We start from the raw sequence: 202,652 nt of genomic DNA, 5'->3' as shown, positions 1-202,652 counted from the left end.
CTGTTCACTATTTTTTATTACAGATTATATCAGTAAGGAAGCTGACTAAATATTAACTGATAACTTATGGCAAAGGGGTGGGATTAAATAAGTGTGTATTTCTCCCCACTCCCTTTCAACATGTAAATGAATCAGAACGGTAGCAATACTGAAATGTATTGACTTTTGTATAGTATTTTTTCTCTCTTATTTTCTTTACTAAATGTACCTGTATATTGTTTACATGTTGAAATAAATTAACAATGAATGAATGAACCCTGCAAATGGTATTCCCCCCCCCCAAATTGATCATTGTGAAGTTTTTCAAAATTTGAAGAGCGTGTTGTTCACATATATGTACCGACATGATCCAAGGTCCATTTCTGACAGTTTGACTGCCTCCAGTGATGCTTATCCTCAGATGTAGAGTGACAGTGTATGAGAAGGAGGGCTGTCTGCCAAGGACATTGTCAAAGAAGCTCATTGTGATCACTTGATCAAATGTGGCCCATGGCCAGATGTGAAACAGAGAATTACATTATTCAGTGTGGTGTTGTAAATAAATGGATTCGATCAGTGATGAAAGCATAAAGAGAAAAGAACAGACACTTTCACTACAGTATGTTTAAATATATAGTGAATATAGTATAGGATACTAGAATAGTTTATTCTAGTATGGGGGGGGGGGCAGCATGGTGGTTAGCATTGATGCCTCGGAGAAGTAGAGAGAGCAGGTCCTTAGTTTGAATCCATCTGGCTGTGAGTTGCATGCTCCCCCCTGTGTCTGCGTGGGTTTTCTCTGGCTATTCAGCAGACCTTTATTCAACAGACTCGTGACCCTGCTTTCATTTATAGGCTCATAATACATATGTTTATATACTTCAAACACAAGTCTTTTGGGGGAAAGGAAGGCCAAGCCACATGTAAATGAAGTATTAAAGTAAAATGTTCCGATTAACACAGCATAAAATAGCCTCCAGTCAATTTATACAAAACAAAACCTGCATGCTTCACTAGAAACAGCTGTTTCAAGTGACTTCCTGATAAATGCACATCTTCTACAGGGTTCAGAAAAAGGTCCCTAAATCTTTTTAAACAACCCTTGTTTGTCTTTCAGTGTATATCTTATTCTTCCTCGTGGAAGGCCTGGGATCATTTGTCTAATGTACAACATTTGGTTCATGAGCTTTGTTTTCCCCTCATTCTTTTTCATTTTTTCACTTTCTTAATTTTTATTTTTGTTTTTATAACTGTGTTCCTCTGAATACAAACCAAGCTGAAATAGTTTGGTTTAGTGGATCCACTTTTGAAATACTCTTCTAAAATGTCGCTCTGACCTCGTCCCAAAATGTTTATTGCACGTGTATTTTACCCAGACCTTGTATATGCACTCTGTGGTCTGTGTTATTACTGACGTTCTCTCGTATATCTTGTGTTTGCATGTTTGCCTTCTCACTCCTTTCCCATCTTTGTCATCAGCTCCTCCACTTTTACTGTACCCCCCCCACCACCACCACCACAAAAAAACAAAAAAAAACAAAGAATAATGCAAACACAGGAAATGTGAGCAAAGGTGGATTTCACTCCCACCAGGTCTTTGTGTGGAAGAACAGCCAGTACAGTGGTGGTACTTTGTCATAATAATATCCGGGCCTTGTCACAGAGGAATCTCCAAACCTATGTGAGCCGTATTTGTCTGACCCTCAGAGCCATCCTGTTTATACAGCCCCAAGAGTATCATAAATAAGCCTATGTATGATGTGATGATATATACAGTGGCATGTCTCTTTATTTAATTTCTTTCTTGAATAGTTTGAATAATGATTCATACATTAAACACAGCAAGTACAGCACAGCTAATCACAGACAATATACAGATTAGAAGCAGTGTAAAGAGTTGTTAAATAGGACCCCCGTGACTTATCAACCTCACACCTTTTCAGCTTGTCTGGACTTGTAATCAGGGAAAAATAAAAGCCCAGGATACGAGTTTGAAAAACCTTGAGTGTTGAAAAGCAGTGATAGAAAAGATAATACGAGGTGAACCGCTGCGGCGTCTTGCATAAAATTCAGGCTATGTATTTGCACACCTGCCCTCAGTGTCCCTGGCAAACACTGCATACATTTCTGCTGTTACCAGTGCACCAATGCTAGTTTTTATAGCGTTGCTGGGATTAAAATGAACTGTTTTACCGCTGGGCAGGCTTAACTCTGATCTATCAAATTTGTGGTCTCAGTCATGCTTGCAAGGGCAAGTCCCTTAATGTGCAAATATTAATTTTTTGCAACTGCATTCATATTCCACACAGAGTGCTTTTACACAGGAGTTCAAAAATCTTCAATTGCCTGTGTCTCCACAGAAGTGCTGTAAGGAAAGGAGTATTTTCAAATCCCTGCGTTATGCGTTATATATGTTTATTTCACATATCAACTTTTCTTTTAAGTTATTTAGATTCTTAGAAACCACATAGTCTTACCTGTGGTATTGTGTGTTAGGCTGCTAACATTTGCAAATGTGTGGTAAGCAACAAAAGTGTGCCTGGGGCTAATGGGGGTTTGTCTTTCAGGTAATTCATCACAGACTGTTGTGGAAAATATATTATTTTGACCTTACTTAGAAACTCAAGGTTGCCACCATTCAATCTCCCCATGAAATTTATACCAATGCTAGTATTTTTACTCAAAAGCAACAATCATCAGTTAGCAGTAAATGCAAGAAACATTAGGGGATCACAGAGGAATCATCTTCTGGGTACAGTGAATATTTAATGCCAGTCCATCCTGTAGCTGTTGATGTATTGTGGTCTGGACTTAAGAGAGGACCAGTCAAAACACTTGTCTGTCAGTTTTAATGTTTACATTATGGTCTAGCAGCCAATATTGACACTTTTTTTCCAACCTCAGAACTTTAGGTATTTTTTGCACACGAAGAAGACAAAGTCTTTGACCCAGCCTTCATATCTCGCCAATCGATCACACCTGAACTAAAACCCCTCTTCCGTCTTGTACTAGAGCTGTGCGTGTACATATGTGTGTTCAGTCTTACAATGGATTACTCATTGGAAAACACACAGGCAGACAGGCAAAACTCAAGCCAGACAAGTTCAAACAAAACACCCCTCCTGTCTCCCCCCTTCGCAGCGTTTTCGCTAACAGACAGTGTCAGGCTTCTTCTTTCTGTCACCTCAACGCTCCACGCGAGGGGAGTTGAATGAACCCAAGACGGAGTGGAGTTTATGACCTGTGGGGCATTTTGTTGGGTGTGTATGTACTTTGAGAAGAAAGAGCAGGAAGTAAGAGTTTGATAACAGAGAGAGAAATAAACTGAGCATGTGTTGTATGTGCCAAGTAGTGAAAGGCTCAAGCTTAATATAGGAGGCAGCGGATGTGGATGACAGGTGATTGCAGGGACAGGCGGGATGGGCTGGATGGCACTGTTGTCCTGTTTCTGTCATTAAAGGGCTGCAGATTGTTTGTCCGACCTGGTGAGGCGTTTGCACTTCAAAATGTCAACCTCGCAGTCGCTCTTGATTTAAAGCGCCTGCAGCACAAAATGTCCTCCAGAACATTACATAAACCTTTGTGTGCATCATCTTTTCATGTGAGCACTCCTTTAGAGAACAGAGATGTAAGGGAGGGGGTTGGTTTGCCTCACTGCTACCTTTGATAGGTTGCCAGGTCCTCCCCCAACTCAACCTGCCCTAACAGATTCCGCTCTGGACGCACTTGTAATTACAACACATCCCTTCTTTTTTTAAACCTTCAGACATACCACAAAAGTGACTTCAGCCACATCTTGTGCGTGTACGTGCATATGTGTACATCTCTGTCAGTGTACTTGTGCGTTTGTATAGTATACAAAAGTGTTACTAATGGTAGAAGGCATGCGAGTCTGTTGAGGAGAAAGTGCGCGGGATGAGGAGCAATAAAAGGGTGAGGAACTGAAAAGGGAGGAGAGAATGGAGAATCCAGCTGCTGTCTGCCGTGGCCAAAAGAGCAAACTGAAAGAAGGATTGTGAAAAAGAGAAAGGACAATGATAGGCATGCAATATTAAAAGCAGTTGGGGAGAGGCATATTCTGAGGAAGAATGAAAAAGAAAGAATGGAAGAAAGATACGAGAAGACGAGGCAGGAAAGAAACCACAGGATTTACTTATTCCGTGAATACAGGCGCAAACACACAGTTCAGCACAGTACTGGGCTGTGTTTGCCTGTGAATGTGAGAAAATGCTGTTACATTCAGCCAACTGTAGCCTACCATCCTCCTTCCCACAGGCCACACGAGTGCAGCCAGCGCTCGGAGAACTCTGACATCGATGAGTCACCGCCAATGACCTTTCTCATGTGGTTTCTGAATAAGTGGGACTTTAGTGTTTCTCGGCTTTTGGTGAGCATTAAAGGTTCTTTGAGCACTCTGTTCTGTTGGATGAAGACCTTTATTTTATGCAGAATGAGAGAGCTGTGAATGGAATGCCTTTTTTTTAAATTTGGCTGAACTATAACAACAAAGCAGAACTCTTGTGGTCTCGGTTCCTCTATTGAGGATTTCTTGGACGCTATCACGTAGACCCCTTCCAAAGGACCTCAGGCTCATTAAGAGCTTCTTACATGCTGCTGTGCTGTTAAATTTACCCTTTAAATGTTCTTTCAGTCAACTTCTTCATAAATAATAGGTTTTTTTGTTTTTTTGTTTTTTACCTCAGCCGGTAGATGCAATTGAAAATTTGACTCTATACTGTCAGCCAGCTCTCTTAACAGAGTTTAACCAACTTGCTGTGATGACTTTGTATTAACACTGGGCCAAAACGATGAGTGGATTTATCTTCCATCTGTAAATAAACTCCGTCTGGCAATCCTCAGCACAGTAAGACCATTGTCTGAGCCGACCTCTAAAGGAGCTGAGGCAGCTATAAGGGCAAAACTCCAGTGACCCAACTTGGCACAACCGAAGGCCGTATGTGACATTTTAGTGTGGAAACATGCAGTGGGAGTTGGCCTCACTAGCGTGGAGACTCGCTGGCTGTTGATTACTGCAAAACAGATGTTCTAACTAGTGAGATGGCTCTGGCTGCATCCAGTTTTGCTCAAAGATAGTAAGCAGGCACGGGTGCTTCTGTCCAAACTTAAATACACAGTCTGATTTATTCTGCTGAAATCACGCCCAGAATTGGACAGTCGCTTGTGTTTAATGTAACTTGTCGTATTTGTTTGGGGAAAAGAGATGATTGAGCATTTCCCTGGATACAGTTAAATCTTAGCTTCTTGAAACACTTTGCAAAGAGCAAAGGTTTTCTAGAAGAGGGATCCTATAAAACCAGTATTGGCTCACTTTTACACTGACTCGCACTGTTTTGGGGGAAAAAAATGATGTAAAAGTTGAGACTTTAGGATAGGCCTTTGCTTAGCTAAAAATACAAGCCACTATGGACATATACAGGATAATGGTTGGTGGGGGCAGGAAAGAAGTTCTGACGCAGAACGGGATGGGGTTGTGTTGCTCAGGAAGGCAGTGGGTACTCATCTCCACATCCCACTGATGGGAAATCCCTTAGACTTTCCTGTCTATATTTTTAGTTTAATGGCTTTATTATTTATTTATCTTCTCAAAATCCACTGCGCCTGAGGCAAAGAGGCTTCTGGGCTGTATGGAACAAAGTCAGTTTCCATTTGCCTGAAAAGTCCCAAGATGGCGAGATTTTTCTGCTTTTGGAATCTGTTTTTTTTGTCCCTCTTATCCATCACTGTACCTACAGCACACATATTCCTCTCCAAAATCAGTGTTTCACGGGGGCTTTTCTTGCAGTCTTTTTTTCACTGAGAAGAGGGGAACATTCCTGCTCGTCTTCCAGTAATCTGCACGAGAGCCATAGTTTGCTGCGAACCAAACCTTAAATGCCATAGACTGACAAGAAGGCAGAGAAAAACACTGGCAAATATAGCTCTGTGGAATTCTACTTAACCATCAAAAAGTGGCATTCCTATAAGCAGCCAAATCCTCTGCTGACAAACTTTTAAGGGGTAGCCACAACCATTGTAGGCCAAATTTACAAGAGACTATGAAAGGAGCAGTAGCTGGAGCTGCTTAAAAGTTGTTTTCAGGCTTCCTGTTATCCCACTCTGAGTGTTGTGATGAACAAAATGTTGTAAACTCTTCCATTGCCTTGATGACATCTTACTGTATTCGCCTCTCCTCCCGTCCCACCCATTCCCTCTGCAGCTATTTTTCCTCAGCTAAAAGTTCAAGTTTATTCCGCTGTTGTTGTCCCTCTTAAAAGATTTGTAGTCGTTACCCCTGCAAGAATATGAAGGTACGCACAAATGAGCATAAACAAATCTGTGTCAAGGTTGCATAAACTGACAAAGTAATCAAGCCAGGGGGGAAAGTGTGTTGACATGAGGCTGTGCTGGGTGGAAACAGCTGGCCATTTCTGTGGATTTCAGTGCAATATCAAACACTAACACAGTTCGTGTCCTCGGCACAAGTTGGTCACGCACTGCACAACTGATGCAATGTTTGACAGTGTGAAATATGGAGAAAAATGTGTGGCTGTGTGTGTGTGTGCACATGCATATTAGGCTATTTACTTCTGGCATGCACATACACACACCAGCGTCACTGTGAGTGGGGGTATACTGCATGAATGTAAGTGATTTACAGCTCACTGACGAGACTGTAAAAATCATGCAGCACAGTGTCAATGACCATGGGGACCGCAACTGTGCTTGTGAGAACTTGTTCAGCCCTGGAGGGGGAGGTCCACAAAAAAACCACAGAGAAATTAATGTTGCATGTCTGTTGAGCAGAAGCAGCAGAGTGTAAATGGATCGTGATGTGACAGGGAGCTTTGGGCCCGGTTTTAGCAAGGCTGCATTAAAATAAATAAATAAATATGTCCAACTGGTCACAAACATAATTTGTCAGGGATGTCCGACTCTTTCTTAAAATCATGACACAATACAAGCATGATTCAATGTTTGCACTTGTCTTTTATCGCCAGTTACAATTACACAATGTTTCCAGTACAGATGATTATAAAGAAATGTAGTTAATTTCACCTCTTATAATGCTTCTGAATCACTGACTGCACTGTACTGGGGTTGCTTAGTTTCTAGGTGTGTGTATTGGGATGGGCGTGCCTACTGTCAGTGTCTTACTGGAAGAATACAAGTATTTGAACACGATGCGTCACAGAAGAATTCAGAGCTTTGTTTGGTCCCACTTGAATTCTAACATCCTCTTCCATCCATTTATTCCCTCCTACAGTTGGGTTTCCTCTTTGTTTGTGTCTCTCACACACACATACAATATTAATAGTTTCCATGTTGAATCATCCAGTAGGTGACTTCATGCATGCCCGTGCTTAATCGTCCACTTTATTTGCTTTCTACATGTAAATCTTACTTTATTTTTTAAAAAGGCACAGTGGTTGAACACAGAGAATAGTCTGCATGAAGAGCTGTTTATCTTTTTCCACTCTCAAGACTGTGTGCTGTGTAATTTCACAGATTCACTCCCAGTGGTTTGAATGCTGAAAGTATTTGTGGTCACTCTTGGTAAACCAGAGGTTTCCTTAATCTTTCGGATAGCTGGAATACTTGGTAGTCTTGCCGTTATAGTAAATAAGATGGATGCAAAAGTCTAAATATTGCTCTTTGAAGACAAAATGTACAAGTATGTCACAAGGGAATATATAATCCAAAAAAAAGTTATGTTTGAACAACTTCCTTTGTTTCTACTCGTATTTCTGAATTTTTCAATTGTTACAAACCCCGTATTAGACAGTTCTTCCCTTTGGCGAGTCCTTTTAATGACTTGTGAGCAAAAAACTATTAAGTGACTTTTTTGGTGGGTTCTCTATTTCCAGCTCTGTTAATGGGGTAATTTGAAGACTTAACTCTTATCCTGGATCAGATTCAAGATGTTGACGCCTGGATAGTGGAGCCTATTTACTATTCTGAGTTACAGGAGAGACAGGAGAGAGAGGAGGAGTGAAAAGCTAAAGAGCGAGCTGTGTCAAGTAACAGTAACCACGAGGAAGTTCAAGGAGTCCTACCTTCAAAATAAACGGATCAGTTGCTCACGTGCTTCAGCAGTGTTGGCTGATTTGATTGCTTTTCCACGCTGTATGGAAACAAGTTTATAGGCAGCTTAAATGTTCTGGGAAATACTGGGAATCATGCAACCACACCACGCATGCAAACTTTGTTTTCCAGTTTCCAGAAAAAAGTTCATAAATGACTTTTCTAGCAAAGCATCAGAATCATGAAAGTGGCTGGCTACACATCTAAACAAACTTACTAATGTTTTCATGACTGGATTCAAGCATTGATACATATGCTTGAATCCAAGTTGATATGATCTTTTTCTCCCACATGAACCCTGCTCTTGTTTGTGAAGTATGTGAAACCTTAGTGCTGCTTCACTTAGAACCCCATTGCCCCATATAACATGATACTAAGTGAGAAAATTGGGTTTTTGAAGCCTTAAAAGACTAGATTTTAAAATTATTTTCTGGAGAGTTCCAATTACTCCGCAACGGAGTGATTTTAATTTTTTGGTTAAAGTTTTGCCACTCCATACTGAGGCGGTCAGGAGGAATCTGGAGCCATCTGTAAAACTCGGTGGAGGCTCAGTCATGGTTTGGAGCTACATTTCAGTCACTGGTGTTGGAGATCTTGTCAAAACTGATGCAATTATGAATGTAGAAAGGTACCATCAGATTTGGATCCACTATGCAATACAATGCAGAAAGAATCTGATTTGCAGCAGCTTTATGCAGCATGACAACGATAGAAAACACTCTGCCAAAGCAGTAAAGGCATACCTGGATAGAAACACACAGTGGACTGGTCTCCACAGAGCCTGGAGCTCAACATTATTGAAGCAGTGTGGGATCACCTCGACAGAGAACAGAACAAAAGACAGCCAACATTCAAAGAAGAGCTTTGAATGTCCCTCAAGACGCCTGGAGAAGTATTCCTGAAGACTACTTAAAGAAATTACAAGGTTGCCTAAGAGAGTTCAGACTGTTGAGGAATAGTCATAGTCTGAAATGAAGCTTTCTGAATGAACTGTCTTTAGGTTTTGTTTAATGTCTGTTTAAATAAAAAATGAAGTGCTGAACATGATTTATTTTTACATTGTTACAGCTGTTGACAGTTATAAAAATAAAATTAGGTAATTAGGCTGCTTAACATCAAAATATCATAATCATTAAATACCCCCCTCTTTACAAAAAAAAAGAAAAAAAAAGAAAAGAAAAAAAGATTTGGTTCCTCTCGGGTAAAAATCCTGCTCCATTCCGCTTTGCTTTGCAGTAAGACATCTTATTTTGAAAGTGTTCCCGGAATTTTTGGTTTCGCTTCGTGTCCCGAGCGCGGGCGAAGCGCGTTTGGGTTAATCAGGAGCGTCCAAATCTTACGCACGCAGTCTGGAAGTTTTCGCTCCAGTTTAAGTTTAACTCCCAGTGACTCCGGTTACAGACAGCATGATCATGGTCAGAGAAGAAGAAAGATAAGAAGCTAAATAAAAAAGCCGGGCTGAATGTGACTCATGCAGGCTGAATTATGCCTCTGCCTGTGATTTACTGACCGGGAGTGCGCTCCTCAGGCTGGATGTATGGTTGACTGAAGAAGTCGTAACATTTGTCCCACATATATATTTGCTTCCGTGGAGCTAACTCGTGAGAGTTGTGATGGAGGGCCACATGTTGTTTGCGTGGATGCTGATGTGTTTGCTCCTGCAGCCCTCAACCGCACAGAACAGCCCACCTGAAGGAGGTAAGCGCCGCTGATTCAGTGGAAACCAGTCTAATTATAATTATTTGCATTGCATAACAGGGGGGAGATAGCGACTAGCAGAATAACATTTATTTTTTAAAAAAAGAGAAGAAGATTACAAATTAAACAACGTGAGCCACAATGATCTGTAATTTTTGTAAATGAAGTGACTTAAAGCGTTGGTGCCACATAATAAAAGGAATACAGTTGGGCTCGGGGCGGATTAGGGTGGGGTTGACATTACACCAGTGTTCTCAGTAAAGTGGCATGACTCCAGGTATTGAATTGTCTGTTGATGAAATCTTACAGCCAGGAGCAGCGGCTTCATACAGTAGGGCTAGGGGCATGGGTGGTGGCACTCTGAGCGACCACCCAGGCATGCTGAGGATGGCTTCAGGTGCTCCCAGGAATTCTCAGGTTATTGTCAGTTGATGACATCTCAGGGCTTTACAACAGACTTCTAATAAGGGGAAGACCAAATAGCCTCCAGGTCTGCTGGAAAAGGTTTCCTGTTTTTAAATGATAAATTGGTTGATTTTAGTAGAACACAAGAGTGCAAAGAATGACAGATTTGATGCATCTTATGCTTTGTTTTTTCTAACATGCTCCTCCTTATAGGCTGTTTTTGATTCTGATCAGTAACTGCTGATTTGCAGACTCCAAATCTAAACAAATCCTTCAGCTCTTATCATAGCAGTGCCTTTGTGCCATTCTGGCAAAGCTCATGACCGCAAAGTGACAGAGATTTCACTCGGTGGTGATGGCACTGGCAGGTTTCTTAGTGAGAGTGGATATTTATGAGTGCCTATAGTTAGGGATATGCTGAAGGTTTGCTGTTCCATTTATAGGGATACGATGAGACAACTTGGTCTACGGTAATTGGGCTTTATATAAATGTACTTGCTGTTTTTACTCTCTAGTTAAATAAAGGTCTTCTGTCTGTAACCTTTAACACCAGTTATAAATCACTAATAATTAACCATATGTCTAATAAAGGCTCAAAAAGTAAAGTTATACTATGCTCTAAACCCGGGATGTCAAACTTATTTTATGTTTACTTTGATCTGAGTGGGCCAGACCCGTGTAAAGACATTTAACTCTGCGTTTCAGCCCCACCCCATGTCTTAATAGAAAACAAAGTCCAGTTTCAACAGTAAGTCTTTCTAGATGATAGAGAAATGTTGCTGTAGTGCAGCACATTAGGTAAATCTGCCAGCACTAATAAATAAATGTGTAACAAAGTTCTGGTAGTTCATTGTCCAGACTGTCCTGTAATTACAAAACTGAAAGTTTTGACTGCGTGCTGATAGTAAAAAACAAAACAAAAAAAACAGAAACTTATGTAGTAGGTAGATTACTTTAGTGTGGTAGAGATCTTTATCGGAAGGAAAAAGCTGTAAAACTTACATTTTAACAAATCCTGAATTAACGCTCTCCTTCACATTTTCCAAAGCTGCCCGATTCGGGCCCCCTGGGCTCTATGTTTGGCACCCCTGCTTTAGACCTTTGACTGTCTGAAAATGAAGTAGCTTATTGTATTGTATTATACTGAGGCAGTGCCTTGTACCTTCCAGAGACCAGTCATCAACCACTGGTAACAATTTTGTGCCTTATATTTTTTGGCTACTTCTGGTTGTTCCCATGTTACAAGGCCTCACCAGTGTGGGTAGGTCTGGATGTTTTTATTTGGCAGAGTTTTATGCTTCTCATGACAAAACTCCAAGGGGGGATTTTTGCATTACGAGCTGCAGTCAAACCAGCGACACCACAAGGTCCTTTAAAGACAATGTGCAAAATTAGACAGGAATACCACTCAATTTTATTCATTTAAACTTATATAGTGCTTTTCTACTCTTGCTGACCACTTAAAGCTTTATCTTTTTCATATCGTTCTCATCCCAACATACAACCTATTGTAAATCTTCACTGTGTTTTTAGCCAAAAAAAACCCCTTATAACATACCCATATGTTTTTGTAAGGTGCTCAGCCTGATCTGCTTGCTGTTTTAGTCACGCTTCATTTTTCTCCATCACATCATTAGCTAAGATCTGTAGTGCATGCGATAACCCAAGACAGCATTCAACCACGGCAATAAACAACGATCAAATGGTTCTGTCCAGCAGTAGGTCTGAAGATAAAGGCGTACCTGCACAAACGCAGAGGTAAGGAGCTCCTATAAGCAACAGCACTCTTGCTCCAAACAAGAGTAATGTAAGGAATTCTTTAGGTTGATAGGGGGGAAAAAAGGCAGCAAGCATGCAGGCTGGCATGTGTGCACACACGCTTGATTTGTGTGTATACATGCTTCGCTGCTCAGCTTTCGACACTTGAAGCCTAGTCAACACCTCATGTCATGCGTTGGACCTTGACATATTTAAAAATGAGACACTGAATTACACGCCTATATAACTGTGTTTTCTGCAGAATCATCTATGTGTAGTCCAAAGTCTTCAATTTAAAAGTTTCTGATTTGTCGAGTGGCGATTTTAACAGTGGGCAGGATTTCTTTTGGATCCGTGCACAATCTGTAGATCTGAAGCTAAGTTCTGCTTGTTGTGCTGCTGTTTCCTACTCTGTATATGGTCATCCAGCATTCCTCTTCATCTCTCACATGAAACTGGCAGTACCCCCCAGCTTCATTCCTCTCCTTTTAACGCCTTTTATTTCCCTCGTCCCGCCTCCTTTCTCCACTCTCTCCCTCTCTCCCACCAGTACCCAGCACAGCTACTTTTTTGCCGTCCTGCCTGTTCCTCTACTTTGGGCATTGTTCCTTCTGTTAAAAGATATGCAAAATTAGGGAGTGGAAAAAAAAATAATCCACCCGTAGCTTTGTGCTTGGATGCCTTTAATCCGTCATCCAACTTTTGAAGTTACAGTATCATGATGCCCGCATCAGTTTTGCACTTCCTCTGTTTGTTTTACAGTCTTCTTATCTCCAAAACCACAGCCTATTTTGGGGCTTTTTGCTTTAACTTTCTTCTGCTTTCATGTAAAACAAACGATTTTCTCCATAAGATTTGTTCACTGTGACACTGTTTTTTTCTCTCATAAAAACAGGATGGAAATGTGTGTAGGGGGAAGCAGGAAAAAAGACCTGTGGAAAAACAGAATCATAGAGAGAGTTGTTGACGCAAGTCAGCAACTGATTCTGCCCGCCTGATATGCATATTAATGACTGTATTGATGTTTGTTGCTACTCCACAGTGCTGAACTGCTGTGAGGGGGACGTCCTCTTCTTGGTGGATTCCTCGGGGAGCGTGTCATCCTACGAGCACTCCCGAATGCTAGCCTTCCTGTCCGAGCTCATCTCCCCCTTTTCGCTAGGAGAGGACCAGGTAAGGGTAGGACTTCTGCAGGTGGGCACCAAACCACGTCTCGAGTTTGGCTTTGATAAATACAGCACCCAAAGCGGCCTTCAGGCAGCTTTGAAAACCATCAAGCCTCTCAGGGGGGACACCAACACAGTTGAGGCGCTGAAAATGGTGAAGGAGTGGGTCCTGCGACCTGGAAAGGCTGGCGGCGCCCGGGAAAGGCTCCCGAGAGTGCTAGTGTGGCTGACTGATGGGGTAAAACCAGGGGATGTGACTGGACCGATGGCTCAGCTACGGGACGATGGTGTGGCCGTGCTGGTCGTGTCCACTGGCCATGGCAACTACCAGGTGTTGAGGCAGGTGGTGAGCCCACCTGTGGAGGACCACCTGCACTTTGTGGACATTGACGATATGAGCATCATCACAAAGGAATTCCGGGATGCCATTATTGGTGAGTACGGCATGGGTAGTGTCTTTATGTGTTGCAAATAAAAGATTTAAAGAATTAACATGACAATGGCAGATAATTAGAATTTGTTGTCGGATTGAACACAACACACATTCTGCTCAGTAAAAAATGTGTATCTGCAGATGCCTGTACTACAAACAAAGGATAATATATTATTTATGATTGATCCTGACCAATTAAAGCTGGATTGCTCATACGCTTCAGTAGCTTTGAGAAACCCCCCTTCCATCAAACAGCTACAATAACACTTATATCCTGCCTCAGTGATGTATTACATGTCTCTCTGTGCTTCTCCCCAATTCCACACATGCTCCTGAAGACAAGGAGACCAACTAGCCGGGACACTCTGTGTGCATGTGTATGAGTCCCTGTAATGAGATAGGCCAATCTATTAATGGATTAATGATTCACCATCTCTTTCTGCTCCATCCAACACTATGCCCAACATGACACACACACATATATGTTTATATATAGAGACCTGGAAGATGAGCCATTTCTCTGGATGGATTAGGTAACTGCCATAACACTCACAAGGGACACTACAGCATTTATACAGCAGCTGTAAGACATGATGCGTAATAGAAAATAGGGCTTGTGTAGAACAAGGTGGAATGCATCAGTCCTTGCTGGGTGCATAAGGATCTAATCACAGGTATCAGTGCATCTGCGGAATTTGTTATTTCGTTGCAGGGCCTCACTGGGTTGGCTATTTCGGGTTGTCTCAGTGCTGTCGCTGTGAATGCATTTAGATATCAAAGTCTGGGAGTCTATGTGGGTAGCTGACTGAAGCCAAGGCACTTTTAGTGCTCCTTCTGTCCTCTTTGAAAATTAAAATGATAACTGAACCCCAACAACACGCTAACACGAGGTCCTTCCGTCTCCAACAGAGATCATCCGAGCTGAACGAATTCACGTTCGAGACGTCTCCACCAGCTCCGCCACGCTGCAGTGGCGACCCGTTCTGTCCGGGTTGACGGGCCACTATGAGATCCGCTTCACTGAACTTCGGAAAGGAGTCGGTGGGGTTGAGACCAGTAGGCCTGATACCAGTGGAGCCACTGAAGGAAGTCTCTTCCAGAGACTTACGCAGACTGCGGACTCCAGCACTGCCAGATTAACTGGCCTGAAGCCTGACACCAACTATATCGCCATACTGAGACCACAGTCCAACGAACAAGCCTTTAACGAGCTCAATGTCACCTTCAGAACTAAACCAGGTTGAGTTCTCTCTCTATATACGCTTGCTTTGCAACTTGCACAAAACCTTTTCAGTGGTTTGCTATAAATATAAAAAGTCAAAGTTCTAATTTGCTTTTGCAGTCTCTAAAATTTAGAAATTTGCTCTTTTTATCTGTTCTACATGCATCACTGTCAATTTTGTTGCCATTCTGAATGAAATGTCTTTGTTATAGGCCCACGATAAGAAAATAAAAGCTAAATCCACTACAATTAAAAAGCTTGTGTAAAAGATTTTATTTTGTGGTTCGGTGAAGAAGAAAAAATTCAAAGTGAAAATCGTCATATTCTCTTCATATTTTTTCTACTGCCTCAGCAATTGTTCTCGTCTCTCTTACACACCAGAGGTGCTGAGCCCAGCTGTGGTAACAGTTTCCGAGCCTGGACAAACCAGTGTTCGGGTCAGCTGGGGTCCTCTCCAGCCAGGGATGGTTGAGGGTTACTCTGTTGAGTATTCTGCCCTGCCCACGGGTAAAGTGCACTATGTCCAACTGAGTCGAAGTCAGAACTCTACTCTGCTCAGAAACCTCCAACCAGATACCACTTACTTGGTCACTGTTACCGCCAGGCACGCCTCAGGAAAGGAGAAAGCCATGTCTGTCAAAGTGTGCACTCAAGAAGGTGAGGTCAAGTTAGGTCATAATCCCACTCCTTCACTGTCTTATGCATTCTGCATCCTAAATTCCGGATAATTGCAGTTCTGTTCAGTTCTGGAATGGTCTGAGCTTTTTAGTTGAACTGGATCCAATAAATTACAGTACAGTCTTTCTGAGTTTCAACAGCTCCTGCTGTTTTGTTTTTTTGTTCCACTGCTTTATAGTTCTCTTTCCTTTTGAAATATAACCTAACTTTTGAATGGTCTCTGTCTCCAGCGACTCCAGCGCTGGCAGACCTCCAGTTGACTACAGTGGGCAGTGACTCAGTAGAGGTTGAATGGAACGGTGGCACATCTGGCTTGAGGGGCTACTGGCTCACTTGGGAGGGACAGCAAAGCTCTGCCCCTGGTCAGCGCTCCTCCCTCTACTTGCCACCCGACTCCCTCTCGACACGGCTCACGCACCTGCCCCCTTCGGCTAGAGTGTGCGTGTCACCCATTTACCGGACGGCACGGGGAGAGGGACTGTGTTGCACGGCACAGTTTCACTCAGGTGAGTGCGGGCCGGATAGATTAAAAAACCACCAAGGAATTGAATTTTTTCTAAGTTAGTTGGTTAATATATTATGGATTAGTTTGAAGTTTTTCTACAAAACACTGAGGTCACATAAGTCTTGTTTATTGAGATCAAACCATTGAAATGCAACACCTTTCTCTTGGATCCTTTTCCTGGTTTAGGTGTGTAACCCACAGGCCTCACCAGCAACAGCCACTAAATATTAATAGTCTTTAAAATCACTTATTTAAATGTAATTTTGCACTGCAGCAAGCTCTGCAAATGAAAGTTGCTCTGTATTGGGAGTGGAAGCAGAAATCACAGTGATTGTTTTCTCATAACATTTTTGTTCAAGTTATTTTAATTCCTTAATAAATGCCCCATGTGTGCACTTTGTATGTAAGTTTCAGAGCTTAAAATGTATAAATACTAATATCTCAGCTGCTTCTTTCCTTCTTTTCCTTTAGATGCATTAGTGTATGGCTTCCAGTCATAGCACCCTGGGACTGCAACTGTACCTTACCAAACATGGAGGGACGAAGGCGAGAAGAATGCTGACTTTCATCCATAATTCTTTTCCGTGCCTTTCCCCTCTGTGGAAATCCTCCAGGAGTGACGTGTGGGTTGGCTTACCGAACACTCATGTGGAAGCCATGGACACTTAAGAGTAGTCGGGGGGGGGAAACAGCCACATGCTGACTGCTGCAATCTGCGACACAAAGGAATAACCGCTTTCCTGTTTTTATCTTCTCATCTGGTTTGCACCTGTACTAAATGATGCTTCACAATAAGGACGCGCATTAAAGAAACATAATTTGTAGGCCTGTTTCACAGCTACAGAGAAGGGTGTGATGGGAATGTTGAGTTTTATGTGGCTTGTTTTGAAAAATGGGTTTCCACCATATGCGGGCCATTTGTTCAAATCTGCTCCCTCCCTCAAATCCACGTAACGCACAGAAAACATCTGATTTACATTTTTGATGAATACAGTGAATTCTGCTTCAGTTGACAGTATTCAAAAGATTAAAGCTTTGGGCAGATTCAGTTACGATTGCTTTGACCTTTCAAGATATTATAAAAACACCAACCACATGCACTGAAAGTAGAGGGATGCTGTATATGATGTGCAGATCGGTGTAACTGAGAGTAGCCTTCTACCGATGTCTTGTACATCTAGTAATATTTATTAATCTGAAAATCATGCAAATATAAGAATCTATAACTTGTTCACAGACATGCTCTTTACATTTTAAGACCTTCTTTTACAGCTGGTCTCTGCTGCCCCCTACTGAAAGGACTACGAGCTTCTCTTTTACTGTATCCTGAAAACATGTATTTTATGCTGACTGCCTTTGGAAATTAATACCAGCTTTCAATAAAGTCATTTTGTAATTTTGTTTACATATTTGGTTGCTTATTTTAAATTTTAGCATATAACAATACTGACTGGAAAAACAGCCAAGTCTGATGGGTATCGCATTAAATTTATTTTAACAGCGATAAAAAAGTACAAACATTAAAAATGTTAAATTAAAAATAAAACTGCAGCTGGTCTGCTGGTGGTCTCCTCTAGTGGCTTTAGTCTGTGAGGTGGACCTCAGGAAAAAACTACTGCTGATGCTTTTTGAGCTGGAGGTGTTAACAGTCCAGGTGACTGATTTTGGACACCCAGACTCCGCCTGCTCTCGAAGCCACTCTAATCTGCAGCGTCTTCTACAAACAACAAAGCTCTAGAATTGATCTTTTGAAATACATTTAGACAACTTGATCCATTTTTTTTTTTATTTTGGTTTATTATTTTATTACTGTTATTTTTTTTATCGAGGCAGCTGATTTAGTCTATCACAACACTGAGGAAAATGGAGAATACCTCTGTTGAGGCTCATTTAAATTTTAGATGAAAAACTGGTGTGTGTGACAGATTTGCTTTCACGCTTTGGGACACGTTTGAGTTTCTATAGGTACATGGCATCATAAAGAACTGGTTGAGTGTCATGGGGAAGGACACTTCAGTAACATTAGCAGCCTTCAAGCTTTTGTTTTGAATTACTTATGTTTTCATCACATCATTGGAGATTCTAAAACTAAAAAACTGATAAACTATGTAATATTTGTACGTGGACAGGTAAATAGAATGGCACATGAATGTGATGGAGGCAAATGTTAAAAGCCTCCATCACAGTCATTAACTTGCATGAATGCCATGTCAACAATGACTTAGAAAGAAAATACATCCAACAGTTTTGGTTGATTTCTGTTTATTTTATGTTGTTGGCTGTGCAAATTAAGACTTTAATCACATTTACTCAGGGCTTTCTTGATTTGATGTTCTTCTGTTTCCCTGGCTGCTCTGTCTGTGGGGATGGTGTTCGCTCTGTGTTGTAGCGTCCTGATGACACCCAGTTTGTGCTCCAGTGGATGATGAGAGTCAAAACATAAATACTGATCCTATGCGTGGGTTAACAGTACAGCTGTAAGCTGTTTTATTACTGATAAAAGCTGTAGCTTTTAAATATCTTAATGTGTTGGTCCGCCAAGTTAATATGATCCTTGAATTTTGGTACGTCCTGAGATTTGATTTTCACCCAGGTGTCATCCACATACCTGAACCAATGACTTGGTGGTGTTCCAGGGTAGGATAACAGAGCCCTCTTTCCCACTTCTTCCATGTACAAGTTAGCCAATATATATTTATATATGTTTATATATCTTCGGTGAACCATACTTGGTGTAGCTTCCCCTGGGTATAGCCTGTGTTATGAGGGCTGGTCAATAACGTTGTCTTGTTCTAACTGCTACAGACAATCTATCACCCTCTTCCTGTAACCACTTCCTGGATCTCTTTTTAGGGCTTCATAAGTATTTTTGTCACTGAACCGGCAACCTTCTGATTACAAGGCGAACTGCCAACTCTTGAGCCACGATCGCCCTAAATAGCAATAATAATAATAATAATTTGATGTAAAAAAGTTTATGAGAATCATTTTATATATTTTTCCATAGCATTACATTTGAATTTAACAGTTCAATCTTTCAAATAACGGACACATATTTGTGAAATCATGATACATTTGTGAATGTATGTTAACAATCTAAATATGCATATGTACAGACAAATGCATTTAAAAAACAAGGAAATTATGTTTTATTACATTACAGTGATTTTACGTTAATTTACATTTGAAATGTGAAATCACAGTCTATTTATGTAAATTTAATGATATTCTAGAAGAACAGAACAAAACTGTAAAATACTTTTATATTAGGATTTTTTTTACAGTGTACAGAACAAGCAAAGAATAATAGTACAGTTAACATAAGAATTATATTAAACAACATAGTCCCCAAATTAAACAAATATAGATTTTAAAAAAATAATAAACAAACAAACAAAAAAACTCAGCACCAAGTATCATTTTCTAAATTAATTCAACTCATAATGTCTCAGAAACTAAAGGTAACCATATTTCTTCAAAATCTACTCCCTTTCCACCAACAATATAAGTAAGTCATTCCAATACAATGATGCCATCTCCTTTACCCACATATGACTTGAGGGTACATTCATTTTCTTCCAATACAAAGATATTAACTGCCTGGCTTGCAGGAGTCCAGAGTCAATTAATTTTAGCTGTCTGGAGCTAAAATCACAGTTCTTTGGCTATATATACCCAACACACACATTTATGCTTCAACAGGTATATTTACTCCAACAATCTTAGATAGAGTTTGCGTGATTGATTTCCAGTACTGCTGTAATTTAGGACAGCTCCATACACAGTGAAGCAGAGTGCCCTTCTTGTCTAAACATTTACTGCAGCTATCTGGGATGACAGGCGACCAGCGATTCAGTTTGACTGGGGTTATGTAAGTTCTCATCAACCACTTATATTGTAGGAGTTTCATCCTTGTATTAATTGATTGTCTTTGGGCTTTTAAACATGCAGTGTCTCAGTCCGCCTCCTGTATCTCCTCTTGGATGTCAGCCCATGTGTCCAACTTGTCAGTGGCGTATTCCTTATCATGTCTTAATAGAGCTGTATAGTATTTTAGTTGCTCGGAGGCTCTTAACTCATTTGCAGACTTTTAGGAGTAACCTCTTTTGTCTCTATCTGGTACTCATGACCTTTGACCAATGGTCATGACAATTTGCATATTAATGATGAAGAAACTGACCTCACAGCTAATTGTTAGCCAGTGGTGTAGTTTCAGTCATTCTAGAAATGCACCCTTTCTAAGGTCGGGGAAACCTGCAGTCAGCTGAGACTGAAGAGGTCTCTTGGATGAATGACGAAACATTTCTTGCACTGAAAGCGCTACATCCAGATGAACAGAATCTACTTTTGGGGCTTTCCTTACCTGGATGATTATTTTGTCTTGATGCATGCTCAAAGGGAAAAGCATTAGAGGGAGGGAGGAACAAAGGAGAGTAAAGAAAACAGAGCAGGAGGGAGGAAAATGGAGAGAAAGAAGGGAAAAGAAGACACTGAGAAAAGGAGGACAACAAGAATACAAGGAGGGAGTAACACAGAAAGACAGGGCAGGTAAAGACGAAGGACAACAAGGAAAGAAGGCAGAGAGGAAAACTGAGATGATGGGAAGACAGGAAAAGAGCGAGGGAAGGAGGAATATAAGTAGAGAGGGAGGAAGACAGGAATAAAAGGGGTGAGGGAAGATAGGAATAGAGTGAGGGAAGAAAACAGAAACAAAAATAGAGGAAAAACAGATGAAAACTGAGAAGACTACAAGAAGAGCGAAGGAGGAAGAGAGAAAGACTGAAAAGAAGATAACAGGAAGAAAACAGGGAAAACAATGTTAAGAGTGACAGGTGACAGGAGTACAGGGAAGGAGGAAGACAAAGACTGGACAGGTAAAGGACAGCAAGGAAGGAAGGGAGTGAGGTAAACAGAGGAAAACTGGAAAACTGAGCAGACAGGAATAAAGGGAGAAAATAGAGAGGAAGACATATAAAGAGGGAGGAAACCGAGAGAAATACAAGGAGAAAACCAGGAAAGAAGGCATTGAGAAAGGGAGGACGACAGGAATACAATGACAGAGGAACACAGAAAGATGGGACAGCTAAAGGAGGAGGAAAACAAGGAAGGAAGGGAGAGAGGATAGACAGAAAAAACACAGAAGACAGGGCAAGGCAAGAAAATGAGGAATTTCCTCTTTTTATTTCTCATTAACAGACACTCACTTATCCTGCAGCAGAAATTTAACTACCAACCACTTGCTTGGCTTAAAAATCAAAGTCTAGGCACTCAAGGCAGGTTTTGAAAAAGTAATAAAAGACATTTATTTTAGTGGCTAAAACCATTTATAAAAAAAAAAAATACACAAACCCATATCAGCGTGTGCCTTCTTCAGGGTGTAGATACACAAAGCTAGTACAAACAAAACAGGTGTGCTAACACTTATTACATGCATCATTTTCATCAGTCTCTGGGGGCAGTAGTTTACGCCATTATACACTCCCATGTCATTTTTAGCCCTATGGAAATGCCAGTATGAATGGTATTTTCAGTTTCGGTATTTGGAAAAAGGTTTTTGCTTTAAATGCAGTGTTAACTTATTTTAGAACTAAAAATAAAAGTTTAGCTCACAGGGGAAGCAGATGACCATATGCTGCAAAGCTGAATACACTGGCTCAGGTTTAACTCTGATCCAAAGTTTTTTGTGGTGAATATTTTCTTGGTACACTTCCTGCCTTTTAGTATTATCAGTCATGGACCAGCGTCCCCAGACCCTGGATCTCAAATTTATTTAAGTTGTGTGGGATCATCTGGATAGACAAGGGAACAAGTAGCAGCCAGCATCTAAAGAGAAGCTTTATATCTCCTTTAACAAACCCGGAGTGCTACTTAAAAAATGACAAGAAAGCTGGCATAGGAGAGTTCAGACTGAAGTGAAGAATAAAGATGCTCATACCAAGCGAATTGGGATTGTACAAACTATACTTTTGCTATCAACGCTGTATTTCCATTGATGTTTGCATTGTGTTTGTGTCAATAAACTGCTGCACCTATTTCACATTTTACTAGCAAAACCAAAGCATGCCTCGCCTACTTCCATACATTTACTTCCTTAAAAAATACTAATGCATCACGCAGAGGTTTTAGTTATAGTTAATCGGAGCATAGTGAAACAAAAGAAGTACTATCACAAAAAGTATCTGCCCTCCCTCCCCTCCGCTCAAAAAACAACAACAACAACAAACAAACAAAAACATTGTGTTATTCACTGAATGAACTGAGGGCTGCATCAGGTCCAATAGACTGTACCAAACAGTAGAGGGCGTCAACCTACGGATCTTTCTTCCCGTTAGCCCGTAAAGCTGCAATAACCAAGCCTTGACATTGCAAAGATGGAGGCTGTTATAGTTTAGACCAGGATATACAGAAAGCACAAACTGCGAGTTTCAGAGCTCTGTTATGACAACATTTCCAGCTGGTCAAGGTAAATGGAAAAAAGTAGCTGAGCTACCCGCTCAGTAAACATTAGCGTCCTTGCAAAGTTGGATAGTTAGCTAGCACAAATGACAGCCAGCTCATCTAGCTAATGTCAACGAATAGGCTAGCGTAGTGAGCATTAGCTGAGCTAGCTAGCAACATCGGATCTACTGCAGTGTAGTTTGGGATAATCAATAAGTTATCGCAAGCGGTTTTTATTACCGTTAGTTTCTTGACTTGTTCATAGAAACAACCCAGTCGTTAATTTCAGATAATGTCATCTACAATATGAGGAAGATGTTTTGGTGTCAATGCTAGCCATCGTTAGCAATCTGCTCGTTTTCAGAACCGTTTCCTGGTTATTCCTCGGCTTGTTATTACCGAGCCGAAGTGTAGGGCACAAATGTTTCGTTCCTGGTGTTAGTTTAAGGTTTCAGTGCAAAACAAAACCCGCATTCAACCTTTGCAATGCTGGCCGTAATACTTTTTGTTTTCTCTTAACGGAGAGAACGTAACATTAGCCAAAACATGACATATCTAGGCTGTTTGGATCATTTTTCCTGTCACGGCACATATCAAGAAGTACGACAACAGACTCCTTATAAGGTTTTGCTGCACTCTTCTTTTTTTTTTTTTTAATGAACTAACCCGCAGTTAATCCACACTCATTTTACTTTCGCTAATACGTGTTTTGTTGTAGCTAACAAAACATTTAATTACAAATTCCAAAATGTGTGAACTACGCATTTTCATTGGTTGGTCAACTTGTTTGACAAACCAGTCAAACAAGTTAAAGCTGAAAAACTGCTGTGGTGGTCAAGACCTAAACATCACTGAAAGAGGTGTGACCATTTGGCTGTTTGGAGTGTAACAGCAGTTCACAAGTAGCACGACTGTATCCACGGTGGTATTATAGTTTGGACAAGTAGCCGATTGGTAGTGTGCCCAACTTTCCGTATTAAGCTGCCCTCTGGATTTGTGTGTCTGCAGGTGGAGGCAGGAGGTGTGAGTAGAGTGCAGTAGACATCAGCAGCATGTACTCCGAGTGGCGCTCGTTGCAGTTGGTGGTGCAGAGTGACCAGGGCCACCTCAGTGTTTTGCACACCTATCCCCCAAGTGTGGGCACAGAGGTGGCAAATGCTGTGGTCAAACCTCTGGGCACAGCTGTAAGCCCAGTTGCCACAGAGAACATCCTCAAAACAGACAAAGAGGTAAGAACAAGGTCCACCACGAGCATGTCATTTTAATGCTTTGGCAGTGTGCCGGCCTACATCATTATCACTGTGACATTTTAACTCCAGTTACCAGAGCTAAGTAAACACATGAGTACTTTTGGTGGTATCAGTGTGCTGTTTTTTTTTGCTGATGATTATTTACGTAGAAAAATAGAAATTAGAACGTACTGTGGTCCATATATTTTTGTATGTGTGGCTCTTTAGGAGAGTGTAGGAAAAACTGGTCTAAGATTATCCATGAAAAGTGAAAAGTGTAGTACATAATAATAAAATAATTATGGGGTTTGGGTCACCATATTTAAAATAAAGGTTCTAAATACATTTTTATATCATTTTCAGAATCTGGACTCCCTCTTTTTGTTTTCTTCATCTTCCACTATCATTCTGTTGCTGATGTTGCTGCACAGTGCTCAGTTAGGGTGTCACATGTTGTTGAGTCAGGACTATCTGTTCTTTAGCTACTCTTGCATATGCAGGCCTGACTGATAGAGTGCTGCTTAGATGGTTTCTTCTATCTGTTGCTTCTATCAAATGGTTGATGTTTTTGAACACATTAAGTGCTCATTATGCAAGAAATGAGAAGAAAATACTCTGCAAATAATAGTTTTTATGTTACAAACCACCAAAACACACACAATTAATCCTGTAATGTACAGTATTAGTGACACCTTAAGCTTTTGTGTAGGCTCTAGACACAACTTGACACAGGCCAATTTAAACAGTTAGCTATAAATGTAAACCAGATACAGCTCTGATCTCTTTCTTTGCACTTGCTCACCACTGTGAGCAAGTTAATGGCAGAGCTCACAGTAAAGCAGCTGCTTCAATTAATGATGTGACAGCGTGTGTCAGGAAGTGATGCGAGTGGAGCTGCGTTGGGTTAAAAATACATCAGCATTACTCAGGTGCACCATGCATGTGAAGTGCTGCTGTTGCTTTGAATGCCGCTTCTTGCTGAGGATAGAGCATGGATAGGAATACTTAGCCATACTGACCTCTGCAGGATTCTTACACAAAACCATTGTGGGAAATTATGCAAAATATCACTGGAAATTGAGAGCACCTAAACTGTCTTGTAATCTAGGCTCTTTTTAGTTGCTAAGTATGAAGGTTTATGTTGGGTGGGAGCGGGGGCATATATTGATTGTATTTGTAGGATACAAGGAGCTTTTCTAAACTTCTTTTTGTTACTCAATTGATATGGTGCACATTAAAAGGTGCATTACTATTTTAAAAACTGTTGCCATGCTTCCTCTTTCATTAGGATTGAGTGATGTAGCTTCTCTGCAAATATAAGATAATTACTTATAATAAAATATCTAACAATGGTTTGGTTCCCAGGTGAAATGGACTATGGAGGTCCTCTGTTATGGCCTGACCCTCCCCTTAGAGGGGGACACTGTCAAGCTGTGTGTGGACGTGTACACAGACTGGATGATGGCCCTGGTGTCGCCTAGGGACTCGATGCCTCAGCCTGTGGTGAAGGAGCCCAACATGTATGTCCAGACTATTCTAAAGCATCTTTACAACGTCTTTGTACCAAGGTATGTCTAAAAACTTTATTTCCCATTAGCTTGAATTTAAAGATGAATGCCTTTTCACTGAAATCTTTGACTGCTTATATTGCTTTCATGTTCCCTCATTTCAAACAAGCTGTTTCTCCCTCCAGGCCTGAGCAGCATAGTCTGAACCACATCAGGCTTTGCCAGCAGGTTCTGACTGCAGTCCAGAAGCTGGCACGAGAGTCCGTTTCCATGGTGAGAGAAACCTGGGAGGTGCTGCTGCTCTTCCTTCTTCGCATCAATGACACCTTGCTCGCACCGCCCACAGTTGGAGGTAAACACCCCCTTGCTTTCCTAAAATCTAACTTCGTTATCTACTAGGTTATTATTTGTGATGATTAGTTATAATAACCCTCTGTTTTTCCCTTCTTTTAGTGGGGGTAGCCGAGAAACTGGCAGAGAAACTGATGGCAGTGTTGTTTGAGGTATGGCTGCTGGCGTGTGCCCGCTGCTTTCCCACGCCGCCATATTGGAAGACAGCAAGGGAGATGCTGGCCAATTGGAGACATCATCCTCCTGTTGTAGAGCAGTGGAGCAGAGTAGCCTGTGCTTTGACCTCCAGGTTAGATTGGATTCAGTTCAACTTTTTGTGTTTTCAGTGCTACAAGATTTTCTTAGAATTTTGATGTATGTGAAGTTTTAGAATGTTACTTCTGCATGCAGACTGGGGAAGAAAGCCACATATTTGTAGTTAGGTCCACAGGTTGCTGGACAGTGACAGTTTTTGTAATTTCCCTTCCCACCACTACAGTGGATTTTAAATCAAATAATCAAAATGAGATTGTTTGCAGACTTTCAGCGGTTATTCAGGGAGTTTGACAAAACTATTGCATTAACTTTTTAGGATTTACAGCCATTTTTAGACATGCCTCTCATTTTCAGAGGCTCAAAAGTAATCGGACTATTGACAAGTAGTTTCATAGCCTGGTGATTCCCTGTGACTCTGCTCAGATTCTACTAAATGCTGCAAAACAGATGAGACAGCGTTTCACAGTGCAGTTGGATAAAGACTCAAAGGAAACTGAAAAAGCAACTGAAGAAATTTGCAAGGCAAAGAAATGAGATATTCTTCAATGGAGAAGGCAGTCTCTCCATCTCAGACCAATAGAGCATGCTTTGCAGTTACTGAAGGCAAAGAAATTCACAAACAAGCAGCAACTGAAAGTGGCTGCATTAAAAGCCCAGTAGAACATCTCAAGGGATGAAATGTGGTTTGGTTTTTCGAGGTCTCTGTTAATGCAGTCTGTGTATTCCTGTCTCATTTCTTGGTTTCAGACTTCTGCGGTTTACTCATGGACCATCCTTCCCACCTTTTAAAGTTCCTGATGAGGATGCCAATTTGATTCCTTTAGAGATGGACAATGATTGCGTGGCCCAGACGTGGTACCGCTTTCTACACATGCTCAGGTGCATATTGCCTCAACTGCCTTTGCTTGAAAAAGAGATGTTCTTTCCTCTTCCTAACCGACATACATGGCCTTTTTTTGTTTGTTTTATTTAAGGGGAAGTTGAAGGTGCCTATCTGCTCCAGTTCAAGTCTATTTAACTACATCCAGACTTTCATGTCTGGCTCTTTTTAATGTTATTTCATTTGTTGTTCCCTCCTTTATTTCCTTTTACTTCCTTCTTCTAACCAACCTTATGTCACATTTATTCAAGAAAGATTTAGCAACACTTTTTAACACTTGGCTTAATCCATTATTATGTTTGCTTTCCTGTTTGTTTCCAGCAACCCAGTGGATCTGAGCAACCCCGCAGTAGTAAGCACCACTCCAAAGTTTCAGGAACAGTTTCTCAACTCGAGCGGCATACCCCATGAAGTGGTGCTGCATCCATGTTTAAAACAACTACCCCAGATCTTCTTCAGGGCCATGAGGGGTGTCAGCTGCTTAGTGGATGCCTTCTTGGGTAAGAGGAATCCTGAGTTAAGATGAAAAGCTCAGTTGAGTGATATTTAAGACGTTCAAAATGAAGCAGAAGATATAATTAAAGGATGAATGATAAACCAACTTTAGCTTGGAGACCATTTTTGCAATCAGTGATTTAATGGCTTATGTTTAAGAAATATGTTGTTCCTGCTTTTGTGGCAGCTACCTGCTTTAGGAATTTATCCCCACATATTATTGTTGCCAGAAATGATTTGAGGAACTGCTGCAAAGAAGTGTTACTCTGACAGAAATGTAAGCAGCTGGTTTTTATTGTGATCTATCAGCCAGGTCGCTCTTAATTCAATTTCATCCTGTAATCGTAATCTGTAGAATCTTGTCTTTAACAAACAGTAAAGCCAAACACTTCTGATGGGTTTTGTAGCATAGATGAAAATTTGTGTTATTTGTAATTTATAGAAAAGAAAAAGGTTTAAATATATTTTTTTTGCCAGTGTTGTTCTCTTACTACCTCTGAGTAATCTCAAGATGGAGGATGTCAGTCAGTAATACCTGTTTAAAGATTTCAATAGAAACATACCCGTGTGTATTTTTCTCTTTACACTGTAGGTGTCTCTGTTGAAAAGAAAGCTGTACGGGAGAGGGTGTTCACTTTTTGTCCAGTGCCGCTCTCTCATGGTATAGACATCAGCTGATACATGATATAATGTTTTGCTCTGGGCATGTTAGTGGATTGGTCCATTCACTGTTGGTGATGATACTCAGACTCACAAGTGATATATGTCAGATATTCAGACTAAACTACAAGATCATCAGGGGGACTCCTGCAGGCATGAAAATGGAAAATCAAAATGGAAATCAGTGATTGGTGATTTGTATCTAACCATTGTCTTGCATGTCTGTGAATCAATGCTGTCTATGATCAACTCACATACTGTCTTAAATAATACTGTAAATGGAAAACTGCTTCAAAATGATTATATTTACCCAAAACATGTTCTGTTCCCTGGGGGGAAAACAATGGTTGCTGATTTATTTATTTATTTTTCGCTGCCAGGCTAATCAGATGACACCCCGACCACCCCCAGATATCTGAGGAAAATCGGACTATTATACCCCGACTCATTTTACTTTTCTGTCACCAGGCATATCACGTCCCAGGGCTGACAGTGCCCCGCCCACTCCAGTCAACAGAATTAGCATGTCGCCGCCGCCCTCAATCACCAACACCACGCCTCCTCATAGCCGCAAGCAGCGCCACGCGGTGGTCACCAAAACTACAAGCAAGAGTTCAGCTGTAAGTTCTGTAACTGCTACACAGATGGAGAACAATAAGTGTAACTGTTAGATGTTTAGATCTTAGTCTTCTGTTGGTCTGCAGACAGAAAAGAGTTAATACTTGAATTTGACACATTATTCTTTCCATGCTGAAGCTGCACTATCTAGAATTTGTAGGCAGTATTTCAGTACACTTGTCCAAATCTTGTGATCTTTTAGTTGAACTAGTCAAGCTGTTTTCAGCCTATTGAGATATCTTCTTCTATTCCCACCGCACCCTGTAGGGCAGTGGTGGTCAGCCAAACAAAGCATCACAGCAGCAACAGCAGCAGCAGCAGCAGCAGCAGCAGACTTCGTCCTCCCCGACCCTTCTTTCCAGCCCCAACCAGAGCAGTTGGGAGTCTCGGCCCCTGCCAGCCCCAGCACGACCAAAGGTCAACAGCATCCTCAACCTGTTTGGCCAGTGGCTTTTCGACGCTGCTCTCGTCCACTGTAAGCTCCACAGCGGCCTCAGCCGAGACCCCAGCATGACGGGTAAGAAGCGAATCGACGTCTCACACTGCTTAAAATTATGCATGGGCAAGTCGGTGTTCATAAGTATGTGTTCATATGGAGTTATGTGTTTTTTGGTCTTTATTTAATTTTTTTTTATTTAATTTTTTGAAAAATTTGTACTCTGTGTTGTTGGGATATCCTTTTTGTTTTTTCACCATTTTCTCTGAAACTCTGTTGGGCCTTTCTGTGTGTGGAGGGCTTGGTTAGAAGTGGCCTCGTATGAGATTTCCATCTGACTCTAATCCATTTGCATCTACCAACAATTTAGACCTGGCTCAAACTACATATAGGCTTTAACCCTATCCTAAGGAATTCATACAGTCATTTAATTGGTAAAATCCTCACTGGCAGCGGAGCTAAGAGTTAATGACAGCACACACACTTTTTAGCGTTTGCAATTGGCCCTCTTTGGCTCTTCTCACATTTCTCTTTTTGGTGTAGTGTCCTGCACGTGTCTATCATGTCTGATGTAAGAAATCTGTAATGGTCAGAAGTCATGAACAAAAAAGAAAAACCACGCAATTCATGCCTGATATGAATTGATCCCAAAATATTGGATCTGCTTTGATTTTTTTTCTCTCTCCACTATTTCTGTTATCTTGCAGCCTCTTTTATCCAAATTCTCCTTTCTTATAAATCTTGTAAGTAGGAATGGCAGCTTTTTTTTTCCCTCACTTGATTTGCGTTTCTTGACAAAATCTTCCTGCTTTTGAGTTGAGTTCCTCATGGTCATCGTCATCATCACCATCGTTTTCTGTTCCAACTCCTCGCCATATATAAAAGTTCACCAGCGTTCTTTCAGCGTTTCTTCAGAGGTTGATGGAATGGGTTTCACCAAACTGACCACTTGTCTCGACATTAACGTTGCCAGTTTGTGACAGTACCACCCCATTTAAGTTGCCATTTTCTTTTTCCTTTGAGTCACGCTAATCCTTACTATTGTGTTTCAGACTCCCCTCGAGTTTAGCATTGTTTCTTGTATTTTCTTTTTGATGTTGTCAGTTCACTTCAGTTTTGAATTATGTTTTTTTTTTTTTTTATTGGTTTAGTGCCTCAATGCATGAAGTGAATGTGACAGTCATATGATTGCAGCATTGAGGGATGCTGACACAGGGATTTTGCTTTATGTTCCTGCAGTGAACGCCTGACACTTTTTTAGTGCGAGCACACTACAACTTATTCATGCTTTGTGCTGGTGATAGGCGGAACTTCTATGGCAAACTCTTTGTGTCAGAGTTCCCTTTATTGAATGCTTTTATTAAAGGATGTGAGTGTGTGTTTGCAGTTAATAAAGCCCTTCCTTTCTCTTGTTGTGATAGTGAGTAAATATCTGCTTTTTGTTGCTTTTATGTTTTTGAATTTTTACTGTTAACTTTTCGTTCTAGTGTGCATATAGTATATTTTTGTCTGCGTTTGCCTGTTTTTTCATACATGCATGAAAACTGAGGACTGCAATGCAATTCAGGGTCCTTTCATTCTTTTTTTTTTTTTCTTCACACTTTGTACAGCGATAGCCACTCAAGTGTCCTTGGAGCTGAGGAGGAAGGGTTCCCAAATGTCCACTGACTCCATGGTGAACAACCCAATGTTTGATGCCAATGAGTTCCCAGAGAGCTATGAAGCAGGACGGGCTGAGGCCTGTGGGACTCTGTGTCGCATCTTTTGTAGCAAAAAAACTGGAGAGGAGATTCTACCAGTTTACCTGTCGAGGTATATACTTTTTTTGGGCCAAATTAAACAGGTTTTATTGCCATCTTCTTAAAAGTAGGAAAGAAAATGATATGCTTTTCTTATTTCCTTTTCTGCAGGTTCTATATGGTCCTGATTCAGGGTCTGCAGATTTCTGATTTCATCTGTAGACCAGTTTTGGCTTCTATCATTCTCAACTCTTCCTCTCTCTTCTGTACTGACCTAAAGGGCATCAATGTGGTGGTGCCCTACTTCATAGCTGCGCTGGAGACCATTGTGCCAGACAGGTTAGACTGGTAGTTTACTTTCATTTGAGACCAGTTGCTAACGGATTTGCATATAATTTGTTTTTACTCGGTCATGTAAATGTTAGAAATCAATTATATTACTTAAAGTTTGTCTCTATTGTTTTTGTTAGGGAACTGTCAAAATTTAAGATGTATGTAAATCCTACTGATCTGAGGAGAGCCTCCATCAACATCCTGCTTGCTATGCTCCCACTGCCACATCACTTTGGCAACATCAAATCAGAGGTAATGACTTTGGCGATGTTTATCTTTAAGCTGATAGTAACAGTCTTGCTAACTGCTGCGATGCCATGGATTTCCTGTGTATTATACACACATTGGTGGCTCTTTCTTCAAATATTGAACTCTTTAAAACCTGTTGATGATTACATAACCATAAAACAAGCCCTGAAACCTTTTCTTGTTGCAGAGTTTTCAGATAACCCAGGTTGCTAACCACACTGACTCTGTGTTCTTTAGGTTCTGTTGGAGGGCAAATTCAACGAGGAAGATGGCTGGCCTCATGACCAGCCTGTGTCTTTCCTTTCACTGAGGCTGCGTCTTGTCAATGTCCTCATAGGAGCTCTGCAGACAGAGACTGACCCCACCAACACACAGCTCATACTGGGTATTTGCTGATAGCTTCATATATTTGCAGTTATTTTAACTCTGTATATTGTTTGTACTTTATGATTGTGTAAAATTGTTTTTTTTTGTTTAATTATTATTTTTATCCCTTTTTTCAGGTGCAATGCTAAATATTGTTCAAGACTCAGCTTTACTCGAGTCCATAGGCGCCCAGACTGAAACAGTAAGCTTGTTTTCTGCTAATTAGTTAATGTTTACGGTGCTACAAGCTGGACTGGGCATTAAGATTTCTGTGTTCTTCGGTGGCAGGGGAGCATAGATGGCAGCCACTCAACCCTGAGGAGTCAGAGTCACAGCCGTACGAACAGTGGCATCAGCTTCAACAGTGGAGGCAGCACGGAGGCCACCAGCCCAGACTCTGAACGCCCTGCACAGGCGCTGCTCCGTGACTATGGTAGGACATGCCGCTCCTGAACATACACTAATATTTTTGTGCTTAATGAATTAACACAATAATACTTTATTTGGTCAGATAGCAGGTTTGCTGAAGGATTATTTTTAATGATCCCTCGCTGATTTCTCATTAGATCATAAACACCTATCGACTCGTTTGTTTGTTTTTTATAGCTAACGTGGTTAAAGTGGTATGCAGAGTTAAGAAGCGTTGGGTAAAATATCTTTGTAGGTGATATAAAGTGTTTGCTGTGATGTTGTTTAAGAAGAGTTTGGCACTGGGGTGGGTGGAGTTACTGCTTTGATTTGCATTTTTTTTTCCCTAAATGATTGATTGCGACAATGTTGTCTAATCAAATGGAATTCAAATTTAGCATTTACTGTGCAGGGCTGAGTGATGTTTTGTTTTCATTTGATTGTTTTCTTTTTTGCACAAATTTATGTCTGTTTTCAGTGAACAGGAAGTTGTTTTCCAGCAGGAAACTGGGGGAAGGGATTGCAGGGTTCCTGTGAGACACAACTGTAGGACTATAACATTGTGTTGTGAGGCTTAGTACAGGAAAAGCAATACTTTAGAGTAGCTCATCTATTGTTATAAATGCTGCAGCCATTTCAGTGTTATTTGGGTTTTCTAGTCAGTTTCTGTTCTGGTCCGTTCATTTCATTTCTTAACATTATCTCTTAAAAAAACACTTGACAGTGCAGAGTTCTTTGTAACAGAGGTCGTAGTAAAAAACAGAAATAAAGAAGATTGTTTTTGTGTCACAAACCTCACACAAGGTTGTGTTGCTTCCACTTGTAAAAATTCTTTTCTGGGACAAAGGTGTCCAGATAGGTGGACTTTGCATTGTTGTGCAAACTCTGAGTCTTAGGATTCGCTGTTTTCAAAGTTTTTAGACCCTGTAAATAGTAGCTCAAACTAGGAAAGTCTTTTGTCAGATGAACTGGAATTTTCCTTCCACATACATATATTTAATGTAATTGGGTGATAAATGTTAAGTAATTCTTAAAACTTTCAGTGTTCCTCTGTTTTTAAAAAAAATCTCCTAATTATTTGTTAAAATAAAATTTGAAAATGCTATTTTGATGTGAAAATGCTAACATCACTCAGTTCTGTTCCTCAGCAGCTTATTTACTGCTGTCTCTTCTTTACTCTGCCTGTATTTTGCTCAGGATTGTGTGCTTTGCTGAATTCATTCACCTCTAATGCATGTTGTATGTTAATATGAAGCAATATCTGCTAACACCTGAGCATCCAGAAATGTCTTTCTGTGTGACTTTCTAGCTTTGGTGCCTTAATCCTGCATTGCTCTATTCTTTGCAGTGTTTGGTATTTTGGGGTGTTATATGATCTAGCTCTTCCAGATACTGCGGCAGGCCTGCTGGTGCGCAGCATCCACCTGGTCACTCAGAGGCTCAACTCCCAGTGGAGGCAAGACATGAGCATTTCACTCGCTGCCCTGGAACTGCTGGCTGGGCTGGCCAAGGTAACTTGAACACCATAGAAGCTCAGTGTAAGAATGTGCAGTCATTACTAGCTGGACTAGCTAAGATAAAACTGTCGTCTTCCAGTACACCAATGTTACTCAGGCCTCAACAGCTTTAGTTACTGTGTTCTTTAAAAAAAAGAATACTTAAAAAAAAATCACTTTTAAAAAAAAAGAAGTGTTTGAAAGAGCTGTGTTCCAGGAACACGCTTAATAAAATGTCTGGGCCTATTGTGGGGGCAAGCGAAACCAGCTGGGTGTAGGGCGTTACTGGAATTGGTCAGCATTGGCCTACTACAGATAAAATACCGATAGTTATTACACCCCATTCCCAAATGACACAGTGCAGTTTCACAGAGGACTTGTGATACATTTGGGTGTTTTTTGCCACCTTCAGTCAGTTAATTTCCTAGCTCAGACTAAGGGAGTTGCCCTCACATTGTACCACAGATTACTGTAAACAGAGTTTCTCTAACTTGTAATGACTGCGGACTCTGTTTACAATCACACTGCCACAATGCATGAGCAATTAATATGTCAATATTCTACTTGATACACAATTCTGAGTTTACAAAAGACAATATTCTTGTCTTTTTGCACCACCCACTTTCATTGTTGCACTTTTCTATTGCACTGTTGTGTCTCCACTGTCTTGTGCTTGTATCGTATCGTTCTGTTCTATCTGGTGTTGCACTGTTTTTGCTTTGTTTTGTCTTTTTTTTGTCTTTTTTTTTTGCGATTTTGCAATTTTTTCGCACACTTGCACTTTATGTAGTCATGTGTACTGCTTCACTGTGTACTGTACCACTGCACATGGTTTAAACAACAGTAAAGCCACTTGACTTGACTACTAATCAAATGTTGTCATTTTGAAGAAAAAATAGGCAACATTTTTAAACATAATTTTTTCACAGTTGCATCAAACAAACCACTTTTAAAATGTATCTAATATAGAAGATTTTTTTTCTGTGTTTTTGTGTGTCTTAATCAGGTGAAGGTGGGGGTCGACTCTGCAGACCGTAAACGCGCTGTCAGCTCGATATGTGGTTACATTGTGTTCCAGTGTAGCCGTCCAGCTCCTCTTCAATCCAGAGACCTCCACTCCATGATTGTAGCTGCCTTCCAGTTTCTGTGTGTGTGGCTCACAGAACACCCTGACATGTTAGATGAGAAAGTAAGTCTGAAGACTTTTTTTCCCCTCTCGCTTTCATGTATGTCGGTAGGTAAGAGAAAATCAATAAATTGTTTTGTATTTTCTTTTGCTCCAGGACTGTTTGGTTGAGGTTTTGGAAATTGTGGAGTTGGGAATCTCAGGCAGTAAGTCCCGTCAGGAGCAAGAGGTTCGACATAAAGGGGAGAAGGAGCACAACCCGGCTTCCATGAGAGTGAAGGATGCTGCTGAGGCAACTTTGTCCTGGTGAGACTAAAGCCCCTTTTTTCATTAGTACCTACTCCGATCAGCTCGCCACGCTTTTCAGGGTTTTCCATTTGGTCATAGTACCTGGTGCCAGGTACTTTATTTAGCACCTACTCCGCCGGGCTTCCAAGCGATCGTATCCAAAAATGTGACATCAACAGACTGCATGCCACCAGTCAGTAGCATCTCTCGATGAGTCACGAGAGAGTCTCATTCAGGAAAATCCAAACCAGGCAACGAGGGGAACCGCTACAAAAACACAACGCTGTGGTCCCCAAATCTGACAAAAAAGCCACAGACCGAGCACCGGGTATATCGTTGCCTCGATGCCCAGCTTTGCTGTAGCATTCATGTTGCATACTAATTACGCCACGGGATGCTCGGCTGCGTTGCTATAACCAGGACCAGGCACATTAGGTGGTATTGGATTGTAATGGAAAGGGAGTCCGGTCAAGCCAATCGGACTAGGTACTAATGGAAAAAAGGCTTAAGCTCCATTGGCTGTTCAAACACTTTGCATTGTAAAATGGTTACGTTATCATTTCATCACCTGTATAAGTCTTGTGATGTGACCAGCAGTCTGCAGCAAGCACTAGATTTCCTGCTGTGGGGTCTCCTTATCTTTAAACTTAAACACTTGTATTGCACCTTGGATTTTTGATAAGCTAGTAAAAGTATGTCTACTGTAAATTGTCCTTTGTTTGCTAGATAGGCTAGACGGATTGATATCACCTCCAGTGGCAGTCAATCACACAATAAAGCTACATATCACTTAAATTTAGCTACCTGTGAAAAAGCACAGCCACAAAGTCAGCCACAGCCACAGACCGAGAATCTCAGCTGCACACAAAAACAGCTGCGCAATGACTAAACTCTTCCTGTTTATAAATGTCTATCAGAACTGGGTCCAAAAATGGAGTTTACTGAACAGTTTATAGCAAAGTGTAAATAAAATCGCACTATTTTGCCCCAGATACTCATCCAGCAAACCTCTCAGCTGTGAGGGGAAACTCCCCACTCAGCATAGCCGTGGGTTGCAACTTGGCCAGTCAGCCAGCGAAATTCACCCCCATAGTGATGCTGATGACTTTTCCGTCATTAGTCTTGGTGATAACACTGAAATGGATTGTGACTGATTCTTATAAACCAAGTAGGGTTTTTCTTCAAAACCTTTTATGACTGTGCTGAAGTGTTGTTGCTTCTGTTGTTTATTTTTCTGCTTCCTCAGTATCGTAGCTGTCCCACTTTTTCTGCTGAACCTTCATACACATGACTCTTGGATAGTGAAATATGTTGCATTCGTTGACCCAGTTTGCTTGTATTTATGTTCTTTCTTATATTTGTGTTTCCCTGGTGCTCCCCAGTATCATGCAGGTGTTGGGGGCCTTCCCATCTCCCAGCGGGCCTGCGTCTACTTGCAGCCTGCTGAATGAAGATACTCTGATTCGCTATGCCAGACTCAGTGCCACAGGAGCCAGTAACTTCCGTTACTTTGTCCTCGACAACTCTGTCATCCTTGCAATGCTGGAGCAACCTCTTGGCAATGAGCAAAGTCAGTAGCTTATTGTCTCGCTTTTGATGTTTTTAGTTAATAAGTTTGAATGCTGGGAGAAAACAAAGTGTCTGGTATGCTTTTAATATTGGGCCGTCTTTGTCCTCACAGACCCCAGTCCTTCTGTGACAGTTTTGATTCGGGGAACGGCTGGTCGACATGCCTGGACCATGCAGCTCTTCCATCAACCGAGAGGGGCCAGGGCTAATCAGAGGGTGAGGTCGCACCCTAGATTAATACTAATTAAATTAACTAACTAATTAATTAAACACATTTTAAGATAACTTAGCTAAAACATATTTTAAAGTTGCACCATTTTGTCAAACTTGTAGCGCCACATCTGATAACACATCTCTGTTATATATCTGTTTTCTTCTCCCCTCCCGCAGCAGGTGTTTGTTCCTGAAGGCCGCCCAACACCCAACAATGACGTGGGGATTAAGTACAATGTGAAACAGAGGCCCTTCCCTGAGGAGGTGGATAAGATCCCTCTTGTCAAAGCTGATGTCAGTATCCCTGACCTGGATGACATTGTCAGTAAGGAGGTGAGAGATCAGCTTCCCGTCGAACCGTATAATTAAGCTTTTATCCACATTATGTCTGATAACACAAAAATTAAGTTATTCTCTTACAGGTATCGGGTAAACCATGATTTGTTATATCTTAAAGAATATTGTTTGTTATTGCACAAACTCAGGTGTCTTGTATGGGCTGGGAGGAAGATTCGAGAGCTTCAGATTCACTGAACAGAATTTGCCCTCGTGTGAGTTGTTGAAAACAGGAGGGCTCATTGGGTGTTGTGTTAAATAGGTCAAATCATCTGGTTTAGTGGTGATCATTTTGTGTGGTTTCTCAATCCTTTGCAGTTTCTGTGTGAAGTTACTGGTGCCTCTCTAACACTGTCTCAACAAACTTTTATAGGGGAATGTAATCCAGTACAACAGCCCTTTAATAAACTAAAGGGCTGTTGTACTGGATTGCATTTGATGGTATGGGTGATCCATGATTAAATGTTTCCCATGGTTATAAAGTACAGATGACACTGTCATAACGTTTTCTCTCACCTTTGGGGGTCAGTATCTGTTTGGACTGTGAGGGTTCTGCTTCAATTCCTGTTGAGCTCATGCAGTCGACGACTGTTCACGAGGCCCACCCTACCCTGTTTTAAAGATGTCCCGTCCCCGTCTTTTCAGCTGGAAGTTCAGCACGACAAGCTTCGTAATCTGATGACCAAGCAGATAGAGTATGAGAACGCCTTGGAGCGACACAGTGAGGAAATCTGGAAGTCCACTCCTTTTCCTGACCCACAGACCGACTGCAAACCCCCTCCACCCTCACAGGAGTTCCAGACAGCACGTCTCTTCCTCTCCCACTTTGGCTTCTTGTCTCTGGAGGCACTTAAGGTCAGTTACTTTTTAATGTCAGATTACAAACTCTTTGATTGATCGGTATTAAATATACATGCTAATTGGTAGGTAGGTTTCCATTGTCTTTCTATTTAAAGCCTTTTTCAGATAAACGATGGGTTGGTTCTTTTTGTTCTTTCTACTGTTCCGTAAAAGTGGGGATCTTAATATTTCTCATCTTGTAACATTTATGCATCACTTTAAATACGGCACAAGTTTAAGTGTATGTTATCACATTAATAGATGGTATAGATCTTGAGTTACTGAGCTAACATGAAGACATGTTTGCAAGAATGTGCTAAACTGCTGTACATGAAAGAAAGATGAAGTCTAAAAGCTCTTTAATTTGAAAAAAGGTCATATTAAAAATGTTGCCTATCTGATCCTGAAAAAATACTTAAATCTGTGAAATAAAATGTATTTGTTAGAATAATGTTTACATAACCATTCATAGGAACCCAACAACAGTCGTCTACCTCCTCACCTGATTGCTCTGGAGTCAACCTTGCCAGGATTTTTTGATGACATCAGCTACCTGGACCTGCTTCCCTGCCGACCTTTTGACACGGTCTTTATTTTCTATGTGAAACCTGGACAGAAAAGCAGTCATGAAGTAAGGGAATACAGATTGAATGATTATTGTTTACCTTTACAATGTACTGATGTTAACTTAGTTACTTCTTCCAGTTACTTATTTATTTACACACATAAAAAGGAACAGGAAGAAGAAACTCTTTCATTAACTTGTTCTTGTTGTTGGTGATCAGATCCTAAGGAATGTAGAGTCTTCGGCCAGCGTCCAGCCCCACTTCTTGGAGTTCCTGTTATCTTTGGGCTGGCCTGTGGACGTGGGACGCCACCCAGGCTGGACAGGACACTTGGACACCAGCTGGTCTGTGAATTACTGCTCTGATAGCAATGATGTACAAGCAGGTAAGACACTAAGATGGTCATCGCATTTGTTATTTATCTGTTTACATGTTATTCGTGGGAACTCAATGAGTCTTTGTTTGTTTTTCCAGAGGAAGCGGGTACACCGGAGGACACTGGTGGTTCGGTGTTCAACGGAGAGAAGAAAGTTTTGTACTATGCTGATGCTCTGACAGAAATCGCCTTTGTGGTTCCTTCTCTAACAGAAAACTCAGGTCAGTATTCACGATCTTCAATATGAATTCAAAGATACTGAAAGCCCCTGTGCTGGATTGGAGTTGCAATTTGCTCTCATTTGGCAGAGGAGTCTTCAGTGCACAGTGACTCCACGGTGGAGGCAGACACCAACTCAGAACTCATGCCCGGTATGCTCAAACAACCCAATCTCACACTGGAACTGTTCCCCAACCATTCTGAAAGCATGGAGTCCGCTAAAAAGGTAAAGTTTGGCTTCTGTGAGTATATGTGGTCTCTAATGTTTGATGTAATGCTTGATCAAACTGAATTATACCTGTTTTATCCAGCTGAGTCCTTTAGTGAAGGCAAAGAGGTCATCGACTGGAAAATCCTTCCCCCAACTGGGGCCTGAAACAAAGGCGTTTGTGGTCTGGGTGGAGCGCTTTGATGATATTGGTAGGTATAAAGTCTTTATTCGGCCCACCACCCCTCCTCTCATACTGTCATTTAAGACTAGCCCCTTCATAGATTATAGTCAGCCAGCAGGTTTATCCTCACAAAATATTTCAGTATAAAATACTTTATCTCTGTACTGTTAGATGTTGTCTGTAAGAAGGTGTTTGCCAAATTATCAATGTGCATGGAAGTCTTCATTTCTCTGTTTGTTTGTTTTTTTAGAGAACTTCCCTTTGACCGACCTTTTAGCGGAAACCAGCACGGGCTTGGAAGCTAGCATGAGCAACAGCACTTCCTGCAGGTATTCACAAGTTTATGCTCAATGCACTTGCCTGCCAGTATAAAAAAAAAAACATGTGGTTTCTGAATTGGTTTTGGTCAGGTGCAAAAAGGAAGAACAAAAAAAAAAAAAAACAATGCTGCAAACCCAATGTGCAAAACAGGAAGTGCTGTGCAGTGGGCAGAAAAGAGGAACTGTGGCAGAGCAGTGACAGCAGTTGTCAAGTGCCTTGAAAGAAAAATGAATTAAAAGCCTTTTTGTAAACATTGCTCCTTTGTTCACCATCAGCAGAATTACACAGTTATTTAAATAGACAGAGTACTTGTATTTGAAATGTAGCTATCTTCTTATCCTATCTTTGCCTCCCTTTTCACTTTATTCGTAATGTTGCAGGTCGGGGTTACTAGAAAAAGACGTTCCTTTGATCTTCATCCACCCTCTGAAGACGGGACTCTTCAGGATCCGCTTGCATGGTGCTGTGGGTAAATTTGGCATGGTGATTCCTCTGGTGGATGGCATGGTGGTCAGCCGCAGAGCTCTTGGTAATTGCTCATTTATCTTCCACTTACTTGTTCATCCTTACCTTACCACACTTTAACTTTTCATGCATCACAAGGAATCATTTTCTCACTATTAATGCGCACGCATGAATATTGCACAATGGATGTTTTTACTTGGAAATGCACAGGAAATAAACTCCCATTTACAAAGTGTGTGCTGTTTCCCTCAGAAGTTCTGGTTTCTAATGTAAAAGTATTGCTCATCTGTGTCATCAAGTTGCATCATCAGGCTTTGAAAGAAACCATTTAAGGCATTTATTTATCTTTCCTGTGTTGATGAATAAGTTTAACTTTGGGGGAAAATAAAAAAAAAGTCTTACTCTGTTGAATGCGCTGGAACTCTTGGCCAGCAGATGGCACAGTTACGTGTTTGGGTTTTATCTGTGGCTCTACACTTTCACGCATAATAATCTAAATCCACGTAACTCACATTGGCTGTGGTGCGTGTGAATACTGATGAGCTTCTGTTTGTGTGTCTGCCTCTCAGGGTTTCTCGTGCGCCAAACGGTCATCAACGTATGCCGACGGAAGCGCCTGGAGAGCGACTTGTACAACCCTCCTCACGTGAGGCGGAAGCAGAAAATAACCGAAATTGTGCAGCGTTACCGCAACAAACAACTGGAGCCCGAGTTTTACACCTCGCTCTTCCATGAGGTGGGGGAGGGAAAGCCTCACCTCTAACCCTCCCCCCTCTCCCCCGTGTCCTGTCCTAACACTGGCACACAAGCGCACACAACAATACACACACACGCACACACCCTCTCTATTCTGTACTCATAAACCACCTACAACTGTGCTTGCACACACACACATGCACACACAGAATCTTTATATTTATACTGTATAATTTTGTTATTTATATGAATACATATATCAACACTGTTTGCCTTTGACTCTTAGATCAAAGTGTCAAAAACCATGCCAAGGTGGGAAAAAACAAACTACATTTCTGTGTTGCGGCTACTCACTGAAGATCTGAACGGCTGAAGTTCAACAGTGAACGTTGCTCCTCGTTTTTAGGTTCACGCTTTGTGGCAAAACAATTTCTGCTTGTCTTTAACCGCAATACAGTAGTTGCACTGTTGGCCTTTCTGAACTTGTAAAAAGTTTGTCTGTCGAACCTTGTAATATGAATGAACTTCAAGAGGTTTGGTAATACAGAGTTGTGTCCAAAATCCAGATCTGCTCATCTGTTTTTGTTTCTAACAGATTTATGGTTGGATTATTATTATTATCAATTTTTTTTGCCAAGGAGATAAACATCTTGTATCCACCTTAAAATGTTGTAAACACATATATATGTATATATAGCTTCAATGCAGGTAACTTAAAAGTTGACCCGTCATTGGATCTGACAACAGACTTCATCGACATTCACACACACACGCAGACACACAGCCTGCTTTAGTCTTCCTAGTGTGAACGCACACTTGGCCACCGCAGCAGCTGACTGAGCACATGAGACGTTTATAGTTTTGTATCGTTTTCTTTGGGCTTTTACTGTATGTAGATGTCATTTTTGACACTTGTGCTCTGTGCCAGGCCATCCCATTGCGCAACTGCCACTACATTTTGTGTGTGCGCGTGTGAGTGAGAGAGTGTGTGTGTACACAGCCACGTTTGCTTGTTCAGCCAGTCACTTGACACTACAAGGAGTCAGAGACCCCTAAAAGCCCAACACATTGCATTTAAGGTTGAATCCTGTCACTTTAAGATAATACAGTTTTGAAAATGCCACGATATATGTCGATCGCAACAATAGATTTAGTTTAGCCTTAATGCTTGGAAACACAATTTACTGATAGTGAGAGCCGCTACAGCGCTCCTGGAGTTTGCGCTTGTTGTTTTCAGGCCTAATTTGAAATCACCATATTTTTAAGGTTGCAAGTATCTCATTACGAAGCAGAACCAGAGCACAGTTTTTAAGTGTCTCGCTCCTCCAAACAAAATCTATGTGATAGATTCAGAGGCCAAAATACTTGATGTAGCTAACAGGATTATGTGACTTTATTTTGGCTGATCAAAGCTGTATTTTCTTTCTTTTTCTCCTTTTCTTTTCTTTGGAAATGTAAACCCAGGAAGAGATAATATTTAACATGTCAGTTATCTTCAGTTTGGATTGCAGAAATGTGCACTTTTGCCTTCACAAATGTTATGATAATTTAAAAAAACAAAAACAATTTCACTATTATTTTTCTCACTGTACTTTTGGTTTTAATTCAAGCCCTCTCACTGTCTGCCTGTAACAATGTGAATTTATTTATCACAGAGATGGAGCAGGGCAAACACCTCTAGTTTCTTTTGTTATATTGGAAAGTCTTAATGCACTGAGCACATTTTTATGTTCATTTTATGTTTATTTTCTATTCTCTTTGGTTACCTTACATGTCCTCTTTTGTACTTTTGTGCATTTTTGGAAGAAAAACCCTGCTGAAGGAAGAGTTTTATCTTGTGAAATATGAATGAAGAGGACGCGTTGTGGAGTTTTTAAACCTGTCGTGTCTAATTGTGACTCACTTTTTATGACAGTGCTGTATGCACATGCCTTTTTCGGAAGGAAAGTACATTAAATACGCTTCAAAGAAACTACATACAATGAGTCACACGTTGTATCCTGTTAGTCCTCTGAGGTTTGATCATATTTAAGGATTTGCCATGTACAGAAGCAGAGGATAATATGTAAATATGTGATAGATCAAGGCATTTACAAGTTGTCTGTTGCATTCCTCATCTGAGATGGCAGAAAAAAGATATGTATGTATGCATTTTTTTGTGTGTGGGAGGAACGCAATGGGTATTGAATGTAACATGCATCAATTAAAACTATTATTGACATTTTAATTTCCTTCCATTCATAATGTTTGACTTTTTCTTCACAGGTCTATTTCCTCTTAATGATTTTTACATCTATTCAGTGAGTTTCTTTCTAAAAGCAGATGTGTTTAGAACCTGTCAGATTAATTAGAATATTAACTGTGAATATTTGCACCGCCTGCAGAGTGAACCTGCCCTCTGGCGTGGACTGGGTCAGTCTGACTGCAAAGATACTTGAGGGATATTATTTGTAACCCAAGGCTGAGATAGTGACAGCCAATAAGCCGGTATGCCCTCAAGCTATATTAAAATATTTATGTTCTACAACTGAAAACAACAAAAAAAGGATTTGGTTAACAATATTGATAAATCCAGATTATAAAAAATAGTCTAGGGCTCTGGGCACAGGTTTGAACCTTTAATTCTCAGCAAGGTAAATGGAGGATTACCATTTGAATTTGTATTGCATCAAAATACACACCTTTCGTGACCACGTGTTAAAAAAAAATAAAAAGGCAAACGTTAGGATTTGCTGGGGAAATCAATCATGATATTAAGAAGTAAACTTTTCTTGTATCAGAGCTTGTAGACTCTTCCTGAAGTCCCCTTGCCCATCCCGGACTTGATAGTTGTACTTTTGCCTGCAACCACTTGAGGGCGCGTTTCTCTTATTAACGCTCACTGAGACCCCGCGTGGGGTGACAGGCAGGGGGCCTAAATGAGCATTGTTATGGTAAATATTTGACATCAATGAAAGTCAAGACCTTTAATTAAGGTTTTAGGATTACTGTCATATTTCGAATGGTTTTGTCTTTCTCACAAGTTGTATGTGTTTAGCTCACTAGTATCGTATTTGACTAAGAAGGAGAAACGCCAGCAAAATTAAGAATACCTGTATGACTTGTACCTGTTAACCGTCTGTTTTTCTATAAAGGCAGATTAAAGTTCAGAACACGGCGGCTGACTTGAGTTGGACTACATTTAAGCGCTTTCTTTGCTTCTTTCTTACATCTTTTTTAATGGATGTAACTAAAATCACCACTTCGCTGTCAATATCACGTTCGTGGGGGAGTATTTTGTGTTTTAGGCGGGCTGCGTTTGGGTTATTTATAGTTTGTTGCCTTTGGGACCCCTTTAGTACCATGGGAAATGGGATACTCGGGGAGTTTACTTAATAATATCAGACTGTGGCTTGTACGCATTTAAAGCTACTGTGGTCGGTAGTTCTCGGTGTCCAGAGCAGTAGTGAGCTCTCTCTATGTGTCTGGCAGGCAGCGGGTCCCTCCCCCTCCTCCTCCTCCTCCTCCCCTCTCTCCGCTTTGCTGCCTCGCTCGCTCTCAGCTGCTGCTGTTGCTGCTGTGACTGCGCTCACTGCGCCGGGCTCTCTGCTTGTTGTTTGGTACTTTTGGTGAACTTTTCTTCCAGTGTTTCACAACAGTGCTCTGCGAGGTTTTCGGGAAAAACTTCCTAATGCAAAAATGGACTGAAGCAACGACCCGACAACGTGCGGATACTTAGGGGGAGAAAAAAAGGAGAGTATTTCTGTAGAGAGCGACCTTTCTGAGGGTTGAGTTACCGTCATGGAAGAGGACGACGGGCATCAGGAGAACTGTATCCCCGCAGCCAAGGACTCGGACCGACAGCAGCGGCTGAGGCTGTGTGTTTTAAGTGAAATACTGAACACCGAGAGGGATTATGTTCGGACGTTGCTTTTCCTCCAGTCGGTAAGTTTGACATCCTCTCGCAAGTCTGTCTCCCGTACACTGGCAGAACATGATGCCAAACTCCAGTTACAAATCTGTATATTAGCGGATGTTTTTTATTTATTTCCGGATGCACGCTCATCTCGTGTGTTGTTCTAGAGGTTTTTCCAATCCCCAGGCTACTCTTTTTAAATCAGCATACACAGAGAAGATCAAGAAGCAGCCTTTGCAAGGCAAAAACAAAAGCAAAAAAGCAACCCACCCCAAAGATGATCTAATCTGTCAGATTAAACCACAATAAATTTGCATTCAGTTTTGCGTGATTCTGTGTCCATGCGGGCTGCTTGAACTTTTACTTCAGCCCTGTCTGTGAACGCTTCTTCTGTAGGAACGGGCTTGGGACGCGCAGTTGCCGTTTGCTGCTGTTTGCGTGGCTTTTAACTGCGACGCAGACTGCCGCTGACAGCTTGGTGAAAGACCTGCGTGCATCTGAGGCTACTGTTATCAATGAAAACTTTTGAGATGTTAAACCGTGTGTCTTAGGACGTCTGCAGGGACTCATACATATTTAGTGTTTTGAGAGGAGGGTGGTGGTGTTATTCTCACCTTTCCATTGTGTGTTAAAGCTCAGGCTTGAAACAAACAAAGGAAAGGAGAGCCCAGTTCGCACATACATTTTTTTAAATACAAATAAATAGGTATTCATGAACATCACACCCTGCCACACCTCCTTTTTTCAGACAGCGATAAGAAACCGTTTGCTTATTCGCTCTTTGTACTTCAGCTACCTCATGAATGAACGTCCTGGTAATTTTGCATGCTCCATTCAGCCGCCGAGCACAGCGCGAGTATAGATGGCACCCACCTGCAGGGGGACTATTCAATTTGTCACTTCCCCTTGTCATTTTCCGTTGGCCTTTCCTCCCCTCATCCCCGCCTTGTCATCTCTGGTAATTGTACAGTGCAGGTGGCTCCTGCCTCCAGCTGAGACTCAAAACCACAGCGTGGTTAACTCCACCTCGCCGCATTTAATGTGATGACTATATTGTGACCTTACTTATTTTTCTTTTATATACAATGGCTTATTTGTCTGCTTCAGGGAAATTCCCTCTGTCGATGCCCCTTCCACATAAAGGTCAGGGCAACTACAGAATATCGTCTATCTTTCTTTTGCACCTTGCCGACTCGATGGCAGACTTTGATTCTCATCATTTTCACTTTGCCTTTTTTTGCCTCACTTTTTTTTTTTTAACATTTCAACATATGACACATTTTTGCTAAGTATGTCACGGTTCCCTCTTTCCTCTCTGCTGTCACGTGTTGAACTTCCTCAAAGTTCTTGAGGTGACCGGTGCAGAAGGCTCACCGCACCGCCGTGTCATGCCATTCGTGGTGCATGGCATTTTCAGAGTTATACCTACGTAATATAACTTCACTGTTCTGTATCCAGCACAACAGTGGACTCAATTGAGGCTTATCTTCTGTTGCAAGGAGGTCAAAGGAACATGCTTTGACCTCCCTCCACTCTCACCAAACTCATATCCACGCACAATGGTAATGATGAAGTCTCAATGGTTTATCAGGGAAGTCTGAACATCTGAAAGCTGTCAGTGCCTTGTGCCCTTCACCATGCCCCGGCCTATCATCACGTGAGCTGGGAGTCTTTTGATTTAAGCCACACGGTGTTTAGCCTGAGGCCAGTAATATGGTCTGGCTTGTGCGATGTAATGTTATCTCCAGGGTCTTTGCATAGAATGCTCTCTATGCCCATTTCATGAGCCAATGAGATTTTGTTTTAAAAGTAAATACTACCATTTGGCAACTACTCAATACAATCCAGCATCTTTGAAAAAACATTTTTTTTATGCCAATCATATCCGGCGATGTTCTGTGCTGCAGAAACTGACAGGTTGGTTATTTGTATCATCTTGTTAACAAGTGTTTCTTTGGATTGGAATGCATGTCTGCGAATGCCTTCGTTAACAGTCATCTTCACGTGTAGGTACACGGCACTAAAGAGGCCTGATGGCAAAACACACTGCTCCCCATTAACCTGCATGTGACACTGTCCACTGAATTTTCACCTGGGGGGGTGGGCGGGTGATGAGGTGCTTACACTGCTAAAGGCAAACATGAGGATCCAGAGCAAAACGAGAAAAGAAGCCCCGCTCTCCACCACCTCCTCCATGGCCAATCTTTTGCGAATCCCCTCCCCCCACCACCCAGTGTTTTCTGTCCAGGGTCCAGCTCGGCAGAAAACCCTCAGTGAGAACCCTTGCTGGGAGCCAAGGCTGTGTCACCATGCAGCTCACTGTGATGTTGATAAGGAAAAGTCTGGCTGTGGGAGCTCAGAACATATGTTCCCAGTAAAGATACAGATAGGTTCAGTAAGGGTGTGGGCAGATAGTTTGGGGATGTGTAAGCCCCACAGTGTAAAAAGGCTGAGATGGGCAGCCTATTTAAATAAAATGGTAATAAGTAAGATTTTTGTTCAGCTCCTCAGCTTTTTCTCACCCTTCCTCATTGCTTAGATAACTCCCACATTTCCCAGAATTCAGTTCATTCACAGTGCATTGAATACCAATGCATTTTGCTGTGTAATGAAAAGTGAATTTTGCCTGTGACTAGAACACAGCACAGTTTACGCTTGAACAGCTTTCAAGTCCACGCATGCTATTGTCACACCACGTGTATTGAATGTAATTGCCACTTTATTTAGTTTTGATTTTGTGAAATTCACACTGAGATGCGAATAATCTTAACCCTGTGAAGTCTATCTACCCCCCACCCCTTAACCTTATTCCCCTAGAAATAGATTAGTTCCCATCTGAACGTAGCGTTGGGATTACTTCTCATCATCAGTGATGACTTACTTAATTTTTCAGTGTATTGATTCTTTTTATGCATGTCAGCTTCTCTCTTATCTGTAACCGCTCGCACTATGATTTTGTTTTCTGGTCTTGTTGAGGGTTTTTTTTTTTATCAGCTGATAGTACAGTAGCTGTTGGCCATCTTCATCATCTCCATTGCCTTATCATTGATTTATTTTCCACCTCCCTTTATGCACTTTAAAAACCCAGTGGAAAAAAAGCCCTTAGCAGAGCAGCTTCTCAATTGCAATGATTGCAATGACACACACACACACAAAAAGAGATGGTTATCCGGCTTTGGCACCTCAGCCATTCTGCATGTCACTCATCCCTTGGCAATTACCAGCGCCAACAAGCTCATCCAATGTGCTGTAGGGAAGCGTGTGGGGATAGTGGTGAGGACAAGAGGTGAGAAGGGGGTTGGGGGGGTGTGAAAAGAGGGATTAGAGGATTCATTTTTTCTCCCCCTCACTGTTATCGCAGCAAATCTCTAAATCTATTAACTCTTTGAGTAGATCGGAAGCTGTCACATTTAACAAGCTGCTTCCTTTTTATGAAGATGGCTGTGCTCTTCAAGCTTTTGTCGCCACGCATTCCCTTGTTTGTTTGTGTGAAATAATCACTTCCTAGCTCGATAGATTTATGGGAATTTTCTTCAGGGTATGGTTTAATCTGCGCAGCTGGATTTTCCCAGCCATGATGCACCAAAATACTAGGCTATCTGTGATAGGAATGTGGTCGGTGGCGTCATACCTGCTAGATGTGAGGGATTTTCCTTGAATGCCATGAATATGGTTGGTTGTCATTTGGGATTGTTTTTCTTTTTTGACCACGCTGACCCATGTCTCGGTGAATCCTGGAAATGAGTGGCTGATAGTTTTTTTTCTTGGCTTATGACCTTCCTTCTTAATTCTGAAAAGTGAGTGATGGAAAAGTGACCGCAGAGGTCCTGTCAGTGCTGCAGGATAATAGGAAACATCTGGAAGGACTGTGACCTTTACTTTGGGCCACACACAAGTGAGAGTACTCATCCGATGCTAACCTGCGCTGCCATGAAGAAGTGAAATTGTGTTTTGATGCTAGACTTTTTTTTTTTTTTTTAACACCTCTTTGGCTGTAGCTGAGCAAACAGGATGACACGCGTACACACATCCTATATGTAGTGCTTACAAAGGTAAACATGCCGACAGACAGCTCCGAGCTTCCCCCCTTCTACTTTTTTCCTATTTTCCTATTTGATGTCCATTCCTATTCCTATTCCCCCCCCCCTTTTTTTTTGTCTGGCCCATCTTTCTCCCTCTCGTTCGGTGTCCCTCCTTAGTTGTAAAGACCAGCATCGGATTTCTCTGGGCTTGGGCGTATAAATAGCTTAAGATTCTAGCTCTCGTCGTAGCCACAACGCTGGTGGTTTCAGTTCACTGCAGCCTTTAGCTGAAGTAAAACCCACTCCACATATATGAGTGAGGGCATTGGGGGGGCACCCTGTGGAGACTGAACAGCAGGTAGAACAGTTACTGTGGCAGACTGCTGGGGCTTTTTGAGGGTTTGTAACTTGTAACTTGTAACATGTAACTTGTAGGTTAATCAAACCTGTAAATAGTCAGTGCCTCTCAATGCAGTGAATAATATTACATGCTTTGCCTTTTGTGTTAACTGTACTTCAGTTCATTGCATAAGCTGCAAATTTTCATATAAATAAAGTTTCAAGCTGCTGCTGCTGTGCACCCATCCATCACAGTCTGGACAATTGGTACCTTGCAGCGCGGGTACAGTGCCAGACGAACTTATTGCAATGTCGGGGTGGTAAATGTCAGTTTCCAACTTAATCTCTGTGCTTTTTTTAGTCATGTGTTTTGATAAGCTATTTCTTTGAAGCATAAGACTGTAGCAGGAATTTAAAGTATTCAAGTTAACAAGTCTAAACCACTGTAACACCCAGAGGCATGATGCAAAAGCAAAGAAAAGCTTCCTTCTCTTTGTGAGAGATGCTTGGAGATTATCAGACGAAATCTCTTTTTACTGTGTCCAAGAATTTTCTTAGTGATTTCTCTCTTAGAAGTAGCATTTTAAGAAGTGGACCTATTCAGGAGTGTGTCCTTTCAAATCTGTGATCTACAGAGGTCAGTAGCATTTCATCAGTTTGCATATCAACGTGTCAGATATCAGATCATGTAATGTCTGGCGAGAACTTGGACATTCACTGTTTTGTACTGGCTGGAAATGGTAAAACCGCGTATGTGAGGCACTGTGCTTTTTAACAGGCTGATATAAGTGACAGCAGATGATATGGGCTGAATAGTAAAAGCAAGGCAACGTGAGACCTCCAGTGTTCTTCGAGATCACATCGTAATCTGGACGAAGTTGGCGCATGTACTTTCTTAGGGAAGACACCGGGTGCAGCGACTGTGCAGTGTGGTGAAAAGGTAGCAGGATGGACGGATGTCTGCAGAATGACTTGACACAAGCTGTCCCTTGAGGGTTTGGTTTACAGACTGAGGCAGCAGGATTACAATGTTTGTTTGCTTTTTTAAATACTACCAGATGTGGGTCTTCTTTCAGGAGGGGGTTAAAGGTCATTTGCCTGATAGAAAAATGCTGGACTAGTACATCTTCACACAAAACTTTACTGACTGTGGCAAAGATAATGGGTAAAGCCTGGTTAAGCTTACCAAGCCAGTTAGTTTTAATTAACAAACTGGCAGTTTGCCTCACAGGGCTTTAGAGTCACAGTAACAAAGCTCTGCCTTTTTCATTTTTTATTACTTTCTGATCAACTAGAAATGATGTGATCTGGCAAACTGAATATTGCTCTTTCCATCTGGTGAATCCCCATCTAAGGGTTATTCCTGTTTTACTTTGAATTTTTATAACTCTCCATCAACAACAAGGTTCTTTTTGATTGGCCAAGTAGAGTTTACACAGTTACTTCAACCTTACGCCATTTCACCTACCGGGGGAAAGTTTCCATAAGCTACTACTGAAAACAAGAGCATTATCTTCTTGGTTGTGCAGTCACTACTTAATTTTAAGTCTGTTTCATACTTGTCAGAGACAGATATGCATCATAAAAGAGAGGCTTATAGACAGGATTTATTTCATAATGATCATTTTAAACCAGAAGCTTAGACACTCTGCACTCCTGCTCTGTGATGGCCTGAGTGGTGGAGTGAACACCCAGAACATCGCAGGATTTTCTTTTCCAGCTAAATGCCACAGCTACAAACAAAGAACATTTTCACTGTTATCCTGAAATTGTTTTTGACATGATTCACTTAATTAATGAGCTTTGAGATAAACAATTTACCAACCAGCCAACTGGTAAGGCTCTTTTTTAACCCCCCCCCCGCTAGTCAAGGAAGCTCCGACAATGTTGTGGTAACTGTTCATGACAGCTGCTGACAAAATCTTGGGCATGGTAGCTGAAGGGCTTTTATTTTGGCATTTGCTAGCTGTGGTGACATTTTTGCCAACTCACGTGGCTTTATAAAAGGCTTGAGTCATACATGCGGGTACCGTAAAGTTTTTGTTCTCATGTGCTGACAGGAAACCTTTTAAGAAAAATGTTTTGATATGGCACGTTAACATGTTCAGTTTTCAATTTTCTATCCATCCTGCAGAGACTCTTCAGCTTGCAAGAGCCTTTGCAGGACAGATAGTGGTTTTTATGTATTTTCTTCTTTCTTTTTTTTAAATTCACCAGACCTATTGTCTCTTTATCACAGAATTAAATGTGGCTCACTATTTAACTTGCTCTGCGGCTGAATATGGTGAATCAAAATCGACCTGCAAATATCACTTCTAGAAGTGGAAACTTACCTCAGCGTTTGCTGCATTTGTGGCTGCCAAAACGAGAAGTGAGATAGGATGTAGGTTTGTGCTTTCAGAGACTGAGAAGTACTTTTTTTTCAGACAGGCAGGGCTTTGACTAGCTGCTGTCTGCCCGTTTAATGGCATTCTCTATCAGGCTGGTAAATGTTGTTTAAGTCAGAACCAGCGAACAGTCTCTGTGATCTTCCCCCTTGCTTTGCCAAAGAGCCATTATGGTGTAATGTAAGCCACTAATTTGTGTCTTTGCCACCATTCAATTTCCTCCCTCTCTGTCCCTGTAACCTTGTTTATGTCTGCTCAGCTGCTTGTTAGGTGTGGCATTCGTACTTTGGTTTTGCTTGGATGTGTACATGAAGGCAAACTACAATGTTCTCTTGGATACATGCGTATGAATATCATGGAGTTTAGCTTGAGTAACCACCTGTGCTACATCAACTGGTTAGCCGGCAGCGTCACAGGTCACTGATGGCTCACTCAGCTTCATACTTGCCACACTCTGGTCCAGTCTGTGATACCCATGTCTGTCAGCACCAACCCCCCCCCCCCCCCCCCAAAAAAAAACCCAACCAAGTGTACAAATGTCCAGATGGCCTCTCCAATCTGGTCCATGATGTTATCTACTGATCAACACATGTCACCCCTCGACAGGAAAGCAACTTAGGAAAAAAATGTCGTGGATGTTCCTTTTAAAGACAAAATGTAATTTGAGCCATGTGGGCTACAGGTAGAGACATTTGTAATAGGTTTTGAGATGGCTGTAACATTCACTGAAACAAATACACAGATGTTTCCATTTCCAGCGTGTTGTCCAAGTATATAAGAATAAGTGTTCTGTGCTTCTCTGTCTTTTGTTCCTGTTCATTTGTAGTGAGAGTGGTAGAATTGATATTAAGCCTGAAACATGTGTCCGGTGCTGCCTAAAGCATGAAAAACTGGACACATTGCAGTGTTTTTTTAAGTCCACATTGCAGCAGATGCATAAAACGAATACAAAAGGAATCAAAATCCAGTATAGCCACCTGGTGACTAAAGCTAAACTAGAACTATGTGGAAAAATAATGACAAAAAATAAAATGGATAGTTTTAATAGATTAAAACTTTCTCATTCTTCTTTGTGTAAAATGAAAAATACATTCTTCCTGTACTTCTGACACATCCACTGTCAAGAAAATATAATGTTGTGCCTCAGTGGAGACTTCTACCCGGGAGAAGAATACTACCCAGGGTGGAAAATTATATCTGTGGATTTGCTGGTGTCATTTATGAATGATTATTAGGACCACATGTCTCCTCCTGGAAGTTTTCTCTTTTGTAGTTGGGAGCAGCTTGTACAACAAAATGTGCAAAGCAACTTTGTGCAATACTGGACAGAAATGTCAGCAAGCTCAGAAATTTAAATTGTAAAATTCTAGCAACTGTGGAACCTTTTGAAAGTACAGTTTTGAAAGCCTAACATGCTTACTGAGACAATCTCAACAATTTGTCATCTGAGGTGTCCAAAATATGTAGTCCGCATATTCATCGTGTGTCATCCATTCATTTGTACAGCAGGGTTGTGATGAGTACCCAGTCTTAAACAGGAAGTATTCGGTCCAGCGCTTTCTGCCTGTCCTCTGTCGCAAAGGCACTGTGTCATCCCCCTGTCGTGTTTAGTTTCCGCCCATGTGAACAGCTCAAAGAGCCCTGAAGTTTAAAGTCCTTCAAAGCGGAAGTGAGCGAGATGGGGAGGGGAAAAAAAAAACTGGACGAGGCTCAAAGAAGACTTTGTGTTTTGGTGATTGGCGCTGCCAAAAAGGCTTTCTCTTGGAAGACAGCAAGGGACTGGTTGGTGGGTGAAGGGGAGCTGAGGGAGTTTTTGGAGGGTTGGGGAAAGATGTGAATTACGGCCTGAGAGAAAAAGAATTCTGCTAAGGTTTGCTGGGGTCCCTCATTATGGCAACGCCACGGGCCATTCTCTGGCTCTGCTGCACCCAGGCCACAAAGAGGGGATTTCTTCATTTATTTATTCAATTTCATGCCATGTCGACCCCTAAATGGCCCCATTCCCTATCCAAAATGCCCCGTCTCCCTTTGTGACTAGCCACCCCAATCCTCTTTCCAAAAAAGAGAGATCCTTAATGGGTGCATTGTTTTAAGCTTGTTGTTGTTTTCTCCTGGATGAGAAAGGGTAGAGAGCTTGAGGCTGGTGACCTGAGAACTCGCTTAGAAAACGCCTGAATCTGTGGATCTGTGGTTCTGTTTGAGGTTTGCTTCAGTAGGTGTGGGAACCACAGCGAATTGAAAAGGGGCTCTGAGGGCCTGCTAGAAAAACCTTGACAAGTGTTCGAGCTTGTTCTTGATATACGGGGTCTCTTGTGAGATATCTGAATTGAGTGAGATGGCCCAGCATTGTTGCTGAATGCTGATGTAGCCGTGGGTAGGCAGAAAAAATGCCCCAGTTCTGTTCCCATTAACACCATTGGCCCTCTCATTATGGAGAGAAATAAGGAAAAAAATGTTGCTCTCAAAGAAGATAATCGAGTTTGATATTTACAGTAAAGCAACAATGTGCTTAGGACAGCACAGTCTGATTGGACACACTCCAAACTCTGCTTGTTGAAAGGATTTAATCCAGACAAATAGCTAAGGAAACATTTGACATGTACATTATGTAACCATTATACCACGTTGTTATTGATTTCCTATACATTACATTCATATTTGCACTTGCTATTATGAGAAATGGGATGCATACATGGTGATGGCAGCAAAACAAATGCTAATATCCCTCGTCACTTGTCACACATATTACTGTTTATTATGAAACCTGTTAAAGCATTAACGTCATTGTCCAACAGGTCCAAGCTAAGCATGTGTGTTCACTGGGTTTAGTTTAACTATAGAAAACGACCTAAATTATTTATCCAGCCTTGACGAGAATTCATTTGACTTATAGGGCTTTACTTTTCTTTTCTTTTCTGTATACACTTTCACCTCAGCTTCTAATATGGTAGCTGAGATCTACGCGCACAAGTTTGCCATTCTATGGTCCTTGGTTATTACAGATAGCACTGGCCGATGTGTGTCAAGCTTAAAAACAACCTCAGCCGCACACTGCGAGTGACCCTTCACATCCTGTGCTCGTGGCTGCTCCGCTAACTTCGACTCTGTATGCGTGGTCGCCTCCTGTGTTGCAACATGACCTAGTTTGACACTTGTTACATTACTTTTCTTGATTGTTGTGTTGAAATGTGAAAGGGTAGATAAAATATTTCAGCTTTTTTTTTCATCAGTGGCTTGTTTTAGTAGTTTTTTTAATATGTAGGATTCTTTGCCAACAAGAAGGCTTTCACCTAAAAACAGATAAATAGGAGATGAGTCATGTTTCATAGTTTGCTTTAGCAGCAGGTAGAAAGCTGCGTTCAGAAGCAGACAAAGCAGACGTGAAGGCAGCAGGCATCTTACTGACTGTCCACTGGAGCGAAAACATAGCCTTCACCAACATATGGTCAATCTGCATCTTCACACCTTACTGTCTGGCCCTTCTTCGCTCTGATAAACCTCAGCATCTAGCAACACCCACTGCCCAATCAAACCCATAATGACACTTTGGCTGTTATTCATGATAAATGCTGCCCTATGCCTTGCATGACAAGAGACATAAGCATTTGGTATGATTGCACTATTTTGGGTTTAAGGCGATGACAAGCTGTAAACCTGAAGCTTCTGCAGGGGCTGTCAGTTAAAAATGGAAAATAACCTAAAGCTTTTCCATTTCAGTCCATTCATTTTTATCCACACCAATAAATAACATTAACTTCCATTCATCTTTGCAGCATAGCTTAAAAAAAAAAAAAAAAAAAAAAAAATCCACAATTCCTTAGTCTTGAGAGCACGGTGTGATTTATTTGTTTGTTACAGCTTGGTTGCACGCTAGCACAAAGCCGTCAGACTTTACTTAGAACACAGCTGAGTTAGTGGCCCTTAAACATGTCGTATACTTCCTTTTTGCAAAAGCCACACTTCCTGTCCAGAAATGACATCTGCTGCTTTTGTGTCGAGAGGAGCTGCTTCATTCTGCCGACTTGTTTGTTTTCCTTTCTCGCCTGACTTGAGCCGCCTATGTTCTCGAGAAGAAAACTAAAGTCTTGTCGTCGAATTTGAGCGTCAAAAAAAGACAAAGAAAAGCACTGGCCTTTGTTCTGTGCCATTGCTCCGTTTTCACTTCCTGTTTGCATGTCACACAGTCGCGCAGAGGCATGCGTGTGCACTTCTTCTGTTGCAGTTTGGGATTTTTTGACTTGTCTTCAGTTTTTCTTGCACACACTTTTTTTCCAATAAACACAAAAACAGAAAATAAAACCAAGTGACTCAGTCTGGTGGGATCCTCCAAACTTACTTCAACCTGCTCACATGCTGCTTGAACAAGTGGCACATTTGACAGCATTCATGCAATTTGTGGGAGAAAGTGATGCATGTATATCCATGAACTGTACATGAACTGTCTGGCACCATCATATTTTTTTTGAGTGATATTGGAGTGATATAGACAGTCACTATGAAGTTGCACTTTCCACTGCCATCACTGCCATCACTGCCAATAAAGTACCCACTACTGCTGTGTCTAGTAGTGTTTTTAAATTTGCAGTAACTTGCACACAAATTTTCATATTTTCAGTAGACATAAGGGCAATTTTCTGAGTAACAAGAGGCTTCACGGACAGCATTTTACTGAAAATCTTGTAAATAGTCATGTACGCCAGATAAGTTATAAGTGAATTCAGAGGTGTGAGTGTGGGGTTGGGAAAATGCTAGCAAAAAGCTGGCAGACACATTTCTAGGGGAAAAAAGACTCTTGTCATTGCTATATTTAAAGCTTGCTTTTAAGGTCTTTTTTTCTACATGTGAAAAATAAAGTTTTAACATGCAGTCCTTTAAAAAACTAAATGTAACCCATGATTCGATAGCTTGTAGATGTGCCTTTAGCAGCAATAATTTGCAATAACAAGCAATCTGCCCTACTTTTCTGTACAAGATTGCTTCACTTAATTGAGGTTTGAGGGCATTAATTTATACACAGCTCTCATAGGGTCCTGCCACACAATTTCAGTCAGGTGACTTCTTAAGGCTTTGACTTTTATATAGTCAACTGCAATGTCCTTATGTCCCGTGGCTGCAAAATCCTCACCCCTCCACCACCGTGCTCGATGGTTGATATGCTTTGTTTGGATTTCATGGCTGTGCATTATGTCTTAACATCTCCACTTTGCTCTCATTTGTCCAAAAGACATTGTTCCAGATGTTTTGTGGTTTGTTTGTTTATTTGTATACCTGTTCTTTTTAGAGAGAAGAGACTTTCTCCAAGCATGTCATACTTGTTTAGCTGTTTTCTAATTGTGTTGTCATTAACTTTCACATTTAATGTCCTAACTGAGGCCTTTAGAGTCTCTTGTTTTGTTTAGTTTTTTTCCAGTTTCTCTGAGCAGTGCACAGTCTGACCTTGAGGTGAATTTGTTGGGATGTTCATTCCTACCACATTGTGGCATTGTGTTAACACGTATCTGAAAGAAGTGTGTTTGTTTAGCAGCACCTGGCAGCTACATACCCTCTTACTTCCTCTGAAAGCAGTAAGGATGTACTTGGGTTTTTCACAAAGTTGCGAAGGGCGATGTGAAAACTTCATCACACGACTGTTTCTCTCATTGTACAGCTAATTAAAGTAGCTTTAGTTTGACTCTCACTATTTAAATTCCAAAGCAATAAACATAACTGTCATGCTTGAACTACAGCGGCTCTTTTAGATCCCTGTAAAGAGTCACAGCTAAGACATTTTAATAATAGCTGACATTTTCCTGTGTATTGCTCTCATCATTGTGAGTTTCAACCCCAGTGAGTTTCTCTAAGTACTTTCAGAAGCGTTGTGGGCTTTTGAGGGCCAATAGGGAGAAAAAAAAACCAAAAAGAGTTTTTAATAATGATTGAGCAATAGAAAAGAAAACTTGAGCAAAATAACAAGAGACGCTGCAAAGTTTGCATAACTGCAGTGTGGATTTAAATGTCTAACTGTCAAGAATTTCATATATATGTAAAAAAACAAAAAAACAAAGATGTGTTCACAGTATGATGATACACTTTGAGTATGACTTTGAACTACTTCCTGTATGGAGGATGTTGGAGTTTCCAGTATATATCATAATGAAATGTCAGTGGGTACAATGCTGCATCAGTGTGCTTGGCAGCTACTTTGTGGTTTGCCAAGGAGCTTCTGGTTGTGTTACTTGTCTCCTGTAGGATTGCATCACGAGCAGCTTTCTCTTACTGCCATTCACCCCTGTGGCATCATGTGCAATATCCTCGCTGTGCTCTGTGCTGCAGCTGAGCCCTCCTCCGAGCCAGTCTGACTCATTGTTATGAGTCCAGAAGTATCACAAAACTGAGTCTGTGTCCCATATGACCAACTATTATTAACACACTGATTGATATCGTTGCTATTTTTAGGTATTGAGGCGTAACAAGGTGCGCCATCTAATGCGATCTACACAGGAAAACCAGTGCGGGAAAGGCTACACTGCACTGCCTCTTTTCATCCCCCTACTGTTTTTGATTTGTCGGTGAGCTTTTGAAACACCGTCATGCCCTTTTCCATCTCCATCAAATTCATAGTGAACTGACTCAGATTTCAGACATCGAAACACAGACTTGTCAGCCCGAGCCAGTGCAGGCAGGGTTGTTGTTGTTGTTCATCAGTCAAGCAAATATTATTCATCAATGTCTGATCCTCCACTAAACATGATTACACAGACACACACATGCCTCGCCTTGCTGATGATGACGTGCTGATGTCAGAGAAGAGACAGATAAGGTCACCTGAGATGGAGATGGCGATATGAAAGTAAACAAGGACCATCAGACGCATCTTGCAGTCTCCGAGTGTGGTAATTAAGCAGTAATGAGCACAACAACTGCACGCAGTGGTGTAGAGTAGAATTACAGTGTTCGTAAACAACTGGCTTAACTGCGTGCTGTGGAAAGAGTGGGTCTCGTCAATATCCCTATCATATTTCCAGTTTGTGTGCATGTGCGTAATGCTCTGAGATATTGTCCTCTCTATGCAAATCGTGCATGATTTGTAATATGCTGAGGGTCTTCTTAAAGTGCAGTCACGTCTGCTTTTTTTACGGGAGCACAATAGAAGGAGAAATATTGGATCTTTCACAGTGACAAAGCCAATAACATTCATAACTTGTCATATATCAAGTTATTTCGATTGCAGAGGAAGTTGAAAGAAATGATGTCAGAGTATCTCTAACTTCTGCCTGAGTGACTGGCAGGAAGTTACAGTCTCTGGTGGTCATTAGTGGAAAGGCCCAATAAATAGCCAAATATGAAAATAAGCCCAGACTGCGGTTTGTCCAATTATGATACTTGGCTGTTTGTGCACAATGAACTGCTGTCCATCAGATGTCAACACATTTCCAATTACACCCATAATACCTTCCTCTGGTGCAATTTCCTGTTTCTGATTTCAGTCACACTCTCAAAAATATTACTGTACAAACTGCGTAAAAGTCTCAGTTTGAGTAAACTTGGACATGCTTGGGGTGCATGCTCAGTTTATGCTCTGCACTGTCCTGTATTCTGGCTTCCCTGTAGCCTGTCTTAGTCATGATGGTGGACAGAGAGAGCCAATTTTCTCTCCAAATAAACCTGTCTTCTTTTGTGATGGAACAATGAAGACAGCCAATACAACTCTGGGGGGAGACTGTCCTTGTTGGGGTTAGACTTTGACTGAAAGGAATTCTTTGTTCCTTCTTCCTACCATCCTCCCTGCTGATTCCCGTCTCACCACATCTGTGTGGCACATTTTGTTAAAGGAGTGATTCCTGCCTGGATGGTAGCTGTCACAGAGGAATACATGAATAAAAGATACTTTACACCTCACCGTCTCCTCCACCATTGTCCCCTTGCTCGTTGTTGTTTGTTCTGTTTTCACCCTTTGCCTCCTTGGCTCTTTTCTTCACCCGCCACACCCTCACTCAGCGCTAACCCTGTCTGAAAGCAACTGAGGAAAAGCTCTGTTTCCTGCCTGTCTCGTATCCTCTGCTGGGGAGCAATCTCTCACTTGAGTGACTCCTACAGTGTGGACACGGTACAAGCTGCCATATGGGAGATTTAATTAGTGTATGCCTCAAGCACAATCAGCTCCCTCCCAAAAAAAACCAAAACAAAAAAACAGTCAAGAACATGACAACTACCGCTTCCCTTTAATACTGGTCTTAATTAGCGAGGTCACAGCTCACTGCTGAGGAGCCGTGCTTTCTATTTTTGGTACGACTTGCGCAAAAGCTAGTAAAGAGAGGCAGAAACAGAAAAAAAAGGCAGAGGAAATTATAAAATTGCTGCCTGACTGCTTGGTTGGCTGGGTTCTGTCTTTAGAGCGAACGTCTGATTAGAAGTGTCAGTCTTTAATTACGGGAAGTGACTTTCTGTAACTGGTGCTATGTGGGACTGCAGGGAGCGTGAAAGGGTTTTCGATAAATGACGCACTTCACCCAAATTACAAAAACTGATCCTGTTACTTAACATATGTAGTTATTAAGGCAGTTTGTGTTACAAAAGTGTCATTAGGTTTCATAGGGACTATTTTCTTTAGTGGAGCATGTTCGACCTGACAACTCTAGCGTCGGATTGCACCTAATGCTGAATGTTTAATGCATTTTGAGTACTGAGCATCAAAAGCAGCCCATATTCAGTGCTGATGGTCAGATTATTAGATTTTATAGGGGAAATTTTTGTGTCTTTAGTCGATATTTTGCTGTAGCTACAATCTTTTTTTCCCTTGATTATGCATTTAGATCGTAGACATATTTTGCTAAGGGGGTGATATTAAAGCCAAGTGTTATACAATTCTATACCAGATAAGCTAAAATGCATTTAGCAACCAAGCCTCAGTTTAATCCCTGCAAAATCCAGAGATGCTGTTTTCCTCCTCTCTATCTGTGCTTGCTGTCTATCTTTAACCATAACTTTGGATGGAAGTATTGCTTTGCAACCTGCAATGAAACTTTTATTGCACCGGCATTTGGCACCGTTAGTGATAATGTCCTATAACCTTTTTTACTAGAATCATGCATTATTTATTGATCCATTGTGCTCGTGTTGGGGTTGACACAGGATCTCAAAACTTGAAACATAAAGCAAACACTTAGAAGCGGCACCTTTTAACGTGACATTGTTGGCATGCGTAAGGATCTTGGTGTCATTTGTCATGATTGTACCAAAAGTATCGGGCGAAGGCTTCTTGTTTAGAGCAGTAGTCTCACTTAACCCAGGACTTCTTTGTAACGCCTTTGATTCACATGGAAAGCTATCAATTTCTAAATCTGAGGCACTGAAATGCAGGCAGACACAACAGCAGGAGCCAGGTTGATGAAGGAGGCTTCGGGGTAGAGTTTTATTCGTCGGTTCGGGGATGCATATCTCCTTTCTGATATCCCTTTCTTTTCAGCACAGTATTGGCGTCTGAAGGGCAGTCAGACTGAGGCAGGTTAAGCCTGTCAGACACAGGGTGATAGACAGAGAAATGGGGAAGAGAGAATAAAAGAAACTGTTTGCAGATTCACTTCCCTTCTATTCACAGTTTTTTTCTTTTTTCCCCCCAAGTCAGGATCTGATTGGCAGGCACTAACACACACAAAAACCGAGCTGCACACGCAAGCAAAGCTCAACTTGACACGAGCCTTATTATGAGCCATGTTGGTGAAGTGCTGTGTGTAGACACTGCAACAGTGAAGCAGTTCATTTTGGAGGATGTCTTACAGTTGAATGCTCAGGCGCTTTAGGATCCATACAGTGAGGCTTTAAGTGTAAAAGGAAAACACGTCTTGCCTTATTAGACCCCAGGGACAATGAAACAGCCCCAAAATGTCTGTTTGATACCTGAAAAGACATTTTCATGAAGCATGTAAGAGTAAATGTGGTTTTCTGTTCAAAGGCTCGTGTGGTTATGTTAATGCAATGAATCTGTCTGTACTGTATCTGTTTCCTCAAAGCCAAGATCACCTATATCCTAAATTTAAAACATTCACAAGAGGGAAGCTGGACTTCCACTTCCAGACCACTTTTTGCATGCACAAGTGATGGTGCATGATAACCAAAACCTAAAGAGACTAACGATTTCCAGATATTCTCTTCCATTTTTCTATATATTCATAGATGTACTTTCGGGGTATCAAACATAAGGCCAGGGGGCCAGAATCTGTCTGACAAAGACCGTAAGCTGTTGAAGTGGACAGCTTTGGAAAATGTAAAGGAGTGTTTTAACTGTTTAAGTTAGGTTTTGCAACTTTTCCTGTTGATAAAGACCTTTTCTTAGTTTTTCCTAGTAAAGAACATTTTTTAATAGTTAGCCTGTCTGACCCACTTAAGATCAATGATGTAAAATGATTTTGACATGTCTGATGAACATGCTTTAGCTGTCAGCCTTATTGAGAGTAAAGTGTGGCGCATTGTTTTTAAACCCGTTTTGTGTTTGTTTCCTTTTCAGGCATTTCTGCACAGAATCAGACAAACACCGGACGACCAACAGTGTCTCTCACCTGAACATGTCAAGGTATGGCCAGCTTTTTATTGCAAATATCAAAATGTCAGAAATCTTCCATGTGAACATGCTAATTGGTCACTAATGTCTTTACTTTTCCCTCATCTCTGTGCTCCCCTCCCTTTACATCATCCTCTCATTTTATAGATTCTGTTTTCAAATATCGAGGACATCCTTAAGCTGCACCAGGGGGTGTTGTCTGCAGTGGAATACAGCCTGTCGCCTGAACCTCAGCCTCACCATGCACTTGGACATGTGTTCCTCCAGTTTGTAAGTGCAGGACACACAAAAAGATTCTCGTAAAACTGCACACTGTTACAGGCACAAGCTCGTAGGCATGCATGTAGGAGAAGCTGGATGCCTGAATGCCTCTTCCATGCAGATACACACACATAAGCTCTTTTCATGGACTGCCCGTAACCACAGATGCAGGGAAAGCGTGCAAAGCCTTGTGTGGAAATACCCTTTAATGCTCTCTTTCTCACATGAAACACCCCTCCCATCTCCTGGACTCCCTATTCACCAATACACATTCTCTACCCCCACCCACCCCCTTGCGTTTTCCGCCTTCACGGAACTGACCTGCATCCTGTCAGGCAAAAACACTCTGTCTTCCTTCAGTTTCTCTACATCAGTCTTTGCTAACATCTCCTACTTTTTACGAATCCATCCCTCCATATTCCTCTCAACTCTGCAACCCCAGTACACAATCCTGCACCCCACCCGCCCCGCTCCACTCAGTTTGAACTCGTTTGGCCTGAGGAAACAAACAAAGAAGGGTCTGTGTCCGGGGAGGAAGAGATGGTGTGTCACTCAGAGAGGGGACAATGCTTCTGCTGGTAGCACTCAATCTCAGGCTTCTGCTTTGGGTCTCTGTTTGTGTCTCTCTGATAAACTATCTTGACTTTACTTTCACTGAGGCACTAAATAGATCACCTAGGTATTCTGTCAGGGCTCTGCTCCACCAACCTACAGGACAGTATCACCAGAAGCAGAGTGACATTTTCCATCCAGCTGCAAAAATCCAGCTGCAGCCAGTATTTGGTGACTTTCCAAAGGGTAAACCCAACAATTAATAAATCCTGCCTTCGCAGCAGATTTTGTGGCTGATAACTGTATGTAGACTCCAATCACTGTCCACACAACACACACACGAAACACACTAACTGTTTTTGGTGAAATCATCTCACAATCAGTTCAGTTCATAGTTCAACGCAAAGTGCCCTTTTGGGGTGATTGGGGTACTCTGAGGTCTTTGAGATCTGATTATTTAATATTCTATAAGAGGGAGGAGAATGATTTTAAATATGATTCTGGATTTAAAAGGGAGCCAATATGGGAGAAATATGCTCTCTGTCAGCACTCTCACTCCAGCATTTTGGATCAACTGAAGGCTTTTCACTGAGTTTAACCACAACCTGATAATAATGAATTATAATCAGTTGCAATTGATCTGCCACCTGCCTGTAGTGTGGATGACATTTAATAACTTCTGCAGGAAGCTGCTGAAGTGGCTTATCAGAATGTGTTCTCACACATGTGCGAGCTGTGACAGTCATTTGGTTTGTCAGACGGAGCGTGAATGTGGGAAATTGATTAAAGGAGCTTAACATGTTCTTTTTTCAGTTCTCCATGGTCAGACTGATGTATATGCAGAGACTTTTTTTGAGCCCCCTCGGACTTAAGGATAGGAAAGGACTACTTTGCCGAGACATCGTGATGTTTTGCGGTAACACTTTTCTGGACATTTTCAACACAGGGAGGACTGTAACCATATTTCATATTTGATAGCAAAGGGAATTTTTGCCCATCTGGAAATTGTGCTAATTGTCTGTAAAGATTTGGACAGATGGGAGCTGCAGCTATACTAGTTGGTGGAGGCGAGTGGATAATTCGTGTTCAATGGAGAGATTAGACAGATAATCTATAAATACTGGGGGGGAAACTCACATTTTGAAACGGCTACCTGTCCTGCTCATTTAAAGTGTAAGATTATAACATTATAAATTATACAAATACAATGAAAGAGGTATGAATAGCTAGAAAATGCACTTGAAAACCAGAGAGTGTTCGCTTCAAAGACGTATAGCTCCGTGCATTTTCTCGATTGCTAACGAAATCCACAAAGACTAAAGCCAAAACAATACTTGATTTAAAGGGAAAAACAAAGATTTGCCCCAAAGCAAAATATGTTTTGCGCATTACTAAGGTATTAGCAAGGTATTAGCAAGCATTTATCATCATCATCATCATCATTACTCCTCCTAAGTATGCCCCTTATTAATACAGATGTTATTATGATTATTACTGTCAGTGAACTAGTAGCTGTACATAGTTACACCATATATAGCAGTACATGGATGATATCAGATAGATATGTGGATTTATAAATGACATACTGAGTGGGAAACGTTTCTCCCACTGAAAACGTTGCGTCCAGATGAACAGAATCAACTTTTGGGGACATACTGAGGCGTACTGAATTACTAATGCCTTACTAATGCTTTGCGTTTTCTTGCTGTTGTTCCCGTTCGTCTTTATTTGATCTCTCTGCATGTATTTGAGCGTGATAATATTTGCCACTCTCTTTGTGTGTGTGTTTCTCTTGAAGCATTGAGCCACCCACACTCCACCTTTTCCTGCTGCATATCCATTACACCTCCCTCACCAAGCCACGACCTTTGTCTCCTTCAGCACTCACACCTCTCAGCCAATCGGCTGGCCCCGTCTGGCACCCTCCAGCCGTGGCCCTTGACCTCGATCAGAGGTCAACACCATGACTGGGATTTTATTAACCCCCCCACATTGTTCCACAAGGAGGTCTGCCACTCACAGCTAGGGATGAAAAACGGGAAGATTCATTGCTTTTCAAAAAGTCAGATGTTGCCAAGATGGTTTGGAAGGCTTTAAAAGAAAGAAAAAGAATACTCTTTGGTGTCGAATTAAATGAAAAAGAAATCTCTTTAACCGAAACACTGATGTCATAAAATTGTGAATGAAATAAAACATTGTGCAGTTCTGACCAACTATTATTTATCTTACGAACTAGAGGCTAACATGAATGAGTCTCTTTTCTCTTTTGACCAGACACACACACACACACACACACACACACACACACACACACACACACACACACACACACACACACACACACACACACAGTCGTTAATCCCTTGTTTAAAGATCACGGTATTCTGAGAATTATTTAAGCTATGCAGAGGTGAAAAAGTGACTCATGTCAGAGGAGAAATCAGAGACGTCAATATTTGCTCTATTTCAGGGAATGTATATGCGAGCGCTGTGCAAGAAGCAACAGTCATGTCATTATGCATGCTCTGACCTCGCTGAACTACACCCATTCTGCTTTGACTCAATGTGATTCCTCAGTGTGTGTGTGATGCTACTCTCTCATTTAGTCTCCGGAATAACATTCCAGGGATGAAGGATTCAAATAAAGACTTATGTTTATCAAAGGAACACCCAAAATCTTTGAGTTATTCTGGGCACAAGTGATGTTTTTCAGTCTTTTGGAGTAGAAATTAAAGCGTCACATTTTGGCGCCGGTTTAGGCTTATAAGCTACTTTACAGGTACCTGAATTGACTATGTTGTTGTCATCTGAGGAAAGGAAATACCTGAGAGTTTGCCTCAGTTAGAAACATAGTTGGAGTTGCACAGAGGCATGCAGAAGGGTTTCATTGTACTTAGCAATGAGAGCTAAAATAGTTACATATTGCAAACTGGTATACAGTGGTTTCCTTAACACCACCTTCAGATTGCTAATTATTCTGTTCTATATTCTTTAGCTGGCAGCAGACCAGCAGAATTCATATTCTGATCATGTTACAGGTATATTGAAGGGAAGCCTTTGGATGTTTTAAGTTGGTGGTTAGGGTCATGCTGCTACTTTTCCTCTGTTTAAACTCTTCAAATTTTATGCTGTTCACGTTTCAATCGACCGATTTATGAAGCATAACACGAAGTAAGTATATTTTTGGAGAACAAAACATGGTTGAACATTTTTAACAATGCTGAGTTGGTTTATAGGGTGTACTCACACTGCATGTTTAATCCCTCAAATCCAGTTTGTTTGACTGTTTTGGGCTGTTTGAAAAAGCGAGCTAAGGAACAGTTCAGTTGATCTTGTTGGACTTAATGCCCAAGCACAGAACATGAAAGGCCGCTTCAGCACAGCCCGACTGAAAATCAGTGTATCAGATAACTGATAAATCTACAAGGCAAGCGAGATTTGCCAAATAGTAAGCCGCAAAGCAAACAGAATCACGAACTTCCATTGTGCTGCGCAAGCCGATTCGATTTTGATTCAACAAAAACCATCACATTGTGAAGAAATTCATGTGAGAGTGAGGACGGGAGGGACGATGCTCATATGCTCAGATATGACAGAGTGTAGTAGTTGTGGGGGGCAGGCTCTGCACGCAAATGGGCATAGTACAGTCTTATAGTCTTATTATGATGTGAGTTCGGACTTTGATACTGTTTTAATGCCACAGCTGCTTCCTGTTTAAAACGCAGGGGGTTGTCTGATTGGGGTTTTCTCTCTATTATTGATTATTTCTCTGTATTAAAGCACCTTGAGGTGACTTTTACAATGATCTGGCTCTATATAAATAACATTGAATTGAAATGAATTTGCATAGAGGTTGGAGTTAGGGTGGACATCCCAGAGCAGCTCAGAAGCTATAACCGTATGTTATCCACAAGATGCAGTGACTCTATGATACACTGATCACTGCTTTACAGCAATCTAGAACACATCAAGTTATCTGAGTAACTAAAGAAAACAAACATCGAGAAGGCCAAAAGCAGAAGGAGTATATTCAGTCACTGCTCTGTGGTGTGTGATTGTTTATCATTACTGTTGTGCTGTTTCAGTAATGTGTAAATTCAGTTAATTAACTCTAGGCATTGCTTTCCCCGTGGGCTTTTTGTACAACCCAGTTGATTTTAATTCTATCCTGTCATGATTAGAACTCTTGGCATGTGTAGCAGAGTTAGTAGCAATAGTAATAGCCCTTGTTACTGTGCCACTGTTGAATACGCTATGTGTGAACAAGCACACCAAAAGGATTTCTTGAGCTGCGTGCTGTATTAAGTCAGTTTGACAGAATCTGGGGTTTCACACCATATGCCAACCCAGCTGCTGCTCCCAGTAGTTCAGTGCTCCCATGCCAAAAGTGGCTTTGGGTGTGTTTGTGGTCCTCCCTGTGTGGTTAAAAGATCCCCACCGTTTACACTGTGCAGCCTACTTGTGGTAAACATCTACAAAAGAGTTTCAGCTCTCCCTGGTCAAAGGAAATAAGATGGAGTAGAGAGGGGTTCTATAAAAAGAGCTGTTAGCTTTGTTTGGCTGATGCTGTCACCGCCAGTGGGTTGGGTTTTTTTTTTGTGGGGGGGGGGTGTAAAAACAGGCACATGCAAACTGAGTGGCGAGCTGTGTATGTGTGCGTGCGCAAAACCACGTGCATGGTTGTTTTGCACATCCGCATCTACAGGAAGTTGGTTTGGCAGGCCTTTGTTATCTGAAAGGTGCCATCAGTGACTGAGTATTGTTTATTCTTTTGCAGCATTGTAGCCTGGCCAGATGTGAATGCGAACACCTTCAGGCAATTGCACGTTAAGGCTGAAAGTGGCGTCCACGCACCTGCAGTTTTGGATTTCACTTACAAAGCTGTTTCAAGTGACGGTTTCACTTACTAGACCTCAACATCAGGCCCCACCATGCACAAAGTTTCACATCCCAATTACTACAACACTCCCAAGAATACATGAGGTGTTTATAAGCTACAGGGTGTAAGTTTAACTTCAGCTGTGATGAGGCGTGTATGCTGCTGTATACAGTGTGTTGCATAAATAATGCAGTTCACGGGACACTGTGTATCCACCGGCTCAAGTGTTGAATTACGTATTGTAAAGAAAAGAACATGGCAACCCGACAGAAGCTTCTGCATTAGGGTGTCTGTTTGCGTTGTTGCACAGTGTGACACTATAATCTTAAAAAAAAAGAAAAGAGGAACTGTTATATCTTGTATGTAGTTTATATATTAATTTCCCCTATGACGCATGCTACTTTTGAAAAGAGAAGTGTGACAAAGGATGTCGATGAATGCTTTTGCCTCACAATTGAAATAGTTATGAAAGTATTTCTGCTGTAGTCTTTTGTCTATTTGCAATCCATGTCATCTTCACTTAATTACAAACCACCTACGTTTAATTTAAGTCAGCTCAGAAGACAGTTTTTCCGGTTTGCGTTTGTTGATGTGTCTCTGTTTACCAGTCTGTCTATTCTCAAATCATATGTGTGTAATTCATGATAAGAGATTTTTTTACTTGTTTAAGTACAGGACACTATGGCCCATGAAGAGAATTTTATTTACATTTTTCCCTTGTTGTTTACTACGTTACATTATGTCATAGTGATTTACAAAATCTGTTGAATCGGCCGTGCTTGTATCGTGTATGATGCACCAAACTGGAAAGACTTATTCCACTCAGTTTTAAACTTGAAATCTAATATATTTGTAAATAAAATTAGGTCCATTTTTAAATGCAGAGTCATTCTCCTGGTAATAATAATAATAATTAAACATTTTTCATATGCATTGTTTACTCTTCCTTTTTTATCAGTGTAACGACATAAAGCATAACGAATAGAATAATGACGGCTCTTATAGCTGCAGAGACACACGCCATTAGCTCCAATATTTACATTACAACAGAAGAAAGTGGTTCTAAAGCGTGTTGTTCTCCGTGTGTGTGCACGCGCTATTAAACTAATTGGTGTTATCACAACAAAACCTCATGCTGCTTTCTGAGAGTTCTCAGCATGACTCGATGATGTACTGACCTGAGAGCAGCTGAGCTGCGCGCCCTCGGCGGTGTGGTCTGCTTAAATACTAGCCCTGTTTGAAAGCCTGGAGAAAAGAGCAGTGAGGGGTAAATGCGCTGCTAAATTTCCTTGTTGTGTAGCTTCAATCACTGATGTGATATAAACAGTGTGTTGACATATTACTACTACAGCATCATCTGAAGGCTCCTCCCCAGTTTCTGCTCTCAATTGTCAAATGTCCTTGTCTTGGTAGATTGATCATGTGTACACTAGTTAGTCAGATTGGCTACAAAGTCCCTGGCATACAACCCTGAACCTGTTTTTTTAAATTATTTTTTTGCAGAGGGACAGTTTCTCAGTATACGGCGAGTACTGCAGTAACCATGAAAAGGCTTTGAGGCTTCTCATGGAGCTGAACAAGATCCCTGACATAAGGACCTTCCTACTGGTAAGACACCAGCGCTCCTCTCCTCTGACTTGTCCTGTCCTTGCACGCTCCTCGAGTCATCAAATCTGCCTTGCTTCTAAAATTTAATTGCCTTCCTTCCCTTTCTCGTTATGACTCTAACTTCTCTCCTCATAATTATTAATAATAAAAAAATAAAATCTTCCAAAAAAAGTTTCCATTATTGTATGCTTCATGAGTTTCATGCATCCTTTTTTGGTCCCATAATACATCCTATTTTCTTGCTGGTATATTTCCCTGCCTTCTTCCGTTGCCCTACATTTCTTTCCTCCCGAGAGCCTCATCTTGCTTATTTCTTCATCATCCGCCTCATTTTTTTCTCCTTCATTCATATCACCTCCACTTCCATGTTAACACTTGAATAAAGGGCAGAAACCGAAATGAGGTCAAATGTTTCTTCCTGCGCGGACAGGATGCGACCAGCATCAAGGTCACTTTAATGCATTGTTGCTCTCGTAGTGTTTCCACTGCCAGCTGTTTCCGTGTTTTGACACTCAAACCTTTGGGCCCTGGACAATCAACTTTAGAATGGGGAAAAGGGGGGGAGGCCTTTGAGCTGGGGTCCAGCCACTGAAATCATGTGCAGATCCTGGGCCAGCCAGCTGTGGAGAGTTGGCAGCCTTTCTGGGATTGGCCAAGAGATCTGAAGCCCCACGTTTGTCACTGCCTGATGGTTTGCTTCCATGGTTTTATTCTGACCCACAGGAGTGGGGAAAAGTAGGATCACTGTTGCTGTGCTGCGCTGCACCCCCCACCCCCACGTCACTGCCCCCACGTCCTCCTCCTGGCCGTGTCATGCTGCAATTGATTGGTTGGGTCTAGCGCCACAATAACGAATCCAAAATAAAATCACTGCACAACATCTGCTTTTGTATTAAAGTGGTTGTCAGACCTGCTTTGTAATCTCAAATTGTCAGATGATCTCACATGTTTGGTGTAGCAACAACCAGCAAAACAGAAACGACACGGAGTCACTGAGATTTACAAGAACGTGTGTGCACAGAAAATATGGGAAGCTTCTAAAATTATATTTAGAAGAGATTCAAGTTTTGCATCTACATTTGTCAGTTTGTTAGTTTGTTAACTGCTACAAATCATTTTCATGGTAATTTAAAGGCAGTATAATATGTATTGCCATTAGCTTTTTCCCCCCAGCTATGTTTAATCCCACTGGATTTTTTTTTCTGGATTACAGTCTCCATCCAAATTTAATCACACAACTGAGGGAGCTTCTGAAATTGTACCCAGAAACTGCAAGTGCTAATTGCATTGGAAGACTACGGAGAAAAGCGAAGTGAAAGCAAAAAGGAGGTCAGAATGAAGAGCAGAGGGAATTCTGGTTTTTAAGCGGGCAGATTACAAATAAGCAAAAGATAAGAGGGAATGAAAGCATGAGAAAGTCTGTATAGGAGCGGCGGTGTGGGTGAGAAGTGGCGAGAGGCAAGTGTTTAACACATTAGGAATTTGTGGAATTCCAAAGTTGCACATTTTCCCATCAAAAATGCTACTGGAAAAAGCCTAACCCCCTGCACCGACTTCTCCTGCTAGAAGGGTATTACGAGGAGATTATTTAGCTCTAAACTGATCTCTTACATTTCTACCCACTGATAAACACTAGTGGTTTATCGACATGGCTGCTTTTGATCTCTCTTCCCATCCTGCGAGCTCACAGTATACTGACAGGATGCACTCTAGCAAAAAATATCAAGCATAGAGAAACCATGACTGTAACTGTAACCGCTTTTTTTTCCTTTTTACTCTAAAAAAGACACCCATACTCAGCTGCTTAGGGGGTCTTTTTTTCAAAGCCCAAATATTCTGTGGGATGAGGTGACGTTATGGAGGTTTCAAAGTGATCCTTGTTGAAAAGAGTGGATGTTTTTGAGGGCGTTTCCACTAGTGAGGCAGAAGAAATGTAGCAACATTTCAACCTTGCTTTCCTCTGAGTGAAGCAAAATAAGAGGGATGTTCAACTCTGCACGAAACCACGCCCCAAAAAAACAAAACATACGTTTAAAATAGAAAAAATAAAGAGAAGCATGTTTTGTTTTTGCTTTACACACAAGATTTTTAAACTTGATGTTTAGACACATAATCATTTCTACAACAATGTGCATTAACATGTATTTTTTTTGGTGGGGGAGGTTATTAATAATCTTTATTTCCCTTTCTTCTTAAGCACTGTATGTTGCTCGGAGGGAAGAAAAGCACAGATATTCCCCTGGAGGGCTACCTCCTCACTCCCATTCAGAGGATTTGCAAGTACCCCCTGCTGCTGAAGGTACTGTGCACCTGCTACAATAAAATAATGACCCTGGCATCAAATAATAATAATAAACAGAAACAGCTCTTATTTTCAAAACCTCCATCTTCCTCTTCCTTAGGAGCTGCTAAAGAGGACTCCCAAGAAGCATGCAGATTATCCGGCGGTGGAGGAGGCTCTGCAGGCCATGAAGGCCGTCTGCTCCAACATCAATGAGACTAAAAGGCAGATGGAGAAACTAGAGGCCCTGGAACAGCTGCAGTCCCACATCGAAGGCTGGGAGGTAAGGAGAGGAGTGAACAACAGTGAGAAGAGGTTTGGTGCCGTGACATTTTAGAGAGTAGAAATTGTAGGAGAGAGAGTAAGTCTTGATGAGTGCATCCCAAAGTGCAATGCAGACATGATTTTTCTCACAGATTCAGCAATCGAGGGGGGAAAAGTGTCGTGTGACATAATAACCGCAACAAAAACAGCTCGACTTGTTTGAGAAAGACCTCAACCTCTGCTGTCCTCATCTATCTTAACAGTTAAACTCCGCTGCAGCCAAATCACTGCTTTAAGCACAGGGGCCACAGACAGGGCTTGAGAGCCGTGTGAAGGGTCCAGTGAATTTTGCACGCCTCCCTCACCCACCACAACAGAGGCCTTGTCTTAGCGGGCACCACTGGGACAATCCACCCACACAGGGTGCTGAGGGGGATCCCAAAGGGCTTGCTGCCCAATCAGAAGAGACCTAAGCAGCAGGGCTTCAGTCTCACATGTACTGGGATGGTGATGTGGTAGGACCTTTTGGAGGAGAGAAAAGACAAAACTGAGGGATGGAACCAGAGAAGGGGCCCCACTGGGACATCCCACTATCTGCTTGCCAAAACATTTCCCTGTCTTTACTGCCTTTCCCTCTGAAAGAGGTTGCAGTTTGACTCTGATAGCTGTCCCTCTGGAAAAATAGAAATAAAAACAGCAAATGGGTTTTCAGCTTATCAGTTATGTTTTTCAGTGCTACTTGGTTTAAGCTTTAACCACTCTAATGTCCCATGTCCTTTATAGACCACAGGAAGTGGTGCTGATGTAGTTAGCCAATCAGGATGGCAGAATATGCTGAGAAATTATTCAGTGAGTTTCGTGAACTCTCAAATGTACAGAAGTAGTTTGCATTAAGGTTTAAAATATTTTAAATGATACAACTTTCAGTTTTGTGCCGTCGGTTAAATGAGTCAGTCTGCTCTTGAAACATGCAAAAAAAAAACACAAGAAGGAGTCATGGAAAGGCACTTTACTCTGACCGTGCCCCCTGTAGAGCCTTCAACCTAACAGCATTAGTCTCGCTCTTCTTTCCTCTCTCCAGCCACTCTCAAAGGCTAATCACCTCCAGCCCTAATGGTGGAGGCGGCTGGTTGTAGCAACGCATTACTGCTTGGATTCACTATGCACGTGCACGCATGTGTACCCTTTGCATACTTAGTCATGCATCATGTGGCGGTAAACTCAGACATGTTTGTTGCAGGTCCAACCTTTCTCTGCACCTATTCCCAGCAAACCCCAGCCTGGTGCAGTTTAACGTGAGCGTGAAACATGAGCTCCTCCCCAAGCCCAGTCATTTTGCACCATAAGAAAAGCTCAAAGAATCATTTTTCTCTCTATGAACTTTGGAGATATCACATCTATCACAGATGTGTAATCATGAAAATCAATTATGAATGCTTAAGAGTGGGTGTGGCTCACTGTGGGGGTTTCCACAAGTCTCTGGTGGACTGGAGTCAGAAACTTCAAAGATGACACTAAAGCCCAGATCGGATCTGTTGGCTGACGTGACAGAGGGTGATGGGTATCCTGCAGGCTAAAGGGAGTAAGGTGTCCGAAGTCCACACATGGGTGTGTTTAGTTCCAGATGATTTGGAGTGGAGGGATCTGTTGAACAATGAGTAATGAGTTGTCTTTTAGAGTTATTATTATATTACTTGGTAGCCTTGTTTTGACAGCTTTAGCGAGCTGTGTGTGACCTCAGGCCTTCTCTATAGAACGTTATCCAGGCTAAGTTCAATCATTTAATGTTTGACATTTGGTCATTCGTGTCTTGTGCAGGAACATGCGAGTGCATGGTTTCTCGTGCACGTATAGATTCTGTTCCTTAGCTGAAAATATGAAAAGAAGGAAAATGATTTTCTAAAAATAAACAGGCCGAGACAATATTAGCAACTGGCCCTCAAGTTCAGCCAATCTGTCAAAATGTTAATTAGACACCATGCTGCGGTCAGTCACAAAGCATTTTTTCCAGCACATCCAGATTAATGTCAACAGCCTTGTAAACGGTTTCTTAGATCGCTTGCTCTTATACGTTTAGAGGGAAGGAACATCTTGATTTTAACAATCTGTGTTATTTATCAACACACACACATATGTGTAATCTAAAATTTTGTGTTTAACACAAAGATTGTCCGTTCAGTGCATAACGTTTGTGTCACTGTTTCAAGAGAAACAGCTGTTTCAGTCTTAATGCGTTGTGGTCCATTTGATAGCTGACGAGAAACGGCTTTTTCTGTAAGAGCTGATCACGCCCTGTGAAAGTGGTTGGCGGCAGAGTAACACATCTTATTGTTTGAGTGCATTGTGATGGGTGGGGCTTTTTAAAATGGTTTTTAAACCTCGCTCAGCATGATTGCCATTCACAGATTTGTACCTGATTCCCTGCAGAATAAGGCTGTGGCACTTGCACCTACAGTCCGCACTCATGACTCGTGTCATGACTCAGCTTCTATCCATATATTATTTACCTGTATCTATATAGGTGTGTTTTTATATGTAGGGATATATTTTTAGCTCTTTGTGTGCATACATTTACATCCTGAGAGGAGAATAAATGATTAAAATGTGTTTTGTGTTTTTGTTTCCCCCCCATCACAAGTTCAGTGACTAAGCAGCGCGAGGCTAATTGTCCCAGCTTGGAGCAGCACACAGTTCATATTTTTATATTTTTGAACTCCAGAAATGTAAAAATGAAGATGAGCGGAGGGGGGTGGGGCAGCTGTGTTCAGTCTTTCCTATCATTGAGGATGGAATGAAAACAAACTGGTCAGAGTGTCAAAGTTGAATTTCATATTGTTTCACTGAGGTTGTGAACTCTTTAAGTTTTGATGCAGGCAGCGGTGTTTTCTTTGCTGTCAGCTGTCAGTTTTGCTGTACTGGGAGTACTAACAGTTTCCATGCTCTCCTCTAATAAAATAAACAGCCACTGAAGCACATGACCAGTCTTCCCTTTTGATCTTGTGTTTCTTCTTCTTCTTCTTCTTCTCCTTCTTCTTCTTCTTCTTCTTCTTCTTCTTCTGCTTCTGCTTCTTCTTCTTCTCCTCCAGGGAACCAACTTGACAGATATCTGCACAGAGCTGCTGCTTCATGGAAATCTTCTGAAAATTTCAGCAGGCAACATCCAGGAACGTGTCTTCTTCCTGTTTGATAACCTTTTGGTTTACTGCAAAAGGAAGTCCAGGTAAGGGAGGCCTTCAAAACAGTGTGCCAAGAGGAGTGAGAACAAGAAAGCATTCAGGCCTTTTTTATTTTTATTAGCAGACCAGCAGCGTAAGGAAGCCAGACGTGGAAAATTAGAGCAAATGCCCACATTCTTGCTAATGTAGACGCATCTGTAGCATGCAAGCAAAACAAAAACACCTACGTGTCTGCTGGATCCAATACCTGCAACTTTATGAATGTGAATGTCCTCCAGACACATGGCACTGGCATCAGCGGATGTTTTCCCTGCTGACTGTAACCGCTGTGTTTGTCCTTTTTCCAGGGTTTCTGGAAAGAAGTCCACCAAGAGGACCAAGTCTATCAACGGGCCTCTCTATGTGTTCAGGGGCCGAATCAACACAGAGGTGATGGAGGTGGAAAATGTGGAGGATGGAACAGGTTTGTGTTTGCCCAGCAGCGTCACCTTGCAAGACCTTCTATATGCTGTCAATCATTCAAGTCTTCCAGAGTATATATTGGACCATTTCTCACGAGGTTCTTGTTATTTATGAGGCAACTCAGTCTCTTTATCTGTTCCCTTTTTCTTCTCTTTTGTTGTAAATAATCAAGCCAGTGTAGAAAATTTCATTGTGCAACAACGGTAGAGGTGCTATTTGCATACACTGATCGCTTTTGATTTCAGGTCTTTGTTCATAAAACCGTGCCTTTTAAAAACTGTCAATTGGAAATGAATCAGGTACTTTGTTGACAGTTAGGGTGGAGTATCATATGTGTGCGCCTGGTTTCAAACAGGATGTAGCTCACAAACTCATATACCACCTTTTTGATGTCAACAACGCAGGAATAGGTTTAGGTGTTGATAAAAATCTCAAGTGCAAAAACGCAATCCTGAGCTAGGTGATAAAATTATTGTACTCTCATTCAGGGTGAGATATCATACCAGAGACGCGCGACTCATCTGCAGCCTTGGAGTGATACGGTCACCCCTGTGCCTGCTTTGCTCTTGTGGTTTAGTTGCGAGGCACCATGCTGGGTTGGTACTCGCTGTCCCCTGATGAAGAAACGCTCGGTCCTTCCGCTCACATGTTTCCTCTTTTTTTTTCTGTCTCTCTCTTCTATGCTGGCAATTTATTTTGCAAGCTCACATGACCTTTTTCTGCATGTTAGCTGTCACATTTAGGTTGCTGAGAGGGAAACCACAAAGAAAAACAGGCCTTATTCGCAGAACTTAGGGCTACCTCATTGGAAATGCATACATGTGTGAACTCTCAGAACACAGATTATCTGATTATCTAATGCTGACAACTTTGATGAAGTGGAAATAAACTGTATCAAGTGACCTGAAACCTTTAGTCACACAGTTATATTAAGGTGACTTAAGTTTTGATTCATTTAGGTAATTTGTTGTAAAATTAGGGCAAATGTCTTCACATTTGCAAAAATTAAGAGATACAAGAAACGCTTCATTTGCAAACTGTAGCTGTCCCATGAGGTCTGCTGCATATACTGCATACCCCTCTTTTCCGTCTGAGTGGCTGAAAAGGGTCTTGGCACAGTATGGGAGTGTTTTCAACACACCTCCACCCGAACTCCCATGGAACAGCAGGCTCTGCTCCCTGTGATCTGTAGTATCTGATCTATTTTTATGACCTTTGAGCGTGAAGCTAATGCACTCCATTACCAGCGGCCATTCATTATTCAGTAGCTGTTCACCTGCAGCTAAATGGATGATAAAATTAGAAAGGGGTACAAGGAGCGATTTTTGTCGAGTCGGTGAAAAAACGGTCCCTTCACTACTCTTAGTGTGCATCTGTGTCATCTTAATTGGCTTGTAAATCATTCCATGAGGTTGTAAATCCTCTCTAAAGATAGCTTTAATGCTAATTTTACACGTGACTTGATTGCAATAACTATTTTCTTTACTTACTTTTGAGGTTCCTGTTACAGTTAAACATTTTAATTGTTTTTGAGCCTTAAAAAACTGCAAGGTCACCTTAGCCTAACAGTGTCTTTGAGTCTTTTGTTTTTCTTTCTTTTTTTCTAAGTCTTTCATCTTTTTGCTTCCCAGCGGACTATCACAGCAACAACTACACAGTGACCAATGGGTGGAAGATCCACAACACAGCAAAAAACAAGTGGTTTGTCTGCATGGCCAAAAACGCCGAGGACAAGCAGAAGTGGCTGGATGCCATCTTGAGGGAACGGGAGCAAAGAGAGAGTAAGTGGCATTTTTCTAAAAGGCCATTTCTACTGTTTAGTTTGTGGGGCAGATGGCAACAAACCAGAATCCTTTTATTTTGTAATCGTGCTTTTGCAAGAAAGTCTGCGTATGAGAGCGACTCTGTTTTCCCTTTGTTGGCTTGTTTCACTGTGTTTGTATGTATTGCCTGCTGCTCTCAGTCACACGCTGAAAGTCTTGCTTTTCTTGATCTGCAAGATTCCGTTTTTCTTTTAATCGTTATCTTTCATGCCGCATTCTTTACTTTCTTTCCAAGAATAGATGTGAATCGGGAATACACAGGTGGAGTTAATGTTACTTAATACATTCCGGTATGCGGGATCAAAGATTCAGCATGTCCAGTACCATGACTGTTTTTAGTGGAATGCAGTTATCACTTTTGTTAGACACGTACTTTTCCTGCCTTTTTTCTGAATGTTCTAGGAATCGTTTGTCAGTTCAATAGCATGCCCGATACTTTGAAGTCTCTGTGTGGGAGCTTGTTTTGGCTTTTGCTTTTCCTGATTTTTAGCTGTAACCATCCTGTTTGGCAGCTTCTGCTGCTGCCTGGTAAGCTGCCCTACATGTCGGCGTCACTCTATATACCCAAACTATCAAAGCACCTCAGCTGGCACCCACTAATGACTGTGGATATGCTTCTGACCTGGATACGATGTTCACATCCCGCAGCCATGTCCCACCTTGAATGAGCTGCCTGCCTTTGTTTGTAAAACAGACGCTTAGGTGACATGACATTTGGGAGGTTACCTGGTTGACCCTTGTGGTAGAGGCTACTAGAGAAAGAAAGAGAAATCAGTGACAGTGACACATTTGGCAAATCAGAGCATTTACTATCAACACAAACATCTTCATTGACAAAGAAAAGAGGATAAAAAAGGCATCCTGGTCAAATGCTTAAAATAGAAAAGCTTTCACTTTTCAAAGAAAGTGAAACAGTTCTGTGAAACAAGTGTGCTTTAATGAATCTGCATCTATTTTTACTGTAGTAAAACGTTTGTGTCTGCATTTTTGGCACCCCTTGAAGTGTCATGAGGAAGTGATCGTGGAACATATTTGCATTAATATGCAGAGAGTCAAATGCACTTCGTGTTCATTCATTAATAGAAAATAAAAACCCCAGCACCACTTCCACTCATTTTGTAATTAGCAATGAAAAGCGATCTTCTTGTTTCCTTTCAACTTCTGACTTTGCTCTTTTGCCTCCAAATGTGTCCCCACCTGTTCAGCACCAGCCATCTGTCTTTGTTATGTTCGCCGAATTAGACGGTGTAAAAGGCTTTGACTGGTTTTGCTGGGGCACAAAACGGGCCACTTGATAACATTGATGGCTAAAAATCAAAAGCAGTCGGAACATGATTTGGCTGAATCCAAATGAATGAAGATTCAGCTGTGTCTGCTGTTTAACGGAGGACAATTAGTCTATATAAACCTTAGTCGTTTTTTTTTTCAATTACATCTGCAATTTCGGACCCCATTGAAGGATTTGGAGCCGGGTTTGACGTTATTGGCGTCGGATTCTGTGATGAAAGGGTTTCAGAAAAGGAACGAGTATGAAGGAGTGTGCTGCAGCCTGTGGTGTTGAGTTTCAACCCGGCGGAAATCGACCTGAGGCTAACAGATGCCAGATCAGTCACAGTTCCCAATTTTCCCTACTCTCTCCCCTTCTGTTACCCTCACTGCCGTACACTCTGCTTTCACTGTGCTTACCTTTCTTCCAAGCTCTTTACCCGTCTAGACAGCAGCATGTTTTACTGTAATAAATCCTGGCAACGATCCTTTTCACATCTCTCCCTGCATGCATTATTACTTTTCTTGACATGGCTTACTTGTTGTAGCTTTTTTTTTCTCCTTTTTGCTCCAGTCCTTTACTGTGTTAGACATGTGTCTCCCTTTAAAACCCCCAACCCCCCAAAAAAGGACTTTCATTGTTCAAGAACTGCCAGCTGAAAGAGGTGTTGTCGTATCAGTGTTTTTGTGGTAGTTTAAGAGAAAACGGACGTCGGATACCGTGATAGGGTTTTATCTCATGCCAGTGAGCATGGGAAGATGAGGAGTAGTACAAGACAAACTCTGACAGCTGGAGCAGAATCGGGCGGGGGGGGGGGTCTCCGCTGGACAGGTCCCGTCTGTTGTTCAATGCCACTCATTGTTTAAGTCTACTCCAGCTGCTGCCAAATGTAATATAACCCCACCTCCATCACAGCCAGTGGAAATCTCCGAAGAATCAAAGGAGAAAATTGGATTCTAGAATAAGCCGTGCAACTTTTCGCATTGTTCACCCCACTTCCCCTCTTCTCAGTGGGTCACAATCCTACACCATCACTCAAGTTCCTGCCTTTTTAAATGGTTTGACTTGAATACTGCATTTTAAAGGGTATAAGTTTTCAGCATCGTTGCATAGTTTATCCCGAACACCACTGAAATCTATAAAGTATTAATAATGCTGAAAATATGGGAGTATACTTGGACACAAGGCACAAAAATAAAAGAAAAAAGAAAAGTGAGGTCAGAGGTCGAATGTGACACAATATTTAGAATCCCCACGTACCAGTATCATTCTTAAATGTTGCCAATATAAACAAAGTTAGTGATATTTTAAGCACAGCTTTAAAGAAAGGACATTTTATGAAAGTTTGACCTCATTTGACCTTGAAAACAGGATGTGAAAAGTAATACGACATTTAGAATCCCCATATATATGTTGTCAATGCAAACAATTGCAGTAAGAAATTGCATAGTTTGAAATCTATATAGCACTATTAGCACCTTAGCAGATCAAACTATTGACCTTGAAGAAGAGGTCAGGTCTCAAATGTGACACATATTTTAAACATCTATATGGTACTTTCTATATGCTGATAATACACATGACACATGTGAGAATCATAGCTTTTAAGTTATAAGACCTTTTATACGTTATAAGGCAACTTTTGACCAATAAATCATTAAGTTGACCTTGAAGACCTTGATGGATGTAAGCCAAATTTAAACAGATTGTAAAATAACCGTGCTCTACACCCTTACAAAGTTTGATCTGAATTCATTTTGATGAATGACACACAACGCAAACATAACTCTCTTGCTCGAGGTAATAAAATGATTTATTTAAGAGAATTAGGAGAAAAAGTTAATTGCTAATATACTTGGTAATATTTCAGTAAAAAAGCTGCTGTAAAACATTATAAAACAGCAAAAGATATAGTAAAAAGGTGAAATGTTGATCAATGCATTTTACCCAGTGAACTGTAGTGGTGCTCCATGTGTGTCGCTTTTGAAATATAGCACTTTGCCGTTGAGTTTGGCAGCCTGATGCACCTCTCAGTAGAGTTCAGCAGATTAGGGAGTCACAGTTGTAGAAGAGTCAAGTTGCTTGAGTCCAAAAGTCTCACTTTGCAGTCCAGAAGTTCATCAAAGCCCTCGACGACTTTAAGCAGCACAAACGGTATATTCACTGAAGACTGGAGCGGCAGGCCTAACAATGCGGTCTAACATGTTTCCGCTTTACAATAGAGGAATAATGTTTAACAAACGGACACAGGAACGAGATCAAGATCACGCTGACCTCTTGAACTTGACTTACTCTAAAACAGCTTGTCTAGGGGAGATTAACATCTGGGTTTGTTCCAGAAGGTTGTGGCAGACCCAAGCCGCCATGGCTTCATTCCATCTGTACAACAACAGACTGCAAACACGCACTCCAGGCTAGCAGCACCGTGACGTGTTTTTGCCTCTTTGCTTTTATGTAGATAGCCGTGCAGTGCAAGTCTGTCCTGTAGTGGTTCTGCTATATTTTTCTTGGCTGAAATCTTGTTTGTTCCCTTCCCACATTTTTTCAGAGTCTTACTCTGTCGAAGGTCCCTGTATTAGATGCAGTGAATCCTCGCAGCTCTAACTTGCTTTATGTTTGTTTTTTGTTCTTTTTAGGTCTCAAACTGGGAATGGAGCGGGATGCCTATGTGATGATTGCTGAAAAGGGCGAGAAACTCTACCACATGATGATGACCAAGAGTCGGCACCTCATAAAGGACAGGAGAAGGAAGCTCAGCATTGTGCCCAAGTGCTTCATGGGAAAGTGAGTTTCTTGGCTTCCTGAGTACAGGGTCTCTGTAGGTTTCAAGAATGTGACTGCAGTGCCACGCTGTTCACATGAGGATCTTTACAAATTGTTCTTACGTAAGATCAGCAGGCTTTCAAAGGCGCTGGTATCCAGTCTCCCCAAGTCCTGGCAAAATGCCTAAACTGCTTTATCCCTGCATCCCCTTGACTGTAATGAGCCCCCCTCACAGTCTGCTCTCATGGGTTATAGAAAGGGCCACGTTGCTGCCTACACCCACCCACCCCATATCATTGAGAACACACCGACACAGAGACTTTCATTAGCAGAGGGCCTTTAGCTGCTTCAACAGGCCATTCCACTTTATGTCCCCTTGATGTCTCCGTGCAGTGAGAAGAAAATGAGAGACTTGCTTCTACTTCCCTCGTTTCCTCTGCATGCACATCAGTTTTTGTGAGATCCTGAGCAGCAATTAAAATTCTTTCTGGCACCATCTCGGGGAAACAAAACATAAAAACTAGGCAACGCTTACGATGGAGACTGATGGCCGCTCTTGTAAAGAGAAATCAGGGAGCAAGCATTAACGTCTGCAACTCTGCCAAAGCGGCCTCTCCGTATATCAGAGATTATTAAATGCGTACCTCACGCAAAAGTGTTTTTAAAAATTTATTTTTTTTGCTTGAGTAAATGTAGTGGACGATAGCAGAGGAATCACACCAGCGATGGTGCCCAGAAGTGAATTCATAAGACTTTAAAAAAATGCAGTGGTGTTTATTAGAGTCAAGTTACCTCTTTCAGTTTGCCATACTATTTGCCCGTATCTGTACGTGTGTGTGTGTGTGTGTGTGTGTGTGTGTGTGTGTGTGTGTAAGCTTTCATAGTCAGAGCATATTCCCTTTTTATCATCTTCTCTGGAAGGCTATGATTCATCACCAAATACTTTCAGTTCAGGTCACTATCAGAACAGTAGCTTTCGATCGTTTTCCAATTTGAGTGTTTCTGCTTTCGCCCGCCCCCCTAAAATACATTTTTTAATTTCTTACTCTCTCATCTCTTTACACTCACTCTGTTATATCATTCTACCATCTCCCCCTTTCCTCACTTTATCACTCGTTCATTTCCTGCCAGTAAGTGCAACCTGCATTAGCTCTGCATTTGTTTTTCTGATGAAATTAGCAACGGGCATAGATTTAGTGCTTATTGCATTAAACGGAGATGCTGACTACCGGTTTGATAGGACTCTGTTGTGTCGATAGCCTAATTCCATCAAGTCACTGTTGTGGAAAATTGCCGGTGTTAACACAGTTTTTTTTCCTTACTAGCTTAATTTTGGTTGTGCCCATCTTTCCATTATGAGACCTCTGGCTAGGAAGAGCACCTCAAGTGTTCAGCTCCATTCCAATCTGCTTCTGCTCCACTAGTTAAAGGGGGGTTGGGATGACACCACTGGCTAAATGTAAAGTTTTGGCCATTGTGCTGTTTTGAAACCAGCAAAACAATTTACTAAATTAAGCGGAAAACATGTCTTATATACTGCCTTATTGACTCTGATGAAACCGTAATTTTCAGTCATAATGTGCGACACATGGACACATTTGCTCACAGCAAGAAGCTCCTGGGTTTGAATCCACCATCTGGCTAGAGCCTTTCTGTGTGGTTTGCATGCCCTCCCCGTGTTTATATGGGTTCTGTGGATTCTTCTGAACTGTCTGCTTCTCCCCCTATCGTAGCTGGTATAGGCCCCTGCTCCTCTGTGACTCTGAAAATGATAAGTGGAAGGTAATGAATGGATGGGCATTGTAATAATAATCAGATCTGAAATTAGCAGTTGAGATCATATACTTATTAGGAAACTATTTACTGAGTTCATAGATTAAGTAAACAAGAGGGTTCCTTTTCCATAGACTTCTTTTCACATGTTTGGAAGTTGTAGGCACTCAAATCAGACCGCGCTCAGATTCAGTGAGCTTTTTAGAACGACTCTTTTTAAAAAATAAATGTTGGTAAAGACAGACCGCATCAGTAGGTGCTTGATTAAACACATCTGTGGATGAAACTGAAAACACCCAAATTTAAGTTTAAAAAGATTGCGGCCAAACGGGATTAACAAGGTTGTCCAATGTATTGTTGTAATCATAACTATATGATTTTGAAACAATATTTATTGAAAGAAGTTGTGCTAATTGTAGCTCCATAACAATACATTTTTAAGATTTAAAGCACTACATCTGTAATGGACATTTATTTGGTACAATATATTTTCAGGCTCTGGTGCAGTATACTTTTTATTATACACTCTGTACTACTGCAATGCACAAAAACACTGAAAATCCAGCTGTCTTTTTATGTCTTTCTATTTATGTCTCGTAGAATTTACAGGCTTTTATGATTCTTTGCCTCTGCTTCTGTTGGGTGTAAAACTAACCTGCGTGTCATTTTCACAATGCATGTTAACTCTAGGCAGGATTTAATTAAGCATGTGGTGTCATAAAAGCCACAAAATTTTAAACTCAAGTAAAACTCAAAAGTTCTGACCCACAGTGTCATGCAAATGGAAAAAAGTCACAAACAAAACAAAACACAAAAGTTTGGAAAATTACATTTTTTAAAAATCTTTGAGGTTTTGTTAGTGTGCATTTAGAAGTAAAATCTGTTGGTTTCTTTACTGTATTACTCTGTATATCTTTATAGTATAAAGTACATATTCTCTACATGGAGTTGGGGTGCAGAGAGTTTCTAAAGGGGCTCACTTTTTATCTTTTGCTAACTAATAACACAGATAAATGGTTTCTGCTCAACAAATCATCTGTTGATATTCCCACAACTCCATTACTGTCTTCCATCTACCCCAATGAGGCTCTCTCTTTTGCATTTCTGCTCATTGTGTTCATTCCCATAACAGCTCTGTGTCCCAAAATTAACCTGACTCTTGCATAACACCCACATAAGCATACCTAGTGTCCCATTCACTTGAGTCCCCTGTTATTGTCACTTAACAGCCAAAGAACATAAATGGAGACAATGAACACACACTCACAAATATTACAATCATGAAATCACGTTTTATTCTCAGTTTGAGGGAGAAAAGGAAAATTGGGATTTGCAAATGCACATATACAGCTCTACATGTTAGAGCACTCACTTGGCATGCTAAAAAGAAGACTGCTTTTCTCTTTAAAGATGTCTGCATTTCTATATAATCAAGCATACAATGCGAGCATATGGTTATGTGTTGACTTCATACATACACATGCACACATTATGCGCTTGACATTTACACATTCTTCTCATACACTAGGCTAATAAATCTATTGCATGACTGCCTGGAAGCAAATCCACACATAAGGACAGATTTCTCACATACAGCTTTCAGATTTATTCCCATGCTGGCGTGCTCAATCCCAGAATTAATGAACATGCACGCACACAAACATGCACCAGCTTTCTCCAGTTCACGGTTCGTCATTATCTGGGCAAGCGATTTCACTCAGCAGCATGAAAGGCGAAGAAGGGGAGAATGTAATTTTCTACTTCAAACATTTGTTCTGCGCACACTGGGTGTGAAGACAAGTGAGCAGAGCTTAGAAGTGCTTACATTTGAATGGTTAATGCTTGTATTCAAGCAGATGTGAGGGATATCTGGAGGAAAGAATAAACTATTCATTTTTGTGGAATTTGTGCCATTTATAACTTTGCTGTAGTTTAAAGACACCCCCCCCCCCCCCCCCCAAACAAAACCAAAAACAAATAAAAAGAAAAACTGCAATACATTTTATCCTTAAAAATCCTTACCATAGTATAAACATACTAGATTGCATAAGAGTGCCATAAGACAGTGAAGCTGTTCTGTAGCTAGGATATATTTCGCTAGCTGTTTGGTGTGAGCATACTAGAAAAAAAGATGGCTCTGGTATAAGACACATGGCCTAACAACAATACTTATATCAGTGGAATAGAGTGCAGACAAACAAACATTATAAACTCCTTTTCTTGCAGTTAAATAGGGTTTAAAATATTATATAAAGGTAGCATGCTGTATTAGCTCTGCTAACTAGCGATGATTAACATGTACTTTAGCCACATTTAGCAGTCAGAGCCACAATCTGCAATATAAGACAGTGCTTGCTTACATACAGACACAATATTAGTTTAAAAAATCACTTCCTCAGACACGACCTGCCCTCTTTGTGGGATTTGACATGACTAATGATGTCAGTAACTGAACTTCAGGTTGTTGCATTAACTCAGTATTGATCTGTGTAGCTGTGTAGCGCTCCGTACATTTACATTCGAAAGAAATTTTATCGAAGCCAAAATGCCACTTTTAAGTTAAATATATAAAAGTTTTGGCACCATTATGAACAAGCCAGCCAATGCTTTTCGGGGTTTCTTAACTGACATGGTTGTTTAAGTACTTTAGCTATGAAGAGCAGTCATAGATGAGCCATAAAAATGGCTACTTTAGAGAAATGCCTATATCTCTCCATTTTTGTCTTGTGTCCTCAGTGAATTCGTGTCATGGCTCATAGAGAGCGGAGAGATCAGTAAACCTGAAGAAGGAGTCAACCTGGGACAAGCCTTACTTGAAAATGGCATCATCCATCATGGTGAGACAAATTAATGTAGTTATTTCTCCAACTCCCCACTCTTTACTCCTCTGTCATCTTCTAATCCTCTATAACGTTTGCATTTTAGAGCTCTGTAGCTCTCCTCGTCATTTTTTCCCCTGTTTGGTCCTTCTCTGTCTTCAGGCCTGTTTCTAATGGCTCCTTTTCTGTGATTCTCATTCTCCTTCTGTAATTGGTTGACTCATTCATATAACTCACAAATCCTCTGTGTTTTATGGTTGTCCCACAAGGATCTGAAATTATTGTCTGGTATTGTCTCTTACCCGAGGGACACTCATAGGTTTACTTACATGAATAATACATTTAGAAATGAAACAAAATACTCACACTCACTTGGACAGACACTATTATAGAGAGTGTGTATGAACACAACTGCTGTTGTTGCTGACGGGGCTCTTGTACGTAAGTGCAGGCCACTGTCAGTATTTCTACGTGCCACACTCTCAGGAGAAATCTGCTGAGACCTAGTGTTCATATTCTTTAATACCTGTGGAAAATCCTAAGAAATCCTCCCTCACATTTACCATACAACCATACAGAGGCACAATGATGACATGCTGGGCTCTGTGGAACAGCTGTGAGGCTTTGTGGGTAAATTGAAGAGGTTTGAGCCCTGCAGGCAAAATGTAGGTGTCACAGTTATCCAGTGAAAAGAAATCAGAGAGAGAGGTAATGTGACAGATTGGGAGACCCACAGGAGTAAAAGTAAATCCATGTATTTTATAGTTCTTATCCAATTAGATGTACATGTTTGGTTTGAGCCACTTCCATCCTCCAGTTTACACCTGAATTTGAGCAATTTTGACATCTTCTTTTTCCCTCCACAATAATTCAGCCATCATTTTATGTACTTTGAATCCCACTTTACAATGACTGATTTGGTGGTGCATTCCTTTGGTTTTATGAGGGTATTTTAAGTCTAGACTGAGAAAACCAGCAGCTTGTTTGATTCAATGCCAGCTTGTTGTGGTGGAACCAAACTGCCTTTCTTTGGCAGATTTCACGGTTAGCTTTGTGACTATCGTCTGTTTGTGTGTGTATCAGTCATTTTTCCATTTTCCGTATTGGATTAATTCTAAATAAGTCATTCTGGAACTTTTTTTATTAGTGCAAGCTGGGACGTTTTGTGGGATTGGTATTTGTCTGCTGTTAACGTCACTTATATCACTCCACCCAACGCCCCCAGGAAATACGGTTCTTGCGTCATACCTTTTTTCTGTAATTATAGCAATACTATCAAAGTGGCACCATCAACATTAAAATCCTAAAGCTCTATATTCCAATGTCAAACAGCAGTGTTGCAGTAAATTTGTTGCTGCAGTGCATCACTGGCTCATCATCACTGGCTCATCATAACTGGCTCATCATAACTGGCAAAATTAACCTCTTCAGCCTATTATGTGTGAATACAGCAATACTAAGCACTGGCATATGTCATCCAGTTACAGTTGACAATCAGTAGTATATATGTCCATAATGTTAAGTACATTTTTGAAGAGTAGATATTCGCAAAGGGAATATGTAAAACAGAGTTTTCTTTGGCTTTGATGTTCCACATTCCACAAAAGACACTATGTTACAAACTCTAAATCATCTGATATTCAGCCTGGAGCAGAGCTGAGGTGACGGTTCCTTCTTTTGCTCTTATTTCAGTGTCAGACAAACACCAGTTCAAGAATGAGCAGGTGATGTACCGTTTTCGTTATGACGACGGAACCTACAAGGCCCGCAGCGAGATGGAGGACATCATGTCGAAGGTAAGGAGAGTTCAGCTTCTGGATCTTTTCATTGGTGCGACAGAACAAAGAGCAACAGGATAACAACAGTCGTAACGAATGAGCTGTAAATGTTTGGCTTTATATTAACTTTGAGGTAAAATAAGAATTCATTGGCTTGTTTAAAAGGGTCTGCCTCTGCAGATTTCTTCACTTTAATACCAACAGCACAGCAAAAGTCAGCTAACATTTCTTTCCTCGCATGCTTTTGCATGTTTTCATGGGTTCTCCTTCTCTATTTCAGCTTCCTCCCACAGTCCAAAAAGGGTTAGGTTAATGGGTTGTCCTGAATTGGCAGTAGGTCTGAATGTGAGCAAGAATGGTTGCATGTCTCTGTCAGCCCTGTGAAAGACAGGCAATCTGTTCAGGGTGTTCCTTGCTTCTTGTGACCCTGAACTGGATAAGCAAAAGAAGACGGATGGACGGATTGATAAAAACTCTAAATGGTTCTTGCACTGTCATGCTAAAGCTTAAAAAATACAATTCAGACCCAATATCTTCTTCCAGAAAATGTGACTTTAAAAAAAAAATCAGCTTTTATTTTCTTTCTGCCGCTTTCATCTACTATCGTCATGTGTGGATGGCTCTCTTCTTCTGCCGTATGATGCAGTTGGCTGTAGTCAGGGTTTGATTTAAAGAAAAACATTTTTTGTCCTTAATTCATAGCCTCGGGATAGCTCTTTTCAGTTGTTCTGAAGCCATGTTCATACCTGTTTACCCAAGGTGTGTATGATCTATGACTCAGCAGCTCCATTTTTCTATCGTTACAGGGCGTCAGGCTTTACTGCCGGCTTCACAGCCTCCACACGCCTATCATCAAGTAAGTACCTGCCCTTCTCCCTCTTTTCTTTCTCCTTCTTCATTCTTTATTCTCCGGTCTTAACATCCCTGCTCTCCAGGTGCAAACATGCATATTCATGAAGAGTTCACATTCGCCCCGAGTCACCCTTTCTGTGATGACTGAACAAATGGTATCCATGCCAGGAATGACAACCCTCAAACCCTTTTCCCTTCCAAACTGGAGTCCGAGCCAGCCGTGAGCTGCTGTAGGTTTATGCTTTCAGGATTCAGTTTTTCATGGCTGGAGGCTTATATAAGCATGCTCTTAGAGGATTAAGGAGAGCCACTTACTGTGAGCATTTGTCTCTTTATCTTTACAATATTGAGCGTTACCTGGATATATATTAGTGAATAATTAGACTTATGTATTCAAATGATGGTGAACTCTCTATTTCATACACAAATGCTCACATAGTCACTTTACTGCTGAGTACACCTACTTAGAAAACTAATTACTACAGTGTGTAGTATATACATACACATAAATACACACTTTGTTAGCCTCACTATATGCTAGTGTACATATGTAGCTAAACCGGGGTTGTTTAAATTATGGTTTACCTACTGATTACATACTAATCCTAAAATAATCCCATAAGGTGGCATAGAATTATCTCACTTTACAAAAATCTAAATTTAAACAGAAACAGGAACTATGGGAAACTCACAATGTTCCTGTGTGATAAGCCCTCAAGAACACACACTGTACACACATTCTCTCTCTGCTCCTGTCCCTCCTTTCATACTGTTCCCTGCTCATCTCTCTATCTTTCCCTCCATCACTCACCCGCTGATTGAAGTGCCCGGGGTTGCCACTGGTGCAAACAAAGAGCTTTTGGTCTGGGGACAAATCCTATTAACATACAAAGGCAATCCTTCTGCCTGCCAGGCACTTATTATGTAAGACGGCCTTGCTTTTTATTTATTTATTTATTTATTTGTTTTTAATTGTAAGCAGACACCATTAATTAAAATGTTTGAGTGATGGATGTGTTGCATTTATGAATAATAAATAATCATAAAACCGTGCCACTGTTTTATTAAACTTTGTCTGGTGACAGAGCCTCCAATGATTTCCTAATGATAGAATGCCTTGGAAAAAATAACTACACGATAAAATGCATATAAAACTAATAAAATTAACATCGATGATGTCATGGGTATATTATGTTGTTGACACAGAAAGTCGCTGATCATAAAACGATACTGGGAAGTTATCCACTTTCATGGTTGTTTCACTGCGTTGTCAGCAGTGTCATTTGTGCCCACATCATCATTTAATACATACGGTGCTTGTTTTTTCTGAATATAGTGTATTGATTATGGCTGTTAGGGACATATGTATCACAGTCTATTTCTGTGATACAACTCACACAACTAAGAAATTGCACGTCGAAAAACACATCCTCTGTGGCATTTCCTGTTTTACATTTTACTTGTCGAGCAGGCTGGTGCGCTGTGGCTGAGCGAGCTGTGGTTGTTCACAAATTGTAAGCTTACAGAGTGAGAAGTTAAAGGGACAGCAAGTGCACGGTGCTTAACTCGCGGTCTGTGCTGTGAAACCAGGGACTGATCAGCTTGTCGTCAAAAAAAGGAAGGACAAAAGATGAATTCCCAAGTTAAGGACAGGATCTCATGCTGATGACGTCAGCATAACTGACCACTAGCTGAGTTCAGCATAAGCTAAGCGATGCATCTGAATAGTAACACCAAACATCAGTGAGATAGCATGCACAGCTAGGTGTTAAAGCAGCTAACCACAAAGAGGTTTTGCTACACTTGTAACTCTGTGTTTCTCTTTGTTTTTTATTGAAGTTTGCACAGAACATTAAAGCTGATCTAATTCAATCTTTTTTGCTCCTTATAGGGACAGAGACCACCATCTGAAAACCTTTAAATCAGTAGTGCCCGCTAGCAAACTGGTGGACTGGCTACTCTCACAGGTAAAATAAGAAAATATTACACCGATGCACGCCCACACGAATCCACAGAAGCCACCAAGGGTGCATTCAGTAATGATGTCTCTTATTACTGTAAATGAATGAACTGCTGCAGTGCATTGTGGTTGTTGGGTAAAACAACCACAATGCATTGAAATTGAACAATGAAATGAAACTAGCGGCTCAAAAATGTATTAATTTTAGGGTTGCATTTGGGTAAAATGTGGATTTTCACTTTTTAGACTTTTGTGACTGTCACCTAAACGTGTACTGTCAATGCTACCGTCCTGAGTTTCCTCCAAAATGTAAATGTGCACCCTCGTCTCAGTTTCCAGACCTTCAGGATGATGTAGCACGTGTTTTCTAGCTAAAAGCACTTTTTAATGGAACATTACAATTCAGAAATTTAAAGTTATCGTTATAATTTTGAAAAAGTTGCCTTTTATTATAGGTACGGTTTGAATGCAGTCTTAAACATTTTCTACTGTCTTTACTGAAACTGAGGTAAAAGTAACCCAGTAGTGTCCTAATCTCTCCCTCTCACTTCCTCTCAGACACATAGATATTAACTCGTGCTGATTAAATTGCACAGTTTTTAATGTCACAAGGTGCAGCAGCGTGCTGCATATGAGCAGGTGTAAACAGGCATTGTGAATGACCCTGTGTGCGTCATTGACTTGGTTTCCCAGGGAGACTGCTCGACCCGAGAGGATGCCGTGACGCTGGGTGTGGGGCTCTGTAACAGCGGCTTCATGCACCACGGTCAGTTAAACTCACTCTCAAGCACTTTTGACAGATTCTAATCATTCATATTGTTTTGATTCACCACAGCTTTGGCTTAAATTTCAATAGTGTTGTGTTTGTGGCACTTTCTCTTCAGTTCTTATTCTCTCCCCGGTCTTTCTGTGCTTTTCGATTACATCATCTTTCCCCTTCTGTCAACCCCACAAAAATGTTGTATTGGCCGCTCTCTCTTGCATGCCATCATAGGCTTAAAAAAGGGGGCATCCTAAACTTGTATACCCAGTCTAAATTTTTAAAACCTCACTCACCACATTGTAGTTGGAGCTGCTTTGGTCCCAGCCCAGCATGTTGAACGTAAACAGTTTTAGCAGTGTAGCCTAACCAGAGTTGTTTGGCTTTGCTACATGGCTGTCTGGGTCACTCCACTGAACCGTGAACACTGTTTAATGCATAAAATTGAATCTGTCTTCAGCGGACACATGTATTTTGGGTAAAGTGGGAAGCACTTAAAAGAAGTAGTGTGGAAAGGCCGAAGAAGTGACAAGTTAACAGCACTTCCTGGTTTCCTGAAGCATATAGAAAAGTATGCAAGAAGGCCTTATACTGTAATACTTGGACGCACTCTAATTGGGGAGACCTGCAGATTAATTTAAAAGTTAAAGTTTTGAATCCTTATCAAAGGCTCTTGAAGACAGTTTAACAACATCTCTGGAGTCTCATGTGCAGTATATGTACATTATAATGTGCATAAATATATACAGGATTACTTTTTTCAGTCCTGCATCTACTATCTGTAAAAAGTGACTATAGAGTGACTTTTTTTTTTTTGCTTGCTTACCTTGCACCAGCTTTCACTACCATCTGTTTGAAGTTGTCACCTGTTCTCCTTTTACTCTGCCCTTCTTCGGGGTGAGGAACTCTCTCTTCTCAGCCTGTCTGCCCACCGCGCTTCACAAGTCACTCTCTTTACTTCTTAGTCAGCACATCTGCTGCTCTTGACTCCGGTTCCTTTTGAACTCTTCTTTTTGTCTCTCTCCTTTTTTTTTAAACTGTCCTCACCTTCTTTATTCGTGTCTCTGTTTGACTTACCGTCTGCTTTTGTTATGAGGTTATAAAACACTTCATCCGTGGGATGATAATGGGTAGCAAAGTTAATATAATTTTTATTTGTCTTTAAGCTCACCGTCATGGACACCTGCAAGTATTGTAACTTACAAAGGCCGATAATAATTTACATGACCACACGTTTCCCTCCCACCACAACTCAATCTGCAGCAAGTACAGATCCATAAATCAATACTGAAGCCATGAAAATTATTGTTTTATCATTTATCTTCATCACCTCTAGAGCAAATTCTGTCTTGTGGGAATCCATTTTGGCACTTTGCACTTTATATCAACACTTTGCATTTTAAGGTGCGGCTGTACCCAGATAAAGCAAAAGTATACTGCGCTGACATGACATGTTTTCCCAAATTCCTGCATCAGTGCATTGTAGATTCACAAAAAACATTTTTTAAAAATCTTTTTAACACTCGTTAGCATTCCTGTAAACTCTGTTCCAAAGATCCTTAAAAAATTGATGTTGATTGTTAGATAATGTTGGCAGTTCAGGGTGTTTAAATGATGATTTAGCAGTGTGTGAGTAACTGTGCATGCATTATGTGTGTGACAGTTTCCGTAGCGGCACTCCCCCACCAGCTGAATAGGAGTAAAAGTCTTATATGGCCTATGTGAGTCAGAGGAAATAACTCACATTTGTGCTTCGTTTTAGTTGGTGCAAGGCCAGTGTGAGTAGGTGTGACCTCTGCGTGTGTGTGTGTGTGTGTGTGTGTGTGTGTAATGAGTTTGTGAACACTTTTGTTGCTCATCAAATCTCTGAGCAGCTGGGTACCTTTGGCCCTCGGTGTTGCCCGTACAAGCCTCATTTTACAGTGGCCTCAGAGAGTCATGCATCTGCACAGACACGGCAGATTAGGTAACATCCTCGGATGCATTTTTTGTGTCAGGGAAATGTTTGTGCCTCATGTCACAAATTCCAAATCCTCCTAAGACGCAAACCAGATGGACTTTTTTTCTTTTTGTCTGTTTCTCTGGAAAATAACATCTCGCATCATGACTTTTTAGAGCAAACTTCAAAAAGCTGCGGCAAGGCAATGCCGTTAAAAGACATACTGTACGGTACAATAGTGTGCGCCCTGTAATTGTAGCCGTGCTTACTGATGTGCACTTGGGCTTCAGCTTAATGACTTAACTGCCGTTAGTACTGCATAATTATTGAGACAGAATAAGTTAGCCTCTCCCTTTAATTCTGTTGCCTGAGGCCTGTAACAAAATAAAAAATACAGGGAGATGTTTCAAAACATTAAAAAAGAAAAGTGTTGGGTCTTTTCTTCACAATTACTGTGATTGGACAAAGCGACCATAATATGGTTCTCACCTGTTTGCAGTGCCCCATGTGTGGAAGTGAATCTCAGTACAACAGTGGGATTTACACACACACACACACACACACACACACACACACACTTTCTTGTGTCCTCCTGAGAGTCTTCCCAACCCTAGCTTGTGTTGGCTGCAGCCCAGATGTGGTCTTGCTCCAGATGCTCTCACTAACATCATCGGCTAATGAGCTAATTAACTGTTAGCTTGTTTGTGTGAAGATTCCCAAAGATTAAAGCTTCTATAAACACATGTATCTTTCTAGATTTTTTTTTTTGGAAGTTGGGTCAAAGCTTTATTTAAAAAAGCCTTTTACTCTTTCACTTATCTTGCAAGACTGATACTGTGACGTTCTGCTATTTCTCTTTGTTATCTCCCGTGGCTGTGTTCTGCACTCATTTACCACATTTTTGTGTTTTTTAAAAATTTGCTTCAGTTTTGGAGAAGAGCGAGTTTAAAGACGAGTCCCAGTTCTTCCGTTTCTACGCGGACGAGGAAACCGAGGGGACCGGCACCAAGAGCAAGCAGCTCCAGCGAAGTGACTTCAAACTCATTGAAAACATCTTAGTCAAATCCCTTGTGGTGAGCAAAAACACTCATATACACACTTCCACATGCTCCCACATCTATACATGGATACGCAGATATTGCCAGAATCTGGAAAAACAAAACACACTTCTAGCATCATCATTTTCCCACGAGAAAAACGTGCTAATAATTAAAAGGTTTGCGAACATCTTTCCGATGCTCTAAACATGGCACAGAGATGTTTTGATTACCTTGCACAGCATTAACCACCCCAAAGACAAAACAAAAGCATGATGGGAAACAATGAGCCACTGTACAAAAATAACAAAAACAAGGTTTTTTAAGTTATCTTGTTACGCTGCCGGGCATAAACATGCATTTTGACTGTAGAGCCCTGCATACATATATACCTGTGTGCCTTCTTCTGATCTCCACATCTAAATGTTATTAACACCACTATACACAGATCCCCCCCCCACTGGAGCACGAGTAGCTTTGATGACAACAAGCACATTTGAAATCGCTCTGATCACTATGCATCTGAGTGTTTTGCTCTGAATATAATTGTAATGTAATCAGCTGTATTGGCCGGGATGAATCTCTGTTGCGCTGCTGCTGATACAAGAGATAACTGTGAGAGATGACCGAAACGAACGGCAGCTGATGAATATTCTTGAAATACATGTGAAAATGTGAGCTGATGATTGATGACTGTAGTGCAGTTACAAGCAGGACAAGACCTTTTCCTTCTTTAGTGCTCGATCTGCTTTAAAGACCTTTAAAATGCGTTGTCAGTAAGCGTTGTGTGGCCATTTCTTTTTTTAGCAGCAGAAAAAGATAAGATTCAAATAAACAGCATCTTAGTTTTAACTCTTATAAGGTGTAATTTGCAGCAAACATGTCCATATTCACTCCAGAACTGAGCGTCCGGTTTGACACTATAAAATATTCTTTGTAGAAAGAGGAGGCGCTGCTTAGGAGAATATGGTATGTGCACTAACTGCCGAGATATCAGGTCACCTAGCTTTTCAGTTTAATTCCAATCACATCTGTGGCGTGACTCCTGTTAATATCATTATCCTACAATAAAAGCATATAATAATTTTATACACATACAGTAAGGTCAGTCTGCACAACACTGGGTGAAGTGTTCGGGGGTTTCCACAAACTCACACAGAAAGTCTACTGTTTATTTGAGTCCATTATCTTCAGGGAAACCTAGAAGCATCATCAGCATCCCTTTTCATATCATAGTGAGAAGTAGGCACGCCATCTGGCTTTCCACAAGAAGTGGAAAAGGCCCTTTTCCTTGATTAGCGGAACTAATCCCCCCCAATGCCTATTATTGAAGTGAAGTGCAGGAACTCTTTATTTACCACGGTCATCTCCTCTGATATAACAGCAGAGATCCCCATCTTATCAGGACTGTGCAGCAGGAAGATGGCCCCAGCAGCTTAACTAATGGAAGCCACTAATGTGTTTGGCGACGACAGCGTTTAACTTTAAGCCTCAACCCCAAATGGGAATACAATATGGAGAGCAGAGAGCAACATCAGGCAAAGGCACCTGAGACGGAATGAAAGTCACAAATGGCTAATGAAACTGTGATTATGTGTGAATAGTTTGCATGTGAGACCACCCAGAAAAGGTGGCGTAAATCACCTTTTTTTTTTTTCTTTAAAGCTTCAGTGATTTCTCAGACAAACCAGGTCACTGCCATGAAGACAAGTTGCCGTTTTATAGCCAGAGCCTACAGTTGCTTTCTGACTAACAGCACAGAATTACAGCAGCAGAACCCAGGGAGACAGAAAGATGATGAATATGTGTGCATCTAAAATTATTTTCCTGTTTGCTTACTTGTGATACTAAATCAGTGCAAGACATTTTAAGCCTGACAGTCAGCGGTGAAAATGTGGAAGTAATTAGTCGATTTTCTCTGTGCTAGATTCACCCCGAGGAGGAAGGCTACGGCTTTGAGATTGAGGAGAAGAACAAGGCCATCGTTGTGAAATCTGTCACCAGGGGCTCACACGCTGAGGTAAACACACACACACATACACTTCTTCCAGCCTCAGGGTGTCAGTTCCACTAGGTAATGGCTGTCTACTATCCGGACGGCTGCTGTCACTCTGTCTCGCTCCCTTTTTCGAGAACTCTGCTCTGATTGGCTGCAGAGCCATTTGCAGTTATATTTTTACGTTTAGGAGGGGGAAGCTTCCATATTGGTATTTGTCCCGTCCGTGCCATTGTGTCAGCCTTCACTGATGATGGGGAGGGGAATAACAGTGACAGCTAATACAAGATGGACGAGCCAATGTTTTCCTGTCTTATTGATCATTCATCCTCTTTTTATGTCCTCTTACTCGGCTTAGACAGGTGACATACTTTACTTCTGGCCTGTCCGTCTCGCAGCCCAGCCTGTATACTGTTAATCGTTGCAACGTTGTCATGAACACACATGATGGTGTCCTGGTTGTTTTTCCTCCACAGCCTGACTTTAACGCTCATGCTCCCCACTATTTCCTCATTTGTATCCTCATTTCTCTCGTGTCCCTGTGCTGCTCTGCAGCTCTCTGCTGTTGGATAATCTTCATTTCTATGCACTGCCCAACTACCACACTAAACCTTTGCTCCTCTGTTCCTTATTACTCCTTTTTCCCTTAATTTCTACCCCCCTCTCACTCTATTATTCATTCCCCCGTGTCCTCCACTCCCCACAGTGGGAGGACTGCTAGTTGTGACACAGCCCGTGTGCCAGCGCAGTGAATGAAGCTCAGCTGATTCCCATGGGGCTCTGAAAAGGGCTGAGAGGCACACACTCACACACTGAGCTCTTTCACTATATGATACTATTATAGAAAGTCACGTGCAGACTGGCACCCATGCTGTGTAATCACACACACATATACATGCACCCCTCTGCATTCAAATAGCTCTGGCTCCTCCCAGTCGTTCCTACATCCACGCTGGGCCTTCATCCAGAGTCGAGGCCTGGCTTAACCAAGGCCATCCCACCGGATCTTTGCCCAGGACACTGGACTCACACAGTGAGTGCACAGAGGCTGTATTCTTCTCACAACGTGACTGAAGATGACTGCATTTAATTGCATGCAGCAGGCTGAGTTGCTGTGTGTCTGTCATTTGTAAAGAGATTTCAGAAGCTGAAATCCGACTGTGAAAAGCTTGAAGATGTTTGTTTCTTTGGGAGCAGGTATACTGGTTTGTGCGACTGCAATGCGCTGTGACTGAAGAGATTGTATATTAGCTAAAGGAATCTGGCAAGATCCGACAAAGCATCAGAGGTCGCAGGCAGAGCAACTGGCAACATTAGGGAAAAAAATTATAAAGTGACGCCCTTCAGTCTGGAAGTTCGTGCAAATCTAACACAAAGCAGGCATGACACTCAGGTCTAGCAATCATGCATTTTTATCATATCCAGTGGCCAATCTTTATACGCACTCACTCCATACAATTTCAGTCAAATGCTGGAAAATACACGACAAGACAGAACAGGCTGTGGGAATTTGGAGCAGCGAACGATGCTTTTCGTCTTATCGCTTGTTTGTTTGTTTTTTTCTTTGCTCCTTGGAGGCACATTATCATATACCGGCACTTGATTGTGAGTAATTCACATTAGACAGGGGAATCGTACTTCATTTGAACTGAATGCAGTGCACAGTCTTGGTCTCGCTGTGGTACTTGCTCGTAATTTTAAATTGAATTGCAGTCCCCCGACCTGAAACTCTGACTGTGCGGATGTTGCCTTTGGGAGGGGGTTCAGGCTGAAGCAAGCTGCCACCTATAAATAACCACATTCTGTCTCCTGTCTGTCCGTCTGTCCGTGCAGATGGCTGGCCTGCAGGTGGGCAGGAAGATCTACACCATCAACGAGGACCTGCTTTTCCTCAGGCCTTTCTCAGAGGTTGAAACCATGATTAGCCAGTCCTTCTGCATACGACGCTCCCTGCGGCTGCTGGTTGGCACCAAGGCCAAGGAGTGAGTGATCATGCATATATACTGAAATACACAGTGTCCACTCATATAGACCGCACTGGTCTGACTGGTATTTTCTTTTTTTTTCCAGGATCGTAAAAATCCCCGACAACCCAGACAGTCTCTCCTTCAGACTGAGTGGCTCTGTTCCTCCTCATGTCCACGCTGTGAGGAAAGGTAACTGACTTCTGTAGCCACAACAATGAGCAAAAATATGCATTTTTTTCAGAGGTAGCAGAAGAATTTCATTATTACTTCTTCTGTCATGAACACTCAGAGAATAACAAGTAGGACCAAAGCACGGTACCAGAGTTTAATAAGTAGGCTACAGTTTTTTTTTATTACCCCAGATCGAAAATGTAATTTATAACAGCATGCTGTATCTTTAATATCTGGTTTCTGTCACATGGCGAAATGGCAGAAATAGTGTGCAGTTTTGTATTTAAAGGTAAAATAAGACCATCGCTTTGTACAGGTAATGGAAAACTAATCAGTTGAGCACTTGAGCGCTTTACAGCTCCCGGGGAGGTGTAGTTAAATTATTATTTCTTGAATGTAGTTACAAGTGACCCATATTTTGCTTATGAGCCAACAGTGGAGATCCGTGAACAGATTTGTAAGATGTTGACCTTGTTATTTCTGCACCAGTGCCAGTAAATGCATTAAAAGTGTTTACGGTGTCAGAAAGACAAATAATTCCGAGGGAATTCAAAGGAAAGATGAGGTAACTCTAGCCTCTAACCACCTGTTACGTTCTGCTCTTACTGAGCCTCTATTAGGTTTTTATGGCCACCTGTCAGCCAGACAGCCCACGGTCAGGGTTCAAACCCTTAATAGAGCAAACTACTTTTCAAACACACACAATGTTCTGTGATCAGAGCTAAAACTGTAATGGGTAACTGAAAAGACAGCTACTCCTGTTTTCCCTTTTTGTTTCTCCTACTTTTCTTCAAGGCCTCCTTACCATGCAGCCTGTTTGTAGGTCTCTAAATAGAAAAATCAGCAGTGTGTTTAGAAGTTAAATGAGGGATGAATCCCAATTTGTAACCTAGCAGGAGTAAGGCGAGGATACACACATGCACCCTAATAAAAAAAGACCGGTACAGCCAAGAAATGTGGTCCCTTGGTTTTATTGTCTTTCTTCCACTTTCTCTCCCTCTTAAAGCCACCTCCTTCTTCCCTACATGGTCCTTTTCTCACTTTCCTGACGTCCTCAATTACTTAGGACTCAGTATGACGTATGTTTCATTTGAATTCAGTGGCTAGTATTTTTTACCCCATTGTTTTTAAATGACTTTCTCTGGGAGATTTTCATTCATGGGTCAAGTAGTCTCCTTAATGTGGTTATTGCTGGCACCCTGGGTGGAAGTGATGCCATTGCTGGTATTTTTAGATTGGGCAGGAAGGTTAATCGAGGTGTTGATTGGACTTCCAGGCTGTAAAGCCATTAGTAGCTTGAGACAGCATGTTATAGCACTCCACAGAGTGATTTCCCATTTTCCTGTAGAAACAATAGGGAAAATGTTTTGTTAAGAACTATGGGAATTGAATCCAAAAGTTTATTTTTTTTAATGAGTTCACTATGTTATACTTAATTCAGTCATCCTGAAGAAGATGTTTCCCAGTGTATGTGTAGTGTTGTAAATGGTTTTTGCCTTTGTGCGAACTCATGATCCTGTGTGGAAATGTTACAGGCTGGGAGGCAGCAGCGTCTGGTCTTCAGCCGGGCCAGGTCGTCCTGAAAGTCAATGGCAACAGTGTCAATCACAGCGACTACCAAGAGGTCCTGGAGCATTTCACAGCCCAGCACACTCACCAGGAACCTCTCCAAGCGGTGAGCTAACACAGGCCAACAAAAAACAAACTATTCTGTAACATTAGAGCAGGTTTTCTAGAGTCTAGAGTCTAAAGTCTCTTTCATTTAGCCCATATTATAATTGAAAGTTAAATCCCAACAAACCACATCATCCTGCTCAGTACGGTGCATGGTGTTCTGTGAGGTTTTACAGTCTTGGTGTGTTGTTATGGCTCTAACTGTACCAGGGAAATCCCTGAGCGCTTTATTTAGCAGACAGTAAACCAAGTAAAGCCACAAGACAGCATGAATAGTGTCAGTGGTAGTTTTGGAAGTTAATATGTCAGATCATTTACTAATGGGGGAAAGCTCAACAAAAACCACATTTGACAAGCTAACAGCCCAAAGAATAGCGGTCAGCCAGACATTCCTGGGATGGTTCAGAAAACCAGCATTTGCATTAGTTGGCTGTTTGCTCATTTCATCTGCATTTTTGGCTGGAATGGTAGGTTTCTTAGTGAGATCCAAAGTGAATTACAAGCTGTCACTATGTCGCTACAGGTTATTTAACTCAAAATACAGTCCTGCCTGGAGTGAAACAGTATCCACAGTGTTCATTCAGCCCCACTGCCAAAACTGCATTAGTTAAATCCTTTATTAAAGTAACATTAGTGAATTGTTTTTGGGTTGTTGTTTTTTTTCAGACTGAGCCATGAGTAGATAACAAGTGTTTATACTGAATACTACGTGGCCAATGTCAAAACTACAAACTCCTCTTTGGTTGTTTTGACATTCCTGCAGAAGCAATTCATGTCTCCAGGCAGTATTTCACAAGGCTGCAGACAGAGCAGAGCGGGGTGTCCTCCGTACCATGTTTTGTTTTGTCTTATTTTATTTAGCTGATCATTTAACCAGTTTGTTGTCAGTGGTTAAGTGCATTGCATTCTTCATTTAGGTGGAATCGGTCTTTATTGCATTTTCAGGGTAAAAAGTTCTCTGTCCATACTTTAGCTTCTTCCCTCTAAAATACGTGTATAAAGTGCTCTCATATTTACACAGCTTGATGTTGATGTTTCTGTATTTCATCATGTTCTCATCTACATTAAAATTCCAATAAATAGTCTACCAAACACTGCAGCCATGCTGACGGCTGGCAAAACTAATATCGGATGGGTCTGTCTAGATGAACTGGTGAGAGAGAGGGCCCAGACAGCAGGCGCCCCGGCGACTGATTTTTTGAGCTTTAATCTTCTTCCCACAGTGTCACTGGGTGTATCGAGCATTCGAGGATGTGGAAGAGCTACAAAGAGAGAGGGGTGCAGATGAGAAGGAGGACAGCCTTTTCAAGCCTTACCCAGTGGAGAATGGCTCTGACCACGAAGAGGACAAAGGCACCAATGGAACAGGTGAAACGTGGTGCTGTGAAGTGGTTTGCAACAGTCTTTTGTTTTGCTGGGATTTAAAGTTTTATCAGTGTCGCAGTGTGTCTTTAATTTCTGTAAGAAACTTTCAATCCCCAATTCCTTTGTGGTTTTTCCGCTCATGTCAGCTAGTTTCATTTCAGTCAGCAAAATGTATCTGAGCGAGATTAGTGCTGCTTGGCAGCTTTTTGCCTCGTGTGTGAATCCAGATTGATTGCAGGCTTCATGTTAAAAACATGTGACCCTGCCAAAAACATTACATCAAAACATTATGTTCCTTCTACAATGCTCTTTTGTTTTTTTCATTTGGCTTCTGACTTGGGTCATATTCACCGTGCCAGTTAAAGTGGCTTCAGCAGTAGGTAATTTGCTCTGGATATAGAAAATTCGCAGTTTGAAAATTACACTTCCGCACGCTACAGTCATAGGACGCCATTAAGTAATATTCAGTGTACACTTAGTGGCCAATTTTCCCACAGTGCTGGCAGGGTAAGCACACTTGACAGATGTGCAGCACACTGTGTACCTTTACATGTGTCATTACTAAAATGACTTAAAATGATATTGTATTTTTCCCTCAGAGGTTTTTATACGGACTACATAGTTGTTTTTTTTAAACATCCACATATCATTTGATTTTTTGGGTTATTGTATTTTAGTTGGTTATTTACTTTTGAATGTATGTCAAGTATTTAATTGAAATCTGTAATCCACAGACTGCAAGCTGGGCAGACTCTCCCTGTGTGACCTGCCTCTGGTCAGTCTGACAGTTGATAACGTCCACTTGGAGCATGGTGTGGTATATGAATATGTGAGCACTGCTGGCATCAAGAGCCACGTCCTGGAGAAGACAGTGGAACCCAAAGGCTGCTTCAGCCTCACTGCTAAAGTGAGTTTTGTCAAGATGAGGAGAAGTTTGTTCACCTAAAGCCTACATATGCATTTATCGTAACACTGGTGGATGGTCATGCTAAATATTGCTAAAGTTTCAAACAGTAAAGTCAGCTTAATTTTTGTTTTTGCTTCTGGTTTCACTTACTGGAACTGGAAAGCAGAAAGTTTAGCTGGGGGGGAAAATTCAGCCGCCTTATTTCGCTGCTGCAGCTAGAAATGCTAATTTGCCAGTGATTGAAATCGACTAAATCAGGTTCCTAAACTGTTATTGTCAAGGTGATCCATCCTCAGCAATTGTTCTTGTCTCTACAGATCCTGGAGGCGTTTTCTGGCGATGACAACCGCTTCGTTCATAACTGCAGCCAGCTCATCTCCCAGAACGACCGAGTCGTTACCATGCCTCAGTACGAGTTCAGACAAATCTGCGACACCAAGCTGGAGAGTATCAGGAGGCGTATCAGCAGCTATCAGCAGGTATTGAGACATACTTGTGTTTTCTCTTGAGCATAGATGTGAACACAGGAATGTTCCGGTATTCAGTCATATTAGTTTACTAAACACAGTTTATTTTGTGACATGTGACTAAACGGTTCAGTGGAACATCGTTTTCTATAGCAATAAATTCACATTTTTGCTCCCCCCAAAAAAGACATGGCAAACTTTCTTTTTTTTACACTACTCCTATTGCATTTAATGCTTTTTCAGCAGCTTGGTGAAAGTGTGTTAGAGTCTGACAAAATGTTTTTTCAAGACCGTTGTGTTTGTCGTGTAGACCACATGCCACTACCTGGTAAACTTTTGATATTTGTCTTATTTTTTCCTCACATATTACACAGACTGTAAAAGAAATCATATAAAATCCAAACCCACTGAATTATTCAAAATAGCATCGCATCTAAGAAACATCCAGGAGCTTCATTCTGATAAGAAAGCTAATATCTACAATTATTAAATGCAAACTTTAATTAACTCAGTCGCTAAACATACCAGAACCCTGATCAGAAGCTTTACGATATCATGAAGATGCAACAGTTGTAGTCATATCGTTTTTTAATTCGCTAAACTCATTACCTTCTTCTTCATGGCTTCTCCCGTTTTGTTTCTCTTTTTCACACAGTTTGCTCTGGAACTGAGGAACAAGGTGTGGCCCTCTGTCAGGCAGGCTGGGGTTCGCCCTCACCCACTGGGCTGCATGGACTTTGTTCCCACCAACTGCCACATCAACTTGATGCAGGTCTCCTACCCCAAAAGCACTACCTCTGCTGGCAGGACTTTCAGCATCCGTTTTGGTCGTAAAAACTCCATCTTTGGGCTGGACCCCGACCAAGGTAGGAGCTGCGCACAGTCCTCTAACCAAGAAGATTAGAACAATCTCAACAGTGTCACATTTTCACTGCGTAAAGTAAGCGTTGCTGGGATTTATCCCTCTCATGGTAATATAGCTTACCACTAGCTCAGTGGTCATTTTGATGCTGTGACTGGACCAACCCCAGGCTCCCAGTGTAACCAAAAAGGCTCAACAAGGATTCTCATGGTAAAATTAGATGAGTGGGTTGCTATTAAGACTCCATTAGCCCTCGGCCATTATATTCAAGTTATTGACATGAGAAGTGAGTGAATGATGTAAGCAAAGACCTGCAGAGCAGGAATGTGTTCACTCGGTGGTGCTTTAGAGGTCACAGAGAAGAGGAAAAAAGTGAGAGATTTAGTTGAAATGGAAAGTAGAAGATGTTCAAGGAGAGAATAAAGTTTGGAAATACTTTTAAAATTTGGTTTTCAATAGGAATTTTAGAGGTTAACATGTGAACTTCTACTCTCAGCAAAGATGAAAACGCAGTACAGCTGTCTAGACAGCAGACAGTCAGCATTGTTCCAAGATGCCTCGGCCCCATCTTTCCTCTGAACACCAGCTGCCGGTCAGACATCTGCCAAGCACTTGTACTGATGAGATGTTGCTGTGGCTCTTTTTTTGAAAGCTGTCGTTAGAGTTTGAACTATCTTAGATCACCACGAGTATTAAATCTGTTTTCAGTTTTTGGATATGTCAGGTTATTGCAGCTTAGCTTGGCATTCGACCCAGATAAACAGGTTTGCTTTTACTGTGTATATTAGCTGAACGATGGTCTTTTTAAGACTTTGTTTTTCGTCAACACCAAATTAAGAACAGATAAGAGTATTACTTCATAGGTTTTGAACATCTGGCATAGATGTAATTGTCAGAGCGTGAAGTCTTTTTCATTCAATCACCCGTAACATCTCGCCTCTCCTCTCCTTTAGCACAACTGAACCCCATGTCCCACACTCAACACTGCATGACCAGCATGGGAGCTCCGTCCTGGAGCTGCTCTGGTTTAGACGGGGATGAAGCGGATGGCAGCGGGGAAGTGAATGTCGATGGAGGGGAGGGCTTGAATGATAGTCGCCACGGAGAAGGCGGTTTGAGCTTCCTGCTCAAACAGGAAGACACCGACACACAGGACGCCTACATTTACTTGTACAGTCGTTTGGACGTTGCTGTGAGGGAAATGAAGCAGTATGTTGCTCAAATAGATGTGTAAGTATTACAGCTCGTATTGATCACGTTTAATTTAACCGCACCGAACCTTATGTTATGTTATGGTTATGCGTTTTCTGCAGATGTTTTCCTCAATCACGTGTGCCACATATTAGAAAAAAGAAAACTTTTACTCACATCCATTCACAAAATAGTCTCAGCACTACCGACCTTCTGCTGTTATCAGATATTTCCATTCCACTACTGTTTTTGAGTAGGCTATTTTCGTAACCTTCACGCTGGCATTCAGAGATCTCTGCGTGAAAAGCTGTTATCCCCACAGCAGCCTGTCTTTGTCTGTCCTCCCTCTGCCTTGTATAAAGCTGAGGATTTACAAAAGGAACATTCTTCAGGCCCAAAATATTTATGGGCCAGGCCCAGTACAGGAACAGGGAGTGAGGCCAGGATAACATCAAGAGAAAGAGACACATATTGTGTGTCTGTGCTGAGGAAGGGGTGTGACAATTTGAATGAATACATGTGTATGTTTTAGTTATGGGGGAGCCCATGCATTGTGTATTGTATTAGAAATGTAAGCATAACAGTGTCTTGACATGAAGACTTTAATTTGAATATAAATGACAATGCATCAAGTTGTATTAAAGCTCTGACTATGATAAAAACATAGCACAAATGTATAGCATATATAAATTATGATATATGCTATATGCTTAAGATATGTAGAGAATGTCTCTGAGGTAAAGAGCAATATCTATATTTTGTTGTTTTCAGATATATTTGTTTATATTTTTTTCTCTAGACTGTTGTCATCCATCACCGAGCCTACACAGCTCCAAGGAGAGGGCGGAGAGCCTCCAATCGACGAGGAAAATCAGCCGCCCTCCCTGGTCCCCTGTGAGGATGGATGTGACCAGGACAAAGTGGAGCAGGGCGGCACTAAACGAGTCTGCTTTAAAGTGAACGAGGAGGACCAGGAGGACTCCGGCCATGACACAATGAGCTACAGGGACTCCTACAGGTGACTGCTTACTGAATATGCAGCTAATGAATCAAAGAGAACAGGTTTATGTTACAATGTAACCTGGCATGGAAGCCTTAAACACACATTATTCAAAAAGCACCTGAAAAGGTAATGATAAGGCGCTGATAAGACACATTAGATAAAGCTCCAGCTACACAGGCTTAGGTTGAAGACCCCAAATGAGTTTCATTGGCCTGGAGTTGGTAACTAGGGGCAGTTCAGCAAAATCGTCTTAAATTGACAGAAATTCCCAATGTTCAGGACAATGCTCAAGATGATGGTGATGAAGAAGAAGGCCCTGCTGGCTTATTAGTCTATGGAAACAGAATATGCTGGATATGCTTAGGGAGCAAACTGCACTGTCTATCAAAGATGCTGGGAAAAATGGGATTTACTTTCACATTAGAAAACACAACTGGACTAAATCCTAAAAACTTTTTATCTTGCTCTTGATTTCAAACTGGCGTATTAGAGTATACCTTCACTTTTTCTGTATATTTCTCTTGCAAGTCAGCATGATATGATTTAAAGTGGTATTTACCTCGAGAGACCCTGCTACAATTTGAGACCTGAGTAGCTTATATATAACTCAAATATATAACTTGAAACACTTTGACCTTAATTATTTAAAGTAATATTTTCATTTAATTCGTCCTTTATTCATTCATCTGTTATAGCAGCATCACAGGTTAAAAACAACTCTTAAAAAACAAAAACAGCACTCTCAGACTCCCACTTTACTCCACAAACCTATAATGCTTCTCATTTCCCCCCTTTGGAGGCTATAATTCATTCCAGATGTTGCCATTTTAACTGAGATGCAGGGCTAAAAATGGCTTCAAAATGCTCTGGTTGAATCTGGTTATGTCATTTGCTTGTTGCAAGTTCATTCAGATGATTTTTTTTTGAGAAGGAGTGTGTGTGTGTGTGTTCACTGAACAGAGAGCCACTGAGCCCCACCCTCCACCACCCACTAAGATATAGTTATTGGTTGTCAGTGCGGTGGGCTGGTGTATAATAAAGCGAAATGTTTGGGGCGCGGCCTCCTCACCCGCTCTGTCATTAAAGCCTGGCCACGTCATGTGAAATGCAGCTACCTCATCGTAATAAAATGTATAGGAAAATGTCGGCTCTTCTGTGTGTGGTATAAACACACGCTCATGCACTCACACTTGCACACAGAGCTGTTTACTCAGGGTTTTTTGAGGCCAAGTAGGAAAAAAGTACTCTGGTCAAGGTAGCTGTACAAAGCTGCTTAGTGAATGTGGATGAATCATCCCACTTGTAAAATTTTGCATGTGATGAAAAGTGCTTATGTGTTTCACATGTGGGTGGTGCTTTTTTTTTTTTTTTTTAAAGTTTTTGTCCAGCTGAGAGAATCAGGCAGTAAAGCCTGAGGTGGTGACAGACCACAGTAGAACTCAACAGCTGGAGGTCAATGGCCAAGCGCAGCCTGTGACAGACGCAATGTTAGAGGAAGGACAGGGGAGAGTGACTTTTACGCACGCACACACACACACACACACACACACACACACACACACACACAGGGTCAACACCAAAAAAATGCAAAGAGGACTGGGGTGAAAAAAAACACGAAGAAACTAGTGTTTGTTCCAAACTCTGATATATTGTGTCTCCCATAAATCGCTGCTTCTCTAGTGTGTGTGTGTGGTCGTGTTCAGACCTTTCTTCGTAGTAAGGTGCTGCTACATATTGCTTACACGTGATGATGGTGGTGGAGAGAGCTGTAGGTGAGCATTTAGACTGAGATGTGGTAATCCACAGTGAGCGCTGTGTGGATGAGAGCATCATCCATCAGAAGTGGATGTTTGATTGCAGGATAAAGTGTACTGATCTGCACTAGAACTCCTCTTTAATGGGGAGAAGTGAACCCAGACACATACTAGCAAAATACTCATCTTAGCCACTGAATCCCTTCCCTGTCTGAGTCCAGATTTTATTTTTTCTATCTAAAATTTCTCCAATCTACTTTTTCAGGTAGCTCAGAGGTAGATAAGCCTGAACATCACCTATAATATGTATCTTTTCTAGGAAAAGTGATAAAAATATATTCAGCGTCTATTGGATTATGGAACAATATAATCATTCAAGCTGTTTTAGTGGATATGCTGACATTATTAGCATATTTTAAGCCTTTAAAAAAATTGTATTGAATAGCACATAAACAGCGTATAACAAATGGCTACAGTTTAAGTAGGAATGTCAGAAGAAGTTGCTAATGAGTTGTTCACTATCACCCAACCTGTATTAACAGCTGAGAAGATATCATCTTGTATATAATTTAATGTAAGTGAGACTATGAGAGCTGTGTGCAGAGGTGCGTTTGCTTTTAAGGGAAGGCCAGACCCATTACTGCGGACAGGTTAATTATCACAGTGGTACTCACACTGTTGGCAGGAGATGTGTGAAGCTAAATTGGATGTCACCTTTTCTATCCATGTGTGTGTTTGTGTGTGTGAGACAAAGGCAGAAGCCAAGTTTGTGTGCATGCCTCTGAATTCAGTGAGGAAATGCAGCTCCCTATAACGAATAGAAAAGGGGAATAATACAGTATAAAGAGAGGAACATATATCATTTTACTGTAAGTATGTGATATTGTTTTTGCACAAATTTATGAGAAGCCAGCGGAGAATTCAAGCCAAGTTATCATTGTAGCACCTCTACGGTAGCCACCCCCACCATCCCAACAGCACAAATTTACATACATTGGACACCACAGAATAACCCAGCAGGTGATATCCAGGCTCCACTCCCCCCACTTTGTCACCCTGCCAGCCCAGATAATAGTAAACCAACACAAAGCCAGTGATGGTGTTTTGTAGGTCGTAGTCGCTCGTAGGCCATTTGTCATGGTAATTCAGCTTGTGAATCATTCTGAACTTCTCTGAGGGGGACTGCAAGCGTGCTCACTTAAAGCCATGTATAATTTGAGCCACATAAATCTTCCACTTGCTCCCGGTAATCATGGTGAATCACATCGATGTATGACTATAAATACCAGTCAAGTCATTTTGCAGAACTGCCCCGCTAAGGCTGAAATTGTCTCCGCACACCAGCAAATGAAGAAAGGCATACAGTCCCAACTAAGCGTGAAAACTAGGAAAAGAAGTTGTTCATAAAAGTGTCTCTGTAAAGTGGAGAGCTCCATTTTATGCACACGCGAATTATATCCGATTTATTTGGGAATCTGATATAGCTACAGTTTTACTGAATGCAGCTCTGTGTAAGGCAGCAGCAGTTGTTGTTGTTGTGAGAAGTGTTTAATTACCTTTGGTTTCATATACTGTAAATCAGAAAAGGCATTTACAATCACAAGGATTATTTGGCAGCATAATTACTAGATGCAGCTTTCCAAATCCTCTCTGTGGTTTAAGAACGGAATGAGCCCTTTTTTTCACTAATGCTTTTTAACTGGGTGCTACTTGTGTGTGTGTGTGTGTGTGTGTGCTCATTGTTACAGTGAATGCAACAGCAACAGAGACTCCGTCCTGTCCTACACCAGTGTGCGAAGTAACAGCTCTTACCTGGGGAGTGATGAGATGGGATCAGGTAATACACGGCTTTTAGCTGATCTGTGCATGTGTAAATAAACAAGTTGTATTTAATGTTTTGGCTCTCCTCCACATTGAATTTTACACGACACACTGATCAGATCAGATCCGATGTTGGAATGAAAAGACAGCTCAAAGGAAAAAAGAAGCATCTCTGTTCCAAAGTTAATTGGATGTAAATAATATAAACTAGGCTTATGCAAACACACACTTCTGGATGCTTAAAAACAAGAAATAAAGGATATTTCCGTAAGAATAAATCTGTGGCAGCCGTCTCGTGATTTACTCTGTGCTACCTCATGTTTTCCCAAGTCACAGAAATCCTCTAGATATAACTTGGAGGTGACTGTGGCTGGATATTATAGAAGCAGCATTTCATTTAAAGCCACAATAATGTGCAGCGAGCCAAGTATGTGTCCACTGCTATTTATTGCTTTGTTTTTTATCAGCGTTAAGTCATGAACAGCTCCCGCTGAGATGTTGCGTTGTAATAATTTATTAGCCTTCGTTCGGTCTAATATGATGCTCAGGTCAGATTTTGCAGTGACAGATGGAGAGAAGTGTGTTTTAATAAGCCCAGATGGTCAAATAAAAATTAATACTTGTTGTAGAAAGTGTGATCATTGCCTCTCATCAGCTATTTGTTTTTTCTGTCAACTAGGGGACGAGCTGCCGTGCGACATGAGGATTCCCTCTGACAAACAGGACAAGCTGCACGGCTGCCTCGAGCACCTTTTCAACCAGGTTAGTTCGACTGTTGAGTTTGGAATAGGTAATTCCTGATTAACTTGGAATTTTTTGCCTAAGCCCTGGCCTAACCCTAGTTTTTAAACAGACTTTAAACTCAGCCACTAGATGTAGAAGTTAAAGATGAAGAAACAGGGAACACACATGTCAGCATTAACCATTTGGAACAGATCACTGTGATAGTAATCAGTCGGCATCTGGGCTGAGTTACCTCATGCGGCTTGCTGTCCTCTGTTCGGGATTCTGGCTTTCTCTCTCATCTCATGACTTCCTTTCTTTCTCTGTTCTCCACTCTGTCTCCTTGAACACGCACAAGCTTTTACTGATACATGAACTAAGTTGAAGACATACGTCCGTCGTTTCATCTCTTCTCGATGTCCTTTGATTCCCTGCTCGCATAGTTGGGGGGTGATAGGGGCACAGCTACTTTGGCTGCAGTAGTTCTTTGCACATGTAAACAGCAGCTCAGGGGGCCTGCTAACACAAGCCTTGTTGTTGTTAATTCTGGAAAACCTTTGCCAGAAGTTACTGCAAAGTTCTGTGTGTGAGCTTGTGTGTTTGCGCTTGAGCGATGCAGAAATAAAAGCGGTAGTTACAAAAGAATGAAAGGTGTGTGGAGTCTGAGGCAGTGAACTAGAAGGAAAACTGGCTTCATTAACTGAGTGTGTGCATGCTTTTATTCCTGCACGCAGGTTGAGTCAATCAACAGTCTGCTCAAAGGACCCATCATGACCAAGGCCTGCGAGGAGACCAAGCACTTTTATTCTGACCACAGCCAGCCAGGTACAGATTTGTTTGTGTGTGTAAGCACAGTCGAGAGGTGTCACTACGGTTCTGTCAGAGAGCTGGCGCACAGGCTTACAAATTCTCTGGTTTAACATGAACAGAGTTTCGCCAAACCGAAGACTGGACTGTTCGCTGTCGTTACGTTATCCATAAGAACATCCAGGAAGACCCTTGGAACCTGCCCACCTCTATCAAAACCCTGGTGGAGAGCCTACAGAGATTTGTGGATGGTTAGTAGAAAACACATGCGTGCACGCATACATGCCACGTGTTCATATACAGTTACAATCTCTCACTCCATCTTGTTTTTTCTTCTTCCTTTATAGATGGAAAGAACCAGATCCTCCTGGCTCTGCTCAAGTGCACAGGTAGAGCAGCATGTCACCGGTAGAAGAGAAAATCAGTTTATATTCAGTTCAGCTCAGCAGCAGATAATCAGACTAGGTTGAACCCAGTTCTAATTTTCCATGAAGTTAACAGAAGAGGTGGACTGTGCAGTCGCCCAGCAGAACTCAGGTCTTAAGCAGCCAGAAAGGTCTCAAAACAGGAGCATTTGAAATTATTCTAACAGCTCTTTGCATATGAGATCATCCATCATATGAACTTAAAGCCAGATTCACATCAGGAATTCTGCAAATCTTTAAAACCTCATTTTAAGGATCCCATACATACACATGTATATTTATGTAGGTTTATTTAGAAAGTAATTTCCAGTGCAATCAAATCATACAAATCATTAAATCAGTTTTACATCATTTTTGTCAAAAAGATCATATTCAGATGTGCTGGAATGAAGACTGGTGTCAGAGCACAACATACTCTAGTCTGAACTTTCTCCAGTGACATATGGCATTAGTTAATAGCAGATATCCTCTCATGGTATTCAAGCCAATAGAATCAACTGTAAGCATTAGAGCAAGTTCAGGATATGTAATAAGAGAGGTTACAGTAAGACTGGGATACCTTACCCTCTCCGTTACAGTGATCTTCCTTTTTCTGCAACAGATGTTGTTTTATGTTGTCTTCTTTGTTGTCACTGCTTTTTTTCACCCACTTCAACTCCTCATAAGTCCTTCGTCGCGTGCCCCCTGAACTCTCTGTGTCACTGACATTCCTTTCTTTCTCCCCTACCAATACCAGACACATCTCTGCAGCTGCGAAGGGACGTGATCTTCTGCCAGGCGGCGACGGCCGCTCTGTGCACGCTAGCCGAACAGGTGCTGACTGCACTGCGTTCTCGCTTCAACAATGCCGGCGAGTACCAAGAAGACGGCAAGGAAACCAGCCGCAAGTGGCTAGAGCAAATATCCGCCATTGGTATTTTGCTGCACTTCCAGTCCACACTGGCTCCACACTTGGTGAGGACAAGTTTTGTATTTTTGCTTGGTTCTTAGAAAGTTGGCTACATAGCGTTGTGGTTTGCACATTTGCCTACTAAACCTTAAGATGCTCAATTCGAGCCTGGGAGGAGGCCCTCACTGAGGCAATCCTCAGTGAGGGCCTCTAATGTAAAAATCTGCCAAATCAAATATGCGACGCTTCCTGCTGTGGTGAATGAGGAAGCAGCCGAAAGTAGCTTATTTACCTGTTAGGGGAAAAAAACAACAGGGTTCATAGTTTGGTGTAAATTTTAAATAATAACTTTCCTGTTGCAGTTATAAACGGACACCAAAATCTTTTGCTTTTGCTCCTGTTTATTGTTTTTTTGGTTTTTTTTAGTCTTTCTGAATCAAATACTCTGAAGTCTGTATGACTTTGTAGCCGCACAGCTGTCTCCGCAACTACCCAAACTCTTACTCTGGTGCGACTTCTGAGCTTTCTTTCTCTCCTCGGGCAGAAAGAGGAGCGGACCATGCTGGAGGACACCAAGGCGGCCCTGTCGGATTTGGACAAAGTCACTGTGTTCTTCAGGCAACTGGAGGATGAGTGTCTAGTAGCAAGTAAGAGACTCCCATCAACAAAGACTGACTTGCCTCATTCAAAGCACACTGGCGTTAATGAGCAGCTGTATGGTTTCACCAATTCTGAATGAACTTCTATTGTGTGGATGCGTGGTTGCTGCTGAGGGTAAAATTGCCATTATGCCACTGCAGATTTCATTTTCTTTTCCATGAAGAGCCGCTGAAAAGGAAGTCAGACAGATCTGTGGTGACTCCATAAATCACCTTAAACAAGGGCAGAGCATTTCAGATATCAAGGTCGCCTCTTTTAATCTTTAATGCTGCTGAGAGACACATGACATATGTCACATAAGCACCCCTATAATATAAAAACAATTACAAACACAAATTGCAGTATGCGATATATTGGAGTAATATTGCTTTGAAGCATGACAATAGTAAGCTTTCTCCTGCCAGTTCACCAAAGGGTCCAAGCATTTATTACAGTGTAGTGCTGTAGTTTCAGCTGAGGATGCAACCAGGTTGTTCAGAGTGGGCTTTGTGAACATCTTTACATAACTGGGTGCATTTGTGGCTTTAATAAGCTTGGTATCTGCATTCACTGAAGGTGCTCCGGGTTACCGGAAACCCTTAAAGTCAAAGATACAAAGGATGACTGCATCGTGAATTGCTCCTCTTTTCAACAGCCTCAATGTGGCCAGCAGAGATTGCTGCTCAAAGGAAAAGCGCAACGTGCACTTCCCATTTTAAAAGGAAAATCTGTGGATGAAGCAGGAATTTGCTATTCAGTGTTCATGCTTGGCTGGAGAAAATATTTTGTGCACACTTGCATATATTTTACACAAAAACATCACTCAGTGCATGCACTAATGTATTGCTATCGGTCATTAGTATTGTATTCCTTATGTATGGCAGGTATGTGGGGATAGATATACTTTACAGGCCAGTCTGGTACAGTTTGCTATTAAAAATGTTAATCTTAACCAAGCTTCTTTGCTGACATCAGCTCAGACTGCTGCAGTGCAGGTAGATGGTTTTTGGCGTCAGAGTCCATTGGACACTATTGATTTGCTAACAGCATTTTCAGAGGGATGAGAGGTATATGTAAGGTACAGACGTTTAAGCACCACAGAGTCTGAAGGACCTTGAAAGGATCACAGCCAATTCCACAAGGTTATTGCTTGGTAGGTTCTCTAGAAAAAAGGACTGACCCCAGAGGTCACGCAGCAAAGGTCATTTTTTTCTATTTTCTGACAAGTGCTCATGTATCACTTCTAAAAAAGGTTAAGATAAGATAAGATAAGATGGCCTTTATTAGTCCCACAGGTGGGAAATTTGTTTTGTTACAGCAAAAGTGCAAAGTTATGTAGCAGAAATTAGAAAACACTGGAATGCAATAAAATACAATAAAATAAAATAAAATAAAATACTATATACAATAGAATAAAATAGAATAGAATAATATATACAATAGAATAAAATAGAAATACAAATACTATATACAACTGAGTAGGAAAATACAAAAACACAACTTCGTCAGAAGAAGAATTGCACGTATAGCAGTCTTATTGCAGTCTTATTAGAATTGAGCACAAGTCAGCTTCAGATTTATAAATGATTACTTGTCTTATATTTTTTTATAGATTCATCACAATTTCTTTCAAAGTACAATTTTTAAAAATGTGCCAGATATTGATGCAATTTAAAGGGTAAATAGAGAAATCAGGTACCTCTGTTTATTTGTCCTGCACATGGATCTGGCAGTCTGTCTGTGTTTATAAATTAGAATGCAGTTATTTGCAAACCTCCACTCATCTGTGTGAAAGTGACTGCAGCCAGTGTGAGTCAGACTGCAACTGGTTGGAGACCAGTTGCCTCCCACCTCCCTGTGCAACTGCCTTGTGATCAAAAGTGGTCGCCCAGAGGTTGACAGTGTTAGCAGCTAGCTGCCATGAGAACTTGGAATCAGTCACCAAATGAAAACCCCCCGAAAATAAATCAAATAATTCAATAAATTCAATCTTCAGTGAGGTTACTGTCCTTTTTTGACTCTAGTGTAACTGAGCCACTTCTAAGTTTTTCTTTTAGCTTTTGATTTAACACCCAGCTATTAATGAATTCTGAATATGTGTTTCCTAGACATATGCAGCATTACATTTTAGTACACAATATCTAAATGTATTAAAATGTAATGCAACACACTTTGCACGTTTTCATTTTGAAGAAGGGCACGCCTACGCCTTTTTTGTTTTTGTTTTTTTAACTTCTCCCTCATCTCTGTATGCTTGTTGCAGACACACCAGTGTGTTACCAGGTGGAGGGCACCAGGCATGCCCTGAGGGTCACCCTTTACCTGGACAGCTGTCACTTCAATGAGCTCCCCAGTCGGCTGCAGAATGGAGGCAGCCTCAAACTCCACACTGTCCTGTTCACCAGAGGTAAGAAAGGCAAAGAACATAATTCCAGGGTGTAGTTCAGCTAGTAAAACATGACGTAACGCTGGCAAGTAGAGCCACGTGGTCCGAGTATCTACTCAAAACCTTTTACTGTGGAACAAGCAACAAATCATACAATGCATCAGGCACAAATTCACTTATATACATTATACATATAGCCTTGGATCATTAAAAACACTCAATGCACCATGCAGCCTTTCAGCCTCTTACACATGTGCGTTTCCTTAGAACTTTATTTGATTTTATTAAGTTAGACTGAAGCCTTGTATTGACCATTTAAAACACTCACTTTAGCGCTCCTTGAGTCTTAGTCAGCCTAGTATGAAAGTAAAGCATTATACCAGTCTGCCAGTTAGCTGCTAATTTTCCATGCACAAGTCCTCATCGGATCATTAATCTCATGAGAGACCCCATATTGTTTACCGTGTATTTCCGAATACAACAGTGCTCCAAAACATTTAGTATTGCAGATTTGCAGATGAACATCGCCACCTACTGGAAAAGAGTCTTGACTGCAGCCTATGGGGAAGCACAGTGATATATATATATATATATATATATATATATATGTAGGTAGGTAGGTAGGTAGGTAGATAGATAGATAGATAGTGAGGATATATTTTTGTCACATATATGCACACTCACACACAAACGTTACATAAAGTTAAAGTCAAAGGGTTATTAAATGTCAAAGTCAGTCAGAGGCGGTCAGGTTTAGTAAATGGTGGGTTTACGTCTATGTTTAGGGTAATTGATCAGTTTTGAAGCAGTGAGGGTTTTCGATTGAGGATAGGAAGTTCAGATAAATGTGATTCAGTGTGTTAAACTACAGTCAGGGTTTTAGATCAATGACATGAGACGAACAAAAATATCTGAATTTATGCATAATTCTCTATTTCCTATATGAAAGTAACTGGACAGTTGGCTGGCTTAGCTTTTTTCCATGTGTGACCTGCTCTGTTGTTAGTCCATATTAAGTAAATACCAAATCGTCAGGGTTGGACAAACGAACAGTCTGGTACATTTAGAAAAATAATGTATGCTCTGACACCAAAAATAAAAAATAAAAACCATTTATCCAGTTATTAAATACAGTCCTTATCTTTAAAATTGTTTGTTAACTTAATTGCTTTTGAGCCTGAAAATGAGAGACTGTATAAAAGGGCTGCAATTCCTAAACCGAATCCCTTGAATTATAGTTGGAAGTCTGCACTTGAGTCATATGTGGACTGTTTGGTTTGAGTTCTACTGTGGTGGTGCACAGAGGCAGTGTTATAAAACGTGTGTCATTCTCTAAATATTCATAGATCTAACTATGTGGCTTCTATTTTTCCAGCTTTGGAGCGTCCAGAGGGAGCGTCCCAGCAGGACTGCGTTGCCATGGAGGAGTTCCAGCAGCGCACTAATGCTGTTTCACTGGAGAAAGTCAAGGCCTACTACCGCAGACTCAGGTACCTGTTTTACTCTTCACTACTGCTCTTCACTGGCTTTCCTATCACTGAAGATGTGTATCACCTCAACGGGAGAGTTCACCCTTCGGTGTTGCATAACAAGCAGAAACTGCACTTTGTATATTACATATGTGAAAGTAAAGCTTTCAAGGTCAGAACTTAATCATGTATCCAGAGGAGTCCTTGAACAGTTCCCACATGAACGAACAGGATTTTGCTGCATATACAGCAAAATGACTGTGGTACTGTTCTCAAGTAGTAACATGTGTAGCACAATAAAAATATTAACTCTTGAAGGTTAATGGTTTATGATTGAAGATGTGCTATATCTATGATATACCAGTGTTTTTACATCGTGTGTGGTCGCTGATATGTGCACACTAATTCCCAGAAAGTGATTCAACAATGCGGCATTAATAAATGATGAAATACTTAGTTTAGTAGTTGCAAAATCTGTAGATGCTAGATGAGTCAGCTCTCCAACAAAAGTGAGTCACAGGATGCAAATCGGTAATTTTTCCAACCCGTTTAAAAAACTGAGAACGTAATCCTTCTCTCCTCACAGAGCTTTCTATTTGGAGAAGTCAAATCTCCCTACAGACTCCAACACCACAGCAATGAAGATAGACCAGGTAAATATATACTTATCCTAACATGTATTTCCAATTGCTGTTTTTAAAGGTTTTTTAAACTCTTTTCATATGTAGCATCTGTCTTGTTATTGTAACATAAGTCAATTTTTTTATATATATATATATTGTTGTGACTGAATATAAATGCAAGCACAGATACTGGGCCTTGAAGTTAGAGACCTTCAACCAAGCATTTCCAAAGTAAGATGAACTGGTGTGTCATTCCCTCCACCGGAAACTCCTCCATAGCTTGTCAAGACCCTCCCCGTTAACTCCAACTAACCCCAGCAATTATAGATGGTGTCCATTTGAACTTCTAGTGCCCCACACTGACTGTAGTTGAAATAGATTGCAGTAATTAAAACTGAATAGATCATAGTTTTAATATAGAAAGTTTTGTCGTCAGGTTTTCGCTGTCTTTCAAGAGAAAGACTGCAGATTTAGACGTTCTTGTGTTGTATTTGATGGTTGTTTTCTCCCCATTTCTGTTCTCCATCTTACAAGTCAGTTACTCTACTAGTCCCATGTTTTAAAATATTTCACATGAATATAATTATATTATTTTGGAGTGTTCTGTTCACTTCAATACATTTTTTTGTCTTGGTAAGAGACTTTTTAATTCGCTTGGTTTGAAAGCGTTTTAAAAAGTCAACAGTCGTCTAAGCGGCTTGTTAAGGTGATGTCTTTTGTGATGTGTTATTGAATCATCTTGTTAGCAGTGCATTTAACGGCTAACCTTCCCTGATCTTTACTTCCTCCCGCTTCCCCGTAGCTGCTGAGACCCCTCAACACGCTGGACGACCTTTGTCGGCTAATGCAGTCGTACATCAACATGCGCCCGAATGCCCAAGGCCACCAGTCAGGTGTCAGCGTGCTGTGTGTGTCCTCTGAGCTGTGTAACCGCCTGGGAGCCTGCCACATCACCATGTGTGGCACAGGGATGCAGAGGTCAGTGTGGCACCACACCACAGAATTATTATGCTGCTTTTGTTGTCTCACTGGACTGTCAGACTGCATAAAAATAACACAGTGCAGAGTCAATGACATGCCCCATTGGAACCTCACAAACTCATCCTAACCTCGCCATTCAAATTCATTTTACTTCATTTTTGGGTTTATTGCAGAGGAACACACACTGTTAATCACTGGCCTTCATGTTCTTTGCAGATGTACTCTGACTGTGACACTGGAGCAGGCAATGATCCTAGCCAGGAACCATGGCCTCATGCCACGCTGCATCATGCAGACCATGGACATAATGCGTAAACAGGTAAACCTTTAAGAAGATCTCAGTCCTATTAAAATCAAGACTATAAAATATGGGTCAACTATTTTATTATATAAAACAAGAAAAACTTGGAGAGCACAATCCTTCGACAAGGCAGCTCACTCTCTGGGCACTATTTACTTTTAAGGAAACAGTGTTGCATTTTTTTGTATCTTGTTTTCATTGTTCTTTTTATACTTTAAGAAGTTTGTTGGACAGTAGTGTGACAGGTGTTTGTTTGGATTACAAAAGCACAATGTAGCAGTACGTAAGGCATAATAGGTACTGATTTGTAAATATCTGGACATGAATAACCTGAGCTCCTTAGATAATATTTTACTACAGTATATTTTTAACCAACTAGGCAGCTCATTTTTTCTCTTGACAACACTTTCTCTAAAGATATAACATATTTTGGGGCCGACCTGAAAGAAAGGCAGATTAGTGAAATGTAAAAGTGAGCTCAGAGGTCAAATGTGGCATGATATTTGAATGTCATACTTACAATGTGATACTGAGAATCAATGTTTGACCTTGTTTGAGCTTGAGGAAGAGGTCAGAGGTCCAAAGTAACGTGATATTTAGAATCCCCATATACACTATATTGCCCAAAGTATTAACTCACCCATCCAAATTATTGAATTTGGGTGTTCCAATCACTTCCATGGCCACAGGTGTGTAAAATCATGCCGGTAGACATGCAGACTACTTCTACAAAAGTGTGTGAAAGAATGGCTTGCTCTCAGGAGCTCAGTGAATTCCAGTGTGGTACCGTGATGGGATGGCACCAGTGCAACAAGTCCAGTCGTGAAATGTCCTTGCTAATATTTCACAGACAGCCGTTATTATTAAAGAGTATTATAACAAAGCAGAAGTCATTCAAAATGACTGCAAGTCAGCTATGAAGTTGTAGTCCTTGTAACATCACAGGTCAGCGGATGCTGAGGGAAATATTGTGAACACGTCACCAACTTTCTGCAAATTTTCTACAGACCTCCAAACTTCATGTGGCCTTAAGATTAGCACAAGAATAGTGCATAGAGAGCTTCATGTAATGGGTTTCCATGGCTAAGCAGTTGCTTCCAAGCCTTACATCACATAGCCTAATGCAAAGCATCAGATCCAGTCAGATCCATGTAAAGTACGCTGCCACTGGAATGTGGTGTGTGATGAATCACGCTTCTTCATCTGGCGATCTGATGGACGAGCCTAAGTTTGGCGGTTGACAGGAGGATGGTACTTGACTGCATTGTGCCAAGTGTAGAGTTTGGTGGAGGGGGGATAATGTTGTGGGGTTGTTTTTCAGGAGTTGGGCTTGGCCCCAGTTCCAGTTAGTTAGTTTAAGGTGAAAAAAGTTCTGACATGGCAACAAAAGACTGGCAAAGACATTTATTGCTAAAAAGCACAACTACAACAGCCCAGTAACATAAACGAGTACAAGTGAGTATCTCAGAAAAGCAGTGGTTGAGAATTAACGATAGGGAGAGGTTCTTTGCATCAATTGCGCTAAAGAGCACAGGGACCACTCAGCAGTGTTAGTGCACAAAAGCGAAAGCCTGCAGCCATGATGATAAGTGGACGTGTCATGTGTAAAGGCGCTATTAAAGCTGAAACAAACATGCAGGTCATAGAAAAAACTCTGCTGACATTCAGGCAAGGTCTTATATTGAGCAACATTCTGCACACATTGCAGCTGCATGGCACCGCATTAATTGCATTTACTGGCATTTAAAAATTGTTGTTTTCAATATTGTTCCAGTGAAAGGAACTCTTAATGGTCGTCACTCTACACCCCTACAAAGTTTTATCAGAATTCATTCATAACTTTTTGAGCTATTGTGTTTATAGACAGAATTACGCACAAGTATGCAAACGCTACCAAAAACCTTGGTGGAGGTAATTATAAAAACAACCAAACGAGAAATATTTATAGATTATTTTGTTAGTTTGAAATACCATCTTTTAGGACTTATGTAAATGGGCAACAAAGCTCAAGTGAATTGAGTTGATGCGTGAACACCCTGGATCAGAAATCCTATGTAGCTCCCTTTGCTGGACATTTAAGAGCATGCTGTAGTATATTATAGAACAGTAATGAGCAGTTCTAAACCCAACTTTACATTATTTGTTAGCAATTAGCACTTCTGTTTTTCATATTTTACTGTTATTAATTTTTCATATTGCATTTCGTTTGTTTGTTGCTTTCTGTGTTTAATCTGTTAATGGTAGTCAAGCAGTCTGTTATGTTGAGCTTTTAGCTTATATATTTTCTCTCTTACCAGGGGGCAAGAGTTGAGCTGTCTGCTAAAAATCTCAAGGTAATGGACCAGATGCCTCCATCAGCTCCAAGGTACTGAATGAAACCATCTCTAGGCACCTCAAGCCATGCCTTTCAGATAATTGCACTGTTTATATGTAATCTGGGTGGATTCCCCTCATTTGAAGTTTTGCTTCTTCTTTTTTTTTTAAACAGGCTCTTCAAGCTATGTTTGCCACCCTCAGATGGAGACCTCTAAGGATACTGTCACTTCAGCAAAGTCATCACAGAGAGGGTGATTAAGGAACTGATGATGACAGGAGCATAGAGACACTGGCAGTAGAAAACCTTTGCCTCTCCCCATTGCCCCGCTTACACAGGGATCATTCCGGCGTGGATACCACTAGAGTCTTCAGAGCACCTACAGTGAGACTGATGCAATCTGAGTCTCAGGACTAGTTATGTATTATTTTACTGGAGCTAACCATATAGAAGCATTATTCTGTTGGCTCGCTTTCCAAACCATGTCGACTTAACAACCGGTTCAAAATATTCACAACAATACGAAAAATGAGGAGGCCCCATAAAGACAATGTCCACAGTGGTTATTCTCACAGTTGAGCTTGTATTATTAACTGGATTAACCAAACTACCTGTAGCTGACTGTCATCCTAAATGCAGACATTTCATTTTGCCTTGGACTGCAAAATCCAGAGAGTTGCTTGTTTCTCTGTTCAGGCTGGCGTTCCCCAGGGCTCAATGTGTGGACCCCGAGTGAAGTAGAATACTTGAATGCCCTGTAATTCATATAAGATGCAGAAAGTTAAAGATTAGACAGAGAAATGAAAGTAGGGATTGAGGGGCAGATGAAGATGGCATGGGGGTGGGGTGGGATTGCTGCATGTGGTTACTGTGCAATTACTGTAGGTTTAGTGTGAGTACTGTATTACTGCACTATATGAAGGATAGTTATTTATTGTGTCCAAGAAGGAGCGTTTTATCGCCTACTTATACTATATCGGGTATTAAAAGAATCTAAAAGCATTCCAGCCTACGTATTGAACAGTATTTAAAGGACCAATGGCATGCCGTCTTTTGGATGTAACTGCTCTGGTGTATTTCATTTTTATTTATGTGTTACATTAATCTTCAGGGAGTGCAAGGGATGGATGTACTGAAGCTAGCTAATCAGAATCAGGACAAAGGAAGAAACTATACAAGGCTGTTTCTCAATAAGCAGCCAAGTTATCAGGATACTGTTAAATTATTAATATATTAATTCAAGTCTTCTAGTTGAAGGATTACCTTCACTTAACTAAGACACCTTTTGTTTTTTGTTTTTTTAAATTGGCTTTTATGTTGTCTTGAAACGATTGTGTTAACTGTAGGTATTAAAAGAAGCACAAAAATTGGTCCATTCAGTGTTAGAAAAAAAGTACTGTATGCAGTTTGCTGGTGATGTGAACAAAGGGACTGTTTGATGACTGAAAAAACCCAGTAACATTAGTTTACTGACCATTTTATTATTATTATTTTGTACATACAAGCTGTAGCAGTGTCAGAGGGAGGGAGAGTGAGGTCGTGTAGAGAATTAAAGCAGAGAGTTGCTATAAATTAAACTGGATTATTTTTTATGGAAATAATATAGTATATAAAACCTTTTTGTATGTTTAACTGTGCATTTAAAGGGAACCTGATTCTCTTTTTTAACTGTAACCTCACTGACAATTTGTTTCTGACTGTTAAAAAAGGTTTGACATGGATTTCAAGGACCTCATTACAGCAGGTCATGTGATCTTTTTATTTTTTTTATTTGGTTCATGTTGGAATAGTCCCTACACATCCCTTGGCAGTAGCATTACCAACAGAAATTGACATCCATCAGTTGGCATATAAAACCCATGGCTATTTGCATTGTTTTAGTTTTCTTTATCAAACGTTGCTCTTAACTCGAGCACTGTAAATATGATAAAACTCCCAGTGCAGCGTTAGTTATCATAACCTGGTCTTAACTGTGCTACCGGTTCAAATTAGCTAATGATTGCAGCATGTTGGTGTAGCAGGACATACATGTCACTGATTACACATGTATTTACATTATTCTAATGTTTCATTATTGTATATACTTTACCTGCAATTTGTTGTTGCTTGCAAATAACTGTAAAAAGGATTTTTGTTGTTGTTGTTGAAACTTTCTAAAAATTATCATTGTAAATGGAATCTTAACAAGCTAGTGAATAAAATGTTCTCAGTACGACAAACCTTTCAGCGCAGCAGTACTGTTGGCTGATCCAGTGGCGGCTGGGATGTCCTTCGGGATATTTTATTTTCATTTTGATGTTTGTTTGTTTCTTTAACCCTTTCTTCTTTACAGTGACCTTATGTATGCTCATGTATGTGCTCCGTGTAAGTTTGCATGAGTCAAAAAGATGATTACATCTTTATGCTTTCACACCATGGCAGCAGGCTGTGACTAAGTAATACTGGGAGTGACCATTGTGATGGTTTCTTTTTTCATCTTACTCATTCTCATATTTGTGCTTGATGTCATAGTGCATATGATCTGGTGTCATTTAAATTAAAACAAAAGATCCAGTAATCTGCAAATCATTTAACTCTTATAGTTAACTGAAAACAACAGCGACAAAATAAGAAATGCTTGAGGTGAAAAAAGTTCTGACATGGTAACAAAAGACTGGCAAGGCCGTTTAATGCTAAAAAGCACAACTACAACAGCCCAGTAACATAAACGAGTACAAGTGAGTATCTCAGAAAAGCAGTGGTTGAGAATTAACGATAGGGAGAGGTTCTTTGCATCAATTGCGTTAAAGAGCACAGGGACCACTCAGCGATGTTAGTGCACAAAAGCGAAAGCCTGCAGCCATGATGATAAGTGGACGTGTCATGTGTAAAGGCGCTATTAAAGCTGAAACAAACATGCAGGTCATGGAAAAGACTCTGCTGACATTCAGGGAAGGTCTTATATTGAGCAACATTCTGCACACATTGCAGCCGCATGGCACCGCATTAATTGCATTTACTGGCATTTAAAAATTGTTGTTTTCAATATTGTGCACTATTTTAAATTGAATATAGGCTTTGCATTATTTTGAAACTGTTTCCGTTCTACTACTGTCATCACTGTGAGCGCGTCATTCACTTTCAGGTGGATGCAAACTGGTCTACATTGTTTCACGCTGGAGTGTGCGCAAAGCAGGCTGGGGTGCTCCATTTCTTTGTCTTCTGTCTTGGCTGTTGTTGATACCTTCTCAGGCTGCATGTGTATTCCTGTCGAGGGAACACAAACCTCGAGGCATAGCCTGACATAGTTTGCGGTGTCCATTACCCCGAGTGAAGAAGCTTCACGCATGAATATTACATGAGAGTGCGTAATCCATTTAAACCCTTTCCTGCAGTTCCTCCCGTGTTGGAGTTAAGTGGTGAAGATGGCAGGTTATCTTACGCCGGATTCTTAAAACTAACACGATTCTTTCGGACATATCATAGTAATGGACTTCCCCACCCTCCCAAGTTAGTTGAAACCCAAGGATTGTTTAAAGAGAGCACTGGAAGAAAGCTGACGCTTGAACTTGGCCTTAATTCATTAATGTAATTCGATTAAGAGCATTTCTGGCAATAAGATGATTGAAGAACGCTTTTAAATCGCTGGTCACCAACTAAATGAAATCCATGTGCATTTCCCTCCCTGCTGTGTGTCAGATGGCCGGAAGGGGCTAAGGTAAAAGCATACACGGTGCAGTCTCGCATGCTTATTGCAATTGGTTTTTCTAGAGGGACCGACATCGACTGCATTCACCACCAGCACACACCCCTCAGCAGCGGTGATGCATCCCCGCGGCAAGGGCACGGACAACTCCTCCTCAGAGTCGTCTCGACTTTAGAATGGTGCAGAAATCTCTCAACGGCGGGGTTTACCCAACTCAAGCCGGAGAGAAGAAGCACAAAGTCGGGTTTGTGGGTTTGGACCCGGGAGCTCCGGAATCCAGCAGGGATGGGGCACTGCTCATTGCGGGCTCGGAAAGCACCAAGCGGAGCAGCATCCTCTGCAGACCGAGGTCCAGCATCTCCGCAGGAAGACCGAGACCGTCGAAGAAAAATGCCAGCTATCGGAAACTACAGAATTTTCTCTACAATGCGCTGGAAAGACCGCGGGGATGGGCGTTCATCTACCACGCTTATGTGTAAGTGCAGTTTTGGGCTTCTGCCACAGTTGCCGTGCCTTGGATTAGGAAAGATGCTGTGGAGTTTTGCAGATCGGGTGTCTCGTTCTGCATTACTGATAATGATCGTGCGACGCAATAAAGGGTTAAATGCGGTCCTGCTGCCGAACTGCTAGAGCCTTATCACACGAGAGGAGTCACTTCACCTCCATAACTCCTGCTCCAACTCTTTATTGTTGGCTTTTGCAACTCATGCTTACGTCAGAGTGTCATTTTGAAAGACTTTAACATGTCCACGATGCTTGCAGTTAGTGTTTAACATGTGCCCACGTTCACATACGGTTGGTCTTCATTGACTGGAGTTACCATACGTTGCGGCAGTTTTCAGCACTGTGCTCCGTGGACAGCTCCTAGTAGACGCTGCAGTCTGACTCCGCACAGTGATGTGGACTCTGCTAACATGCATGTGTGTGCGAGCGTTTAGGGAGAGCTCAGACAGTCTCTTGAGTTCTTGCAGCTGGAACATGGTGCTTTGCTGTTGTTTTCCTTGTCTGTTAGGTTAAGTGAGGTTTGGGTAGAACATAAAGAGTTAATGTCAGACCCCCAGAGATGCCATGATCGATATGAGGCCTCACGATCTGTAATCTCTAGTGAGCATGAAATCACAAAGGATAACAGTGTTTTAGGGTACGATCACATGATGCTTTCATACTGAAGTGGTGCTGCAGCAGTTTCTGTCTGCCAACCTGGAAGATGAAAGATTGAAAAAAAAAAAAAAAAAAATGGTCAGAATCTATTCAGTAGACTCCCAGGATACTCTCTGATCTTACATTTCTCATAACGCAACCGAAATAATTTATTCATCGCCTCCCTGCCTCATAATCGCATGAAGTCCATGTCGTGATGCAGACTTCCTGTTTAATACAGCAGACATTAGTCAAATGCTTTTCTGCGTGGACCCACTCCAGTGTGTTATGTATAACATACTGATGAGATGAAATGATTACAGTATGTTCCCTTCACAAACACATTCTTCAAATGAAAAGGTGTGTCACCTGTGTTTTGAAGACCCCTCTTCCAGCTGTGTCTGACTCCTTCCAGTTCAGTGATGCTGCATGCTTAGTAGTGAGGAGATGAAGTAGCCACAGCATTGAGGAATTCACTGGGCACAGCATATCGAATCCCCAGACACAGCTGGATGCCCAGAAGTAAGCCTGTGCTCTAATGTGAAACCACACGCACTCACACAGAGCCCTCTGGGTACTTCTGAAATATTAACCGAATACTACAGCAGCCGAGTCTCCATTTGTTATGCCTTTTTTTTAGATGCTCTTCATTGCTGCTCTTAGGAAGCAGTGCGAGCTCTGTGGCTGAATCTAGTGCACGCAGACATGATGTGTTTTAGTAGCCAAGCTACGCCAGACAGCCTAGTTAGAAAAGGGTCAGTAAACATGTGTGTTGTCTAAAATCAGAATCCTCCAGAAAGTTGTAGAGTCCTGAGGAACCCGGCTGTAATGGAGCGAAATCCAGGTGGAATGAGGTGCTAGGACACGTGACCGTGATCAACAGACACAAATACGCACCAGCCAAAAAAGCCACACAGAGTCACCACATGTCTGCCCTTTATTCCATTTGTCTGTTCTATGCATTATTCATAGTCATCACACTTCATTTAATCTCCCAGCTCTTGCCTTTCCACCTTGCTGATTTATAAAACAATCATGTGATGACAGTCAGCTCTTTCCACGCCCGGTTCGGTCTGTTCCTTATCCCTTCTCCAGTGGAAAATGCATTTGGCATGAAGTAACAGTTGCCTTGAATGAAGCAGTACTACAAGGTATGCTAGCAGCTTTCTTTTTTTTTTTGATGGGGTTTCTCTGGAAATGTTAGTCAGGTGTTGTGTTCAGTGGCCTCAGTTGTAATGTGCGTGAATAATCAATATGTGGAACATGAGTACTGTATAGCCAGAATACTCTTGGGCTTGCTGCTTTGGGTCCTCTCTCTCTCTTTCTCCCTTTATGTTTCTGGCTGTCTGAGACCAAGGCCAGCCTTTCTCCATCACTTTTGGTCCAACATTAGATAAGGGAAAGAGACACAGTGATCTACAGTCATGGATCCCTGTGGGATTAAATCTTTGCTGTTGTACAAAATTCATCTTGTCTCAGTTCTTTCTTGGCACAAATTCTGCTACAAAAGGTGTTTTCAATAGGCTTAATGCTATTGAGACAGTAACGTAAAGCCAGTTCTCTGCAGCCTGTAACAATTTCCACAAAGCCAAGGCGTATTCCCGATCAGATGCAGTGCTGAGCTTTCTGTTATCTTCAGCCATTTGGCTTCTGCAGGAGCCTGATTATAGTGTGTCCTCTTGCAGAAAGAACCAGCTGTGTGAGATACTTGAACACCCTCTGCAGCTATAAGATGACTAAATGTCTCAGTTGTTCACCAGAGTAGAATATTACCAAAAAAAAAAAAAAAGACTGCGAAAACAGTGGACTGACTAAAAGGCAACAAAATGACTAAAAGGCAATAAGTACAAAAATAATTATTTTTTGGTTATTGTGAGAGACAACCTAAGGACACGACGTGGTATTCCATTATTATGCTGATCTGGTAATAATGCAAGGAAAGCAGCAGACAGATGCTGGCTGCCAGCATCTGTCTGCTGAGATGTGATTGTGTGGTCTCTTAAAAGATGAGGGGTCTGTGATAAAGTAGAAGCCCAAGTCCTAGTTGGGTTGAGTGTGTCCTATATACTATTCTAAACAACACTTAAAATGCAGGCTTACTCAATTAAACACATTTAGAAGATTTTTCAGTGCAGCCTCACTTGATCATGACCGCTTTGCAAGGGTGCAGGTTTTTTATTGGAAAGTGATGGCAAAGATTGTTGGTATTATCCACACATGCAGGCTAAACATTTATAATGGGAAGAAGGAAAACATGTAAACAAGATCCAGAAATGCCTTCTCTGAAATGAGGCAACACGCAAAACTGTTCTATATTCTTTAAAAAACGTTACTTTTGGAAATCATGGAGAGTGTGTCCTCCAGTTTAAAAAGGAGGCGGAACATCCTGTTTGTTATCAGCATGCAAAAGCTGTCATCTGTGTTGAACAGAGCTGTAGACTTGCACTGATGGCCCTGTTTGGATAGCAGCATTTAGGCAAGAATTTCCGTTTTCCATCAAATCTGTTGCTTATTTAAGCAAGACAATGATAACCTATATTCTTTGCCCATTATCACTGGAGGCAGCCTTTCTTCCCCAACCAGGGGAGAGCATTCCACCATTTTCTCACAGAGAACCACATCGTCAGACTTCCTCAGCCCGGCCCATTCACAAAAGGTTTACAGGTTGTTGCAAAAAGAGCTCATGCAAAACAGCAGTATGTATGCCCCGGCCCTATCAGTTTTATATCTGTTGTTGGCACTATTATTAAAAACATAGTCCAGTTAAATATCGCAAAGCAGGCTGAGATGTTCCATTTCTTTGTCCGATTTCTTGCTGAATTACCAGATAACATATGGTTTCTAACACTGAGAGAATTCAGATAAATACTCCTCCGACACTGAGCGTAGTTTTGAGTCAGCATGTGAGCTGCTCTCTCTTTACGTTTCAGCATATGTCATCATTCTGCTGGTGTCGCCTTTGGCCACGGTGGCTGCCATTCAACAAAAACTACAAGAACTTAATCTGTTACGATGACAGCTATGACACATTACACCATAAAGCAACTTTTCTTGAAAGACACGTCAACTGAGTATTGTAGCAAAGTGTTTTTCTATAAACTATTTCCTGTTAAGTGCCTATAGCTAATATCTCTGTATTATAATGGATGACAATGGTACTTATATATGAAAAGAGTTACTTATAGTGAAGAACTGAGATGGAACTCCTGAACTTCATTCAGCTCAGTTCAGTTTCCCTCCTTCATCTCATCTTGGTTATATTATCAGGCTTTGGAAAATCTAACACATGAGTGAACAGATCAGATGAGAAGCTTAAATCAGAAAAATGTTTTCTATATATAGTCTGTATAAGAAGGGGTATGCACTGGTGTGATGTGCTAAGCAGAGGGTTTTGTGTTTGATGAGGTGGGTTCAGACCCGCCATGAAGGGAAAACTCAGCACTGAGCTATTTCAAGCAGGTAGAGGCCCATGTTTGCCTCTTGAGAGAACAGGAGGGGAGAACTGAAGGAGTCTTTACTTTAAAAAAAAATTCTGCTGTCCTCTGTCCCCGTCTTTTTTCTTTTAGGTTTTGCCTACTGCAACTTTAACATGAATGCCCTAGAAATATTGCACAATTTGATCGACTTGAAAAATTCAAGTTGCTTAGATCTTTGTTATGTAATTATCTTTAACTTGCTAGTTACATTACATATCGATCAATCAATCGATCAGCTGATATAGTTGACAAGCCACTTTAAAGCTATTTGGAAACATTAGAATGGAGGCTTGGCATTCTGATTATTTGTCAAAATACTTTTTGCACATAAAATAGATTTCTCTCTTTTTTTTTCTCCAAATTTTCAACGGGTTATGGATACTGCGAATGCTAAATGCACAGAAAGGCTACCTCTGCGGCTCATAATTAAGACAATGACAGCAGACAGCTACACTTGCAGGGTCACTTGTGTGTTTGGTTTTGCACGTTGAGTGCCCCAGAAAGCCATCGTCACCCTCAAACATCCCCTTACGGTGTTCACAGAGCGCTCACTGCAGTGCTGGCACTTGTTCTTCAGACGCACTACTTGCTTAGTGAAAAATCCTTACCTCCTTATTTGCTTGCCACGAGTTCGGCGCAGTCTAAATTTAGCGTGATGAGTATGTCTGGGTAGGCAATGTTGTGCTGAGCGGGACAAATCAATGTTTCTTTATCTGCAGCTCAGGAGGAAATGCAGGCTTCTCTGCTTCCAACAGCAGCCCCCTCAACTCGATTGATCAACAGTCACGTTCCCACTGATGTCGTCTGGACCTCGCTGGCAACAAGTGGATGTGTGTGTTTTGTGGCTTGTGGCTGTTTGTCAACTGCAAGAGGGAATGTGATTTTCACTGTTTGTGGCTTTTTAGTGGAGGCTGAGGTGCCAGAGATGAAATGATGTTAAAAGAGCACTGCATGTCTATGAGCTGTGATGCATTCAGTATCAGAGAGTCATCTGTAGTTGAAACATTGACCTTTGTTTATGGCGTAAACTATATATCAGCTATATCTACTGGCAGTTTTTATTAAATATAAATTTAGTAAGTTTAATTATAAATCCATAAATGTTTAGCTATGGTAAAATAGGCACCATGTCTCTGGTTCTTCGTGTCTTTACGTGAATTTTAAACTTGGGAGTTCTAAGGCAGTATTGCAGCAAAGGACATTCAGAATTACGACTTCAGAGAGTATAAACTGTAAAGACTTACAACAGAAAACAGTAAAAAATGATCATTGATGAACTCATAATGAATATAGCAGTGTTTATGTGCCATAGTTACCTAATTTGCATTACCAAATAGTGCCTTAAATTTATTTCCACTGAGGATCTGATGGGACATTCATTTAAAGTATATCAAGACACATAAATAAACAACAAAAACTCAGAAGTGTTGCTCAGGATGTCATAAACAAAAGTGGTTTGAAAAGGTGTGGGGTTGTTTTTCAGGATTTGAGCTTGGCCACTTAATTCCAGTGAAAGGAACTTTTAATGTTTCAGCATACCTACATATTTTGGAAAATGTGATACTCCCAAGTTTGTGGGAGCAGTTTGGAACAGAAGAATCTTACTGGCCTGCACAGAGTCCTGAGCTTACCCTGACAGAAAACCGTTGGGATGAATTAGAGCAGAGACTTTGATTTAGGCCTTCTCATCCAGCTTCAGTGTCTGACCTCACAAATGTGCTTCTGGAAGAATGTTCCAGAACATTTGAAGCTGTTATAGCTGCAAAGGGTGGGCTGACATCATATTTACACCCTATAGATTAGGAATGGGATGCCACTTAAGTTCATATGTGTGTAAAGGCAGACGAGCAAATACTTTTGGCAATATAGTGTTTGTGCTTTCTTACAGAGAGTTGGCAAGCTAAGACTTTGCATAGTATAGCTTAGCATAGCATAAAGACTGTCTTGATGCTACGCTAAGTCATAAAAACCTTTTATATGGTCATTGGTAAAGACAAGAAAACAGCTAATCCAGTCTTGGCTCGACGAACTCGACGAAGCATGTTTAGATAACAAATCTCAGTTTGTTAACCCTTCCAGAGGGAAACTTTGGGTTTTCTGTTCCAGAGTTAACTTCGACTCTGAGTCACTTACTAGGGTAACAGACTCTGATGAGCTGACTGACAGTCTGATTCATTTCCTCATTCACAAAGTTGCTGTCCGTAGGGGAGCAAATTAATTTGCAGATGTTTTTACAAGCACTGTGAGACCACCAAGCACTGTGAGATGTTTGCTATCTGCTGCAATTATATCCCAGATTTATAATCAGTGCAGAATAAAATCTATATAGTCTATTTCTAACTCTGTGGACAGTCATACAGCTGTCAGACTGTTGTTTTCTTTGCACTGCAAACATTTACTGCAAATTAGTAAGCAAGCAATTTATTTATACAGCACTTTCAGAACAACTCCCAGCTGAACACAAAGTGCTGTACACTTGACATGCCAGAAATGGCATGTGACACAATTATTATAAGAATCACTGTTTAAATAAAAATTTTCTGTATAGTATTATACAGTCATATTTGAATTCTCCTCACAAGACCTTACTTAGTCTGTATATCTGAATTTGCCTCCCATTTGGACCATGATCTGTGTGTATGTCCCATATAATGAAGAGATGGAAATGACTGACTAGAAGCTGTGCTTATGGTAAAATGATAGATAATCGAGTATCTGTAGGGACTAATTGTTTGATTGCTTTAGGAGGCAAGTCCTGTTACCTTCTTTTATCAGCAAGAGTTCTCATCAGAAAGTACTAATGAGCTGGGCAAGGTCAAGTCAGCAAATCTGCATAACCTGATCCCCAATTATAAATGCAGCTAGCTATCTATGTAGCCTTTTCCTCCGTAACATTTAGTTTCAGTGACTATACTTTAGAGGAACTAATGTGATCCGAATGTAAACTGTAAGTTTTGACCAGCATATCAATCATTGTTAAAACATGGAGCTCGTGAATGTGTTATTTCTTACTGCTGTCATAAGTGTAATATCATAGCTTTTTGTTGTAAGCTTGCAAGCTGGCTTTGGTAATAACATTTTTAAAGGAATAATTCATTATCATGGCTAGGTTAGTTTATATAAAGACAAGAATCAGACTGAAAAAAATGCATAATAAATAATGTTCCATCTAAAATGCAGTTTAACTGGACTCAGTGTGCTGAAATCATTTCTTGGCAGTATGCTGATGTTCTGCTTGGCAATATCATAGATGTAAGTACATAAGACTCCAGGAAGAGTTAATTTATGGGATCAAGTGGATTAATGAGTTTTGAATAATGAGTAAGTGTTGTCTTTGTGTGCTATAATCCATAAGTAGTGTTGGTGTTCACCTGGTGAAATTATAAATCAAAATGACAAGTTATGGAAATACCATCACCTCCCCAGTGATCATCGGGGCATCACAAATGAAGGATGCAGTTATTCTTTTCTGCGTTTCTCACACATGTAGATGTCACATAACACGCAATAGTACAACAACACTCTTTTTTTGAGAAAGACTTATAAAAAGGTGTTTTGTTAGCCCTGGGTGTTTTTTTTTAATAACTCTGAAGCTTTTTTTAAAGGGCAGGCATATTCAAAAAGTAGTCACCAGGTGATCAGGAGAGGCATCTCTTACTACTGTCACATCTGAAACACTGCCGACTTATAGACACTATAAAAGACAGATTTAGCCTCTGTGCAGTCAGCTATTGGTTGATCCAGTCGACGCTTCAGTTCACTACGAGGTTTACATACAGGTTTCACTTGGCATTTGGAACCATAAGAAAACTGGTTTAAACTCAATCTCACACTTTCTAGAATCTGACACAGACGTGCTCGACTCATCTCGTGTAAATTTGTACAGCATTTTATGTAGAAGAAAAATCTCTATCAACAGCTGCTGAGTGCTGCTAGAATGTGCTCTTCGGTGAATTCGCTGCTCTGACAACATCTAAATATGATGTGATGTCTTTGTCATATCATGGAGTGTGATTTCCAGCTCTGCTGTAAAATAATCCAGAATCGCATTTTTAACATGCATCTGGTTACTCCTAAACAACACTGAGACAAAGACATGGATAATATTGCAAAACACCTTTCAATGTTTTCTTTGCAGAACTCAAATATGTTCACTACGTTCAAGTTCACCTTGGTCACTTTCATCAGTGTATAAATAACATTGGAAATGTGTGAGATTCACATTGAAGTACAATGACCTTGTCCTGTACTATCATCGTCTACGCGATGTATCCAAAACACTGACAATATTACAAGAGATGATGAATTATTCATAGTAATATTAAATGGCAACCTTCCTCTCACAGTCACATCTTCTGTCAGACACAAGCAGGGTACTAACATCTACACCTACACAATGACCATCTGTCTCAGTGTGCATAAGTGAAGATAGGTAACAGTTTGATTAGCAGTGCAAACTTACAAAAATATGGGGAAAAACTGCAGTTATACCTGATTCCAAAAATACCTACTAACCGTAGGTGACCCCACTGAACTACTTTCAAATTTGAGTTGAGTAAACAGTGCATGGATGACTTCATCACTACCACAGATGAGATTGTTTTTATTACATAATGTCTCATTTGAATAATACATAAATATTTTCACTTTTATGCCAGCCTCCTTCTCCAGCCAGCACTTTTCCAGTGTCTGCTGTGCACCGCTTCAAAAATGAGTTAAATACAAATGCAATCTTGCATCGTGATTTTTATTAGCTGATGTTCAGTAAAATGTATATAATCATGCATTCACGCCAAATAATTATAGAAAAAAACCACACGAGTTGAATTTTTCATTGGGCCACTGAACTGAGCAGCAATTTATTTATCTTTGTGTTAACCAAAGCACAAAAATCTTAAAGCGCTGCATTCAATAACATAATAAGAACCACACAGCCCTTCAAAGCACTCCCTAGCTCAGTAACACTTGCCTTGTACTTCTTGTGCCCAAGCAAGTAATCAGAAGCCAGGCATGTGTGCTCTGCCCCCAAATAGGCCTCCTTTGCTTTGAGATTTGCTTTATCTTTCTTGTATAATAAAAAGTTATTCTTTCAGTGGACTAATGACAACTCATTCTTGCCTGGAAGCTGCAGGTAATCAGTGTACAGTACATTTAGTATATTTAGGAGCACTGTACAGTTTTTCAGTGATGTAGTCCTTGTGGATGGAGTTCTCAAAGTTCTCTCAAAGAGAGAAAGAGAGAAAAAACTGAATATAGTCATGATCAGCAAGATACAAATTCAATACTCACCACCTAATTATGTAATAGTGTCTTTTAAATACCCAGGGGCATATAAGGCAATAGTTTGGATCAGTGCTCATAAAGGAAAATGTGAAGGATTCTCCGCAATATCACGAGACCAACCTGGTGGATTTTACTTAATGCTGAAATCCAAGCAAGGGTAGACATTGTGGGAATTTGAGGGAACAGCTGCTACACTGGACTGAACTTTGGATCCGTCTCTTCAGTGACTCCAAGCTCACAGGGGGGAAAAAGCCAGTTGCTGCTAAGAGATGCTTCTTTGTATTCAAGCAGAATAAATGAACCTTAATGATCTAATGAGCTGTACTTGATCTTTACTTTACAGGTCTTCTTGAAGAGGCCAACTTTACATGATCACAGAGACAGAATCAAAGAGAATCAATTAGGCTGGAAAAGACCTTGAATCTAACAATGGTCACAAAAGTGTGCTGATCTTGAAAGACCTTATCGCTCTCTCTTTCTCTACACACACACACATATATATATATGTTACTGATTTAGTGTTTATGAATTGCAAAGTCAATCTTAGGGACACGTGTCTATTCACTAGTGATATTTTAGAAGAAACCGATACATTTTTGTAAGATATGTATATTTTTTTGTATTAGCGCTGTGACAGGCTGGCGACCTATCAAGACTCCATCTTTCACACCACCCTGAATTTGATAAGTGGGAGAAAATGGATGGATGGATGGTAATCTGTGTATTCCACATATGCCATAAAGAAGATGATATTTAGATTGAAATATCCTGTTGGCCTGTAGCTGAAGTCCAATAGTCAGGTTTGATGACTATTTATTTCTTATGACAATAATACATTAATAATTTTCTTTTCTGAAATCTGATACTGGTTGTTGTGTTCAAATGATTAATCGAACCATTGTATAAAGTAATTTGATAAATTGTGTGTTAAATATCTAATCATCACATCAGATTTAGATATTTGGTCGTCAATGCTGATACAAATTTTCAGCCAAGTGCCGAGCAAGAACAGGAGATTAAGAGTGCAGCAGACTGATGAGCAGTTAGGTACAGAGGGTTCACACAATCATCAGGGACAACACAACAAACAGCAAAGGCAGACTGACAATATATACCCTCACAGGATAACAAGGGAAGATATAACAGGAGGGATGCACAACTGGAACTGGAATACTGAGACAGGGGGAACTGAATCAACAGAAGAATATCTGTTACTAAAATAAAACAGGAAACACAACTGAATGATGAAACAAGGACTAACACAGGGGAACACAGGAAAACTGCAACCAGGTAATATGATAAATAAGAAAGAAGTAGACAAACCATTTATCACAGAAATAAGGAACAAAACTTAAACATAAATCATTCCCAAAAACCAAAGGGAAAAATGAACTAACACAAACATATTCAAACTGATATATTATTAGTTCTCAGAACATTTGATATTAATTCTACTGTGAAACAGCTTTAAAAAGGTGCAATTATCACGAGAAAAATCCAACAATTTCTAGGCTTGTTTTCAGATACTAGCAACACCCCTGCTTAAAACACAAGAAAACTAATGTGAGTAATGTGATCTAACAGGATGAACTTTACTGGCAGACTACAGATATAATGTAGTGTGTAGCAAAAGCTTTCACAGCCCGTTCACTTTTACTAAGACTTGACTGCTGAAGTCATCCATGATATATGATATGATAACAATGACCTCAGTCTGACTTACCAAAGTAAAAATGTACAGAATTGTGGGTTTAGAGGTGAAAGTGCTTGTTGTTAAATATTTTAGGCCTTTGAGGAAGAGTAATAAAGATATCATAAAGAACGAATCAGAAAAAAGCTTATTTATGGGCTTCACTGTAGCCACACGATTGATCTTTGCTGCTTCATTCTGATTGGCTGATGGCCAAATATCACTGCCAGGAATCTGATGGACGTGAACTGCAGCAGGAAATTCAGATAAATTGCATTTAGGAAAAAAATCAAGGGTGAGCCTTGATGAGGACTGGTGAGAACTGAATGAAGCACAGAAGGAAAGACTTTATGCTCACACTTGATAGAAAATACAGTAGATCTGATAGCACTGATGTACTTGATTTTTTAGGGAGTGGCAAACTCTGTCCGAGAGAGACAGACAGACGGATTCAACATGTTTTACTGGTGATGTCAGCGTTAAGCTTGTTTGCTTCTGAATGGAGGACGATATCCACCTTACCTGCATTGTTACTCACGCTGACCTATTTTAAATTTTAGAATTATTTGAGAACATTTTGACGGATATGTGCAAACCTCAGTTTATTTATGTGGATACAAGCGTACCAAATTGATTCCGGGCCTTGTTAGTGTTAAGTGCTACGCAGAGATACACACAGTCCGTTCTGTTTCTGAGCTGGACTTTTGCCCTTCTTCATTTTCAAAGCTGCACAAACACATTTGCTTGTTTTAATAATGGATGAAGTGACAGGACGAAGTGTGTAACGGAAAGGTGACACTTGCAGAGATAAACCTGACAAGAATTGTCACTTTACAGTTCAAATCCACTCTATTCCACTTTTGGCCTTTTAGAGCATGCTCTTCCTGTGGTCTTCTTTTCCAGCTGTGGGGGGCAGTTGAATGATTTCTGACCAATACCCAACAGCACACGGAGTAAGAAACTAGAAGCAGCTGGTGAATGCAGTGGAGCTTTTAGCAGAGAGTAAGACCACTGAAGTAAATAGATTAGAAACACATTATCCAGCAGCCACCCTCTGATGTCTTTACTTTTTCAAACCAACTGATATAATAATAAATATACTACTAAGTAATATACAGTTTCAAACTCTGGCCCCGTGTATTCTGTGTAAATGCAACATTTTCTGAACCTTTTTACCCCAATCATCAGCTCACGCCATAACAATTATAATCAAAACATCTCATACTATTCATTGGTAAATGAAATTATTTTTGCATCTATATATTGGAATGATAATGGGCTCAGCAAATACTTACTGCCATTCTACAGTATCTCTAAGTATGATTGATGTTGCTTATGGCTCTACCTTTTATAATCCTGCACTTTCCTGGGTATTATGTTTCATCAGGAACTTTCCATTTGTTCTGCTCTGGATTTCTTCCAGCAGATTACTTTTTTTCTTCTGTTTTTGAATTTTGTAATTAAAAATTTGTAATTAAAAAATATGTAATAAAAAAAAGAAACAAACAGAAGAATTATTCTGTTTTTTTTTTTTAAATTACTAGTGAAATTGACATAAACTTGACATAGTAGTCATTTATCCTAATTAAACAGATTTAGGTGGTCTATTATAATTCCGAATCACCTTATTCTCCAACATAAGTGAGGTCAGGACCTGCTGAGGCTCTCATCTGAGTATCTCTTGTGGAGCAAAATTCATATGCAAGCCCATCATTTAACTATTTTATCCAAATGAATCCCCTTTTAATAATATCTAATCAGGATTTTATCTGTTGTGCAATGACTAGCCTTAAGTATTTTCCCCAAGTTTAGGATAAAAGCATCAACAGTTTTTCTGCAATTTATATCAACATAAATTCTCATTTAAAAAAAAAAGCAATCCCGCTAATGACTCTGACAGAAAGCAGATAAAGTGGCTCAGCTGAGATTAGATGTAGAGATTAGACTCTGTCTAATAAGGAGGGGGTACTAAGGCTGGTTGGATGGCTTGTCAGCTGATATAATTCACTGTTCAGAGGTTTGTACACTTTCATACAAATGTGTTCAAAATGTACAAAATTGGCTTTAACTGACTTGCATGGTGATACCGATTACTCTGAACTGGACCAAAAAAAATATCTACATATGGATCTATCGGGTGTAACAGTGACTTACCCTAAATAAGAGAGTAGAAGAAATAACTTTACTTTGTTTCATCTGTTCCAGCTTCCTCTTGGTGTTTTCGTGTCTTATACTCTCAGTCTTTGCCACCATTAAAGAGTTCACACAAAGCTCAGAGAGTGCCTTGTACATCTTGGTAAGTATCACTTTATTTGATATTTTAACAGTATACTGCATATAAATTAATGTCACAAGGTTAACTCCCCCATTTTGATTTTTTCCACAGGAAATTGTGACCATTGTGGTGTTTGGAGTGGAGTACATTGTAAGGATATGGGCTGCTGGCTGCTGCTGTCGATACAGAGGATGGAGGGGGAGGCTAAAATTTGCCAGAAAGCCTTTCTGTGTCATAGGTGCGAAAACACGTTTGCCTTGTGTTTTACTGGCTGTTATTTCGCTCACCTTGAAGAACATAACATGGACACATTACTTGTTACTTGTTTTGCTATTACTTCTGTTCTTAAATGCTGAAACTTTTGATACAATGATACAAAAATATTTCACCAACTGCAAATTGGTTGTTTGAACAGATTAAATGAACAATGATCTTCAGTGTCCATAGTAAAGTGTTGTTAATTTAGTCTGGTTTGACCAAGGTCATGGTTTTCTATTCATATGTTGTACTTCTCTTCCCAGACATCATGGTGCTGATTGCCTCAGTATCTGTCCTGGCAGCTGGATCTCAGGGCAATGTGTTTGCCACCTCGGCTATCAGGAGTCTGAGATTCCTGCAGATCCTACGGATGCTGCGCATGGACCGCCGTGGAGGAACCTGGAAGCTGCTCGGATCTGTAGTTTATGCACACAGCAAGGTGATCTTGATGTACTCCAGTTTTGTCTGTAGTTTCCTCAATTTTTTGATTGTTAAGATTGTGTGGCCGCCATTATCACTTTTCTTTTAACCACAAAGCATGCAGACCAGGTGAAAGTAATATTTTTAGTACAGAGTAAGTGTAATCCAAATAAATGAGCTAAGAAAGAGCAAAGAGAAAAAGCCCAGCACATATAATAAATGGGAATTTGAAAAATTATCATGGCTTACAAATATGTTATTTTAGAAACATTTTGTTGTCTTATCCATATGTCTTTGCACATATGCAAGAAAAATGCAGCCATTTTACCCTATTTCAATATACCCTGCTCAAAAATATTAAAGGAACAGGGAGCAGGGCCTCACTGACCCCTTGGACAGCCTGGTGGTGCCAAATGGACTGAAACATAATGTCCCAGAGGTGTTCTGTTGGATTTAGGTCAGGCGAGCGTGAGGGCCAGTCAGTGGTATCAATTCCTTCTTTCTCCAGGAAGTGCCTGCATACTCTTGCCACATGAGGCTGGGCATTGTCTGAACCCAGAGACAGTGGGTCCAAGTATTTAATCCTGATACCTAATGGCAGTCAGGGTGCGGTTGCCTAGCCTGTGCGCACGTCTATGGATATGGTCTCCACAGACCATAAGTAACCCACCACCAAACAGGGCAAGCTGAGGAGGAACCCAGAAATGACAATTGGTCCAGTGGTTTCATCTTGATACCTATTTTACATAACATGTTACAGGCAGCATAAAATTCTCCACGGCTTCTCCACACCCTTTCACATCACGTCTCCTTGAATCTCCTCGATGATCTTGAGACTTTGCTGGGAGACACAGCTAATCTTCTGGCAATGGCATGTATTGATGTGCCATCCTGGAGGAGATGGACTTAGATGGAGATGGACTCTATTATCAAAGGTGTCTCCTCTGAGAAAGTCTATCATGGCAAGGAAGCATATTTCTCTCCGTTTAATTTAAATGAGCTTGGAAAATCAAATTATTTGCTTTTACTAATAAGCTACAGAAACATCATTACAGGGTTTGTGGGTGTTTGTGTATGATTACATGAGAAGGAGAGATGGCAGGCTGCAGCTTTTGTCGAGACGAGGGAAATAAAGATGTTTATGAAATGCTTGGTTCGCCGCACAGGGCAAGAGATTCACATATGATGTCCAATATTGTTACAGAATAGTCATTTGTACCCATTGACAGAGGTTAGGTTGCCATTTTTGCAAGGCATTCAAGATGACACTTAATTACTTTAATTTCCCAGTGGTCACTGTATTGGTTTTCTCTGTAGGAGCTCATCACAGCGTGGTACATAGGCTTCCTGTGCCTCATCCTGGCCTCATTCCTGGTCTACTCTGTGGAAAAGGAGTCAAATAATGAGTTTGACACGTATGCTGATGCTCTTTGGTGGGGACTGGTAAGACTAACTCGAAAAAACAAGGACAACATGGATCTGAAGTATTTGCTTTCTGTTTTACAACATACAGTTTTGACAAATATTCAGCTTAGAAATGTTCATTTTACTTTATTTCCAGTTTTACAAAAGAAGGTATTAAAAAAGCTAATTAATGTTTGTTTTTTTTAATTTATTTTTTTTACCAGATAACTCTTACCACCATTGGTTATGGTGATAAGGTTCCCAAAACCTGGAATGGACGCTTACTAGCAGCCACGTTCAGCTTGATCGGCGTTGCCTTCTTTGCCCTTCCTGCTGTAAGTATGTAGGCTTGTCTTTAGGGCGTTGAAGCCACTGATAGAGTTCACACAAAGTGCACATCATAAATGATCCTCATTTATATGCCTTTACTCTCTCTCCATTATGATGTTCTCTGTAAGTGCATATCTGCTCTGCCCTAAGAGAACATACTCTCTGTTCTCTGACAGGCTCTTCCATAGGTTATGGTTTCATTTAGTTTGATATCATAACTACAGTAGTACATTCATGCAATCAACATTATGGATTCGAAACATATCAAATCAAGTGATTAACCTGAAATGACAACAGGATAGCACATTTAGCACCCAACACCTAGCATTTTAGTGTCTATCAGCTAACTGTTTTGGTTTTACAGCCCAGAAAACATCCTGTTTTATCCCACTTCAATGACTCTCATTAACCTTGTTTCTTGTTCAAATCATGTAGCTCATCTCATCACTCAAGCTGGTCCATTCCCCAATAACTGACATAAAAAAGCAGCAACCAGGTGGCGAATGTAGTTGAGCTAGAGAGCCAGTTTTTTCACAGGTACAGGGACAGTGACAATCAGGTTTGTATTCATCAGATCACCAAAACACCATAGAAGCAGTGTGAGGAGATAACTACTGATGTTTTTCTTTTTGGGACAAGCGTCCAGTCTTTGACAGTCCAAAGAGTCACTGATGCTTCTAAAAGGAGCTGAAAAAAACTTGGCTCGTTATTCACGTTTTCTTTAGAAAGCCTGAATTTGATGATGTAGTTTCAGTGGCTAAAGTACGTGTCGGTGTTTGTTGTTCCACCTGAGATTTAAAGATATCACACTCAGCAGTAAGCTCTGAGTAAGCAGCTCCTATTCGTTCAGTCAATCATACAGGAAACTGTACTTGATCAGCAATCACTTTTCCTGTCACTACTTTTGGCACAGCATTTAACATCAGCATTTCCTCTCAGGTTTCTATAACCCCAGATGTTTTGTTGGATTGCTTCGGAGAACTGTTAGGGGACGAGGAGGAGACAACTTGCTGTTGTTGCAATTCCTCCTCCTGGCCCACTGAGGTCAGTAAAAGTCACTGATTATTTTATGGGTTTCTGCTTTTGTACAGGGCATCTTGGGTTCTGGCTTTGCCCTCAAAGTCCAAGAGCAGCACAGACAGAAGCATTTTGAGAAGAGACGTAACCCCGCTGCAGGCCTCATACAGGTATACTGTGTGATAAGATCACTAGATTCAATTTTAAACACTGTTTAATTCTCCAAACAAAAAAACTAAAAAGCCTTTTTAAAAATTTCCTCACCCAGGCTGCTTGGAGGTTTTATGCCACCAACCTCTCCCGTACAGATCTGGTGTCTACGTGGGATTTTTATGAGCAGACTGTAGCTATTCCGATGTACAGGTAACAGATCAAATAAAGTGGTTGAATCATGCTACACAATATTCAGCATTTTCAGGAAATACAACTGTTTACCCATATCACATTCTGCCTTCTTTCTGAACCTTGAAAGCCAAGTTGAAAAATGAGCTCACAGAATAACCTCATCTTATTGTATTCTAAACATCTTTCTTGGATCAGAAGAATCACACGCCGGTGTGGCTTTACACTTTCTGCTTTAATAAGGCTTTCTTTTTAACGGAGAAGCAGATGAGAGTCTTGGCAGTGGCACTCTGAAATGCCGTTGAAAAGACAAATACTGCCCTTGTCCAATTTGAAAAATTAAGCAGACATTTTGGTGTCCAGCTGTAGGAATTAGCAAATAAGCTGCCTTGCTCGATTCTCACAACACAGATTTATTTTGCTTTTAATCTAGAAGTAGAAAATCATTAGTTGTCTATTTTGAAATGAGTTCACTTAGATTCCAGTTGTAATTTAAGGAGAAAAGGTTATGACCAACTGAACATAACTTAAGGCAATTAGCTTAAAAAGCCCAAAGGCGTTGATGAGGCTGTCTTGATAGAACGACTTCTTTGAAGTTCTTCTTTGTCTTTTCCCAGACTTATCCCACCTCTGAATCAGCTGGACCTGCTGAGGAATCTGAAGGGCAAATCATTCAGGTATAACAATGACATTAGGAGTGACAAAGTTGTTGGTGTGATAGCATGATCTCATTATGATGACACCAACGGTGACTCAGTGATCTTGAAATAGAAGGAACCAGGGCATCAGAGGCTGAAATAACTATGTGCGCTGTCCAAAATATACACTGAATGCCTTGATTGTCACAAAGGAATAAGATCTCACCTGAACCCTGTGAGTTTGGTCTGCTTGCCGCACACTTTGCGCTGCACTTCCTGTGTCGCTGGGCCTTCCTTTTGTGTTACCAGCTTTTGTGTGCACTTAGCTCGTTGTTGCACTCAGTTCATTTACTGTAGATTAACAAAAAAAGAGGCTAACCAAACATTTATTTTAAAACACACCTTGTTAATGCAAACTTCAACCTTTGCCCATAACGAATGAATTTTATGGAACATTTTTTTAACTATTGTTTTCTTCTATTCGTTTATTTGTAATGGGCAAGCACGGAAGAACACTGACAGTTTCACTGGCTCTATAGCCAGAGCAAATTTTCAACCCCACTTGAGTGGAAAACCTGTGCGACACTTAGAAATTTCATTAATATACATTTACCAGACAATTTATTAGTTATACCTTGGTAGAAGTTAGTTAAACCCCATTTTGCTTTCAGAACTGCCTGAATTCTTTATAACAAATATTCAACAAGGAGCTGGATATATTGGCATGATAGCGTCACCCAGTCGCAAATCTGCCTGCTGCACAGCAATGCTGCAAATCTCCTGGTCCAGCACAAACCAAATGTTCTCCACTAGATTGAGATCTGGTAACTGTTGAGGGCATTTGACTACAGTGAACACGTTATTATGTTCAAGGAACCAGTTTGAGATGATTTGAGCTTTGTGATGTTGCTCATTATCCTGCTGGAAGCAGAAGATGTAAGCCTGTGCAAATTGTAACCTCAGTTTCCTGTTGACAGGTGTGGTCTTCTGCTGCTGTAGCCCATCTACCTCAAAGCTCAACGCGCTGTGCATTCAAAGACGCTCTTCTGCATACCTTGGCTGTAACGAGTGGTTGTTTAAGTTACTATCAATTAACTCAGTTACTGAGCCATTTTCACCCAAAGACCTGCTGCTCCCTGGATATATTCAGACCGTTCTCTCTAAACCCTCGAGACGGTTGTGTGGGGAGAATCCCAGCAGATCCTGTTCCTATAATGCTCTAACCCACCTGTCTGACACAACAGCCATGCCATGTTCAAAGTCACTTAAATCACCTTTCTTCTTCATTCTGATGCTCAGTTTGAATGTCAGCAGGATGTTTTGGCCACAATGCAGTGAATTGCTGCAGTGTGATTAGATATTTGCGATAACAAGCAGTTGAACAGGTATGCCTAACAAATGTATGGTGGCCCTGAGAGGCCAAACGGACTGCAACCTAAGAAAACACCACCAATAAGAAAAATGCTGCAAAAGCACACAAAACACAACAGACATAAAAAAAACCAACAATGAAAATAGGAAAAAACAGATTTCAAAAAGCACAAGGGAATTGTTTCTGGGGAGACAATAACCCGACGGACCAGTTCCAGGAACCCAAAACATGGTAGGTATGTTTTATCATCCATCCATCCATCCATTCGCTTCCGCTTATCCTTTTCAGGGTCGCGGGGGGCGCTGGAGCCTATCCCAGCTATCATAGGGGATTCATATAATATAATACTGATGACGGATTTTTAGGCTAATAGTTAGGCTAACACACTTATGTCTCATCTTTCTTTCCTCACAAAACCGATAGATCCTCCACTTCTTTTAACTGTCTCCCAGCGCAATTCTTAGCATATTTTGGTTCCTGCAACTGGTCCGTCGGGTTATTGTCTCCCCAGAAACACTTCCCTTGTGCTTTCGGAAATCTGCTTTTTCCTATTTCTGTTTTGTTTTTTTCTATTTCCGTTGTGTTTTGTGTGTTTTTCTTATTGCTGGTGTTTTCCTAAGTTGCAGTCTGTTTGGCCTCTCAGGGCCACCATACAAATGGCCTACAAATGCAAAATCTTAACAATAAAGGTCCAGGTTTGATCCTGGAGGAATACCTGTTTGACTCGTGTTATGCAGCTCACTGTAGTTTTACATATTAAGAGAAAATGTGTCAACTTTTTGGTTGGTTTGAAAATGAAGATTCTTTGAACCCCAAATTGCTGAAGTGTGAATAGAAGATAGGAAGCACTTAAGAATAGAAAAAAGTGCTTGTATGTGAATGAAGTGCTTTGAGTGCTCAGGCAGGGTAGAAAAGTGCTATATAAGAACCAGTCCATTTACCTTTTGTATTTACTTAATAGCCTAAGGTTTCTTTTGTCAGTGGAGACAAAAACCATTGCAGAAGAGTGAGTAAATACTGGATACTCATCACAAAATTTAATCTTAATAAAAATATGAAAGATCATCATTCAGTGTAAGCAGGCAACTGTTGCTGTTGTTTAGAACTTGTTTCCACTGCCCCCGTGTGGTAACATATATATTTATTTTTTTCAGGTTTTTACAGATAATTTTCATCCATGTCCATAACTTGTATCTCACATTGTGTAACATTTATGCCGTTTCTGCTCACAGGAAGGAGTCACAAACAGAAACCTCTCCCAGGTCTGTGATCTGGTTTTATCTCTCGCCTCTTTCCTTTGCCTTCTCTTCAATTCTGCTCTTAGCTGCTGCTGAGACACTCTTCTTGGGGGAGTGTGCTTACTGTACATCAGTGTGCGAGAGTGGGGGTTTGTGTGTGTTTGTGTGTCGGACATGGGTGTGGCTGCGTGTTAAGTGCCTCCTTCAAGAACGGTCACGCTGCATTTGCTCACATGGTGCTCAAAGATCAGCTCACTTTGGCCTCATTCCCAACTGGCAGCTTTATTAAATATTAACCGATATGCTGTTCTTTGATAGTCTACCTTTCAGCATCACCTTGGGAAAAAGTGATTTTGAACACTTTTGCTTGATTTTTCTATCACTCTGTTTTTTAACACAGAAAACAAGTGTAACTATTGACAAGGTGGTAACACTTTATCGTGGCTGAATGACAAACCTCCTTATAATCCAATTGCATATTTTGGACTCACGTGTAAAATCAGACAATCATTTAAATGGCAAAATGAATAAACGCAAAAAAATTTATTCTTTAAATGAGCAATAAATTACAGTCACAGTAAAGCGTTACTGGCATCTTGGCACACACTGCTGTTTTTGTGACTCTACCCACTTCTATTTTATCTTTTTTGTGTCTCCCCCTACTGCCCACCACTCCAGTAATGAAAATGCACACAAAGACAGACTTTGCGGGTGCTGTCCGAGAGCTATTAGGTATAGTTGCTGCACAGATACTAACAACTGCACTGCAAGTCTGTGTGTCACCTTCTATTCCTACAAATGTTCTTTTCTTCTGCAAGTGCAAGTAAAGGTAGAGGAGTCACAGAATGAGGACATGTAGCACTACGGAAAGTACACAATCCAACTTGTTACTATTTGTAGTGTAGTGCAGCTCTGTTTCTGATGTCTACATGAGGAGAGTTACACGTAAAAGTAACAAAGAGCTATTTCTAACTTTTACCCTTTCCCCAGGAAAGGCGCAGATTTACATCCTTGTTTTATGGTTTCTGTTTAGTAACGTCTTGCAGTTGATTTGCTGGCTGTCTTTTTTGCCCACTCAGCCCCGTTCAGCAGGCAAGGTGCATATTGCTGATTACCTAATGGTTACCATGTGCCATACGACGATGATTTTATTTTTTTGTTGCATGATTTGTGTTCACTTTTTTTGCATAGAGCCAGACCACAGCTCTTCCTTTTGAGACGCACAGTGTCACTTTGCTTCCCATGCATGCCTGCTTGTAGCTTCCTGCTGCTTGCCTGACCCACCGAATGCTCCACTATGTTCGTTTGTGGACATGGCTCCTTCTGCTGTAGGACATTGCCCATTTTGCGTTTCTGCTGAGGTAAGATTTATTATCACATTGCAGATGAATTCTACAAATTCACAAGCTAGGGCTTAAACACAGTAGAATACAGACATTTAGCTACAGGTAGTCTTTCATTAAAATGATGCTGATAAATGCCCAGTTAGACAGGCTTAATTTACTGTATTGTTACTTCCTTTTTTAGTCGGAAGCCGAGTCTGAAGGACAAAGTGTTTCCCAGTCCTTCTAAGGCTCCTGTGTCCAAGGGGAAGGCCCAGTCTCCAGGTGGAGCAGATGATGGTGCTGAAGCAAGCCCCAGCAAGGTCACCAAGAGCTCGAGCTTCACCGACAAGAACCGAGGGGCAAAAAATGCCTTCAAAGCTCGGGGCAGCATCTCGCGCAAAAACTCAGAGGGTGAGGGAACTGTGCAGAGTGCAGAACCTCATCTGACCAGAATTATAATGAGTGTAGTAGTGTTGTGTTGTATAATTGAATACACAGCCATACAGTATAGAGTCTTGGAGAATTCTATTGTTGTAGGTGGGAAACCTCAGAAACTGTATTCAAACCATCAAGAAACCTGTAGAAAATGGCAGACACTTATTAAAAGAGATGTGGGTGTTGTGAATATGAAACTACATTCAGGACATGGAGGCCCTAGCTTTTGTATGCAGCCTGGAAGCAGAGGTGAGCGGGTTGCTGCTTCCTCCTGTGTCTCATCTCTGCGCTCTGGGCTTCACATTTAGCTTGCATACACAAACGTGATATCTAACGTTCCAGAAGAATTCAAGTTAAGTGCGCTTCCCAAAATGTCCAGGAATTCGTTTGAGCCAGTATGACCTTGGCTATTTGTTCAGAGACCAAACTTTAGGAGTCAAAATTATTTATATTAAAGAAAACTGAAAACAAAACTAACTAAATCTTATGTAACTATAACACTAGTAGTAACACTAGCTCAATATACAATCATTGCCAGAAGTATACATACATTCATCATGGGCATAAATGGTAAGTGTGTGTTTTTAATGTTTTTTCTCAACTGTTCTGTTTCTGAGGTCCAATATTGTACAGGATACATCAATAATAACTTTTTCTTAAAAGAATTGGATGCATAAGATCCACACGGGGTCAAAAGTATACATACACCTCAACTAATATTTGGCTAAATGCTTTGGGAAGTTGCACCTTGACCAGATGCTTTTGGTTGCCATCAACAAGCTTCTGGCAGAATTGGTAGAGTTTATTTAAACATGTTGGTTTCCAAGCATGGACCTGGCTTTTGAGCATAGCACACAAATTTTCAGTAGAGTTGATCGTTAGGGATTTGTCCATTCCTGAAGTTTAACAGGCCATTTCTAAACACCTGCAGATTCCAGGACAATCGGTTTAAACAACTGTATGTAAGTACAAGTTATTCAGACGTGTCGCCAGTTTTCTAAGGTCCAGAGGAAGACCCAAACTGTCACCCTCAGATAAGACAAGAGGAAATTAGTTAGCATGTTCCTGAACAGCCCAGGAACCACAAAGGCTCAAGCCAGACATTAACTGGAAACTTCTGTAAGGTACACAGTGAAGCAAGTTTTACATCACTGTGGACTGAGGGGGTACCAACCAAGAAGAAGCTCCTGTTCCAAAATCAAGCCCATCAAGCTCAACTGAAATATGCAGCTGCCCACATGGACAAGCTAAATGCCTTCTGGAGGAAGGTTTTATTGTCAGACAAGACAAAGATTGAGCTATTTGGCCCCAGTGACAAGAGATGTAAGGTGAGGTGTTCAAACCTAACAACCCTGTATGAGCTGTCAAGCATGGTGGCGGTAGCATCATGCTCTGTAGCTGTTTTGCTGCCAGCAGTACTGGTACTTTAAAGGATGAATAAAATGAATAAATGAGGACTGCCTCTAAATTTTTCAGCTGTATTAACATTACATTAAGATATTAAGCTTTTTGAATATACTTCCAAAAGCCCCAAACTCAAGCTTATTGAAAATTTGGGAATTCTAGTTAAAAGCCATAAGGTCCATACCAGGAAACAAACAAGTTTAAATATCCAGACACAATTATGTCATAAGCTTGGTGATAGCTACCAAGTATACCGTTATATGCTATACAATCACTTCACCTTAGAAAAAGAACAGTTTATCGAAATCAATAAAAGCCCAAACTTACCATGACATTCATGCCCATGACGAGTAAACTTTTAGCCACAGAATACTTTGGCAAAACTTGTTTGTGATCAACAGTTTATCTGACAAACATTCAGTTGCTGCCAGTGAACACATAGCAGAGCAATGCCAGGTCAGCAGCTCACCAGCTGTGTGAGTTTAGAAGTTACTGTCAAAGCCCCTTTGAGTTGCAATCAATGTGGAGACTGTAGCTGAGTTATCATGCAGACATGTATGTTCCCTTCATGTATACAAAAATTTGTCACTTCTATGACAAATCAATGCCAAATTTTTAAGAACACATTCAGGAGACCGTCACTTTGGATGTTGTGGTGTGGTGTCATCATTTAGTGCTAGACAGTCCCACTGCATCCATGTGTCATCAACGCCACTGTGTCACTATCAGCAGAATATTTCTCTTCTCTCTCCATTTCTTTGCTTTTTGTTAAGCAATGTGAACCAAGTCTCATTAGCTGTCTTTCTTCTTTCACTTCATGGCATGTTTAAGTGCTGATTGAAATGCAGGACGAAGACTTTGGACTGAAGAGTTCTCCAGGTTAGACAAGTCATCATGACATGTCTTCAGTAAAGACTGTAACATAGTCTATAATGTCTAGCTGTATAGTTTACCATACATGTTATATAAAGCTTTGAAACATATATAGTTGGTAAGCTTAAATCTAAGAGAAGAGAGACCATCCCATTCAAACATGATCCAGAAACCATTCAGTAGACTCCACAGTTTTCCATGTTTGGAATTGATTTGTCTGCCATTTTCATCCTGTTAGAATCCATAACAAATCTTTTCCCATGTCTCTCCTCTCTCTCTTTTTGCAGCAATTGAAGGTTTAATAAGTAAGGCATTGGGATATTTTGTTGGTTGACTTCTATAGGGAAAATTATCCAAAGACAAGTCAGCTTCACCCAGTCTGAGAAACCTGCATGCTGATATCTGCTGAGATATGTTCACTTGACATGAACCCTTTGTTATGCTGTTTTTCTCACTGTGATGACTGAGGGCATGAGTCTAGCAGAGAACTCCCATGGAACTAATTATTCCATATTTACTTGTTATGATTGTTAGAGCACCTCATATAATACATTTGTATTTATGGTAGCAGTAGGCTAAGCTAAACGGGTTCAAGTCAAGTGGTGCCGAGGTTATCCAAAACTGACCCAGAGACATAATGCCCCCAAACCCTGCTTTAGGTTGCATGAGGAGACCTCACTTTCCCTACCAGATTCTCAGAAAATTTCTGATTTCCACTAATTAGGCCTTGACAACTCCATGCAATATGCTTTAAATTCTGTAGACCAGCCTTCCAGTGTTTCAAAACATGCTACAGTGCTAATCTGTAATTGGTGGTGGGAAGAGAGTACCTGTCTTTGAAGGTTACAGTAAAGCTTTATCACCTCAGCACTATCCTTCAATTCTGCACCGAGTCTTTTTACCTGTCGTCCCATGAAGCTTGCTCACACACTCCCAAACTGGCTAAATGGCTTGAGACCAACTGTAACACGGACACTTGCACCTTTGGCGCTGAAAGCGACGGCTCTGCTCTGCTTCTGCTGGTGACGTTTGTCATGTGGAAGCAGATGTAATATTTTTTTAAAAGAGTGTCCTTGCATTTGCTTTCTAGAGGCAAGCCTTCCGGGAGAGGAAATTGGTGATGATAAGAGCTGCCACTGTGAATTCCTCACTCAAGAGTTACCACCAGGCTTGAAAGTTGCAATCAGAGCAATCTGGTAAGGACTCTCTGAATAAGAGGTTTTTATGGTTCTGTGATTGGTTATTTCATGTACTATAAAAATAATATATGTTATCTGTGGTCATCGGTGTAGCTATTTCAGTGTTTAAAGAAGTAGGCATATTAGGAGTAATAATAATAAATAATGCACAATGATTGACTATTAGCTAGAATGTGGAAGGTCACCTTGTAGTTCACACATGTTTACAGATGTCAATTTAGGGTTATTATACACAGTGGTAGAATTTTTTGACCATTCACCAGAGGACATTTACGAGGGCTGTGATAAAACTTTTTAAAGATTTTATTATATTTCATATATATATGTGTGTATATATATGAAATATATACTTAGTTACTTCTGTTACGTATGATAACACAGACTGTCTGCTGTAAATTTATCCAAATGATTTTTAAAGTCTTTGGGACCAGTCATGCTTACTTGCATGGCCAGTCCCCTAGCTACATCCCCAAGCTACATTTGAGCTGGGAAAAACACCAAACAGGACTGATGGCCAAAATAATTAACTAACATAAATAATTTTGAAAAAAAAAAAAAAAACCTCCCCAAAAACATTTCAATTCAATGCTTTTTCAAAATATTTGTGCCCATGCACTGCTGGCTCTGTTGTGCTGGCTAAATGTACTTAAAGTGAGATGAGCTTGTTTAAAAGCCTTCTAAGCCTATGGGAGTGCCCATGATCCCATTTGCATAACAATTTTTAAATCCCAGTGTTCTGAGAAACCGTCCTACTTTGGCAAATTGTCCTACCCGTAGGACAATTTGACAGTGACTTCTGACTTCTGTGAGGTAGGATGGATTCCCAGAACACCAGTAGAACAACCAAATAAGCTAGAGCAATTATTTTTTGCATATGAAAACGGAGTTGTACTTAGATGTCATGGATTTAAAATGTCCCAGGTCACCGTTTCCTACCACTAACGGCTTTGCAAAATTCCATAGCACTTCCTATTTGGAATAAGTCATCATGTTAGCTGTGTCTAAATTCAGGGGCTGGATCCTATCTATTTTGGGGGGGGTTTGCAGTTCACAAAAATTTGTGTTTCTCAAAAATGAAATTATAAAGACACTCAAAATAAATTTCTTGTGGTTGGAAAGTATTTTGTGCAACTTTTTTGCGTTTGCAGTTTTGAGGGATATACCTCTGAAATTTCTGTAACTAGAAAAATGTGTAAAAAACAAAAATGATTTTCAGTTTCTTTGTAGTTTATTGCACTTAAAATGGCACTACAGCATGTAAAAATGTGACAGGGGATTTTTAAAAATCACCCCGTAGTTCTTCAGCTAAGACACCTGAGTTAGAAAACACAAAAACTGCAGTTGTCTTTACTCGCGAGGGCAGTCATGGAACGCAAGACCTGCGTCTCATCACTGTCTGCGTGCTTTATTTATACTTGTCTGTGTGTGTGTGTGTGTGTGTGTGTGTGTGTGTGTAGGTGTGTGTGTGTGTGTGTGTGTGTGTGTGTGTGTGTACAAAGATAACAGCGTCACTCAGAGCAGTGGGTTTTTCTCTTTTCTACATCTGAATGTTGTCTGAAAACAGGAAGCGGTTAGTAGCTGAATAAGTTCATCATCACAAGAGTTATTAGCTGAAAAGTCACGTAGACGTGGTTTGCTTAGTGATCCAAAAAAGAGCACATTTCATGTAGCTGATCACATTATGTACAATTTTCTTTTAACAAAATGTAAAAGACAATCTCTGGCAGACTTGTTCTATGGTGCTTCTAAAAGGGTTAACACCAAGTTACAATACATACTCATTACAGCCTTTTTGGGGGAGATTTTTACATGTCACAGTGGGAAAAGTAATTGTTTAAATTTAAAATTACCAAAAAAATCCATTTAACTGCTTCCCGTTTAGTGTATTTTTCTCACTGGCCTGTGGTGACACTATCAAGACTAATGTGTTGCCATCAGAGATGGGCAGTAACGCTATACTGTAATTCAAATACTTTTTTCAATTAACGAGTAAAGGGATTACAATAGCAAAAAATGTATTAGGTTACTGTTACTTTCCCATTTCCCCCACTCCTGCTAAACAGGTGAAAATAAACTGTGACAGGATATAGTGCTGCTGAATCTCTGATTTCATTTATTTTTTGTGGCGTTTTGCTTGCATCTATTTGAAAGAGTGAGTGTAAACACAAAAAATGATTTTATTTTATATTCTGGAAAATCCAGAAAATAGGTTTAAATGTTAGCATTTAAATAGATTTAAATGCTAAATTGATATAATTTAGCATATAATGTTAAATTATATGCAACTACTGTTTTCAAGTCAAAGACAGTTGCATATAATTTAATTTTTGCTTGATGCAATGTGCATGAAGTTAAAAGATTACGACAAGTTTTAAAAAGAAACTTTTTCATTTGATTCGATTTTATATGATGCATTATGCAAAAAAAATAGAATTGGGCTGAAAGGTCTATTACTTTATTATGTATTCAGGTTGTGTATCATGTTTTGAAAAAGAAAAGTAACTAATTACTTTTGAAAATAAGTATTACTTTCTTGGAGAGGTAATCAGTAATTAGTAACTAATTACTATTTTCAAGGAACTTGACCAACACTGGTTGCCATGCCGGGGTGTCAGCTGCTGCTGATGTCCAGAGATGTGCATGATGTGTCGTTTGACGCTGGTGCCTCGATGCATCAGCTGAGAAATAACTGGTCTCATTAGGAGGATGTGGAGGTTGTGGTGATTCAGAAGGCAGCAAAAACTATTGGTTTAGGATTAGTCATCATAAACTGCTTGGTTATGTTTAAAAAAAAGTGGTTTAAAATAGAGCTCTTCACAACTTTATGCTACATATTACAAAAATGACATTTTGTAAAAAAAACAAAAGGCCCCGTTTCATAAGTTGGGAATGAAAGACCTGTCTCACCTCATGCATTACAGTTGCCAAAGGACACATTTGTGGATATTTGAGAGACAAAATATATATTTAATGCAAAATGGATGACAACCATCAGCTACCAAAAATTTATGCCCAAAATGTTGGTTTTAAGTTGGTTACATGTAAATTTTCCATATAATTCTGTTCCATACGTACAGTGTAAAATGTTATCTGATCAATGTGATCAAATGACTTTATTTGGTGTGCATTCAGTTTGTGCCAATCATATTTTCCTAAAGCATTAATCATTTAAATAAATAAACCTTTGATTTGTTATATTTCATTTGCATTTTAATCCGCATTGCATTTTTTGTTTGTTTGAGCAGGAGAATTTTTGGGAGTTATTCTGAAATGTCTGCTGTGATCTGGTCATTTGTTTTCCTGTCACATGACACGTTTAACAACGATGTCTCGCCCCCTCTCCCCCCCAGCATCATGAGCTTCCTGGTGTCAAAGAGGAGGTTCAAAGAGAGCTTGCGACCTTACGATGTCATGGACGTGATTGAGCAGTACTCCGCTGGTCACCTGGACATGCTGTCGCGCATTAAGAACCTGCAGACCAGGCAAGAAGTCCTTTACTCTTAAATTAGTCAGTTCTTTAAGAAATATGTGTCAGTAGTTAGTTTAGTTAGCGTAATATAACAGTGGAGCTTTCATCTACTAACAAAGTGCTTTTAGTGGTCACTGGATACACACATGTTGTGACACACAAGCCATTGATTTGCCCGTTTCATTTATCCAGATACATGTGTTGTATTCAGATCTGTTACATATATCAGTAGCTATATATCCTATTGTTGGTCTCTCCTTCAGCTCTGAACGTGCCACAGATTGATTTTGGATGTAACACTGATGTCTAATTCACATTGTTTTCTATGTCAGTTTTCCCTCCTACAAACGAGCTCCTCACACCCTGATCCCCTGAAGGTCTAACATGTACAAGAAATATATTCCAACAGTGAATCACACACACTTTCCATCCATGAAACAAGCCAGACTCACCGTATGTCTCGTGTGTTTGGAATATATTGCAGACGTGTTCTCCATACCTGATGTGATTCCCACTTTGCTTCATTCTGCATTGCACTCATATCGTCTCTGTGTGCCTTGCCAGGATAGATATGATTGTGGGTCCCCCTCCCCCAACAACACCTCGCCATAAGAAGTCCACTGAAGTTCCTAGGTTAGGTTAATAGACTGCACCTTTAGAATGACCATTTTATCAGCATTATCCTCCTTATGCCATAGTAGCAGTTACATGCTACCTTACTGGTTCGATTGATGGAACCCCTTTTGAGTTCAAGCCATTGGCATGTCTCATTGAGCTAGCGGGATTGTGATACATGAAAGTAGGGGTACAGGTGCAATAGTAAATAAGTGAAATGGCTTAACAGACTGCTTTACGTAGAACATTTTAAGGATGTTGTTCTGTTAGCGCTGGTGGCAAATGATATCAGCTGCTGTCAAGGAAAGGCTAAAAAAAGACATTTTGCCATTTGCTCACTGAATCTTAACGAGCCGTTACACATGGCCTCGCTCAAGAGGGGTTTGAAGTGCTAAATGCTTGCTCTCTTAGCAGAAAGACAGAGGGAGAGCTCCCCTAGTAGGATGTGAAATGAAGCATGAAGCACCACCGAAGCATGCCAAGTGATGCATTTTGGCTGCAGACAAAATGTCCCTTCAGTTTAGACTCTGTTTTGTTGAAAGAAAAAAAAAAGAAAAGAAAAAAAGATCGTCTTACTCACATTATGCATGCGTCCACACCATCCACCTGAACTCAGTAGTGTCTCAGGAAACGTTCACCTTCTGTAAGGCCATCATTTATTCATTCAAAAATATTTATTTGCAGCTTGACAACAATCATCACCTTAAATAATTTCATTACTCTTCAATGCAAGACTAATCTACATTTTGGCATCCTAAACTTCTTGAGTTAAAAAAATTGGGGTCAGACCCTGTGGCAAAACAGAGCATATCTACTATACATATAAATATACACTTGTATAACCATATTATAATCTAATATATGACACTTTTTTCTCTAAATGTTAGAGTTGACCAGATAGTTGGTAAAGGTCCCAAAGGTGAAGGAGATGCTGTGGAGGACCAGAGTATGATGGGACGTCTGGTCAAAGTGGAAAAGCAGGTAGGAATGTTTCACCCAGGTCTGTGAAGGTCAGTCTGGGAAGTTTTTCTTTTCCCGCCAACATCAAATCTTTTATGACTTATGTCGATTCCTCTGATGGAACACCGTTTTTTGTCTTTCTGCAGGTGGTCTGCATGGACAGGAAACTCGACTTCCTGGTCAATGTGTATGTGCAGCGTATGGGCATCCCCCGTTCCGAAACAGAGGCCTTTTTCAACTCCAGGGAGCCATATCCAGCCCCGCCTTACCACAGCCCCGAAGAGAGCAAGGAGAAGGAGGTAAAAGAGGAGGTAAAGGAGGTGAAGACATGCTCAGCAGCAGATGTCCCATGCTCTGACGGGTCTTTGGAAAAGAAAGACCCTTTACTCGGTCGATCCATGCCGAGATCAGTTGGTACTCCCTCTGGGAGCAACAGCCGCCCCTCTACCTCCTGGCAGCACCAGTTGCAAAACCCCATCAGCCAACCTGCCTGGAACAGCAGCGTGGCCAACACCCCTTCGCCAGTAGGTGGCAGCGGTGACCATTCGCCCACCCTGTTCCGCCTCCCACCTCCACCTGCTCCAGCTCATGACCGATCCTCTTCGGGTCAGGGCGGCAGCGGCAGAGAGAGCGGCTCCCACAGCAGAAGGCGCAACAGGAGGCACAGGTGCCATCGAGAGGTCACCGCAGTAGATAGTGACACATCCCTCTCCATCCCGTCGGTTGACCATGAGGAGCTGGAGCGCTCGTTCAGCGGCTTCAGCATCTCCCAAGCCAAGGAGGACTTCTTTGGGCCCTCGTTCTTTACAGGCTTAGGAGGGGGAGCCGGAGCAGGGACCGAAGCCGGAGGCGGACCTTCACTCTGTGCCAGGGTCAGACCATTGCTAGCAGAGGGGGAGTCGGACACAGACTCTGACCTCTGTGCTCCCTCGCCTCTGTCTTTCACCGGAGAGGTCTCAGGTGGAGAAAGGGGGTGGGCTGGGCTGAAGTAGAAAGGACTGCTCTGCTGGCAGACCTGCTGATTGTGACAGAGGCTGATGCCCCGATTGCCAACATGACCGTATCATTAGACCTCGTGGCCAGAGGCTTACTGTAGATGATGGCTGATACAGACTCGGTTGGGTCAAGTGGGCGGTTATGAGCAGTTGTCTTTTTGCGATAACGGTAAAAACGAGTTCTCACAAAAACAACGGGATTATCCTTTATCAACATTTAAGTTTGTGATGTAACAGTTCACTGGCAATGCTCGATTACAGTTACTTTTGTATCCACTCAGATTTTGATTAAATAGCTGTTTAGAAACCTTTCTTTAACTTAGACAAGAAGCCTTTTCGTTATGGTACTTAGTGAGACGACACTTACACAGTGTGGATTTGTATGAAACAATAAAGAGAATTGCCATTTTAGTTCCTCTTATGAGACGTTTGAGTAGCATTTCAGCACCTCTTCTGTTAAACACTGAACACTTTAACATTCAAAAGCTTGCTGGAGTTTGTAACGCGAGACTGTTGAAATCTTATCACGTGGTTAACGTAGTGTCTTGATAACTTCTATACCTTAGGATGTCTTGAGGTGTTATGTTGCCAAAACCTTAGCTATGATGATCAGTTAGATTCTTGCTGATTAAAAAAAAGAAAAAATGCTTCATTATTAATTCAGCCTGGCATTTATGTAATACTATGGAAGAACTCCCCTTAAAGTAATACTGAATACTCCTGAACCACCTGCATGGCATGATAAATGATTGATTTAGGGACTGTGTTAAGTAGGTTGCAAAAACCAAACAGTGACGAACAGTCAAACTGTGTTTTTCTTCTATACAGTAAGAGAGAGTGGTGAATTTTAAAAAAAAAGTGCATGAATGACTGGTTTCAAGCTATGTTTAAATTTTTCTAAGGAGCTTTGCTTGAATTCCAATCATGTAAATGCAGCCTGAGCTTGCTAATTTCAACAGCTCTTCTTTTCTGGGTAAATATGTTCATAAAATTCTATACACATTAAATACAAGAGCAGATGTTTAATGCTGCACAGGTATGAGAACAGGAAGGGCATTTGCTTGTACATTTTGTATTGTTATCACAAGGCATGCAGCGTTGAAGCTGGATTGAGTGCACGTGAAACTCTCTCACTTGTTACTCTGACATGATGGTATTTAGCCTGCAGTGCATTGAACTTTCATTTAGATTCTCTGATGCTACGTCAGTTTCAGACTAAATGAGGAAATGCAATAAAAAGCAAGCAACGCAATCAAGAACTCATCCTTTAAAATTGTTGCCTTATTTCCACACCAAAATTTTAGAGGTCCACAAATCAACAATTTCATTTTTAACATTTTATAACAGTAGTGTATGTAAATTGTTATGGTGGGTTCTTTGGCCTCAGAGCAGATGTTTCAGGTTGCACATTTAGCCATTGATAATGCTAACCTTTGAAGCATGAACAGTTCTTGTTAAATTTAACCAATGCCAACATTTTAACATTTACATTATAACCAAGGAAGTGTAATTCAATAGAGACTGTTAATACACGGTCCATATTTTTCAGCAAAATCAGGAAGCAACTTGCTGGCATGTTTTTTACAACCCATTGAAAAGACATGTAGGGTTTTACATGATACAGTAGATCAGCACCATTGTGTAACTGCACCTTTGTCTTGTTCAAAAATAAAACTTTGTGCATCACTAAAAATCGATCTTTTGATGACTTTTTTAAAATGAAGAGAAATGGTGTCTTTAGCTATGGAAATGATGTAATGGAATACATCTGTCACTAGATGGCAACCAAGAACTTCATTTTAGTGGCTTCTGGAAAGACAGAAAGACAAGTCCCCTTAACTGGAACTAAGGATGCAAACCACTGTCTCCTTAACTAAAGCCAGTCTTAAAACACATCTTTTTAAGATAGTCTGTTCTGTTAGTTTGTTGGTTCAATTTGTTATTTAAAGACTTTCAAGTCTTTGGTGTTTTCCTTTTTTTCTTTTTTTTTAAGTCCAGACTTTGATTTTGACATTAATTTGCATGTAAAGTGAAGGTCTTCAAAGGTGCCTAGAAACAAAATGGTTTATTTTAATCATTTGTTGTTGTCACAGATCAAACACGTGCTGCAAAAGCCAGGAAAAATGGACACGTCCAAATACTTTTGAACATATAGCATAGTTAAAACATTGATACTTACTATCCTACTTATCTGTCTACATCAGCAAAAAGTACATTTCTTTACTGCCTAATCAGTTTATTGAACAGCCTAACTAGTATTGGTTAACAGCCATTGTTTATTGTTAGTGAAATAGCAAAGGCAGGTCACAGGATCAGCCAATTTGTTAAGTGCTGTGAGGCCAGGATTTTAGTTGAAAAGGTGATACAAATAGAACTGGAGTGGCCCATTAATAAAAGTCAAGTGATGGTGACACAGCACCTAAGGCTTGTTTACTCTTGGTAGCACCTGGAGAATTGCAATCAGTTTGAGCACCTACAATGTAGACCAAAGGACAACCAACCAGCAGGCACAAGGACTTACAACTCATTCTATAAGGCAAATAACTTAAAAATGATGAAAGTCTGTGTTTTGCTGTGGAAAACACTAATTAAAAACATGACACCACAGCTAATCTTAATCTGAATCCTCAGGACTGCTTGGCTAAATCTGCACAGGACATTCACAGATGAGAGGATTGGAATTTAAACAGTCTGTACAGACGTAGGAGACTCACCCTTTGATGATGGATGGTGGAAAAGCTGCCAATCAATAAACCCAATAGTGACTCGAATATTACAAAAGTGCTCTCAAAAGAGAGACCGAGAACAGATGGACTGCATGCGTGCTGACATGTTTCACCACCGTGTTGCACTGACAGAAAAGGATGCAAAATGTAGCTGTTCCAGTAGCCTCATCAACACCTAAACCACTCTGTCGCATTTACAGAGTCAGATTTTCTGAAAATGACACTTGTGCTCACTGAACAGATTGCACTTTGCATGTATAAGTAAATTCATTTATGTTTTTTGTTATTTCATGAGCTCTTTTTTAAACCATATTTTGTCAGAAGTGACTCTGTGTCCTTGACTCTACCCGTGTTTGTGTCCAGGTCTGGCCTGGTAATGTCCATGTAAACATTTATTTATGTATTCCCTATAGTGTTAAATAGCATCAGCAATAAGTCGTCAATGTCCAACAAGGGCAGAGACAGATGACCTTCCTTTCTCTTTCTCTCTCTCTGTGTACATACAGACAGGAAATTCTGGCTGTGTAAATATAAGATTGGGCAACATATATCACAATTTGCATTGATTACATGCAGGCTGCATTTCAACAAGACAAGACAAGAGGCAATCTTTACTGCTTCATGATTGCAGTGGATTTTCATTATACTCACCCGGCATAAGAGTGTGGCTCTAATATTAAGCTGTAAATAGGTGAAACCAATAAATGCATACACCACAACATATATAATCATGTATAGGACAGACGTGTATGAATGGACAGATGCTTTTCATCAATCATCAGAAAATTACAGAATTGATTTTAATTCCCTAAAAGCCAGTCATCCATTTATCAGACCGGAGGTGGGATATGACACATTCATTGATATAATACAGCCTGACTTTACTAATTAGCTGGCTATAAATTGGCATAACTATTTGTAACTCGCATGTGAACACCTTGCTTACATGTATTCCACAGGCTATTTGTGAGTTGTGACCAAACATATTTTTCCCATAAGACAATAGAATAAAAAATATAGCTCCAAAGCCAAAGCCAGCTATTTTTTTTTTTTTTTTACTGTGGTTAAGCTTAAGACAAAGGTATGGTGGATTTCATTGGAGGTGGCTCCACTTGGCCACACTCTAAAGAGTATTTGAATCTGAGTCACTGACCTTACCGTCTTTTCTTTAGCATCCTCTGCTCTGCTTCTGTGAAGGCTTCATGAAGCAGATATAATGACAGTATGCGTCTGTTCTTCCTTCCACGTGCAAGCGTGGAACGCCTAAGGTGTTGAGAGCTCTTCTTTCCGTGTACATAAATGGAAAACCCAAGGCGGGAAGAGCATGTGGAGTACACTCCACTACGGTAAGAAACAGAGCAGGATTTAAGGATAACAAATATCACACTGATAAGTCAGACACAAAATTAAATTGAGAAGCTGGGGTGGAGGTGGATAGCCAAGTGTCTTTTAGACAAAGCAGCAACAAAAGGCAGGCAAGAGCAGCTTAGGCAGTTTAATCTGAGCCAGCATATTCTGTGATTGACAGAGCTTGACTTTTCGTCTTGCATGAATTATTACTGTGCTCATTTTCCTATTTCATTTTGTTCTGTGCCGCCTACAAAAGCCAAAAATCACCTTCCTCGTTATGATACAGTGCGACTTGATTGTGTCATATCAGGATATGTTTCACACCAAATGATAAAAATTTCCATGAAGAAACAAAAATAATATGCGTATGTGTCATGAAAGAGCAGTAATTAATGGTTTGATGTAATCACTGCTCCCCTTCCACAGACGCTGTAAAAACACTGCAGTGAATATGAAAGGCGTTTCTATCAGTGGCATCGATTAATGCATAGTCAGGGAAACAATGTCTTGATGGTCATGATGAGAAATGAAAAACGACAGAATGACACATAGTTGACTCTTTTAAGGGAAAAATAAAGAGTTTATTGACTCTATCTTGCTTACCTTAAATTCTTTTAAATTCTTTTTAATGTTAATGGGGTATGAATTTTTTTTAACTTCTGGAGTCAAACATGGTAGAAAAGGTCTAACTGCTGAGTTAGGCAGTAAAATAAACAAAATCATTTATTTCGAGCACTGAGGATGCTTTTACGATATTCATGTTAACACTGCTTCAGCTAGACCAGTCTTCCATTAGGGACACAAAGAAATGTATAATGACAGGTAAAAACTGACGTAGCTTGTGGGCGTTATTGAATACATAGTCCTTGAATTGCTTACAGTGTACAATGTAGTAATTGCCTAGGCTGCTTCATTTTTCAATAGAGAAGAGATTTGAGTTTACATGTGGGAAGGTCAAAAATTCTTCATCTTTCTGTGGTGAAATATGATCGATTATGAAGCTTGACAACTGTAACCCAGTAACAGAAGCAACTCAGAGCTCGTTTCTTTCAGTGCAGATTCAAAGTAGACTGAATGCCTTATTGAAATGATGCAGATTGACAAACGAATGAGAAGCTTTACATTCATTTCAAATGAAAACGAATGTAATACAAATCGTTTCCAGAGTTCATATAGGCTGTATACAAAAGAAGGACATGAGACAATAGTGCTTTACTAAATCAGATTCTATTGAGTTCATTATTAATTCAATAAATAATTCCTTTCACTAATAATCATTGAGAGGAGGAAAAAACAAGGTATGCTTTTTGATGGAAGGACAATATGACCAACTCTATACGCTGTAGTGCAGCGGTCCCCAACAGTTTTTGCGCCACGGTCCGGTTTAATGTCAGACTATATTTTCACAGACCGGTCTTTAAGGTGTCACGGATAAATACAACAAAATAAAATGATACGACCAAGACAAAAACTGTGGTATTTTGTAAATATAACAATAAACACGAATTCACTGTGTAATTGTACAGCTTTATTAGCAGCATCCTCCTGAAATGCGCCAACAACATTGAGAGTAACATCCTCCTCTCTGCCACTTAATGCTCTCTGGTCGCTATGGTAACGCGTAAATATTTTTTTCAAAATAAGACACACAACTACAACACGGGAAAAGACCCAGGGGAACCGAGTTAACTATAAAAACCCTGAAAACCATAAATTTCACACCCGAGCCTCAACTCTCATGGACCGGTACCGGTCTTTGGCCCGGGGTCTTTGGACCGCTGCTGTAAGAGATGAATGTAGCTTCTGGGTCCAAAAAATAAAACCATAATGGGAGTACCTCAAACCTGCATTCTTTTTTATTGCCACCAGGGGTCGGGACAAAGTCTTTGAAAAATGTTTTTCAGACAACCCCTGTAAAACCTTCCAGCTGAGTTTACAGTCTTTTAATTTCATATTAAATAAAACTTAACTCTATTCTAATAATCTTGGTAATTCTATGTTCAAACAAGGAAGACTTATGAATGACAAGTTGTTAGCCAACGAGCATGCAGTTGCACAGTCAGACCTGCCCCTCTTTTGTTTCATAAGGCTGAGATGGTGAAATTTCTCATTTTGAGGCGTCAAAACCAGACTCCAGAAACTAATTTGTAACAAATGTTCCATTTGTGTTCTTTATTGTGTTTTTAAGTAATTCTTCGTGTGTATTACATATTCCATTGACTTCCTGTGCATGACCTGTTTTGGAATAATGATTTGGATTCTGGAATTTTTTCCCAGTCTCCTGTGTTTGTGTCATCTGCCCTGTAAAACATAGAAACAGGACCACAGTAACAAATGGATGACCATCTTTAATATGCAGTATAAGTAACATTTTATATTATTAAATATGCATCATGAATGCACAACACAAATTTTTGCTTACATTTAATTTCATTATGAGTATGTTTTTTCAAAAGTTATGACCCTTAAAAAAATTAAATTTAGGATTTAAATGACTTGGAGATAATTTGATTCGCGTCTATTTACTTTTTACTTTTTACATCTATTCCCAACTTTTTAAAAAAAGATGTTTGTGCTCTTAAGGAAAAGCTGACTAGATCTGTCATCATGGGTAATGTGAAGACTGACACTGTAAAATGAAGCTGACAGATACTTTAAGTCTAATAATATCAGATGCCAATCATTATTACTCAACTATTTATATAACTTCACACAAATTAGTGAATCTTCAGGGACATTCGGGAAAGTGATGCAGTGCATCGTCTGCATCACATCCTTCTCTGCCCTTCCTGCTCTGTTCGACTATATTTAGATTTCAAGAGGTTCTGCGAATGCACATATGTGCATTTGCAAATGTATTTAAGTTTACACCCCGACTTATACAAATACTACCATATAAGGATTGCACTCATTTGTCTTAACAAAGCTACAGCATTTAACAAGATAAATAAGACAACCCAAAATCATTAAAAAGAAAAAGAAAAGAGTTGCTGAGCCCATCATCAATCTCACCCAATAAATCCTTATTTATGAACAGCACATAATTTCACTCAAAGCTAACAAAAATAATTAAACTCCAAGTAAACAACGAAGCAATGATAATAAAGAACAATAAAAGTTTTCTATTTATAAGAGGAGCTTAAATAAACAATATTCATGTAAAAGTTGAGCACACGCGTTCATGCTGCAGACTGAGGAAAGGAGTTTTCATTGAGCACACACTGAGCTAAAATGACTACCAAGAGCTGTGTAGACATGGACTTGGGTGAAAGCTGACCTTGCAGGCAATGATTTCACTGTTGCAACCACATCACAAGACCAGAACAATTGGACAATTTCTAAAAGAAATACTTAATACTATGATTTCCTAGTTGGAAGTCATAGAGACCAGGTAGACTGTATATCTGCTTGACATGACGCATGAAATACTTAAATATTTACAGAAGCTAGACACAATGCATAATCATGTATGCTATTTCTATGAACCACAGTAGTTCGAGCTCTTGCATTTGGAAGTTAAAGCATAAATTAGGCCACAGAGTAACATGGATAATCCATATAGATTCAGAATAATTGTGTGGATCAGATTCAACCAGTGCATTCACAGTGGCTACATGAAATGTACTTTGAGTACCCGGATGGTCACAAAGCCTAGTCTGATGGCCACCATTTTGGCTAAGCAGCAAAAAGGGAGGAACAGTCAGCTAATTCTTTAGTCGGCAGGGGGAGGATCTGTCATCAGGATATGTTGAGCCAGTGGTAGCAATCTAATAGATGCAGATTTTATTGCTATTGGGTTATTGGACTTTATCTTTCAAGCAGACCATCAGATGCTTCAGTCTGGCAATGACTTCAGGGTTATTAATCATGTGAAGGGGTTGTCAAATTCTCAGAAGCTGGTTGCAATGCACTCATCCTAATGGCTTTGCCCACCTTCACTAACATTAAAATTTTATTCACCTGGAATAAGAGAGAAGAAGCGAAGGGTAAGAGCGGTGCAAATAACAAAGAAAGAAAGAAAACAAACAAATGAAAAATTAAGCAGCATAAAAATGGCAGTGAGATTGTGAGGTGGAGGATAATGCCGGGTCTTGTTCTTTCTTGGATAGGAAATGATTTGATAATTTATTGATGCCTTGATTATTTCATTGGCGATACGCCAGCTCTAATTAACAGCTTGGCAGAAGTTAAAGTGTGTGCGTGGTGACCTGGCCTGATTTAGTGATTAATGCTGGAGGGAGGCTTGATTGGCGTATGTTGAGTTAATGTAATTTCACAGAGGTTCAAATGAGCTGCAAAGCTCTCTAAGCATGGGCCATTTAGTAGCGTTTGTGGATAGAGACAGTGTTTGAATAAAGCCAGTGAAGTCTGAAGGCTCTAAAGGCTTTTGGGTGGGTGGAGGTGGGGTGTGGTGGGGGGGTGGAGGTCCTTCTTTTTATTCCCTTGATATTCACATGTGAGGAGAATGACAAGCTGAAGGTCAGAGAACCAGTCAGCTGTTTTAAATAAGAAATGAGATAAACGTGAATGAAGGAGGCCTAGAATGGGAGGAGGTCAGAGCATATGAACTGAAGCTCACATAAAAGATGTTAAGACATTAAAATAGGCAAATTGAAGGGCTTGGAGCAATTCCAGTGTGAAGTGTGAAGTGCACAGCTGTCAAAGACCGCACAGGGAGGTGAAACAAGTATTAAAATGTACAGATTTCTGATGCAACCATGAATAGCATACAAAGTCATGCAAAGACATAATAACTCAAGTCAATGATTTTACTGAAATGAAATCATCTGGATACAAATGCGTACTGTCTATTGTAAAAGCTGCTTGAATCTGTTGCAGAGATGAAAACATAACATGAATTACTACCAGGAACTAAAGTTTTCAGAAAGTTTTGGAGTTGAAATATAACAACATGATGTTGGCAAGATCTGACTTTACAAATAGTTAAACTGGTTTGAATTCAAAAGTATGAGCAAAGCACAGAAAAATAAATTGTTAGCAATTAAAAACGAATTAAAAACTAATATTGCCTGCTGTTCAATATGAACTGGCACTGAGAGCACTGGAGCAAAACCTCCACTCAAAGCTTAAACAGTAGGTATATAAATGTGCATGTGGAACAAGGCTAAAGAGTAATACACACAGCACTGATTTGAACTGAGTCGACAGAAGGTAACTGTACAGTCTCATTACGTACCTGCTCGAGGCTTGAGCCATAATCATCTGAAGGTTAAAGAGTTATTAGTGAACCTTAGCTACATTATGAGAGGTGGCCATGTAGAGCACAGAGATCATAGTGTATATTCTTTTTATTGTGTGTGTTTTTATTAATCTCTCTCCTGTCTGTTCCACCTCACCCCAACTGGTCACAGCAGATGGCCGCCCTCCCTAAGCCTGGGTCTGCTGGGGCTTTCTTCCTGTTAAAAGGGAGTTTTTCCTTCCCACTGTCGCTAAAGCGCTTGTTCATAGGGGGTCATATGCTTGTTGGGGTTTTCTCTGTTTTCTTTGTATTATTGTAGGGTCTTCACCTTACAATATAAAACGCCTTGAGGCAAGTGTTGTTTTAATTTTGCGTTATATAAATAACAGTGAATTGAAGTAAGTGGAATTGAATATTAATATTGCATAGAGACATAAACATTATATGTACTGAAAATAAAGTAATTTTTTCAGTTCATTAGTTAATTGGCAGGTTTTTGAAGGGTGTGTGAGATTGGGAGAAACAAAATACAATCTAAAATAAAAGAAACAAAGCGTAAGATAATGGCAGTGATATGCACCATTCAGCTTTTATTTAAATATATGGAGCACCTAGCATTAATATATCCATAAATTAACCTCAGTGCTTCTGGTAATGCCACGGCTTTAGTTACACTATCAAAAGCATTTCTTTCATTAGTTTCCTTCATCAGCCCCATGCTGAATGGTTACGTCACAAAGGTACGGGCGCTTCACTGTTAAATCTGAAAACATCCATATTCGACTTTGGAGATGTTTCTCCAGAGCCATAAGTATGACATTTAAAGGTAATAAAGTGTTATCTAACTTTGTTCACAGCATGCGACTTCTGCTGGAGGCATTATTAGGGCAATATTTTAAAGAAGCTGGTTTTAATAATTGACTTTGTCTCACACGTAAGTCTTTATCGCTAGCAGCTTCTCAGGTGTAATCTCTTTTTTCAGTAAATTATTGTTAAAGGTATCATCCTGTCACAAACTCAACAGTGTAGCTTATTATGGATATTTGATGATGGTGATTTCATTTGTAGTCCATCGTTGCCTTTGGAAACATGTACCTATAAGCCGTATAGTATCCCAAAATGTGTAAGCTGCTTCTTTGGCCATAAAAGGTCACACAGGAATACACACATATACACAATGCTTGCCTGAAGGATCTGAAAAAGGATGGTCAGCATAGAGTCCTTTAACTTTTAAAGATCTGGTCTGAGTAACGTGCAGTTTTCCCAGCTTTCGGCTCACCATCCCAAAAGAAGAGGAGACATAATTTATTGGTAATATGGGTTTGCACTGAATTGCAATCCCCATAATCCTGTATCTTTTTTTCAGATGTTGTGAATGACATGAAATGGGAAATTCTGGATATGGGAATACCAAACTCATCACATTTCATAGCCTCTTTGCTTTTTCTTGACACTTTCAGATTCAAAATGACTTAAGGCACTCTCACAGAGAAAAAAAGCAAGATGTGGTCTGACCACTGATGCATTAGAGCAGAGGTTCCCAAAGTGTGGGGCCCGCCCCCTAGGGGGGGCGCAGAGCCATTGCAGGGGGGCGCGGTATGAAAAAGAAAAAAAAAAAAGAGCGCTTGGACACTGTGGACAGGTTTTTGACGGGGCTCCCACACAAACGCAAAGCAGGAGATGAAGCATCGCCAAATATGTTTCCAAACCAACTTCCTTCCAAGCCAAAGACTAGAAAATATGGTGAAGCATATCTTCCCTTTGGCTTCACCTGCACAAGTGCCAAGGTAGGTCTCCCCTGCAGAATTAGTTTCCCTGCGTCGGGAGCAGCGCTGGGCTCTCCAAATCACGGACAAACAGTATCCCACATTCTTGATTTTTAGTTCACAAACACTTCTTGTAATAACTAACTACTCCTGACATTTTGGACATGTTAGCTCTTTATGCAGTAAAGTTACAGTGGGATACAAATAATATCAGGCTGATCCTGCCGTAATTTATTCCCCCTGTTCAAATCACGGACAAACAGTATCCCACAGCTGTTTATGTGTTTAAACCCATTTTGCACAGAGAGACATTTTTTGAAAAATGTATTGATACCAATGTTGAATATTATTACACAGGAAAAAAAAATACACGTAAAATAATTACACCGTGACGCCTCTGCCTTTCTAAATGGAGGGACAGTAACTGCGTGTGTATATGTAAGCGTGTAAAACCTGAAGATAGTCAGATTAACAGTATTTTGTCTCTATCTGCCATTCTGCAATTCATCTCATGTAAACAATAACGTGGCGCACAGCGTGACGTGAAAAGAGGCACACACCTTTGACGTTGCGTGACGAACTCTGTATTCCTCGTCCACACGTAAACGCAAAAAAGGAGTTTTAAATAATCTCCGTTTTCGGTGAATCGCAACACCGTTTACGTGTTGACGAAAAGCCCAAACGCATAGAAACAGCTGCGTTTTCAAAAATACCCGTGTAGGTGTGGACGCAGCACTAACAAGAGTTAGTAGTATATTTTATTACTACCTGTAATTTATTGCCGTTTACTTGTATTTGCTTAAATGTTTAGTAAATGTTTGAGGTGTGAAATAAACCGCAATGGAGTTTGTAAACAAAATATGGGTGTGTGTGTTTGGAGGATGTGTTTGTGCGGGGGGGGGGTTAGGTGGTGGGGGGGCGCGAACATTTTTCTTGTAAAAAAGGAGGGCCTGGCAAAAAAAGTTTGGGAACCACTGCGCTAATGCATTCAAGGTACTCTTCAGAAATTGCTGCACTGCTGAGATATATTCCCACCTTTTACTAGCCTACTGGATATTCCAATGTGCACTGCTCAGCCAATTCAAACATCATATATAAAGCAGTAATTTAGCAAGAATTTAACTAACCCTGGTTATTAGAAATGAGGTACTGACTGCCCATGAGCCAAACTGTGCATGTACCATCTGTCCCTGGTTTAAATACACGGCTTAAGAAAAAAAATCCAACAATTAATGCTAAACTTTATAAACCTAACTACATTTTTACAGGAAAATGTTGGCAGTGCTGCCATGTACATCTCACATCACAGTGGGTGGTGGGGGACAACACGATAGGCAACCCCAGGATGTCTCGTCAAGCTCAGCAGCACAATTATCGCTCATCCATCTTTAATATCTCGTCGTCTTCTCCATTTCCACCAACAGAGACAAACTCACCTTGTAATTATTATCACAGCTGGCATCCAAATTGGAGGAATCATATTTTTGCTCTTTCGAAAAGAAAAGACAGATGTGGACAATAAAAAAAACATGGACAGAGACAGCTGAGACGTTCGCAGGTGTGAAAATAAACACATTTTGTGACATTTTCTGAAGTTGTCACCATTTAATTCTCTAATCTTATTTTATAATGGCAGCTTGTCACCTGTGTGTGATAGCTGAATGCAGAAGTTACTACGAGCATGCTATGCTCCTTGACCGCATTCAGCCCTCGCTCATCACATCTGGTTTCAAAACTCAAAGATGCTCAGCTCCAGGTTTCAGCAAGGGACCATGGCTACATCCAACTTTTACAGTATATACAGTCTGTGCATGTGGTTTTTTTTTTCTCATTAGGTTGTCATGGAGACTGCAGGGTACTTTCTGTCTCGGATACTCGTGGAGATGTATCAGGGCTCAAGACACTATAGCGATATCATGTATAGACCCCAAAGACTGTGACTCTTCAGCACAGGCTGATTATAATTTTCCCCTTTTCCGTCTCTGATGCAAATTGTTGCAATACTGTTGATAGTAAAGACAACATGGAAGAAATGTGAAGAGAGACTGGAGTTATCCTTTCCTTTTCAGCAGTGGTATGGTAGACACCTAATATTTTAGGGTTATAACAAATGTATTTTCACTTTAGATTTTGTCCTTGATGCGGCTGGGTTTTATTTTTCCATCACAGCTTGATTGTTTAATGCACATAATGATTGCATGGCACAATCTGATGCTGTGTGACACATACTTTAGTTCTTGCGTCACAGTGGGGCTAAGTAACAATCAACAAGTGAGCCACTACGCTAAGCTATAAATTTAATTGTGAAATGGAAGCTTCTTGGTTGGGAACACCTTGATGAAGACTCATAAATCTGACTCGAGGTACATTTATGAGGAAGCACTTGTCGCTAGGAGCAACAAAGACACCCAGAGTCTCGCGTTCATTTTTGGTTTTGGTTTAGATCTTCTTGTACATAAATATTATTACTCACAATATCTTCAAAATAACGATTTGAAATATAATTTGAATTCCGCTTTCATCTCCTTTTGGTAGAAAGACAGGATAAAACAGCTGGTCCCTCTATTTGGACATCATTAAAAAAAAAAAACTTCCATTAAATTAAAAGTCCCACTGGATAAGAGCCTGAAGGCATGATTGCCCAGGACTCATCAAATGAATTAGGAGGCATATGTCAAGACCAAGGGCTTTGGCTAAACAGCACTCTGAATTAAATGAAAAGTAACTTTACATGATTAAAAACAGACTGATTGGCCAAAACCTAATTGTCAATTGTGTTAAAAATAAGTTGAAAATTGTTGCAAGCATGTGTCATGTGATCATTCGTTACTACTTGATGTTTCTGTGTCTAAGGGGAGCAAAAGCTAGCACTTATCTACTGAGAACATGCTGAAGTATTGATGAGAGCCCACTCCCACCGGACCTCAGATGGTAACCTTAACATCAGGGGAACAGCATTAGTCACTCAGGCTGCACTTAAGCATTCCCCATTTAATTAAAGCTATCAGCATGGGGTGCTCTTTAAACTGGGCAATCTGTAGGCATTACTGAAAGACACAACAATAGGCACATGAATATTGAAATTAACAAGGCAGCGCAGCATAGAAGTTAAAATAGGTGATGCTATTTTAACTTGTAGGGGTTTTTTGTGTAAGTGTAATAATTTAGATATATTTTTGTAGTTGTAGTTTTTTGCTGTTTGCAAAGATATGTCAGTGCAACGTGAAATATATTTTTACCTTTTCCATTTTTACTTATTTGGGCAAAATCAGCGCTATTTTGTGATATATGTTGCCTTTCAGATGTTTAACAATGTTTCATTCATAGTGAAGATAATCCCTAATTATACACTTTGCACAGAGCTTCAAGAGTAAGTATAGCAAATAGCCAGTGTCTTTTTAATAACTTTATTTTGATTTCATTTTTGGAGCAAAGCAAAATTTACTGTGTGACTGATGTTTTTATTTTAATTTTATCCATCTGCTTCTGCGTATCCTTTTCAGGGGTGCTGGAGCTTATCCCAGCTGTCATGGGGCAAGAGGTAGGTAGGAAGCCAGAGTACCCGGGGAGAACCCACGCAAACACAGGGAGAACATGCACAGAAAGACCCCGGCCTGATGGTGGAATTTAACCTAGGACGTTCTCGCTGTGCGGCAACACTGCTAACCACCATGCCAGGGTGGTTTTAATTTCAATTTTAATTTGTTCTCAGTGGTTGATTTTTATAGGCAAAATGATTATAACACAATATTAAAGAAAAAAAATGTACTGAGAACCATCCAGCAGCATCCTCTGAACTTACCCCTGCTTGGTACCACACGAGGGATTTACCACACCGAGGTCCAATGCGAGGTATGACTTTATTTTCTTTTTTGCTTTGTTCATCTTCCTTGGTCAGTGGTTTCTCAGAATGGGCTGGCTCAGTGTCATTCCAGAGGGATTTATTCTTATAAATAAAAGATCAGTATGAAAAAAAAATACTTACACAACTGGATGGTGTCTGCTACATATAAGGTAAAAGAATGTGGAAGGTAACAGCAGAGTCCCAACATTGGAAAGCTTAGTCTCATCATCCACGGGCTTTTTATCATTGCACGGTTGGGGGGAAAAAAGCATCACTTGCACAAAAGTTGCAAGATATTCATGAGAAGACAAGACAGACTGTGCCTGACAGTATATCTGTAATATGCACTCAGAAAAGAGAGGTCAAATGTGAGACGTTGTGTGTAAGTAATGCTTAGATGCAGATTATATTCTGTTTATTTTATGATCAAGGCAAAAAGAACACACTTTTCAAAAAACATTAAAGGAACATTTTGATAAAACAGTGAAAAAGAAGTCTTAAAAGATCAGGAGGAAAAAAATGGCCTCCACCTATAAAGGTATTCCTGTTTGGGATTTGCTGCTGGACAGTCCCTGAAAGCTCCTGTATGAATGACTAGGCGCTGCACTTCTGAAGACCAGTCTGATACCTTCTAATATCTGGAATGTTTTTGTAACTTTCCCGATTCAACAAACATGCTAATTTGTGGAGAAATGAGAAACAAGGCTGTTTTTTGAAAACAAAATTGACCATATGTTGAAACTGTCTTTCCCCCTTGGAACAGGTAATTATGACACTTTTAGTGTCTTTGAGGAGAGACCTGGAAAATTTGTGATCATTTTTACTTTCATTAAGAGATACATCTCATCTACAGAAACCAATTCTTTAGAGACTGCCTACATTCCCCATAATTCCTACTATCACCGCTGCAGAAGAGCCTGTGTGCAGCTTTCTCGTGGATAGAAAAGCAGCTCAGAACTACTGTATTCTGGTCAGCACAGGCTGCTAGTGGAGCATTTTATGTCTGTTCCTTTTTTTCAGATATTGGACACTGCTGTTATAGTTTTGGATAAATATAGTTTCAAGTACAGTTGGGGAATACTGTGGGGCAGGACATCAAGGTTTCATTTCTGTGCAGTGCTGCAATGAAAACAACATTTTCAAAATGGTGGCGTTGACTTAGCTTTGCCCTTGCAGCAGGCGCAGGTGTATATAAATAGTGCGCTCTTCCAGTTTACATTGTTAATGTGTAGAAATATTAACAGACATTTGCTAAAACTTCTTTTTTTTTTCTTTTTTTGGACACGTCTAACTTTGACCTCAGCTTACTTTCCAGTGCACACTAATGGCACAGAGTACACAGTCGCTAATGTTTCCAGCAGTTGTGGGCGTCTATACGTTGTTAAAAATCAGGTCACATATACACACTGAGACGCACACACACACACTAACATGTGCACACACTCCCCTGATCCTCCTTATAGTGAGGAGATGACAGCAGGTGGATTTGGGGAGACATATTGAGATGGATAGTGACCCAAACAGGGACAGCTAGTGAAAGAAACAGCAAGAGAAGGAAGAAAGAAAAGGACAAAAAAAAAAAAAAGTTAGTACAACAGTGGGAGGCATAAGGTAGAGAGAGAATGGGAAAGGCAACATGGCTTCACAGTCCTGCTAAGCCAAGCAAACACAATATGTGCAGAGTGTTAGTGTGGCTTTGGTATTGCTGTGGAAGCTGTCTCTATAAAAGAGAGACGGAAATATTAGACTCAGAGAGTACCAGTCAGTCATCTATGCTGAGAACTTTGATGGTCAGCTCAGGCCTTTAGGCCCTTAATACAAAGGAAATAAAGAACTTAAAAATGTTCAGTAAGTTTAGCTTTTTAAGAGCAGAAAGATACTTCAGATAATGAGGAGACTGTAAATACATGGTTGGCTGAACTTGTAGCGGTGTATTCAACTATTGAATAAATTGGATTTGCAGAAAACAAGCCCTGAAGCTGTTGACACCCCCAAAAAGCTGAGCAGCACAAATGACATCCCTGTCAATCTCTGAGGAGTTCTGTGCCTGCAGACTCGTTCTCTCCATTATTAAGACAAGATGAGAGGTACCTTATTGTTTCTGCACCTGCTGTAAAATACATGTATTAGATGCCTGGTATTAAAGACATTTTTTCAATGTTTCAGAAGATCAGGAGATGAGATTTTAGTGGGCCTGCCAAATATTAGCAGTTAATAAATAAAGTGTTAAAGACAAAGACACACAAACCTGATGAACCAAGTTTTCACACTGTATACAAAGCCTCATTCTGTGTGACTTACTATATCGAAGAGTTAAAGAAAAGTCCAGAATTTATTTTACTTGTAGGTTTATATGTAGTTATTATTAAAAGAGTGGACCTCATGATTCTAAATGCAAACGCAGGATTATGAGCAGATGTGCAGACTTAATATTTGAAACTTTGGCTGTGTTTGATGTGAGAATCCGCCATTGTGACGATATGACAGAAAATAAATTAAAAAAAATATTTCTGGACATTCGTGCAGAAAATTCAAATGTTCAAACTTTATAAAAATCTAAATATTAAATGAAATTCTTTATACTTGGATAAATACGTCTTTGTTTTTTATTTGTTTTAAGGTTTGTCTGGTGTGTTTTCAGTTACTTCATCTTCTTCTTTTCCACCCTTTTCAGTGACGATTTATTGCCAGTGAACTAGAGAACTGGCTCCACCACCAGCTGCCTATGATGACGTGGCTCTCAGTACTCACACAGTTGTAGTGGATGGCAATGGATTGATGGGCTTTATTGGTTTTCTGGAAATCAGGTTCAAATTTGAGCCTGCCAAGTGGCAGGAAACCTACAAAGAAAAGGCATCATCAGTTTTATTATTTACCCTTGCTTCTCTTCTGCGCTTATACTTACCACAGGCAGAAAGGCTTTTTGGCCGAGGTGAAAACAGAGCTCATTAATACATAATAACAGTAAATGCTTTCTTGACACTTGCTAAACAGCACACAGCCATTGCTTATGTAATAAACTGCATCCCTTCAAAAGGGAAGAATTATGTTGCCTGTTCAGTCATGTTCAAAGATGTATAGAAAAATATAAATACCTATTGTCCCACCCACCCACCTACCTACCAACCTACAGTAGGAAGGAAAGAAGGAAGGAAGGAAGGAACGACATCACTGAAGTGCGACTGCATGAATGTGCCTGCTCTTATAGTTACAAATCTGTTGTTTAGTATCTCAGTGTGTTTTACAAGCACACACAGCAAACTCAGTACTGATGTAAATGTTTATAGCATGTAGTAATGAAACTGGAATACAATCAGGGGTTGAAGTGCAACGCTGTTACTGCATCTTAAATGAATGAGCACTGCTAAGTGAGCTAATTTTTTGGTGTCTTGAAGCGTTTACTTCTAGTGACAGCATGGAGACACTTGCTCAGTAATAGGAAAATAATGAAAATAATGACATTTCCACTGCTAACCCACATACTTTTTACTTTTCATACAGAAGCAAAATCAAAAGCACAAAAAACTGTTCAAAAATGAAAACCACAGACTAAAAAGAGGAAGATACTCCACTACATAAAGGAGTAATGAACCAATGAACTATTGGAACACAGCTAACACAAAACAAAAAAACAAAACAAAACAAAAAAACAGGCAGGAAGTAAAGATGTAACTAAACACAAACAAATCAGAAAAGTGGTTTTCAAAATAAAAGAGGAATCAATTAACCAAGAATGTCACTTCTGCATAGGCAGGTGGCAAGGAGAGAGGACCCAAAAGCAGACACGAGCTGAGGTGGATGTTAAGAAAAAGCGAGCCTTTTATTTGGCTGGAAAAAGGTACAAACAAAAAGCAAAGAACAACTAGAATGGAACTAACGAAACCTATACTGGAAAACCTAAATACAAAATACTGCATGAAACTTAGAACCTAGAAACACGGAGGGAGAAACTCAGACGAAACAGCAACAGACGAAGGAAGACAGAGGACTAAATACACATGAGGGTAACAAGGGAATGAGGAACAGGAGGGAACACAGCTGGGACTAATCACACACAGGAGACAGGAAGGAAACAAAACAGTATACACTAACACAGGACTGTCAAAGTAAAACAGGAAATATGCAAACATCGAAAACCAGGGTGACCAGACAACACACAAGGAATTCAGGGGAGGCACAGTGACAAAAACTAAAGCCTAGAAATCGCAACATACACAAGCTAACTTAGGGAGCTACAAATACAAAATACTAAACCATGAGAACCACAAATAGAGAATATTAATGATCAACACAAAACACCGGGTCACCAGACCCAGGACCATGACGAAGAACCAACCAAACGTGATAAGTTTGTGGGAAAAACCCAACAAGAAAATCAATGTCTCAAGTGTACTAGAATAATTTTGAAAAGACTTAACGTTTGCAGAGTTTGCTGAACCCGACCGAGAGCAGTAATCAACAGCTGTACAGCTGTGGCCATGCCTGACAGCATCCCCTTAGATAGAAGGTCCAGTCACTTTTATTTATAAGGAACATTTAACAACAGCAAGTTGACCTCAAGTGCTTTGACATAATAGGCAAATGGCAGTGCAATAAGGACCCCAGCATAAAATGGTCCCTCTCTTGTAATGTCATTGATGTCATTGATTGATGTGACCATTTGGGGAAAAAAATCCTGCATGCGTTACCGAGAAACAGAGGGGCATAAGAAAGGAGTGGATAGAGGCTAACAGTCATCCAGGCACAGTGTGTCACATTCACTCGTGATGGATGAGGCTGCCTGTTGCTATATGTTAGAGACAACCGGGGACGCTCTGGATCCTGGTGTCACTGCGTGGGATTCTCACTGTGGCCAAGACAAATGACCCTTAATATGCATTGGAGATTTCCCCTAATTCACTTGACATTTTGGAGATGTCTCACTAATTCCACCCTCTCCACATTTATATGCAACAATCCTGCACTACCAATTCACGCCCAGCCGAAGGATTTGGCATAAATAGGAATACTGTGATTTTCATGAGGAAAAAGCAAGGACACATGATGATATGAGGATAATTTTCCAAAGGCAATCAATCCTGGCAGACATCTATGGACCAAAGACTCTCAGTCACTACAACTATTTTTGTCTACAGCAAGTTTTTATTCAATATAATGCTTGACAGTTTCAGTTGTTGTGGCATTCTGACCCTCTTTTATTCTGAATTTAAGTCGAGTATTAAGGTTATATAGCCTCAAATTGGTGAGAAAACTCTTTTATATGCCTCCAATTCCAAAACAGACAAAACAGCATAAACAAAAACACTATGTAATATTTGCAAATCCCATAAATCTTTATTTTATTAACAATGGTACATAGAAAACTATCAAACACTGAAATAAAAATAATCATTTTAGGGGAAAAAAATAGGTCATTTTGAAGTTGAGGCCAGCAACATGTCTGAGAAACATGTCTTTTAAGAACAGTAAATATCTGAGAACCGAGAAGACCAGTTTCTGGACTTTTGGGAGAGGAATGTTATTCCATTTGTGTCTGATACAGGATTCTAGCTGCTCTGTAGTCCAGGTTGTTTGTCACATTTTTCGTTTCATGACACGCCAAATGTTATCAAGTGGTGAAAAGTCTGGACTGCAGGCAGGAAGTTTACCACCCATGATATTGCATGGGTACTACAAAGCCACGCAATATCAATACAGTTCAGAGAAGAAAGATTAAACAGATTTCAGAGAAAAGTGAATTTGTGCCACTGAACTGTTTCCCCGCGGAGCATCCTCAGCTGTTTCTTAACTGACGTTGCCGACACACCAGGGACTTCACACCATACGCCCTCACATACAACACTAACTTCTAAACACATCCTCCAGAAATATCACATTCTCCAGCCATACTATTGATATAATGCATGAAGGAGATATTTGTCATAATTTACTTGCTGTGCAGACAATCAACCAAATTAGTAGGTAATGTTAGTTTTTATTACATTATAAGGCAATAAAGAAACATCAGAGAACATACCAAAAATAAACATGAATGCAAGCTTCACCCATGCAGTCTTCTCTCCTCTGCTGTTGCTTTTGTAATCATTTCAGTTTTAGTCTTCTTTGAATTAAAGTGGAGCTGGAGGCGAGAGTGTCTGTATTAGCGCTTGTCATTGTGAGGTTGCTGAATAAGACTTGCTCCAATAAATGACAGCCGTTCTTCCAACTAATGCTTTTTTGCCTTTATAGAAGAAACATACAATCTCTAAACAAAGGCTGCACCTACATGAATCAGTTATTTCCCCAGCAGAGTGTTTGAAAAGAATAGGCCTACATAAATCACGCTGCACCATTGTTGCTGTTATAGACAGGTTTTATGTGAGCGCTCAGAACATCTCTGATACTGGTAGACCTCATGTAGGTGTCAGTAAATATCTGCACAGGGACACACAAACACACACAAACACACACACAGCGACATCTCTATCTATACATCCAGATCTATGCAATTCAGGAAAACAGGACTACTGACATATTAGTATTTTTCTCAGAATCTGAGAAAAAGGAGAGTTTAGCTTTAAGTCATATTTAGTAGGTGTTCCTTTACCAAGCCGGACGAATGGGCACCTTTGGGAACAATAACAGTGGCACACTTGCAGCTGCCTCCTATTTCCCATTTGTAATTACTCTGTGCCCCAAGTGATCGCATACTGTGATGCAAACGTGTCATAAAAACTAATATTGCATTTGTGGCAGATTACCCTGCCTCCAGGGCCATGCTAATACCTGAAATGAAGAGAGAGTGGGAAGTGGGAGGAGCATGAGGAGATGAGTGTTGCAATTAAACTCCATATGAAAAGTTTAGCAGCACATGTTGCTGAATTAGTTTGTCTTCAAACATAGGCTAGGTTTGTGTTTTAGCTCCGCCCCTCTTGCGCAGATCAGCAGAAATCAATAGTCCAAACTGAACATGGCCTTGAACATGAAATCCTGAGTCAGCAGTGGCAGCAGAGTATTGTAGGGGTCGAATCTTTTGTGTAGAGTAATTAAACTGTAATTGAATTTTGCCTCACCCAGTGTGTATTAGCTGGTTTTACTGTATTAGACTAAACCTCTAGTGGCTATTGAGTTAATCAAGTCCAATATGGATATTATGTAATCTCAACAAAACCACTTAAAGTGTTGCCCCAAGAACAACAAAACCGCAACACGTCTTTATTAATAATTATGGTTAAATGAAATGACCTGGAAGCATGGCAGGTGCTTCAGTGCTTCCTTTTTTTAATCTCCTCTAGCATATGATACACAGAGCTAAACATAATGAAACAAGAGGCTGTGGTTACATTACATAAATATTTAATCCATTCATTTCCCTTAATAGCCACCTTATTGGTTTGGCAGGTATTTGTTCAGCTCTGTGAATCTGGATATCCACTGTCTGTTGAGGGCTGTAATTGCAGTTATTGTGGTGCTCTTAAATGTACAGTAACTACATTTTTGTGATTATTTAATAGGAAAAAGAAAGCTGCACTAACAAATATACATAGATTAGTGCGTAATTACATCTTCCAACAAACTGATGCATTCTCATAAACCTAGAATTAATCCATTAAAAATACAAAGGTGTAGGCGCCAGTTTGTGAAAACTGCCATCTTCAATAGATTGATGGACATTGCTGTTCCACCTAGTCATGTTTTATGTATGTTGCCATAGATCAGCAACAAATGTATTATGTTTTGTATTTTTAATTTAAAGATCTCACTGACAACGAGGTGGCTAAACAACAACAACAGCTGGTTATAATCAAACATTGTGCCAGTTAATGTTAGGCCTGAGTTTCCTAAAAGTCACTTTCCCTCTGATAAACAGCAGCTAACAGCAGCAAACACAGGAGCACTTACTGACAGAAAATTTTAGGATATTTTCCTTAAATTTTTCAGCTTTTCTTAAGAACTCACACACTTTACCTATTGAGTTTTAGTTTCTTCCTTCTTATGCTACATGATGAACGTGAATTCTATTCTTTTTTACATTTTATTTATTTCCTAATTATGTTTTTTTAATTTTATACCTGTTGATTATTGTGAGAATGAAAAAGTACTGCAGATTAAAATTACCTATATATGCAGTGTCATTATAATCTGCAGTACAGTCAGTCTCTTACTGTATAATAAAGTAACCTGAAACCTGGTGTAGTCTACAATTTTTCGTTGCAGCAAGAATTAAAGCAACACCATCTGGCCAGTCAACAAAATCTCCACTACATAATCACACTACATAATTAAATATCCTACCATAAAAATATTTTTTTCGCCATGGTTATGTCATCTTAAATCCTTATAAATTCATAATTGATGTTTTTTTTCATCAAGGTGAAATAAAAAGATTCAATTAAAAGACACGGATCAGGATTCTTTGGACTATTGAACTTTTGTTTGATAGTCCATTGTTGTTGTGTTTCATTTGATGTGAAGGAAAACATGCAGCATTCCTGCTGTATAGATTTCCACCTGGCCTTGTTCAGCATAATAACTGCTGTTATGTCTCTTCACAATGTTTACATTGCTTATCTTTATGCCCCAGCTTTCACTGGTGACTGACTGTAAGTCAGCCTTACTGCACGTGTATTTTGGTCTGCGACTGTTGGTAAAAGCTTTGGAAATCAAATTTATAGCAGTGGCTTAACACTAATTGCATTTGCACATCGGTATTATGATGCAAAGCTATGCTTATTCTGTTTGTTCAGTAATGCCCATTATTACATTACTGTTGTTTTTGTTTGTTGGTTGTTGGTTTTTTTTCTGTTTTTACAGAACAAATTCATTGAGTCATTACTTATTTAACTTTTATACCAGAACACAGATGTTTCCATTGTGTAACTTTCAGTGCCAGTTAGTGATCTCCAGCCCTGGAACAAAATTAAAGAAAAACTGATGGAGAAGTATAGTGTCAGACTAGTGTCAGGGTAAAAGAAAATCTTGGAAATAAAATTGTACTTTAAACTTCAACATGTCGTTCTGGTACAACAGCCCCACTGTTATACACCCAACTAACGTACCTCAGATTATCAGACAGGCCGGTAAGATAATAGCTTCAGTTCAAACAGCGCTGTGTGAGCTGTACATCAGGTCAGTTACTAGGGAGGCCAATGTGATCCTGCCCTGGTTGTTGTACATTTTCTTTAGAGCCACGTCTGTTGCTTTGTTACAGACAATAAAGTTGTTCAGTTCTATTGTAAAAAAAAACAAAAAAAACAAAAAAAACCCCAAAACAAACAAAAATCATCAAGTGCCAAAAACTGCATCTTCTTGCACTTAAGGCTGCCTCTAAAAGCAAGTCAGCTTCCATTAACTCTCATGAGATTGACATAAATGGTAAAAGATCTTTACATCATGGAAAAAAATCAAAGCAGATGGGGAATCGTGACATAACAACAAAATCCTGCCAAATGTACTAGGCAAACATAATTAAGTTAAACAATTTCAAAACCCATGCAGTGTGACGCTTTTCTATATTTTAAATGCCAGACAAATGTCTTTGTGAAAGTCTGAATAAGACAAAGGGCACAAATGTGAAGTGTGTTGTAAATGTTAAAAGGCAGCATTAAAAAAGAAATACACTACCTCAAGGTTATTAGTTTCTAGATTTTATTCCGTCTCTCCACGACTGATGGCAAATGATGGAGATCCTTAGCGTTTATGACTGCGCTGTATCATCAGATAAGAACTACATTTCCTTTTATGGCTCTACAATATGAATCTCTTCTTCTTCTTCGAGCAGTAGTATTTTGCAAAATGTGTAGTCCCAAAATTGACAATGAAAAAGACCATTACATGGAAAGGTGTACTTAGTGTATCATTACTCTTACTGGCAACCATGAATGTCATTATAATGTTCTAATAAGTCAACAGTAAAATGATGATAACTGATCTATTCACAATCAGAGGAATGAAACCAATGACAGCTATTGTTTCTGGACATAGCATCATTTGATTTAATGGTGGTTGTGCCTATTGATTTTCACTGTAATCAAAATAATATTGATCTCAGACAGCAGGGGCAACAAAGAGCGTGAAAGGACGCCACTGAATCTTCATAAGATAACATCATAGTTAAAAGCAGCCCCTGCTCTCACTTGAGAGGAAGCATCCATGAGGCCTTTTTCACTTGCACCTGAAACCGCAATATTTTGTGAGGACTGCATGTATCTAGCTAACAGATGTCGTTCACCCCACGGCATTGCAGGTGCCCCATTTCTTTGGGTATGTGTTCATTGGGTATCTCAGTTCACCCCTGGGCTAGTGCAGTTAGGTTCACAGTTGGCATCCAAGTGTATCAATATTTGCCTTTGCCAGCAGCATTCAGGATGGCTTGAACATCCATCTACTGCTTTCAATTTGAATCTATGGTAAAAGAAAACTGAACACAAGACAATGCAGCGGGAAAAGCAGCAATACTTTGAGATTTTTAAAGATTTAAAGCCTTCTGTTTAAATCCCATAGAAGCACATGTGAAACCCTTTCATTTTAAACAGATATTACAGGGGGAAAGTGCTGTAGGGGGTTTTGTGCAGCCTTTAAAGAGGCAGTAGCCATGACTGACAGGTGATCTTGGCAACCCTAGTAGGCTAGGTGTTTATGCATGCATGGCTTGAATCCCTATGTCTGTGTGGGTTTGTGTGTCTGAAGCTGGATGCATGTCTGTATAACAAAGAACGCTGTGTGAATCACTGAGGCAAAACATGCGCTGTTGGGTGAAAGCTGACCTGGCGATCTCAGATCCAGGGACTGTTTCAGGGAGCTCTCCTCATAGAGACTGACTTCAGCGGGAACACACTTTGTGATCTGATCAAAACTGCAGATACTTCACTCGGTTTGGAAGTCCATCCAAAGTACTTCTAATCTTTAAAGTTTAATGCTCTAATGAACACCGACAACTGTCTGATTAGCATAAACTCTCTATCGTGCCTCACACTGATCTTTTATAAATACACCCTATCTAACATATAGCTGTGGTCAGAGTGAAACTTCAGTCTGATAACTGTTCGTGTACTCATGGCGTAGGAGTAGTAAGTGTTACGTTATTCTGTGATAGCTCAAGTAAAAGGTGCTTTCCTTTTTCTTCTCTCAAGGTCAGAATTGAGTGGTTGCATTTGATGAAGGACTTAGCTTTTAGATTTAATCCTTTTGTTCAGTTTAAACAAGGTCTGCTGTATTTGCCAGGTTAGTTCAGTTCACTTTGGTGGAACTGAATGCAATCAGTCAAATTGTGGTGAGGTCCAGTCAACTGCATCAAGACTAAGATGAAGCATGTGAGTCATCATTTTGTAATAGCTCGCCAGAGAGTCCAGTATGGCCCACAGTATTGCTTTACAAGCTTTAAGATAAAATGCATTGCTATTTCAGATACGGTGAGGTAATGCCAGCATTACTACATATGTACAGTACTATGAAAAGGTACCTACCCCCTTCCTGATTTCTTATCTTTTTGCATATATGTCACTTAAACATTTCAAATCATCAAACAAATTTAAATATTAGACAAAGATAACCCAAAAAGCTATCCAAACTTACCTGGCCCTATGTGGAAAAACCCCCCCAGAACAACATCTGAAGAACTGCAGGTCTCACTTGCCACAGTTAAAATAAGAGTTTATGATTCAACAATAAGACAGAGACTGCACAGAAGTGGCATCCAGAGAGAAAACCTCATCAAAGCCCAGACTTAAATCTGATTGAGATGCTTGGGTGACTTTAAACAGGTGACCCATGCTGGAGAAACCTGCAATATAGCAGAATTACAACAATTCTGCAAAGAAGAGTGAGCTAAAATCTTCCACAGTGATGTGAAAAACTCATTGCAAATTAACATAGATGCTTGATTGCAGTTGCCAATGGTGGCAAAAACAGTTATTAGTTAGGGGGTAATTTACTTTTTCACATAGAGTCAGGTAGGTTTGGATCTTTTTTTAATAAGTAGGAACCTTTTTTCCCTTAGTAAATAAAATCATCAGTTCAAATATTATTATAAATATTTGGAAACATAAAAATGTTTTTGCATTTAGACAGATTGAGCCATATAAATGTAAAGTATTGTACTCATTTAATAAAAGAAATCTCTTCATGTGGAGTTTTTGTACAACCACCAGGATCTGTGAAGTTGTGTGCACATTTAATGACAACAGGCTCACTGAACATGGGAATAGTGAGACATATTGTTGACACTGTGTTTAATATTCTTAAGAAAATTTCAGGATGCTCATCATCTATTTTGTAAATGCATGGCTCATTACATATGGAAATGCAATTTAAAAAAAAACTTTACTTGTAGTTCTTTACAATTCAAGAAATGAGCAGTTTAGAGGGGTCTGCGTTTCATGTGGTTTATTATGGCTTTGTTTTAATGGTTCAGCCAACTTGAAATCAAATTAAGCTGTATGTGGCCCATGAACTAAAATGAGTCTGATACTCCTGGGGTAGAAGGAGATTTCCCAGACTGATGATTGATCAAAAGCTAAAAACAATTTGAAAACTGCAGGGTGCTACAGTTGCAGTACTATTTGGTGAACTAAGATAAGTCACTTAACTACTTCTGCGCCATCATGCAGAAATGTGCCCAGCACCCATTAAAATGTTTTGGCTCACTTGCATCTGGAGATTAGCACTGAGATCTTTTCTTTAACTGCATATTTTTCCCATCAGGTCTAATTTTTGAAAATCAAATAATACCTCATGTGTGCTGGTGATCCCTCAGCACCAACATAAGGATACCACTTATAAAAATGATGTTTCCTCAGTGAAGATTTTGGTAAAAGCAATGCAATTTGTTTATTGAACCAAATAATAATGTGTGCACAATTAGAATCAGCCACTATTGTCAACAGTGAATAAACTGTATGTTTGATGGCAGACGGTGCTTATTTACCACGTATCAGTCAAGTTAGCAAACTTCAATTTAACACCATGAGTGATTCACTGTTTAGCTTGAATCAGCATCAGTAAAGCAACAGATCACATTTCAAGTCATGACATTTAAGCACCAAACCGTGATTTGAGCTTTAAATTATGCAAATTTCATTATGTTCTCTTCACCAAAGTGGCTGAATTATTTATTTTTCTTGGTAGCTCCGGAAAGCTTGGCACAGGATCCAAACAACCATGCTGGAAGGGTCTGTGAACCTCGGTGAGGTACAGTCAGCCTGTTAGTATGTGGCTATACAGTATCATACAGTCCATCCTTCTAATTCACCATGGTTGCATGCTAAATTAGCTCATTTGCACCTAACACAAAATACAGCTGAGTCTCCAGAGTGTTATTAGTTTTGCACATACCTGCTTGTAAATCATAGGATTGGACAAATTGAAATGTTGATCTGGTAATTGTAGATGAAAAATCAAGGCGTCACAGAAGCAATCACTCTTCATTATGAGAGGAAAAATTATCGACTGCTCCAAATTGCATGGCACCCCATTTAATGGTTATCAAAACACATCACTTTAAAGCACAAATGTCAACCTCGTGGTACTGTGTCACCAGAGGAAAAGTCTAATGGACAAAGTTTAATATATAGGCTGGCAGACTGACACCACAACACCCAGATTCCCACCCCTGACATGTGTTGCACATATACAAACCAGCTAGGTTTTATCAAATGCCAAATGGTTCAACTTTGGAAGTGACTATTGTTAAGGATAAACATTTGAAATACCTACTGTGCACTGCAGTTAAGATTGCAGCCACTCATCTTCCTGCTTTAAAGGGACGCCACTAGGTCAGCACGTGTGTTTAGGTTGTGACCATCTGGAGCAGAGGTCAAAGTGTTTGTTTGGGGATCAGCAAAGGTGCTGCAATATCAGAACAAGATGAATTATTAAGGAGGTTGCTGGAAGAGGTGACCATACCGTATTCTCCTTTACCATTCGCAAAGCAAGAAGCACAGATGGTTCTTTTCATCTGATGAGATGGCCGCGGAGGGAGACTATATGTGTCTGTACGTGGGTGTGAGATAAACTAATATGCGACAGCCACCAGGCAATTGGCCTGTTTGTGCACCCTGCCCTTTTACTGTAAGTGAAATTTCCTCTTCCAGTGCTCCCTGCTGCTACATTGTCCCACTTACAAATTCCTGCCTGACTCCTGTCAGCAATCCAAATAAATAATCAGCTATCAAATCTCTCATGGCAAGAATGTGCATCTGTGCTCGTGGTGGCAAACCGGCGAGAGGAATCTCTTCATCTGTCACGTCACAGTTAGTCATCGCTGGATCAAGAGAACCTCGTCTTTGATTAGAAAAAATCAATGCGTGCTCTGCAGAGGCTCTTCTCTGTGGGCTCACAGAGAAGCATATCTGACAAAGACAACTAAAACAGCAAAATATATCTTTGTTTGGACGTCTTTTCTTTCACTCTGTCATATAACACTCAGGAAGAACTGTCAGAAAGTCAAAAGTCAGCTTCTCCTTCACCCATCCTCATGTAATGATGACGCTTACATTTTTTTAAGGCGCTCCAGTTATTTTCTCATTCTCAGGTGACATTTTGGCATTGCTGGAGAAAAATGAAAAAGATGTTCAGCAACAGGAAATACACCTCAAGCAGATGCGACTGTCTCAATAGATGGCTAGCCTTGGCACTGAGGTCTGCTGACGTATAAAAGCTGAAAGGAGACTGGGGGGGAAGTAAGATGCTATAGAGAAAGAGAGTCTTCATCTGTGTGTAAGACGTCACATGAAAAATTGACAGCGTGTGAGGGTCAGGGGTGTTTAAAAGAGAAAGGAGAGGGGGAGATAAGGGTGGGCGGGGGGAGTGCTCGTGGGAAACAGTGCAGTGGGGAGATTGGAGAGTATCCAGAGGTCCTGTGATTCACTGGCACTTTTTAACACAGTGGACTTTGACAGGTAGCTGCACATACACTGTAACACTGCTCACATACAAATAACTGGTCAAGAAAACCACACAGCGCTGCTGCTCTATGTACCAGTAATCAAAAAGTCGACATCCACTACCCCATCCTCCCACCAATCCCACCCCACACTCCTTCTCACACTCTCCCTCGTGCACACACACACACACACACACACACACACAGACTGACAAAAAGTTCTGTTTTCAATGAAAAAAAAGTGAAGAAGAGACAGAAAACTGGAACAGGGAGAAAAAGAAATATGTAAGTAGGAGGGAAAGATAGAATACAAAGAGAGAAATGAGGTGTGTGTGTGAGAGAGAGAGGGGGAGAGAAAGAGAGAGAGGGAGAGATGAGGTGAGGAGGCGGAGAGATGAGAGGCGAGGGAGGGAGTAATGTTGACAGGGAGGGTGGAGAAGAGAAGGATAAGCCAGCCACACTTGGATGAAGGATTCCAGTGGAAGGAGGAGGAGGGACTTTGAAGTGTTGGATGAGAAAAACTACACTATGTGTCTGTGGGTCCTTCATACTGCTATGACTGGACAAAAGAGAATGTGAAAAGATGGAGAGATGGAATCAGGAGGACCGCCGGACCCTGGTTTGACTCAGACTTACGTGACCTCTGAGTCTGGGTGTTTAACCTGATCTGAAACCCTTGACGACCTGCTGTCACAGGGCAGACTTTCCAGGTTTGATCACTTCTGCGATGACTGAAATCCAGCAGAAGTTGGAGGGAGTTCACTGATAGAGTTGGGTACTGCTGGATCACTATGGATTTCTACAATTGTTTGAGCTTACTTTTCTTCACTCTTCCTCCACAAGGTAAATAATTCCCCCGTGCTGTCATTAAAGCTGCATCATCTGTCATTTTATTTTTCAACATAAGGGAAAGCGATGCGAAGGATGTTAATGTGTTTTTCATTTTTGCTGAAGGCAGAAGTATATATTGGAAGAGGAGGGTTTTTCAGCTGCTAATCATCTCAAATTAGATTTTTTTTCCACTCCTCTTTTTTCTGTTTAAAATATCACGCTGCTCAAGTTTGTCAGCATCAACAAAGTTGGCTTACAAAGTAATTTACTGCATGACTCAAAAGAACTGCCTATATTGTGTCATTTCAATAGGTTTGCCCTAAATAGCTGGGCAATTCAGAGAAACGACTGAAAGGCATCAGATGGCCTTGCTTTTCTATTTAATATAAGCCTGTCTCCTTACACCAGTCATCTATATTCAGTCCACCCCAGTCTCATTACTTATTAGACAGGCAATGATTTTTGCTGAGGGCTAATTTGGCACGATGAACAATACAACCATAAAACCATACGACCTTTGGGACACAAAAACTTGTTTTCTGTAGTTTGCTACTGAAGGGTAGAAACTGCCTGTGTTGCTACGCGAGCTTTGTAGCCTGGTAACAAGCTTCATCTGCCTGGTTCAAGTGTAGTATTCACTTGAGTGAAAACTAATTTGCTTCTGATGCAGTACTGTCCTATGAGAGAGCATTGATCAGATGAGGACAGATTTGGACCCAGTAGCTCTGACACATCCAAATAACTCATCAGGCTTTGCTGTAGCTTCAGAAAACTGTAAAATACAACAATATAAGAAAAACTTGAAGAGTGAAAGACACTGGCATCATCACAGTCTGCATTAGTCTTATTCATACTGTAATGGAGAACACACCATGTAGAAGTAAACTCATCTAAAAGTTGCCTACTTTTTCCTGTAAAGATTATTGCTCTAATCTGCATTTTTTACCAAAGTCACAACACCCTGTGAGCTCTCCCATATAAACCCATTAGTCCCAAGGCTGATTAGAATGTACTTGAGCCTCCGGTTTTGTTTAATATTGGTCGCATTCAACAGATAATGCTCTAATTTGATAATTTGATGCGATAAAACAAAAGCCACCTTTGACGGCCTCTCTCGTCTGAACGTGTAACGGCATTTCAAGGTTGTTGAGTGTCTGAAAATGTCAATCAGATCCAGGTGAAAACAGGAAGACAAGACATGAAAGGAAAAAAGAAACTATATCCATTTAATAAGATATCGATCCCAAGCTTTTAAAAATAGTGGATGCCAGTTTTCAGGCAACTGAAAGACAGCCCATCAACTTTGATTGAGTGGGTAGGAGGACCCAAGAGGAAGGCCAGCTGCATGGCAACAACACCTGTATCGCTATTTTAAGGATACAAGTAAGGGGCGTTTGGAATAATATAGTCTTAGAAAAGTGGCAGTCACTAATGGAAACCTATAGAAAGGTCCTCTCACGTCCTTTCTAAAGGGGCCTGAGCCAAGCAAGTGTGTGTTGGGCGAATATATTAATGTGGTCCAGAAACCACAAGAATCTAGTTTGGAAGGGTCCTCCTTAGGACTATTTTTTTCATGTGATATTTGACAAAACAGATTAAAATGCATCACAGTTCACATAGAGTATGATATAATGTACAGTATAAGGTCCATAGAGAAAGAAAGACATTGAACTGTGTGGTACTGCTAGAGATGATAGAATATCAGTGAGGCCAGTTAAATCAATCACTGCCTCTGAAAGACTGCAAACACAATGAATCACCTGCACAGATGCAACAAGGTTTATGATGGAAAAGTGCCCAAGTGAATGTGAAAGGAAAGAACCAGAAGGCAAAGGACGTCGTCCTGTCGAAGCCTCAGGATGATCCCTTTCTCTTTAATTGTCCTCAGACCTCGCCGGGTCCTTCTCAGTGCCGAGGGATCTGATTGAGTTGCTTCATCAGGACGGCTGTTGAAAGGAAGAAAGGGAAAGGGAGAGAGTGGAGGGTGGGTGGAGGAGGGCGGTGAGGGAAACGTCTGGACAGATCGCTCCATCAGCACGTTTGTTCCTTCCTCTTATTCCTTTTATGCAACCCCCCCACCCCCAACCCTCCATCCTGATTTGTCCCGTCTCTCAGATCCCGTCTCATGTAACCATAGGCCACCTGTATAATAGAGGTCACCCTACTTTTAGAGTACACTCTGTATTCTTTGGTATCGTAGCGTCAGCTCAATCCATTATAGATGAATGTATTGTGAATGGAAGCAAATATTTTCAACATTAATAGTATTCATATAAAATCCTGCCCTGTATTTCACGAATAAGTGAACAAAAAATAGAAAAAATTCAAAATGGTTATGAGGATATGCATAAGAGCACTGCACAAAATCAACTGGTACAAATCAGCATGGAGTTAAAAAAAAGCATAGGAAAGAATATCCTATGCATTGCAGTTGCAGTTCTAAGTAAAGATCAATTGGTCTCGTTTAAATTACATAAACAGGACGGCACACGATTAATCTCAACTTCTTGTTTTGTTGAATTTCTTTCTCATCTCTGGCCTCAGTGTGTTTCCAACTTGGACCCCGTGCCCACGCTGAAGAGAGGCTGCTCCAGAATCTGTTTGCAAATTACAATAAGCTCTCCCGACCTGTGAGGAACACTACAGATACAGTACTAGTCCACTTTGGACTATCTATCGCTCAGCTAATTGATGTGGTGAGTAATAGCTGACATCTTTCTTAAGTTTCCATCAACAGCTACCACTGGACATTTAAGTCTAGCTACCACTGTGCCCTTCAAAATGACACGATCTGTGTGTTTCTTTTTTGAGGAGAAAAGAAACGACTGCGAGACATTTAGATGTTATGGCTCCATAATGGGACTCTGATCTTTAAATAGTTTTTTTTAACTACCTGTAATTAAGTTACCATTCATGTAAATATCTAAATACATATATCAATAAAGTTGTAAAGATTTAACAAAAGAGCTATCCTTGTAATTACAAACATCTTGGCTTGTTGAATGGGCATGAAACATGTGTTTCATTATTATGAGTATTATGTTGGGGGGAGATTCTGTCTTATGTGCTGTATATTGGTAATTACTAGCTGAAAGATACACCGTGCAAGAGAGATAAATCAGCGGAAATGAAAGCACACCAACAGAAGACAATGCATTATTTTCCCAAATTAAATTCACTTGTCAAGTATGCTAACACAGACAGTAAATATTCAAATCTGTCTCCTGAGCAGCAATCCAGACACAGCTGCTCTAGACAAAAATAACTCTCGTCATGTTGGTAGCTTTGCATTCCAGACCTCCTGTGGTTTTAAGTGCAACCTTTTAGTATGCATTTTACGCAAATGTCGCTGAGATTCTGTTGACTAAGGTAAAAATGGTTATATAAACACCCGACTGCCATGCAGAGCCATTTAAAAGTTACCCAGTGCAAGACTGTGCTGCAGGGGATGACTTTCCAGGTTTATGACACACAATTAGTTGACAGTACTTTCTCCACCTGCCTGCCGGTGAGAGTCAACTTTAGGTGAAGTTGTCTTCTCCTGCACAGTGCATTCACTGACTGCTGTGTCTTAGATGTTTCCAGGGAAGAGCTGGAGAAAGCAGCTTGCCAGCAAAGAAGTGAAAGTGTTTTTTGTTTTGGTTGATTTGTTCTAGAAATGATTCATGAGTGTGTGTGTGTGTGTGTGTGTGTGTGTGTGTGTGTGTGTGTATACTTGTTTAGACATCTTTGAGAGGACAGAAAATTGGCATACTACTATTCTTATGGGGACCAACACTCACTTATGGGGACAAAATGCCCGTCCCCACAAGTTTGAAGGCATTTTTGAGGCTGAAAATGTGGTTTTACTATCAGGGTTACAATTAGGTTATGGTTAGGTTTAGGCTGAGGGTTAGGATTAGGCATTCGCTGGGGTTAGGGTAAGCAGCTACGGAAAGCATTATATCAATGAGATGTCTTGACTAAGATATGAAAACAGGTCTGTGTGGTGTAAAAAAAAGAGAGAAAGAAAGAACTGAATTCTATCTCAGTGGTAATAAAGTGCAGATCGACACTGAATTCATTGTCAGAGTAATCTTCTTTTCTGTTTTCCATAAAAGGATGAGAAGAATCAGATGATGACTACAAATGTCTGGGTTAAGCAAGTAAGAAAAGACGATAGAGAAAAGGCATATGAAATACAGTCCAATATAACGCTGCGGTGCATAAATATGATTAATGTTTTGCAACAGGAATGGAACGATTACAAACTCCGCTGGAACCCAGAGGATTACGAAAATGTCACCTCCATACGTATCCCCTCAGAGATTATCTGGAGACCCGACATCGTCCTCTACAACAAGTGAGGATCTGTATCAATACCTTTTTGTGCTATATGAAATTTAGATTCTTTTCAGGCCCACAGTGTGCTTCCTGTGCATTTTAAATGTCAACATTTCAATGTAAAAATGATCATATGGCAAGTAATGCTCAGATTCTGATGGTTTAATTCCAACAGATGGCATGATTTGAGGGAAAACACGAAGAATCTGCTGTTGTGCCAAACATCTCATCCTGTGCCAATGTCATAAAGTAATTTAGTTGAAATATATGTGAACAAGGTCACTCCTAATGGATGTGGTTACAAACAAAGCTCAGTATGACAGAAAGTAATACATTTGGCTGGGAATAAGAAGGTGAAATGTAACTGGATGTTTCAAAGGGCTACAGATAAAATGCATCTAGTATGAGCACCTCAAGTAAGCCTGGATTCATATTTTTTCCAAAAGTCGGCTAATAAGAAAGAAAATGTCACGAAAGAATTTGCTAAATATCCAAATTGGATGTTATTGAACAATAATTGTTGTTCTCATGGTGAAATGACTGAACCTTTGTCACTTATGTCTTTTAATTAGTAAGGCAAAACACGGCGATCTCACTTGTGAAGTCCATTTGTGACACAATATCTCAAAGACTTTTGTAAACAGCATTGATTTAAACAGCAAAAGGGTACATTGTGAATAGCCTACATGTCCATTCAGAGAAAATAAACATCAAAAGGGTTTTCTGATTACATAGGTTCAAGCTATTTCCTGTGTAGACTTGAGCTGAATGGTTTGGAATGAGCTCTGCACCTTGAGATGTAGAACTGAGATTGCTGGTTCACACGATGAGGGTGGATGTAATAACTGGTATCAGGTGTGTAAAAGCAGGACTGTTGTGTACACAAAGGAGATTTCAGAACTGAGACAAAACTGCATCTTCAAGTTCTGTTTTCCTCTGGCACATGAAGACCTTATTCATGTCTCGAAAATTATATCATGTTAGCACTGAATTGTTCCATAAACGTCTCTAAACAGAGAATCATAAGCTGTGTGGAAAGTGGTAGCTGCTTGCGGACCCAAATGCAATGTGCAGCATAAAGCATTAAGTGGAGGATTGATGAAAGGGAAACAGTCCAAAATCAGAAAGGGAAAATGGAATCATGAGGAATAATTACACCAGGATAGGAAACACTAACAAATACTAGAAGACTCAGAGGAACATTAGGGAACACACAGAAATGTGGAGCCACTCAACAAAGGACAAGGGAAGACTGAGACAATAAATACAAAAGCTAATGCGGCTAGTGGAAAAAGGTGGGGAACACAGCTGGAACAAATCAGGGATAATGAGACACAGGAACTGCAAAAAAAAGAAAGACAAGAAAATGACAAGGAACACCAAAATAAAACAGGAAGTAACTAAATGGAGACAGACTCAAACACAAGTAGGGCATAAAGAGATAACAAAAAAGGCAACAACAGACTGTGAATGAACTGAATAATGAACAAACTGGACACCAACAGAATGTTAAAGACAGGAAATCTTGCCCATTTAGAGATGTATACATATAAACAAACGTGTCATTGACATAGATGAAGACATTTTCACTTTTTATTTGATGAGTCAGAATAGTTGATATGTCTCAGAATACTTAATCTTTTAAATACCTTTTAAATTAGTCTCAACCCCTGAGTTTCACAGGGTTAGAAACTGTAAAAACTGAAAACACCACTTCTTTAACGTTCTCCTGTATCTATTAAGGAAACATCTTAGGTCAAATTCCACTTTTTGTTACTTGCGTTTTCCAATTAGAAAGACTTAGTTATCTCTATGGCAACTGAACACCTACTCTACCTGTGAGCTGTGACTGACCTTGAACATTTTAAAGTAGTGCTTGAAGAAATCACCCAGAATTAAACTTATAAAATTCATTTATTAAAGAGGGGCTAAAATGTGATGTAAGTCTGATATATGTGTTTCCACCTTTCTCTCCTGCTCTTCATCTGCAGTGCCGACGGTGACTTTGCAGTTACTCACTTCACAAAGGCGCATCTGTTCTACGATGGCCAGATAAAGTGGATGCCACCAGCCATTTATAAGTCTTCATGCAGCATAGATGTCACGTTTTTCCCTTTTGACCAGCAAAGCTGCAAGATGAAGTTCGGCTCGTGGACCTATGACCGTGCCAAGATTGATCTGATCAGCATGGCCAGCGATGTGGACCAGATGGACTACTGGGAGAGCGGGGAGTGGGTGATTGTCAATGCAGTGGGCAAGTACAATACAAAAAAGTATGAGTGCTGCACAGAGATCTATGCAGACATCACTTACTACTTCATCATTCGGAGGCTTCCATTGTTCTACACTATAAACCTTATTATCCCCTGTCTGCTTATCTCCTGCTTGACTGTGCTGGTGTTCTATTTGCCTTCCCAGTGTGGCGAGAAGATTACCTTGTGCATTTCGGTGCTACTGTCCTTAACAGTGTTCCTCCTGCTGATAACAGAGATAATACCATCTACATCTCTGGTCATACCACTGATTGGTGAATACCTGCTGTTCACTATGGTCTTTGTCACGCTCTCCATCATAATTACCGTCTTTGTGTTGAATGTACACCACCGATCCCCACAAACACATGGCATGCCTCACTGGGTCCGCAGAGTATTCCTGGACTTGGTACCTCAGGTCCTCTTCATGAAGCGTCCACCAGGAACCGCAAAGCAGCACTGCAAGAAGCTTATTGAGATGATGCACCGTCCAACAACGATATCTGCCACAGGCAACTCTCAGGCCTTCTGGACAGGCCTAGAGACTGGGTTGATACAAATGGCCCAGGCTGAAAATATACTCCCAAAGACACAGTCTGACAGCCCAAGCATCCTTGTCTGCTCACCATCTCCACCCTCCTCCCCTCTTGGGAAGCACAATGAAAAAGATCACCCACTGAAGGCCGACATTTTCAGCCGATCCATATCTGGTCAGTATTCAGTTCTCTCAGAGAAGCAACCCCTACGCAGACACAACTCAGCGGCCTCGTCCTCTTCCCAATTGTCATTGCCCCCAACTTTGCCACTGGGTCCACTTCGCAACCTGTCGAGGGAAGAACCAAGTAGACTGGCCCCAAATGGTCGCTCCCACAGCGTAGAGCAAATGTGTGACCAACAGAAGCCGCTTCCTCAGAAAGCCAGACATCTGTGTCGTTCCAGCAGCGTCCAGTACTGCTGTCTGCATGATGATGCGGTCTCTGGAATAATGGGGCAGTTGAAAAAAACTCCTCCTACAGATCAGCTAGCAGAAACCCTAACAGCAGAGTCCACAAAAGATGCAAGTACCCAACAGGATGCTGTGATTCCAACTATTTCTCCAGCTATGAAACGGGCCATAGAGGGAGTGCAGTACATCGCTGATCATCTCAGGGCAGAGGATGCAGACTTTTCAGTGAGTAGACAGAAACGATCAAGCCTTGGTAATAATGTTTCTAAATGTTCTGTTTTAAACACAAGTGAAATCCTTTCAGAAATTGAATAAGGGCTTTTAGCACAATTTTTGATTTTCAATTTCATTTTATTTATCTATTGCCAAATCCCAACAGCAGTCACCTCAAGGTGCTTTATATTTTAATGTTAAGACCCTACAATAATTTGAAAAAGAAACCCCAAAACAATCAAACGACCCCCTATGAGCAAGCGCTTGGCAACAGTGGGAAGGAGAAACTCCCTTTTAACAGGAAGAAGCCTCCAGCAGAACCGGGCTCAGGGAGCTATCTGCCACAGCTAGTTGGGAATGAGGGGAGACAGACAGGACAAAAACCACACTGTGTAATTTTGAGCTACCATTTAGAGACTGAAGTAAATGGGAGGATAAAATACAATATCTGATCTGTCAGGATTTATTCAAATTCAAAATTAATCAGATCCCAGCAGGAGAAACATGGTACCTCACCGGGGGACATTTCTAAAATGTCAGTTTGTTTGTAAAAAACAAAAAAACAAAACTACCTCGCATCTTTTGCCTGCCAGTCATTCAAGGTGTCAGAGGAACATTAAATAAAAACAGCAGATTCTGACTGGATTTCACAGGGGTGAAATGTACTTCCATGCAAAAAACCTACATGTATGTTCCCTGTACTCACTCCCACCAAGCAGTGCTCCTCCCCTTCTTTCTTTTCTCGTGCAAAAGAGGATGAAAGTAATCCTGAACAAACAAGTAACCCCGTTATTTTGCATGTCAGAGATCCAGCTAATCTGAACTCAGCCACTGAGTGACAACAAATAAATCGTGTTACAGTTCTCAGATGAATGTGTGCTGCGTTGCAGAATAACTGGAAAAATAGTGTTTTAAGCAGTGTGGGCTGTCCTTTGTGTTGCTGTTATTTGCTTTTTATCATCTATGTATGCAGAGCTCCACTGCAAGCAGCATTGCTCACATACTGTACTTTTTCCTGTCTATGCTGTGTACTAGGAGGAGGCTTTAAAAATGTTATTGACTAGAAAAAGAACAGGGCCAAATCACCCCTGCCAACATGAATATATTTTTAAACTACTGATTCTGCTCACTGTAAATCATACAAAGTATAATAAGACTTTTATTATCATATTTGTTTCTTTTCAAAACATTTGTTGTTGGCATTTACATACATGTTTATATACTGCTCCCATGGCTTTTGGTCACAGTTGCCCAAAAACTCAGAAGGGATGCAAGAAAGGAAGAGCACATAAACACATAATGACAATAGAGTATCAGACCCATAAATGACAAATCAGTCTGCCATTATTCAATAACAGTAATCAGGATTTTCTGATGATAAAAGAACACTGTCTTATTTAGAAGCTCTTATGGGCAACTCGGTGTGAACAGTCGCACATACAAATGCTTAAGCAACCTAATTAAAAGTGACCATTAGACAAGTGACAATTTTGAAAACTGTTCACGAGATGAAATCATACTGCAAGTCTTTAGTTTTGGCAGTGCTGAAAGAAACGTGACTCTTCTTTATTGCTTTCAAACATAACCCTGAAACTGTGCTTGGAACAAGTATTAAATGTCAAATAATTAAAAAATATAGCATATAGTGATAAAATGCTAATTATAAAGTTTCTGAGAGGGGAAAAAGAAGTTTCTGCAGGATATATGTGACGAAATGTAATAAAAACCTATTGTATTCACTGACATCAGTCACCGTCGACGCCACAATACACTCTCGAGCTCTAACCAGAATAGGCCTTTCCTTAAAACAATGGGACCTCCGCAATTTGACCTTGAATTTTTCATAAGAGACACAAGCAAGGATTGACTGACATTTAGGAGATAGCAGACTCATAATGAAAAAATCAGCCATTCGAGAGAAATCAATCAAGGGTGAAAACTGACAGCTGGTAGAAAAGGAAGGTGGTGTGGAGTGAAATTTGAAATGTCCCCCTGTGCTGTTTCCCCTCTCTGCTAGGTCAAGGAGGACTGGAAGTATGTGGCCATGGTCATTGACAGGATATTCCTCTGGATGTTTGTGCTGGTGTGTATACTGGGATCTGTGGGACTCTTTCTTCCTCCTTGGCTGGCTGGAATGATCTAGAATCTCTGCATCAAGGGAAAGAGAGCACGGACAGACAGAAGGACGTGTTCCCCCATTCTCTTAACAGAAAAAAAGGTTTACCACATATCTTTTTATTTTCTGTTTTTCAAAGGGACTACTTGTCACATTTCTCGCTCTTAGGCCGGGTCATCGGAAGGTTACTTGCTAAAAGATAAGATGAAATATCTATCATCGATTTCAGTGTGCATATGAATTCTTTATGAGGGCAAAAGGCCAACAGCAAAAATATCCTTCCATGCCACTCCATTCTGACATTGAGCTGTATGACTCAATCAGATACTCTTGTAAAAACAGTGAAAAATTGACTCTAACCCATGAAGGACTTTGGATGATGCCACAGACTGTAGGCACCAGGAGCTGTTCATAAGACTGTGTAAAGTTTAATTTATAGCTAACTTTTAACATTTCTTCAGTAATGTCAGTGTTGCAGTATGTGTGGAACAGATCAATGTGCAGTGCTTTCGCCAAATACAAAAAAATACAAAAAATACAAACGATTGTTTCTTTGAAACCTAATTGCCAGAATTCTTGGCTGGGTGCATTCAGGTGTGCTGCTTTGTGCAAGAGTCACTCCACAGGTAAGCAAACATGCAGCTTTGCAACTTTCTAACTCTAGCACATCTATTCAGCCATTCTCTTTGCTTTTACTGCAGATCTTTGTCATTCTTTCCATCTGTTTTGTTTCTTTTGGTTTATAAAGTAGAACAGAAATTGATATGGATGATGACAATAAATGTGGCTATTCTAGTAATATTATTATTCTACCTTAGGGTTGAAGATTTTGAGATGAATTTGTAACTCATTAGTTCCAACATTTAATTCCAGCGTCCTCTCCGCTTTCATTATGACCTGACTTTTGTCGCTTCCCATAATGGATCTTTTCAGTATCTACAACAGCTATATATTAAAAAAAAAGACAATTAAAATTTATTAATGAGTACACCACTATTCTGTGAAAAACTATTTCATGCACAGAGCAAAGGTTAATTGTACTGCAGTGTTTTAAAATAAGTTGGCAGAGGAGGGTTTCACACTTAACTGCATTTAGATTTTTTCATTCACTGCTTCCACAGGAGGACCTGCTTTTTGGATGTATTTTTAAAATGTGTTACAGAAATTAATCTCACGTGTCCTTCTGTCCTCAAAGAATAGCTAAAGCAGATACTATATTTAGGAGCACTTATAAAATTTGCAAGAAGTAAAGCAATCATTAAATAATTATGGGCTTTAACAGAACTGTACAGCTGACCGGACAGATTTTTTTTGCATTAAATAATTGTTTTATTGTTTATTTTAGTTCAAAAGGACATCTCTGTACATTTTGCACACACATTTCTAGTTTAGATGCTTCACTTCAGTTTCAGTTCAAGTCCATGTAGTTCTTTAACACCCTCACACTCTTTGTTGGTGTTTATTTTTTTGATTTCTTTGCCTTTGTGCCAAATTCATTATCACCTATGTTGTGAAATCCTCGTTTAAAATGTTTTGTGCACGAGTGAGATGTTTTTGAAAGCCTTGTTTGATTTCTTTATCTCACATAAACAGTTTTAGGCACATGTCTACTTTTATTAATTTCATGTGAAATAAAATAAAGCTAAATGAAAAGAATCTAGATTAGGTATGCGAATCTATGAAAAGGCTTTTCTAATATTTCTATTTTAGAAATTTGAACTGTTGGCTTAAGTAACTGAAAGAAGTGGAAATTAAACAAAAACAAAACAAAACTGATGAAACATGAGGAACAGAACAAACGTGTATCACTGAATTGTGTGTGAAAAGAAAAAGTATTCAATTACTCCACTTTAATCCTGCTCTTCTACATCAGCACCCTGCAGCTCCACGTGAATAAAACTCCACATCCGATTAGATTTAAAAGCATGTAATGTTACACCTGAATACCCAAAGTAATGACCTCAATTTTGACCTCAACAAACAAACTATTGCATTTCCACTTGCTCAGCAGACGACTACCCACTGATCATTATGTAAATTCACAGACAAGAGAAAACAGCAATTTAGCACAATATGGAAACACTGCACTCTGAACAAGGTGAAATAGCTGCCGTGCTCCCTGTTTATTCGTACGTTTCAGCACAAACTCTGGAGAAAAAAAGGTGGCGATAGCCTGAAATACAAATGAGTACTCTGGCTTTGTTGCAACTTCAAAAATGTAGCATATGACAAACATGAGTTTAAGTCTTTTGTCTGCATTCAAAAATGTATATATGAACGGATATTAATTTCCATTTATCCCACCAGTTTTCCAAGGATACACAATGCCACAGCATATTGTTATTATAATTCTAAAATGAAATGAGCATGGTCTTTATGAAGCCACAAACTAATTTTCATTAAATGATAAGCCATGCCTTTTCAGCACAGATCTCATGCATAATTTCAGTATTAAATACTTGTAGAAAAGCAAATGGCAAAACTCCATAAAGGTCCTTTGTGTTGGCTTCCTCAAGGAAGCAATGCCAAATGCCATGCAAGTACACAGTGTTATTAATTACAGCTAAATGTCATGTTATTGAATTTACCTTTATGAAAAATTGACCTTCAGTGCTAATTTCAATTAAGTGATTGTCTTCTGAGATACATATGCCACAGCTTGGATAATTAATGTAGACATTTTGATTTCAAAATGTTGGTTATTTCCTGCAAAGAAGATGAACTTAATGATAGCTGCTTCCTTATTAATACTAATCTATATATACCCATATGGAAAAGAAATAGTAAAAACTTATAAAAGACTTGCATAAGATGTGGCCTACTTCATATAGTGAATCATATAAGGCTTATATGATTTACTCATGAAAGTGGCCACTTTCTCATTACTTTCATATATTGTTTTAGTAAGTATCCAAAACATACAAGTTTCATTTATATAATTTTTCAATGGATCTTATATCTGTTTTCACTCTTGTATGCTTTTCATACAAGTTTCACACAAGACAGATACAAACTTTATAAGATTTATATATATCTTTTCCATATGGGTATATATAATGGGTATGGCATGGTGTGGGGACTGTCTTTAAAAAGTTTGTGGAAAGTGGACAAGCAAAGGAAAAGAGAACAACTGTGAGGCCTAAAAGCTATCGATGAAAGTCCTGGTAAAATCCAGCAAAGACTCGACACAGGAACTGAGAGATGCATCTGGACGGTTGACTGTACGCTGAAGCCTCACCAGAAATGGTCTCAGCGGAAGAGTGGCTGTCAAGAAGCCATTCTTAAGGAAGGGAAACAGGGAGAAAAGGCTGAGCTATGCCACATTACACAAGAAAATCAATGACAGTGCAAGGAAATCTTGTGGGGTAAATCCAAAATAGAATTTTTCTGCTTCAAATTGCTGTCAATATGCAGGATGTTAGGAGAGACGCACGACAGTGAGTATCTACAGTCATTTGCATTGTATGGTGGACGCTCTGTCATGGTAGCATTTCAGCCAGTGGTGTTGGATTTTGTCAAAATAGAATTGGAATTTAGAATGAAGAAAACTACTGTCAGATAAACCATGGAAAACCATCTGGAAATCTTCTGATTGGTTTCATTTTTCAGCATTACAATCATCCCAAACACACTACTAGTATATTAAAAGCATTCCTGGACTGAAAAACACACAGTGGAATAATACCAGCAATAGATTTGGCCTCCCCAGAGATCATACCTTGATATTACTGAAGCAGTGTGGGATCATCTTCACAGAGACATTCAAAGAAAACCCTTGAATGTCTCTTTTCCAGAAGACCGCTAAAAGACATTACAAAAAGTTTACCTAGGAATTCAGACTGCGTTGGACAGTAAAGGTGGTCATACCAAATATTGCCCTTCAAGCTTGTTAAAATTGTACAAACTCTGTTTTTGCCTTGTATATTGTATTTCTATTTGTGTTTGCATGTTTTAGTATTTTGCTGTGTCCCATTTTTTCTAGCAAAATATATGTAAAAATGAATAATTAAAAGTTTGTGTCAGTCAGCTTTGCTTTTACCAGGAAATATATTTTCTGATCTGAAACCAAACTTGAACTCTCACAGCAGAACTCCAGAAGTTTTATGTCTGGTAAACAGCAGGCTCCTTCAATCACCTCATTCAGCCCCACAGTGAAATACTATCCCTGTAGTGAACACAAAGGTGCTTCTCAGTGACAGGGACAAAGAGACGGGTCAGGACTGAAGGTGGTGTGAATGCATTAAAATCCAGAACTGTCCTAGAAGAACAGAGTCTCCAGAGTCCAGCAACCTGAAACTGGGATGAAGGTTCACCTTTCAGCATGACACTGAAACGAAGTCCAAGTGTGGTTTCAGCACAATGCTGCCACTTGAGTGGCCCAACCAAAGACCAGACTTAACGTCCATATGCTACCTGCAGATGGCAGCTCAAGGATGGTTCCCATCCAGACTGACAGAGTTTAAATGGATGTGCCAGGAGAACGGGACAAAGTCCTCACATCCCATCCAAAGCTAAAAGGGATTTAGCAAGAAGACTCAGTTCTGAGACAATATTCAAAATACCTTCGAGCGAGTCACTGATGTGTTATTAAGTGCAAACTGATGGGAAAAACGTGTCAATTTCATGCATTTCATGTAAAAAAAACTTGTTATCTTAACTGTTAATTGGTAATAAGCGTGCATAAAAGGTAGATAGCAAGGCCTTCAATGTATAGAACAGAGTGCTGCTTGTGAAGAGTCATGTTTTCATGATTACAGTGTATGTGTGCCTGATGAGAATATTTTGTATTTAAACAGTATGCATTAAGTGCTTTGGTAATCACTCGTGCTTCTCTGGGAGCATTAAAAGCATCCTAGAGAGATTTTCACAAAGTCACTTTCATCTCAAGTAAAACTCACGATTCAAAAACTGGTATATTGAGCCAAAATCTTCACAAGGGAACAGCATCTGCATCCAAGATTCAATGCCAACTGGCCAAAGAACAGCCTGCGCCTGTTAGGGAAGCAGTCAGAACATCACTGGCAAACTCAGCCATTAAAGCATTTCTATAATGACGGTAAACCTGAGCAGGAAGAGCTCTACCTTTAAAGTAACCTGAATGAATACAATGCAGGTTTCATGGTCATGTTTAGACGTAAAACTTACAAAGATAAAGTCAGACAGATTACCATAAACACTGCGGTCAGACAGTGGCTTTTATATCACAGCAGTTGTGACTATTTACTTAATACTGGAAGTCCTATTTCATTTCCTCCGTGTTAATGAAACAAACCAGCCTCAAGCTGGAGGGTCAGCTGGAAGTGAGACCACAGGTTGGAGCCCAGCTCTGGGGCTTTAAGATCAGCCAGAGCAGGTGCAGGGGTCTCTAGCCCTTGGCAGGATTTTACTTGCAGCTTTTCAAAGTCTATTAGCTCAGGAA

At 40.5% G+C, this 202,652-nt stretch overlaps 5 protein-coding genes across 37 annotated transcripts; all 5 read left to right on the top strand.

The window, feature by feature from the left end:
* Nucleotides 1-9,369: 9,369 nt before the first annotated feature.
* Nucleotides 9,370-17,331, top strand: vwa1 (von Willebrand factor A domain containing 1). Its single transcript, XM_005454145.4, has 6 exons — nt 9,370-9,759; nt 12,965-13,522; nt 14,431-14,760; nt 15,125-15,400; nt 15,652-15,927; nt 16,398-17,331. Exons 1-6 carry the CDS (start codon nt 9,675-9,677, stop codon nt 16,424-16,426), a joined length of 1,554 nt encoding a protein of 517 aa, XP_005454202.1. The 5' UTR covers nt 9,370-9,674; the 3' UTR covers nt 16,427-17,331.
* A 4,902-nt stretch (nt 17,332-22,233) lies between these two features.
* Nucleotides 22,234-43,021, top strand: ralgapb (Ral GTPase activating protein non-catalytic subunit beta). Of its 13 annotated transcripts, none has more exons than XM_025901916.1 (33): nt 22,234-22,389; nt 23,373-23,593; nt 24,959-25,161; nt 25,287-25,453; nt 25,555-25,741; nt 26,455-26,586; nt 26,909-27,087; nt 27,675-27,743; nt 28,211-28,362; nt 28,628-28,877; nt 29,504-29,539; nt 30,407-30,608; nt 30,707-30,874; nt 31,006-31,120; nt 31,355-31,502; nt 31,621-31,685; nt 31,772-31,916; nt 33,281-33,402; nt 34,394-34,576; nt 34,671-34,819; nt 36,184-36,371; nt 36,483-36,586; nt 36,761-36,916; nt 37,069-37,134; nt 37,565-37,774; nt 38,232-38,390; nt 38,545-38,710; nt 38,800-38,922; nt 39,010-39,146; nt 39,232-39,340; nt 39,563-39,641; nt 40,014-40,162; nt 40,668-43,021. In XM_025901916.1, the coding sequence occupies exons 2-33, from the start codon at nt 23,417-23,419 to the stop codon at nt 40,859-40,861; spliced, it is 4,689 nt and encodes a 1,562-aa protein (XP_025757701.1). In that variant the 5' UTR covers nt 22,234-22,389; nt 23,373-23,416; the 3' UTR covers nt 40,862-43,021. The 13 variants fall into 13 exon arrangements, with proteins under 13 accessions (XP_025757701.1, XP_025757700.1, XP_025757699.1 ...); XM_025901915.1 differs by having other exon boundaries at nt 33,272-33,402; nt 36,764-36,916; XM_025901914.1 differs by having other exon boundaries at nt 33,272-33,402.
* A 1,304-nt stretch (nt 43,022-44,325) lies between these two features.
* prex1 (phosphatidylinositol-3,4,5-trisphosphate-dependent Rac exchange factor 1) lies at nt 44,326-123,253 on the top strand. Of its 2 annotated transcripts, XM_005454151.4 has the most exons (41): nt 44,326-44,718; nt 61,921-61,986; nt 62,122-62,244; nt 69,170-69,274; nt 71,472-71,573; nt 71,677-71,838; nt 74,906-75,039; nt 75,343-75,458; nt 77,089-77,238; nt 81,184-81,331; nt 85,820-85,920; nt 87,595-87,698; nt 88,487-88,536; nt 90,424-90,499; nt 91,186-91,258; nt 94,119-94,264; nt 96,156-96,248; nt 98,058-98,206; nt 98,295-98,380; nt 99,898-100,037; nt 101,260-101,404; nt 102,136-102,308; nt 102,626-102,787; nt 103,431-103,641; nt 104,591-104,867; nt 105,628-105,846; nt 109,334-109,422; nt 110,086-110,168; nt 110,864-110,954; nt 111,059-111,187; nt 111,284-111,325; nt 112,098-112,315; nt 112,795-112,897; nt 115,153-115,296; nt 116,651-116,765; nt 117,331-117,397; nt 117,554-117,598; nt 118,170-118,345; nt 118,565-118,667; nt 120,947-121,014; nt 121,138-123,253. In XM_005454151.4, exons 1-41 carry the CDS (start codon nt 44,575-44,577, stop codon nt 121,178-121,180), a joined length of 4,971 nt encoding a protein of 1,656 aa, XP_005454208.1. In that variant the 5' UTR covers nt 44,326-44,574; the 3' UTR covers nt 121,181-123,253. The 2 variants fall into 2 exon arrangements, with proteins under 2 accessions (XP_005454208.1, XP_003449189.1); XM_003449141.5 differs by lacking the exon at nt 117,554-117,598 and having other exon boundaries at nt 44,327-44,718.
* Nucleotides 123,254-123,895: 642 nt separating this feature from the next.
* Nucleotides 123,896-158,499, top strand: LOC100703353 (potassium voltage-gated channel subfamily KQT member 2). 19 transcript variants are annotated; one of them, XM_019349938.2, is made up of 19 exons: nt 124,098-125,123; nt 138,443-138,533; nt 138,624-138,750; nt 139,034-139,209; nt 140,508-140,633; nt 140,819-140,929; nt 142,016-142,111; nt 142,210-142,304; nt 142,901-142,960; nt 145,526-145,555; nt 146,210-146,263; nt 147,059-147,267; nt 149,527-149,574; nt 149,856-149,873; nt 150,659-150,764; nt 154,118-154,249; nt 154,801-154,869; nt 155,739-155,832; nt 155,958-158,499. In XM_019349938.2, the coding sequence occupies exons 1-19, from the start codon at nt 124,825-124,827 to the stop codon at nt 156,801-156,803; spliced, it is 2,787 nt and encodes a 928-aa protein (XP_019205483.1). In that variant the 5' UTR covers nt 124,098-124,824; the 3' UTR covers nt 156,804-158,499. The 19 variants fall into 19 exon arrangements, 13 of the variants coding, with proteins under 13 accessions (XP_025757709.1, XP_025757708.1, XP_025757707.1 ...); XM_019349939.2 differs by lacking the exon at nt 145,526-145,555 and having other exon boundaries at nt 124,099-125,123; XM_019349941.2 differs by lacking the exon at nt 146,210-146,263 and having other exon boundaries at nt 124,101-125,123.
* A 28,528-nt stretch (nt 158,500-187,027) lies between these two features.
* chrna4b (cholinergic receptor, nicotinic, alpha 4b) lies at nt 187,028-200,111 on the top strand. 2 transcript variants are annotated; one of them, XM_005454155.4, is made up of 6 exons: nt 187,028-187,395; nt 189,928-190,079; nt 191,484-191,528; nt 191,616-191,725; nt 193,698-195,129; nt 197,135-200,111. In XM_005454155.4, the coding sequence occupies exons 1-6, from the start codon at nt 187,344-187,346 to the stop codon at nt 197,258-197,260; spliced, it is 1,917 nt and encodes a 638-aa protein (XP_005454212.1). In that variant the 5' UTR covers nt 187,028-187,343; the 3' UTR covers nt 197,261-200,111. The 2 variants fall into 2 exon arrangements, with proteins under 2 accessions (XP_005454212.1, XP_019205695.1); XM_019350150.2 differs by having other exon boundaries at nt 191,484-191,725.
* Nucleotides 200,112-202,652: the final 2,541 nt, after the last annotated feature.

The sequence above is a fragment of the Oreochromis niloticus genome, linkage group LG20, assembly GCF_001858045.2.
Source record: "Oreochromis niloticus isolate F11D_XX linkage group LG20, O_niloticus_UMD_NMBU, whole genome shotgun sequence".
NCBI lineage: Eukaryota > Metazoa > Chordata > Actinopteri > Cichliformes > Cichlidae > Oreochromis > Oreochromis niloticus.
This window is presented reverse-complemented; position numbering and strand designations above follow the sequence as displayed.

Bases quoted from the DNA above. Each gene is read 5' to 3' on its own strand.
- chrna4b (XM_019350150.2), top strand. From the start codon at position 187,344: ATGGATTTCTACAATTGTTTGAGCTTACTTTTCTTCACTCTTCCTCCA. The intron at 190,080-191,483 runs GTGAGTAATAGC...TTTCCATAAAAG, and splicing joins TCGCTCAGCTAATTGATGTG to GATGAGAAGAATCAGATGAT. The intron at 195,130-197,134 runs GTGAGTAGACAG...CCTCTCTGCTAG, and splicing joins CAGAGGATGCAGACTTTTCA to GTCAAGGAGGACTGGAAGTA.
- ralgapb (XM_025901914.1), top strand. From the start codon at position 23,417: ATGTACTCCGAGTGGCGCTCGTTGCAGTTGGTGGTGCAGAGTGACCAG. The intron at 34,577-34,670 runs GTAAGTCTGAAG...CTTTTGCTCCAG, and splicing joins CTGACATGTTAGATGAGAAA to GACTGTTTGGTTGAGGTTTT. The intron at 39,341-39,562 runs GTAGGTATAAAG...TTGTTTTTTTAG, and splicing joins GGAGCGCTTTGATGATATTG to AGAACTTCCCTTTGACCGAC.
- prex1 (XM_005454151.4), top strand. From the start codon at position 44,575: ATGGAAGAGGACGACGGGCATCAGGAGAACTGTATCCCCGCAGCCAAG. The intron at 110,169-110,863 runs GTTAGTTCGACT...TCCTGCACGCAG, and splicing joins TCGAGCACCTTTTCAACCAG to GTTGAGTCAATCAACAGTCT. The intron at 112,316-112,794 runs GTGAGGACAAGT...CTCCTCGGGCAG, and splicing joins CCACACTGGCTCCACACTTG to AAAGAGGAGCGGACCATGCT.
- LOC100703353 (XM_019349938.2), top strand. From the start codon at position 124,825: ATGGTGCAGAAATCTCTCAACGGCGGGGTTTACCCAACTCAAGCCGGA. The intron at 139,210-140,507 runs GTGATCTTGATG...TTTTCTCTGTAG, and splicing joins TAGTTTATGCACACAGCAAG to GAGCTCATCACAGCGTGGTA. The intron at 146,264-147,058 runs GTATAGTTGCTG...TTCCTTTTTTAG, and splicing joins TGCTGTCCGAGAGCTATTAG to TCGGAAGCCGAGTCTGAAGG.
- vwa1 (XM_005454145.4), top strand. From the start codon at position 9,675: ATGGAGGGCCACATGTTGTTTGCGTGGATGCTGATGTGTTTGCTCCTG. The intron at 9,760-12,964 runs GTAAGCGCCGCT...GCTACTCCACAG, and splicing joins GAACAGCCCACCTGAAGGAG to TGCTGAACTGCTGTGAGGGG. The intron at 13,523-14,430 runs GTGAGTACGGCA...CGTCTCCAACAG, and splicing joins ATTCCGGGATGCCATTATTG to AGATCATCCGAGCTGAACGA.